Source organism: Carassius gibelio, chromosome A19 (genome assembly GCF_023724105.1).
Source record: "Carassius gibelio isolate Cgi1373 ecotype wild population from Czech Republic chromosome A19, carGib1.2-hapl.c, whole genome shotgun sequence".
Taxonomy (NCBI): domain Eukaryota; kingdom Metazoa; phylum Chordata; class Actinopteri; order Cypriniformes; family Cyprinidae; genus Carassius; species Carassius gibelio.
In genome coordinates, this window is record NC_068389.1 from 24,300,447 (window position 1) to 24,514,029 (window position 213,583).

Here is a 213,583-nt window from a genome sequence, read left to right on the forward strand (position 1 = left end):
CAGCTCAGAAAAACTGCGAAGGAAACATGCAGCCAGTTTGTAATATGCTGTCTCAGTTTGAAATGGAGGCATCCAGCAAACGGTTTCAAATTACAGCCAGTTTTTAGATAACTAGCTATTTGAATAAGAAAACACCTCCAAGGAATATACAGAGTCCAGGGCAGCAATTTACATGTCTTGTCGACACGCCCCACTGTCAAGTTGATGCAGTCTTCACAGGAGATCTGTCTCTTAGTCTCTCATCTAGTTGACATGGTCTCGACTAAATAGGAAAAGGATCTGCTCACTGCAGTTGATTTTTATATTATAAGTAATATAAGTATTTTCAAATAATGTGAGTTTTTAGATCGCAGCGAACGTGAAGAAGTACAATGCTATATGAGCTTGCTCAAGTACTGAGGAGCTAAACCATTTAGTAAATACATTTTAAAGTAAATAATTTTAAAATCTATACAATGTTCAATAGGGAGCCAGAGCAGAGTTGACAAACTCTAGCTGCTGCATTTTGGTCTAGCTGAAGTTTGTTTATTAAGGATGCAGAACAACCACCCAGTAAAGCATTTCAATAATCTAACCTTGAGGTCATGAATGCATAAATTAACATTTCTGTATTTGACATTGGATGTAACTTGAAAAATGCAGTTTTACAAATGCTAGAAACATGTTTTTCAAAGGAAAGATTGCTATCAAATAGCACACTTAGGTTCATAACTTATGATGAAGAATTGATAGAGCAGCCAGTTAGACAGTGCTTTAGGTTACTACAAGTTGAGGTTTTTGGTCCAATAATTATAACCTCATTTTTATTTTATTTTTTCTGAATTAAGCAATAGGAAATTAATAGTCATCCAGCTTTGAGAATGAGCAGAAATGTTCCTTAGGGGATCTATAGTGGACTATCTGATGCAATACTGTACCTAATTGCTGCATGGTCAGAATTTGTTCTAACAGTATCTATCTTGGAAGTAAAGAAGTTTAATTACTGCTGTTTGGAAATGTCTGTAAAGAAAAGTCTTTATTTTTCATAAATTTAGCCACTGTATTGAATAAATGCTTGGGGTTGTGTTTGTTTTCTACGGAGCCCCGCACACGACATGCATGAAAAAATATTAGGCTTAATCGTGTGCATGATTTACTTATTTGCTCCCTCAGTGTACTATAACGTGCACCATTGCGTTCCTTCAATTTACTATTTTGTTAACTCGATTTATAAATTGTGTGACCGATTTATAAATTGTGTGACCAATTTACTAATTTTTTCCCTCAATTTGCTAAATTGTGTGCACGATTTAGCAAATCGAGGGAACACAAAAGTAAATCGAGGGAGCACAATAGTAATCTTGTGCACGTTTTAGTACATTGAGGGAATGCATTAGTAAATTGTGTGCACAATTTATTTTTACTGCATGTCATGTGCGGGGCTCCGTAGTTTTCTTCTAAGACAAACAAAAAAGAAAGCAGATCTAGCAGTTTTTAGATTAGATTGGATTAGATTCTACTTTTATTGTCAATATGCAGAGTAAAAGTACAGAGCTAATGAAATGCAGTTAGGATCTAACCAAAAGTGCACAAAATGTAAATGTATGTTCAGAATATAAATAGCAATGCAATGTAGGATTATATGTACATTGTGAACAGCAGCAACGTAAGAATGGTGGTAATAAATGGAGTATGTTCAGTGTACAGTGGTATTGTTAATATATTCTATGCACAATATCAGTAGTGCAATAATATTTTCATATAAAGCTTACTGTGCTTTAGATGGGGGGGGGGGTGCAAAACTTCTAGTTCGCCTGAAATCCACAATGATCTTCTTTGTCTACTGTTTCAGACCTACCACTGTGGTGTTATCTGCGAATTTGATTATGGCGTTGGAGCCATAAACAGGAACACAGTCATGGTTGAATAAGGAGTACAGAAGAGGGCTCAGTACACAGCCCTGTGGAACAGGGTGATGATGGAGGAGGAGGAGAAGTTATTTAACTTAACAGACTGAGGTCTGTTCGTCAGAAAATCTAGATTTTTTACTGTCCAGGTGGGTGAGGGTAGAGTGAAGTGTCGTAGAGATGGCGTCCTCTGTTGACCTATTGTGGCGATAGGCAAATTGGAATAGGTCTAGTGTAGCAGGGAGACAGGATTTCAAATGGGGTACAACCAGCCTCTGAAAAGCACTTGGCTATGATAGGAGTGAGTGCGACAGGACGAACGTCATTAAGGGCCAAGGTATTGGAGTGCTTTGGTAATGGCACGATGGTGGAGGGTTTGAAATTAGTGGGGACCAGGGACAGATTAAAAATGTCTGTGAAGACCTCAGCCAGCTGCTCCACACAGGCTTTAAGCACACAACCAGGTATTCGGTCAGGGACAGCTGCCTTCCATGCATTCACCTTACACCGAGTGGAGTAAACATCTGAGGTGAGAGGCAGTACATTGGGTGGAAGCTCAGCTTTGAGGGAGACCTTCTTATTATTTTGGTCAAAACGAGCAATAAAGTGATGGAGCTCGTCAATGAGGGAGGCAGAGCTGAGGGGAGACATGGTGCTGGGTGGTTTGTAGTCTGTGATAGTTTGTATGCCTTGCCACATATGCCAGGGATCCTCTGTTTATGTGTGAGTTTGGCCTGGCAGATACCCTTCCTCAGGTTGGCTCTGGATGAGCTGTTAGCCTCCCGGTCTCATACACGATACGCAATACTAGATAATGATATTGGATCATTCTGCATCACTCTGCTGCAGAATTTCAATGCCATTAACATCAATTCCATGTAACCGTATTGTCTGAAGTATGACACTGAGTAAGGTCCTGACACATTTTGTCTGACCCTTAGAGAGTGCAAAATGTATATAACACTAATCCCAATGCCTAATATTCATTAAGTCAAGATTAATCAGATGTTTATCTGAATTATATAAGTTTTTTTATTTGTTAAACAATTCAGTTGTTACCCTTAAATTGTTTTTGATTTTTTTTTTTTTTTGCTAGTTTGGGGAAAACACACAGTCTCTATATTATGATATGTAGGTGAAAGAGTACATGTGCTGAGAAATACCTGACTTCTGTGACTTGAGGCGGATAGCCGACAGTTGGTTTAGCCAGTTTGTCTGCCTCCTGACGTGAGCCCCAATTAGTCAAATACAAACGAGAAGACTATGTGCCATACGTTTTGTAGAAAACAAGTCGTTATTTTTGCTATTGTTATGCTGCTATTAAATTTAACATTTGGGTTGGTGATAAGGTTAAAATTGTTGTTCCAGGACATCAAAAGATGACCAAAAAATTCATCCTCTTGTGGAGATCATATCTTAATTGGGTGGTGGCTTATTATTCATGTATCTCTTCATTTTGCTCTTTTCTTGTCTTTTATAGCACTTACAAAAGAGTAAGGACAAGCATAAAAGCCAACAGACATAAGGTAAGTGAGAATTTAAAATTTTTAGCATGTGCACATGAAGGCCTTGGATTACCAGTGTCATTCATGCAACACATAACTTACATGCAAAATCCTGCCAAATGCCCTTGTTAAAAAAATCCCTAATTAGGACTGTCATCTTGCACAACATACACCTGGAGCTTGTTAAAGATGGGTGTTTTTGGAATCTGTGGGAGTGTTATTGAACTATTTCACACTTTTGCAAAACATTCTTTTAGACAGAACCAATTTTGTGCTTTATGAGAACTGTTGATTTTCAGGGCATTTCACAAGTGCCAGTATCCTATATACTCTACTGTACATGTTTAGAGTTTTTACATTATAAAAAAAAAAGAAAAAAAAACTACTTAAATGCATTTGTAATTATCTATTCATTAAAGAAAAAAACTTTAGTAGTAGTTTTATTACTATGAGCACATTGATTGTAAAGTCAACTTATTTACACATCATAAAAAATAATTGGTTATGGTTGATTCATAGAAACAAATTATCATTCAGTGAAAGAAAAAAAACAACGCTCTGGTCTTTTTAAGAAATGGAGCATACAAATTTACATTGACCTTACAAAAAGGTAAAAGATTTTGCATAATAAAAAAACTTATTGAATTAAAATTTTATGGGTTATGCAAAATGGCAATCTATTTCTGTATATAAATGTACATTCTCCCATACATAAGCAACGTTTAGTGCAAAATCAAAATTCCATTATATAATTTACATTTGCCATTTCCTGCACTAGTTGCAAAATTACAATTCAAACTTTGCCCGAATTCATTTAATATTTTTAACATGTCCAAGTAAAAACTGTTGCACATGTAGTTTAAGTCGATGTGGATTTGAAAATGCATTCCAAGCCGTCAACTTGTCAATCATTATATAAAGACAGGGCTCAACAAAAACATTCAACATTCACCAATCCTGGGTTTTAAGTACCATGAAAGTGGCTTGTGTTTTAGTGGAGTACATTGCCATAGTAAATTACACTGCACAGCAGGTGCTTCAGGGCAGGTTATGATCTTGGGTGGAAGATCTGATCAGGTGTGAGCAAAGTGACACATGTCTGACACACAAAAATGTCACTCCCCCAGTTTCTCTTTACCTAAATTCAAGGTCACGATATAAAAATGAACAAGAAAATTGTTTGGCTTTAATAATAATTACTTATAATGGTTATATATGATATCTATAATTATTTTGATTTATATTAATCCATAACTCACAAGCAATTATAGTTCAGATTCATATGCAAGTACCCCACAAACTCGGGATCAAATCCAGAGTTGACAAAGAAGGCTGATGTTCAGCATCATGGTACAAACAAAGTCGGATTGGAGTGGTTTGGTTTTGTCATCTCAAAACTATTCCTGTAACTCTGAATTTGTTCAACTACCATAATGTTACAGGCTCCAGACCTTTAAACCTGGTAACAAATGTGCTCCAAACAATACAATAACACCCCATGGAGAGCCTATTATAGTGTAACCTCATGATGACCTGATAGGACATCTCCCATGGAAAGCCAATGATACATTGACCTGATGCTGACAAACAGAAAGTGAAAATGTCGCAATCGTGTTGTTTTCTTCATGTTTTATCAGTAAAATGGTTTCTTTTTATTCAGCTCAGCTTATAGCTGGATGATTTTGTCCATATAAGGGATTTCCAGAATATCATAATTATTACTTCTGGTCCATTTTGAGCTTTCTGTGCGAGAGAGAAATAATAATAAACAAAAACGATATGAATAATGCAGTACTGACTGACATATAATTTAGTATAGAAACTATAAAATATATTTCCTGCCTTATTTTGTGATAAAGTTGGGAAAAAGGTGTTCGTAGTAGCCTTTAAAAAACAATCATAAAAAATAATGTTACTTCCACAGGTTACACACAGCAATATAAACAACAGCTGTGCAAGCTCTCTTCACGTTGTTCTAAAATAATACTAATAATAATAACTGTAATTAATAATAATAATAATAATAATAATAATAATAATAATGAATAATATGAGCATGCAAGCACACCACTCCGCTGAGAACTGTACCCGCTGTCGTTATTATCTGGTAGTGCGGTAAATTACTAAAGATGTCTTAAGTAATTTAGGCTAAATTATTATTCATTACGGTTACTAATATTTAGATAGGGTAGGAAGTGTCTTGCTTCAGAAACCTCCTTTAGTCATTGTACATAATGGTGATTATTAATGTGTGTTGTTATCATAGGTGATGATTCTACATCCAGCTTTCATCAAGTATGTCCATGAGACTTGGTTGCTGAAACGTGCCAAATATCCATCCACTGGCTTCCTCGCTATTATATTTGCCCTGCATGTCTGTGATCAGGTAAATCCCGCTCCCCTCCATTCTCGTTTTTATTTCCATATTATTGTATAGAAATGTTTCCTTCTTTTTTTGTCCAGGTTTCCACGTTTGGGTTTGGTGCAGACCAATATGGAAATTGGTACCACTACTTTGAGAAAACCTCACATAAAATTCGTACTGGTGCTCATAGTGGCAGCTTTGAATTCGACACCATGATGCAACTGTACTTGGAAAACAAAATTCAGGTGTACAGAGGGCGATAACTAACGGTATTGATATTAGTCAGGCAAGGCTTTAGTTCATAAAAAATAAAAACAACTTTTAAAGAAATTGTTTACCAAAGCATGAAAATCTTTCATCATTTACTCATCCTCATCTTGTTTCAAACATGTAAGAATTTCTCTTTTCTGTTTAAAAAAAAAAATTGTGTTATATTTAAAATAAAAGATTCTGTGAAAAAACAGTCTCTAAAGTCTGATGTGTAGGTGAAGAAGTCTCTGTGCTGAGAAATACCTGACTTCTGTGACTTGAGGCGGATAGCAGACGGTCGGTTTAGCCAGTTTGTCTGCGTCCTGACGTGGGCCCCAGTTAGTCAAGTACAAACTAGAAGACTATGTGCTGTACGTATTATCAGTGGTGGACAGTAACGGAGTAGCTTTACTTCGTTACTGTACTTAAGTAAATTTTTCAAGTATCTGTACTTTACTGGAGAAGTTTTATTTTGAGTAACTTTTACTTTTACTTCACTACATTCCAAACCATAAGATCGTACTTTTAACTTCACTACATTTCATAAAACATATCGTTACTCCCTATAATATATCACGTGCTCCGACACGCAGAAGCGGTGTCTGATTCATCATGAACGAACTGAGTCTTTTCAAAATAAACTTTAATCGGATCGCGAATCGCACCAAACGATTCGTTTACGAATTAGAATGATCCGATTGCAGCTGTTCTGGAGTCGACCACTCACTGATTCAAATGAACCGTTTAGTGCGAGTCTCCAGAAGTAAGAACCGGCAGATCTTGTGAGCGTGCGTGCGTCTGATGTTGCTAAAATTAAGTTATTAATGTCGAAATTTAGGATTGATTATTGTAACTGAAAATCATATTTAGGTCAAAATTGTCAGTTGTTTGTGAACTAAATCCGCTGTAAAGAGTGATCTGTTTAAGCCCACTGAAATGCTCCAGTGCAAACGATGCAGACACATCAATCAGCGTCTCTGTGTTTTAGGTTAAAAAATAAAATAACCTTAAACTAACAAAGATTAAATAAAATAACTCATGCATGTCCAAATTCCCCGCTACTGTAATATTAACAGTTTTATTAAAATGCTACCATGACGTCTGTTTTTATATTGTGTATCAACAGTAACGTTATACGTATATTGTTTGGATTAACTAGACGAGTAACGTTAGACAGACATGAATGTTTATTCATAACCGTACTGAAAATAAGTAAATATTGTAGCTGATGCTAAATGTCTAGCTAACAAGCTTGCTGGTGCTAACTTGAGGTAATTTTTATGAATAATGTCCAAATATTTTTATTCAACCACCTATATATATGTATATAGATTACATCTAGGGACAAAAGAAAGGATGTGATGTTCAGAACATGGTAACTACGGTAATTATCAAAGAGGGGAAGAGATGCACCCCGTTTGGCCAGGGGTGTTTTTACACCACAGACAAGGTTTGAGAAGGAAAAAATCATGAAAATATAATTATATTTTCCTTAAAATGTTCTTCCTAACTTCAGGCCTTATTATCATGTCATATATAACTGTGATGTTCTGTAAAACCACAAACTTTAAAACACTTTAAAACACAAGTCCATATCAGCAACAAAAATATATCTTATATATATATATATATATATATATATATATATATATAAAAGTGCTAATATAAAATTAAATTAGCCTATATAAAATTGCAAACATCTATCTTTGAGTACTTTTTTACTTAAGCACATAAAAAATTGAGTACTTTTGTTCTTTTACTTGAGTAAAATTGAAAAAGGAGTACTTTTACTGGAGTAATATTTTATTATACGTATCTGTACTTTTACTCAAGTTTATTTATTTAATTTTAACTTTTTATCCTGAATCCTGAAAAAAGTATCACAGATTCCAAAATAATATTTGGTAGCACAACTATTAATAGTTCTAATAATAAATCATCATATTTTCATGATTTCTAAAGATCATGTGACACTGAAGACTGGAGGAATGATGCTGAAAATACAGCAAATAGATTATATTTTAAAGGATATTAAAATAGAAACCATTATTTTATATATTTTATTTTGATAATTTAGAATTATTACTGAAATACAACCTTTTTTTGTTTCAAACAGTTAATTGAACAATAATAAATGAAGTACCTGAAGCTGATAATGAAGTAAATGTATAATAATTAGCAAAGATGATTAATTTAGCGCTGTAAATGCGCGTGTGAGGGGCGAAGACGCGCCGCAGAGCGTCAGACGCGCGTGAGGACCAAACACAGCAGAGAGGTAGGAAACTTCACTCCTCTTAGCGATTTATTTACTTCGGAGCCTGTTCGCGACTCAGTTGATTCAGATCGGCACTTCGGAGCCTGTTCGCGACTTGGTTGATTCAGATCGGCACTTCGGAGCATGTTCGCGACTCATTTGATTCAGATCGGCACTTCGGAGCCTGTTCGCGACTCGGTTGATTCAGATCGGGACTTCGGAGCCTGTTCGGGACTCGGTTGATTCAGATCGCCACTTCGGAGCCTGTTCGCGACTCGGTTGATTCAGATCGGGACTTCGGAGCCTGTTCGCAACTCGGTTGATTCAGATCGGGACTTCGGAGCCTGTTCAGATCGCCACTGCGGAGCATGTTCGCGACTCGGTTGATTCAGATCGGGACTTCGGAGCCTGTTCGCGACTCGGTTGATTCAGATCGGCACTTCGGAGCCTGTTCGCGACTCGGTTGATTCAGATCGGCACTTCGGAGCCTGTTCGCGACTCGGTTGATTCAGATCTGGACTTCGGAGCCTGTTCGCGACTCGGTTGATTCAGATCGGCACCTCGGAGCCTGTTCGCGACTCGGTTGATTCAGATCGGCACTTCGGAGCCTGTTCGCGACTCGGTTGATTCAGATCGGCACTTCGGAGCCTGTTCGCGACTCGGTTGATTCAGATCGGTACTTCGGAGCCTGTTCGCGACTCGGTTGATTCAGATCGGGACTTCGGATCATGTTCGTGACTCGGTTGATTCAGATCGGGACTTCGGAGCCTTTTCGCATCTCGGTTGATTCAGATCGGGACTTCGGAGCCTTTTCGCATCTCGGTTGATTCAGATCAGCACTTCGGAGCCTGTTCAGATCGCCACTTCGGAGCATGTTCGCAACTCGGTTGATTCAGATTGGGACATCGGAGCATGTTTGAGATTTTTTTTTAATTCACATCTGGACATCGAAGCAGGAAGTGTTTGTCAAACAGTTAATTGGTGATAAATGAATATTTGGACTTGAGGCTTTTTTTAACCTGTCGATTCAGCATGTACATGGGCCCACACACAAAGGTGGACACACTCTAGACTTAATCATCAGAAGAGCTCTAAACTTTTCATCCATTTGTTATTAAGGACGTTATTCATAACTGTACTGAAAATAAGCAAATATTGTAGCTGATGCTAAATGTCTACCTCCTATATATCATATATATATATATATAGAGAGAGATAGATAGATAGATAGATTACATCTGAGGAGAAAAGAAAGGATGTGATGTTCAGAACATGGTTACTACAGTAATTATCAAAGAGGGGAAGAGATGCACCCCGTTTGGCCAGGGGTGTTTTTACACCCCAGACAAGGTATAAGAAGGAAAAAATCATTATGAAAATATAATTATATTTTCCTTAAAATCTTCATATATAACTGTGATATTCTGTAAAACAACAAACTTTAAAATACTTTGTTCTTACTGGTGAAAATCAGATGGTCATCATCTCTGTTTTCTCTCAGGTACATCACAGTGTAAGCTTCACAGTGAACATTACTCTCGTCAGTGTAGTCCATATCAACAACAAAAATACATCTTGACTCCATATAGTGGTTATTTTGGGAAAAAATCCCAGGTATTTTGAGCAGTAGGATTATTTAAAAAATAATTTTTACTTAAGTACATAAAAAATTGAGTACTTTTGTACTTTCACTTGAGTAAAATTGAAAAAGGAGTACTTTTACTTTTACTGGAGTTATATTTTATTATACGTATCTGTACTTTTACTCAAGTACTTGATTTGTGTACTTCGTCCACCACTGCATATTATAGAATTCCTTGCCAATTTATGTTTTGAAAACATAGTCATTATTTTTGCTATTGTTATGCTGCTATTGGTGTAGAAATTCTAAATTTAGGGTTTGGGTTGGTGATAAGGTTAACATTATTTGTTTTGATATGTTTTTTTCAGGACAGCAAAAGATGACCAACAAATTCTTCCCTTTGTAGAACCTCAGTGAACAGACACACAAATAAACTACACAATCTGAACACCATTAATGATTAGCTAAAGGGGAACAATGTTCAGATTGTGTGGACCCGATCTTTGCAAGACTGTGAAATGAATGAAAAGATAGTATTTTGAATGGTGTGTGTTGTATGACATGTTATAAGAGTTATTAAACAAAAGCCTCCAAATATATTTCCCCATGTGATAAGTTGGAGCATCATGTTGGAATGCATGCTCCATCTTGCAACAAGACGATTGGAAGATCGTGTCGTGGGATGGACCAAATCCGCTTGGATAAAACCCCAATGCCGGAACTATTAAGTTCATGGCTTGAAATACCTATTTTAAGACGCTGCTAGCGTTCTTGTCATCCAGAACTCAAAACACTCAGAATCTTCAAAGTCTTGCAAACAGCGAAACCAGGCAACCAACCAATAACCAGGAGGGTTTTCTCAAAAGACGTCATCCAAATGGCAGATCTGCAACCAATCCAAGGCACGGGGATTCTCTTAGACGAGGATTTTCAGTAAGTTATTCATTTATTGAGTAGCTCAATAAATTCTTGTTTCATTTATAAAGAAGTATTGTCTTGTGTGGTGGATTAAACTTTGACCTTTTCAGAAAGGTCTGATTTCTCTTAGACGAGGATTTTCAGCGCAAATGCAAGTAAAACAAACAAACTTCATTTCTTGCTAAAATAAGTGCAAATTGATCTTAAGCAGTAAAGATGAGGCATATCTCTGCTTTTGTGATTTTCTTTGTGCGATCAAATGAATAACTTACTCCTGGGACTTCATTCAAATCCATTATCATCCTCTTCAGTAACCCTGTGTGTGTGTGTATGTATGTGTGTGTTCATTAGGTTTTAGATCCATGTAATAGAGTAGCTCAATAAATTCTTGTTTCATTTATAAAGAAGTATTGTCTTGTGTGGTGGATTAAACTTTGCCCAGATCCTGTGCTACCTAGCTTTCACCAGAGTGCACTCCACCCCTGAATCTTGGCACTACACCCACCACTCTTGGCACACTCTTACAGACTACATTTCCCATAATCCTTTGCCGGACTCATAATTACTAATTGCCTTCACCTGTCTCGCCCTCATCCACACACACCACTGGCTATTGTTTGCTTGTAGCATTTTTGAGTTCCTATGTTCTTTTTGTTGTTTTTTCCATGTGGTTCCTTGTCTTGTCTTTTGTGTTTGTTTGTTTTTTTTTTTATCTCTGGACTGTTTACTTGTTTTTCTGATTGTTTGACGCTGCCTTGACCTTTGCCTGTTTATTGGATAAATCTTTTGTCACATTCTGGATTGTACGCCCGCATTTGTATCCAACTCTGTGGTCATGCCTCCCAGCATTCCAAAAGGGATCTAATGTTCACTAAGCCAAGCTTTATCATTATGTTTTTTATTTGTTGAACATCAATTAAATTGTTATCCTTAAATAGTTTAGGACTCAGACACCACTATGTCACGTAACAGCAACAAAGACTGAACGATTGTCTTTTTATTAACTTAAATTACCATTGATTAATAAATGTATTGTTCCATGTTCTTATGTATACTACATACAAGGTTTACACGCATAGTCAAAGTCTTCTCTATTTTAGTGTATCACCGCAGCATGAAGGCAGCCACAATTTGAACACAACTTCAAATGCACCCTCTGTTTTTTCTGCAAATTAAGGATACATCCGATAGATCCCTCGCAGTCTATCCTATGCCAGAATTCATAGCACACCAGTGGTGACGGGACTTTTATTCAAACAAATTAGTGGGTGATGGTTCTGTGGAGGCCAATGGATACACTTAGAAATGTAAGTTCAATTCAATTCAAGTTAATTTGTATAGTGCTTTTTACAATATAAATCGTTACAAAGCAACTTTACAGAAAATTGTTTCTAAAATATTTAATAGTACAGGATTTTTAGAAAAAAATGATATAAGACGTAGTCAGCCAGACGATGAACATTATTAATATTATTAATAATTATTATATGATGCAGTCACACTTGTAGCAATATTTGTTAGTTTTGTTTGTTGATTCAGGGTTCGCATCATCTGGGTTCCTCTGAGGGTCAGCATCATCTCTTCTCAGGTGTTCTGGATCCAGACTGGAGCTTGTGTAAATCCTTGTTACCACGAGATGTAAATCCCGTGGCAAAACATAGAAACAAATAGAGACATCATTAGCATAGCTGCTGATCCAACAAAGTAGAATTAATTAGTTTAACCCAAGGTAAAGAATAAGAGTGTGCATTTGATCAGATGCAACTACACTCACAATTTAAGAGATACATTATTCGATTGTTGGGCGAAAGAGATGCGTTTTTAATCTAGATTTAGACAGAGAGAGTGTGTCTGAACCCCGAACATTATCAGGAAGGCTATTCCAGAGTTTGGGAGCCAAATGTGTAAAGCTCTACTCTAAGTATTGTGTTTTAATTTACTCGTATAGCTAGTGAAACAAATGTTAAGAGTCAGGGATCTTAAAAAATGTGAATAGATTCATTTATTAGCTGGTCGGAGTCAAAAGTTATTGTATTTATTAAATTGAGAGCTGAATTTGATGATTCCTGTTCTTGAGACAAAAACTCAGCAATTGTGCATTGGAGGAAAGGCATTACCTATCTGTAATATTTCCACTAGGACCTCTTGGGTTCACAACAATTAACCCTCACCCATATATAATGCCCACAACAATAAGATGAGTACTGTAGGCTACTTAATAAACAGACTAGTCTTTCAGTCATTTTCATTTTATTTGTAACTTTTATTTTATTATTTATTTATTTTGTAACAAAATATTTCCACAAAGGTCAAATTTGATGATCCAGGAATATGATTTCTGAAGTATTTTGTTTGTAGGTTAAACGGCTGTTATATTTTCTAGCCTTAAGATTGCAGCCCTATTAAGGAAAACTGACCATTAGAGCTCTTTTGCCTCAAGAATGGTGTATGCTAACTCCCGGTGATAGTAGAAAATGCATACTGGCCCAGAGCATCTCTCTGTATAGAGAAAAATGTTGGGCAATGAGAGTTGTCTTCCGAGGCGAAGAGGTCAACCTCTGCCTTCCCAAAGACCGCCCAAATTCGCTGTACCGTCTGAGGATGTAGCTTCCAATTGCCCGGGGCTACTTTGCCTCTGGACAGCATGTCCACTCCCAGGTTCATCTTGCCTTACATATGAACTGCCCTTAGCGAGAGGAGTTCCTTCTGGGTCCGGAGAAGTAGGTGACCAACCAATCTGTATAAGGCTTGAGACCTGAGACCTCCTTGTTGATTGATATAAGACACAACTGTCATGTTGTCCAAATGGACCACGACGTGGTGGCATTTGTTAGCTGGAAGGAAGGAATTCAAGAAGACCACCAACATTTCCAAGGCAATTGATATGTAGGCATCGCTGCTGATCTGTCTAGGAGCTGAATGCCGTATTGCCCTCTAACAGCGTGCCCCACCTGGAGCTGGATGCATCTGTTGTGATCACTTTCCTTCTGGGGGCCACACCCATCCCCACACCTGTCTGAAACAGGTGGATGATCCTCCAGGGGGCCACAGCTTCGATACAGCAGTGATCAACCGCCAAGCATGGGTGGGGACTCTGGCTTTTAGCCAAAATTGGAGGGGTTGCATTTGGAGCAGACCCAGTGTAGTTACAGAGGCGGCCAAGCAGTCTCTAAAAAACCTTCAGGGGGTGTGTCGTCCCCGGTTTGAGGGAAGCCATCAATCACTGTAATGTCAGGGATCAATCCGGTGAGATCTATGCCCATATAAGGTTGGAGTCTAGAACCGTTCCCAGAAAGACAGTTCATCATCTGGGCAACAACTGGCTCTTGCACGGGTTGAGGACCAACCCTAGGCACTCTAAGTGACTGAGCAGCAGCTCTTTGTGAACGTGCAGTTTTCTTCCTGATCTGGCTAGAACAAGCCAATCGTCAAGGTAGTTCAATACACAGATTCCCATCTGCCTGAGAGTGGACACTGAAAATGAAACTCCATATCTCAGAGGTGTTTGAAGAGGTGAGGAATGAAGGCGAGCTGTTTTGGGGGGCATTCCGGCGCTGAGCTGACGTGTCACTGCCCGGGCCCGCTGGAAAAGATCTGCTGCCCAGCTGTTTTTTCCTTTTAGCCTTTTTTTCTCTTGATGAAACAAAGCTACCCTACATCGCCGCCTCAGCTTCATCCTTGGTGGTGAGTAGAGCTAGTTTTGCATCCACTGCTTCTTTTTGCAGAAGAGTCAGCGAAGAGATGATCCTTGTGGCTGAAGGAGAATAATCTGATGAATGGCACTACAAGCCGGTTTATATAGCGGTCGATCACACTGTCAATTCGCAATCGCCTTAGGAGTAGCCGATCCATAAGTGATAGCATTCCAATTCCCTTACACTCCTTGAGTTCTCTCCATTGCTGAAAAGCTGCTCCAGTATTTACACAGTCTTGCCTTATCGTAACCCTTCATTTTAATGTTTTAATGTTTCATTTTAAAAACTTTTCCTCTTTTTATTCTTTTTTTTTTTTATATCTGCCATCCCATCAAAACCATAAAAAATCTATTTGAAATGGTAGACCATCCGGGGACTTCTGGCATACTCTTTTCAACATACTAAGCTTTGAGAAATACTTATTTTAATCTCACATACTATTTAGGATGGATAGTATGAACATTGGGATACAGGGACTGTTTATGTTGTTGTTTTATTATGTTTCATCCGTGAGGGACTGTTGCTTTTACTTTCATTTTCTGTTTATTTGATTATTAGTTTTGTTTAAATGTTCGCCCGTTCCGACCTCCTGAGTTACTGACACCATTTCTGAGTAGCTGTCAAACATTGTTTTTTGAAGCTCTTCATTTAGCTCAATTATGCTTTTGTTTATGAGTTTCACAAGCTTTAAAGTCAGTGGAAAAACTCCCTCGAACATATCATGCATTATGTATGGGGTCAACCCTCAATTGTAATTTGAGGGTTGGGGTGTTTTGTTCTACAGAGTAATTTTATTCTGTATACAGTACATATTTTGTATGTCTTCCCAACCACTAGTCAGGTTGTCCACCCCTCTTTCTGTATTTATTTTGATACCACTTGTGGAAACATATTCTCTGTTTTCAATATATATATTATAACATACCAAAACAGGAAGTTCTAGGGAGTGGGTGCCCTCTTTTTTATTTTTATATTGTAGCTAGAAGGGGTACAGCTACAGGATACCAACAATAAATAATTTTTTCTACATATTAGATTGTGTTTTATTATAGCCTAAACCTACCCCAACCCTAAACGTACACTTACAGTAATGCAGATACATTCAATATTGGTGTTCAGCATGAGAAAAGGGACGCAATATTGATGTGCACATGTGCAGTAAACCCTGGTATGTAGGATAAAATGACAATGTGTCTTGTGCGTTCAGCAACCTTGTTTCACTTCGAGAGATTTTAGCCTCACCCTGTATAAGCTCATTCATTGTCTTATTTTCAATGTCTCCACCTTGACTGCCTCAAAGCCTCTCTCAAACGGCTGGCTATGTTTACAAATCCAACACTTGTCAACAAGAATGATTAATTGTCAGTTTAGAGTTTGTTATCCACATGGTCTAGCATTAAATTCAGGACAAACTGCATTCCATTTAGCTTTAATAAGGAATGCTTCTTTGATGCCTAAAATAAAGGACGATTCCATATTAAAGTGAGTCAAGCCTTTGTACTGTAATGTTTGTAATGACAAACTTAAAAACATAGAAAGTGTTCCATTATTTACATCTGTGGATATCAGATTTCCTGTCTCTAAATGGCAACTAAAACCAAAGATTACTGTGGTTGGTCCTATCAGATGGATTTAATGTCAATAGTAAAATGTGTGTCTTTGTGAGACAAAGGTTAGAGGAATTGAAATAAGAGACACGGAACGTTTAAATGATCATAGATAAATGTTCAGGGTAAATATCAATGTAATTGATCCGTTTGATGGATATTTGCCATGTTTCTGCAGCCAGCTCTCATTAGATGTATTTTATGAATTCAGGATGGATGACCATCACTTCAAAGAACAATCAAAACAATATATAATTCACCTCAGAAGATTCTGACATAATCATGCATATTTGTTCAGGAAAAACTATACAGAACAGTATCCGAAAGCCGAAAGTTATAAACTGATTGATAGATATGATTTTCACCTAGTCTCTGTCAGTGTTTACTGTAGGTCTCATCTAATGTAAGTGCTGAAGTACACACAGTTCTAAAATATAGATGGCAAACTTAGTTCGTCTAGTGTTCCACAAAAGATCTGAGGATTAGATAATAATTATATAGAAATACAATATTCCTGGCCAAGATGAACTTAATCCCTTTCAATTCTAGAATTCAACATATTATTGAAACATATTTTATAAAGAAGCAGAAATGCGCATAATAATAATAAGCATTTTAAAATGAATGTAATTTTTACATTTTTTAATATCTAAGAGAATTTCATGAGTATCTTTTTTTTTTTTTTTTTTTTTAAAGAACACGTTGAAAAATAAATGTTGTTGTGTGCTGCCACCAGGTGTTCAACAATCACAACTTCATAAGAGAGAGAGAGAGAGAGAGAGAGAGAGAGTCATGAAATCATGGAGTTTTTATATATTTCATTACGATATTTGATAAACAAGTTCTCTTAAAGTGGTTTAAAGTTATAAATTAGACTTCTTAATCTAGAGATATTAAAAGGAGTGGCCACTTACAATTTGTAAATTGGGGTAGTTGGGGTACGAGTGGTTATGAAAGAATCAATGAAACGCATTTGTCTGTTTCACTACGTGTCGAATCGCGTTTGCGGAAAGCGCTTGAGAAACTCTCTTCCGCCGCTGGGTATATGCTTTCAATTCGTTTTTTTTTTTTTTTTTTTTTTTTTTATTTCGAGCAAGACTGTAACTACGACATTCACAGTACATGACAGCGCACCGCATTAAAAAATATATATAATTATTTTTTATAAATTCAAAAACGAAAGTAAAATTAAATCTTTGAGATCAAGGGGGCCCCTGGTGTTGCGTATTTTGCTTATAGGCAGGATATCGGCTCTACGGAACAAAATGTGGGATGATTCTGCCGTCTCACGCGTTTAGCTATCCGCAATGTTTGACCAAAGTCAGGTTACTGATGTGCATATAAACGGGGAAAACTGATTATAATAAGCTGATATTTGTGAGTTATTAATAAAATCTTAAAGTCATGGACATTTCTATAGTAAATAATTTTTTTCTAAGCTCAGCTGTAAAATATAAATTTGTGTTGTTCTTTGTAAGAGCAATCTCTATAAAAAAAAGTAATTAACAACAACAACAAAAAACTAGACTGGCTAGCTGGTAAAGTAATCGTAATTATTATTCGTAAATTGTTATTATTGTTATTATTATTATTATCAATTGTAGATATTATTGCGCAGTTAGCTATATTTCTAAACATGATTAGTTGGGATACCGTGTCACCAGTGATTCTGTTTATCATTGCAACAACAAACAATTGACAAAAGAATAGACTTGTCTGCAGAAACTGAATCATGTCAAGTGGATCATGTTTATTTTAGGAAGTATTAGAACACAGTTTCTTTAAACATGAAAATACGGAAAAACAACTGAAGCACTTTTTCATTTTTAAGATTAAGATCTCTAAAGAGTTAGCTATTTATTTCTGCTTAGGGTTCTGCATTCACTTAGCTACGGGGTACAATAAAGCAAGGCTTTATTTATTTTTTTACCTTCAAATATCAGTTTCACAGTGACTTCTAATAAGCTGAATGCTGGTTTCTGTCCCCTTCAAATGACTGTTCTATTGAACAACAGCAAATGCACCTGCAGCCAATTTATGGGGAGGCTTCACTACGCTGAATAAACGGCTTTTGTTGGAAAACAGCTTATTTAATAAATCGACAATAATCTACAACATGTTTGCCATTAAACATTCAGGTTAGATCGATCTATTTTTAGCGTAGCCTATGCACCGAAAATGGCTGAAGATTCACGGGTTGCAACGAGAATATCCAGGGAACTCACGATCTAATGGTAAATTTGGAATTTGTGATCTCCCACTCACAATATCTTTGGTACAGCTAGCCACTGAAATTAGTTCCATTCACTTAACTCCAGAGGTCTCCAAAAACGCACAAAAACAAAACAAGAACGCCGTTCAGCATAAAGAGATGAGTGCTTGCAGTACTTTAGAGGGGGGAAAAATCTCTTTGCAAATTATGCAATGTTGGAGAAGTGTGAAAAAAAACTCACTGGATGCACTCCTTTTTCGTTTTAATGTTTAATCCCATAATTGTCAATAAACAATGTCCCTGTATGTTTCACGTTAGCTACTGAAGAGTAAAAAAAATGCTATTTGAACATTAAAGAGCCAGTTAGATGAAAATTTTAAGCTTCCTATCACTGTTTATAAGTCCTGTACAATAGGTTTAAATCCATCCAAGGTTAAAAAATATTGTCATTTTGTCAAAATATTATTTTAAAATTACCTCAATTCTCAGAGATCCCCAAACGGTTCGTGCGAAGCTGTTCAAAAGATTCAGTTTCCTTAAACCCCACCTTTCGGTAGCATACTGTGTTCTGATTGGTCAACTAACATAGTCAGGTTTGATTGGTTGTTCCGCACACAACTTCTTTTTGGGGTGAATTATGTCTTATTCCTCTCATCGCGAAGCAAACAGTAAAATAAAAAACTTGAACAGTCTTGCTGCTTTTTCTTCTGTGTGGGTGTATTCAAGCCGTGCTTCAGTTTGAATCTGAATAGCGCGGGGGCGTGGTCACATTAGATATAATGAACGGAGACATGAAAAACGGACATTGCGTTGTTTTCATATGGATTACTTTATCACAGAATATATGTTAGCAGCACTTATTTAGTTTTAAAGAAGACATGTCAAGCTTTCTATAGATATCTCTCTCATGTATCTTATACATCATATACCGACATGTGTACCTGTCCTTTCGTTCATCAATGAGAGCTCTAGATCTCGTTCATATGAAACTCGCTCAGTGTGGATGGCAACTCTGGAAAACTCTTCATTAATGAGAGTAAACCGAGAATGATTTGTTCGCCTGAAAGATTCGTAAAAAAAAAAACAAAAAAACGATTCTTTCACGAACGACACATCACTACAACGCACGGTCTTCGCCGCTAGTGGAGGCAGCATCGAACTGCGCCACGGCCGGAAAAGCGAGAGAGGCTTGCTGCGGTGAGACGGGCTGGTTGAATGCCTGCTGCTGGTGCGATCCAGCATTATAAGAGAGCCCGGTCTTGGCGCGACAATCGTGTTGTCTAGTGAGGCGAGCTCGGGGATTTCTTTTGGCAACAATATGTGGCTTGGCAAGAAGAGCAGCTGACGCGATGAAGCTTTTTGGTGTTCAGCGGCCGTGTTTGGCAGGGTAGGAGTGATCATGGGTCCAGCAAAAAAGTGGCAGATCTGAAAAATCCCCGGTTTAGATATCTTAGTCGAAAGGAAAATTGAGCCTGTGATAAGATGACAGACAGAGCGAACAGAATGCTGACAAACCGTCCATGCCGAAAAACTGACCTTGGACCGCAGAAAACACAGTTGACCAACACAAGCAGATGACATGGCACCGCAAACCATCACTGACTGTGGAAACTTTACACTAGACCTCAGGCAACATGGATTGTGTGCCTCTACTTCATAATTTACTTTCATCAGAGAACATAACTTTGGACCACTCAGCAGCAGTCCAGTCCTTTTTGAAGCGAGATGCTTCTGACGCTGTCTTTTGTTCAAGAGTGGCTTGACACAAGGAATGCAACAGCTGAAACCCATGTCTTGCATACATCTGTGCGTAGTGATTCTTAAAGCCCTCCTTGTGCAAGGTGTCAATGGTCGTCTTTTGGACAACTGTCAAGTCAGCATTTTTCCCCATGATTGTGTAGCCTACAGGACTAGAATGAGACAGATTAAAGGCCTTTTGAGTAAATTAGCTGGTTAGAGTGGGGCACCAGGTGTTTTTAATATTGAACCTTTTCACAATATTCTAATTTTCTGAGATACTGAATTTGGGATTTTCCTTAGTTATCAGTTACAATCATCAAAATTAAAAGAAATAAACATTTGAAATAAATCAGTCTGTGTGTAATGAATGAATATAATATACAAGTTTTTGAATGGAATTAGTTAAATAAATGGACTTTTTGATTATATTCAAATTATATGCCCAGCACCTGTAGTTACACAATTTATGTCAAGTGTGTATTTTTGTTATTTTTAACAGACCTTATATGCAGTAAAAACACTGCAAACTCACAAGTAGGTTGTACAGAATTTATTAACTTGCAAAAAAAAAAAAAAAAGTAAACAATCAAATTAACAATGTTTATTGAATGAAAAAATGCCTTGAATTAATGGATAATCAAGTTTTTACTTTGCATTTTTTTTAAAGGTTGCAGGTTTGTGTCTCAATTCCTGCAGGGATTGTCAGTGGGGGGATTGGAAAAACCAATGCCTTCTTCTATGCCCTATGCTCTTTTACGAGCACAAATTATGGAGTATGGGTCATCACACATCACTCCACTTTACTTCTCTGTCAAGTAAATAACTCTATATAAGTATTTCAGTGGATATTCCTTTAAGGGGAACCATAACAAGTAGCAAGCTAATGTTGGTATGACTATCATTTTCACTGCCGAGTAAAATACACTGTGAAGGTCCACAAAAGTATGAAAGAGGTTATCAGAATAGTCCATCATCAGTGGTTCATCCGCAATGTTATGAAGCGACAAGAATACTTTTTGTACATAAAGAAAACATTAATAAAGAATTTATTCAACAATTTATCTCCTCTGTGTCTATCCATATCAGTGTAAATAAATAAATTCACAAGAGCAAGTATATTGTTTGCACATGTTTATTTACATTTAAAGGCAAAATAACAAAAATAATAAGAACACAATTATAGATCTGGAACTTCTTCAAGTGTGTCTACATATCATTTATTAATTGCAATGTCTTCTGGTCCATCCTTTCCTTAGGAAGGTGTGCTAAATACTGATTAATGTAACATAAAAATACTATATTAATATATTTTGCTATTGTATTGTGGAGTGACACTTTCATTAACTTTTCTATACTCCTCAGATTATATAATGGTAAATATTACATCATAGCACAACAACAGTGATCAGCAACTATGTTTAGCCTAATACTTACAATAGAAATAATAAGCACATAGTTCATATCACAGTTTTGGAGGTAATAATTGGATTATCCTTCATCTGAAATGTGTGTCTTTTCAATATGAAATGCGAGGCAAATGTTGGATCGTAGTAATTAGGAACCACAGTTTCCACAAATGCCTTCACTTGATTGGGATGTTCTCTTTTATTCTGGACGGAAAGGGCAGGGAGTGTACATCGAGCGTATTTTGCAGTATTAAACACCTATTTATACCGATTTGTTCAGGGCAGGCTTCGAAAATTCTTCAAAAAGAACACAAAGAATGACCTTCTAACAGGCTGCCATAATTCAATATGGTCTTTAACGCACCATCGTTTCCGTTTAAAACCGTGTTCAGCAGTTATGTGTTGAACGTAACAAATAGCTAATAGAACATTATTTTCTTGTGTGAATGGCCTGTTATTATTGTTCAACTGATGGTCATTCAGACCTGTGTGTGTGAATCTGTCCATCTCTCCACAAAAAAGTTGTGAGTTACTTAAGTTGTGAGATTTTAACCCCTCATTACTGTGTAGTTTATTAATAAAATAAATTATGTACAAAGCAGATATAACAAAATATGAACGCGCAAGTTTGATGTGTTTTCTTTCCTGTAAAAAGAAAAAAAATATATATATACAATATATATATATACAAGATATATATACAAACAAGAGGAAACGTATCTCAAAACCCGTTGCACGCCGTTTTCAGGAAACATTTAGGCTAGTTCAACCGGAAAACTAACAAAACCGTACGCACCGGTTTGAGCTTGAACGGCCCCTGGTTCAAACGAAGCGAATCTCAGTCCAGTTTCCTTTACATTATCTTACATTTCAATGTGTATGTGTTGTATGTATGTGTTGTATATACTTGGCCAAATTATGTTTCGATTAAAAAAAAAAAATTATATATAGGCTATATATATATATATATATATATATATATATATATAATTATTATTAGCTATTATTTTTTTTAATCGAAACATAATTTGGCCAAGTGGCAGAGTTCAAATAAACAGATGATAGATTTGATTTATGAATTTGTTTTATTTATTTTAGAGCCAGTACACCGACACAAATGACTGACTTTGACAATAAACATTATTTATATAAAATGTAATAAAACAAAGATCAGTTGTAGAACCAGATGTGAGACCAGCGGCTGTAATTTTTATGACCACTGTATCGCCGCAGAGTAAACTGTTTTGAGAAGCTTCGGGTAATAAACCTTTTTGCGATGCAATTGTGCTGAAAGGCTCTATTTCGTGTTGAAATAGAAACATGTTTTTTTTTTTTTTTTTAGCTATTTACATTAAAATAAAATACAAATGTTTCTGTGCGACCCGGTGTTCTCAAACCTCTCCGTTAGTACCCCCAGCACTGCACATTTTGTATGTCTCCACCAATGAGCTGGTGAGCTGAATCAGGTGTATTAGATGCGGGAGACATACAAAATGCTCAGGACTGGGGGTACTCCAGGACAGGTTTAAGAACCACTGTGCTAACCTTTCAGATTTTGCTTCCTCCCGTTAAAACAGTAGATAGTAAAATACAAACATTGATGTGTCCATGCGCAGTAAACCCTGGTCGGACAATTACGGGTATAATAAAATGTCAGGACCACCTAATTCAGTTACATAACTGTTGATATAGAAATGCATATTTTAATTAAACCCCATGAAACAGGCAGCAGGTGAATAAACTGACGTTAGAAGGAGGGAGTCACATATAAACTCCTCCTCACTGCTAAACTGCGGATAAATTACAGGCTAAATTACTCCAGATCTAATAAACCAAACTTTCACCTTCAAGGATCCTTCCATAGCAGGTAAGTCAATTTCTAAAGATGCTGAGTTTTTTTTTTTTTTTTTTTTCATAAAAATCTGTATTATTAATCAGTTTTTTTTTTAATGACACATTCATATTATTGTTTATTTATTTATTTACATTTTATTCCGTTTACATGGATGCACTATCCCTTCAAGCAATGAGATGCTCTATTGTGAATATTCACAAAATGTTAATATAGGACCTTTTACCATATCATGTCTCTTCAGCATCTCAACATAAAACCACTCTCTTTCCCTCTATAGGTCTATTATATTGTTGAAGTGAAAAAACCTTAAACTTTATTGATTTAAAGATGGTGGTTTTACTACTGAAACGTCACCGCTACGTGACCACACTCGTGAGCTCCATCATCTTGTTACTTCTGTACTTTCAAAACTCTTTGTTGATTTTATCTGAGAGATCTCCTTGTGCTTGCCACATCTGCGTTTCGGACAGAAAAAAAAGTGACTGGTTTAGAGAGCGATACAACCCCAACGTACCACTTCTGCTTAACAGCACCAACAGTGTATTGCATGCAGACGTCTCCAGGTGGTGGAAGGTAAGAGAGACTGCTGAAAAATAAATATACAGCATTTACTGACTTTACTTGGTTTTGTGGCTTTGAGGTTGGTAAGATTTGTTTTTGAAAAAAAGTCTGTTTTGCTGACCAAGGCTACACTGGTCCAAAATACAGTAAAAATGTTACCATTGTGGAATATCATTACAATGTTTTCTGTTGTAATATATTTTAAAAAATGTATTCCTGTCATGCTAAGCTGAATTTTCAGCATCATTACTCTAGTGTTAAGTGTTAGCCTACATGACAAGATCCTTCAGGAGCGCAACTGCCATAGAAATGAAATTATCCATATAAATGATCTTAATTTTAAAGCAGATGTTTAACACTGCTAGAGAAAACAAGCATGTTTAATTTGACTTTTCACTTAAATCCTCATCGTTTTGGAAATAAAGACCTTGTAATATCTATTCCTGCTCTATAATTCAGTCACAATAAACATTTCACTGTAAACCTCTTGAAATAGTAAACTACCATAACATTTTTTTACACGAGTGGATGCCTATTTTTGATGCTAACTTATTTAATAATATCATACAGGGTCTACAAACCGTACCAAATACCAGCAGTTACACAAAGGTGGTGGATCAGCTGTTTTCCCTCTTCCCCGACAAACATCACTACTCAGACGCCGGTCCAGACCGCTGCAGGACCTGTGCTGTGGTGGGAAACTCAGGGAACCTTCTGGGATCCAATTATGGGCCCCGCATAGATTTCCATGACTTTGTCATAAGGTAAAAAAAATTATAATATTACTGATTTGGCTTTTAAGGTTGTCTTTCATGTTTCAATTTAATGAGAGTTTAGAGATTAATGAAGCATCGGTATCGATGGAATGGCTATGTTGTGCATTTATCGACTGAGGCATTAATAATGCCTTGAGTCATGAGATCACATTAGACCAGGTGATTTCAGATGTGTTGAAATATGATGTACACATAAAAATAAATAAAAAATCATCAGAAAATCGTGCACATCTCAATCACCTTTGTGTATTTCTCCCAGGATAAATAAAGGCCCGACAAAAGGTTATGAGAAGGATGTGGGATTAAAGACGACTCACCGAATTATGTATCCTGAAAGCGCTGTGGACTTGGACAACTCCACCCATCTGGTGCTTTTTCCTTTTAAGATTCTGGACATTGAGTGGCTCATTAGTGCCTTCTCCAGTAAAACCATCATTCAGTAAGAATTAAACAGACATTTTCATCTTGCCTCTGTATAATGCATAGTGAAGTAGTGTTTATAAGCGCAGTGCTGCATTGTTTACAATGGTAACCAAGGAAACGCTATATATTTAATTTGGGATTTGTTTGACAATTTCAATTTAACTTGTGTTGTTTGACATAAGACATTTCAATTTCTGCTCCTCTCAGTTAAAGGGTTAGTTCGCCCAAAAATGAAAATTATGTCATTAATAACTCACTCTTATGCTGTTCCAAACATGTAAGGCCTCCTTTTATCTTCAGAACACAGTTTAAGATATTTTAGATTTAGTCCGAGAGCTCTCAGTCCCTCCATTAACGCTGTGTGTAGGGTATACTGTCCATTCTCCAGAAAGGTAAGAAAAACATCATCAAAGTAGTCCATGTGACATCAGAGGGTCCGTTGGAATTTTTTGAAGCATCGAAAATACATTTTGGTCCAAAAATAGCAAAAACGACGACTTTATTCAGCATTGTCTTCTCTTCCGTGTCTGTGTGAGAGAGAGTTCAAATCAAAGCAGCTGGATTTCCGGTTCATTAAAAAAGTTAACAGCTTAAGTCATTTGTGGATTAATGCGTATTAGAGATGCGAACCGTTTAAAACGATTCAGCTCGATTTGGTGAACTGAATGATTCGTTCGTGAACCGGAAATCCAGACTGCTTTGATTTGAACTCTCTCTCACACAGACACGGAAGAGAAGACAATGCTGAATAAAGTCGTCGTTTTTGCTATTTTTGGACCAAAATGTATTTTCGATGTTTCAAAAAATTCCAACGGACCCTCTGATGTCACATGGACTACTTTGATGATGTTTTTCTTACCTTTCTGGACATGGACAGTAGACCGTACACACAGCTTCAATGGAGGGACTGAGAGCTCTCGGACTAAATCTAAAATATCTTAAATTGTGTTCAGAAGATAAAAGGAGGTCTTACATGTTTTGAACAGCATAAGGGTGAGTTATTAATGACATAATTTTCATTTTTGGGCGAACTAACCCTTTAAATAGAGAGTGCTGCTGTTTAATCAACTCAAGTCACCTTTATTTGTAGAGCGCTTTATAAAATACTGGTTGTGTCAAAGCAGCTTTACAGTGTTAAACAGGAAAATAGATTGTCAATAATGCAAGAAGACAATAACAGTCATTTTTCAGCTCAAGTCAGTTCATTGATGATTCAGTGATGATTAATCATCCAGGTTAAATATGAAAAAATAAAATATGCACCTTTATGCACCACAGTAAAAACCTTTTTGACTTCTGAAATGTTTATGAAACATTCCACGTTTATACAGCTTGACATCTTACATATTCTGTTACAGAACATATTCCAAGGTCCCATCTACAATCAAAGCAAACAAGGACAAGGTGAACAACACAGGCTTTCTCATGAAATCAACCAGTCAACCAAATGACAAATGTTGATTTGTATGGTTTACTGATATGACCTGATTGAAATATTGCTATTGCAGACTCAAAAAATGATATTATATGACATTATAAGTGCATGTTTCATAAATGTCCTGTTTTATTTCTTGTTTTTAGGTGATGGTTCTTCACCCAGCATTCATAAGATATGTCTTTGATAACTGGGCAGAAGGCCATGGCAGATATCCATCCACTGGTTTCTTAACTCTGATATTCGCTCTTCACATCTGTGATGAGGTAAAACTCACATTCTGTGTCTCAAACTGTGTGTGGCATGGCATTGCCATTATTCAGGGAGTGTTAGTTTTTTTTATTTATTTTTTATGCATCACAATAGAGTTTATAATATCATATATAATAACTGTAAATCAAGTACATTTCTTGTGTAAATATTATTTATCTCGATTACTGTCATTTTAGAATTATCTTCAGAATCACTGCACTTTTACAAATCAATCAATCAATCAAGAGATTATTTTAATATCCAGTTCATATTTTTTTGAATGAACTGGAAGTGAGGGGGACAGAAATATCAAATGTTATACCAGTTGTTGTTTTTTTCTGATTTTTGTCTAATTGACCGCTCTTATTATTGTCTTATCTGTTACTTTTAATTAGCTAAGATTAAAATAGTTTAACAGTTAAAACGTTTCTGCTTTTCATTCAGCTTAGCTTCAGTGATAGCTTGATGTCTTTGTCCATGTTAGGGTTTTCCTGGCACAAGTTATTACGTCTATGAGTCTGTTTTGAATTTTCTGTGCTAGAGCGTCCTCCGGCTTTAAGTATTAATGAAACATATACTGCATGAGAGTGATGTCAAATGAAAATGAAGCGTTTTCAGGATAAATATCCAGCAGGCAAATATCGTAGACGATCATGCTTTATACATAGAGAGAAGCAGACATCTTGATCATGATTAAAGTTTGATTTGTTGTTTAGCCCTAGTGATAACAAATAACTGTGGGAATTAAAGTTGTGATATGTAATTAAAGGTATTAAAGGTATAAAATAAAACAAAATTAATTATTCTACTCGGATGTTGAAATGGGCTTGCATATTACTGTTCATTTCAAATACAAAAAATAAATAAACTAAATGTAATATCACTGGTGGGACAAACATTTTCTCAGATTTCTTTTTTCTTTCTTGAACAATATTTTTTGTTGTTGTTTTTACCAAAAAAAAAGTATTAATCCATGTATAACTTTCCCTTCCAGGTGAATGTATTTGGGTTTGGAGCTACCAGTGGTGGAATCTGGCATCATTATTTTGAAAAAACATTGACTTCCTATCAAGGTGTTCACGCTGGAAAATTTGAAAATGAAATAATCAGTCAGCTCCAAAAGATAAACAAGATTCTGGTTCACATGGGTCGGACATGAAGCAGAAACAATAATACTGCACAATATTACACTGAAATTTTGAATACTGCATTTCGCAAATTCCTGCAGCAAAGATTTTCCTTTCAAGAGATCAACTCTTCTATGTTTAATTTGAGCTCCTCTAGTGGCACTAAATGAAACTATGGTATAGGCCTATGGTATAGTATGTTTTTTTGTTAAACCTGTCAGGATGTTCAAAAGTCTGTGTAATGGTTTTAATCAAAATTAAATGTCACATATTTTACAACTTTCTGGAGTTTTATTTTAGGTTTTGATGTACTTAAGAATATATATTTGGAGTATTAGTACCAAAAACCAATCTCAATATATTTTTACAGCTCCTTTCTAAGGCGCTCTGCTGAGAATAGGTAGATTTCGGCTTGTCTAATTAATATTCATGAGTCTCTCTTTTAATTGGCCTGTTGTTTTCTGAGTGACACACGGCCAGGGCAACCACAGGTAACCACATGCGATATGGGCAGATTACCGGTTACAACATATTTGAAAATGTCACGGTTTCAAAGCCATTCATATTTTCCATTATACACCATTCTTTCAGTATGCGCCTGCCCTCTTAATGACGAAAATAATGTAATGCCGACAGTGCGCGGATGGCCAAAAAATACTTTGGCCTTTACACGATCAGCAAGTGGCCGTTTTTTTTTTTTGCCCTATTGCAACTCTCTTTTCTGGACTTGAACAATGTCATTTATGTGATAATATGAAGTCTATCAACACCCGTTAACACAGGCCAGAGATGCTGAAGATGGATGAACAGAGAATAATTCTGTAGCAGGCAGATCACTTACTGTTCATGATGCATAAACTGATTTGGGGGGTTTATATGAATGATTTTCTGAGGGAAGCTGACTGTCTTCTTAAAAGTTTGCGTGGTATAATTTCATGAAGCTTGTCAGAAGCTTGTGTCCAGCAGGATTTGTTTTTTTTTTTCACCTAGTTTTTTTAAAATAACATTTCAGAGCTGTAACTACTATACAGTGAAACAGTGATATTTTTGCTTAAGTTTATCATATCATCAAAATCTCATATGGCCCATGCCTGTTTGTAACTGTACATTGTTATGGTTAATTGTGGCTCAAGAACAATAATGTAGCTGTAAAAATACTTGCCTGCTAAAATTGATATGTATATAGCCTACATTGTCATCATGACTACATAGACACGTAAGTTTGTCTTTACTATGCACGTTAGATGTGATCTACCTCATAGTAACAATCCTGTCAGATCATCCATCCTTTGAGTGAGAGTGTAACTTTGAGGTTGGCCGATCTGGTTTTTTGGTTAAAGTTAACTTTTTCAACATGTTTTCATGCTGTTGTTGCTTAGCAATGTTATGGACCAGATGTTGTCTGGGGTTTGGAAAAAGGAGAATGGGACGGTGGGCGGTGCTCGAGGTGGTCATGACTGAAGGCTGTGACTGTGTAGTTCTGACGTCAACTCTTTATGGAAGTCACAATGGTTCATGAAATATCACAGCTAGCCTACTTCATGCAAGTTGTTTGCATCTTACTGTGGACTGATTGTTTTGAAACTTATATGGTAGTTAAATAGCCCCCAGATCTCAGTTATCGTGAAAAAAGGCAGGAAATTTCAGTTTAGACAATAGGCCTATGGGACCTTTAAGGTGAGACACAGTTCTTTCAAGCACCTGTCAATTTTGAGATTTTGGGCTCTTGGGTTTTTCATAAAGTGCTTTTTCAAACTAGTGGAAGGAAAACATCCAAACATCTTTTATAGCACTTTATCTGTTTGTGTCAATAGATTTAAATTACAATACATATTTTAAAGGCCGTTTTCTCAAAATGAGTTTTTTCTTTAACACAAATCATAAATCTCCACTTCAGTAGCAATTACACACACCAAACTTGACATTTTTATTCCTGTCTATATTCTGAAGGTTTTTACAGAGGGATGTGTTCATATATATTTTCCTTGATTATATACAACATTTTATTCCCCCCAAAATTGTGAAAATATATTGTTTTCTGGCTGTTCAAAGTATTTTCTGAATTATGGAGTGACAAAAAAAGATAACCAGAATTCCCTCTGTAAAAACATTTGACTCTGATATGTCAAAAAAAAATTAACAGAAAATGTGAAACTGACTTCATCTAGTGTTCAGATTTTTGTACTAGACATTTATGCAAATTAGCACATATTTCATTAAATAATGTCTCATTTGCATATTTAAACATAACATTTTTGAAATTTTGTAATACAAAAAATGTTTGCAATAATCAATGTAATCAATCAACTGGGTAAGGTGATAATATTGGTTGTTGTTGTTTTGCCCTACCTGCAGCGTCTCGCCTTAAGCAGATCAAATTGGCTTCAAACTTTCATTTTCCCTTATTAATATTATTATTTTTTTATTATTATTTTGTACTTTTTTAAAATGAGAACAAGCAACAAAAGGTCATCATGGGTATTAAAGTACAAAGTCAAGACAACACAATTTGCATACATTAGTATTACACTTATCCTCAATGGATAAGTGTAATCCACAATCCATTTATCCCAGTACTTAACAACACATTTTTCCGATTCAAGTCTTACAGTAAATGTAAGTCTCTCCATACAGTATATTTTGTTTACAATTCCCTGCCACTGGTCTCTTGTTGGAGGATCTACCTAAAACCATTTACGTGTTATGGCTTTCTGACTGCTTGCTAAAAGTATTTTTATTAATTTTTGTCACTGTCTAGAATTTTTTCCTAGGTACAACATAATGAATCCAATTCCTCCCCTAATAATTTCCCAATTTCAGCTTCCACTTCATGCCAGTAAGGCTGTATTTTTGAACACCCCCAGAAAATCTGAAAATGATTCTCCATTGAGGTTCCACATTGCCTCCAACGACTCTGTTCATCTGTATTGCTGTTAATTTGAGATTTATAAAGAATCGTATTAAACCTTAAAACAAACAAATTATGACTCATTCTGATTTTCCATTTTTTGTGTGTGTGTTTTGCGCTTGTGGTTGCTGCTGATAAACGTGATATAATTTCAGGTCTGTTTCTTTTATATGAATATAAATATGATAAACAAGACTTTCAAAGTGCCTGAAAAGACGATCATGACAGTTGACAGGCCACTGGTGCGTGTCATGAAAGCTTATTATTTTCACGTGTTTTTAAGCCTTGCCACGTGCCAGTATAAACATTTGAAAGAGTTTTAAGCATTCAAAAACAAGACCCGGAAAAGCTGAACTGAAAAACTGGTTACTCGCACGCTGTGTTCGGTGGGCATGCAGCTTCAAGAATTAAGAATTAATACACAGTCAAACCAACAACTATTCAAAGACCGGATATATTTTTTTATATTATTTTTTACTAGTAGGTGCAGTACACTATAATATATTTATTTAAGTGAGTATAGCAAAATAAACGAACGCTGACATATTATACCCCAAAAACTATTCATACAGTGGACTACTACTGCAGTGAGCGCAGAGATGGCGGCTGATATTGTAGCAGAAATGTAGATTTAGCGACATCCCGCCTCTTTTGAGACTTTTTTTTCAAAAATTTAAGGACGAAAATATCCTCTTCTTGGACAAAACTTTTCTAAATTATCATCTTGCCAACTGAATTTGCCATTATGATTTCTTCTATAGTGACATTTAGCTACCAGTTTTAGCTACTTTCAAATGAAAGCAGTTGGCAACAGACGAGATGTTGCTACCCTGTCAAATTTTGATTCCAGCATGATATTAATAAGGTGTGAGGTTTTATTAATATGTACACCTACCCCAACCCAAAACCTAGCCTAACAGTAGGATAAATACAGTGTTGGTAGCAAAATCTGATACAGGTCTGAACATAGGTGTTGTACTGAAATCCGACCCCCGGTGAAAATCTTACCCCCGCATGGATGCACAGATTAATATGCACCGCAGCGACTTTAAATGCATTTCGCCCCGCTTTTTTTCTCTTTTTACTTAATATTTTTTATGTTCCACTTAGCATACACCAATGAGCCTACATGGAAGCAGACTAGTAATAAGCAGACATTTCATTTGTCTATAAACTGTCGATGTAAACCAGACCTGTTGAGATATATGATGTAACGTGTGAAGACATTGCGCAGCTCAAATCCGTGAATGAATGTTCTGAAGTGAACTAAACTTCAACAGATTTCCCCTGCTCAAGGAGTCGGGAACAATGAACACTTTGTAGAGACCATGTCAATGGGAACACAGTTCATGCAGGAGTGCAAAAATTGAAAAATATCCAGGAAATTGTCTTGGAACATTTACATGAATAAAAGAGAAATAAAAACGGCGTTGCACATAGGCCTCTACTGACATGTAACTTGTGTGTAAAAAGACAAATTGCTGTTGGCAAAATGTCTCAGTCTCACCATGTCTCTGTTACCGTCATCAAACAAGATGTTTACTCTAATGCTCGTAAATGTGCTGAAAACATTTGTACATTTCCTTCAAAGTTCACCAAAGCGTAAAGATTCTGTGATTAATCGTCTTCAAGTTTATCACAACACGAGCTGTTTCGACACACTTCGAATCCCAGCATGTGCTCCTTTCCAACGTTTTCTCTCCCACTTCATTTCCTTCTATAAAAATATTCAGTAGAGGCAAAATACGTCAAAAAATAAATATAAAAAGAAGGGGCAGTTTCTAGCCATTCATCAGTACTAAGGCACAAATGTACGCTGACAAATAATAGACACTGCAGGTTGTTTCCTAAAATGGTTTGCACGTAGGCTATATATCTATCATATTATTGCTCTATTTGTCTTCTGTCTTATAAAATAGTCTGTTAATATTTTGGCAAACTATATGAATCAAGAACGTGACTTAATGAGGCAAATGTTAAATGTCAGCAACAGTTCATTTCTAGCCTCCAGCACAGCTATAGGTGTCTATAACATGTTAAATATTTTTTTCTTTAATGCTTTAAACCATTTTACAAAGGATCAGGCCAGACAATATCATGTCTTCACAAAAAAAAAAAAAAAAAATTATGAATGAACATTAATTTATGGAATTTATGTATTTAGTACACGTACATCACATTTATTTGACGTCTTAATTTACATCTGCAAGATGTACTTTTTGAGTTTTTGCTCATCTGCAATATGGCCCCATCAGCTGTCAAATAGACGGTTAGAAAATATCTTTAAGATGTCTTATCAGATGTTTGTAATCTACACAGTAGATGCTTTCAAGATTAAGCGATATTTAACAGAAAACTTGCAAACGTACATGCGCTACCTGGGGTATGTATTTCCTTCTTTTAAAGGCATAGAACTGCTCTTTTTGCCTGCTTGTCTCTTGCAGAATCAGATGTACAGCACATACTGTACATACAGAGAATTGTTAGAGCGTTACTCTCAGACCCAGGGTGCATACAGAAAACACTAACAGTAGAGTATTAAAATACAGATAGATACAGGTTAAATTTAAAATTCAACTAAGGGCATGTAAAATTGCAGGCACCATACCACACAGTGATGCAGCTGATCAGGATCCTCTCGATGGTGCCTCTGTAGAAGGTGCATATGATGGGGGGGGGGGGGGGGGGGTAGGGCTCTGGCTCTCCTCAGTTTGCGGAGGAAGTAGAGACACTTCTGTGATTTCTTGGCCAGTGCTGCAGTGTTGTCAGTCCAGAAGTGGTCCTCTGTGATGTGCACACCCGGGAACTTGGTGCTGCTCACTCTCTCCACAGTCACACTGTTGATGGTCAGAGGAACATGTTGAGTGTGCACTCTCCTGAATTCAAAAACAATCTCTTTTATCTTCTCCACATTCAGAGAGAGATTGTTCTCACTGCTCCACCCGGCCAGGCGGCTCATCTCACTCCTGTAATTTGTCTCATATCTATTGCTGATGAGACCCACTACAGCTGTGTCATCTCCAAACTTAATGAAGAGGTTGGAGTTGTGTGACGGTGTGCAGTTGTGTGACAGCAGACTGAAGAGGAGGGCTCAGGACACATCCTTGGGGGTCTCAGTGTTCAGTGTGATGGTGCTGGATGTTTTACTGTCGACCCGTACTTCCTTAGGTCTTACAGTCAGAAACTTCAAAAGCCAGTTGCACAGTTGAGCCCAAGCGGGACCAGTTTGTGTATGAGCTGTTGAGGGATGATTGTAATCTGGTCTCGTTGAGATATGTAGCTGAGTATCATCAGCATAACAGTGGAAACTAATCCCGTATTTTCTAATAATATTACCAAGGGGCAACATGTTTATTGAAAATATACTCCCCTGATAACTCAAATAAATTAAAGTTTAAATAGATGGAAGTCTCTCCCTCTTAGTACTATTGGAAAGGTGAACAACATTAAAATGAATATACTTATATTTGTTTCTGTCAATCCCCCTAACTCCTCCTCCTTCCCTTTTTTCAAAGATGAAGAAGGTATGCGTACATTTATCTGGAATAGACGGTTTCATCGGGCGCACGTGCCTGGACCTAAGTTAACTTCCGGTCTGTGTTATATCGGTCTGGCTGCAGTGCCTTCTACAAACGCAGTTAAAGCCAAGGTGATGAGTAAACTGAAGTTGGGCTCAGGTGGTTGTGCGGCGGGATGTGTTTCCCATACATTTATTTATTTTTGGAGACTCGCCACAATTTTAAAACTTATCGATTTTCAAAAAGGCTTCTTTAAATGAACACGAGTGACGTAACATTACGTAACGTACTGCACGTTTAATAATAATAATAATTCCTTACATTTATGTTTAAATATCAAAACGAGGCACAGTTGTTTTTATATCGCTGTATTTCTGAAAGAAAGACTTGCATGTTATATGCCTGATAAAGCAGCGTGAGAGCGTACCAGCTCTGCTTCGTTTACAGCTGTTACTGGGGAAACCTCTATTTCTCGCGCTTTATGTCTATGCTTTAAAACATCTCCTGCTGGCAAAGAATGAATTTGCATTTTCATTAAGTCCGCCTGATCCACGCAGCAAACATATTTTGTTTGTTATCAAAAAATATCTACTCTAGAGGGACTTGACTGTTGTTATTGATTCTATTTGGAGTCTACCGGAAGTTAAGTTAGGTCCACAAAAGCGCTCACGCGCATTAACGTTTGTTTATGTTGATGCCGTTGAAACCGTCTATAAGAGACGCTCCAGGCTTCACTTATGTATCTTCTGTATGAATGAGAATCTTTTTTTGGTATTTTAAGGCAGCCCAACTGAGAAGGCCATGTTTCTGGTTTGCTGGCTCATGTTACATTCCATTTGTACAGATTGAAAGGAAAGGTACAGACACATATTTCTAGTCTGAATTTAAAAATTTGATTTAAAAAGTTATACGATCTAAGACCCATTCATATCATTGTCCTAGTCTTAGAAGAAATAGTAAAGATCCCAGTGCTAAATAAAAAATTTCTACTCTGCATAGCTAATTTTTTAATGCTTCCAAAGAACATACAAATCATAAAAGATTGGCTTGGATTGATGATCTTCAGATGGATGTTACAGAAAAAGATTGTGTAGAAAGTTGTGTTCAAGTGCAGCCATTATCGATCAACACCAGTTTTAAGCCAATATAATTGGTTGATGAAAGTTTGTAAAACTGTGTTTAGATGTAAAATGCCTGATTGTCATTCACGGAAAAAGTGGTCATGGTCCATCTCTGTCCCTCTGGATTAAAGAATCATCTTCTTGAATAGCAATGGAAAGACTAACAGATTAACGGGTGTTCTTTGGTTGGAGTTTGGTTACAATTACAATATATATGTAATTCCTTTTCTTAATATTTGGAAACAATAAAAATTATCTAAACAATAATCTAGAGTCGATGTGAATGAACAACAATTTAAGGAGCAAACTTGGCAAAACACTAAATTCATGTCACCACCAAAAACCTTTGGCCATGACTATACACTCTGATCAGATCCAGGTCAAACTACTTCATCGCTTGTGTCACATAAGCTCCCATGATGTTGGGACACTGCTACGGATCAGCAAATCTAGGATTTGGGATTGACTTCCAAATATTTCTTTCAGTTTTTGCAGTTTCATTTATTAACGCTGAAGATCAATTCAAAAAACATTTTATTGTCTCCGAACCTCCACGTCAGCCCTGCTGAAAAGGGACAAACATCTGTCCAAACAATAACAGAAAAGTTCACACATCTCTTAATAATATATAGTTATATATTTATTCATACCGCCATATCCATTTATACTGGTTAACTGTAAAAACAATTAAAAAAAAATAAAACAAGTCTTCAAAGTGAATGTTTCAATCCCCAAGGACCAAAATTCATCAGAGTTCATGTCCACGTCACCCTGATCACGCATTTTACGGTCTCAAACTGTGAACCCAATAATTATGAATGTCTCTGTGTGTCTCAAAATCAGATTCCACAACTTATACACACTCACTGATAACAATCTGCTGAAAGAGAGGGTGCCTTCAAAGTATGTGTTAATGTGTGTATATGTATCAGAAATTACAGAGAGATAGAAAGAGAAGCAGACAGAGCTTATTAGGTATCAGCGAAAGGTAAGTAGCAGCCAAAAAAACAGGAACATTTTTAACATAACATGCGCAAACTGCATTTATGATTACCATTTAGGGTATTGTTGACTATAAAGAAATGACATCAATGTTCCGAAGCCTTTCCAGTAAAGTGAACTAGTTTCTATTAAGTAAATTATAGATCCCTGTGATACTACTATTTAAAAAATGACAATACTTGTATTATGGAGTCAGATACAAGCACATGAGTTAAATGTGTTGTAGTGAACTGTTTGTTTGGGAGTCTTTCTCAATTAAGTGCAATATTACTAAAAGGACAAATGTATGAAAAGGACACTGACACTAAACAAAGACAGAATATTCTCACAGGAGCAACTAAAAACTGGTGTTTCACTAGCATTACAGGGAAATGTTTCAGGGAAAAACATCTTGGCCCCATCATTGACTCAGATCTGATAAGATTATCTTTTGACTATCAAACAGAACTATTACATTAGTTCACAAGCTTCCCTAAGTGGCATTCCACAAAGCAAAACGTGTCAACACTAGTCATGCGTAAATGGCACGCACAAGATGTCACGTAAAAGATATACCAAATAAATAAATGACAGATGGGAGAGAGTCCACCTAAAATGAATTTACTCACCCTCAAGTTGTTCCAACTTTTCTTCTGTTGAACTCAAAAGAAGATACTTTGAACAATATTGGTAACCAAACAGTTGATGTTAGCCACTCCACTGACTTACATCTTTTTTTTTTTCCCTGTTAAGGAAGTCAATGGCTACCAGATACTGTTAGGTTACCGGCATTCGAATTCAGGTTTGAAACAACATGAGGGTAATTAAAAACAATCACTTTGCATATAATGAAACCTTAAAGGAACATGTAAGATATGAGACTTCAAAGTCACATTTTACCCTAAACTGAAAAGGGGGAAAAACATTTTGTATTGCGACATTTTCATAAATATAACTAATTAATAAAAAATTTTGTTTGTGAAGACTGAAGTTGTAAAGACCGTTTCATTTATCAATAACATCCACATATGGTGAGATATATATATATATATATACACACATACACACACACACACACACACACACACAGAGTTTCCTTAATTGTATAGAAAACAATGTCACAATGCAAAAATCTAAGACCGATGGAAAATGAAAAGTTGTGATTTTCTTGGCCGATATGGCTAGGAACTATACTCTCATTCCGGCGTAGTAATAAAGGTACTCTGCAGCCTGAAAATAGTCCCCAGCGACTCTGCAACTACACAAACTAGCTGGGGACTATTTTCAGGTGCTGCATAATATCCCAGTGCCTGATGCACCCATGATAGAGCATCAAAGTTCCTTGATTATTACGCCAGAATGAGAGTATAGTTGCTAGCCATTTTGGCCTAGAAAATCTAAACTTTTTGGTTTCCATCGGTCTTAGTACACAATGTAACTACAGAAGAGTCAAGTTTTAAATAGGAAAAATATAGAAACTCTTTGGTCAATTTTGAGTGAGATGCTAACGGTCTAATCAGATTCAAAGACCTACGCTAAGCTAAGCTAAGCTAAAAGTGCTAACGCCAGACCCAGAGATCAGCTGAACGGATTCGAAATCAGTAAAACTCAACTTTAACTCCAGGGGAGTTGGAAAATGAGCCTATTTTCAAAAAAAGTGGAGTGTTCCTTTAATGCTTTCACCCAGAGTAGCTGAACTTATCCAGGATGACTCAGATGTTGATTAATGCAAATGCTTCCCAACCTGAATGAATGAAAGTTCTAGCGTTCCTGAAGAAAGCATAGGGAATCTGTTCAATAGCAGTATGTAACAGCATTTTCGTAGTTGTGCTGCAGTCAATTAGTATTTGTCTCTATAAAGATTGTTGTTGTATGTGAATCAGATTTCACCTTTGTTTTGCTCTGAGAGTGTACTGATGATCAACGAATGTCTTACAACTGTTGAAAGACGCCTGTAAAAATGTAAATATGCATATAATGTGAAAAATCTCAGGTGCTACAAAATGATTAAAGGGATATTTCACCCAAAAATGAACTCACCCTCAAGTTGTACCAAACCTGTATGAGTTTCTTTCTTCTCTGGAGCACAATTGAAGGTAATGTTGGTAACCAGTTGACGGTAGCCATTGACACTATAGTATGGAAAAATATACTATGGAAGTCAATGGCTAGCATCAACTTAAGGGTGAATAAATGATGACAGAATTTTCATTTTTGGGTGAACTATCTCTTTAAGTGGCAGTGAAGCGCAGAATGGGGTCACAAAACACACAGCTGAAAATGATTGTGTCAAGGTCAAAGAACACTGGACTGGACGAACATATCTCTGATTGCAAACGAGGATGCGTTTTATGTGCTGCAGAAAAAGTGGAAAGCAAAACCGAAGAAATAAACGAAGAAGAAGAAAAGGTGTAGAAAAAACCTGAAAGAACATAACCGAAAAATACAAAGCACCTGGTGTCATCGCAAAGTCTCCTACTATTACAACATACAGAAAACCTATTTCAAAATACAGCTTTTTATTGTATACATGACTCCGATCTGCAGGAATACTTTCCTCTAAAGTGTGCCAGAAAGAAAATGTGTTAAACTACAGCTAGTACGGTCAGCCACATAAAAGTGGCTTAACGGAACTGCAATTTTAAATAAGGATATTATCTAATGCTTTCCAACAGAAATTCACGAAAAGAAAAAAACACTACATGTTCTCAAGTGGCTTCACAGGGACACGGACTCAAAACAGTGACTAAACTGAAAAGACCACAGTCATGATGAAAACAAGTACAAACAAAACATTTGATAAAGAAACGCTTTTGATTGTTTTCATAATCGGAGGACATCTGTGCACAGATCAGTGTGTTTGTGTACTTCACAAGCCAGTGGATGATTCACGAGCGCATCGATTATAAAGTACATGCTTACGGTTGATTTCTTATTTGCTCACTTTGTTTTTATGGATGAAGAACAATCAGTGTAGATGTGAAAAACACATCAGGCCTCATTCATGAAACACAAGAACAGATTCATTTCTGTGTTAAACCTTTCCTTCAAACATTTTAATGGACTTAAAAACTGCTTCTCCAACTATGATGACTTTATACCTCAGTGGGAAGTTTAAAGCTCTCTTTAAAAATTTACTATCCTGCCTTCAACACTTATATTGCTTTTCAAATGTTTATATACATATTGAACCAGACCCAGACTTTTGATCTAAAACTAGAAAAAACCATCATAGAAATAATATTTTTAGTTTTAACTACATTTTTTATTAATTTTAGCAATGTGATATAAACAATTTATTTCATAATAAACAAACTACTTTAATATTTGTCATGCATCGGAGTTGTTCATTGATTGTCCGAGATGACATATGAGATGAGAACAAATAAAAAGGCAGTTGAATATTAATCTAAATGTGACATTTATCATGAGTTTATGTCCAAATTACGTTCATTTAAATTAAAAATGTATATAATTAAAGGTAAAAAATTATTTTATTCTCAGAAAATAGGGGGGGGGGGGGGGGTTAATTCACACTGGTATTGCTAATACTGTCCTTCATTAAGAGTAAAAAGATGCCATTAAACAAATATTTAAAAGTATACAATCTTTAAGTTATATTCATTTGGAGATTCGATGTGAAAATATGCATTACAATATAAAAATCTCAAATGATTATAGTTATTTTATTGAAATGTTCATTTCTAATGTGTGATTAACCACACACACACACTTAATGAAAATGTGAAGAAAGAGTGTTTTAAAGGTGTTTATTTTCTTAAACCACAGGTTAAATGTGCCCATAGGAAACTAATGGATTCAAAAGAGAAATTAAAGCTGCAGTAGGGAACTTTTGACGCTCTAGCGGTTAATAAACAGAACTGCTTGCGTCTCGCGGAAGAACATCGTAGCCGGAACTACTTCTCTCTGTTTATGTCTATGAAGAATCACAAAGGTACTGGGTTACTCCGCCGCGGTAGCCCTCGAAGCAATCTAAAATAGTCCGAATATAAACACTTATTGTAGGTGTACCCTAGTGATTCAGGACAAGCCAAAAACACGGTTTGGAAAATGGATTCATGGTGTACTCGCTTATTATATAAATTTTTCTACATTTTGAACACAAACAAAGTTACGGACCGCAGCTCTGATTGGTTGTTTTTTACCGGGAGCGATGGAGTTTCTGCAAATGGTAACAGGACACTGGGAGGAGCCAGAGGAGCTTGATTTTTTTCACAGATTATCTGTCTCGTATTCTACTGTCAGGACATAATGACAGGTTTAACAAATATGTAAAAAATATATTTTTACAAAAGTTACCTACTGCAGCTTTAATTCTGCTCGTTTCATGAATGAAGCCCACTGCCGTTCTCTCCGTCGTCACGAATGACAGATTTTCTTAAACACACACACACACTTCAAATACTCTGCTTGGTGATGCTGTAATATAATGCATGACGCTCATTCATCAATCAGCTCAATACAATTCCCGTTTTCCCTCTCGCCTTATTTACTTCCAGCCTAAATCATTACCCTCACATCTGCCCCTGCATCTCCACCGCCAGCTGAAGCTCTGACCCCTTCTGAAGAGATTTTCAGGTAAAGACCCAAAAAAAGCAAGACTTGGAAGACAACCATGCTTCGAAAAAACATTCAGTCTCTGCTCTAAGTTAAAAAAAAGCCACCGAGCAGCACAGACAGAGAGAAAGACAGAATGTGTGTGTATCGTGAGAGATGTGTTTGAGTGTGTGTTCCTCAGGGGCTCACAGGTTAAAGACCACCGTTACCGTGTGTTATAGATGAGGCATGAATCCATGAGCTGGTTACCGGATGAACATCTCCTGTTTACCATGATCTCCAATCAAATTGAGGTGGTCCATTTGAGTAGTGGCCTTCTATTTTTCAAAAAGGCCCCATAGTTCTCTTCTCCAAATAGTTTTTGATGAACCAAGTAGCACATTCCCCAAGTCCTCCACTTTAATTACCATAAAAGTCTAGTATAGAGTCATTGAATGGACTGTAGTGTTGATTAAAGCTCATGACTGGGTGTCGGGTTTGTCTCTCCGTCACTCCCATCCGATCTGACCCAGGGACACACCAGCATGTGCTCCAGGTAGATCAGGGGGTGAGAGGTCAAGACGCACAGTCCATTTAACATCATAGAAGGATACAGCAGCGACAGAATCTCTGGCGGCTCCCGCCCACCGATGGAGGCGGAGTCACGGGTGCAAAGTAGGCGTGAACTTTAATGTTGGGCAAGTGAGTCTACAGAGGATGAAGAAAACAGGAAAATGATTAAAAAATTGTGTTCAATTAAAAAAAAGAAAGAAAAAAGAACATGAGACCGGAAGCTCATTAGCATATGATAACCTTTCCACCCTACAAGTAATAAATAATGAATGCTAAATTGTTCAAACTAAATGTTTCCATAAATAAACATGTAAATATAATAGAAAATACAGCAATTCTAAATGGTGGTGAAAACAACTGAAGTCTAAACCGATACATGATAGACAATATTCAGGGCCGCTGCTGGCCAAATGGGTGCTCTAAGCAGGGTTGTATTGTTGTGCCCCCCTTCCTTAAATATGATGACGGAAAAAACACCTACTATAGGAGTGAAAATAGAACTTTAATAAAATAAGAAAGTATATGAATAAATTGTATTATTTACAAATCACAATTGTAGCTCTAGACATTTACCTATGGCTATAACTTTGTTATGACTCTAATTTATTTTATAGTCTCAAACATTTAGAAATCATGCAAAAGGAAATGAAGCAGTTTTACTATGATAAAACCATAGTTTATTTTTGTAAGGGTTGTGATGTGCATGTTTTTTGTTGAAGAAATTATAAAGACCGTGTCATCTATAGCAAAAAGGTGGCCAAAAATGGCATTTGTAATAACATGTACATAAATAGTTTATTTTGTATTTACCTACATTATGTATTTTAACAATGTTATTATTAACCAATCATTATTGCCTCATTGTTTTTTTATATAATGCATTTTAAGTCAATTTAGGCTATTGATGGCCTATGTCGGTTTTTAGCAACAACAACAACAACAAAAAATATTACAGTATATTAATACTTCTTTATAAATTATTATTTGAAGTAACCATGGTTAATTTGCAGTTACCATGGCTACAAGAACGATGATTTGTGGTGTTATTGTTAAAACTATGGGTAATTTTGTAAGGGAACCTTAAAAAATAAATAAAAAAAAAACACTTTCACAGGATTGTGCCTGAAAGTGATAAACGGGCCTCGTTTTTACCTAAATGATTTATACTTTATTTTAATATATATTAAAAATGTATAAGGTGTGCCTTGTAGCTGGCACATAAATAAACACATTACAATTGTTTCAACACTGCAAGTCTTTCTCCTCAAATGCTTTTGAGCTTCAAATTTGCGTTTGAGCCCATGTGAAAAGTAGCATAATGTACATATGATTTACAGATTATTTTAATAAATATCAAACATTCAATTTAATTGTGCATTATAGCTCACACCTACATGAACAATTACAGTTGTTTTTATGACTATAAGTCATTCTCCTCAAATGCTACTGACATTAGAAAAGTGTATACCAATATCGCATGTAACTTTAGAGACGGTCCCTAAGTTTGAGACTCTCCAACGTCAAGCCAATTTAATGCCTGTGTTTTATTATTACCATTATTATTTTACTTTCTTTAGTTTTCTTTTCTCTGCGCCGGATTGCTGATGTCCTTTACCCGAGCATAGATCTCCATCCATCAGTTATGAACATTCATTCATTTATTTTATAAAATGATAAAATGTAAGTGTACAAAATGTATGATCATTTGCTTAGAAAAATATGTGCAATGGTTTAAATAATTCTAAATTTTTTCCTTGTTTAAAAAAAAAAAAAAAAAAAACTCTAGGGTTACTCCGATTTCAATATTTAATGAGTTATTTAAACAAACAAATAGTATTCAGATGCATTTTTAATTTTAATGGTTTCTCCAGTTACATTTATATTTGCACCACTTTTTTATAATAAATTATGAACTGAACCAAAATCACAGTGAATGGATCCAAATTAGTGTGATGCATCATCTAATTTAGTGAAATGTTTATTCTTGTGATATTTTCTTAACTCATTTATACACATTTCTCACTGCAAATCAATCCTAATTCTGTATCCTAAACAGTTTTATTTTTAGTAACATCCACAAGATTAGAAACGATTATACACTGTGGAAACGGGGCTTACCCTCAAGCGTTTGATGCCGGCGCGGGTGATCTGCTGACAGTCGTACAGCTCGATGCGGTCCAGCCTGTGGCAGATCTTCAGATGTTCTAATGACGCGTCTGTGATGAGCGGGCAGTTGTCGAGCTCGATCACCTCCAGACGGTCGTGAGCACAGGGTCCGCTGCCCAGCTGCCTGATGCCATCATCAGTGAGGAGCTCGCAGTGAGACAAACTCTAAACCACGCCAGAGAACAAGTCCATAACACTCAAGAAACGTCACAGAAATTACTGTTGAGTTGACAACTTGAAAATGTTAAAATTAGGCATGCCAATCAGTTACAAATTTAAAATGAGCTCTGTCATATTCCAATGAATCAAATTATTTTGCAACAAAACCTTGCAGACAGAAGAGTGGGCTATATCATATACATCATATACATGTTATCATCTATAACATGCATTTAAAAAATAGAATTTATGTCATGCTGATTTTAAAATTTAGTTGCATCCTTTTGTTTTTTTTTAACCTTACCAGAACCTGGAGTCGAGGGCAGTGTATAGATAGCTGGATGAGCGTCCCATCTGTAATCTATAGAGGAAGATGTAAAATTGTATTAATAGGAGAGAGAAAATAAAGCCATGTAGCAGGGGAGTAGAGTTTGTTTTCAATGTGATAATTACATTGTAGTATATCGATGTCAATTTTCTGTCCAAAATAAATGTCTACAATGAAAACATTTGATCTAGGGGGTCTTCTAGTTATAAAAGCCTCTTCTCGGCTAAGAAATAAAAATGGTAATTGTGACATTTAATCTCACAATTCGGACTTTTTCCTTGCAATACGGAGAAAAAACGTCAGTTATTGTGAGAGGTACACTCAAAATTGCGAAGAGAAAAAAAGAAAAGTCAGAATTTGATCAATTTCATTTTTAGACTTTTTTTCTCAGAATTGGCCAGAGAACTTGCATTTCTTTGTCATGTCTCAATGCTGATCTCCCAGGTTCCCTCAATCTAGCAGTACTAAACACCCAAAAAACACAAACAATAAAAAAAACCTAACATTTGTAAATACAGGATACAATCAGGCTAACAATTTAAAAGCTTTTCTGATTAGGAAAATATTTCTCAAAAGAGAAATAGCTGTTTGTATGACTTCGATTCAGAATGAATAAACAAGTATTTATTATAAAATATCCAATTCCTTCATTTTTTATAAAAAAAATAATCTGTACTTTTCGCATTGCTTCTCTTAAAAGTCCCCATTACAATTTCACCCATATTAAAATTCCAAATTTATCATTATCATCAGGCAGAATCTACTGAACACTTCAATGGACAACAACAACAACAACAACAACAACAAACTCAAAATGTATAACATTTAAATACTGTATGTAACAACATTTTAACTTTTTTTTTTTTTTTTATGCTACACTCTCTGAAGAGCAACCTATTTGCACTCACCTGTACACACTCTTCTAAATCCATCTTTTCTAATTCATGGCAATTCTGGAAAACATGAACGGAAATGATAGGTCTGCTTTGTGTTGTTAAAAGCTCTGGAGGATCAGCACAGAGGAAGGTTTGGGCTGTGCAGTGTGTTTGTGGGGTTGTTTACTCACCCGTGCAAGTGAGGTGAAGCCTACATCTGTAAGCTGAGAGCAGCGAGCCACCTCTAATATTCTACACAGACACGGAGATCAATGATGCATCGTTTAAAAGAGGAGAAAAAAACTGGGTTATGGGGGAATGCATGCAAATTTATCAGCTGATATGTGGGTTACACACCTGAGGCGAGGGCAGTTTTGGCCCAAGGCATTGAGAATCACGTCTGTGATGTTTGCACATCCCGACACGCATAAAGACTGCAGCCGATGGCACCCGCGACAGATGGTTATGAGACCTTCATCTGTGATCTGCTGCTCGATTCACACACAGAGACAGACCTGCATGAGGAACCCATCTTCTGGACATCCCATGTACGAGCGAATTTTGTTAAGTTTCAGTCACAGTTATACATTCTGATCTTTGTATACATGTAGTAAGTTTGCATATATTACACAAAGGAAGTAAGTAGGGCTGTGCAAAAAATCGAATGCGATTTTCATGCACATCTCATCAGTAAAGACGCTCCTGTAATTAGAAGTATATCCCCAGCACGTGCGTTCAGATCAGGGTTGCCAGGTTTACACAACAAATCCTGCCCAGTTGCTTCTTAAAACTGGTCCAAATTAGCCAAATCGTGTTTCCGGGAGGTTCCCCGATAAAAATTGCTTCCCGGGGTTAAAATATACGTTTTTTAGCAGGGTTCCCTTGGTAAAATTCGCATTTTAGGGGCTAAATATCACGTTGTTGGTATTGGGGTTGCTTCAAACCGCGGACACTAAAAACAATCGCAGACTTGGCAACACTGGTTCAGGTGGAGCAGCAGTTACTACATAGAGCCGTAGTCTACCGACAACTAACACAAAATCGTTTTCAAAATCGACAAAGAATCGCCTGCGATTTTAACATCGATTTTGTGTAGATTGTCAGTGAATTACGGCTTGGTGTAGTAAATGCCAACCGGTGTTGCCAAGTCTGTGGTTGTGTTTCATGTCCGCAGGTCAAAGCGACCCCAATACAAATAACGTGATATTTAGCCCCTAAAATGCTAATTTTACCAAGGCTACCATGCTAAAAAAAATAAAAGTATATTTTAACCCCGGGAAGCAATTTTTAAATCGGGGAACCTTCTGGAAGCGCGATTGGGCTAGTTTTTGACTAGTTTTGAGAAGCAACTGGGCAAGAATTGTTGTGAAAACCTGGCAACTCCGATCCGAACGCACGTGCTGGGGATATACTTCTAATTACAGGAGCATCTTTACTGATGAGATGCGCACGAAAATCGCATTTGATTTTTTGCACAGCCCTAGAAGTAAGGATTTTAATGTGAGAGAAATTGCTGTTTCCAGTACCGTTATGTTTTTGTAAATGGCTATGGTTGCAGTCGAATAAAGGAAGTTTTCTATAAAGTTTAAAACAGGTGTGTTTTGATGAATAACATTGGTAACAGAGGATGGCTAGCAATTACAGACTCCCACCAACATTTGACGAGGGAAGCCATACGGAAGTTGGAACAATGAAGTCGGAATTTGGACTAGAGTTACGGAAAGTAAACAAGCGCTCGCTGTTGCTTTAGCACTGTCAGGAAGAGCGAGAGAAACGGCGATGGAAATACCGGCAGACGATTTGAACGCAGACACTGGCATGACAACTTTACTAGCGAAACATGATTTGTTCCTCAAGGAAGAAAAGGACTGTACATATGAAGCTTATATGAGCTTTGATCATATAGTGAGAGACAGTAATGTTTCCATGACAGACTATATAATCCATTTTGAACAAAGCTACTCTCAAAGCTATGCGCAAGTATAAAATGGAAATTCCTGATGCAGTATTAGCTTTTAAAGCTGCTGGACACTGCATGCTGGGATTGACAGTTAGCTTTAACAGCATGTGCAGATCTGACTTTTGCATCAATGAAGTTAGCACTAAAGAGAATTGGACCCTGTGGAGAGACATGGCCGCCAATCAAAATGTGCCGTGTGTAAAAGTACATTCCACTGCCCACACAAAGGTGAGCAAATCAAATTGAATGAAGACAGTAAAGAGACTTAACGTAGAGGAGTGCAACATTACTCTGTTTCCAGAAGAATTACACTCTGAAGCAGAAATCCTTATGACTTAATGTTTTGGATCTGCAATAACAGACACTGCATGCACTCGAACTGTGTGTGGACAAGAGTGGTTTACTCACTACATCACTGAGCCGAGTCAAGAGGAGACAACAGGTTTGAGGAAGACAGAAACACAAAGCCATAGACCATTTAGGTTTGGAGATGGTAAAGTGGTCCATTCCAACAGAAAGTTGAAAAATTCTGCAAAGATTTGACAGATCAAGTGCAAAATTGAGACTGAAGTTGATCCAGATAACATTCCATTACTCTTAAGCAAAGTCTCCTTGAAAAGAGCAGGAACAGTATTAGAAATCAAAAAATGTTTAATCAACCTGTAGAACTTGAGTTTACAAGCTCTGGTCATTACGTTGTAAACATAACGGACAACAAAAGTAGCCCTAAAGACATGCAATGTAGTGAGCATATCTTGGCAACTGCTGAAGAGGAAAGGAATGAGAATGAGAATGAAATCCTAATAATGTCAGATAAAATGAGCACATCCTGATGAAGCTTCAAAAACAATTTGGACATGCTTCTGACGATAAGTTGCAGCAACTTCTACACATCTCCAAAAGTAAAGATAAAGAATGCAGCATCATCTTGTAAAAAATTATGAGTGTAAGGTATGCCAAAAACATAGTTACGCTAAAACAAAGCCTGTTATTGGCATCACAGTACAACGAAACAGTGGCTGTAGATTTGCATGAATTTGAGCCAGGTGTGTGGTATCTCCATATCATTGATCAGTTTACTCGCTTTAGTGCAGACAGCATTCTGGCCACAAAGCGATCTTCTGAAATAGTGAAACATTTCCTCCATGACTGGATAAGCATACATGGGCCACCCAAGAAACTGTTTAGCAACAATGGGCGAGAATTTAATAATGATGAGGTGAAATATATGGCGGAAAACTTCAACATAGAAGTGAAAACAACAGCTGCATATAGTCCGAGGAGCAACTGACTTCTGGATCGACACGATCAAACACTCACTGAAATCATAATGAAAGTGAAAACTAGTAATGGTTGTGATTGGCATACTCCAATGGACTGGGCTCTCATGGCAACATGGCTACAGTCCTCATCAGCTAGTGTTTGGCCAGAATCCCAAATTACCCTCTGTGTTGACTGATAAACCTCCAGCTCTAGAGGGTACCACAAAGAGTCATCAAGAAAGGCTTCTACGGAAGCAGAGCGCTCAGAGAGAATTGGCAGAGCGTTACGGAAGCAACTACGTCACACCGATGAGAAATATGAAATGGGTAATAAAGTGTACTACAAGAGAGTGGAAAGGACCAGGAACGGTCATCGGTCTGAAGGAGTGGATGCCGAGTTGCCATATCCTTCATACTGATATTATATTATATTATTACATGATTTCTTGTTTGACTATTAATCAAGTTATAGCAAGAGTGAAATGTGTAACCTTATGTGTGCTGTATTTCTTTTCCTCAAGATTAATGTCCACATATTATGTGTGTGTATCCAACCGTAATGATAAGACACTTGCCAGTGCTAGAAAGCCTTGAATTTTAGATAAGTTCTGTGTATGTGTGTTAGTATCTGTCTGTACAGGGAGAAGCTCAGACAGTCCCAGGACAAACAATCAACTGCCAGTGTCCAGCGTATCAGATCTACGTCTTTGGAGAGTTTATCTAGGTTTTGGAACCAATCAGAATTTTGTTGACTCATGTATTGACGCAATTAGTATCCTCTGTCAGGGTATAACTGTGCTTGATTTTGTATTGTACTGGGGGCGGCCTGCGAACTCCTTCGAGAGTGTTGAAGCTGACTTCTGCTGATGAAATTGCAAACTATTTTCTTCAAGTAAAATTATTATTATTAATTGAACTCATCTCTGAGTCCTGGTCTTCATTGCGACATATCTGGTCCTTGGGTTTTAACTGTAAATTCCCCTACAGTTAATGGTGGCGGATCGGCGGGCAATAGTTCTTTGGTGACATCCCTGATCAATCATCAAACCAAGGTAGGAAAGATTTTAGATTTAATATTATTGGTTAGGGACTGTCTGTAAGTGGAGGGGGTCGAGAGAAGGAGGAACGATAGACTCACTCAGACGTGAGGGGGTAGACACCAGCTCCAGGGTGGAGTAAGGTAAATTGGTGTCACAATATACCTGTAAATAAGTAACCTTGTGAGTATAAGGGGTACAAGTACACATCGGTAGGTCTTGATATAAGATATTTAGATATGTGTACAGTTACAGAGGGAACAGGTGCACACCTATAGGTCTTAGAGAGAGACGTAAAAATTTTCTAGGTGTGCACAGTCCAGGGGGGGACAAAAACGCATTCTTAACAGGCATGTGAACCCATAAAGGGCAGTGCTGGGTCAAGCACCGAGGGACAAGGGACACATAGAGCCGTAAATAGGCAGTGCTGGGTCAAGCACAGAAAGCCGAAAAGCACGAGAGGCCATAAAGGGCAGTGCATTTACGGCCAGGGAAGCCAAAGTAGGGGTATGGGAAATCCCGAGAAGAATGTAAGACGCTAGACGGGGGTTCTAGTCGTATCTCGCTCTTCCAACTCTCGATCACCCACCATTACAGACGGGGGCGCCCCGAGCTTAGAAATAGGCCAGGTCAGTGGTTAGGGAAAAGAGTATCCAAAATTAGTGTTTAAAAATAAATAGTGATAATTCATATGTGCACCTATAAAAAATATAGGGATATATGCAAAGGGAAAGTATTGATTGATCTGGGATGCCTCAGGAACAACCCCAAAAGAGCTAAAATGTAGTTTTCATGACCCTGATTGGATTGGACCAGTATATGGAAATTCTGGAATATACTTTGCAGTTTCATCACGCAGAAGTCAAGTGCTGTTGGTAAGATCGCCGCCTCAATATGTTTTTGGTTTATGATAGAAATATGACTGACAAATTAGGTAACCTGGTAAGCCCTGATAGAAATAATGAAACAGAAGAGAGCAAATGCTGTAAACAGTTTGGCTCTGAAGCTCTGACTTTAAAAATATTCTCTGAATTCATTGAAAGAATGGTCAGTCTGAGCTTTGATTCTGATTGGAAAGTTAAAACTAAAAAATGTATTGGCTTTAAACAAAGACAGAACCAGAGAAATAAACATTTATAAATGTATGTGCCGATTTGTTAAAAATAATCCCCGAAGTAACTGAGTGCTATATAATTGTTGAAAGTCCTGATAAGGAATACTGAACAGAATTCTGGGTTAGTGAAAAAAAAAAAAACAACTGAAGGCACACAAATTGGCAGTGGCACTTTGGAAAAACTTAGAAGCTTATGTTTTGCTTTAAAAAAGATAAAATTACTTTGACTACAATGAAGCCGTTGTTTTATCTCATGCTGGCCCCCACCATGACTCTGGCTTAAGCTTTAAAAGTACCAGAAACATGTTCTGAGTAAAAAAAAAAAAAATGTAATTCCTATATTTACTAATGTTTGGCCAAAAGAGTAATTTTATTGTTGGATTGCAAAATTGTAGTCACGCAGCATCATAAAAAAATAAAATAAAATGAAGAGAAAAGAAAATTATTGTTTGTTTATGAGATGATAAAGTTGTAAACAAGTAACATAAACGGGGGTTTCAAAGTAACTTTGAAGACAGCATGCTAGCAAGACCCAAAGTAATATACCTGGGTCAGATAACCTCTGACAGATTTAAAACCAATGTTGAAATTCAGAAGCCATGGCCAGAATTAAGTGAATGAATAAATACAAGTTGATGTAAAAGTAATGACAATGACTGCAAAGAACTTTGAGAAACATTTGAGTTGCGAAAATAAAGTTAAAATACAAATATAAAGATGTTTATTTTTAAAATGCATATAATTTCTGACAAGTTTTGTAAAATGATAGTATGATGAAATTAGGTTAAAAATGAATGAAAATGCATTGTTACGAGTCCTGAATCCCTCAGAGTTCTCTCTCTCTCTCATTCAAAGTAAGCTAAAATGCCGTTATCTGAGCTTGTGTTTAAGTGATAAGATATTTATAGTACAGCACAGTGTTTCAGTCAAATCATAGGCACTGAGATGCTAAAGGACATGATAAAAAGAGTTCAGATTTAATGCATTAAGAGGGCAATTGGTAGTTAAATGTTCAACTGCCCAATGCATGTAAGAAATAAGAGATTATAAAAATAATGAATAACAATTTAGGAGCAATTGTTGAAGAGACATGAGGTCTTTAAAATCATAATACAGACCCTGAGCTATAGGTGTAAATAATTTTGAATAGTTAAACAGTTGTATTGCTATTTGTTCTATGACCAGTAACTTATCTGTCTTATTTTTAGTCTCCACCACCATACAGGGCCTGATGGCTGCAGCTACAGAAGCAACAGAAAATTACAATGAATGGACGGGTGTGAAAAATAAATTCACTGAGTAATCTCAGCATGATAGTTTGGAGGTATCCAATTGAGTTTAGCGATTAAATATTAGTTTGATTAACCTTTTTCAATGTTTTAACACTAGTAGGTGCTGTCAATGGCTCTCATGGTTCTTGAGTGCACCTTTCCTAAGCTGCAGGAAATACTGGATTCTGGAAGAAGACTGTCGAGGATGTTGCAACGGGAAAAAGTGGTTACCAGTGTGCATGAGGTGATTTCTCAATGACGGGTAAGATCCTCTTCTGGCCAATAGGGGACAACCTAAGGCAGGGGGTCACCGCCACTGGGCACCTGCCCTGAAGGGAGGTGTTATATGTGAGATGGTAGTGGAGTTGAGCAGATGCTTGATAGGCCTAGAGCATCATTAAGAGGGGAACTGTATGAAGTACAGCAATCTGCCTCAAAATGTGAGCTCCTCCAGACCTGATCACCAGCAACCGCATTCCTTGACTGATTGTTGTGACAAGCGTCCACAACTTGATGCAACTATGCCAGGGGATCACACCCTGAGGAAAAGAGGCTTATTTATAAAGAGTTAATGGCAATGGGCTGTCAAGAACCATCTGAGACCATGTGATGACAGTCATTATTTTGAGACAAAATTTCTTATGAGGCTAAAATTATATTGAACTAATATGTCTATATCATAGTCTTTACTCATGCAGGTCATTAGGCATGGCATAAGATGATTACAAGATATGGTGGTGGCTAAAAATGAAGACTGCTTCTGCTTAATCAAGAGATGGTTTAGATAAAGGTTAAGGGAATTAAGCATGTAAGGTAAAAATAATTTTAAAGAAATTTTCCTAGCATTATGTATTTTAAACAGTTTAAACTGAGATTTGAGATATAGAAACTTTGACATTTTTAACCTATTTGAATGATTTAGGGTTATATGTTGTAATGAATTTGATATTATAGTCTAAGTTAAAGTTTGGCAAAAATTGTCAAAATAAATAAATAATATTTTGTACAGTAAGAGAGAGAGAGAGTGCTTGAGTGGAGGCAGGGATGGTGCTCTTCTTCTTTTATTGGCCTGCTAAGTCAGAGTAACCAAGACAGAGCAATGATTTGAAGACCAAAACAACCAAGCTGATTTTACTCTAAATAAAAATCATTAATGAACAGGCAAACTTTGAGATTAGATAAGAGACTAGGTTCAAACTAGGTAAAATGCACAGACAATGTTTAAGTTTAAATCCTTCTGATTTAATTGCAAAAGCAAACCTTAAATATGAGCTGTTAAAATATTAATGTGTTAAGTATGTGCATGCACAAGGATGGCTACTATAAATTTTTGGGGGACAATTCTGTTCCTGTTTTGTTTCAACTGAGTTACTAACCTCTGGAAAGAGTGTTTTATCATTACAGATGTGTTGAGTGAAATTACTTTACAGAAGTCGATAATTCTGAGTGAAACTAATGAAAAGACAATGCCGAACATGGGACAAGCTTTAAGAGGATTGGTTATCCAGCTCTGTCTGCTACTGGTAATAATGACTTATTTGGTCTTTTATAATACTGATTTAAATCACTCTCTGGATTAATATGTTAAAGAGTGTTTATATGATTGGATTTGTGAAATTTAAGTTTGCCGTCCAAAATGGGTTTAAAATCCATGCCTAAATTTAAATGAGGGTCTAAATTTTAACAAGTTAACACTTTGTTGTTTGAATGGTGAAGGTAAATATTTTAGACTTGACGGCAGAAAAACAGTGACAGATTGGCCAAGTCACTAACCAAATTATCCAGAGAGCACCCTCACATAAAGAAGCCTGGTGGGAAAACAGAGGAGTGAATCCTGCTTGTGTAATATAGTGCAAAAGCTTTATGTAGTGGTTTATGTAGAACAGAGATAAGTTGAACAAAAACGTGTGGATAGCCCCTTAATGGAGCAAATCCATAACAAGAGGTTTGAATTAATTGAAATAGCACAGCAAAAAAAAATTATAATAATAAATTTTGTTTAAACAACACAATTGTAATAGGCTCTATGGAGCTGCTTATGAACACTTGTCAAGTCAAATTAATATTGTGAACACTGACAGGTCTTTTTGATAATGTATACTGTTTCAATACAGATTTACAGAAACTGAGGATGTCTCTTTAATAAATATTTGGCTGTTTAGAACTAAGTAATAGTATTGTTCATTTAGTAATAATATTGGGAAATCTGTCTGCTCTTTTTCAGTTTATAATAATTTTGAGTAAATTAATATCACTGCCAAATGACAAACATGAACGAGGGTTTTTAAGACATTGATCAAGTAGCTGACCTGTAAGCATTTATCACTGACAAAACAGTGAGAACTAAATTGACTTTATACTAAGTATTGAGGATTTGCTTCTGAATGTGTCGCTAATATAGTCTGAGTAATATGGTATGATAATTGACAAGATTTGCATTTAAAAAAAAAGGTAATAATAAGGCAATGAGTATGGTTAACAGTAATGTCATGGTATAAAATAAATACATGCATGACAATAAGTGGATAGGTTAGTTGTATTTTAAAAGTTAGACACTTCGATACTTAAAATGTAATTTTAACCAAATGTGTTAACAATGACAAGGTTAATGGTTCATGTATGTTTAAACAGCATGTGAACTATGATGACTGCAAATGGATTTGTGGTGAAAGTAAAGCTTAATAAAAGGGCTATTAAGTAATAAACTAGGAACTGCTCTAGGTTTTCGAGGAAATAATGATTATGATTATTTTTATTTTTAAAGATGGCTCAATATTGATCTTACTTATTTTTGGTTTGTTTATTTTTGTGTTTTTAACACCAAGTTTGGAATGAAAGGGTAAAATGGATATTCAATCTCTATAATTGTACCATTGATCGGGAAAATGATAGATTTTCATAAAATAAGGGTATCTTTACTGGGATTTAGGTTATAAGCAATGTCTGTATTTGGTATCTGTGAGGTGACTGAGGGTCTGACATATGTCAGGAATGCAATAACAGTGGTTATTCATTTAGCCCGGCTTCCAGAGAATAATATATATACGTTTATTGTAATGAGTTTATTTTACTATATGACCAAATTAACTAAAATTCATCATAGTTGTATAAGACATGTTAAAAGAAAACAAATAAGACAAATATCCTTCTTAAGGGTTACATTTTTTTTTTTTTGAATTGGTTATAGTGTATGCGTTTTTCTTTAATGATTTGTTAAATCTGGTTAATGAATATGCAAATTTAGTCTTAAGGCTGTTGGATAAATGTTTGGTTTTAGAGGGTAAGTGTGAAGTAGCTGTAGTAGGAAGAGAGGTATTTACAAAGATATGTTGATGAAAGTGAGGACACTTTTCCAGGTAGAGGGACACACAGAATGATTCACTGGAAAAGACATTATGTGAAGAAAGACTAGTGCAAGTGCCGATATTGTGGGATTAAGTAAGTAGATTAATGTATATGGGAAATAAGAATGTATATGGGAAGTATTTTGTACAAAATAATGTGTTTATTACTAGAAATGTCAGCCAGTACCAGAGATTTTAAGTATGCACATGTTTAAGTTGACCAACAGTCTGCATTCTTAGCATGCATCACAACGACACCTGACCTCATTTATTAGACCAGATGTGGGGTATTAGACCCCACATTGATCTAAAACGGGGGACTGAAGGAGTGGATGCCGAGTTGCCATATCCTTCATACTGATATTATATTATATTATTACATGATTTCTTGTTTGACTATTAATCAAGTTATAGCAAGAGTGAAATGTGTAACCTTATGTGTGCTGTATTTCTTTTCCTCAAGATTAATGTCCACATATTATGTGTGTGTATCCAACCGTAATGATAAGACACTTGCCAGTGCTAGAAAGCCTTGAATTTTAGATAAGTTCTGTGTATGTGTGTTAGTATCTGTCTGTACAGGGAGAAGCTCAGACAGTCCCAGGACAAACAATCAACTGCCAGTGTCCAGCGTATCAGATCTACGTCTTTGGAGAGTTTATCTAGGTTTTGGAACCAATCAGAATTTTGTTGACTCATGTATTGACGCAATTAGTATCCTCTGTCAGGGTATAACTGTGCTTGATTTTGTATTGTACTGGGGGCGGCCTGCGAACTCCTTCGAGAGTGTTGAAGCTGACTTCTGCTGATGAAATTGCAAACTATTTTCTTCAAGTAAAATTATTATTATTAATTGAACTCATCTCTGAGTCCTGGTCTTCATTGCGACATATCTGGTCCTTGGGTTTTAACTGTAAATTCCCCTACAGGTCAGGATGGAGCTGTGGTATTTGTGAGACATGGAGAGACTTGCATTAGGGTACATCATCTCAGACTGAGTAAAAATGGATTCAGAAAGCGAGGATCAACATGCCACACAGACTGACCTAGAAAATCACACAGACAAATAACAAAAACAGGAGCTTGCTGAAAGTAACAGACAGCTGACAGAAGAAACAGAGACTCAGATGCAACGAGAGGTGGGGCAAATGAAGGACACAATGGGGCAGAATGAAGCAGAACAGCACATAAGTGACAGTGCAGAGACACCTAGTGGTACTAACCTGGAAACTGTTGTCAGCTTACAAAAACGACGAATTGTAAAATACAGAGATAAAGAAAAAACGTGTTTTGTGCACAGCTAAAATCTTAGGGCATGCAGGTAAAGCTACTGGTATAACCGGTTGCTCATTGAGCCCACTAATGTAGCAGGCAGTACAGAGTCTGCTGACATGTTGAATGTTGAGAAAATCTTCTAATTGAATCCACTGCTACTAATACTGACTCCACTGATCTTGTGAGGATGTGTATGTAACAAAAAATTGTAACATATGACTTGGCAAAACAAGAAGAGATAATGAGTTGGAGAGATAACAGTGTCTTTGAAGAAGTGAAGGATGAGGGACAAAAGTGCATTTCAACTAGGTGGGTTTGTACCTACAAAGAGACATTGAAGGGGATTGTACCCAAAGCTCGTCGTGTCGCTAGAGGTGTCAGAACTCAACAAGGACTCACCAAAACATGTGCTTCAGAGTGTCTTTGGCTTCTTGTGGAAGTGATTTGTCAAAGACAGTGGTCACTTAACTCCATGGATATAAAATCTGCATTTCTACAGGGAATGGAGCTGTCTTGTGACCTTTATATCAAACCTCTTCCTGAGGCCAACAATGAAGGAAAACTATAGAAGCTTAAAAAATGTGTGTAGGGTTTGGCCAATGCGACACTCTACTGGTATAACAGAGTGAAGGAGATTGTCATGAGTTCAGGAGAAACTATGTCCCAAGTAAATCCTGCTGTGTATTGGCTAGACACTGGGGTACTCGCTTGCCATGTGGATGACTTTATATGGGGAGGCACACAATGTTTCTCCACAACAGTAATACCTCATCTCAGATCCATGTTTCAAGTTTGATGTGAGGAGTGTAACAGCTTCTGTTACATGGGAATAAACTTTGAGACTGTGGACAATAAAATGCAGGTACATCAGGAAACTACAGGGCGCCCGCGTCTGGGTGCAGGCTAACAGTTAAGCATTGCAGCCCATACATTTGGATCCTTCTCGAACTGTGGAACAAGTCTCTCTGACTAAGATCAACTAAGGTCCAAGGTAGCCCAAATTCTCTGGGCTGCAAGGCCGAGCAGGCCTGATGTAATGTTTGATGCCAGCAGCTTAGCATCAAGCATAAAAAAATGCAACTGTGCAGACTATTCTTGAAGCAAACAGAATAGTGTGTAAACTGAAGTCCAAAAAGGTAGTTCTGTACTTCCAATATCTGAGCAAAGACGATGGTTGTATACAGTGATGCCTCATTTGGGAATCTTTCAGATGGGGGGACTCAAGGTGGGCATCTGATTGTTCTCATGGGAGAAAACGGGACGTTCTCTCCCCTTTCCTGGCAGTCAAAAAGAGTCAAAAGGATTGTGCGAAGCACTCTAGCTGGTGAAACATTGGCAATGTTCTCTGAGCTGACTACGGGTGACACTGAACATGCCATACCAATAATGTGTCACTGACCATCATTCACTTGTTCCACTGAAGTCCACAAAATCAGTTGCTGAGAAAAGACTGCGTCTGGAAATAATCAGCATCAAAGATCGTATTCAAACACAAAGGGCTGAATGAGTGCTGTGGTGTAATACAAAAGAACAACCTGCAGACTGCCTTACAAACAAGGGGGCATCACCACTGCAATTAATTAAGGCACTTTGTGAAGGACAATGGAAGCTCTAAAAAAAATGCTATTTAAAAAAAAAAAGGTTATTTGATGTGAATGTTTTGCTGTTTTATAGGGCTCCTAGGGCATGTGCTGAATATTGAAATATATATATATATTTTTTAAGAAGAGATGGAGTTTGTAAAGTTTCAGTCAAGGTTATACATTCTGATTTTGTATACATGTAACAAGTTTGCATATATTACACTGAGAGGAAGTAAAGACTCTTATGTGAGAGAGTGATCGCTGCTTCTGGTACTGTTATGTTGTTGTGAACAGCTATTGTTGCAGTCGAATAAAGGGAGTTTTCCATTAAGTTTAGTACAGTTGTCTTTTGATGAAAAACAAATATGACTGACTTACTGAACACGTCTGCAAATTGAGTGTGACCAGCTCTGGACAATGTGCTCCAATATGCTGAAGTGCTTCATCCTCCAACTATTAAGAGAGAGACAGATAATGACTGGATTTAAAGTCACCCAAAAATTTACTTATTTACGCAGCCTCGTGTTGTTTAAAGCTCATTTGTTTTTATGTAGAATACAAAATAAGGAGTTTTGCAGAATCAATAAAAACTGTTACCATCAAATTAAACATATTTGATGTCTTCTGAAACTATACAGTCACATTCAGACAATGTTTATGGTGTCTTTTGTCCTTGTCCAGTTGTCATTGTATGCAAAATCCCATGTTAACACGTGAACCACTTTTTAACTGAGGTTATCTGACACATCATTTTTTACACTTTGTAATCGAATGTGGCCAATTCGTTTAATTGTGTAATATTTTAAATTAGTTTTTACTTTTATATTTTCATTTTATTTTAGTTTAAGTTTTAGTTATTTTTTGTAATGTGCTTTTGTCATTCTGTTACTTTTTTACAAATATTTTCTAACTTTCAAATATTTTTCAAATATTTAGAAATATTTCTCTATGTAATAGTTTTAGTAATATGAAATAGCCCATTTAGAATTTTTATTAATGTTTTTAAAGTTTATGTTTTTTCATCATATATTTACTTATTTCTGCTTTATTTTTTGTGTTTCAACCGATGCCATTCTTTTGGGTTGGGACTATATAATTTATTAATATTCCGACCTAGCTTTTAGTAGGTTTTTATAGTTTCAGTTTTATTTCTAGTTTATGTTTTAATAAGTTTATGTGCTTTTGTAATTTTTATTACTTTTTTTTTTATTTCTCCATATGACTTTAATAAATTTTTATTTCAGATTTAACAATTACAAAATTTTGTAACTATTTCTACTTCAGCTAATTTCAGTTAATCAAATTTTTTGTTTCATTTTCTAAAGATTTTAAAAGTTTTTCATTAAAATTATTTCAAATACCAAAACTGATTTTTAATAATTTTTGATATAGTTAAAAATATCATTGAGAAGTAGTGTTAGTAATACATTTTTATAATACTTCAGTTTAATTTAAGTTTTAGTCAATTTTGTAATTCAACTTATTTCAGTTAGTTGCCAAGACAACATTACTCACTTTCGTTTATGTTTTTAAAAGTTTTAATCTAATTTCAGAACATTTTCAGCTCTCTTTCAATTACCCGAAAACAATTTTATTTTAGTTCACAATATCAGCGCTGTGGGGGGCACACGCTGCACATTTAAATATATATTTTAAAAAACACTTAGAACTAGCTATAAGTGGGTCCAAATAAGATTGAGAAGGTGGAAGAACAGTGAAGAAGACTTGAACGTGTTGTGAAAGCAGAGAATGACCTGTGTGCAGCCCTTGAGGAACAGGCCTTTGAGTCCTGGACAACATCTCACGAGCGCTTGTATGCCGTCTTTGGTCACCTGATCACACCACGAGATGTTCAGCTGCTCTAGCAACGGACAGCCCTCGCTAAAATGACAAAGACAGAGTCGTTTAGCCTCAGGGAAGCATTTTGCTCAACCAGCAAGTATGTGTATCTACAACCTCTGACCTCAGAGCTTTGAGGGACAGGTTTGTGATTGAGGTGCAGGAGGCAAGGTCCAAGTGCTTCAGTTTGGGACAAAATTTACTCAAGCTGTTACAGGTACTGCAAAAAGAAAGAAAGAAGTTCAACAGAGATCAAAACACTTACAGACACACACCGTTACATGTTTTACCCACCTGTCAGTGATCTTGGTGCAGCCATTGAGGCTGAGCAGCTCAATATTCCTGCAGTTGTGGGCAAAAGTTCTGCGGAAGACAAAAACATATTTTATATTAAACAAGACTTGAATTTCCCTCCAAGTCACAATAATATATTTAGTCTAAATGTAAAGCCCAGATATAATTACTGAACTCATTTGCAATACTATTATTAAATATATATTAAAGGGATTATTAATCAATAATCATGTCATTCCAAACCGGTAAGAAACATTGATAATAAGAGATATTCTTCTAAGATCAACCACGGCCTCCTAAAACGCCTCATTCTACGGCTCATGTGTGCATCATATTTTATGGAGGACTGTTTTCTAGAAGAATAGCTTACAATATGGAGTCTGTTTCTATAAAGTGGGGCAATTCAAACTTTGCAGGGACAGTCTGGCGCTTCTGAGTCAAAGCCTGTAAGTACGTTTTCATTTTTAATAAATTTGCCACTAATGATTCAAATGCAAGATTTGAGCAGTGTAGTGTAGCGCTTGTTATTTGTCGTTTATCAGATCAAAAATGCAGACATGGTTTTATATTTACGCAGTGCGATATGCAACACCACTCGTAAAAAGACAATATAAGTCATTATGATCAGTAATTTTAGAGGTCGACCAATGTATCGGTTTTACAGATTAATCGGCACCGATAGTTGATTGCTGAAACAATCGGTTATCGGCAAAAATCCATACCCATAGTTTTCCAGGTTGCGTCCATTGCTGGAGCGGCTGAGAAGGGTCTGTTTTCATTGTACAGTGTGACAGCGGCCTCTAGTGGTTGAAATCACTGACAGCATGTGCTATTTGTTTAGACACTGACACAACCTCATATGACCCCTTTAAGTACTGTAACTTCAGCTGACTTTTAATTTGCTAAAACTGAAGTAAAAAATGTTGACAGGCAGCAATTATTTGTATCATCTGTCTTTTCTGCTGTAGAGTTGACAAAAAGATAGGTAGGATTCTCAAAACATCTATTTCAATTATATCTGTCAGGTACTAGGGACATTTCTCAATGTCAGCAAAAACAATGCAAAAATACAAGTTCTAAAATATAACTGATTAAATGAACGCTACCGTTCAAAAGTCTGGCGTCATTGTAAATTCCAGCAGTGTTAATTGCTTTAGTTAAGCCTTTTGCCAAATGCATACATGTAAATGTATATATATATTAAAAAAATTATAATTTTAAAGTCTTGAAGACTTAAGGAACGACATGAGGTTGAGTCTTCATTTTTATCTGCAAATGGGTCTTCAAGAATGAGTAGTTTCATCCTTTTGCCGCTCCCTCTTCCTCACCTGAGAGCGCTGTCTCCAACTCCAAGACATCCTCTAAGACTTAACTTCCTTAGGAAGCCTCCACACCGTTTTGAGATGTTCTCCACCACACGGCCCTGTGAATGAAGAGATTTTTACAAACTTCAGCAACTTTCATGTTAAATAATGTCTGACATTCCTTGTATTTTAGTAGTTCGAACAAAAGGTGAACTGTCTAGTTTAAGAGCAACCACTGTCTACTCACCTCAATGTCTCTCTGGAAGTCAAAGAGGTCAATGCGCTGCCAGTTACTGCCATCCAGCGCTAACACGTTCCAAGACTGACAAAAAAGAGAGAGAAAATGAGAAACTCAATACTCCACTATAGATACATATACACTAAAACTATTATTCTAGAAGAGCTTTTTAATTTCTCTCCATAGACAGCCATTCAAAAGTAGCTGTACATCCTGACAAATTATCATTGCAAGCAACATTTAATCCACTAAATATTTTACGATGTTATAGTAGATGTTTTGACAGTGTGACCATTTTTCCAGGCTCTTAAAACCATGGATTCAGCAAATGTCAAAACAGACACTTATATAATCTATAAAGTGCTGAGAAATCACACTTACTCGTGAGACTTGTGCGCAGCGGCAAAGTGTGACTACATCCAGAAATGAGAAAATTCTGCAGAAAAACATCAGAACTATTTGCAAACATCAACAAAAGGCTGTGATAGGAATGTCATTAAAGTCTTCATTATTTGTTTTTGATCACAGGTCTATGCTATAAAAACAGCACATATAAGGTCAGATGAAGAAGACAGAGATGATTAAGATTTTTGACAAGACAACATTATTAAAATAAGGAAATGAAGCAGGAAGAGAGAGAAGTGCTGAATGGTTTCACACCAACCGTAACAACAGTTCCTTCGGCAGCTTCTTGTTGATAACAGCCTCGTCATTATTGGAGAACATCTGAGGACACAGAAAGACGTGCTTTTATAAAACTGTGTGTCTTACGAGTTCAAAGGTCAACGACAGGTTTTTAGAGTATGCTACAGCAAATTACACTCTTTCAAAGTGACAAAGTGACGTGACATACAGCCAAATATGGTGACCCATACTCAGAATTCCTGCTCTGCATTTAACCCATCCAAAGTGCACACACACACTGTGAACACACACACACAGAGCAGAGGGCAGCCATATATATATATATATATATACACACCGTCTAATTCGTTTTTTTAGTTCATAATCAAATCTTCACCAACTCCACAATGGATCCTCTGCAGACATTGAATGGGTGCTGTCAGAATGAGAGTCCAAACAGGTGATAAAAACATCACAGTAATCCACAAGACTCCAGTGCATCAATTAACATACTGTGAAATGAGAAGCTGTGTTTGTAAGAAACGAATTCACAATGTTTTTATCAGCTGTTTGGACACTCCTTCTGACGGCACCCATTCACTGCAGAGGATCCACTGATAAGCAAGTGATGTACTGCTACATTTTTCCAAATCTGTTCAGATGAAGAAAGAAACTCATTTACATCTATGACATTGAGGGGGTGAGTAAATTTTCAGCTTTTTATTTTATTTAATTTTTTATTTTGGGGTAACTACTTTAAAATGTTTTCAGAAATTTGCCGATTGAATGTATTTTAATAATGATTTTTTTTCTGAAATAAAGAATTTCAATCCCAAGTTCTCTTTTTTTTTTGCAGATGGAATTTTGCCCTACAGGCAAAATTGACATTGTGCCAAATATAGTACATGAAATTAATACCAGATGTCTTGTTCTCATAAAACCACAAAACCTTTTTTCCAAGAGGTAACAAGAGATACAGATTGTCCTGCTGAATAATTCAGAACGGACCGGATGTTCCCTTTTTGAAGAAGTGACTACCTCACATCCAAGAATAGTGGCGCACACATGAATAGTTTCTATTTTTGGTGTGGATGATAATATAGTTATTATTATCTTTATAGTTCATTCTTGGTGTGAATGGGACTTTATTCATATTTTTACAGCTTCACAACTCATGAGCCTTCTCACTTTAATCTCCTCTTGTGTTTTCACAGAAGAAAGAACATCATTACAGGTTTGGAATGACATGAGGGGGGAGTAAATGATGACTAAACTTTCATATTTAGGTGAACAGTCCCTTTAAAGCATCGAAACAAACAATGTGTGAGATAGCTCACAGCTATTCTTTATTATGAACTCTCTCATTTGTGTTGTTCCTCTCTCTTGTCACCTATCCATTCTGTATGGGGCGACTTTCCATCTGTTTGTTTGTTTAAGGATAAGCCATGTGCTGTCTGACTGCAAACTGTTAGAAACCAGGAATGATTGATCACTTGTTTCCAGCTCATCTGAAACACTGCACATCACCAGATGTCTTTTCTCCTCACCAAATCCCTTTTATACCTAAATGGCTCTTGTAATTGTTCTAGCATGTATGAATCTCACAAAGACAAGTGCAGGTCATACTTCATAACCAAAAACAATATTAAAATTAAATTAAATTAAATAAAAGACAAAATATGAAAGTAATGGAGTACTGTCCTGAGAATATAATTATAATTATTTAATAATAATTATATAATTTGTATTTATTCTCTTTTTTTTTCAGTTTATATATATATATATATATATATATATATATATATATATATATATATATATATATATATATATATATATATATATAATTATAATTATACTATATACAATTTTTTTTTTATACGTACATTCCTAGCAGGCAAGAGTTTGAGAAGAACTTTAACCTGTTTGAATGGTTTCTAAATATCCTTGCACTCATTTCCCTTTATAAATAACTGCTACTAACAACAATTTTACCGAATTACATCTCTTGTTATCTCATGTGTAATATTAGCTAACATCTCACGACAAAAGGTCTCTAACTGGTTTAGATATTTTTGTTGGCTATACCTTGTTTACCCATAAACAACCTAATTTCCTCAGTAATATTGTAACAATATTGTGCAGTAACAATCAAGCAACTGAGCATAAGATGAGCTGTCAGTCATTTGTAAATATAACTCTCACACTGCTGTCAGCAAAACAACATCCAGATAATCACTCAGATCCTTAAAAAAGAAACAGTGCTAAGCTGATAACAATGTAGTGCTTCTTAAATACTGATTACATTCATGCCTTTACCATAGAAATACTGCAACTAGGACATACTGCAACATTTTTGTATCTTAACAAAAATGAACCATAGTAATCATAATTTCCACTTAAATGTCAGGGCTATTATTGTAAAGTCATAATTGACTATTATGATTATGGAAGATCATTCAAATGTTAATAATAAGGTTTTAAAATATGCATGTTATTTTTATGCCATATGTGGCTAGTAAATAAGATATCAAGAATGCATTAATTATTATATCACAAATTATCTTTTTTTGTGTGATTATAATTACTTAATGTTTATTTTTTCATTCCCATTCTTCTATACTTTGTGCAATATCTCGTTCACATCAGCTATGCTGAAATTGTTATCATAAAAAATTAGACTGGCATACAAAGAGGACAGAAAATAATGTTATTCAATAATTTGAAAATAATATCAAGTACTGAATGGTTAAAATGGCTAAAAAAAAAAAAAAGTTTATCTATTTTGTATAAGGAGTTAAATGCCTGTGGTAATGTGGTGGAAACTAGATACCATGGTAAATTTGGCTTCGGATAGATTTCATTCAAACATATTACAGGGTAGATCAACACTGGAGCATTATATTACAAATTAAGTTTTAATAACTGGTCAACAATGTATTCACTTTGACACTGCATGTCTGAATCTGAGCAACTATAGACAACACATAGCATTTTAAAGCAAAGCATCAATGCCATGTGCCCCAACATTAAGGCTTTGTTTCAAACCTTGTACGTCGCCTACCTAGTCAGCATCACAGGCGGCCAAAACGGCAGCACGAGTCTTATATACAGTCTAGATAGTCAGCTCACTCAGATTTGAGACACTCCCGATGTAAACACAGTTCTAACTTGTTTAAACACGGCTTATCTAGCATCTTCGATGTAAACAACAAACTAAATGTTTGCTTAAACAGGCCCAACTGTTCTCTGTAGTGATGAGTTGTAATACACTCGTGTTTTTACGCGTAAAGGCCCGTGTATATGTATCCAGCTTTTGTTTTGGCTGGCTGTTTTCTCCTCACTTCAGCCCGTGGGCCTACCACCATTATCCGTCTCCTATAATCTCAGCTAAGTTAACCAGTTTAATTTATAAAAGCACTCGAAGCGTAGAACGCAACCTACTGTTGCTTCACGAAAATAATAAAAAAGTAACATTAAAGCAGCGTTTGTGGCTCGTTAAGCTTGGTAGACTTGTACCAAGTAGACAAGAAGTAGACTTGACAGAAAACAAAATATAGCGACTTTAAAGAGCCATAGCGTTGGATTTGATGTTGCCTTTGGTCAACATACATAACTGAACGTGTTTTACAGACTGACAAGTGATTAGAAGAGCTGAACTCATATAAGTATGATTGCGGAAGCTCGGCCTCGTCTACCGCGACAACACGTAGAATCCTCCATCATTTCAGTCGTTTAGGAATAAAAACGCAAGGTTGTTTACATCGACAATGTAAATCTGCAAATAAACATGGGCTACTCGCCTCAAAGCGACTCCGAGAGACGCCGTTCACCTCCTTACCCATCCCAAACACTACAAAGTCGGTGAACCGGAGAGGAGAAGAGCGTCCGGTTATTAAAAGGTGGCAGCTGTGTCGGTGCCGCTGGCTTCTGGCGAGCTCATGCCGTGTTTAGGCTTGATTTCATCGCGTATGTGTGTATATGGCGAGGATGCAGAAGAGCCCCAGCGGTTGAAGTATGAACGAATCCAGTTTATCTCGTGTTGTGTTGCGGACCACCCCCTCCTGATCTCAGACAGTTTCCCCATCTGTAAACTACACCTTACAGTCAATATTGTTCATAAATATTGCAGCTTTATCTGTCCATTCGCATTTGTCGGACTGAATTCATTTCTAATAGTTTAAAGCCATGCGTGATGTGATTGTAACCGCAGTGAAAGTATAAAATATTTTTAGAAAATGTCTTAAAGGTCGAATAAAGAGTCATTTATAATAAATTATATATATTTTCAGTTGTCATATTACCAAACTGGAATACATACATACATATATATATATATATATATATATATATATATATATATATATATATATATATATATATATATATATATATATATATGAGCTTCATTTCAGATTTCAGTGTACTAGTTATAGTTTTGCACCGAAAGTTTATTTGTTTGACGTGTTGAGGATATTGAAACATTCCTGGGTTCAGTGTGTGCAAAGTACTTGTAAAAGGTGACATATTTTGTCGCAATGTTGTGTGGAAAGTGTAAAGACTGCAAATCGTTTGTTTTCGTGTTTCAGGTTATTGTTATGTTCGTTTCCGGGTTTGGCGAGTCGGCCCCGCCTCCAGCTGTCCTAGCCAATTAAAAACTCAAATATGGTCGTCGTCATATGACGTCATTGTGGTGGTAACACGAGGCAGCGTTTTCCCAAAACAAACGAAACAGAATGCATTTACTACCACGTTTACACAAATCAAATTCATGTCATTTAACATAAACTAAGGTAAGAAAATATTTATTGATATTATATTCAAAATTATAAATTTCCATGGTGAATTGGAATGCTTCAACTAAAATTTATTTTAGACCAATGCCACAGAGAATTACCTCCTGATTGTATGCAACTTCGTGATGCTCATTTAATGTAACCATCCTAAAGGCACCAATATAAAATGCGTCTGTATTTTGTTTAAACCCCAATAATCATAAAATACTGCCAGTAAAGACTTTAAAATGCATCCAGTTTTAGAGAAAAGGGGATATTCAAAAGTGCTTTCATTAATATTATTATTTTTTTGTTTATATCAAAAAAAGAATACCATTATTAATACAGAATTAATAAAATAACACAATAATTACATTTACATTACACTTAGTCATTTAGCAGACGCTTTTATCCAAAGCGACTTACAAATGAGGACAATGGAAGGAATCAAAAACAACAAAAGAGCAATAATATATAAGTTCTATAACAAGTCTTAGTTAGCTTAAACACAGTACACGTAGCAAGGGCTTTTAAATAATATAATAAATAAAAAGAAAAGAAAACTAGAGCAAGCTAATGTTAGAGGTCTTTTTTATATATAATTTTATAATAAATGACAAGAAAATGGATAGAATCCAAAAAGATTAGAAAGGTAGTTAGATTTTTTAAAATAATTGAATTAGAATCGTGAATGCTAAGATTATAGGTTTAATTACAATTAAATGCCAAAAAACTTTTAGCAAGTTTAACAAATCTACATTTAAAATACACAGAATATATTTATATTATTATTATTTATTTATTTTGTGATGAAAATGTACAATGTGTAAAATGTACAATCAGTACTTTTTTACTTAAGTACATAACAAATTGAGTACTTTTGTACTTTCACTTGAGTAAAATTGAAAAAGGAGTACTTTTAATTTTACTGGAGTAATATTTAATTATACGTATCTGTACTTTTACTCAAGTTTATTTATTTAATTGTAACTTTTTATTCATCAAAGAATCCTAAAAAAAGTTTTACAGATTCCAAAATAATATTTGGTAGCACAACTATTAATAGTTCTAATAATAAATCATCATATTTTCATGATTTCTAAAGATCATGTGACACTGAAGACTGGAAGAATGATGCTGAAAATACAGCAAATAGATTATATTTTAAAGGATATTAAAATAGAAACCATTATTTTATATATTTTATTTTGATCATTTAAAATTATTACTGAAATACAACCTTTTTTTGTTTCAAACAGTTCATTGAACAATAATAAATGAAGAACCTGAAGCTGACAATGAAGTAAATGTCTAAACATTAGCAAAGATGATTAATTTAGCGCTGTAAACGCGCGTGTGAGGGGCGGAGACGCGCCGCGGAGCGTCAGATGCGCGTGAGGACCAAACACAGCAGAACGGTAGGAAACTTCACTCCTCTTATTATTTCTTTTACTATAGCGATTTATTTTTAGATACGTGATCTGAGTCTTTCATAGATTTGTAGAGTTATTAGAGTATAGAGTTATTAGAGAAATTGAGTTATTTTTTACATTCTTTGGTCGAAGTTTTCAGATCGGCACTTTGGAGCCTGTTCGCGACTCTGTTGATTCAGATCGGGACTTCGGAGCCTGTTCGCGACTCGGTTGATTCAGATCGGCACTTCGGAGCCTGTTCGCGACTCGGTTGATTCAGATCGGCACTTCGGAGCCTGTTCGCGACTCCGTTGATTCAGATCGGCATTTCGGAGCCTGTTCGCGACTCGGTTGATTCAGATCGGCACTTCGGAGCCTGTTCGCGACTCGGTTGATTCAGATCGGCACTTCGGAGCCTGTTCGCGACTCGGTTGATTCAGATCGGGACTTCGGAGACTGTTCGCGACTCCGTTGATTCAGATCGGGACTTCGGAGCCTGTTCGCGACTCAGTTGATTCAGATCGGCACTTCGGAGCCTATTCGCGACTCGGTTGATTCAGATTGCCACTTCGGAGCCTGTTCGCGACTCGGTTGATTCAGATCGGGACTTCGGAGCCTGTTCGCGACTCGGTTGATTCAGATCGGGACTTCGGAGCCTGTTCGCGACTCGGTTGATTCAGATCGGGACATCGGAGCATGTTTGAGATTTTTTTTAAGTCAGATCTGGACATCGAAGCAGGAAGTGTTTGTCAAACAGTTAATTGGTGATAAATGAATATTTGGAATTTAGGCTTTTTTTTACCTGTCGATTCAGCATGTTCATGGACCAACAGACAAAGGTGGACACACTCTAGACTTAATCATCAGTAGAGCTCTAAACTTTTCATCCATTGTTATTAAGGACTTTATTCATAACGGTACTGAAAATAAGTAAATATTGTTAGCTGATGCTAACTGTCTAGCTAACAAGCTTGCTGGTGCTAACTTGAGGTAATTTTTATAAATAATGTCCAAATATTTTTATTCAATTATTTATATTTGTTCAGAACATGGTTACTACAGTAATTATTAAAGAGGGGAAGAGATGCACCCCGTTTGGCCAGGGGTGTTTTTACACCCCAGACAAGGTTTGAGAAGGAAAAAATCATTATGAAAATATAATTATATTTTCCTTAAAATCTTCAGGCCTTATTATCATGTCATATATAACTGTGATGTTCTGTAAAACAACAAACTTTTAAATACTTTGTTCTTACTGGTGAAAATCAGATGGTCATCATCTCTGTTTTCTCTCAGGTATATCACAGTGTAAGCTTCACAGTGAACATTACTCTCGTCAGCGTAGTCCATATCAACAACAAAAATATATCCATATAGTGGTTATTTTGGAAGAAATCCCAGGTATTTTGAGCAGAAGGATTATAAAAATAAATAAATAAAATGTGCTAATATAAAATTAAATTAGCCTATATAAAATTGCAAACATCTATCTATTAGTACTTTTTTACTTAGCTAAGTACAATTGAGTACTTTTGTATTTCACTTGAGTAAAATTGAAAAAGGAGCACTTTTACTTTTACTGGAGTAATATTTAATTATACGTATCTGTACTTTTACTCAAGTACTTGATTTGTGTACTTCGTCCACCACTGTTATTAAATCTAGTTATTGCACAATGCTAAGTTAACCATAGTTTTTTGCAAAATTTATTTATTAAACAACGGATGATGTAAATAATGTTCAATATTGTTATTTAAAGGACGAATTAAAATGTCTGTATTCATACACGATGAGAGTAAAATTGGCATATAGGTTGATATAACAGGTTTGTTCAGAGATAATGTACTTAATGTTTAACATGCGAAGGAAGAGTCTGTATTTTTTTTTTTTTTTTTAAATTTTTACTGAATACAAAATAATACATACAACCAAGCAACTGCATTCCTTCGGGCAGCATTGTCTTATTCCACGACTAATAGGAAATCTTTGTGAAGTATAAGGAAGAGAAATGGAGCTGTTCATATCTTTATAAATAATTTTTATAATATTGAGAAGGTTCTCACCAAAACCAAAGAGCTCTAAAGCTTTAAATAAAAACCTATGTTCTAACGTGCCGAAGGCTTTCTTGAAGTCTAAGAAAAGAATATATCCATCATCCTTTATCAAATGACTGTATTCAACCATATCCATTAGTCTTACATTAATGTGAATAGATCTACTTTTAAGGAATCCTTTTTGAACCTCATTAATTAACCCATTAAGGCCCTCTTTCAGTCTACGACAAAAACGTGTGTAAAAATGTTATAATCATTGTTAAGGAAGGTGATTGGGCGGAGATTATCTAAATATCTATGATCTTTATCTGGTTTGGGAATTAAAATGATCAAGCCTTGACTCTATGTAGGGCACACAGATCCATCTTCAATAGATTCAGTAGGAGCATTAAATAATACCATTTTCAAATCATTAAAAAAAAAAAGATAAAATTTTTTTTTTTTTTTTTTTTTTTTTTAAGGCATCACATTCTTTTGGAGAAAAATTTGATAAATACAAATCACTGTAGGAATTATGAACTTATATGTATGAAATAATACTGGTTTTAGACTGTCGTCTTTTTTCTAATCTACAAAAATAGGACGTGCTTTTCTCTCCCTCCTCTATCCATTTGGCCTCTGAACGAATGTATGCACCTTTAGCTTTCTTGATGTAGAAGTTATCCAGTTGTGTTTGAAGAGAAATAAAATTACTTTTTTCAGTTCTACTACAGTACTTATTATTAATTTAAAATATAATCTTGTATTCATGTTGTATTCTTACTTTGGCAAGCATTTAACTATATCTTATACAAAATTCAGAAATTTTAAATTTAAGAAACTCCCATTTAGCCTTATGAGACGTGTAAACCAAAATAATTTTGTATGTTTGGCTCAAGTGACGCGCGATTGAAGGCGGGATGCAGTAGCTTGCATCTGATTGGCTGTCGCCTAGTTACCATGGAGATTGACAGCGACCTTGTTCCATAGAAATAACGTAAACAAGAGATTTTTATATCTTTATATGTTTCCATTTTTTGTTTTCATACAAAATATTACAGTATTTATGTGAGAATTCGCTATCAAGGGAGAAAAAGACGAGTTAATTATATTCTAAATGATGTGGGCTGTGGTATTTCCTTTTCCGTGGGACGGGCTAAAACCGCGCATGCGCAGAAGAGGCTGCGCATAATTTTTGGCTGTAATGGTGAAGTGAATTCTCTCTGAATCAAGGGCTGTGGAGGGTTTTATATCCACGAACATCGCCCAGTTTCTAGGTCTGGTTTCTTTCCAGAGCCGCTTAAGTGAACTGGAATCATTTTTTAACACATAAATATGTGATAATTTCCGATGAATATGAAACTACAGAGAGTTTACACTGAACATTAAAGCGAATATGTGAACAAGAAGCAAGCGGGTCAAGTTTTGTTTTCAGTTATGTGGGACAATATCCCTACACAGCGAGCGTTACCGCTTCAAAGCTCAGAAACCGTGTGCAAGGAGAGCTAAACGCCTGTCTAGGCTGTGATATCGAACAAGGATAAACAATCTAAAACAAGGACAGCCTGTATTTTTCTGCTTTCTTTTTGTCGAGGGACGCTAGCTTAGCTAAAGCTAGCCGAGAGGCGCGAGCTCAATGAGCTGCTCGAGGCACCCTGGAAACGATCAGTGATGCTGTCGTGAAGGACAATATCGTTAAATATTTTTTTGTTGTTGTTGGGTTTGTATACTCTTGGATATATTTCGACGCGATTCGGAGAAGCCACGGGACCGGGGATGACTTGTGGATAACCTCTGCGCATTAAATCGAGTGCGCATCTTTGTTTTGCTTCACTCGGACTCTCCCGTCTGGCAAGATTTCACACTTTTACCCAACACTGAGCGGTTTGTGCTGTTCATGTGCTGTCTTGACCACTTAGGTCCGCGTCTCCGGAGGACAGAGGTATGCCTGGATCAGACCGCCTGCATGGGACCAAGAGGAAGGCTGAATCGCTCTACCATCATCAGCTGCAGGCGGCCGGCGGCGGGGAAGGTCAGCCCGTACACGCGGGTTCCGGGAGGCATCCCAGCAAGACGACGAGCTCGGTCGCTTCTTCCAAGCACAAACGAAACAAGTCCAAACACGAGGCCGAAACCGGCTCCGCATGCGCTGCCGCCGCGCCTCCAGCAGCGGGCGCCATCAAGCCTCTGGTGGAGTACGACGACATCAGCTCCGACTCGGACACGTTTCTGGACTCCCCTGCCACCGGGAAACCGGCGGAGGGCAGGGACGCTGAACGCATAGAGCGGTCGGACTACGATGAGGCAGGTGCGAAAGAGAACAGAACTCATAAACACAAGCGCTCCCGGAAGAAGTCCAAAGACCCATATTCGGTCAGGGATTCTGCGGAGGTGGCAGAAAGTAGCGGCGGTAAGAAGAGCAGTAAGGACCGGGACAGAGCGAGTAAAGAGAGCCGGAAGAAGGCTAAGGACAAGACTAGCTCCGCAGCGTGCCTTGCATCCACATCCAGACGTTCAGGTGAGTCAGGAAGCAAAAGGTCCGGCGACTCTCTCTCATCAGGCGTGGTGCAGTCCGCTGTCAGTCTGGGCAGCAGCGCCTCCTCCGCCTCTTCCTCCATCAGTAAGGAAAGTGGCCGCTCGTCAAAATCTCGCAAAGACAAGCGGAGGAGCGAGGAGTATGAGGAGGAGCGGAGCCATCGGAAGGCCGCCAAAAGCCACAAAGGGAAGGATCCGTCCAGGAGACTCGGAGCGGACAGTCCTTCCACTGCGGAACTCGAGAACAGCTATTCCTCCAAGCGCAGTCCGTACAGGGAGCCTCCCAGGCGGAGCAGACAGAGATCCGAGAGCCCCTATCGGAGGAGGAGGTCTTCAAGCCCCGAGAAGGATGGAAGTCCGTATGTGAGCAGAAAACACTCACCTGGCAGTCCTTACGGAAACCGACGCTCATCCAGCACTAGTCCAGTGTCCAGGTGAGCGAGCACACACACACACACACAGATCTGAGTCCATGTGATTCAGTCTCTCCAGAGGCTTTTAGACACGTAGGAATATTATTGAATTGTAAATGTCAAACCCAGTGATGGTTATTTTATAAGATAGGATGACTTTGCATACATGATTTCATTTACCTGTTAAATGTAATAATTAAAAAAAAATACTTTTAGCATCATTAGTTTGCCAAAACTACAAAAGCAATTAAATGAATCCACTTTAAATGGTATTTAAAAGTATATAGTAACATTGTGCACGTGTCATGTGAGTCATAGGCTGACAGGTAAGTTAACACTAACGGTTTGTTTTTGTTTGCATTGTGCTGAATGATTTTCATTTTATAATTCTTTTTTTTGGGGGGGATTTTATTTTTGGATTTTTTATTTTATATTTGAAATTTATTTTAATAACTGGCCAGTGTTTTCAAAGTGTTGTATTTGAGTTGGTTTTAATTTAATGTTTATCAGTGTTAGGTGGATATTATGCTGTCCATCAGTGATTATTATACAAATTATAATTTTAAGCATTACACAAATTTATTGAAATTACTTGTTTTTGTCATAACATAATTAAATATTCATTGTAGAAGATTAATGTATTTTACTTGTGTAAAAAAAAAAAAAAAAAAAAGAACATTTGGAGCTGCTTACCAGCATGCTAATAATTTATAGATAATACCTTAAATTGCAGTATTCGTAAGCTATCAGCACATTTCATTTAGTAATTTTCAGTTTATAGCAGCAGATCATGTTATTACTGTGTTATCTGTTAAAAGTAGAGGTGTTTTATATTTATAGCATGATATTCAGTCCCAATGGATTTTATTTGGACAAAAGCATGTATGAAAGCTCAGTGCATCAGACAGTCAAGTTTATGGAATTTAAAGTTTCATATTTGATTATGGAAAGAAATGCTGTTTTTCATCACTAAAACTAAGATCTTGCACTAACATTTACATGCTGTAGCCTATTCCTGTATTACAGGTCTATATTTAGATATTCTATATTTACTATATTTAGTTGGGTTACCCCTCGAATTAATTTACTGATTACCAGCACATTCCTAATACTGTCAGATCAGATTCAGTGCACTATGGAAAATATGAGATTTGATTTTAATTTTAAGTATTGAAAGAAAAGGTTTTGTGAAGGCATTTGGCTGTTGACATATGAACAACCCCAGCTTGTTTAGATACTCAAATATTTGGTCGGTGCTTATTGTTTTTTCTGTTGAAGAATTACATTGTTCACCGTTCACCTGAAGAAATTAAATTTCCCAGTTTTTATTATAGCATCTCAGCTCAGCTGACAGCTGCACATTCAGCTCAAAAACAGTGAGCACATAATGCATAAACCCAGGGGAAAGCCAGAAGTCACAGCAAATTTTATTATCCGGAAGCTGTTGTGGTTCATATTGTTTCTTTGATTAAAAGGTGTATTTACTGAAGACGTGAAAGATGCATCCGTCTTTACAGCAAGTCAGTTAATATTAAAGTAAAAAAATATATAATCTACGGTAATAGATAAAATATAATAATACGGTGTAATAAAAATATCACAACTGGATCATCTTTCTGTGGACATATGCAGGTCATGTGTCTCCAATCATTAAGATTAATGGAATCTAATTTGTACACGCCTTAAAGGGAAACTCCACCCTCAAATGAAAATTGTCATTAATTACTTTCACTTCATTCCAAACCCGTATAAGCTCTGTTCGTCTTCAGAACACAATTTAAGATATTTTGGATGTAAACCTGGAGGCTTGAGACTTTCCCAAGTAAATAACAGTGTCAAGGTCCAGAAAGGTATGAGAAGTCGTCATCGTCCGAATACTCCATCTGCTATCAGACGTGCAATCTGGGTTATATGAAGCGACGGGAATACTTTTTTTAAGCAAAGGAAACAAAAATAACAACTTTATTCAACAATTCCTTTGTCAACGGTCTCCTCAGTGTTTCTCCATATCACCGTATGCTCTTCTGTCTCCTCCGCGCCACAAGGATGTGTCGTTTTATTTCAAATCAAAGCTAAATTCATGAAGAAACTGCACATCCTTGTGGCGAACAAAAATTCTTCCCATCACTGCAGTCTTAAAATTATGTTCTGACATACTGTAAGTGGTCAAGGTCACACTGTGATATGTCAGTGTTCTATTTATTACACTGCTTCAAATGATACAAATTTGCAGGTTAGAGCTCACCAAACCTGAACTTCGGAACCCAGCGAAATCTGAAATTTCTTCACAAGAGCTTGCATTTCTGCTGTCCTACAATAGAATGAAAAGTGTAGTGAACACCACTTAGATCCCCACTGTTGCAAGGTTACGTTCATCGGTTAAAATTTTTGAGTGCAACACAGCATCTTAAAATCTAAATTCCAACCGATGCATAAAACTGTCCCGCTCTACTTTTTTCTTTTTCTTTTTTGATAATCCTTTACACTCAAATGTACGGTATGTGACAATACAAAAGGAAAAATCTGGCGCTACTTTAGTTTCATTGTAACTTTGAGGAAACCCTGTGTAATTGGATTGAAGCTTTAAATGGGACGTTTACATTTATTTAGTTGTTTTAGCAGGTTGACGTGACTGATTTGAAAACATTTCTTTCTTTTTTTTTCTCCTCAGGCCTTCTGTTCGTTCTCGGAGCCGTTCTCCTCACTACTCCTCCTCTCGCCGCTCCTCGTCACGTTCTCGCACTAAGAAACATTCATTATATTCTGGTGGAGCCAGCAGAGGCTCCTCCCACAGCAGTCGACCAGGCAGCCGCTCCCCTTCATCTTCACGTTTGCCGATCACCTCAAGCCTGGGGGCCGAGCTAACACGAAAAAAGAAGGAACGTCAGGCGGCCGCCGCCAAAAACTCCCCCTCCCTCCGCCCCAACACTTCTAACATCTCAAATGCGCCGGTGAAAAACACTGAGGCACCGCTGCCACTAGAGACGGCACCGCCCCCAGAGCCTCAAAGACCGCCCTCCCCACCTCCAAATACTGTTGCGGTGGAGGAGCCCACTGTGGTTCCTCCGCCACCTCTCCCATTATCCAGTCCACCTCCGCTACCCCTCTCATCTCCTCCACCTCTCCCGGCAAACTCTCCTCCTCCCCTTCCTCTCTCATCCCCTCCACCTCTTCCTCTGAACAGCCCTCCACCTGCTCCTCCACCCTCAGCACCTGCTACACCTGCTGCTTCTCGCACGAAAAGCCCCAAACAGAAACATACGCAAAGTCCCGCACAACTGATAAAGACCTCCACACTTCCACCTCTTCCCCTGCCGCCAGTTCTTCTGGGAGACTGCAGAGACAGGTGAGTCCTGATCAGACACACTTTATAGGGAAACCCTCAAACATTCTTTACACAAGTAAGAGAACACAGACTGTATTGTGTATTGCAAACGCTCTTGCGATTCTCTGGTGGTAACAGACTTCAGTGGTCGAGGGTGAAAGATTTGATCAAGTTGGTCATTTAACTGGATGTGAACTTCTAAAATTGGCATTAAAATGAAGTCACCCTATCTATTTTCTGAATGCATTTTATAGATCCTTTTCTGATTTATTTATCTGTGCATGCGTTTTTCAAAAAAAAAAAAAAAAAAAAAAAAAAAAAAATATATATATATATATATATATATATATATATATATATATATATATATATATATATATATATATATATATATATAATATTAAAAACTAGAACTGGAAAAAAAAGTTGAATAGTAGTATTTAAAAATTAATAAAGATGTTTATAAAAATTAATTAAAAAAATTAATTAAAAAAACTAATATTTAGAATAAAAAATATGAATAAAAGCTCAAATTCAAAATATTACAATTATGGTAGTATATGAAAATACTAAAATAACCGATGTAGAAGTAAAGCATTTCATCACAACTTTAATCAGTTTGCTCATTCTCTAAAAATTTACCTAAAAAAAGTTTATGCTTAAGTCCCTCGTGGAAGTACTGTTTATTCAACCCTACTTGTGTTACACTTTGTTGTCTCATACAGTTTGAAATGCAATAATACAGAAAATCAAGCTAAGCGTAGCATAGCTTGATGCGTTTGTGTTCACATACTTTCATTCAGTAAGTTTTGGTGACCTGAGAGCTTGTTTTAATCTCACATCAGGTGCAATTTTGCCATGCTCTTCAGGTTTAATGTCACACAGAATATTAATAGCCATAATTATTTTACTGTGGTGTAAACTTTTTTTGTGTGTGTTTAAAATTAATGACACTTCCTTGTGATATTTGGTTATTTAATGCAACAACATTCATATATTTTAAACATTGTACAGTGGCCCAAGTATTTGGATACTTAAGCTATCGTAAAATTGTTAATTGGCTCCATTTGTACACGTAGCCTCTTGGTATATATGCTTGACAAATTACATATTTATCCTAGATGAATGTGAGTATGTTTGGACTGTAGGGAGTGTAAGCGGAGAACAGGCAATTATTTCCTCACGGTGTCTGGTTGCACTAAATGCAAACAGCTTTGTTGACAAAAGCTGACATTAACTACACCCAATATTACACAGACTATTCACTGTTAGTGTGCATAGCTTATTTCCTCTGTTTACATTTTGTGAGAATTCAATGTAACCGCATTCAATTGAGTTTTTACTAGAAGCTATTTATTGCAGTTATGCCTGTTAATAGCATTGTATGCACCGTTATTTATACTTACTTTAAATAGCAATTACTTGGTGTTACTTTCTTTTAGTGTAAATATTCACTCTTCTAATTTCCCTGCCAAAACCTTACGTGATGGAATGTTTAACTAAATAGACAGAAAATGTGAGTAGTGCTTTTCTGTGCAGAATTTGCCATCATGAATTTGGCTTTTCCACAATTTTCCATGTTTTTATATATTATATATAAAAATTAAGGGTGCCAGGTTTTCCAAACAAAACCTGCCCAATTGCTTCTCAAAACTAGCCCAATCGTGTTTCGTTCCAGTACTAAGGGTTCCCTTAGTAAAATTAGCATTTTAGTGGCTAAATATCACATTATTGGGACTGGGGTCGCTTTGACCTGTGGACATGAAAAACAACCACAAATATATATATAATTTAACATTTTTTTATCTTGTAGTCCAAAAAAGAGCGGTCCTTTCCAGAAGTCATCACGAAAGGACAGGGAGAAAGAGAAGGAAAAGGAAAAAGAAATCAGGACACGCCTTCTCAGTGAGTTGCCCCTCCCTCCAGTTCTTCCTGGAGGAGACCACTCCCCTCCACAGTCCCCTGCTCGAGAATCCCCACTGCTTCTGCAACCAACCTTCAAGAAGAGACCAAAGTAAGTGCCACTGCGGTCATCCTTCAGGGCATTTCTCAAGATGATTGTGTGACATTAATAGTGTTAATTCTGGTAACAAAAGTGTGACACAATGTTCATTGACAATCTTTGACTATATCACTGACGACTAAAATTGATTGAAAAAATATATGTGTGTGTGTGTGTGTATGTATGTATGTATATCGATCGATCGATAGATATCTATCTATCTATATATATATATATATATATATATATATATATCTATATCAGTCCCTCCAGAAAAATGTGATTATGCGATCGCGTGATTTAATGCATAATCAGCCAAGGGGGTCGCATTTTTTCAAATACGCCGCACTTTCACCGCATAAAATCCCGATTTCAGGAAGCAAAATATGCGGAGGTAGCATGATTTCATAATAATAATAATTTGCGTTGCAAAAAAGTCACATATATCTTAGCAGAAAGATGAAAAATGTTGCGTTTACTTCACACAAGTAAATCGCCATTTTTTCCCGATGGGAACCTTATGATGTGACGTAATTGCGCGACGTGAACATCATCTGTGAAGCCCGCGGTGAAACCAGGGTGAAGGACGCAAATCATTCTCATCTGCCAACAAAAATAAGCGCAAAATACCGCGTGAAGCAGTTACCCGGTGTGTTACATGACAATGGGGGCAAATTATTTTGACAGAGGGATGAGGATGGTGAATGATAGGCCAGTGTTAACGGCTACGCAGTTAGCTTTCTTTTTCACAGTGGATTGTTGTAGTTTCATTCAGAAGTTGATGCACCTCTACAGTTGTAAGACTGTACTTTTTTGTTACAGAATGGTACCAAAACCTTACAGTTGTAAGTATATTAGTATGTAAAATAATTTACGTTGCAAAAAGAGATTGCACGTTGCAATTCCTGTGAAACAGCATTTGTATATTTGTGTATATTTTATTCGTATTAATTTTACAGAAGTAGTTGAATACTCCTTTTGTAAAGCTAGAGAACTTGTTTGACTCAATGTTTTGTAATTTTGAGCCATGTGTTAATTAAGGTCTGAAATAAAACAGAATGAGAACTTAAATATTATGTGATTTAGTATGCTTGCTTATCATAGGAAGTCATAAGAAATGACTCTTTACAGTAAGGTAGTAGCCTTGTGAGAACAGGGTGTTGGGGGGGGGGGGGGGTCACCTTTTTTTCTCTTTTTCTCTTTGTCATCAAACCACAGTTTTTGCAAGTTCCCGCAATTTCATCGCATAAGATTGCAAAAATATCCCGCATATTCCATTGCATTTTTTAAGAAAACCTATATATGTATATACGTGATATATAACATAATTGCAATTTGGAATTATTGGAAATACTGTTAGGAATATTAGTGTTAAAGAATTTTTTTGTTTTTGCCAGTTTTCATAATGTAGACAGAGAAAGTGCATATCTTAGTCTTTGATATTATTTTGTATTAAATGGACTATAATAAATCAGTATGAGGTAAAATAAACCATTCGCCTGTTTTAAAAAGCCTTAATTAGCCCTTACACAGATTTAAAGCAGAATGTCGTAAAGTCACGGCATTAGATGTTTTATGCATTGTTAAAAATTAATATTGTCCTCAGTATTTTTTTTTTAAGTTGTCCAGTTCTGAAATCAAGATGTAGTTACTTAAAATAATAAATAATTATTGTTTTCTGAGAAATGAAACAAAATTAAGGGAGTTTATCCTGAATACCAGAAAAGATCTGGCAGGTTTAGGTTTTTCTGACTCCGTTGCCAGATATTTGTTTTCTTTTTATCCTAAACTCCCTTATTATTTTTTTAGCAGTTTCTTATAAAACAAAATTTATGTCGTTTTGCCTCCAGTAAATTTGACATTTGCACTGGAAAACAAGACGTAAATAAAAGAGCAATATTTTTTTGGCAGTGTGATCCAACGGTAAAGTAAAAGTTATTTCCATATTCTAGTGGTTTTGAGCAGAGCAATTTAAGCCTAAAGGTTTATTTTGTATTTTTTAGATAGTATTTAAAACAGTGATGCTAATAGAACGCATTATGCATTCAGAGAACATACTTTTAATCAAATTAATGTGTCCTTGCTGAATAAAAGTATTAATGTTTTTTTTGAACCAAAACTTTTGAATGGCAATGTATGTTTTTTGTTTATTATTATTGGTAAGGGTTGAGAAAAATCATTATCACAGTTATTACTTTAGTCATGGGATGCTGGAATGCTTCATTAAGTTTTAGAAAATGGTAGATGAGAGAAAGTAACTTAAAAAATTGCTTTTTTTCCTAAAGTGTCTTTCAAATGTGTGCAGGATTTGCTGTCCTAGATATGGAGAGAGAAAGCAGACTCAAATTGACTGGGGCAAGCGCTGTGTGGATAAGTTTGACATCATCGGCATCATTGGAGAGGGAACCTACGGTCAAGTGTACAAGGCAAAGGACAAAGACACAGGTGTGTTGTTTAAAGGGGATTAATACGAGGGAGTGGAAATGTTATAATGCACTCCAAAAAGTTAGTTTGTTCCTTAAAATAGAAATCATTTTGTAACATTGTAAATGTCTTTTACTTTTGGTCAATTAAATGTATCGTTGCTGAATAAGTGTTAATTTATTAAAAAAAAAATTATTCTTACCCCAAACATTTGAATGGTAGTTTGTTTATATTGCTTTAAGTGCAGAATTATGTCCTCTTAATGAGAAAAGCTGTGCTTACCTTTAGAGCTGGGACAACGCGTCGAGGTCATCGATGATGTCGACGCAAAAAATACGTCGACGCAAAATATGCGCATCGATTCGTCGACCTGTTTTTCTTTCTCTAAAAAAACGTTTGCAAAATGTTTACCTCATGTGCGCTGATTATACGCGATGGCCGGATAAACATTCTGTCCAATGTTATATAACCAATCCAGGGGTTTTTCTGCATTGATCTTTTTTTCTGGCGGCTGTCAAAGCCTTATTTGATCGGTGAGTGATGTAGAATGACAGGGCGCGTACGAGAGAGAGCCCCGGCTGCGCGCGTACACTCACAGTCTTCAAACAACACGAGCGCTTCCTGCTCTCTCTCTCCCTTGTGCATATTAATCAAAATCATTAAACACGATAGAAAAAGGGCGAAACACCAAAGTCTTCAAACTACACGAGCGCTGTCTTGCTCTCTCGCTCTCTCTCTCTCTCTCTCTCCCTCGTGCATATTAATCAAAATGATTAAACACGATAGAAAAAGGGTGGAATGCCAAAGTTTCATGTGAAGCATTCTGAGATTTTTTTTTCTTCATGACAGGCTGCTGGCTCCCACTAATATTTTTTTTTTTTTTTTTTTTTTTTCTTTTTTTTTGGAAAAGCACTCTCTGTATTAGCTTAAAGCCCCCAAGTTTACATTGGTTACTGTATTCTTTCAATTGCTCTAAACAAGTATTTTGGGTGACCTTTTTTATTGAATGCTAGACATCAAGTTGTTGTTATTTTCATCTGAAAGAAGAACTTTTTTTCAGTAAGCTAGATCCTATGTGTTCAGTAAGCTAGACCCTATGTGTTCAGTAAGCTTGTTTCAGTAAGCTATGTGTTTTCAAGGCTAATGCTATCTCTATACAAGTGCAAAGTAATGCATTCTTAGTCAGTCTTTTATTTTGTAATTTTAAGAGCAATAAACATATATTGCAATGTTAAGGAATTAATGTTTTTTTCATTCAGATACGTAAATCAACATGTATAAATTGTTAGTAGTCAATTAATGGGGAGATAATCGGAATCAAATCAGTCTGGAAAAATTAATCGTTAGATTAATCGATGCATCGAAAATATAATCGCTAGATTAATCGTTTAAAAAATAATCGTTTATCCCAGCCCTACTTACCTTATTATTCTCAGTAATTTCACCACACCAACTCTGTGGGGCAACTTTTAATGCTTAAATCAACAGGTTTTCAATCGTGTTTTTGAGTGCTTGACAGCATTGTTTTGGTTTCTAAAGGAGAGCTGGTGGCATTGAAGAAGGTGAGATTGGATAACGAAAAGGAGGGTTTCCCCATCACGGCCATCAGAGAGATCAAGATCCTGAGACAACTCAACCATCGCAGCGTCGTCAACATGAAAGAAATTGTCACTGATAAACAAGACGCACTTGACTTCAAAAAGGATAAAGGTTTGTTTAAATGCATTTGCATGTTTATACTTATTTATGTATTTTGCATGTGCAGTTTTTATTTTTATTTTTTATTAGTGAACACATTTTCCTCTTAGAGTTTGTGGCATATTTGTGGCCCTCTCAAATTCCCTGAAACGTTTTCATTTTCTGCCCGCACCCACTCATTTTCTAAGCCTACCTCGATGAATTAACCTGTATTTGTTTTTTGGCATAAGGTGCATTTTACCTGGTTTTTGAGTACATGGACCATGACTTGATGGGGCTGCTGGAATCGGGGCTGGTGTCTTTTTCCCAGGAGCACGTGCAGAGCTTCATGCGTCAGCTGATGGAGGGATTAGATTATTGCCACAAAAAGAACTTTCTACACCGAGACATCAAGTGCTCCAACATCCTGCTAAATAACAGGTACCAGTTTGTGTTTTTAAACAATGCATGACGCGGTCTCTTATTAGTGTCATACAGATTTACATGTTGTCTGTTCAGCTACACTGCCATTCAGTTTCATTTAAGAAATTAATTACTTTATTTCTGCAAGGATGCATTAAATTAATGAAATTTACACTGGCAGAAAAAAATCTGTATTTTTTTGGCCACGTCTGCCACAGGTTGGAATTTGATGCACGTGTGTAAACAGAAAAATCCACACGAGATCCAATTTTTTTGCATCCGATCTGAGCCATTTCCAAATGTGGTTTTAAATCGGATACATATTCGATATCTGGACATCCAACCTACGTCGAAACACATATCCGATTCCCCGTAGAACTCCCAGTGCGAGGGCAACACATTTTAATGTCGATGTGCTTTGTGCTCGCATTTTATTGAGATGGAAACTTTAAAAAATTGCACATTCAGGAGCTGGTTTTCAACCTCTGCCCTGTGAATTTTATAAATACAAGAGCTTCTCTACTAAATGCTACATTATATTTCGTAGCAACGAAGTGATAATTTCACTTGTTTGCAAGAATCACGCTCGCGCGGTCTCTCTCTCCCACTTTCTCTCTTATTATGCCAAATGAAAATTACCGTTATTTTCTGTCATTTATCCATTCAGTGAGATTTTGACCAGCAAAACATCCATGACAGCAATTGTCCATGCTGACAAATAATGGCCAAATGGCCACTCGATGTGAATTATATAAATAATTTTAATAGCATGGCCATTCAAAACCCGAGGATCTACCATGTGTGATCATTCATAATCATTTTGGGTGGGAATTACACCGATATGATACCAGTCATGGGCCAAAAAAATCGGATATGGTCAAAAGATCGGATCTGTGCATGCAGACATGCTGTGTAAATATATATATATATATATATATATATATATATATATATATATATATATATATATATATATATTCTTCTCTTTTTTTTTTTTTTTTTCAAATCATTGATGTTATGTCATTTATGCAATACTTGCAAATGTTTGCACTTTGTGTTACTGATCAAATGTGGCCCTGTTTACAAAATAATGTTAGATAATATATTATGCATGTCTCCAGACTGCGACTGCATAGTCTCATTTTGCAACCTTTTTTCCTGCTAGTGCATTTTTTTTTTTTAGAGATCTGCCTTGTTGCAACTTTTAATATAATTGAATTGAATTTGTAAAATAAGAAATTAAATTTAAAAGCATATTCAGCTGTAAAATAAACAAATATTCTACCAACAATAACATCTTTGAAATGTTAACATTAATGCTATCAATCGATTTAAAAACTAACTATTCATTCACACATTTTTTTATGTAACTAATTGCGATTAATTGCATATTAATATATGTTTTCATAATTTCATATTGAACCCCCAAATTAATGAAGAAATAACATAAATATGATATATTTTAAATAAGTTTTAATGGCATATTTTTGCTAAGTAGCCTACTGTTAATGAAGGCCAGTATCATTGATACTAGAAATGTTACTGATATCTCTAATTAATTTTCCTTCAATTTTAGCCAGTAATTATAGCTTTTCAACATTACCGTATAATCAAAAACCATTATTTTTAACACTTAATTGACTCTGAAAAATGACTTATTTAAATTTAAGTGAACTTAAAACAGTCTACACATAAACTATAAATTGTATATGAATAAATCATCAAATTAATATAAATGAATCTTTATTCACACTACAAAAGTTAATTAGCGACTAGAGTAGTTCAGTGATTCCTTTTTTTGTTTTCGTTCTTTAATTTAGATCAATAACAGACTTCATCAGGTGTCACTTTAAACGCAGCAATATCTCTTTAAAATGTGATACACATGACTTGGATGTGACACACACATTTGCTTTCCCCCCAACAGTTTACGGTCATTTGCGACTCATTTAAGACCATAACCGCATATTTGAACATAATTGTGTGCGTTTTTGTCTGCTGAAGCAGCTCAGCAGCGTATGTAGAACTCCATTTCAACTTTGTCTAGTCTCTGTGCCATATCTCGCTAGACGATATGATCAATAGCACGGTCATTATACTCGTTTAAACTAGCTGCGGATATCCCATAATCCCCTCACATGAACGCTTGTTGGTGAGTGTCTTCCCTTTTCTATTTTGGCTATGAATCAATGGCCTGGGCCAGTGTTGCCACCTTGTGGACAAACTTATTAGAGCAAAACAATTTGATGTGTGTATGCGACTCTTCCCCGGCTGGATGAAGATGATTGGCGGGCCGCCAATTGAATAGCCCTGACTTAGAGATTTTGGAAAATGCATTACATTTGCCTTATTACTTTTTTTTCTTTTTACAGTGGTCAGATCAAACTTGCCGACTTCGGTTTGGCTCGTCTTTATAACTCTGAGGAAAGGTAAGTAAATGTTGGGTTTCTCGATCTTACTGTAGGTTGTGCTAAAAAAAAGAAATTCCTTTGATTGTTTGATTGAACTACGGCTAAAATGGGACACAAATGTACACCCTTCAGCTTTATAAAGTTTTTGTAGATTTCATGTGGTTTCAGAAACAGGAAACATGATTGGTATTGAAAATCTTTGGTGTATAACACTAACTTGATGGTCATCCCCAGTCGGCCGTACACTAATAAGGTGATCACACTGTGGTACCGCCCTCCTGAGCTGCTACTGGGAGAGGAGAGATACTCACCTGCTATTGATGTCTGGAGTTGTGGGTAAGAGGTCCTGTGTTTCCCATCTCCATCCTCTCTTAAACACCAACTGCTGTTCATTTAAAAATATTGTTTGGGTTTCTTTTTGCTGTTGTGTAAAGGTGTATTTTGGGAGAACTCTTCACGAAGAAACCAATTTTCCAGGCCAACCAAGAGCTTCTGCAGCTTGAGCTGATCAGGTATATTGCTCACAGTCTCTGGATATAAATGTAGTTTTGCTCTAATGCTGAAGAAGGGGAAAGGACTTTGTGAAATGCTGTTACACTCTATCTGTTTTGTGTTTTGTTTTGGTCAGTCGTTTGTGTGGTAGTCCGTGTCCTGCTGCTTGGCCAGATGTAATAAAGCTGCCGTACTTTAATACCATGAGACCCAAGAAACAGTACAGACGACGCTTACGGGAGGAATTCGCTTTGTAAGTTCAACCTGATTTTTGAAACGCTTCCGTCGTTTTCTGAAAGATTTTAATCTTTGTTGAAAGAAGTCTCACACTGCATTTATTTGGTCAAATGCAGTAAAAACAGTAATACTGTGTAATATTGTTACAATTTAAAATGGTTTTCGATTTGAATATATTTTAAAATGTAATTAATCCCTGTGATCGAAGCTGAATTTTTCAGCATCATTACTCCAGTCTTCAGTGTCACATGATTCTTCTGAAATTATTCTAATAATCTGATTTGCTGCTCAACCAACATTTCTTATTATTATTCACAATTCCTATTATATAATGACAATGTCTCTCTCTAGTCTGCCCACCTTTGCTCTCGACCTGCTGGACCACATGTTGACGCTGGACCCCTCGAGACGCTGCACGGCCGAACAGGCCCTCGCGAGCCAGTTTCTGTGTGATGTGGAGCCCAACAGGATGTCGCCACCTGAGTCAGTGCAAACGCATCTTGTGTGATTTAAATAGTTTTTTATGATGTCGATGACATTACATTTGTGAAACACTTCAATGACATTAAATTTCTGCGCTCAACGATTCTGTGCGTGATGTACGAGTACTGTCTGTAGCATATGTGTGTGTGTGTTAGATTGCAGCAGTGCATTAGATTAGGACAGCGATTAACTTAACTGTACAATAAGCTGTTTAAAATACGCATTCTCCTGTTCAATTTATAGCGTCCAGTAATATAATTGCAGATATCTTGTGGAGCACTTTCAGAGTTTGTATTTTTGTAATTTTAATTGTTTGGAAATGAAGTGTAAATGTGGAAGTCCTTCAAAGATTTAGTATCCTGTTGCGCCCTCTATAGGACGAGCGACTAGTTGACTTCAAGCTTAAAGTGTCATGGCAGAGCACTGAAGTCGATTAGTCGTGCAACCCCTAATTTGTGATTTGTTTTTGTTGTAATTATGTGACCTTTTTATTAGTTTGCCTCATTGGCAAGACTGTCATGAGCTCTGGAGCAAGAAGCGGCGGCGGCAGAGGCAAAGCGGAGTATCCGAGGATTTCCCTGTTGCCAAAGTTCCCCGAAAGGAACCTGCAGGACCTTCAGGAGGGGAGAACAGCCGCCCACCGCCGAGCCCACCCCCACCACCCTCATCTGCCCATCCTGCACCGGCGAACATCACAGCCACTGAGCTGGAAGGTGGGCCATGACTTGACAGGAAGCTTTGGATTCTGTTCACCTTTTTTCTTTTTTTTTTTACTCGTCATGCAACAAAATTAGGTTCACCTTACGGTCACCTTATCTCTACAAACGTGAGTCTTGCATCAGCCTTTATTTGAATGTGAGGCTGTACTTGTTTCTTTATTTAATTTTACATCATATTTATTTTCATTTTATTACATATTTACTTTTACATAGTCTTCACTTATGTCAATCTGTGTTTTTGAACCAGTATAATCTCAATAGATTTTACTCAATAAATTTCCACATTCACTTTTTTCACCTTTTTTTTTTTCCGATCACCTTTTTGTTACTTTGCTATTAAATTCATGCAGATTACCTTGGTTATGATTGGCTAAATGTGATAATTTTTTTTTTGCATATAATTGCATTTTTACTGTGGCAGTCAATATTGTTGCTGCATCGCCTTTTTTAATAAAAGCCTTCAGTACATGGACCCTTTCCACAAACTGTGATGAAGAGTTATTAGCAATGGTAAAACTAGTAAAGTTTTCATTTTAATAAAAAAAATAATTACATATAATTTCTCTACCTTGGCATTAAATTACAGAAAACTTTTTAATTCTGCTATGTTACTGTTTCTAATACAATGGCTGAGGAAGTGATTTTGACATTTATCTTTTTTAACCGAAGTAATCAGTCTCTCTATTTTTGTGGGAACTCAAATTATATTTGCAGTTTCAGTTTAACACTGTAAGTTTACCCTGCCATGATGACGTCCAGCTTCCTCGTCGTTTTAAAACTGTGCAGCCAACTGCAGTTTGTAAGTGGAAAGGCGAGAAACATCCTGTCTTCCATAAACAGCAATCAAATATAACCACTTCTTCACACAGGTTTGGGAGCTGCAGCAGAGCAGTTGAACCAGACCGAGCTGGCGGTGCTGCTGAACCTGCTGCAGGGTCAAACAGACAATCTAAGCATCCCGCAGATGGCGGAGTATCTCCGCAGCTCATCCTCTGAAGCCTCCACCTCAGTGCTCTCCAGAACACCCGCCGCCCTCTCCACCCCTGAACCGGACGCGGCGCAGCAGCTCGAACTGCTTAGTCATCTCTCCACCTTAATCCAGTCCTCTAGCGTCCCGCAGCCAGCAGAACTCCCGCAGGAAGACCAGGCCGGCCTGCTCACGCTCCTATTGGAGCAGCTGATAAAGGCCCCAGCACCAGGGGCGGAGCAGGCGGATGAAAGCAACGGAGTCCGGCAGGATGATGGTACGACACGAGGCGGCTCCGCTTCTGTCATGAGCGGTGATCGCGAGGGCAAGTGTTAAAGTCTATGGGGGGCGGGGCCTGAGTAGTCGAATGCTGTGATTGGCCTGCAGGCCAGTTATGTGAGACCCACCCACGTCAAAGAAACCCATAAGCATTTGTTATAGAGATTTTTCTCTTTTTTTGTTGTTGTTGTTTTCTTCCTAATGTCTTACAAAGGGGGAAACGTTTAATCAGTTAATAACAAATAGAGAAATAAATTGTCATGTTTATTTGAAAATCCAGATGTTTATTTTCTGCATTTCGTGAACTTCCATTGAGTTTTACATTCTTGCAGTATTCAGTTGTATTTTTAAAGGAACAAAATCCCCAGAGCCCCGTCTGCTCGCTCACTGCTACGGTGCCCAGTGGACATTTGTGTGCAAAAATCTGTTCACAGACAGGACGGGAGAGCTCTTCATCTATTGGCACACACTGCAAGTCCTCCAGACATGATTACAGTGTTTGCGTTAAATTGTCACTCTTTTAAATCCAGATTAAACGGTCCTAATAAAGAGCCATTTGGGACACATCTCTATTTATGTGCCTCTCTTCTAATACATACAGAAAACAACTCTTAACCGGAGTAAGCTAGGTCACATTTCCGACTGCTGACTTGCACGCATCATTTAGCATCTAACTGAACTGGTTTAGCACAGTTGGGTGAATCTTAAAATCCTGTCAATAATATGACCGAATCATATTTCACTCTGACACTGAAGAATTTATATAGAATAATTTTTTTTAGTACTTTAATACATAACATATATTTTATATCTGCATTACAGTATAAGAATATAATATACAGTTACTGTAATGCAAAATATATAATATGCATTGCATTACAGTAAGAATTTAATTTATAGAAAACATTTTTAATTAATACTATTATGTATCATTTTATATAGCACAGTAGCCTACAATTTGTTCATTTAAAAAAAAAAATTAAATACAGAATAATTTATGGAAGTGAAACATATTTTTTGGTAATGAGAGGTGGAAAATGTGCTCATTTAAATTGATATAGTTTTAAATTTGATTTATTTGAATTTATTATGCAGATGTCAAGTACAGTAAATATAAAAATAAAAATTGTCTTCATGCAAAATGAATGCATTTCTATGTTGATTTTCAGGGTGAAATGTGAAGCGAGCATTTTCTTGACATTTAAAAGATGCATCCATTTATTTGTGAATGATACCGGTTCTCATCCAAGAGATGCTCTATAGCTTTAGCTTTGTGTAACTCGGCTTAATGAAGTCTAATTAAGCTCGACTGCCCTTGTCTTGCTGACTCACACCCTCCTGCTCATTTATGTACCAGCTCACACTTTTATTTCCACACTCAGTTCCTCATTGGTCGTTTTCATTTCTCTCTTCCCTCTTTTCACATGGTCTTTGGGGTCTGTGAATACACACTGTAATAAAGCCTTACTGTGAGATGAGTGTCAAATAAATTATAGCTATACTGCAGATTTTGTCCTCACACTTTTGATGCAAAAGGGCTATTGTTTGTTTTTCACATTATATTTGTGTTGCATCTCACCATCAATTTGTTGCATTGATCAAAGTCTCTGTACTCTTGTAGCTATCATCTATGTATGTGAACATGATGTTTACTAGTGCAAAAGGAGCACATCTAGTTTGATAGTTTATTGTATAGTAATAACACTCTGCTTATATTAAGACAAACTACTGCTACAATATAAATGCACAAATAAAAGCTAAAATCAGTTTATATAAAACACATTCCACTAGTTCCTTTAAAAAAAAAAAAAAAAAAAAGTAGCATGAGCTAAATCACTCCCACAAACCCTTTTTTTTTCTCTTTTTTTCACATATGCATCTCTAGTTTTAAACTCTCCCGCTGTGATGATCTAGAATATTTCTCACCTCAACATCTATTTCAGACCACTAGGATTTGGTTAATTCAGTGTCGTTTCGAAGCACAGATCTCCAAAGACTGGAGTAAAACCACTGCATTTTTAGCTTATGAATGAGTTTGCTGAGACTTACTGTACACAGATTGAAAAGTGAACTAGGTTTAAATTATTTTCCCCACCCCATATTTAAAATTGGATGTGCCACTGCCATTGTTCAAAAGCTTAACAAATTGTGTGTGTGTGTGTCTATGTATATATATATTTTTTCTTAAAATCCTAAATATCACAATGACCCATTTTTTTCTCCAAGATTAACGACTTAGAAGTTTAAAAGCTTCAACTCTAGCTATGTGTTATTACTGAAATAATTATAAATAATTAAATAATAATAAAAAAAAAAACGTATGAAAACTGTATGAAAAGTTTGTTAGATCTTATTTAGCATTTTAAATGTATGCAAATCTTATAAGACATTACAACAACGGTTTCATAACCAAAATATTAATGAATTAAAGTCATGAATAATATACATTTAGATATTTCCCATAAACAAATGCAGTTTGTCCATTCAAATTCATGATAAAGTACAGTGCTGCGAATGGTACACCATTCCTGATTGCATCTTTTTTTGTAGATGTATTATTATTAATATAATTATTGCTGCTGCTACTTATATTGCTGTATAGAGGTCTTTAAATATGCAAGTTAAAAATAATATTTGCATATTACTTAGCAAATTTACCAGTTTACTTTACATTTTCTTGAAGAAAAAACAACTGGTAGTTAGTGACTGCAACCAATCACTATAGGTCAGTGTTTTTCTTCTTTTTTATTGTTTTATTTGTGGAGAAGTTTTATCCCACACCTCCTGCAGAACTGCTTAAATGATGAATAATTGGAAGCATGGATTCATTCAGGTTGACTCCTCTATTAGCTTAAGGATGGTCCAACTGTTTTTAAAGCGCTTTAGCCTTGCTGACGTGGGTGCTTGCTGTTGGCTCATTGTGTTTTATTTAAGTTTATCTTAACATCTGAAAAATGACTACTTTTTCTGATCCAGTTCAAAACTTTATTTTACTCATGAAAAAAAAATCATGAAAGTCTTACAATAGACACAAATGACATCAATTTATTATCTTATTTATAAACACATTTGAGATGGACATCACACTCCCTGTAATAATGTATTAGACTCAGCTTTGCAGTAAATAAAGATATGGAAGCATTAGAATTATCATCCGGTGAAGGGTCGCGATATATAAATCTAGCATATAAGTTATAAGTTACATAAATCTAGACTGCTCTTTCTTTTTTCTTTTTTTTTCTGTAGCTGCATTAGCAAAACCCAAACAATTTGAAAGCATAATTTGACCATTATAACACCGCTAAATTATGCTGATTTTATTATTATTATTTAATATTACTCATACTAATTATATACCTTTTTAAAATAATTAAAAACTTCATGAAACGAGTTAAGTTTATACTCATATACTCCATAAGTTAGAGTTTTTAAAGAGATAGTTAAATGTTCATGTTATACATTTAACAGAATTATATAAAATGTACTGAGAGCAAATAAAGCTAATATTTGCTTGTAAGTGAAGAATAATCCCTTAATGTGGATTCATATTTTCATTTGTGCATTAATACGGCTCCATCTTAATTCCATTTAGATGTAATTATTATTTTAAATCTAGTTCGTTACAAAATCATAATTTGTTCATCATTCTAAATTAATGATTACAATATGTAATTTGTAAATTAACAATAAACAGTGTAGTAGTAGTAATAAGCCTTTTTATTGCTTATCAAGTTAATATTCAATAATCAATCCAGAGAAGTGCAATTAAAGGGTTAGTTCATCCAAAAAATGAAAATTAGGCTTTTTTACTCACCCCCAAGGCATCCTAGGTGTATTTGACTTTCTTCTTTCAGACGAATCCAGTCAAAAGATATATATATATATATATATATATATATATATAAAATAGTCTTTGATCTTTCAAGCTGTTTCATGGCACTCAGCGGGTGTTGCATGCATCAGTCCAAAAGAATTTAAATAAAAAGTGCCCATCCATTTAAAACAAAACAACCGTCAATAATTAAAAGTACAAAACAAAGATTTGTAAAGAAGAATGTCAGAGGATTTCGATATAAACCAAGAGGAGACTGGTTTTCCTTTGCTCAAGTAAAGAAAACTTTGCTCAAGTAAACAAACGTTGGTATTCACGAGACTCAGCGGTGCAAGCGCTATACTGACCTCATACAAAAATGCATCGATTCACCACAGGAAGCCTTTGTTCACCCCTCTTTTTTCCTTTTTTTTTTTTTTTTTTGATGATGGCTTTTTATTTAACTTATTTTGGACTGATGCATGCAACACCCATTGAGTGCCATGAAACAGCTTGAAAGATCAAAGACACTTTTTAATATAACTCCGACTACATTCGCCTGAAAGAAGAAAGTCATATACACCTAGGGGGTGAGTAAAACAGCCTAATTTTCATTTTTGGGTGAACTAACTCTCTTTAACATGTTGTAGTATAAAGCCAAAATCTGAAGTTTTACCCACTTATTCTTGGTTTATTAAAATTAAAATAAATTTAAGTTCCCTTGACTTATTAGGGTTTACAGTTTAGTAATGTATTGCTTAAATGTTTTAATATTTATTGCTATAGCTCATGTACGGAATTCATTGATGATAACATTTTGTGTCTCTTTTTTCCTGGCAGATTCTGCATTAGTAGATCCAGAGGCAACAGGCTCAAAGTCTGACATTACATCAGATGTAGCTACAACCCTGCTTCAGCTCATCTCCCAGCAGGCCTCGGAGAGCAGACATCCTGCTACAGACCTGTGCCCTGGAGGTGGACCCTCCTCTCCCCCGAGCGCCACCTCACCTCCGACTTCCTCTTACGCCCCCTCGCCTGCCGCGGACCTGCCAAACGCTGCTCCCGAAACTCAGTTCACCCAGGACCAAGACTTGCGGTACACCCTGGGAGGAGCCGCCGGCCCTTCCTGAACCCTTCCGCTGATCTTTTTGTTCATTGACATTTTTCACTTAATGTGCTTTAGCCGTTAAACTTCTGTTTACCACATATTAATATATTTCTTTCTCCCGTTAAAGGAAAAAGTGAATGTTAAAGGAACTGTTCTTGAATGCGAATGGATGATGTTCATCCCTCCCAGAGATGTGTTTGGAGGCCGTCTTTTCCCGCTTCTCCACGACGGTCAGTGAGTTTTAGCCATGTGCGATTTCTTTGAGGGCTGCGTAAATGTCTTAAAGCAAGCTACTTTCGTTCGTGCTGATATGTGTAAAGCAAGAGACTCGATGCAGCTTGTGTTACTTCATGTTTTCCAATACAAAGGCACGAGGAGAACTTGAAGTCATTTGCAGGACCTAAGTGAGGCCTTTGTTTTCAAAAGATTTGTAATAGCTTGTGCATAAGATGTGTTCTTATTTAGATTTTTTGTTGGGGGGAAATGTATGTCCTCATCCAAATGTTGTTTTCAGGATGTTAATTTAAAGCAAAAGCATCTTCGGGAAGACACTGAACTGACTTGAATTTTAGCGCCAGAATTGCCCGTTTTGATTTGACTACACAAATGTACATGTTGTAAACTGATAATAAATGAAAAATGTGGCTGAGTAATATTTGTCTGGTACATTTCATGTAAGTATATGCATGTCCATTTTTTCATACACATTTATATGCATACTTTGAACATTTTGTAGAACTACATTACAAAGGATTTCTGAAGTGCATGCTTGTGCAAAACATGCTGCCATAATACTAGGGTATAATATATATATTTAGTAAAAACATTCATGCCTTAAAGAATAATACAAGAGAAATTGTTTTAATAAATAAAAAAAAGTTCCTGTTCTTTCAGGCAGTTTCTTGTAGATGCCAATTGGAGATTTGGGACACTGGCATTAAGTGCTGGCTCAGATCGAGGGATTTGGGACGGTCAAGGCGTGCACTTGTCAAATTTCTTCTGTAAGCAAATGCTGCATAAATATGTGAGTGAGAAGATTTGTGTGTTCAACCATCTGCAGAAACAAGCTAGCCAGCCTGAGTGCTCCACAGCTGCTGACAGTCACTAGATATTGCATTTTCTTGGTTTGTTCCCATGCACTGGAATCCAGGGTTTAGGAAAATGGGAGTTAGAAGAGCAAGGACAATTTGTTGCATATTTTGTTTTAATTTTTTTTATGTTGTTTACTTATGTAGTCTGAAACTGGTAAATGTATAGGGGTACAACTGCACTGATGTTCAAACTAGCTGTTATTTAAGAATATTTTTGTTAAAGAAGTCTATCATGCTTGCCAAGGCAGCATTTCATTGACAAAAATTCAATAAAAACTGAAGTAACATTAAAGTTTAAAATAACTTTTCTATTTGTATATAATATAAAATGTAATTTTCATTCCTGGGATGCAAAGCTCAAGGAAATCATTCTAACATGCTGATTTTTCTGCTCGGAAAAACGTTTCTAACTATTGTCAATGTTGAAAACTGCAGGATTATTTGATGAATAAAACATTCAAAAGAACAGCTTTTATTTAGAATAAGAGCCATTTTTAACTATGTCTCAAATGCCAACCAGTTTATTATGAATAAAAGACCAAGTACTACTATAGTATATAGTTTACAGTAAGTATGCTTTTCATTTTAGAAGGAATCTCAAGCCAGACATATTTGGTTTGGTTTGGTTTGGTTTAATTGTTTGTAATGTATAGACACAGTTACTGTGATGAAATCCTGCCTGAAATGTTTCACTCATATCGTTTAGTCTCAAACCAGAGGTATAAGAGGCTGATGACTGTTTGATTAAAGCTGTTTTTCGATTTTTGGTGCTTACACAAACACAAAGCGGAAACTTTGATTTATTGAGATTTATTGTGAGCACGCAATGTTTATTATTTTCTCTCAATATTTAAATATGATTTTTTTTCAGTGCAATTTATCCACTCATCTTCTTTCTACATGTCAGGTAAAAAAAAAAACCTTCCTATAATATTCTTCACTGTATTATCTCCTAAAATGAACCGCGTGCTTTAGATGTTGTACACTAGAGGTCGCCAGTGAGTCTTCTGTGCAGTCATTGTGTTGAGAGGATCTTCTGCTGCAGAGTTTCTATGATTTTTGAACATATGACTTGCAAAGTGTTGTTTTATTGTTATTTTGAAAAGAAAAAATGACTTCAGAGACACCTTAGTCTCACAAGTTTCTTTAAAACCGTTCACAACTGTAAGTCAGTAACATAAAAGTATGGATTTGTCTGAATTGATAGCAGTCTGATTTCTCTGATAGCAGTCTGATTAGCGCTTGCCTAACTGTTAGTTCAAGGCTCAGTCTTTAAATAGTTGGTATATTTACTCAACTGACCCCAGGTGTGTATCTGCGTCACACAATCCTTCTGTTGCTTGATGCTCAGTGTTGTTTTAGTATTTAATTTATATACTATTATAGTGGTTATTAATATTTTTTACCTGGCTTTTAAATGTGTATTTTCTGGTTTCATTTTAATGTAATTTTTAAGTAATTTTATGCACTTTTTACTACTACAACTTTATTTTCGTTAGACGTAAAGGCAACATTTCTAATTAAAAAATTATTATATTATTTTACTTCAGCTTTATTTCAATTAACCAAAAATCCTTAAAAATAAAATTACTAACAGGGTTATCATTTTTGGGTGAACTATCCCTTTAAATCAGTTCCACTGAAGTCACACAAGCATCAGATCAATGTCTATCTTCCTGATGATTTTCAACAAAACTGAAGTATTGAAATTGGTTGCTGACATGAATTATTGCCCTCTCTCTATATTTCTCTCACTGTCTATTAATCTCCTATTCACAAATAGAGGCCAAAAGAGGCTCAGCCAGCTGGATGAGATTATCTCTTTTTTTCTGATTAGAAATCAACGTCAGCAGACCCCGCTAAAAGACTCTAGTGTACCATCCTCTCTCTGAGCTCCGCCCCTCTCCGTCCTCCGGCTGATATAAGGACGCCCACACCGACTCCAAACACTGAGAGAGGGAGAAAACCAGAGGTCACGCTGATAAGAGGAAAAAAAAGGCCACCGGCATATCTGAGAGACTCGACAGAGAGACAAATCAGAGAGAGAGAGAAGAGACAACACCACGAGCACTGAAGAACACTGCCTGGAGGACAGGACGCCACGTGTGTGTGTGTGTGTGTGTGCATATGTGTGTTGAGACAAGCATAGGTAGATTCCAGTGAGAGCTGTGAGACTAACAGAGGACGAAAGCACATCATGGATCCCTCGAGTAACTCCGAGGGCCCCGTGGAACACAAAGAAAGGAGGAAAATCCAGTTCGCCGTCCAGGCAACAGAACCGACTCAGCTGGACCCTCGGCAGGTTGAAATGGTATGACTTTCTCACACACACACACACACACAGATGCTGACTGGTACCAGTGACCCTTATGGGCCCTGAGCTTCTTTATCCTGATGGCGAAACAGTTTAAAGAATGACTCTGAGGTGTTCGTTTGTGTGATGGACTGTTGGAAATGTGCTGAATCTTTTCAGCCTGTTAAAGAACATGTCTGGGTCATATTTCAAGCTGAAATCAAGTTTACTTGAAGCTTACTTTTATTTATTTTGCATTGTGACATTATTTCATTACTCTCCTGAATTCAGTGCGGAAAAAAAATGCATTAATGTGAAACTAATGAGAATAATGGAAATAGCAAAAAAGTACCAAAATACACTTTTATTTATGCCATTTAAAAAAGCAAACATTGTAGTATTTTTTTTTTTTTTTTTACAAATTGATTGCAAATGGATACACTCTATCTTACAGAAAATGTAATCACAATAATGGAAATTACAAAAAAAAAATATAAAACTCTTAATTTATGAAATTTTAATAACAACTAAAAAATTTAGAAATGGAATGAAAAGTAACATTTTAAAATAAAAATAATACTTAAAAAAAATATATATGTCAGAGGAATGAGAATCTAATGATAATTCAGGACATGCTGGGAGAAATGTGCTTATCCTTAAAATAACGTCCAAATGCAAAACAATCTTTTTGGTCTGAAAAATAGGCTTCATATTCTTTGTGTAAAATAATTTTATTTTAATTTTGGGGTCAAATATGACCAGGAGATATGTTTGCCCTACACACTCACTGAGCACGCTCATAAAATGCGAAGTTTTAAGGCTATAAATCTGTCCTGGAAATGGTAAACTGTGTGTGTGACCTGGACTGGGGTGAGTTGATGTTCTGGATACATGGCTCTGCAAGCACTGGGTAAACTACACTGTGTTCATCTGCGTGTTTCTAAGTCCGCTATTGATTTTGGTTGCATTGAGTTGCATTTCACATACTTTTTTGAGATAAAGAGGTGCATCAACGGCTGTGAATTTGTCTTTTTTTCGGGATCTCTGAAAGTGCAGATGCAAGGCTGTGTGTGTGTGTGTGTGTCATCCTGGACCAGTTCCCTGTCCTGTTGGTGTTGTAATTTTAGTCTTAAAGTGGGTCGGGGTGCTGTTCTGTACTGTGCTGCTGCAGTGATTTGCCAGCGTATCATCCTCGCGAGACACAAGTGAAAAGAGGTGAGAGGAAGAGAACTGCTCTATACCAGTTCACGGAAACATTTGTAAAGACATTTATATGGTAAAGGTATTGTTCATACAAAAATGAAGATTCAGTCATTATTTATGCAACCATTTGAATTGGTCTGTTCTGCAACACAAGAAGATGTTTTGAAAAATGTCCTGACCACAGCGATCTCTTCTCCAATCAGTCCAATATATTAGTATTGAGTTTTTTATTATTATCATTGTCTTGAATTAGTTTTTGTTTTTATATTTTGTTTTTAATTTTATTTGTTGTCATTTTTAGTAGTCCAACATCCTGCAGCGCAAGAGACGTGATCAGTAAATTTTATATACATTGTTGTTTATTTCACTCAACATTTCAGGTAAAATTTTAAAATGGTTTTAATTTCAGTTATTTTAGTACATCAACTTAAACTAGCACAAACTTTTTAATATATTATGTTTAATTGATTAAATTTATATTTTTTCTTATGGTTTTAATTTTAGTTTCAGGCTTAATTTTAGTTATCTATAATAACCCTGGCACCACTTCAGACCAAAATGTAAAAAAATCACAATTTCACAAAACATCACAAAAACGAGTAGTAAAAATTATTATTATAGTAAAAATAAAGTATATAAAAAAGTATATATAGTAAAAATAACAATGATTATATTTTTGCTATATTCTACTATTCTTCAGCAAAATAGAAAAAAAAATGTCAAAGTTTTCTTTTCTTTTTTTGAGTCAGATCCACTAATTATCTTAGTTGGTTGATTGGTTGAATGATTTCTTTATAAATTTGGCTGTTCCTGTTCCTATGAGAAGAAAATGAGAACGAGGTAACAGAATTGAAATTTTTGCAAGAACCATTTATTTATGAATTCATTTATTAATCAAATATAATGTGCCTTGTGGCAAATGACCTGATTGTGTCCTTTATGCCTCTTCTTGTGACGGAAGCATGTGTTGTGCTTGTTAGTGCCCAGTTTAATGTTTGTTTGTGACATAAACGAAACCTGCTGATCATCATCTACAGCAGAATTTGAAAATGATCCAAAGTGCATCTTGAGCCTCAAGGAAAGGAAGGGCATCTGATCATTTGGTCTTAAATTGAAATCTAAGGCTGTTTTAACATCATTTGATGATGTGTACATCAGCTTCTCTTTCTTTAATCGTATTTTGAGGCGCATGGAAACAATCCAGCAGCGTCTGAGGAACAGCTTGAGCTGAGTCAGGTTTTTTTATTTTTACTTTTTTCCTGGCTCTCTGGTTCCTAACTGAATCTTCCGGGCATGTTTTAAAATGATGCATGCAGCTAAGTAGTTAATCTGATATATATACAGTACAGACCAAAAGAGGTAGTCACCTGAAATGGTCTTCAACAGTCTTGAAGGAGTTCCCAGAGAGATGCTTAGCACTTGTTGACCCTTTTGTCTTCTGTCTGCGGTCCAGCTCACCCCTAAACCATCTCGATTGGGTTCAGGTCCGGTGACTGTGGAGGCCAGGTCATCTGGCGCAGCACCCCATCACTCTCCTTCTTGCTCAAATAGCCCTCGATGCCTTCAGTGCGACTCTACAATTTTCATAGTCATGAAAATAAAGAAAACTCTTTCAATGAGAAGGTGTGTCCAAACTTTTGGTCTGTACTGTATATATTATCATCATCATCATCATCAAGGGAACATTAAATTCATCAAATAATTATACAAAAATAAAATAACTCAAACATTCTCTGGTAAGTTTTCTTAAAATTAATTTGATCTTGTTATAAAGGTTTTAAAGAAGGGGGAAAAAACATTATTTTCTATTTTGCATTGCAGATGAAACCTGATTGTCGTGCAGGACTTGGACAGGGTTGCGTGCCACTTAACTTCACATATTAACAGAAATCAGGGTTGCTACTCCACCGTCCTAGTTTTTATAATTGCCTTCAAACTTTTAGCTACTTTTGGACCGAAAGAACAGAGATCAGTGAAGACATTAAGATGTGAACTAGCGACCCGCTTCATTTTTATTAAATTTTTTATAAACACCAATAATTACATTGTTATTTAGATGAAAAACGACTGATGCTGATCCAGACTATGGCCTCTATTTATATACAGCAGCACAATGTAACTTCAGACATCCCAAAGAGGATAAAACACCCAGGGGAGCTTCATCAGCCCAGATCTGAGCTTCATAATGAGGCTTTAATGAACCTCCATTACACAGAATTATAAAATAAATAAATCATGGGAAAATTAACACCTAGTTAGAGTAACGTCGATGGAAAAATGGATATTTTGCCCTAGTTCACTTCTAATTCAATGATGCCATGAGGTCCAGTGCTGTTTTTTTGTTTTTACGGGTCACATGAGGAAGTTTTCATTGTGACAACATGCCCCACTACTGGATCACACCTTTTTAATTTACTCAATTTTTTTCTCTCTCTCTCGTCAATAATGGTGGGAAAGTTCAGTAGCTCTGTTGTAGTCAAGACTAGTTAGGATTGGTCTGCTTTAAGTCATTGAAAGTAAAACTAGATCTGCTCTCCCCTGTCAAACAATATGAATTTCATATTAATGACTTAGAGAGTTAACATTCATAAATGAGTTTGTATCTCATGTTATAGTCGTCTGGGCCAAAATACACCAAATACCATTTTAAGTGCATCACACAATGAACAATCGAAAGACAATGTACTTGTAAAACACATGTAAAACAGTGTTATAAACCACAGTACATACTATCATTATGTTTTATAAGAAGCTTCTTATGGGTTCCTTATGTGTTAAGTTTTAAATAACTTTTCTATCTGAATATATTTTAAGAGTGTAAATTATTCCTATAGTGAATAGTCAGCATCATTCTTGTCACATGATCCTTCAGAAATCATTCTCATGCTTCTCTCTCGCTCTCTCTCTCTCTCACGCTCACTCGCTCACTCTCACTCTCTCTCTCTCTCACGCTCTCTCTCGCTCACTCTCTCTCGCTCACTCTTTCTCTCGCTCTCTCTCTTGCTCTCTCTCTCTCGCTCACTCACTCTCTTGCTCTCTCTCGCTCTCTCTCTCTCTCTCACTCTATCGCTCAGTCTCTCACTCTCTCTCTCTCTCTCTCGCTCTCTCTCTCTCTCGCTCACTCTCACTCTATCGCTCAGTCTCTCACTCTCGCTCACTCTCTCTCTCACTCTCTCTCTCACTCTCGCTCACTCACTCTCACGCTCTCTCTCTCTCACTCTCTCTCGCTCACTCACTCTCTTGCTCTCTCTCTCACTCTCTCGCTCAGTCTCTCACTCGCTCTCTCTCTCTCTCTCTCTCTCTCTCTATGATTCTAGAAAAGATTCTAATTTCTCATGTGATTAATCTCTCCAAAGGTAAATGTCACTATATTATTCTGTGATATAGTCGGGCTGCTCTCTAATCCCGTGCTTCAGTATAAAGCGATGTAGTGTACAGTAGACACTTGCATCAAGGAATACGTGATGGATTTAGTGTATGATATATTAGTGCAAGGGTCTCCAAACTCAGTCCTGGAGGGCTGGTGTCCTACAGAGTTTAGCTCCAACCCTGATTAAATGCACCTCAACCAGCTAATGAAGGTCTTGCATATTAGAAACATCTAGGCCTAGAAACTCTGCAGGACACCGTCCCTCCAGGACCCTCCTCTAAAGGGACTATATTGCTATCGGAGACATTCATTTGATAATGAGAGTATTTATAGTGTCCTAATCTAATTATGTAAACTTAAGGGACACTTAGGGGTTTATTGATCACGGTGGTCTCTTTACCTATGACCTGAAAAAGTGCAGAGTCATCACACAAGCCACAAGACTAAACCGCTCCTGAACTCATAGAATTGAAGGATGACTCAGTACAACCGACGCTCTGTTGTCAGAATCTGTGACGTGTTGTTGAGTTCCACTCTTTATTTCATTTTCAGACGGTTGGAAGCACTGATGTGTTTCTTTTATTTGTTGGTTTTGTGTCTCTGTTGCTGAAATGGTGTAGTGTGGAGATTGCAGCACAGGATGGTTTCAGTTTGTTGGTTTGGATTGATGAACTTTCAGCTCTTGACCTCGGGTCACTCGGGGGGGGGTTGTCCCTATGAAAAGTGGAATGCAAGTCGCTTTGGATGAAAACATCTGCAAACTGAGTGAATGTCTCGGAGAAACCAGCTCGGTCCCGCAAAGTAGAATTAGAGATTGTATGGAGATCTAGTACGTAGGATAGAGTCAGGGATAGATTTGTACATTGATATTTTAAACAGACTGGACACAAGTTTTACGTTATAATAAACTGAATATATTGGATTCATATATTTTATTTCAATTTTTATTAGATTGTATAACATTTAATACATTATATTTTAATTAATAGCTGAATTAATGTAGATTTGGCGATGTAGATTTGATTTTTTAATAATAATCCATACTAATTTATAATTGAATATATATAAATGTGTGTGTGTGTGTGTTTTATAATAGACAATGTGTTTTTTTGTAACTCCATAATAGAATGGATATAGATTTTTTTACATTAAAATTAATGTTTGATTTGTTTTATAACAGACTGGATGTAGATTTTTATTTTAAATGAGTTTTATTTATATTTTAAACATGGTTTCTGATCATAAATTATAATTTCACTAGTACAATTTGAGTGAAAAGTTGACAAATACATTGGAATTTTAAAAGTATGATTTTATCTTAGTATTTGAAAAAACTTAATCATCACGTTCTCCAGCATGATTTGAGAATGATTCAAGGAGCATATTAGTGCAGAAATATTTCTTATTCGTTGAGAACTCATTGCTCTCTTCCTTCAGTTACTTTCGGATTTTATATTTTAAATCTCAGATTTCCAATGTGGCTTGAAACTAAAAGCAAAGGGGCACATAATCTGTTACATAAGTAGACATGGTGCCTGCTTGTGTTATAAGGAGGTGATGACAGAGTCAGAGTCTGAGGTTATGTAATTTGAGCGGTGTGAAACTCACACAATGGTCACACTACGCTCCAGAGCCGCTGACTGAAGATCTGCCGGACTCTTCTGGGACAGGAGTGAAAAACACTGCGTAAAAAGTTGCTAGACTCCGGATTTCACAGTTAATCCACTATCTACACACACACAGGCTCATTGACGTCACAAAGTGACCTTTGGTGCGGTGCATGTTTGTGGGTAAACAGAAAAGAACAAGGACTATGGTTTTATACCCAAGTCTATCCACAGGGACCCCATTTAGCAGACCCCTACAAAAACATGGTATTTGCTATATAAACTGTATACTATGGTACTAAGTAATTACTCTATTCATTTACAATAGTAACATGGTACTCCAAGGTAAAGAATACTATTGTACTATCATGGTAAATGGGGTTCAATCCACCATATAATAGCAAGGGTAGATTATGCATTTCTAAAAAAAAAAAAGTATAAATATAAAATATATATAAAAGATAGAGTATGCTTTGTTTATTAAAATTATTTGTATAGTATATTTATATTCAAATAAATGTTGCTCAGTGTACTGTTATTATAATGTACATCTCTGAGCAGCTAGGTTGTTGCTTGCTATCTGTTTCTCAAAATGTCTCCTAAAGCACGAGCGTTTCTAGTCTGCAATGCGAAAAATGCTGTAACTGTTTGTGTAAAACTTAAAACAAATATTTAAAAGAACCTGAGGGAAAGAGGCACTCATAATATCATATTGGCAAATCCATCAGGGACGCAGGACTTTCTGTTTGCATAACAAACGCCGTTAACCTGTCATCATCACAACTCTTCTGTGTTACAGTAACTGTGTCTGTGTTACCAAAAACAGGAAGGATTTAAGTGCTTTTATGTGTACGAAGATGTGGCCGGTATTGTCTTTTCATCAGTAGAAACAGTCGTGTGCATATTATGAGGAATAACTTGAGTCAGAGCATGGGAACTTGATCGTTTTTCAAGATTAAAATGTTTTACCTGTCAGTTAGACTGCATGCTGCAAGACATAACATGCTTGTCTGCATTAACAGAAGATGAGGCTAAAAGTGTGTTGTATAACACCCTCTTTAACCCCCGGATGGCTGTTGGACCCCGGAAAGTAGAACAAACAACACATGCAATATTGCTCACTTTTTAGTTGAACAGTTTTGGAGGAATTTGAATTGTATTTTATATAAAATGGGAAATATTATATGTAAAATTCAAGAAGATATGTATTGTATATGTATTTTAATTCATGGAGATACATTCAAACCAAAAATTATTCAGATATAATTTTTCATATTTATTTTACTAGTGGGTGCAGGACGCTATTGTTCATTTTATTTAAGTGAGGATAGCAAAATAAAGTCAACTGTTGCATATTATACCCCAAAAATCTTCATACAGTGGACTACCAGTACATTTTGGACCAAAAATTGAGACACTTTGACCTGACCATGTTTTGCTTAAGTGTTATCTGACATTATCAAGATGAATTTGTTCCGACACAGTTCTTGTCTTATTTTATTACCACTTTCTAAACCAAAGCGAATTAACTTTGATAATGTGTGAAAGACTGAAGGTCTCTGAATAAATTTCGGTTCGGGTGTAATTCAAGGAAAATGAGACGCCTCATTTGTGCCTCCTGCAGGAAAACAAACACTTTTATAATGAAAAATGACAATTCTTTTAACATGCTCTGGGATTTATATTTAGACATTTTATAAACCCACTCTTTAAAATTCACTTTTTGTCACTGATTTATACTGAAGTTGGATGTTGCAAGTGTTTTCAAAAAGTCATTGGATCTGCATGAATCACACAAATGACCTTTGAACTAAAAACATCTCTTCAGCGTCTCTCAAATGTAAATCAAACACCCATCCACAAACATACTGCAATGTTTTGAGAACTTGAACACTGCTGTCCTCATTTTGATGCATTGGGTTTTTATTTGTATTTATTTTACGTTTGTTTGTTCTGCACCCCAGAAAGTTTCTCTCTAAAAGCTTTATTCTCTACGTCTTGTATTAATTTTTCTGAAAAATCCTGGCATACGTGCACAAATTGACAGTCACCACTTATAAGCTACTACTAAATATTGTAGAAACGTAATTTTCTGTAAAGTTGCTTTGTAATGATTTGTATTGTAAAAAGCGCTATACAAATAAACTTGAATTGAATTGACCTTTATTCTGATAGTAGAAGTATTTTTCTAAAGACGCATTAAACTACAGATCATTATAGAGAACCAAACCATGGATATGTAGTTTACTTGCTTTTCATTTCCTCCAAAGTGCTGGTTTCATCAAGGTCATATTTTATCAAATATGACCTTGTCTCTAGGCAGACTGATACTCTTGGAATTTGTGTGAAGTCAGCCGGCCTGATTAGAGTGTGTAATATGCATCAGATGGTCAGCAAACAGACAGACTGCAGGAATTATTGAGTAGTACAGGAACACATGCATGCCAGTTTTGCTTTGAGAGCCAATAATACTGACACAGCCAATTAGGTCAAATGCTAATGTACATGCAAGAGTGGAAAAGGCCGGAGATGGAAAGAATTGCATAATCCATTTTCCAGTGTGAGGTGGGAGACAATGTTTTATGTCAGTTGGCAATTATGTACACATGTAATTTAGACTGCGTAGAGTTCTGAGGAGAAATTATCTGGATTTCTGTATGATTGGCTCCAAAAATGTGCTCTGAACCCCCATCAAAGATAGTTGTAGCAAACAACGTAAAAGACATTTGACAGTGTTTCTGATTCAATACGGTTCCACACCGATACTGAACAATTGTTAATTTTGTGAACATTGTGGAGGAGGGTTTGCCAAAGAAGACTTTGTGTTCTCCAGAGCACTGTGAACTCTGCTCGAGTGCTGCTGAAGAACATCTGTGTGCCCTTGTGAGACATTTAAAAGGGCGGAAGTTATTTCTTGTCCTTTATTTGGGAGAGCTTGAACACGAAGAAGTTCACTCTTTTTCATTGTGTTGATTCATGAACATGCATAAAGCACAAAATGGCCAGATTCGGTAATCGGTGTTGGTGGTTCCATGAGGAACTTTTAACATCCATGAACATTTCCATTCTACAAAAGGTTCTTCATGGTGTAAAAAGATTCTTTAGATTATTCAAATGTTCTTTACATTAAGAAAAATGATCTGTATATTCTTGATAGAGCATAACATGTTGAAAATAACCAATTCATATATTTTATTATTTAGTTTGAAAGTTTGCACCTATCTCAACGTATTTTTACATGACACCGAAAAAAAAATTCATTTGCGTTTGTGAAAAGTTTGTGTGACTAAAATGCTGTATTATGCATGCCAGGCCTGTAGTTGGCGATGACGCTCTGTAAAGAAACACTTCACACCTGCGCACATGCCAGGCGGTAAGGAAGTCGACCGGAAGTTGAAGTCGGGTGGGGGCTGCCATCTTTTAGCAGAACTTCACTTGCGTTAGCATTCCCATTGACTCCCATTCATTTTGGCGTCACTTTGACAGCGAATAACTTTACATCTGAGGCATTTAAAGACTCCGTTTGTCCATTATTTATTTCTAAAGATACACGGCAATGTATAAAGGGCTCCATTACCTTCTATGTTACATTATGGTCCCGTAGAAACAGTTTTTGTAAAAATAGGCTAACGATTGCGTCATAACCACTCGTCTCTCTGTCGCATTACCATACAGACAGGAGGAGAAGCTCGCAGGCAATTAACTTAATTTGGCGTACTGGCGTTACATTTTAAAATACTATACAAAATAATTAATCAGAATACTTACTCCTGCTCACTCACGACAAAGAACTCCCCGCTCAAGCTCGCCGTCTCTGCAAGATTAACGATGGCAGTTTGCACGCACAGCTACTAGAAGATTTACATCTGTCAGACAGGTTGCTGACGTCGTCAAGCTTCGTTTGAGTCTGCGCGTCAGAAACGGAAGTGCTAAAAAACGCAAAAAATGGGCTTCATTTGTCTCAATTGAGTTCCAATGGGGTCGCTGTGTCCATTTCTTTTACTGTCTATGGCACATGCACACATAGGCCTATAGACTGGACATGTAATATGCATGCACATGACATCACAGTTTTCACATTCACGTTTTTGTAGTTTGCACTGAGATGATAACGATATCTTTTTCAAAAGGAAATTGCACTTTTTCTAATGTTTGCATTTTTAGGCCAAAAAAAATGCATTAAATGTTTTCAGGTTTTAGCTGGAAACTTAAGTCAATGCCCTCTAAGTGTTTAGCTCTAACCTTGGTCAGACATGCACTGTAACTTTCTAGTAAAAGCTTGCTCAGGTGTGATTGATTAGAGTTGGAGCCAAACTCCGCAGGAATATGGAGCAGCTGGGTTAAAGAAAGCCTTGTGTAATCCTTTAAGGCTTTTGGGTTTCTTTTTTGAAGGTTCCTCTGAAATCTAATCAGGTGTTTGTTTGTTTTTTGTGAAAGATTTTCGCTTTCAATCAGTTCACTTTAGGTTTAGTTTGGAATCAAACTTGCTGACTCTTTGACTGTTAAAATGACACAGTTGGTTTTCTTTTCATTTATTTGTAGTTATTAAACATAAAAACCATATCAAAGTTTAACTGAAATTGAAAGACACTTATTGTCCCTGAATGTTATTTTGTCCTGGACCTCATTGTGACGATCACATAAACTATTCTACTGTTCTCTTTTGGTTGTGTACTCCAGAGTCAATTTTACCATTTGTATCCTCGCGCATTTGGTATCTGGCAGATTCGTATGAATGTTCTCTGTTCCAGGACTGTTGGGTAGAAGAAATCAAAAAGGTTTGAGTGGACGGAGGCAGCAGATATAGTTCTCAAATTCACATTTGTTTGGCCAGGATGTCACGCGTGCAATGACATGCGTCATTAAAGTCAACATCTAGAACAATGTTTCCCACATGGGGATATTGCAGGGGTCTGTGATAGACTGTGATCAAAATGAATTCCAAATAAATACAAATGTATAAAATAAACAAATACAGAATGCTTTATTTAAATAAGATACAAATTAAAAGCCTATATCACAAGTTAATGTGTTGTGAAATGAATTATTGTTTTGCAGGAGGACTGACCCTGTAAACTTTTTACTGCTAATCACCAATAAATAAAAGTTTCCTGGCTCCTCACTCATAATCGTGCGAAATGTGATGATTTTCTTTAATTTTCTATTTTCCGGTAACGGTTCTCTATTGCTTGTCTTTTAGATTCGACGACGAAGACCCACACCGGCCACTTTGTTCAGAGTAGCAGACCAAACATCTCCTGAGGATGATATCTCCACCCATCAGGTACCACACTGCCACCTCAGTTCTGGAGGTTAAACGGCAGTCAAAATACATTTGTATGGAAAAGTACATATAACTACATATTAAAAAGCTAATAAAAATTTAAAACAATAAATGATTTTATATATATGGTATTTACATTTAACACATATGCCATCTTCAGTGGGTTGTAGGAGAAAATGGTGTCCTCAAGCCAAAACGAATCAACCCGAATATCTACCAGCCACCCTCATTAAAAGGTAAACGCCTGTGTTTTGTCTGTGATATTTGATCTGTTTCTGTTGTATTGTGTATGAATTGTTTCAGAAGACTTTCCTGCACCGTGCGGGCCCTGGGTTTAAAAACTGTCCCAAGCTGCAAGTCTGTTTTTCCCCATTTTCCCATGTGTGTGTGAGTAAGATTAGAGATGGTGACAGCTGTGATGGGTGTGAGTCTGTGCTGCTCTGGATCATCCTGGATTACAGCTGCAAACACAGAGGTTTTAGAGGACAGACGTCCATCACAAACATTCGCCAAGATTGGGATCCACTGACAACAATCTAGATTCCTAGATTATGTCAACATAATAATGCTGTTATTTTCGTCTTTTGCTTCATTTAGATAGATTTTCATTGACGAAGCAAAATGAAATAACTGGCGGTATTTTGTCTTAATTGTAAGTTACATAATATTAACTTATTGTTTATAGAAAAATTCATTTGAAATGGTTATATTGAGTTTGACAGCACTACTGCTTTTCTGATATTGCTTAATTGATCCATGTATTTCTCTTAGCAAGTTCTATGAGAAACTAAGGGAAGCTTGTTTCTGCCACACTCGTTTTTATCTCATATTAACCTGTGATTCTGAGTGAGCAAAAAATCTGTTGTGAGAAATAAACACGCAATTTTGTGAAGGAAAAAAATTAGTAGTTATATTTTAATGTACAATAAAAAAAAATTATTTTATTTCATGGCAAAAAAAAATAAAATGGAATTGTAATATGTAAAATCAGAATTGTGAGATCTAAACTGGAAATTTAAAGAGAGTCAGAATTGATATTTAGTTTATATCTCGCAATTCTGAATTTTAATATCAGAATTCTGACATTTTCACTCAGAATTGTGAGGAAAAAAGTCTGAATTGTCAAAAAAAAAAAATTGTAACATTGATGGCATGAATCTGTTTTATTAGTAATGTGTGAAAGTAAAAGAAGGGAAAGCAGATGTACGTTACTGTGATATTGTCTGAATGTGTGTTTTGTGAATCATAAAGACGACGTGGTTTATCCCTGTCCATACATGTCCTGTCATTGAATGTCAGCATAAATGAAAAAAACCTTTTCTGGCTGGCACGGTGCAGAAGTCCTGTTAGAAAAGTAAACAGACCCATCCCTCTTTACCTGTGTGTGTTTGAGTACGTTCCTGTGTTTTCTCCTTGTGGTTTGGTGATCCCTGATTTGTGAATCCCCCTGTCTGTGTGTGTCTGTGTGTGTGTGTGTGTGTGTGTGTGTGTGTGTGTGTTTATAGCTGTGCAGCAGATGGCTGAAGCTCAAATGCAGAAATTAGGTGTGTATCCTCATGTAGAGGAGGAAGGGGAGGAGCCTCTTCAGAGAGAGGGGGAGGAGCTTTCCTCATCCTGCATACCTGGTAATCTTAATATCACATCAGAGGAACCCTCTACATATGCATGTCATCATCATCATCAAGAATTCTCAAATCAGTGATTTCACTATTTAATTTATAATATTTCATACTAAGATCTAATTATATATTTTATAATAGTTTATACAATTTTGGTTATTTATTTATTAATGCTGTTAGTAATATATATATATATATATATACATACACATATATATATACATATATATATATATATATATATATATATATATATATATATACATATATATATATATATATATATATATATATATGTATATATATATATATATATATATGTATATATATATATATACATATATATATGTATATATATATATACATATATATACGTATATATATATGTATATATATATATACGTATATATATATGTATGTATATATATATATATATATATATATATGTATATGTATATATATATATATATATACATATACATACGTATATATACTAAGACACTTTCTATTATTTCAGATTGATATATATCTTTTCCACTACTATAAATATTATTTTTTTAAAGGGGTAAATGTAAAGAAAAGTCAAAAGTTACGTTTTTTAATGTTTATTTTAACATTTCATTTGCATTATGCATATGTAATACATTCCTATTGAATTATGCATTAAACCGCAATAAAACTACAGTACCAGATATTGTGAATTCTGTTAATAATATTAATAGTGAGTGATAACAACGCAGACAAGTTTCTGGAGACTGACCCACAGACAAATATATTGTAGGCACACATTTAGACACAGTTTTCATGCAGTTGGAGGTGGACTTGGGGTTATTGGGGTTTTAAGATTTTGTTTTCAGTGGGGAAAAACTGAAGAGTTAATTCTTTTTTAACATTTCACAGAAGTGATCTTGGGTCCAGAATAGAGTCTTTCGTTGTGCATCTCTATTTTTCCCCATTACATTTTAGTGCACATTTACTCTTTTTATAAAAAGTTCTGTCTTGGTCTTGTATTTAAGCACTGATCAAGTTTATTTGGTCTTTAAAACATCATTTTTTCTTATGTTGTGCATCTCTTTTATGACCAGTTTCGAATGGTTCAGGTCAACAAACATTATCATATTTGCATGCAGCATGAAACCACAAAAACATTAGCCAATCAAAGATGAGAGATTATCTGTTGATTCTATTTTATTTATTTAATAAATACTTATTTCAAAGATTCACAGGAGCAAAGGGGCATGGCAGAACACCAGCCTGGCATAAGAAAGACAGGAACCACGACACCGACTGATGAAGAGGAGGAGGAGGAAGAAGTGGACGATATGGCAGAGGATGAGTGCAGAAATATGGACTGAAAGAGCGAAAGTTTGAGAAACTTAAGAGATTTTTTCATAATGCAGATCCTTGTTTGTAAATCAGAATTATTGTTCAATGATTACTGGTCAATAATTCCATCATTTGATAAAAACAGCTGTCTGTTTGTATTCAGAGACTCTAAAAGACTGGCATTTTGAAAGGGATCAAATAACCTCAAACAAATAATTCACCCCGACGTTGCCATGAAATAGAAATATAAGATCAAATCCATCAGCAGTCATATTATACCATCCCTGCGTTTCATACATTCAGACAAACAAGTAGAAATGTTTAGTTCTAAGAGCAGCGCGGTACAAATGTGAAGTGTTGAGAAATGTGTTCATGTCAGGTTTTATGCGTGTGTTTGAGTCTCAGTATGTTTTGTGATCGGTGCATTTCCGTGGGTCTACACTGCCATCTGGAGTACAGAAAAATGTTATAATGAATTCCATGAACTAATTTGCCAAGAACAACAATCCCAGAGCACATGCAAAGTATTTCACAGCATTATTGTGTAGCTTTATTTGTTAAACCACTGCCCACATCCTGGCAGTTGGACCTGCACTTCAAACTATTGTTAATTTGGCAGAAAAAAAAAAAAAAGAATCTAATTATATTTGCATATTTATAAATATACATGTATTTATAAAAATGTAACATTTAATATTTGCATATTTATAAATATAATTATATTTATAAAAACAAAACATTATATATTTGAAAAAAAAAATATATATATATATATATATATTATTTGTTGTAAATTTTTTTTTTACTAATTTCTAAAATTTTTAATTTCTAAATTGACCAGATGTGGCGAAATCCTAATGATGCAATCGGTAATTTTTCTGTTTTGGGAGATTTTCACCTCATGGAACAAACTAATCGTGGCTCACTGTGAATAACTCCTACAATGTTGTCTTTGTGAATCATTTATGATTTGTCAGTGAACTTGTGATCAAAGCTGCTATAAACAACATATTTGCATCCAGAATAGAATTTGCATCTCTCGATATGACTGTATTTGGTTACAAATAACTAAAAACAAATCCAAATCCAGTGCCTCGGGGTGAACGTTCAGTGCTCATGCATATCAGAAACATGGAAATCATTTCAGTCAATTACTGTAGTAAACAACTTGCATTATTATTAGCTGGATAACTTATTACCTACCTTAGTTTTTAAGTTTATTCCTTAGCAAAATCTTTTAAGGGAAAAATGTTTGATAATGAAATGAATTAAAAGCCACATGTTGCTTTTTTTAAGAAACTATTGCTTTATATTGAATAATCATATTTGTATGCATATCCTCTGAAGCTCATGCAGGTACATGTTGATTTTACTTAACGTATTATAGAACATCTGACAAAATGTACCTAGTTAGTAAATATATCCATAGGAACTATGGAAATGTTTTAGATTAAAGTCTCTGTATCAATAAATATATTTGCACTGAAATAAAGTGTTAAAGAATATCTTCTTTTTCATATTTTGAGATCATAGTAATGGGATACCTCTAATTTATCTCATAGTCTTGGACTAAATTGGACATGTTTGACCTTGGTAAGAAGTGCTTTTCCTTTACATTTGAGAGAGAATTCATGACTTTTATACTCTGAACAATAAAAATGTTCATGCATTTTAAAAATGCAAAACTATATTTTAATAACACCGAGACGAGCATGTGTGGGCAGTTTTGGCAAAAACATCCAGTTTCTGTTGTAAACAGATGGCGGCACAGTGGTTCTCTCTCCCTTATCTTGAACGTCTCTGCCTTTGATGCTTTCAAAATCTGGGCTAAAACTGATCTGGCTAGGATTCCCAGAAGAGGTGGTCCATATTTTAGTGAAAAATCTAATTTCTCAGATTCTTCGCTGACAGCTTCTGCTTTGACTTTCACACCATTCAGAGGATCCAGGGTTAGGAAGCTCCCCAGGTCTAACGTTTGCATCAGATCCCTGTGTTTGGCATTGTGACAGACGGGGCGGCACACACCAGACGTGACTCTGTGACCTCCTTCACACAATATAGTGTTTTATGGTGAGTTATGGGAACATGGCTGATGGAGGAAATGAAACCCAGGACCAGACCAATGACATCTTTAAGAAAAACAGGTTTCTGTTTATGGTGCTGTGGTGAGAAACAGGCCATCCGTTAACTAGAAATCATGCATAACTTGAGAGACTAAAATGTCATCTACTTTTCGTACTTGCCCATTTTATTTATACTACTTATTAATAATAGTGTTTATTACATCCTTTACAAACGTCAACCAAAATACCTCTGTTGTTAAACTACAAAATAGACTGGTAATTTGAAAATATCATTCACACTAACCTAATTCATTCAGATTTCTCATTATATATACATACAGCACCAAGTGATGCATTTTGTTTGATTCAGACCTTCATTTTCGATCTGTAGCGCTCGCGGATGAAGAGTGAAAATGAAGGCCTCAATCAAACAAGATGCATCATTTGGCGCGAGATGGGTATGGCTTGGCGGTGTATTTCGATCAGCTGACGGATGTGACGTTCCTCACATCAAGTCGTCATCGCGGAAGTGTAGCTGCTGACTGCTAGTGAGAATTATGCTCTGATTCTGGTGAGTTTCGGCTTTACTTTTGCCTCTCTCTCGACTGATTTTTATTAACAGAGGGTTTGGTGTTTTAAATGAGTTAAAAACAACTTGTCTCAACTGTCAACTAACCGCCGGTTTGGTGTAAGTTGGAGGTCCGTAAATGTTCAAGTTTAGAGCTACAAGCTTGTTTATGCTCCGATTTACGCGATTACTGGGCAAATAAGTGCGAATGTACTCATGAATATTAATTAGGTATGTTCTAAATATCAAGAATGTGTTTATGAAGGGATATTTAGTCGGCCATTTGTATTGTGAAATATATATTTAAAGCTTATTTGACACATGTAGATGAACTGTAAGCATGTCGACAGTGCAGAATTATTATGTGATAATTTTGCTTCCCCAGTGTTTATTATCTGGTCTATTTATTTCACATGATTTTATTAATTTTTGCAATAATTATTTGGACAAATAGGGAAGAGAGTGTTATCAAACCTGAATGCCTTGTGTTAAAAGTTAGAATGGCTTATCACCTGACCTGCTGTCATAATGACAAATTGTTCATAAGAATGACAGGCTAGAATTAATGCTTAAAACTGTTTTTGGAGCTGCCATATCAGTTCACAAACACAAATTATATGGGAATTAATGGCATTTAGTGATCATGTACAATTGTCACACCATTCACAAAAAAAAAAAACACAAAAATTATTCATATTCAAAAATATATGTATTACCCTACACAGAAATGCTAAATATTTAGTGCATATACAATATAATATGCAATCAGATACACTTCCGAGGGCAAGCCTTTTGTTAAGCCATGACTTTAGACCGGTTTTAAAAGTCAAAGGCTTCTTGATTAGATCTTGTCCTCCAGTCTGTTGCTTTGATCACTGTGCTTTCAGTTTGTGTATAATTGCATAAGACTGACTTGTTGTTAGACCGTTTGATCATCTTTTCTTCTTTGGTTCAGGGGATGTGCTCCAGCTGAATGTAGTTATGCCGAGTGGCGTGGACTACAGCGAGTTGGAAGGGAGTCTTCCTGCCATTGCTTCTTTGAATGCCTCGTATTCCCAGGCGTCTCTCTCCCTTCCCTCCCCTAAATACCCCCTGCTGCCCCCCGGAGAGAGGAAAGCCTTCTCAGACGTACGCAGAACATTCTGCCTCTTCGTCACGTTTGACCTCCTCTTCATCGCTCTGCTCTGGATCATTGAATTAAATGTAAGTTTTTGTTTTTGTTTACAAACTGTCTTATTGCCCAATGCTAAAAGCTTTTATTTGTCATTCAGTTTGTACTTCCTTTTTTAACTTCGCCCGTAGTCGTGTGGCACGCATGTTACAGTTAATTGTACGTGCCTGTTTCACTTCCTCTGATTAAAAATAGAGCTATGCAATATTTGCATATTAAATGTATAATTGTATCTCTTTTAATAATAAAAATAATAATCAATTAGAAACAACATGTGAATATTTAGATAAAAAGTTAACAGATATTTTCATATGTTATGTATTTACTATACTAAATATATATGGTTAAAGTATATTTTATATGCAAAGTATTTAATCATATAAATGTATAAGAAAGAGCTTTATTGCCAAGTATGTTTGCACATAAAATAAATTTGTTCTGGTGGCAGAAGCTTCCAGTACACAAGACAACAACAACAACAACACACAGATAAGAAATAAAGATATGTGAATAAAATACATTTATGTAAATAAACATAAATAGACAAAATTTGTATGTATAACAGAGATACAGTAGAGATATATAGATGCAATAGAATATAATTTACAAGGAATGGAATAAGATGTAGTGTACTATTAAATAAAAGTGGTATTGCACATCTATTTATTGAACAGTAGGGGAGAACATTTAACAGTTCATGAGGTAGATTGCCTTTACTTGTGCCTGAGTGTCCTGGTGTTCAGTGCTCTGAGGCGCTGGCCAGACGTTAAAAGTTTTTGGATTTGAGGGGTCCAGAGTGGTTTTCGGAGGCCTTTTCGGCATCATGATTCCCCCGCAACCTGCCTAATTAATCACACTGCATCGCCTAGAGCAATGCATGCTTTATAATGAAGTTGTTTCTTATGACAATACAAATTACATTTAAAAGAGTTCAATGAGCAATTTAAACAGTTGAGATTTTATTGTGCATAAAACGGCAAACAAATTATAGGCTAGATTTACACGAGCTAAATGAAGCAATACAATAACAGCAACAGATTTCTAAATAATTTGAATAATAAATATATTGCAATAACATTAAAATAGCTTTATATTAAATCAGTTTACATTTTTAATCTTATGATGTCCACATCGCTCCTTTGGCATTACGCAATCCAGATATATTATATATTTTGATATAGTAATTTAATATGTATCTTTAGCATGTGACATATAAAACAGTACATTTATGTGCATTTAAAGGTTGTCAATGTTAATATTGTAAGGACGCATGCTTGATTTGCCTTTCTCTGTCTCTCTCAGATCAGTAAGAATATATGGACCAGTCTTAAGAATGAGGTTGTTGAATACAACTTTAAGTCATCTTTCTTTGATATCTTTGTAAGTATCTTAAAGCAAATGTCTTGTTACTTATTGAGCCATAATAAAATATGGTATATTTTTGTAACTGAGTTCTCTCTGCTGTTGGTTTGAAATGATCTCTCCGAGTCTTTCATGCTTTTTAGTCCAGTCTAAAACAAACACACAAACTACTCACACTTAAATCAACTGTAGAACATGCTGATCATTAAACTGTTCCAGTTTTGGGGTTTTATTTTTTGTTTGGTAAAGCATTCGTCTGTTTATTAAAATATTATAGAGCATGATGTGAGTGAAACAGTGATTCACACAGTTGCAGTCTCACTACTTTCACACTTTTTAGCATGTGACATCAATAGATGTACTTGGACAGTGCTCGTCCCCTACAGCATTTCTTGTACAAGCGAGTTTTGGGTGAAACTGGGGTATAAAAAGGCTTCATTATGTATTGAAGCTGCCATCATACCTGCAAAACAGTGAATTCATTCTAGAAACATGTTGAAACACTCTTATACTCACTCACAGTCATTGCTAAATCCTAAAGTTATTACTTCATAAACAATAAGCTCTCTCTCTTTCTCATTTGCTTGTTGCTCTCAGCTTTTGGCTGTGTTTAGGTTTCTGTGTTTGCAGCTTGGTTATGCTGCATTTCGATTGAGACACTGGTGGGTTATCGCGGTAAGAAAGACCTCAGCCTATATAAATCTCAATATTTACATTTTTTTTTTTTTTAAACAGTTTATATTTTTAGGTACTTCCATGTATTTTTTTTATACTTTTGAGTTTTTAGATTTTAAAGGTCACTCGTCATGATCAATCTCTTTTTTTTTTTATTTATTTTTTTTATTATTATTATCTCAGATCACTACTCTGGTGACCAGTGCCTTCCTCATTGCCAAAGTTATCTGGTCAGATGTAAGATATTTATCTTTTGTCTTTCTAACCAATCTATTTTAATGCCTAAATTGAATTGAAATGAAGTTACATAGTGTTGGTTCCTCAGATAGACTAACACTAGCAGCTCTGAATTCCTCATATGTTTTACTATATGTGATGATAGAAATAGGTGTGGGACATGATAGTTCACCTTTTGTTTTTGCAGTTGTTCAGTCAGAATGCTTTTGGCTACGTTCTTCCCATCACCTCTTTTGTGGTGGCATGGTTGGAAACCTGGTTCCTGGATTTCAAAGTTCTCACACAGGAAGCGGAGGATGAAAGAGGTAAGTGTTTTTTTGTTTTTGTTTTTTTTTTTTTAAATTCAGGGCTATATTGAACTGACACAAATCAGTAGTTTAAAGTTTTTTTTACATTTGTGCCTTCGAGAAATGTGACTTGAGAAATTATGATTGGCTGACCTTTTTTTTTTTATTTGAGATGTGTAATAATACTGAACTTTATCGTTGTATACAAATGTGGCTGATCATATGTTAATAAAGTTTATGGTTGTGACATCATAGGTGTCATCATTTCTGAGCGAGTCAGTTTGGCTTTTTAGTATTTAAATAAATGTTCTGGGTAGACTTGGAAAATTTGCGTTGTGAACATGTGAGAATATCTGCATAGTACAAACCCTTTCAAAGAGGAAGAAAAATCCCTTTTGTCATTTTAATTGTTGTGGTCATGTAAAGTCACATCACTCAAAGCTTTGGGAAGGGAAACATGCTTCTGCTTTGCTCTGGAGATGCACACTGACTGTCACTGATGTTTGGGGGAAGTCCTCACACATCACTGGTGATTTTCTCATCTCCTGCAGTGTATCTGGCAGCAGTTAATGCCGCATGTGAGCCGGCTCCTCTGATCTACCCTAGACCAATGTCTGACGGACAGTTTTACTCTCCGCCAGAGTCCCTGGCAGGTAACGCCATTCACTTTTTACTAATGCAACTCATTGTCTGTTTTTGCTTTGCTTCCTGCCTAATGTTTGTGTTTGTCCTGTAGGTTCAGATGAGGAGTTTGATGAAGGTCTCAGCAGGAAAGAACTAACAGAACAAGTAATCAAATGCTTGTTTTCTTTTTTTTGATTAGGTTTGGAAAAAATAAATGTTTGAAAATGGCAAAATTTCTGTCCGTCGAAAAGTAATAAGAACGTTTATTCCATAAAAAGCACTGCAGATCACTGTGTCTAATCACTTGTTTTTAAGGACAAGCAGTTTATACGACAGGGACGTGAGGCCATGGCAGTGGTGGAACAAATACTGACACAAGAGGAAAACTGGAAGTTTGAGAAGGCTAATGTATGTACATGTACGTGCTTGCAGTCTTGATTTGTTTCTGGTTTTGTTATTGGTCTAATACGATGTTTTCATTCTTAGGAGATGGGTGATGCAGTATATACACTTGAAATCCCATTCCACGGGAAAACGTTTATTTTAAAGGTATTTTCCATCTGTATTATGAGCCTTTTTGTGTCTTACTTCATGTTCGTTCAATATATAGAGAATCAGTCACTTACCTGTGTTTTGGCTGTTTTAGTCACTCTTGCAGTGTAAAGCAGAGGTGGTGAATAAGGAGGTCATTTTACAGCCGGAGAAGATGGTGCAGTGGAACAGAACGGTGTCTGTTTGTCAGGTACACATACACGCACAGATGCCTCCATTAACGTCAGCTGAAACACATGTTGGTGTGAGGAATGTATTAACAGTGAAGACACATCTACACTTTAAAATGTACCAAAATGTAATAATTCTGTAACTAGGATACATTGCATACATTCCAGGATTCTTTGATGAAAGCTCCAAAGAACAGCATTTATTTGAAATACAAAATAAAAATGGAAATCTTTTGTGATATTATAAATGTCTTCACTGTCACTTTCGATCAGTCTAATGCGTCCTCGCTGAATGAAAACTAAATGGATGTGTAAAATAGGTCTTGCTTCCACAGGGGGGTATTTATGCTGATGACCCACATATACATCAATCCCTATTGTTTTCTGTTTTCTCGCTGACTTTCCATGCTAGTCATAGAAACAAAAAGGCCATAAATAAAACTCTTAAGAAGCTATAAAAATTTCATATTTTTTTGTGGGATGGTTTTGAGTTTTTAAACAGCCTTGAAGTAAGAAGCTGTTTGTAAGTGTCCTGCATACAATTAATGTTCTCTGTGTGTTCTTTTCTGATCGGTGTACAGATTTTACAGAGAGTGGATGAAAACACAATGGTGTCTTATGATGTTTCTGCAGGAGCCGCAGGAGGTGTCGTGTCTCCCAGGTGAGTCTGTTTAAAATGTGAAAACAGTGCATATTTCATATTCATTATGATTTGTAGCTGTTTTGATTGGCTCTTCAAATTCTTGGGAAGCCAAAGTGTTCAAACTGTCTTTTCTCGTTCTTCATCTTCAGGGACTTTGTGAACGTTCGTCGGGTGGAGTGCAGGCGAGACTGTTACATCTCTGCAGGAATGGCCACCAGTCACAGCAGCAAACCCCCTCACAGTCGCTACGTCAGGTCTGCTTCGGCTTCACCAGCAAATAAAAAAGAGGAGAACTTAAAACTGTACACTAAACTCTCTCTCTCCTTCTCTCTTTCAGAGGGGAAAATGGTCCTGGTGGATTTGTGGTGTTGAAATCTAGCAGTAACCCTTCAGTTTGCACCTTCATCTGGGTCCTCAATACAGACCTTAAGGTAAGAGCTTCAGTCACTGGCAGTTTGCACATGTAAGCCATTGAACAAAGTCAAATTATGTTTTTAATCAGTTGTTTTAAAAGGCAAGCATCAATACTATTAGCTTTGCAAATGCATAGAATTAGAGATTTGAACAATCCCATAACATAAATTTTGTCATTAATCTCTTACCCCCATGTTGTTCCAAACCCCGTAAAAGCTTCATTCATCTTCGGAAACACGATTTAAGATATTTCGGATGAAAACTGAGAGGCTTGTGACTGTCCCATTGACTGCCAAGTAACTCACTCTGTCAAGGTCCAGAAAAGTATGAAAGAAATCATCAGAATACTCCTGATTCAGTGGTTCAATCGTAACTTTATGAAGCGACGCCAAATGGTTTTTCTACACAAAGAAGACAAAAATAACGACTTTATTCAACAATCCGTCTCCTTTGTGTCTCTCCATATCACCATTTTGAAGAAAATGAGCTGAACGCAAACTGCGTACGCTATTCTGTGTCAGTAAAAATAAATGTATTATTAATTATTTTCTTACAACAGGGTCACCTGCCACGTTACCTCATCCACCAGTCACTGGCCGCCACCATGTTCGAGTTCATGTCTCACCTCAGGCAGCATATAAATGAAGTCCACGTCCCACGTCGGTGATCTCTGGCTTCGACTCTTTATCCAGGCACAGCTTACATTGTGATAACTTTATATCTGACTGTGCCATATTCATACTACAGCTGTCAAGAGGAGACACAGCATTGAGTTTGACTGGCGGGAGGTTGTCACTAGGAAAGTTTGGCTGCACTTTACACTGAAGTATAATTTTATATAAATGTACTACTTCGGCACATGGACATGAGGTCATAACTCATACTGTCAAACCCAACAAGAGCTGGAAACATGCACAGGAAGTTATCAGAGAGCAGCTTGTGCTGTATAAGAGGTCAGGGGAAAATCGATTGTGCCTAAAACCACTGTTGTCCCCTTGTGAACACAACTGAAGTCTAGGACCATTTCTGTGCCAAATATGCTGTGGTTTCTCATTCTGCTTTTACTTATGCCTTTATCAAACATGCACACACATTCCTACTAATTGTAATTATTGTTTTAGATCTTATTATGGTTTGCAATTGGCTCTTGTGGCCAAACATTGCTGTATAAGATTATTAAAAGTAAATGCATTCATCTGTAGCATAGATCAGCATCCTGCCATGTATATGATAATTTGTCTAATAATGTAAATGATTAAGAGTTTGATTATACAGTTACGTCTTAAATCAACATATCCGGGCAACTACGACCAGAGTATTTGTATAAAATATGCTGCAGCACAACTTTTGTGCTTGATTTTATTCTATAAAAACTGGCTCAGAGCAGCTCAAAATCCATATGAATATAATGGGCCTTTTTTTTTATGCATGCTTTTATTTCTCTCCTTTCTTTATTGCATGTCAGTTTGCTTTTCTCACAGAGCATTACTGTCCAAAGTTTGTTTGATTATACACTCATGTTTACCACATTCATACAGGGCATAGCAATTTATAAGGCATGGTCACTAGTTGTTTTGATAAGTTTTGTCTAATAGAAATGTGAATCTGTCCTACATTAATAGTTGGCTTGAAAAAGCAAGCTTAATGGTTTTAACAGAGAGGAGAAAAAAAACACTTTTACAGGGTATTGTGCTTCCTTTTAAGGGACGGCACACGTCGTAGTTGGTTTATCAATGCTATCGCTAATAATGTTTTTATAATCTTTTTCAAATCCTGTTCTGTACTTTGTTTCGCAGCCTTTCTTGGCTTGTACTTGTGTGCCTTTGTTACAGTTTCCCCTCAGTGAAATTACAAGTTGCTTTCGTTATTTAGATTTATTTTGTATCTGAAATTTCTTTTTTGGGGGACCTTTATGGACTGTATCCACATTTGTTTGTGCAAAATATATTTTGCAGTTCACTTGAATTCACTTATGATTCAGGTTCTGTGTGAATGATATTTTTATACTAATTTTAAGTAATATGAAGCTATACAGAATTCTGTCATGTAACCTCAAAAATCATGATTTTTTTTTTATAATCAACATTTAATAAATATGAACAAACAGTTTATACAGAATGTCTGTTACCTGTTTCAGATGTATAGTTAATTAAACAGTAACCCTAAAACCCTATATACTCCTATAATGTCAACTTTTTAAAATTGTAATTATTATTTGGATTATGCTTTTTAAGTTAAAAGCCTCTGGCAGAATAAGTTGTACCCAGCCTACCTTGTGATAAGACACAGACTATGAGCCTCTCACATGAGTATCACACATCAAACACTTCTCTATTTCTGTCTTTATTGCATATCATTTTGTTGGTTCATGTATTAATTTTAAAGTGATCTTTGAACACATTTGCAGGTTTGTCTCACTTTTAGACAAACTTTCAGCCACAGAACCGAAATGATGCAATAGTGTCTGTTTCTCCTTAAGGACTGTAAAATTGAATTGTATATGCAAAGCAAAATTCACAAGTATCTGTTTAGTTCTGGGTTTTTTGTGGCCACAAACTTTAGACAGTAATTCCTACCCAATTTATGATGGATGACAGCTGGCAAAAATTATAATAATAATAATCTGCATTTTGTATTAGACATCCTACTGACAACATGAGTTTTACACTTATCTCTGAATTTCACCTGCTGGAAATATTTGTAAAAAAGTCAAACATAAATATTAGATGGAAAAACAAATAAGTTTAAGCACTGAAATTATTACATAAAGATAATTTAGTTTACTATAATACAAATTGCATAAAATTACTAAATGAAATTGACTGAAAATGTAAACAATAAAAGCAAAATCAAAAACTATAAAAGTTTATAATTAATACTAAAACAACACTGACCTGCTGTTTCATGCTTCTCAAATCTGGTATTTAGGTTTGATTATTTTGCCAGTGAAATGTGAGCAAGAGGTTTAGGATTATTTGTTTTCATAATAATATGAAGCAACTGTGTTATGTAATCACTCTTTTGTTTTGTTTTTTACTTCAAACCTGCTTCGTTTTCTCTATGACTGTTTAAAATTTTATGAAGTTCTGGATATGCAAAGCAAAACCTAACGTTGTCGGAGGTAAAAGCTTGTGTGTGTTTTGGTGGCTGTAGGACGAGTGGCTTTATTTAGAGGTCTGTGATGGCCTCGGGTTACACAGCTCAGACTCATGACTAAACTGTGATGTTATTCATTCTAGAGAGACACTGAGATGTTTTAGTCGCTCGCTCTCTGGACCCCAAAAGATGCTTCACTTCTGAATAAGAGAAAACTGTGTTTAGATCTGAATTGATGGATCCAGCGTTTTGCCAGGAGTTTCTGGGGTAAGTTATAATTTAAAGCAATACATCCCACTGTTATTTTCAAATCTGAAAATACTTAACGAATGCTGAGGCTCACCCTGAAGAACCGTATATGACTCTGACAGCTTGAAGAAAGGCAAGAAGAATCTCTCCTGAAGTAGAAACAGATGTGGTGTTTAAAACTCACCTCTCGAACTTGGACTTTTTCCTTGCCATCTTCTAGTTTTGTGTTTTGAGGATGGGAGCCGCCTTCAAGAAGTTCTGTATACGATTCTGCTGTTGCTGCTGCTGTGAGGATGATGAGGACGAGGAAGAAAAGAGACCTTTACTTAGGTATTATACTTGAATTATGTTTTGAATTTATGATTTTGCTCAAGAAAAATATACTATTTCTCCTTCTTACTTTTTTATTTTAAGTTTCTTTAGTTCAAAACTGAGTAAACTTACTACAAGTTTTAACAGCCACTAACTATTCAACTCTACAACATGTGTAAATAGTATTTTTAATAAATACATTTAATTCATAACTCACTTCACAACGTGCTTCTGCTTTTCCTTTGGCCTGACAGGAAATACAAATTTGAATTAAAAAGGAAACGGGTTAACTGCTAATTACAAAGTGATATCAAACACACATGATACGGATATTCGCACAGTTTTCGTCCTCGTATGTATGGTGACGTTTTGTTTGTGTGTTTGTGTCAGTCACGACACGTTAGAATATTTCGACCGCGAGGCGAAAAAAAGGCGGGACCAAGAGACCAATCTGTGGAACGAGCCCGGAGACCCCTCCCACTCCGAGAGAGACGACGACCGCACGCTCTACAACCTGCTGCAGACCCGAGCCCAAACCCAGCGGGGCACTCACGTACGACAAGCACAACACATCTGCAAAAAAAATTAAAATAATAATTATTATATATATATATTTAATATGCCATGCCATAAAGGATTATTAGGAACATCTGTTCAATTTCTCAGTAATGCACTTATCTAATCAACCAATCACATATTGCTTCAATGCATTTAGGGGTGTGGTCCTGGTCAAGACAATCTCCTGAACTCCAAACTGAATGTCAGAATGGGAAAGAAAGGTGATTTAAGCAATTTTGAGCGTGGCATGGTTGTTGGTGCCAGACGGGCCGGTCTGAGTATTTCACAATCTGCTCAGTTACTGGGATTTGTAGCGCACAACCATTTCTAGGGTTTACAAAGAATGGTGTGAAAAGGGAAAAACATCCAGTAAGCGGCAGTCCTGTGGGCGAAAATGCCGTTGATGCTAGAGGTCAGAGGAAAATGGGTCGACTGATTCAAGCTGATAGAAGAGCAACTTTGACTGAAATAACCACTCGTTACAACCGAGGTAAGCAGCAAAGCATTTGTGAAGCCACAACACGCACAACCTTGAGGCGGATGGGCTACAACAGCAGAAGACCCCACTGGGTACCACTCATCTCCACTACAAATAGGAAAAAGAGGCTACAATTTGCACGAGCTCACCAAAATTGGACAGCTGAGGACTGGAAAAATGTTGCCTGGTCTGATGAGTCTCGATTTCTGTTGAGAAATTCAGATGGTAGAGTCAGAATTTGGCGTAAACCGAATGAGAACATGGATCCATCATGCCTAGATCCATCATCTTGGCACACTTTAGGTCCCTTAGTGCCAATTGGGCATCGTTTAATTGCCATGGCCTACCTGAGCATTGTTTCTGACCATGTCCATCCCTTTATGACCACCATGTACCCATCCTCTGATGGCTACTTCCAGCAGGATAATGCACCATGTCATAAAGCTCGAATCATTTCAAATTTGTTTCTTGAACATGACGATGTCTAAATTGTACTAAAATGCCCCCAAAGTCACCAGATCTCAACCCAATAGAGCATTTTTGGGATGTGGTAGAACGGGAGCTTCGTGCCCTGTGCATCCCACAAATCTCCATCAACTGCAAGATGCTGTCCTATCAATATGGACCAACGTTTCTAAAGAATGCTTTCAGCACCTTGTTGAATCAATGCCACGTAGAATTAAGGCAGTTATGAAGGCTAAAGGGGTTCAAACACAGTATTAGTATGGTGTTCCCAATAATCCTTTAGGTGAGTGTGTATAGATGTGACCTCTAGAGGTCAAGCGTGACGCATCATGTCTTCTGTCCTGCAGGGCTACCGGCGTCTGAGCGTCGACATCGAGGCCATGAGAGACATGAGAAGAGAGGTGCGAGATAAGTGGAAGATGATCTTAGAGAATCTGGGTAAGAGATGATGTGTGAGAGATGATGCTCCAGTGATTCGGAGACCGTCTGTCACTGAGATGCTCGGGTTCTTCTCTCAGGGTTCATGGCTGAAGCCGAGTCTCTGCTGACTGTGTCCACCAGCGCGTCATATGACCGCATGAGAAACGCAGCGGTCGCCCGCAGCCTGCTGCAGACCCTCCACACCGAGACATCCATATTCAACCGCAAAGAGGCTCCACCCGAGAGATACCTCTTCATCCTGGTGAGCTTCTCACTCAAACTACAACTCTGAGCAATCACAAACTATCAGAAAGAGTTCATATAAATCATGTAAATACTGATGCTGCATTTAAATGTGTACTTCTATTTTAAGTGAGGTGCTATAAATGAAGATTAATATAATTTATATATTCAAAAATATTGAAATAATCTAATATAAAAATAAATATTACTATTTTTAAATGCATTTTATATCAAATATAATACAAATATCAATATTTAGAATAAATGTAATTATTTACATTATTAATACATTTAATATAAACAAAAACCACAACTTCCAGAAAACAAAACAAAAAATTAATGAACTAATAATGTTTATTTTACTTTTCCCAAGTAATTAAGCATAGATTAGCATATTTCAGTGGCAACGGGTGGTTAAAATTGTCTGAAGGTATTTTGATAAATTATTCATTTGAAGCATTTTTAAAAAAGGGACTTGAGCCATACTACTTAACATGCACAAAATAAATGTATTGTATATTAAATAAAAGCAAGTTAGAAATTAGTTAAAAGTAAAAAAAAAAAAAAAATAGAAAAAAAAATATTATTAATATATATTCAAAATATTAAAATGAAATATTCGATATAAAATAAAAAGTGTGTGTGTATATATATATATATATATATATATATATATATATATATATATGTCCTATATGTGTGTATGAACGTCTCAAATGAACCTGCTTTAGTTGAGATAGACAGACTTCCCCTTGTTCACTTTGACCTCTGTAATATTTGCACTGCGCTCAGGACCGGCTGATTTATCTGGATGCTGCTGAAGATTTTGTGGCCAAGGCTCGACGCTTCTACCCTCCTAAAGATGATGATGATGATGAAGAGGACACCACCGGTCGAATAAATCTCCCTCTGCTGCTGTCCCGCATGAATCAGAACATCTCTGGAGGAGAGGACGAGGATGAAGAGGGCGAGACCACCGGTCCAGAGGACTGACAATGAGATTAGATTGTGTTGAGGGTTTTGGAGGTAAAAGTATTTTGACTGATGTGGGTTCGGGTTTTAGGGTGGATGATGGGGATGCTTAAGATTAAATGGTGCAGGTTTAAACCATTTATTAGACAAATGATTTTATGAGAAATAGGAGACTTTTTAGAAACATAGAAATAGCTGCAGGTCTCACATTTTATGTAACTATGAATTATAAAATCATTAGAAGATTCAGGATTACGGAGGCATGTTGATATTGTAAGGCTTAGATTGTGAAGTGAATTTAAATGAGTAGAAATGAAATGCATCTCTTGAAATTTGTGTCTGTGTTCTTTACATTGGACGCTTGTGAAAATGTTGAAACTAGTCGGTTATTAAAAACTTCAACTCTCATATGCCATTTGTTTTTTTTTTTGTCATCACATCACTTGCTCACCAACGCTACATTTCTACAAATCTGTTGAGATGAAGAAACAAACTCCTCTACAGTTATAATGCACAATAACTACCACATGAATAAAAGGAACGTCCTTTTTATTGAACATTTTTATTGAGGTCCCAAAAACCATCATCAACGATATTATGTAAACAATATTAATTAGGAAAATAATAAAAAAACAACAACAGCTCAAATATCCACAGCCCCCAGGGTTGAGCGGACAGTACAAGGGTGTGGATTCAAGCTAAGATGAGATTTCATGTGCAATCAGGAATGTAGACATGGTGTGCGGCGCTCGGAGGACTGGCGTCTGCTGCAGACTACTGCTGGACCTGGCAACGTGAACACACAGTTAACAGCAGATCAAAGAGATACGACACAAATGAAAGGAAAAACTCCAGCATGATGCATACTTCAAAATTCAGGCTTTTGATGACTTAAAATGGCCTAAAACATTTATAACGTGAAGGTAATTTTGACTGTTTTATTTCTGTATTTGTTGCTGTCTATAATTTATGCATGGTAGATGTGGCATTGAGTTAAATTGACACATTGCAAAGCCTTTCAAAAGTTTAACAACAACAACAAAAATAGACCATCCTGTGTTTTTTCTCTGAATAAAATGCATGGCCTCATGTTTTACTTTGGAAAAAAAATAATTTTTACTTGACACGTTTTGAATAAGGCTGTGTTTTCACAATCAATTTAGAAAGTGAATGATTTCTTGGAAAATAAAGTCTGTAGTAGTAACCAGTAATGTGTTATAGAGAATAGCTAACTTGTAGGGGAGTAAATCGGATGGATCGGCACTATACAATATGATATAGATTCTCAATACCAGCGATATGATATTTGCCAATACCTCAAAAAGTTATACGATTCAATTCGATACAGGAGTATATCGATCGATATATCTATATTTTTATATTATAAATCTATTTTAAACCACCATCTACATTTTTATTAACTCGCAAATGCAAGCAAAATATATAACAAACATTTAAATTTTCACATTGTGTAAATAAACAATTGGAAAATATATGCTAATATGGGCTCAGTGCTAAAAATAGTTTTTTTTTTTTTTTTATACAGATAACCAAATTACAAGTAATAGGAGAAAATAAATACAAAGATACAAGTTGAATAAACAGTGCTTTTCAGCTCAGTCTAAAATACATTTTAAGGTATGCTACAGAAATGTAATACATCTAGAATAACTGCAGTCTTCACTGTATAAATTAAATATGGATTCATACTTTTTTGATGTTACAAAGGTTATTTAGTCAGGAGCAGTGATCACTTGTATTTTTCTTTGACAGTATTAGATTTATTATTAGTTTGCTTTCACTTAGAGAACAAAAGCACGGATTTAATATACTGATACACATGCCTTTTCTTTCTGAACTGTTTACATTAAGACATGCCTAACCGACTGTGTTTACTAGGATCGATTTAGTATTCGCGTGGTGCGGCTGTGTGTGCGTGCGCGCTCAACCGTTCTGCAAACAATCCCGAGCATCTTTTATTCTCACCTTGTGCCTTCAGGCAGTCCTTATACCGAGTCCTGATACATGAGTTTGAGCGAGAATGCACGTGTTGGCGGTAATGCATAGACGGATTTTATGTGAAAATGTGGACAGTGTCAAATAAGGTGACTATTTATACTAGTATCGATATTTTAAGTGTGACATCGATGCATCGTATCGATGTTATCGATCCATACTGATGAATCGTTACACCCCTACTAACTCAGGGGACACCAAACTACTGCAGACTATAAAAACCTATCAGATATAGTCCAAGCATAAAAAATACAAGCACAGGCGGGTGATTGTGTACCTGCTGAGACTGTGTGTCTGGTCCTCTGCTGGCCAAACGGCTGAGGATGTTCCTTTCAGACATCTGCAGCCTCACGGCGACCGGCGGTATCCTGGCGATGGTCGCCGGAAGACGTGTGACATCTGCTTTCATGTCACTGAGCAACTCTTCTAGCTGTTTCAATACTATTTGAAGCACATACAAAAAATAGTGGGTGTCAACTTCTATGATGAGTCAAATTCAGGAGTTGAATTTTTGAATGTCAGATGATGCACCTTTGTGTAGGACGGCGTTGGCAGGTTTGTTTCCGGATATGGATTCCTTGCTCAAGTGCTGGTGGGACTCGGCCAGACACTCCACTTCACTGAAGCGTGTGTTGAGAGCCATGGAGGGGTGAGAGGGGTCTTCAGTCATGTTCAGATACGCAGCCCTGCGCAGCTGTTCTTCAATCACCAGAGCCTGCTCAAGCAGCTGCAGGAGACACACATAAAGTGTGTTACTAACTCCAATGACATGACACGAACACAAGAAAAATGTCATTCTTTTCAGAATACCTTGAATCTCCTGGCCAGAAACTTGTTCTTGATCTCCAGGAAGTTTCCTCTGTTGATCTCTCCCTTGAAGGGTTCGTTGAGAATGGCGAACCGGACGTCGTTCTGAATATCTTGCCAACGAGCGTAACCGTGTCTGAGACGGTGAGTTAAGGTGCATTTCATGCTTTGCTCGTCTTTGAACACATCTGAAAGACACTCACATGTGTACATGCATGCAAAAGGCTGCTTTTATTTCTTTCTTTTTTTTTTTAAGGATACTGTATGATGCCAGCGAGTAGCCAGTAGTCGTGGCGGCGATGCCAGATCTCATTGGTCTTCTTGGTAACTGTGGCGGCTCGCTCCTCATTCTGCCACAGGGAGTGTAATTCTGCAAAGAAAAATAATAATAATAATAATAATAGTAATACTTTTATATATATATATATATATATATATATGTTTTTTTTTTAATGCTTAAACATAGCATTTTGGCAAATAATTGTTATAATTATGCCTTTTTAACACTTATTTACTACTAATAAAATCATTCCTCAAGAGGCAAAACAACCCAAAACCACAAAATGTATAAGAGAAAATTCTAATGAGTATTTTTTTTTTTTTTTTGTAGATACTGAAATTCATGTAAAACAATATTATTTATAGTTTTGTCATAAAAAAGCTGGACATTTAAATAATATACTGCATGTGTGTGTATTAATATTTCTAAAGATATATAAATATTAATAGTGAATCATAAGTGAATAGATAAAATAAATAGTTAAAATAATACATTTAATATAGTTACAATAAATCAAATACAATTAATAGTTAATAATAGCTAATAGATTAATGTCTAATATAACATTAATAGTTAATATAGTAAATAGTTAAAATAGTCAAAAATAAATATATTAAATAGTTCAAATACATTTTTAAAAAATGCAGCTCAAGTGCTGCTCACATTAGAGAAACCTCTAAAAAAAAAAAGATATTTATATTAAAAACAAAAATAAGGAAAGGAGTTGGGTGGATGGTGTGGGATTTGAAAACAATGGCTTGATATATATTAACCAAAAGCTAAATTAAGAAAGTGTATTTTCAAAAACGTAGAAGCTTGTCAAGGTTTCATATTTCTGGCTAAAACTTCTATACCGAATCACTTATTCTTCAAAGCTAGTACAAAACCTGAGAAGAGTTTCTAAAATAGACAGAGATCTTACCGGTAAATCCTCCATCTGCGATGTTGAACATGAACCGTGTTTTGGCTTTCTTCCTCTCTTCAGCTGCTGCCGCTGCTGCTGTACTGTCTTTGGCACTCTCTCCATTCTGCAGTTTTCCTGCTTCCTCCGTCTTACCAGGATCCTTCTCGTCCTTCTGACCTGGAGCAAAATGAACGACAAGTTAATGAAGTGTGAAGGTGAGAAACTACGTAATCATGTCAAAGCCAGTCAGGTAGTACAGACCTTTCTTCTCCTCTGTAACAGGGGTAGTGTCCATCTTCTCAGGTTCATCGTCCTTCTTTTCTACTGAAAATAAAACACATGATCAAATTAGCCACCACTTGTTTAGACAAAGTATATTTTTGATCCCATTCAACCCTGAAAACCCATATTATCAGAGTCAAATGGGTTGCAAATTACATTTTTGTTCACCTTTGGTGTCTGTTTCCTTCTCAGCCTCAGATTCTTTGGGCTTGCTGTCACTGGTCTTTTCATCAGCGTCTTCAGACTTCGCTTTCTCTTCCTCTTTCTCATCTTGCTTTCCATCAGCCTTGTCTCCGTCTGAAGAGGTTTCAGGCATTTTGTCTTTCTCTTCTTTGTCTTTGCCTTTGTCTTCAGAAATAGAAGACGCTTCGTCATCTTCATCAGGGATGGCAATGACCTATTGATTAGAAGAAATAGAAATAGCTTATGAACAACCAAAATCATCTAACCTTACATGGTCGAAACACTGAAAATTAAGTCACTAATATACATCAAATAAAACGAAAGAATGAATTTGGTGGTTGGGGATGGGTGGTGGCGGTGGAGATGGGGTAAACAGTTGACTTTTTTACTGTTTACGATAACTGCTTAGTTAATTTTTGCTATTTAGCTTTTAAATGCTATAAAACAAAATGTTTTTTTAAAAGAAAAAAAAAAAAATCCAGTACATTCAGGGCTCCAGACTGCGACCAAATGGTCGCATTTTGCGACCAAATTTTGAGAGTGTGCGACTGAATTTTACATCCAGTCGCACATGTGCGACCAGTAGATTTGCACACACACACACTTGCACACACTCGCGTCTCATTGGGTGATGCCTGTCTGTGAGGCTGCAAATGCGTGTGAGAAGAATAGTGAATGGCCACTGTAAGTGGCTAAAATGTGTGGAGGGGGAGGGGCCTAGAGATAATTGAGCGGGGGTAAACATCTGTGGGAAGGAAACCGAGACAAATATCATCACAACCTGATATGTGCGTGCGTCTGAGCTATGAGCAAGCGAACTATTGATTCGTTCTTCCGACCTGCGGCTAGTGTACCAGTGCCAGAGTCTACAGTGTCACCGTCAGATGATGATTCAGAGTCAGAGGTTGGTGTGGCTAAAAAAGTCCGCACCAGGGCCGGCCCGTGGTATAGGCAAATGCTAAGGGCGCCACTCATCCATAGGGGCGCCAGAATGAGTGAACGAGTGATTTGTTATTTTTTTTTATTTTTTTTTTTTTACATATTTTTTTTTTATAATAGGCTACTATTTAAAAACCATTAATTCAAAACACTTCCAAATAAAGCAAAAAAAAAAAAAAAAAAATCCGGCTCTTCAATCTTCCCCCGCCCATCGAGTGCTTGAAGTGTGTCAGAAACAGAGTGCGCGCACGATCAGTTGTTGGTAATTTGTTGTGTAGCGTGCCCGACGCCGCATCCAATGTATACAGCACTGCTTTTGTTAACACACAGCTCGTAGAAACGGGCCTGGCAGCTCGCGCCAGTTCTAGACACGGTGAAAGTTTCCTGATTGTGACGGAAGGCCGAATTTACATGACACATTATAAATGAGCATAGTCTGCGATAGATACAGTGCCAAAAAGAAGAGAAGAGGATAAAGACAGAGGTAAAGAGATGTAGTGAAATAGCAATTTATTGCATAGGAGTAAGAAGATACTATAATTTCATGGCAGTTATTTTTACCTTAAACTTAATGTTAGCAGTTGTTCTGAGATCTGAGTCCCCAGACTGTGATTTTGTACAATCAGTTTTAAGACGCATTTTTTATTATCACTTTTTGTTTTGTTTTTTTTTGTTTTTTTTTACTCTACAGTTGTGCAGTTTTGGGGGGATACAGTACAGGCCAAAAGTTTGGAAACATTACTATTTTTAATGTTTTTGAAAGAAGTTTCTTCTGCTCATCAAGCCTGCATTTATTTGATCAAAAATACAGAAAAAATGTAATATTGTGTTATATTATTACAACTTAAAATAATTTGTTTTCAATTTATTATACTTTAAATTATCATTTATTTCTGTGATGCAAAGCTGAATTTTCAGCATCATTACTCCATTCTTCAGTGTCACATGTGACATCCAGTCTATCACATGATCCTTTAGAAATCATTCTAATATGATGATTTATTATGAGTGTTGGAAACAGTTCTGCTGTAATGTGTGTGTGTGTGTATATATATATATATATATATATATATATATATATATGCATGAGGCGCCAGGTAAAATCTTGCAAATTGGTCAGGGCCGGCCCTGGTCCACACTCACCATTTTCGAGAAGACTGGCTGTAAGAATTCAGATGGCTGAGGTACTATAATTATTAGAACTACTTTTCACCAAATACAAAAGCCAGCTCGACCTTCAAAGGAAGAATGGCTTAAAACTTAACGAAACATACAACAACGATAAAGCATGCACACAAACTTTTTTACTATGCACATTTTTTATTCTGAGTGTATGGAATTTTGTTTACTATTTGTACTGTCATGACAGCGATGGTGCTGTCAGTTTACCTTGTTGCATCTTCAAAAGTGCAGAATAAAATGTGACACTGAATTTGAAACGGCACATTGTAATTTCTGCATCTATTATTAAAGTATTTATTAGTAATACAGTGGAAATTAGTAGATTTGGTTAGCATGTTGATTTACGGTGTGCGCCCCTAAATTTTCTGGTTGTGCCCCTAAAATTTTCAGTTGGGGGCCACTGTGCTCCTAGTGTAAAAAGTTAGTCTGGAGCCCTGACATTTCTGTATAAGGCTGGGCGATATAAGCAAAAATTCATATTTCTGTATTTTTTGGCTGATTTGTGGTATACAGTTGTATATATCACAGTATTTTGTATTTTGATTAAACTAAGCGAGCTGCTTTCAACTGAAACTATAAAATAAAGGATGCTAAGAGAGAAATAAAATGCAGAAATTATTTAACTAAAAAAACAAAAAAACAACTCTGATTGGTTGACCTCTTCCTCGTTTTCTGTTGCTTGTTTTAAACACTGCGCGTGGACAAATGCATCGCTAGATTTTTTTGCGTAGTTTAGAGTGACAACTCGTACCAGCGTACTCTGAAGTCAAAATGCGTAGTTGCTACACAAAATGCATACAAGTTAGCAGGTCTGCAATAAGTATATGGGGCTTTAAAAAAAAAAAAGAGATCAATATATTTTGTCGTTTAAACCGATACTCACTTCATTGTCTTTATTCTCAGTTGTGTCCTTCTCACCGTCTCCATTTTTAGCTTTTTCTTTATCGACATCTTTTCCACCTTCTTCTGTTTTGGAAACAACATCTGTACAACAAAAAGGCAAGGTTTAATAGTTTGTCTTATTTGAACAGTAATCAGCTTTACAATAAGAGAGGTTGTGTTTAATGTGGCACCTGGAGCAGGTGTGTTGGGCTGAGTGTCTGCTGGAGTGCCAGTAGAGGGCGTTTTGCTGGGTGAGTCGGGCTGACTGCCGGCAGTGGATGCAGTTTTATTCTCGGTCAGCTCCATCATCCAGGGCATTGACCACTGACCGTTCACATGCTCGAACTCTTGTACCTGAAACAGGAGGTTATCCAAACACCAACAGTTAGACATCTGTGCAAAATGGATTTTGCTATTCGTGCATCTCACAAATTTCACAGAATCGGTTTGTAAACTTCACGGCTTTCGTACTGCATGTTATATACAATAATAATGCTTCACTCTTTTACCTTCTTTCTGATCAATGACATCACACCGATCCGAGTAAGGACGTGCTGCCGTGACAGTCCCTCCCGGGGAACGCCATCAGCAAAGCTTTCAGCTCCATCTGCGCCAGGCTCACACAAGTGCCGCATAAAGAGTGAGACGTAAGCCCTGAGAGAAAGAAGACACGGACAACAGCATTAAAACCAGGTCATAGATCCAAGACACACAAGGTATGAATAATTATTTAAGATTTTATGTATTTATTTTTCTAGGAGCCTTATGCTTACAGATAAATGTCTTATCTGTTATCTCTAATGCCTACCAATTTTGCATTTATAATGTTCAAAAATACAGTAAAAAAAGAAATATTGTAAAAATATTACTACAGTTTAAAGTAACAACTTCTATTTGAAAATATTTTAAAATGTGATGCAAAGCTGAATTTTTATCAGCCATTACTCCAGAATTCAGTTTGATCAATTTAATGCATCTTTTCTAAAAGAAAACAAAAGAAAGCAGAAAAACCAACAAATATTCCAACTTTTTCAACAATTTCTTCACTTCTGCGTCAGACTTCAATGCACGTTAGCGAGTACCATGATGCACGATTGTGAATTCCTCTGCTTATAAACAAGGCTCAGTGCATGCCAGAATTCTGGCACCTGCATCACACACGCGTGACTGACCAGAAGAGAAGAAATTGTTGAATAAAGTCATAATTGTTGTTTTCTTTGCACACAAAATGTACTCTTGTAGCTTTATAAAATTAAGGCTGAACTGAACCACTGATGTCACATGGACTATTTTTTAACAGTGTCCTTTCTGGTCCTCGAAAAAGTTCCGTTGTTATCTCTGCAGGGTTAGAAGATATCTTGAATTTCATCAAAAATATCTTAATTTGTGTTCTGAAGATAAGAGGAGAGTAATAAATGACAACTTTCATTTTTGGGTGAACTATCGCTTTAAATATTTGTAATCTGGTCACAACCTTAAAGGTGCTGTATGTGGGATTGACACCGAGTGGTTGAACCAGGTATTGCAGTCCAAATTCAAAATATTGTTGAGGTTTTTGTTTTTTCACCCGACCCCTCCTTCTCAGATTGATGACACAAACATGAACGAGCACACTTGATGAAGAATGAAATTAAATGTGTTTTCCGCCGACTGGCAACCCGGAGTGGCGAAATACAATTGGGTAAACTGGTTACACAAATTAAAACAATGACAGATATTCCGGGCCAGAACACTCATTTTCAAAGGCGATTAACTGACTGTAGCATCTTTTTTTTTTTTTTCTTCAGATAAACAAGTGTTAACTAAGCATGTTTCTTAAATATCTGCAAACATATGGTATTTTTTGGTCTATATAATATCATTATGGTAGTTAACTTAGATTAAACTCACTTGAACTCCCTCTCTGATTTGCCACGCAAGTCTCTGACCAGCCACTGGGTTGTGAAGGCGTCCTGAGGCGGCATCCCATAACGCATCACTGCGTTCAGGAAGGCCTTCCGCTGACGAGCATTGAAACCCAACACCTGCCAAATCCAAACAAAGTTTTAGTAAGTTAAACTAAAAACACGCGAGTTTAAGAAAACCAAAATCCCAGGTATCCTTCACTCACCTCAATGTTGCCGCTCACTCTGGCCAGCAGGGGGGGCAGGGGTTTGTCTCTGTCATTTCGAAGGCCTTTCCTGTTGGGTCGTCGTGAATTGGCTGCAAGACGATAGTGAAAAATTGCACTCAGTTTTATTTTTTGGACTTTTTAAAATCCTGTGTTCAATCATTGTCATGCCAGTTTCACCTTCTGTTCGTTCGTCAAAGTCCTCGTCTCCTTCCTCTGAAGCAACAGAATAATCTGATTGGCCATCAGATTGATCATCCTGCCAGTCTGTAACGAAACAAAAAAGATTAACAAACTTGGAAGCACTTCTTAATGGTTAAGTAGAAATGTAGCAAAGCACCCCGAGCCGGCTGAAAATTGATAAATATATGTGGCGATTCAAGTTGGTATAGAGACTAGTTCAGACTACATGACTTTAAATGTTGGCAGATTGCTGTGTTTTTCAGATTACAAGATTTACGGTCTGTCTTGAAAACATTGTGGTGTTCATTATCATGAATTTGCACTCTCATTCAGCCAATCTGCTGGTTTTGTTTCATTCACATGTTTTATGCTGCACAATTTCATTTTGTTTTTGCTTCAAATATTGAAATTATACTATAGACTGCTCATTGTGCATGTATGCAGCATATTTGTTAATATTTTATATTTGTTTGGCAAAACAAATTTGTTTAAAATGAAGAGATTTATTTTATTTGCATTTATTTATTATATTTTTGGGTTTGCTTTACAATTTCTAGATAGTTTTGTTATTTGACATTTTTCAGTTTCACAAAGAAATGTGTAGTTTTTTGTGTGAGAGATAATAAAAGAAATCTCATCATGCAAAAAAAGAAAATGTGAGGAAATCATATTGTGAAATCAGTATTGCGAATCGTTTAGCATCTTGAGTTGGGTTAATTGTTACATCCCTACGGTTTATATTAACCTGGACAAAACACTTCAAAAGTGGTTCATAGTTTAATAGTGTTAGCACATCTCTCACCTCTGTCCTCCTGAGAGCCGTCGTTGTAGTTGACCTGTTTGCGGATTCGCTTGCCCTTGCCCAGATTACGAGCCAAATCCTCCTGCTGCTGCTCATAATGGTGTCTGAGCAGTTTCTCCCAGTAATCTGGATCCACACTTTCCTCCTGCTTGATGATCTCCCTCTGAACTTCCTCTTCCTGAAGGAGAAGACAGGAAACAGTGAAAAACAGCAAGAGATGGTAAAGAAATTACATCTATAACTGTATTATTGAAGACCAATTATGAGACCGGACTAAACCGCAGCTTCATGTGACAACTAAAGGCATATTTTCTGATAAGTTTTTTTTTACTGCTCTATGTTTGATGTGCTTGTTTGTAAAGCTTCACAATTCAGCCATGAACTGTGATTATATGTCAATATAACTACAATCACTAAACAGTGAACTATTATAACACTACAATATAAACAGTATTAAAATAAATTTAAATAAGCTATTAATATTGTTATATTTCACCATAAAATTACAAAGTATTTAAAATTGTTATATAACTGTAAAATTACAATACAAATGTATGGCCATCTTATTTGTAGTTTCATTTTCAAAGATTAATAAAATTGTATTACTATTGCAATATTTCACTGTAAAAAATAATTCAAGTATTTAAGAAAATTACAATAAAGGTGATGCATTTTTTTCATTTTCTAAATGTTTACACATTAGAAACATTAAATCCCAATTTATATTTCTATTGTAACATTTCACAGTAAAACAAAATATATTAAAAATTAAAATTAAAACCATCAAGCTTTAGTTTCAGTGGAAACCAGCAGCTGATTTTAAAGTTTCTCTCGTTTACAAGCACAGGTTTATAAACGTTTCTCTTTTTGAAGATGGTTGGAACATGTTGCATTCCCAAAAGCACATTATAAGCGACACAAAGCCGCACCACGTTTTTCTTATATTTTGATTAATCGCACAATCCTACAGCCTGCTGTTATCCCACAGGTCCAGCAGCCAACAGTGCTCTTCACTGGCACTCACCGCTTCCTCCTCATCCTTGACCACATACTGAGCCACTTTGAAGGAGCTGAGATATTCGTTCATGCTCTGGAGCTCGGTGTCATCTGTGGCATCCTGGTTACGATCCAGCAGCCGGTCGATGGCTTTGTCATCGTAGTGAATCACGCTGCTGTCCTCTTCTTTATTCTCTCCTTAACAGACAAACACAACCATTTCCGATTTCAGTTCCTTGGATGAGAAACCGTATTAGAATAAATTAAAGAGTCTTGTAACCCAAGGCACACCTTCTCCCTCATCTTTGAAGAGCTCCTCTGTACCAAACTTGAGAATGTCATCCAGCTCCTGTTTGGACATCGAACCGGTCTTTGAGCCCAATCCAGGACGCACAACCAAGTGAGTCAACATCATCTTCTTCTTGGCCACCTGGAGATAATAAAATAAAGCCATTCAGTTTAGACAGTGTTGGCAAAAACATTGTGTTTCACAAAAGAACTGTAGTGTACCTGAGTAATTCTCTCTTCAACAGAGGCTTTGGTCACGAAGCGGTAGATCATCACCTTTTTGTTTTGACCAATCCTGTGAGCTCTGCTAAAGGCCTACAAAGAGAAAACAGAACAAAAATCAAAATGAAACACACTTTTAGAAAAAAGTAATCTTGTCAAGTCAGATCTTACTGATTTCTAGCAGGTTATCCACATGTTAAACATCAGCTGATGCCTGATCTCACCTGAATGTCATTGTGAGGGTTCCAGTCTGAGTCGTAGATGACAACCGTGTCTGCAGTCGCCAGGTTGATACCCAATCCACCGGCTCTGGTCGACAGCAGGAAAACAAACTGGGGAGCACCAGGAGCTAGAGTGAAAAACAAAATTCATTATGTAATTTATATAGAGCATGAGCAAACAAATGAACAAACCACATCATTACATAGCAAACATCTGAACTCACCATTGAAACGGTCGATGGCTTCCTGTCTCATGCCTCCTGTGATGCTTCCATCAATACGCTCATATTTGTAGCCCTCATTCTCCAGGAAGTCTTCCAGCAGGTCCAACATTTTGGTCATCTAGGGAAGAGAGACAAAACATCTCAAACACCTGCTGTGCATTATAGGTGCTTTTGTAATTAAAAACAAAAAATACAGTCATTTTGTGAAATATTATTAAAATTTAAAATAACAGTTTCATATTTGAATATATTTAAAAATATTATTTATTCCTAAAACAAAAAAACACAGTAATTTTGTGAAATATCACAATTAAAAATAACTTGAATATATTTTAAAATATTATTTATTCCAATTATGGAAAGCTGAATTTTTTTTGAGCCATTGCTCCAGTCTTCAGTGTCACATGATACTTTAGGAATCAATCTAATATGCTGATTTGCTACTCAATAAATATTTATGATCAAAAAAATAATTTCTAACTTGTTTTTTTGGGGGGAACAAAAAGTTTTGCCTTCGAGATAAAAGTAGACATGCAACAATCGATCGGCCAGGGACCGAAATCAGTCTCACGTCCGTAAATGTCATTGGCATGGAAGCTCTTCACTGTGAGTGAAGAAGACACAAAGTTTGCAATTTGTAATACGTGAATGGCCAAAGTAAACCATGGGGGAAAAACAGGTCTCGATTAATGCTCGTCTGGGACAAGGAGTATTTTTTTTAAAGGGCCAACGAAGAGAGAATTTTACTTGATTAAAACATCAATAACCATAAATTGGGAAGCACTGAACTTGGCCACCACAAATTTTCACACGATAATTATTTTGATTTAATAGCATTCAGTGTAAGCGGCGACTGATTATATATTAAGTGAGTGAGAGAGAGTGACTCACGCAGAAATCAAAACAAATAAGCGCAACAGTACACACAAAGAAACTCACAGTAAGTTATAGATTACATTAATATAATTACATTTATAATAGATAAGCAAAATTAAAATGTTGATGTATACATTATTACACAGCCAAGATGTTTTCCTGAATATCAATGATTGCAATGTAACATTGATTTAGTAGTTCAATAAACAAAATATTACACTTAAGTGATTTGTAATTTACAGACGATATTGACAGTTTTAGTTCAATTTTGCAAACAAAAATAGTTCCAATGAAAGTCACAGCAGAACGGTTGATGTTCGTTACTGAATGAATCCACGGATTTGAAATCAATGATTCAGTGACCTATTCATAAAAGACAGTCACTTGCCTCGTTTCTAAATGAATCAGGCATTTGAACAAATCGGTTGAATGAATGACTAAATCATTCACTCCTTTAACCAGTCATTTGCAGCCACCTACTGCTGGTTTAGTTTCATAATATTTCATGTATCATTGCATTTCCCCCAACATTTCTTATTTGTATGTTGAAAAGAATTATTTAACACAATCTTTTCCCTCATCACATTATTTATGTATACATATGCAATTTTTTGTGGTGTAAATGCATTTATGGCACCTCATCTTCGTCAATACATCTAATGCAACTTCAGATGCAGTTTCTGTTTCCTCTGCAGTGGAAAGATGCTGTTTGTTGACACAGATTTCATTTGAATGGTAACAAATCTACAATTTCTTTAAATTCTAACTGAATTAATTGACAATGTAAGAATTTGATGTGGAAGATATATTTAATAGGTTTAGGGAAAAAAGGCCAGTTATAATCAGTAGGAAATGACATCCGTTTCCTTATATACAGCAACTCATTTCAACCTCTTTCCAGTCACAGAGCACTTTATTTTGAGAGCTGTTTATAGTTCTTAGAAAGAAAATCGTAATCGGCAGGTCACACTTACAAAAATAATAATAATAATAATAATAGTAAAAATTTGAATCAGCCAAGAAAGCTGCAACCGGTGGATCTCTACATAAAAGGTAAATGAATCCCAAGTAACTGAATAAATAAATCTTGTTTACCTGAGAGAAAATGAGCACTCTGTGTCCGCCCTCCTTGAGTTTACGCAGCATCTTCTGCAGTAGCATCAGTTTGCCAGAGGCTTTAGTCAGGGTGCTGCCCTCATACATCCCATTGGGTATCTTGGCAGCTTCCTGTTTCACACAGCAAATCGAGTAACCAATTTACTCACACATCACATAATATGACATATGTTATTGGTCTATTATTAAAGGTACAGAAAGAGATAAAAGTGGACTGTACCATAGCAGCAACGGGGAAAAGATAGGGATGATTACAGCACTTCTTGAGATCCATGACGACGTTCAGTAGAGAAACCTGGTTTCCTCCGCTACGAGTATTCAGAGCCTCGAAATTGCGGGTCAGGATGAACTTGTAATATTTCCTGGATTCACAGATAAATGATTTAGAAACTCTGTCCTGTAACCTACTTCTCAGTCCACTCCTCATCACATACTCACTTCTGCATGGGGCTGAGCTCCACTCGGAGGATGAGCTCTGTTTTGGAAGGCATGTGCTTGAACACGTCGGCTTTGAGTCTCCTGAGCATGTGTGGTCCCAGCATGTCGTGAAGCTTTTTGATTTGGTCCTCCTTAGCAATGTCGGCAAATTCCTCCAAGAAACCCTCAAGATTACTGCAGAATGAGAGATCGTGTTATTTATGTCTGCAGATGCCCAGGGGGCAACCAGAGGCTGCTAAAGGGTTTCATTTAAAATGTATTTATATATTAAAAAAAAAAAAATTGTTGAACATGTCGAAAAAAAATACCACCACATATTTTTGGTCATTTTTCTTTCTCAGCCAAAAAAGAAGACAATTTTATGTATATATATCTATTATTATCTAATATCATGACTATACAGGTATATACACACAGTATTTCAAGACTGAAAAAACTATCTTTTTAAAGTTTCTCACAAGTTCCTGCATGATTGTTGGATTTGAAATGAATCAGAAACGCACCTGAATCTCTCTGGTGTGAGGAAGTTGAGCAGATGGAAAAGCTCTTCTAAGTTGTTCTGTAGAGGAGTTCCAGTCAACAACAACTTGTGCTGCAGCGGGTAGTTGTTGAGCACCCTGAAAAACTACATAAAAATTGTGCAAATGTTTATTACATAGTGGTTTGAGGTTTTAATGTTTTGCTGTGGTATTTTAAATACATTGTCAGTCTACATCATACTTGAATTATTACACAATCTATGTTGGTCTCACCTTTGACTGATTATTCTTCAGTCTGTGGGCCTCATCAACGACCAAACAAGCCCAGTCGATGGAGCCCAGAACAGCCGTGTCAATAGTGATCAGCTCATAGGAGGTCAAGAGAACATGGAACTTCACCGAGGCTTCTTTCTGCGTGATCAAGAGGAAACAATCACTCATAAATGGATTCAAGTGTCTTGAGACTCTTCAATGGAAAGAATCAGAGTTCTCACTTACCTTCATCCTAGAGGGTTTCTTGCCACCGCGGATGGCATTGTTCTCAAAGGAGAACTCGTTTTCTCTGATGACAGCCCTGCTGTCCTTATCACCGACGTATGTGACGACATACATACCCGGAGCCCACATTTCAAACTCTCGCTCCCAGTTAATGATGGTGGACAGGGGGGCACTCACCAGGAATGGACCCTTCGAGTGACCCTGGGGAACGAAGACACCAGCACTTTAAAACTGAAGAGAGGATATGCTGTGCGAAGGTAGTATTGAATTTTTACATAACTTACAAAATATAAAATATATTATTTCGCACTAGCATTGTATGAAAATATACACTATTAAAAAAAATAGCATTATATAAAATATATACCATTTAAATATTTGGGATCATTAAGATTTTTTTTTTTTTAATCTTAATGCTTGATTATTCCCTTGAAATTTGAACTGCGATTATTAATTACGATTACATTGAATGATGTTTATACCATTGTGTGATGCAACGGCATGCCGTATTTTTATCTGAAAACAAACAAGCCGAAAACACACTGAAAAAGTGCTTTTCTATAGTATTAAGCCCTCAAATGTCAAATATACATCGGATTGGTTTCTTCTTTAAATTATATAAAAAAATCTGAATGGTATGCTATACTAAAACAATTGAAAAACACTTAAGATAACATGTAGAGAGAAATAAAACATAGCTAAGCGTGCAGAATAACATTAGTGGACTTTAAACAATTAATTGCAACTTTGAACGATTATGTAATTGTGGCATCCATAAAAAAAAAAATTGTGATTAATTGTGCTGCCCTATCCAGAAGTGTTAGGGAAAGTCATTTGTAATGTTACAAAAAAATGTTTTTTTAATAAATGCTGTTCTTTTGAACTTTCTATTCATCATAGAATCCTGAAAATAAAATGATCACAGTTTTTCACAAAAATATTAAACTGTTTTCAACTTTGATCATAGTAAGAAATCTTTCTTGTGCACCAAATATTAGAAAGACTTCTGAAGAAACAAATGACACCGAAGTTCACCATCAAAGTAATACATTATAAAATATATTCATATATATATATACACATATATATTCAAATATATATACATACTTTTTAAATTCTCAAACTGTCACAATATTACTATTTTTACTGTATTTTTTAGCAAATAAATAAGACTTTCTTCAAAGATATAATTAATTGTTTTTTTCTTCTTGTTTTTTAACAGTAGTGTGGTTATTCTTTGATAATGAAGATTAATGAAGCTCATCGTATTTTAATTATTTGGTCAGTTCCATAAAAAACATTAAAACTGCACACCTCTTTATACAGTGAATAGAGGAAAACAGCAGTCTGAACGGTTTTTCCCAGACCCATCTCGTCTGCCAGGATGGTGTCGGTTCCCTGAGCCCAGGAGAAGCGGAGCCAGTTGAGCCCCTCCATCTGGTACGGATGCAAGGTCCCGCCTGTGGCGTCCAGGTAATCTGGCTGCCGCTCAAACTTAATAGTGGGCTACAGGAGAAGAAGAAATGGATTTCAGCCATTGTTGAGCAAGTGAATGGTGCAGCTGGGTCTAATAGGTGCTGTGTTTTATGTAGGATGAAAACCATGCAGCTGACTTACATCCACGACAGGGTTCTCTGGAGGTCGGTCCAGTTTTCGCACCTTTCCTTTGACTTTAATTTTCTTTCCTGGTTTACCTTCATCACCCATCATCAACTCCCTTCAAGAAAACAAAAACAGATGAACCTGATGAGCATCTATGTACCTAAAGATTACACATTTCTCTCTTAATTCATTAAAGAAATTTTCTAAATCTTTTTTGTATAGCTTTTACTACCTTTAAAAGGCCTTTTAGCATACTAATGTAATCAAGGATGTTTTAGCAGAAATTAGGGTTATTGGTAACTAAAACACATTTGTTATTTAAAACTTTGTGAAAATCTAGAACTAAATGGCAAGTAACTGAAATAAGTTTAAGTTGAAGCACTAAAATTACTACTAATGATATAATATTATATCTACTAATAATATTAGTAATATAAAAAAATGACAAAAGCACAAAAAAATTAAAAACTGAAAATATAAAAAAGCCTATTTAAAATAATATAAACTATAATCATTTAAAAAAAAATGCATTTTATCTAAACAGTAATATAAAAAATGAAAAATGACTAAAGACAAACAAAAACAAAAAAAAAAATCACTGAAACTAAAATTTAAATTAAATCTTAAAAACAAAAAAAATCACTGAAACTAAAATTTAAATTAAATCTTAAAAACATAAAAAAAATCACTGAAACTAAAATTTAAATTAAATCTTAAAAACATTTTTAAAAAAATCACTGAAACTAAAATGTAAATTAAATCTTAAAAACATAAAAAAAATCACTGAAACTAAAATTTAAATTAAATCTTAAAAACATAAAAATAAAATCTTATTTTAAAGTGTAATAGAAACTATAATGGTACACAAACAATACTAAAATCACACTGTCAGGAATTGCAAAAATTATTATTTAAATGAGAACACACATAAAACAGCATTATGCTACTTCACATTATTTTGAAGTTAAATGCTTTCTGAATGCGGTTTTGTGTGTTCTTTAACAGTAGCGTCCATGCACATGTATACCTGTGGTTCCAGTACTGCAGTTTGTAGGTGTCATACTCGGGTAGATCCATATCATCTGCCTCCCAGGTGGCCTGATCATAAGTTAAATCCCTCCACTTGATGAGGTAGTGACAGTTATTCTTCTTATCCACACTGAGAAGAATAAAACACAAAGGATACGACCTGAGCAAACCAGGAAACTGATCCAAATCATTTCAAATCTAAAGTTCTTGAAGCTCATCTCACCTATGGTTCAGGATACGGTGAATCATCATCCACTCCATCTTGATGCCGAAGCGGTAGTACTTCTCCTCCATCCGAGCATAGGTGGGGTCTTTTTTCTTCCTCTTGTCGCTCTTTTCCTCGTCTCCCTCAACACCAAAGTCTACGGGTTGGGGGTCGTCCATGTCATTCTTACGCTGGTAGTTTCTGAACATTACCTGACAGTGCATCTCCAGCTAGAGAGAGCAAGAGAAGGTGTGGACCAAAATTAAGAGTTAACCGAGTTAACTAACTGAGTGTAAATTCAGCCAGGAGCTGGATTCAAAATTGCATTTTAAGGCGGCAGTAAGAAGCAGTGCTGGTACCTGCAGCTCAGAAACCCAGGAGCAGTGCCAGTAGGACATATTATGCCATTTAACGAAGAACTCCCTCTCAGGGCGACCAGCTAATGGCATGGGGTTAGGAGCATCAGCAGGGAGGTCACTGGGCCGAGGCACAGGGGTCGGAGGAGGAGGTTCACTCCAGCGCCAGGTCAGAATCTTCTGCACCTTACCTTTCATAGTAGGGCACTGGAGGGAAAACAATATCGGTATAAATTATTTCACAATGTGGAAAGAGTAAAATCTATAACTCTTATATACATTATTATCAATAATAGAAATCAATGGTTAACTAATTAAGTCTAAATATATTGGACTCAAAAGGATAATACCCATACATTATTATTATTACCAACAGTCTTACATTTCTTACGCACTTTTAAATTATCAATCAAAGCTAGGTTATTTGTACATATATGAATCCCAATTATTTATATACAACATTTATGTTAATTATAAATTCAGTTATATCTAAATATTTAAAGTCGTTTTTGTAAATTAGTAATCCTATGTAAATAATTAATAATTATATTTATTATGCACGTATATTATATAAAAAATGCATATGTATAAATTAAGGCATTTTCGGTTTTTGGCCAAAAGAGAAAAATGGTCGAAAATGAGAGCCGAAAAAGCCACTCCACTCTTGCACCACTCATGCTCCCTGGAAAAGTCCACTCAAAAAAAAAAAAAAAAAACTATATACACTTCATAGTTTAAATTACACATAGACTCTTATTAAAGCAACTGTATTAAAGTTCTTCAGTCAAGACCTGCAAGTGATTTTTCTCTTTTTGTTTTGTTGTTTTACCCAAAAACGAAAAGTTCTGTCATCATTTGTTCTCCAGTTGTTTTAAGCCTAAATGAGTTTATTTCTTCTGTTAAACAAAGGTTACTTTGAAGTATGCAGGTAACCAAACCGTTGCTGGACCCCACTGACTTCCATAGTGTGCACGCATGTCAGAACAGCACACAAATGAAATGTTAAACCGGCAAGGGTTTAAAGCACATGCAAATAATGTACTTTTGTGACTGCAAATAAGTGCAGTGTCCCGTGAGTGTATCTCTACCGCTGAGTTAATATTTGATGTGAATGTATGTTGCGTTGTACCATATACTGAGACTAGGGGTGAACTATTAAATCAAACATGATTAATGTACAAGTTATTAAGTACATTAATGGTATAACCCTTACATTATTATTCAAAAATAGATTTTTATGTCAAGTCTCCGACATCAATTTTGCTGCAGTAACATTAATGATAAGTCATTTAACTGATCAGTCAAATATGACATTTCTTGAAAACTGACAGTAACACACGTCACCTCAGACCTTTAAGCCTGTTTACAAGTTGTAACGCAGTTGACTCACGGTGCAGCGAGGGCAGATCCATTCTCCGTTGGGAATCTCGGGCAGGGGTGGGTTCAGGCAGTGGATGTGGTATGACGAAGGGCAGGAGTCACAGCACAGCAGCTCTCCACCGTCCTTACACACCCTGCAGAACTCCATGTGATGGTCGTCTTCTTCTGCCTCACCAACCACCTCGTTCTCCTCCTCACCGTCTGATGCATCCTCACGAGCCTCCCACTGGATGCCCATCTTCTCCTAAAAGAGGGAGAGGTGATGCTGAGTACAGTGGCACATCAGGGCTTGATATTCAGCTCTTTGGACAAAACCAAACATTTTACAGGAGGCAAGTGCTGCAGTTTTATATTGAACAGATGTGGAGATTCAGAGTTGGTTCACTCACACAGTGTGGGCAGCTCCAGGTGCCCTCTGGTGCCTTCTCCATATCAGGGTCCAAGCAGACCATGTGATAAGCTCGTGGACAGGTGTCACAGAGAATGATCTCTCCTCCCTGCTGACAGACCTCACAGTAATCCTGATGATCCGTCTCGTATCCATCACCATCATCATCACCTAGCAGAGCAGGAGAAAGGACAGTTCAACGACTGATAGAAGGACCCTATGATTTCCGTGATGTGAAAAACAAGGACAGAATAGTGGAATCCAGTGGAATTAACATATTGCAAAATGTCACTTCACTTTAAAGAATTACATTATCACTGTATACTACTGTATAGTAGAATGTACTTCTCGAAATATGTTAAATTAAAATGTCAACTTATATGGAATAAAAAAAATTTCTTTATTTTTTTTTTCATTTGATTATGTTTTTTATTATAAGAATTATTCAATTGGTAATGTTATGTCTTCATTTGATTCCCACTATTTTTGATTATAATTATTTATTAAATCATAAAGACAGAATTAGAACATAAGAAAAAAATCTTGGCATTAAACTTTTTTTTTTTACTTAAATTGTTAAACCATACAAGTTTCATGATTTAAATTAGATATTATTTTAATTTAACCATTAAAGCAATCTTAAAGCAATCAAACAATCCAGAAAAACTGTGATGCAAAAGAAATCCAGAAAAAATGTAATTGGAAAAACGATTTAAAAAATTCAGGGAGAGCATGCAACAAACTTAGCAGAGGTGAAAGTAGCGTCTTTAGGCAAGTTATCTGTGCTGATTTCTTAATAATAAAGGCTTTTCATTTACAAGATTGCCATGATCTTTCTGTAGTTTTCCTTTGATGGACGGTGATAAACCCTGGACCAGAGAGCATCTTGACCCAGAGAAGCACCCTCTACTATTGGACTTAGTTTGAAAAAATGTAACTTGACAACTTTTTTTAACTGATTTCATAAGGCTCTATGATAGTAATGTGCCTCAAATGCACTTGTATTTTTAGGGGAGGATATCTAATTTCAAGAACATTTGGAACGCTCTAGGCATTCCAAATATTCCTCAGGCTTTCAGTATGTACCAGATACAATATTTTACTTACTAAATAGTCTTTGGTCCCTTAAGTTGTTCGCTGAAGGGGTTATGACAGATATAAGGTCTAACCTTGGCCTGTTTAAGCCTAATAATATTTCACAAGCACTAATAGGCAGAGAACACAAGATCCTCACCTTTTTTCGTCTTCTTTTTGGGCTTCTTTTTAGTGCTGCTGCGACTACTGCGGCTATTTGATCCATTGGAAACAGACACACTGTTCATACTGCCATCATCGAAGTCACTGTCCACGTCAACATCATCCTCTTCACTCTAAAACAGAGAATTTGAAATAAAAAGAAGAGAGAAATACAGTCTGATAAATGACCAGAAAATGACTTGGATGTCTTTAGTGAGATACTAGGTCTAAAATTAGAAAAGATAAGAAAATACTATTTCACGGAAAAAGGTTAAAGGATGAGTGCAAAGACAAGCTGGAGAAAAGGAAGGGGGGGGAAGCAGAACTGAAGTCCTTACAGATGAGCGTTTTCTTTTGCTGCTGAAGCCTCCTAGTTTGATCTTCAGAGGAGCAACCTTTTTGGTCTTCACCTTCTTCTCTTGAGGTTTGGGTGCAGGTTTGGACTTCTTGCGTGCATTGGGCCCTGAAATGCACACGATGAAGCAAGAAAAAAATGAGTGGCTATTCCTACATCAAAGATAAACACTGTTAGCTTGTTAAATCATATAAAGTATCTTGTTTCATTGGATTTGTGAAGAATCATGTGACACTGAAGACTGGAGTAATGCTGCTGAAAATTAAACTTTGAGTCACAGGAATAAATTACATTTGAAAAGTTATTAAACAGAAAACCGCCATTTAAATTGTAATAACATTTCACACAAACGTCACTGCTGGGGAAAACAGCTGCTTCGCAGGCAGTTACTCACGTGGTGAAAAACCAAATCATAAAAAGACAAATTAAAAGAAGTGAAACAACTTGGCCCTCACCCTTGCCCTCTTTTGTCTTGGCCTTGCGTATGGGAGCTGCTGGTGTGGGCTCGGCACTGATTTGGGCTGTGGGCGCTGTGACTGGACTTTCTTCTGCAGCTTCAACTGATACAGAGGCACTAGCGGCCGCCAGGGCTGTGGTGGCAGCAGCCGAACCCCGAAGAGGGTTGTTCGTGCTGAACTCCCTCCACTTCGCTCCCAGAACCATCATCATTTTGGAAACGGCAATTTTGGGGTTCTTGGCGGCGATCAGAGGCCTGTGAGATTGTAGGGGGATGATGTAAGCTTCTTAAAATATGTGACAAAGCAGCTCTAAAAAAGACAGTGTCTTTATTCAGCTCAAGTCAGTATAATGTTGAGTTGACTTAGTTCAGTTCAATAACTGTGTGAAGTTCATAAACTATGAAACATTCAGCTTAAAAAGCTTAAGACAATGGTGTCATTTTTCAGCTCTAGCTCAAGTTTTGTTCTCATCCGATAGTGTCACTTAGAGTCAAATCAGTAATATAGTTCACCCAAATGGTAGCCATTGAATTGCATAGTATTTTCCCCCATATTATAAGTCAATGGCTACCGTCGACAGTATGGTTACCAACATTCTTCAAGATATCTTTAGTGTACAACAGAAAAAATAAACTCATAAAGGTTTGGAACAACTTTAGGGTGAGTAAATGACAATGAAACCTTTTTTGGTGAACTATCCCTTTAAGTGTTTTTTTAAACTCCAACTACGCAAGCCAATGGTGACAGTAGAAAGCAAAAAACAACAGCAACCGTTAGATGCAGAGACCACACTGCGGGTGCTTTACTCGCATTTGCAGCTAAAAATAGATGTGTGTGTGAAATATAAAATATATTTAGGAGCACGTGTGCGAATAATGCGAAAACCCTCCATGTGATTTTTTTTGTCACAACTTCAATAAATTAAAATGGTATAAATGGTTAAATCTTAATGATAATTTTAAGATGTCATATCTTGGCGATGGAAAGACATAAATCCCCATACAGCCTATTTATTATTAAACTTCAAAAGTATATGAGTTAATTTTTAAAAAGTGCACTGCATGTTGAAGTGTCTCTAGGCGGCGCTGTTGTGTGTTTATTAGTAATTAATGTTGTTTAATTCATAGTAAACTATTGTAGTTTCTGGCTGGGATGCTTTCCCACAGGAAGAAAAGTCCAAGAACATTAATTGACAAATATAATTTTTACTAGTAGCAGTAAAAATCTGTGTCCCATTCGATAAGAAAGACACTATATGAGAAAGCAAGGAGAACTCTACCATTTAAATGCTGAAATTTTGGATAATTTACGCTGCATATTAATGCATTACATGAGTATTTCATTAAATGTAATAGTAGCCTATGTTATTATAATTAATTTCAACAAATAAAGATATTGTTAAAACTAGCAGTGTCAAAATTAGCGCATTAACGCAGGTGATTAATTGTTTCAGTTTAACGTGTTAAAAATATTTAATGTAATTAACACGGGCGGGTTTAGGGTTGGCCACCCGACTCACAACGGCTGATTCTGTCACTTTTTCTTTTAACAGGAAGTGCATTTTTTCTGTTGCAGAACAGGAGATGTTTCAGACACGTGCTCCACTTTAATTCAGCGCCAGGCGCGAAATAATATGCAAGTATATGCAATGTCATGGTCAGTTCAGTCATGAAGTTACCAAAAAGGCTATTAAAGCTGCCTTAAAACTGTGCATGCATGCAATATATATAACCCTTTACTGTTCATTTGTTTTTCTCCTTGTTTCTTTGGAAAGAAAATCCATGTCCACTTATTTACACGTCTCTGTATACGTGGAATAAACAAATCCGTTACAGTTGACATTTTATACTGAGGTAATAATATATACCGTCATACCGTCCAGTCCTAACCGCAAGTATATTTCAAACCTGTGGGAAGCACTGGGTTCAATGGATCACTGTTGCTGTGATCGAATGCAAAAGGCAGATTATCATCCCACCGACACACACATCATCAGAGATGTCTGGTTTGTTTGAAAAGTTGTGAGGGGACATGGATGATGTTGTGCACAGCTAAATCACTTATAATAAACACTGCAATATTATTGCGTGTTTTGATAGTGAATCTACAATAAAAACATTCAATGACTTGTAATGTGGGTAATGCACTCATACCTGACGAACTGGCTGAAGGCTTTGTAGTTGGTCAGAGTCCTATAGTCTTCCTCAGTGAAGACATGATCGATGTCCTCCATACCCCAGGTATCCAAAAGCTGAGAGGAACTTTTTGGCTCCTTTAAATCAATTCAGAAAAGCACTTCTTATAGAACTGAGTGATTCAATTTGTATTTATTTTAACATGTAGTTCATTTAGCTGCCAAATCCCATATGAACTCACAGCATCGTCATCATCCTCGTCTTCCTCTTCCTCAGGTTCCCTCCGTTTGGAAGCTGCTGAGATTCTGTCGGCACCAGAGCTGCTTCTTTTCTTGTCCTTTGTGGTGCTGGCTCTTTTCTTCTTTTTCCTGCCAGGTGTGTAGTCGCTACCCTCGCTATCTGAATGGTCTTCTTCACCATCGTCCAAATCAGGGCCTTCCACTGGCTCCGGAGAACTGATGGCGATATCCTGGAGGACACATTGGACATTCATTTGATCAGATTTGGATGCTGGTAAAATCACTAGCCCATTCTCCAAAACAAGATTTTAGGTTAAGATTTATATTAATGTATAATACTATTCAAAAGGTTTGAATTTAGCAAGATTTGTCAAGCATTTAATAAAATTTAATTAAATGAAAGACCTTTATAATGTTACATGGATTTTTATTTGACATAAATGCTATTCTTTTGAAATTTATATTCAAAGATTCCTGAAAAAGATGCCTGTTTTTTTTTTTTTTTACTCTTTAGTTTATTTAAAACATGTTCTTCAATTGGATGCACAAATGCAGTGGCAAGTGGTGTATAAATTCATATTAAAGGGCAAATGAAACATGAGTATGCAATGTAGTAGTTATGTCATCAATTAAGTCATGGAGTTAGCAAAGAGGCACTTAAAGCTGCCTTAAAACTGTTCATGTATGTAAGAATTTGTTATACATGACCCTGTACCACAAAACTAGTCATAAGGGTCAATTTTGCAAAATTGAGATTCATACAGCATATGAAAGCTGAATAAATAAGCTTTCTTTTGTTGTAAGGTTTGTTAGAATCAGACAATATTTGGCCGAGATGCAACTATTTGAAAATTTGGAAAAAATATCTAAATATGAAGAAAATCACCTTTAAAGTTGTCCAAATAAAGTTCAAAAATTAAGTTTTTATATTTAAGGTAGGAAAATTACAAAATATCTTCATGGAACATGATCTTTACTTAATATCGTAATGATTTTTGGTATTAAAGGTACAGGTTGTAGGACCTGCCACTAGAGGGCGCACTATCAAAACAATAACAATTGCGTGGTTTGATGACACTAGGAAGGAGCGTGGAATGATGGGATTTGTTGTCTTCTACCCAACCGCTGACGGCCATCAATCAGACGCAAAGATAAATCATGGATTGAACGCAAGTTTAACGATTTGCACGAGTAGATTACAAACAAAATCAATGCAAAGACGCGATCAAACTACGTCCTCACGTGGGTCTAGAGACGCCATGCCCCTCGTTTTGCCGTGTATGCCCCATAATATTAATCTTGTTGATCGTTATAATAACATATTTATGTAAAGATACGAATCAAAACAACTCAAACGAGATCGGCATCTCTATCTAGTTGAAGTTTGTCACAAAGCAACTTCCCCATTTGTCCACGACACTGTTGACATGTGGTTTCTACGTCAGTAAAGGTGGTAACAAAGGATAACTAAAGTCATTGATAGGCGACTGCACTGCCCCGTGTTACGGTTTAGAATGGGAATTTTCTCATGATTTACAAGTAGTTGAAAACATTAGAGATATTGTTAGTAATCAGCTGGACAAAATATATAACACTAGCCTAGTGGTTTTTGGATATTTTACTGCAAATATCTTGCAAATTGTACCTTTAAAGAAAAATCTATAATTTTGATCCATACAATGTTTTTTTTGGCTATTGCCAAATATATACCTCAGCGACTAAAGACTGGTTTTGTGCTACAGGTTTCCATATTTGAGTCAGATTTAAGAACACGTCTGTGAAATGTAGTGGTTTTCAAAACTGTCCTGGAGGACCAGCACTGTCTCACTCATCTAACACACCCAATTCAACTCGTCAGCTCATTAGTAGAGACTTTAAGAGCTGAAGTGGATCAGAAAATATAAAGAACTGTGAGAAAATGTGATGCATGTCTTGTCTTCAGTCATAAAAACATATGCCACTAATAGGTATGTAATGATTCACTTAACTCATGACTCAATTTGATTCACGATTTTGATTTTACAATTCGATTCACAAATTATTTTATTTTTTTACAAAATGAGATTTAAGACAAATTATAAATTAAATGTGTCCTTTTATTATTGCTTTGACGAAATGCTGCACGTTACTTTGTGAAATTGAAGCATAACACTGTAATAATATATTTATATAGAACTTGCATATTATTGCTCTTTTGCTGGCTTTGATTGCTTCTGTTGTCCTTATTTGTAAGTCGCTTTTTTATAAAATCGTCTAAATATTTTTTTTATATATATAAATGTGAATAAAACTATATTGAAAGCCCCAAATCAAATAATTAACACAAATAAAAGAAATATCTTTATATAAACAAAATAAGCTTTGTCTGTGCTCTTTCCATTTAAAATTAGAGGCAACCACTGCAATTTAATCATGATCCAAACAAAGCTGCTGCATACATGCAACATGAGCAGGTTTTAATCGAAATTAGATTGTATAACTGCAAAAATTTTAAGCACAAACAGAAAGGTTTGACTTCAGTTTTGTGAAGCATGAAAAAGAAACGGCAAACCAGCTGAACAAGATGCAGATTCACTCTCTTCCAGCAGGTGGCGCTTAAAGAGTGTCCTTAGTTTCCACTGTAAACAAAGCAGCGCTGCACTTATGAACTTTAATATGCATTATACAGAAGTAAGATGAAAAGGAAAAAAAAAACCAAGTTCCTATCAGACATACATTCATATAAACTACTACACCCAACTGAATAGCGATTTGTTTAGCAACTCAACTGATTTGAATCGTCACATATTTGAATCGATTTTCTACTGGCTTGCGGTTTATTGTTAAATCCCTAGCCACTCAACAAATATTAAAAAACTATCTATGTTGTTTCTACATTAATCTGAAGATTAAACGTGAATATATTGCAATATATATTTAAAAACTTTAATGTTAGGTGGGATAAATCACAATAAACACGAAGAATCAGACAATGCTGTAAAAATCAGAGGTAAAATACAATATAAATACTGTTCAGTTTCTTGCACAGAGAGATCATTTTGTGTCTTTACACAGCAATGTATCGTCACGAGCTGCAGTGTTTAATTTGGTTTTGTCTGTGTATGTTTTTATGACTCTCCAAACCGCGATTCCTATCCAATTATAATAGACAATAGAACCTAGTGATGTTGTCTTCACAGGATGGTTTGCGGTAAAAGTGGCTGTCTGATTGACTTTGCCATATCAGTGCGGCTCCCATGAAAAAAAAAAAAAAAAAATAGTGAAGACCTCTGACAGTCTTACAAACTAGTATCCAGTATGATAAGAATATTATGTAACATTTTCACTGTTTACAATGGCAGGGCCTGCCATCTTGTCTTTTTGGCTTGTTGTTTCTGATTGCACTTTAAAACCCTTTCGAGTCGATTAACGCATATACACGTTTTGAGTCATTTTCTCCTGATAACCCCCGAAAAGAACTTAAATTACAGTCTCAGTTTTAATTGATTGAATTATGAGAGGCTCATTATGCAGCTGTGTAAATCACAATGATATTCATGATAGTTGACGCCTACTCACATAGGACTTTTACCAACAAAAAGTGTCTTAGAAAATGTAAATCAATATATTGTTTTCTGTGAATGAGTAAACACGATGATTTTCACATAATTTACAAAGAAAAATTCTAGGCTACAAGCTCCAGTTCTCAACAGTCCCGGGAACCAATGTTATGTATGTGTTTTATGGCCTTATTCAAGTGATTTAACATTTTTAGTTTTTCACTAACCATGCATAAATTTTTTTTTCTCAAAAATACAATCATGTACATGCATGCAATTTCACATATTATTATAGCCCAGTTTGTGCTGATTACAGTGATATTAGACTTTACCCATTAAGATTAGGACCTGGGACTCGGTTAAAAAAATTAATCTAATTAATTAGAAGCTTTGTAATTAATTAATCGAAATTAATCACATTTTAATCGCATATAAATATTTGACCTGAGAACAGTGAGAAGTAATTTTTTTTTTCACAGGGATTTATAGTATACCATTGAATAATGACTGAATACATAAGCTTAAGTAACAAAATATTGTTTATTTTTGTTCAACGAAGTCTAGCAGACCAGTGCAATTTTTGCCATGAATTGTAGCAATAGCATATTTAGAAACAATTTACCTTCTGTACCTTCTGTAAAGTGTTTTTTAAGTAATACACAATACTGTCAATTACATTCAGAACATTGGAAACACTGACTATTAGAAAACATCTCTCTGTTGCTTCAGAGGCCATAACATACTCAGGTCCAACTCTCAATAACCTTGGCCAAAACAATAAAGAGTTCAACATAAACTGCAAGTTGCACCAACAAAATAATACATAGTTCAACATAAAGTGTAAAGTCCACGCTAGCTGCTATATGTTTTGCGTTGAGGTGATACTTGAGGCTCGATGTGCTGCAGTGATATGCGAACGCTAGTTGGTGCTTCAGTATAATCGGTCCCGCCGAAACTCAACCAGTGAGAAACGTTCCGCGGTGCAAAAATAAGTTATTAAAAATGCGGGAAAATTGTTTCTGCAATTAATTAATCTTAATTAACGCGTTATTTTTTGTGTAATTAATTAATCTCAATTAACGCGTTAAAGCCCCGTCCCTAATTTAGATATTTATAAGAAACTGAAAAAAGCACAAATATCAGGCCATGACAAAACTTCTCCAGGCCCCAAAAATACCCTTAGACTCCAGAGGGTTAACCCCAAGGGGGAAATCCAGATCAAATCCCAGAAGGTAAAATCAAGTTAAAACTTGTTTTGAGCAATTTCTCTGTCATCAGAATACTGAATAATATTGTAAATGTGATTTTTTTGTGTGAAAAAAAAATCAAGGATTTTTTTTTTTTTAGCCTATATCGCCCAGCCCTAGTGTAAATAACTCAGAATACATGAAATAGCATTAGAACCCCTCTTTAATGAAGCAGCTAAAAAAATGGAATAATGTACCTTTGATATTAATAGTCATTAGGACATGCTATCCCATTTGAGACAGTTGCTAAATTGTTCTGTTTCTCATTAAGACACCGTGGGGGAGGTTTCTAATAAATAACACAAGAACAGTGAATACTGCAAACAATATCCACACACATGCTCACAGAAAAGGCACTTACCTCTCTCCGTGAGCGGTTTCTCTTGCTGCCTTTGCTCTCGCGGCTTTTTTTGGCTTTCTTCTTCTTTTTCACCTTTGGGGCATCATTTTCTGACAACTCCTCGTCCAGGTCATCATCGTCTGCAGAAAACAAAAACAATTTTATTAAATAATCTAATTTATTTAACAAATTATTTAGATTTTAATAAATGTTATATTCTTTTTTATTTATATTAATAGTTTTTTTTATCATTTAATAAATACATTTCATAATTATCTGAATGGTGTTTTTGAATTATTAATAATATTTTTCCTTTAATAAATTACATTTTTCCCAGTCATTCAGATAAGTTTCATTGGCTTCATATTAATAAAAAAATATGCTTGCCCACATTGCACTGAGAGAGAAATACCTACTTGATTTAATATTTTAAACAAAAAAAAAATTAGTTGAAGATTTTGTCTATATATTCAATATATTCATTATGAACTTTCTACTGATTTGCATCATTTTCAGGCCTGGTAAAAGGTGTAAAAGTAAAATAAATAAATAAAAAATAAAATAAAACTCATGAACCCTGTAATTAGGAAAAGAGCAGCTCAGATTGATCTTATCAAACATTAATGCCATTCGTTGACATTTACATTTAATCTAATAATAGGAGAGCAAAGGATTAGTCATCTTCAATTCTACTTTAGTCATCTGATCTGAGTTGGTTGAAAATCATCTGGGGCATTTTATGTTAAGAAATGATGTCAATTAGGCTACCATCTCACAGATATACAGGAAGTATTAAAATTACAGCAAAATCACACATGTAAGTGGCCTGAGCATTATAATCAGATACAATATTAGTTATTTTTGGTAGCAGGATTGCAAATACTGAATCTAAGGACAAAGTTGCATGATAGCACTGATTTTACAATATCTGTTTAGAAAAGTCACACGGCACTGTTGTTGTTATTATGATTATTCTGTCAGTCAAAATTTTCCTATGGACGACATTAATCTGATAAGATCTTAATGGACTTGCCTCAAACTGTTTATGAAAACAATATACTGGCTTTTCTCCAGGTACCACAGTATATTATCTCACTGAGTTGAATAACCACCAAATATACTACATTACTGGCACAAAACACATTTGAAATCATAATTCCCCTTTTCAAAATAATCTTACATTATGTATTACATAATCAGTCAGACAAAAATACAAAAACACAATGAGTATTTTGCTCCATTCGACACACCGAATGACGGGCAAAACCCCCCTTTAACCATTTCCCTGAAAAAACTGGCGTCACATCCGATTCCTGCACATGCTGGAGTGCAAAATCAAAATATTACAAATAAAATCGACGGTTACGGTTATTTCACAGACTAAATATAACAAATATTGCGCTTGAACAACACAGGCCGACAAGCGCGCGAGCAGCCAGAGCGCGAGGGACACGAAAAATCCTCGCGCGTCAAACTCTCACGCGATTGTTACCGGTAGGCCGCTAAGCACCGAAGCCGGTACAACAACAACATAACACATCTAATGTTACTATAAAATCATTACTACTGCTTAATAAGCTCTCCGTTTTGCTTAAATTTACGTTTTGTGGCATGTCTGCCAAATATGAAGGCGTATTATTTGAGTGCGACGGTAGAAATGGTATGAAAGTTACGTTAACGACGGTTAGCCGCGTAAAAAACGGCAACACAAAGCGCTGCCGGAAAAACAACAACAATGTCTATTTGGATGATAAAAAGGTAAAGTATTCAAACGTATAAGGTGGATTTCTCATTTAAATTACTATTCTAGTTCACTGGGTAAAGAAATATCTAGAATCAATCCAGCTTGTGGTTTCGTTAGTCGTTACTAGCAACTGCTTCGTCGAATAAATGAAGTTTCACACCAATAAACTCCAACGAATAACATTGAATACGTGACAGATAATCCGTTTAAACATTAAACGTGTCTACATTTAATCTATATATACGATAAACAACACCAACACCGACCAATCGAGTGGAGTTGACCCGCGTCAGCAAACGTAACGTTAGATATTTTACCTTGCATCATAGACCGATGTTCAAAATCGTCCTCGCTGCCGGACATATTGTTGATTACAGCAGCTAGAGAGGATTGTGGACACTCGTGTGCCGATTTTCGCCTCCTCTGGTGCCTTCTTGAAGCCGGGGGAGGCAGAAAATAAATGAACAAAACAAACGGAAGTTAATAGTCACGGTAGCATGCTGATCATAGTGGTTACTCCATGCCAAGGGAGAAAAACCCCGAAATGCGTGAAAATATATCTAACAATAGGGGACAAATAGCATTTGGTTTAATGCAACTGAAAAAAGCATGCTTAAACTTTAAAATACAAGTTAATTTTACATTTAATGGACAAATGTGACATAATGTGAGTGAGGCATTAGCTAAGCAGGCTAGTAATGCTAACCTGGCAAAGTCTCCATAACTTTTAAGATTCCTTTAATTTTACATGCATTAAACGATGTCATAAATAGTATGATTTAATGAAAACATAAGTAGATTTAATGTAATACAATGTCAGAAATCGTACTCACACAACTTGACCTGTTCCCTTTTTCAAACAAACACTGAGCTAATTCAATCTAAGATGTCCCCACGTTGTATTGGCTCCTTTTCATCAGCACTTAAAACAGTTTGTAATATCCCTGTTTCTAATAAGTAGTAAAAGTGTATCCGGATTATTTTATTGATTTATTTTTCTCCTTAGCTGTAGGATGCACACAACGTCGCAGTTTCTCCTTCTGCCACTTACACCCTTTGCATAGACACAAAGAGATCAGGGGCCAGACATCCCATAATAATCTCCCTCCCCATATTCACACATACACATACATACAGACATCCACCCCTCCCCCCACGCGCATAGTTACCTTGCAACATACAGACCATAATAACCACCCCCCCAACAACCAAAGACAGACCCTCTCTTCCCCATTCCACCATGCCCTTAGCAACAGTTGCCATGGGAACAGCCTACCCCTCCCACCTCAGTTAACATCCCATAATAATAAACATAGTCACTGACATCCCACAATAATCATAACTCCGAAAATAGAATGAACGGGAACTGAGCCGGAAGTGAGAGAGGGTAAAAAAAAATAAAAAAAGTAGATTAGCAGCTCCTCGCCAAACTGCTTCCTTATTATAGTTCTGTATTTACAGTAGACATATGTGAGCGTATAAAACGGCATAAACAATTCAAACTTAATGGCATTTTAGCACTCTACTATTTAATAGCACATGCAACCAACTTTGGTTAGTGGTCCAAGAATGAGTTTAAAAAGCAGATAATACACTCTTAAAACTAAAGGCTATTTATTGGCATTGATGGCTCCATGAAAACTTTTTCATTCCACAGAAGGTTTTTATAGTGGAAAATGGTTCTTTAGATTCTAAAAATGTTCTTCCTACTAAGAAATAAATGCCTATTTTAAGAACTCTTCAACTGAACCATTCTTTAGGGAACCAAAACTTGTTCTTCTGTGGCATCACTGCAAAAACCCCATTTTGGAACCTTCATTGTTAAAAGTGTAGATCTGGTTTGGATTTGAAGCTTCAAGGTCTCATTTAAAGATGAGTTCAAATCTCACATTGATAATGCTGCTGTATAATGGCTTAAAATGGAATTGCCACCATTTGTTCAAGGCCTTCAGAAGTTATAGTGTCTTGATGGGACGTTGAGACATTTTTATAGTTTGTCTTCCTTATATCAACAACATAGCCTATACCTTCTGCCATCTTCACCTCGTTATCACCCACCTGGATAAAGAGATGTAAAATGAGAAACACTGATGGCTCTTGACGCACATATCAAATCCATCAAAATGCAGCACACATGTACATACATGGAAACAAATGTAGTTTCTTGGGGGGGGTGGGGAGTGGTAGGCACCATATAGCATAATTACATATCAAAGAAATATAAAGATGGTTGTCATGACAACTCACTCAGGCGCACCCCTCCTCCATACTCCAAAGCACCAAATATCCAGTAATAATGTCTCATCCAAAAGAAAACACAGACCATAATATTCTTCCTTTGCTGGCAGTTGTCATGGCAATATGCAAGAAAGAGGTGTTTCTGTGTGTGTGTGTGTGTGTGTTTTGGGGTGGTGGGGGTGTAAGGGAGGGGTTTCAGATTACCATGCATGTTAAAATGAATACCATAATACTCCTTTTATGCTCTCCCTGCTAGTTCCCTCCTCCCCCAACCCACACCGAACCGAATGTGACTCCATAACTAGGTGAAAGAGCCACATATGGACACCATCAGAGATGGCTACCGATAAACTCTTAAGGGACACTGGATTTTTACCAAAAAATGAAAGCAAACGGGCATTAATTTCAGTGACCGTGCTTGATCATTTCTCAACTTTGCTTGTGCAACTATTGTAGGCTTTGGCTATATGTAGAATTAGTACATTAAGTACTTTGCAAATAGTAATATTTATATTCGTGCTGCATAAGCATATGTTTTAAAGTTCCTTTATGATCTATTATAAAGAAAAATTTGCAATCTTCCTGCTTCATGAGGTAGAAATGTAAATATCATTATATCACAGGTGAATCTTCTACCACAAAACCAGAAAAAGCATCTAAACATAAAGAGACAAAAAAAAGAACAAACAGTCCCAAATGTGATATTCACTCCCTTCAAACCCAGCGCCGCCCCTCCCCCTCACAATTGGCCCAGACATCCCATAATATGGCAGACGACTAGACCCCCCCCCCCCACCGCCTTAATCTCAGTCTGAACCCAATACTAAATCATGCAAAATTGCATGAACTGATTTTTGCCCCCTTGTATTAGCTACTGCAGGTTTGCCGGTTCATATGTGCAGCTCTGACTTGCTATCCGTCAGTCGGCTGGTTAATTGTAAATTGACAGTTATGCACAATGTTCATTGTAAACATGAGGAAAAGGAAAGCAATTGGTCAAAGCTCCCAGAATGAGCATTATGAGTATGACACATTCAATATACATTACAATATAATTCCATTACCATTTCCATATCTTCATATTCCCCACCCCCATTATATTCCAAAGCATTACAATTAATTAATTTGATCGCATGGACCTATTGTTCTGTTAGTAAACAAAGGATGTTCATTATAGTGCATTAGCTTTAGAGCCCCCACAGCTTCACACTATGAAATACAACACACATTACTGTATGTAATTTAGGTGTGTAAATAAAGAAAAAAATAATAATCGTGATTTAAAAATAAATAAATGATGCATTTCCCCAACCTAAAATGGTTACCAATGGAAACATTTAAAATTAGGTCAAATGCACGCTCTTTATTAATTCATAATGCTTTTAGGCATACTGGGTTTGTCTTATTTATTTGTAGATCACATTGGAATACATATATTTTACAATATAAAGATATATATATATTCTCATAAGGAATTCATTCAGATTATAAACCTTAAAAGTTAAATAGAAGATTTTTCCCAAGTCTGTATAATATTAGTCAGCAGCTAAACTCAAGTTTTTAAGTTGAGGTGGAATTTTTTAGACCTTCTGTTCTCATAGCTTTCAGAGTAGTAATGTTCAACAGTCTATGAAAACATAAGATCAGTTCAGTAACTGACTGAAAATAAAATCTTAGGAGGAGACTGGGAAACACTAATGTAAAACATTTAAACAATTAGTAAAGAGACTGTCTGCAAAATTAAGAGTGCGTTTACTATTTGAGTGGTTTAACCAGAGTAATGGTGACAGAAAATCAGAAATGTGTTGATGGTGTCCTCTAGTGGTGAGTGTGGAAATCTGGAATAGAGGAACTTGCTCCAAATACTTGATTGTTTGTATTTTTGTATTTTAATTTTTAATTTTGTATTTAATAATATTAAATGTATCATATTAAGCAGCACAAATGTTTATAGAGAACTGAATCAGCATATTATAATGATTTCGGTAGAATTCAGTTGTATTAAAAATAATAACGTTCATTAGAAATACATAGGCTATTTATCATGTAACTATACTGATTGCAGTAACTGTATTATTGATTTAAATGTGATGTAACATATCCACAGGATGTTATATTGACAGAATCTAGCAGTTATTAGATTAGATTCAACTTTATTGTCAATATGCAGAGTACAAGTACAGAGCTAATGAAATGCAGTAAGCATCTAACCAGAAGTGCAAGAATATAATGTTTTATTTACATAAAAGAGCAGAATAAGTGAAGCTATGATATACAGAATGTACAGTGGAGTTGCTATATACAGTATTGAGCAGAGTATATTGATAATCAGCAACAGTTTCTTTCAAAACAATGTTATATCGTAATGTTATATATTGTGTGTGTGTGTGTGTGTGTGTAAATTTCTGTCGCCCTCACTTGTGAAAAGATGGAGCGTGAATCATTTGAACCAGTTTGGGAGTTTGGAGCGGGTTCGCGAATCATTTGAGTCAGTGCGGGAGTTCAGAGCGGGTTCGCGAATCATTTGAGTCAGTTTGAGAGTTCGGAGCGGGATCGCGAATCATTTGAGTCAGTTTGGGGATCGCGAATCATTTGAGTAATTTTGGGAGTTCGAAACGGGATCGCGAATCATTTGAGTCAGTTCGTGAGTTCAAAGCGGGTTCGCGAATCATTTGAATCAGTTCGGGAGTTCGAAGCGGGTTCGCGAATCATTTGAGTCAGTTCAGGAGTTCAGAGCGAATTCGCGAATCATTTGAGTCAGTTCGGGAGTTCAGAGCGGGATCACGAATCATTTGAGTCAGTTTGGGGATCGCGAATCATTTGAGTCAGTTTGGGAGTTCGGAGCGGGATCGCGAATCATTTGAGTTCAGAGCGGGTTCGGGAGTTCAGAGCGGGTTCGCGAATCATTTGAGTCAGTTCGTGAGTTCAAAGCGGGTTCGCGAATCAGTTCGAGAGTTCGGAGCGGGTTCGCGAATCATTTGAGTCAGTTTGGGAGTTCAGAGCGTGAATCATTTTAGTCAAATATAGCTCTTGATCGTACTTCCACCTCTCCGTGCGCCCAGAACGTGCTTTTAGCGTACCGGTTATAGAGGTTTTAATCCTTTGCCTGCGCTGCCACTTTTCAGAGCGTGTTGCAATTCCGCTGTCAGTGTCAACAACTCACCATGGCCGGAGAGGGTGTGTGAAACGCATACACTTGGCTCAGTAAAAATACAGTGAACAACACTTAATATGCTCTCCTGGCTTCAGACTCTGAGTAACTACTAAAAGAACACAGTCAGAATCAGCTGACTCGCTAGCTGACACCCCACCAAGCCGGAATGATATCACTGGAGGTCAGATGCAAGCTAATCAAGTAATGCAGTAGCTCTTTCAAAGGGTATTTTTTTTCAATCCTTTTGCACATTTTATTTATGTTCAGTAGCCCTTTCTAGGGTCAGTTTTTAAAAATCATTTTGCACATATTATTTATGTTCAGTAGTTCTTTCTAGCTCAAGCAAATCCACAAACTAATGAAAGGATTTATTATTAAGGTCACCTGTTGACTGCTGTTTATGAAAAACCCCTTCAATATAGTTGTTGTTACCTCAGGGGATGAGGGGAGTCATCCAAAAAAATAAAATAATAATAATTCGCTATAATAGAGTACCAGCACCTCTTTAGGGCCACTTAAAGCACTGATGAGAGCGTAGGCTCCTGTAACACCTGCCAGATGGAAGGAGGGTGAATAGTAATATGCAGACTAATGTTGAAACGTCAACAGTGATGATGAATTTCTTATTCTGAGATGCTGCTGTATATATATATATATATATAGAGAGAGAGAGAGAGAGAGAGAGAGAGATTTTTTCTGAAGTACAAACAGAAAACTGAAAGAAATACAAAATATTTGACAGTCGTGCTGTGAATCTCCAGAACAGTGACCTGCTAAAGTGAATTTAGCACATGCTGGAAAGCCATGATGACTCAACAAAATATGTACAGATTTGTTTATTCAGCCAGGCTCTGATGTCAACACGATGAAAATAACTTTCTTTTAAGAGTGCTTTTTTTTTTTTTTTTTTAAAGAGACGCTGCTGGTCTTATTTATCCTTGAATCCTGTTTGCAGGTTATCTCCAGTGATCCAACATGCTATGAAATTTCAGGTCAGGGATTTCTTATTTATTGACCAATGTAGGCAGGTAGGAGGAATAATTAACCCAAAAATGAAAATGTACTCACCCTCAGGCCATCCAATATGTAGATGAATTTGTTTGTTTAATCCAAACAGATTTAGAGAAATGTAACGTTACGCACTTGTTCACTAATGGATCCTCTGCAGTGAATGGGTGCCATCAGAATGAGAGTCCAAGCAGCTGATATAAACATCACAATAATCCACAAGCAATCCACACCACTCCAGTCCATCTTTTAATGTCTTATGAAGTGAAAACTTAACTTTTAACTTTTAACTGTTGCAATTTATAATGTATTTAAATCCTAAAATGAATTTTACTGATAGATCTAAACCACTTAATTGCAATTATGTAGAGATTAAATAAACAATAATTATTTAACTTTATGTAAACCTATACTATTTCTGTGTCCGTAATTCTTTAATGCAAATGTTAATGTCCTGAAGGTGTTTCCACTTTTCACTTGTGAAATTAGCAACTAACAAGTCATGTTAGGACAAATAAACAGTTTTGTCCAAATCACAAAGATACAGTACTAGCCCAAACAAACAAATTCACACAGACAAGTTTCATTTAAAAGACTTGACAATGTGACTTTTAGCTTCGGCTTTATCTCTTAGCCATTTATCTTGGCTACGTTCTTTGTCTACCGAGAATGAAACATTACTGCTACTCTCTAATCATGTTAAATATATTGTAAAAACATGAAAAACATTCATAACACTGAAGCATCAAAAATGTAACTGTGACTGGCCAAGTATGTAGTGTCAAGATCTGGATCAGTGTGACCCAATTCCCTGAAAAATAATCTTATTAAAATAAACAGTGTAATCACAGATTATCTTTCACTCTTCTTTGTGTTAGTCTCATAAACAGTCTAACATTTCACACTCACATATATACAAAAACAATATATATTAATATTCTGTTTTCTGTAATAATATCTGTTTTTCAGCACACACTTGACTGTTCTCACAATGAGAGATTCTGTTCAATATAGAAAGCAACTATAACTATATTTGTTAAATTAAAAAAAAATGTAGTCAACAACAGCTGCAATGCATTTGACTTTTAATGAAACCTATTTCTAAATTCAATGAGGGAAAAAATGTAGGACAAAAAATGTAGAAATTTACTGGATTGTAAAAAAAAAGATAAAATTGTTTAAAATGTATTCTAGGTTTTTTAAATTTATTTTTTTGGCTTTTGGGTAACACATATGCAACATCCAGAGAAGAGGGTTTAGAGGCAGTGATACATTTAATTTCAATAAAGAATAAAAAATAAAAAAAAAACTTTTATTAAAGGGGTGGTTGACTGGTCAGTTTCTATGCTTGATTGTGTTTATGGGGTGCAGTCTAACATGTGTTCATGCTTCGTTTTTTTTTAAAAACTCATAATTATTCTACACTATTCTGTCCCTTCTTTGTCAAATGCCTTGATTATTTCCTGTTATTATGAAGCCTCTCCCTCAGAAATACACGATGGGCTGAGATTGGTCAGATGGTTCAGTGCCTTGTGATTGGCTAAACCGCCTCTAGAGCACGTCTGAACATCCCGCCCCTCTCAAGCTCAGAATGTGCTCCGGTTATATTGTAAACAATGACATTCTCATTGCTTATCAATTTGAGCCCGATTGAGACACAAAGAATATTAATGAAGATGATCACACAGAAACCCTGTGAACTCAAGGCTCTTAATGGCATGTTTGTTTGTTGTGGCCTTATACTTTTAGATACGTTGTTGTTTGTAAATGCTACGGCTTCTGATAGCTTTTTATATACAGTTTCATTCTGATTTAAAGGGTTACTCCACCCCAAAATGAACATTTTGTCATTTATCCCCAACCCCCATGTTGTTCCAAACCCGTAAAAGCTCCGTTTGTCTTCGAAAAACAATTTAAGATATTTTGGATGAAAACCTGGAGGCTTGAGACTGTCCCATAAACTACCAAGTAAATAACAGTGTCAGGGTCCATAAAAGATCTGAAACGATATATGCTTTTCTGTGTCCTCCACTCCACAAGGAGGCCCTGTTTCTACGTGTAATTAGCTTTGTACAGTGCATCCTTGTGGCATCCTTGTACCTTTTCTGGACCTTGACACTGTTATTTACCTCTTCTCTAAAGCAGCACAACATGGCCTCGCCCTCTTTTTTTGCGTGTTCCCGGGGTGGGGATTTATTTGGGTTTTTGACGTCGGACACGGGAAGAAGCTCATTGTAGTCCTTTACCAGCCGTTTTTGTATGCATTTAACTGCCAGAATTTTAAAAGATAATATCTCCGTTTGCGTTGGGCTTTCAGCGCTGCAACTTTGCAGATACTATTTATGCTCGAACAGCATCATTACAAACCAGTTAACGGTAAAAAAGTGAAATCGCAATCAACCACCCCTTTAAGAAAATCGTGCACTCATAAAAGCATACAATAAAATAAGGAACATATATTAAGAAAATTTATATAAAAATATATTTTATTATTAAGACCATCTGTGTAACTTAAAGTTGTTGTATTACTTGAGCATTATTTTAATATTCATCATAAGCTTTGCATTCCCTACCAACACTGGAGGATTTTAGCCATGCTTCTGTACACCCAGTTCCTCCATCTATTTTTACCAGCAGTCAGAGGAACATTGCAGCACCCTGTGTTTGTCGTCTCCCCACCTCTTCTCGCTTTTCTGTCGCCTTGACCTACTCATCCTCCTCTTTCTCTCCTCCTCTCCTCTCTAATTCTCAGCATCTTCCTCTGACTCATCTTTTCATCCCCTCCCCCTTCTGTTTCTCCTCTCATCTTGCTCTCATTCTGCTCTCCACCCACCCTCTCTCTGTTTTGCCTCTCTCTTCCGCAGCTCGACACCTCCAGACTCGCCTAACGCAAGGCTACGCGCACTGACAGCAGGTAATCATCGCACCAAAGCCTTTATTCTTTCTCTTGCACCTTTGCATCATTAATGCATCTGTTGCGCGGTCATGACGATGGTTTGTCTTAAAGGTTAACATGTTATTCTCTTTGTGTGCTTGATATTGCGAATGTTGCATTGCTTTAGAAGCAATTATTAATTATGATATCAAGACATCTGCTTGTAGAGCACGCCTTTGCGGACTCACTCCTTATGTTTGGGGTGCAAGAAATGCGAATTTGGGTGGCGGTCATTTCTGGTGCCCCGCTGGCAAAGGGTCGGCCAGATGGATCCCGCACTATGTGTGCGTTACTGTTTCAACTGTATATAACGTTACGCGTGTTATCTCTATGTGTCCAATCTGTTCTCGTTGGAATATCAGTATTTTTATTTATTTTATCATCATATTTATTAGCCACTTTGTTAATTTTAGCGGAGTTTACTTAAAATGTTATTTTCACGCATTTTTAATTATTAAATAGTCATTAATGCTGTAAATGATGAAGAAACAAACGATTAGTTCACCTTGCGAGTTCCGAGTCGTACTTGTCACTTGACGCGCGCAAAAAGAACGGATCGCTCGTGAACGAGCCATCGCCAGTCCTCATTGCCGTCCGCGCCAATAACATTACTCGCTTCGATGCTCCAGAAAGCTCTTCTTTTCGCCAAGGGGATGTTAAATTATTTATCTTGTTCTTGCCCCATCACGCCACTTTCTGCGCTATCCACCCCACCCTCCGCAGATCGCCCCCTCCCCTCTGTATATCTGCTGACAGCGCGGTTGCTGCAGTATGTTACCTCACTGGCACGCGCAAATTAGCAGCGGCCGGATTAAGATGCACGATCGTGTGATGCTCGGACCCGTGGCACCTGTGGGCATACATGCCAGTGTTGACACTACAAATAAAGTCCCTCTTTCTCCTCCTCCTCCTCCAGTTTAAATGCTGGGGGTCGGTGCAGTCCATTAGCAAGGTGACACGTGCGCCCGTGTCTTGTGGCATACTTTAAATGCAATCTGCATGTTCTGGGTTTTCATTGGCTGCCAGCGTGGCATCTCACTTTCGTTGCTCGAGCTGTATCATTGGAACTGAATGTTCCAGAAAAACTGTTCCATTTTCAAAGCCATCCGATTGATTGGCATTCCTGATGTGTTTTCGACATTGAGGGTTAAGTCAAAATGGATGCTATTGAGGCTACTTAATGCAAGTTCCTGGCCTTGTTCTGAATGATTCATCAGAGCACATTATTCCAAATGTTAATCTTTAATCAAACTTGAGTAAGAGCTCAATAAATGATCCTCCTTTTACCCTATAACTGATAACCGAATTGCTATTTCGGTATTGATTTAGCTCACATTCTTGTACAGGACATGTCATGATCCAATCCCGCCCTAATTTTGTTTTCCCTTTGTATTATTTCAAAACTGAACACATTATAGAAGTAAAATAAGTTGCAAATGGCTGTGTGATGTCGAGTGTTTGATAAAGCATTGGATTGGTAAACAAAACCTGCATTCCTTCAGAAAAACATCAAGATTGGAGGTCCGACACACCTTTTTATCAACTCTATGCGGCGCCAAGTGTAAACCTGATTAACTATGTGAACTAAGTGAAACGAAACAGCATTTCATGTTACACTAATGCATTTTGTACATAGAAAGCCAAACATAGCTGCATTGTGATAGCAGCAATACTCAGCTCTTTATGCACCAAACTCGAAACTGATTTTTTACTCAAAAAAAAAAAAAAAGAGAGGTAGAACAAAACAGTGTTCGTACTGACATGCTGGAGGACTCACTCACTTTTAGCTGTTTATCTCACTCATGCAAGGTTAACCAAAGGATGTTATGGACACATCGTTTCTAAACATCATGTTCAATTAGAGTCAGCAGTGGTTTAGCTCATTCCCTGTCTCTTGTTTTCTCTCTGTGTTTAAGGATGTCCATTGTGAGCATCGTCGCCAGGGAAATCCTGGACTCTCGGGGAAACCCTACAGTGGAAGTGGACCTGAGGACTGATAAAGGTGAATCAATAGTCTCTCTACAACAAGGGCTGAGCAGAATGCCATCCTGGATTTTAAAAGCAGAGGGATATCTTTTGTGTACAATGTAAATGAAAAAAAAAAGGCATATTTCTTTAAAACGTATTTATTGAAAGCATGTGTAAAAGTGCAAAATACAATCAATAATGAAATAAATAAGTTTGTTATACCAACAAATGCAAGCCACTTTAAGAGACAAATATATGAAATGTATGAAAATGAAATTCTCAACTCAGATCTATCAGTATGATATGGATGCAATTATGTAAATGCGTGACAGATTTGAAGTGTCGGTGTGTTTTTAAGGTCTGTTCAGGGCTGCGGTGCCCAGCGGAGCGTCGACAGGCATCTATGAGGCTCTGGAACTCCGAGATGGAGACAAGAGCCGTTACAAGGGCAAAGGTTAGGGATCACAGATGGTCCATTGCAATACTGGCACTATTAACCATCATTATATAAAACATTAGATCAATTAAAATGAAATAGATCATCCTTTTGAATCCTTCTGTGATAGTTTTGTTTATTTTATCTTCACTTTGACCTTTATTGTCTGCTTTTCTTGTGCTTTAAGGTGTACTGAAGGCTGTTGGTCACATTAATGACACTCTCGGTCCAGCCCTCATCGCATCTGTAAGTGAAAGAGAAAGGTTTTGTTTTATGAGCATCCTTTTTATAAATAATAACCAAACAATCAGTATTCAACAAGCATATTTTCTAGAACAAAATCTGAATTCAGTGGAGATATAAGCCATGAATGCAGTACATGAGATTAAAAGAAAAAAAAAATTTAAATCATCAAATATTTTGCAGCTTATATGTGGTTTCAGTAGGGGCACAGCTGACTACAACAAAGTTTGTGATTTAATGCATTTTTACTATGATTTACATTATTTTACAGCCTCATATGTTTTTTTTTTCTTTATTCCATGCAGTTAGTTTCTTCAGGAGTTTTTTTTACCACTTTTAATTTTTTTACAGTTCACTTCTAAGCAGTTGTTCATTTAATTATTTGTTATTTGTTTGTTTGTTTTACAGATCAGATTCCGATCAGATGGGATCAGAATCAGATCCCACCCCCCAACACTTTCTTAATCATTTTTTCTTTTCATTTTTTTTAATAATCGTATACTAATAACAGGAGATTTTAAAACAGGTCCCACTGCTACCAATCTACCAAAGGCAGAGACACAAAATCTCCTATTATCCAGGTCTTGATTTTCATTCTGATCTGCACATTCCATTCTTTCGTTTTTTTATGTCTCTTTTAAGTTACAAATGATCCCATGTCTGCAGTGCAAAAGCTAAAACCAAAAATATTGCCAGTTTTATTAGTTATTTGATGATGATTTGACATGAACAAGGTTAACAGCAGCAGGGCTAATGATAGACAACAGCATCAGTCTTGCACTGTATTTTATTAACCTGGAGAGTTTTATCTTCATGATGTGAACTTTAGGAGATCAGTGTGGTGGAACAGGAGAAACTGGACAACATGATGATTGAAATGGACGGCACAGAGAACAAATGTGAGTTATATACTTACATGAGAAAATCATCATATTTTTAAAGCATAGTTAAACCAAGCCAGGATTTCTGTGATCGTGTACTCACCCTCACGTTGTTCCAAACCTGCATGATGTTCTTTATTATGTGGAACACAAAAGGAGATGTTAAGCAGCATGTTCAGCTCTGCTCTTTTCTGAATGATAAACGTAAATAATGACCTAGATGGACACAAAAACAGCCTAAAAGATGAAGTTGTCTCATTTGCTATATTCAAATTATAACGTATTTATTGAAAAAAATTGTGCTAGATTTGATGTCAGCGATGCCATTGCTTGTTAGCAATTGCAACGTGCCAAATTTAAATGATTAAAGAATGTTGTGTTTTGGGAAGACTTAATAATATTATACATTATCCATTAGTCCACATAAAAGTCCACATATGATTCAGGATGCTAAAAGATTTGTAAGGGACTTTTCTGTTGTTTTTGTATTAAAATATTTTATAAAATGTAATTTATGCCTGTGATGCAGAGCTGTATTTTCAGCATCATTACTCCAGTCTTCAGTGTCACATGATCCTTCACAAATCATTCTAATAAACTGATGTTTAATATTTTTGTGTTAACTGTGATACATTTTTTCAGGATTTATTTGATGATTTTTTATTGTCACTTTTTATTCATTTAATGCATCCTTTAAAAAAAAAAGTATTTTGAATGGTAGTGTAGTTTAAAATAAAAATGTTATTCATCTCTTGTTCCAATACTGTTTCAATGTTTACTTACTGTATATGAGTTAGTTTCTCTTATGCATTTAAACTAGCATATAATTGACACTGACAAAAAAACAATAATTGCTGTGTATGTGTTGATCATGTCTACAGCTCAGTTTGGTGCTAATGCCATCCTGGGAGTGTCTCTGGCCATCTGCAAGGCCGGTGCGGCAGAAAAAGGCGTCCCTCTGTATCGTCATATTGCTGATCTGGCAGGAAACACAGAACTAGTGCTGCCAGTTCCTGTACGAAACTTCATTACTCAATTGCACGACTTCATAATTCACATCTGTAGGTATTTTCTCTTAGACTGGCTAAGCACTTCTTCTCTATCCATCCGTCAGGCCTTTAATGTCATCAATGGAGGCTCCCATGCTGGAAACAAGCTTGCCATGCAGGAGTTCATGGTGCTTCCTGTGGGGGCGGAGTCATTCCGTGACGCCCTGCGTGTCGGAGCCGAACTCTACCAGACTCTAAAGGGTGTCATCAAGGAGAAGTACGGCCAAGATGCCACCAACGTGGGTGACGAGGGAGGATTCGCTCCAAACATCCTGGAGAACAGTGAAGGTGTGTTGCTTAAGCTTTATCGCCTTATTGTCTGAGTGTGTGATCCAATTTCATCATAATGAATTTATCCATTACTATGCTCTGTTGGCCTCTCCATCATGCCTCCACAGCACTTGAGTTGATAAAGACGGCTATAGACAAGGCGGGGTTCACAGATAAAGTGGTGATCGGCATGGATGTAGCCGCCTCTGAGTTCTACCGTGACGGGAAGTACGACCTTGACTTCAAGTCCCCTCCAAACCCAGACAGACACATCACCAGCGATGAGCTCGTAGAGATCTACCAGACGTTTGTCAACGATTATCCAGGTAAACTGGCAATAAAACAAGATAGAAAGGAAATGTCAAAGTTTAAATGTGACCCTGGAGCACAAAACCAGTCTTTAGTCGCAGGGGTCAATTTGTAGCAATAGCCAAAAAAACATTGTTTGGGTCAAAATGATCAATTTTTCTTTTATGCCGAAAATCATTAGGATATTTAGTAAAGATCATGTTCCATGAAGATATTTTGTACATTTCCTACCGTAAATATATCAAAACTTTTTTGATTAGTAATATGCATTGCTAAGAATTCATTAGCACAACTTCAAAGGCGATTTTCTCAGTATTTTGATTCATTTTTTCAAATAGTTGTAACTCGGCCAGATATTGTCAGATCCTAATAAACCATCCATCAATAGAAAAGCTTATTTATTCAGCTTTCAGATGAGGTATAAATATCAATTTTGAACAATTTTGTGGTCCAGGTTCAAAAAATGTTAATAAAGTCACTTTTAAGTTTATTTAAAGGAAAGTATCTTGGAAACTCTTCTCAAATTCAGTTGAAAAAAAGTCTCTCATGTTCCCCAAAACTGATCGAAAATACAGTAAAAAAAAGTAATATTGTGAAATTTTATATTTAAAATAACTGCTTTCTTTTTGAATATGCACTTTTGATCAGTTGAATGCATCCTTGCTATATAAAAGTAATGAATACTCTATATTGTTCCCATCTTAATTGCCAGTGGTGTCCATTGAGGACCCATTTGATCAGGACGACTGGGCCGCTTGGACTAACATGACAGGAGTCATGGGGATCCAGATTGTGGGCGACGACCTGACTGTGACAAACCCAAAGAGGATAGAGAAAGCTGCGGAAGACCGCGCATGCAACTGTCTGCTCCTGAAGGTCAACCAGATCGGCACCGTCACAGAGGCCATCCAGGCGTGAGTAACCGTAAACCGTCCATCTGTAAATCATGTTCAGTACCAGTGTTTGGCAGCTTCTAATCTTCTCCTTTTGAACTGTGTGTCCCTCAGATGTAAGCTCGCTCAAGCCAACGGATGGGGTGTGATGGTCAGCCATCGCTCAGGAGAGACAGAGGACACTTTCATTGCTGATCTAGTGGTGGGACTCTGCACTGGACAGGTACCAACTATTATATATATATATATATATATATATATATATATATATATATATATATATATATATCTGTAAATGTGGTACGTTTGATTAAATGAACAAACTTTATTTATTTCTCTCACTTATTTTTCAGATAAAGACAGGAGCTCCGTGCAGATCTGAGCGTCTCGCAAAATACAACCAACTTATGAGGTAATAGAGGACTTGATCTTACTATTTTTGAGCAATTTTTATTCAATTCGCTGTTAATAATATTTTAAGTGTTAGGTTTTGCTTGCAACTCAGATTTGTAAAGCCCAGTGTAAAATTTTCAATTTTCATTTGTTTTTTAGTTTTAGTAATTTTGTTGTATGTTTTGTCCTCTTTTTTTTTAGGTTTTTATGTTTTATTATTATTTTTATTTCAGTTTTTGTTTTTTTATTTACTACTTTTACTATTCCACTTTATTTCATTTAACAATAAGTATATAAAATATATTTATTTTTTGCAATAGATTTAATTTTAGTTTAGTTTTAAGTCAATACAGTAACAATGCTAAAGCCACAATTGTCTTAATTGATTAATTAATTTATAATTGTTCATACTTAAGTATCTAACAGTGTTGAGCATCTTGCACAACTTGTTTGCTTTTTCATTCTCTAAAAAATTGGATGATAAAAAATAAAAACGTTGAAGTAAATCCCATAGACTTCCATTGAATGAAGGACATTTTCTTTAGTAAAATGTAAGAATGTTTGTCTCAGTCTTAAAAATAGCGTTGGCCACACAAGAAACCAATAATTACTCTGATTAACATTGTTGATTACAGTCTTCTAGCTGTTTCTCTGTCACCTCCTGTTCCTGTATAATTAATCCATGTCCATCTCTGCCAATCTGTCTCTTTTTTTCTGCCTCACAGGATTGAAGAAGAGTTGGGCGATCAGGCTCGATTCGCTGGGCACAATTTCAGAAACCCTAGCGCTCTGTGATAATGACAGCACCACACTGAAATCACTCAAAAAACAACTGACATGTACTGCACTGAACCGACTGACTGCCCCTAAAATCATTCAAAATGCATAAAAACAGCACTATTTGCACTGATATACAAAAGATGACTTACTCAGACACTCCAAATATATATTCAAACTGAATACGGACAGGCTTTGATAGACCAAAACTTATGCACAGCAGATCCTGGAGCGATTAACATTATGCACGAGTGATACTGAATTACTTGACGGGCAAAACATGTGCACAGGTTGGACATGCATGCGTATGATACAGGAAACGGACCTTGGATTTAACAAGGCAAAGACTGGAATAAAAGTAGAGATTTATTTTAATCAAAATTACAATTAAGCTTCAGTTTAGATGTGAAATGTATGTGAAATATAAAACACCGTGTAGGTTGACTTGCCACGCTAAAGAAATCAAATGTCATAAAAAGTCATGTTTATGGTTCATTGCATGAGAAGTAGGCAAAAATAGATAGTTTCCTGAATATTTATGCAGCAGTGAGATTTTCAATGGGAAAGTCACGCTAATATGAGCGACAGTGACAGTGAAAAATTCAGGGTCCAGTATTTTACTCTAAAAGACAGTTTATGAAAGTTGATTGCCTAGGGCATTAGATGCTTTTTATCAAACAATACTCTCTTTCTCGGATGCTGTTTTTTTGTGTCTGTCTCTGACCCAAAAGCATGCTGAAGAAAAAAAGAGCCTTTTGAAAAAAAACTGTTATTAAATCAAATCAAATATGAAAATAGGGTGCTCTAACCTCTGATTCAAAAAGAAAAAGAAACGAGTTTTACTCATTTTAGTCAATTAAACATTCAAAATAATGTGTGGAGAGTATATTTATTTCCATAAAGATGCTTCGTTGTTTAAAACAACACCAGATTTAGCCATAAGTTAACATATATCTTTGTAAATTATTTGGAAGGTCTAAAAATATGTCCTCGTGTGATTATGTCATGATATTGTTGTCTGATGGTTCCCAACATATATCAACACGGCAAAAAAATATAATACATAAAAATAAAGAGAATGAAATCTAAAGGATCGAACGAAAAGTTCACATATCACTTCTGTTAATAAGAGTAATTACATTAAAGAGCCGCCAAATCTTAAAACATCTGACTGATTTCCTCATGCATTGACTTTTAATTAAAATCTCCGTCCTGAAGAGGAAGTGGAAGTTTTTTTAAGGGATAGTTCACCCAAAAATGAAAATAAGACTTTGTTTTACTCACCCCCGAGGCATCCTAGGTGTTTATGACTTTCTTCTCCCAGACAAATCCAGGTGGAGTTATTTTTAAAAGTTGTCTTTGATCTTTGATCTTTAGACGTGAAATAAAAAGCGCCCTTCCATGAAAAAAAGTGTCTCACATGGCTCCAGGTGTTGAACAGAGGTCTCCTGTAGCGACTTGATGCATTTTTGTACCAAAAATATCCATATTCAAAACTTAATAAAAACTTTATTCTAGCTTGCGCTCACTGTTGTAAACAGAAGCAGATCAGGGAGCATCAGATCTCTACATGGAGCATAGAGTCACTACAGGAGACCTCTGTTCACCCCCTGGATGGATGGGCGCTTTTTATTTCACATCTTTTGGACTGAAGCAATGCAACACCCGCTGGCAGCAATGAAACAGCTTGAAAGATCAAAGACAATTTTAATATAAATCTGACTGGATTCGTCTGATAGAAAAAGTCAAATACACATAGGATGCCTCATGGGTGAGTAAAACACAGCCTAATTTTAATTTTTAAGTGAACTAACCCTTTAATCCGTAAGTGAGCCATGTGTAGGTAGAATATGTTGATCTTGGCACGTTTCTGGCTAAACTAATGGCGTGTGTTTGGGGCGGGGCTACCTTTGTCCAAATATATAAGAGATGGCAGTAGGAATGACACTCTTCACTTCTCCTTTAAGACCGATGACATAAATCCAGTAGTGAAAGAGAGACATAACAATTATAATGACAGATCTATTTCAAGAACTCGACCGACAGACATGCTTACATGAACAGAGACAAACACTCACTCACTCACAGTTGTGTAGCAAAGTCTCACCCTCAACGCACACGACTCCTTATTCTCTGCCTCCATGGACTTGTAGTCTGTTTCTACCTTTCTTCTCATTTCATCCGTCTCCTCTCTCCCTTTCCCTTCTTGTGGTTATGACTTGGCTTGTTCCCTAGTCCCTGAAATCTTTTTCCTCCCTGATGACTTATCTTTTCATCATTTTGTGAAATTATTGTGGTGCAAGAAGGAAATGAAAGCAAGATGGAGAGAAAATAAAGAAATCACTGACAAGCCTGTTAAAGACTTGTGTAATAGAATATTAAAGCTGTCATTACTTTCGTCAACCTTGAGTCTCTAAGAGTGTTTTCTTTTCATCGTTAAAAGCAGGGGAGGACATTTAAATGGCTTTTTACCATTTAGGCACTCAATTATAAAACATTATAACACAGGATAAGTGTTTTAATGGGTTTTTAAAATGGAAAAACTCCAGTCACTGAAGTCCGCTCAATTAAAAAAAAAAAAAGAAAAGAAAAAAGTACTACTTTTATTCATTGAGGACGCCATAAAGCTGCAGTAGGTAACTTTTGTAAAAATATATTTTTAAAAATCAAGCTCCTCTGTTCCTCCCAGTGGTCCTATTGCCATTTGCAGAAACTTTCACTCAATATCCTGTTAATCTTGAGTACCTATAGAGTAGTACTGCATCCTTCATAACTCCAAAAAGTCTTTAGTTTTATTATATTCATAAGAGAAAGATAGTCTTTACCGATTTTTCCCGGAAAAACACGACCGGTTGGAGGCGTGACATGTGGGCGGAGCTAAAGAATCACGAGCGCCAGTAGGCTTTTGCGTTGAGAGCATGTGGAAGCTGTGACATTACCCTGAGGGAAAAACCATCATCCAAAACAAACCATGGCTTACAGTCAGATTCAGCTGTTCATTTATGATCCAGAATCAGATCCCGAGAATGAAACTGAACGAGGAGCAGCAGCAACGACTCGCTCCGAGCGGGGCTTGAACCCCGGTCTCCGGCATGGGAGGGGACGCACTAACAAGGAGGCAGAGATATTTGAAGCAGTTTTACTCACCGCCTGCGGTTCCAACACACGATCGTGACCCTTTTTCGTTGGGATTGCATCATCCTTAAGAAATAAACGATACGCAAATCCGTCGTCAAACTGGGCTTTTTTTGTAAAACAAGCATTTTAGAAATGCAGGGAACAAACAAAAACACTTGCACAACTCCGTTGATGCTCTGTAAAAATAAACTCCATCCACTGGTCCCTTAATGCTGCTGTTTTCTTTTTGGTAATCTGTGCAGGGTTGTCTTGCCCTGGCAACCAAAAACACACTTCTTTTGTGACATTTCACGACGCTCTCGCTCTGATCAGTGACATGTGTGTGCTCAGCCTCGCTGTATGGGAGCGTGCGCTCTTCCGGCAGAAGTGCCCTTACCCATATAAGGAAATTCCGCTCCATCTAACGTCACACAGAGCCATACTCAAGGGTCAAGGAACTCGACCGGAAATTGAAGTCGGGTGGGGGCTGCCATCTTTTAGCAGAACTTCACTTGCGTTAGCATTCCCATTGACTCCCATTCATTTTGGCGTCACTTTGACAGCGAATAACTTTACATCTGAGGCGTTTAAAGACTCAGTTTGTCCATTATTTATTTCTTAAGATACACGACAATGTATAAAGGACTCCATTACCTTCTATGTTACATTATGGCCCTGTAGAAACAGTTTTTGTAAAAAATAGGCTAACGATTGCGTCATAACCACTCTTCTCTCTGTCGCATTACCGTACAGACAGGAGGAGAAGCTCGCAGGCAATTAACTTAATATGGCGTACTGGCGTTACATTTTAAAATACTATACAAAATAATTAATCAGAATACTTACTCCTGCTCACTCACGACAAAGAACTCCCCGCTCAAGCTCGCCGTCTCTGCAAGATTAACGATGGCAGTTTGCACGCACAGCTACTAGAAGATTTACATCTGTCAGACAGGTTGCTGACGTCGTCAAGCTTCGTTTGAGTCTGCGCGTCAGAAAAACTTTCCAAAACTTGTGACAAACCGGAAGGAGTATTTTGGGAACAAAAATACTCATTCAAACGTACAAATTAATTTTTGAAACTTTGTCCATGTTTAGCATGGGAATCCAACTCTTTAACAGTGTAAAAAACTCAGTTTGCATGAAATAACATTTCACCCCCCCTTTAACCTCTAGAGCGTCAAAAGTTACCTACCGCAGCTTTAAATGGATCAAGTGTCAGTTAAGACATGCATTTATTTCGAATAATCTCTGTTCTTTTGGTAGAGAATCCTGAATAAATGTATCAGTTTCCTCAAAAATATTAAGCATCAAAATGGTTTTCATTGATAATAATGTAAATGTCCAAGAAACGTTTCTTGAGCAACAAATCAGTATATCAGAATGATTTCTGAAGGATCATGTGACGCTGAAGACTGGAGTAATGATGCTAAAAATACACATTTCTGTCACAGGAATAAATTACACTAATATATTCAAATATATTCAAATAGGTATTTTAAATTGTAATAATATTTCACAATATTACCGTTTTTACTGCATTTTTTTTCAAATAAATGCAACCTTGATTAATCTTAATGATATACAAAATGTTAATTAATTGTACAAATGTGAAAATCATGCAAAAAAGATGAAAACCATGTAGTCATCTAGTCCTTAGTTTCAGTATGCACAGCATTTACTTCAGTGATTAAAAATTAGACCAAGAGATAACACTGAGAAAGACAGGACAAACATCTTTTTAATTTTCTACAGAGGTAGTCATTTCTACAGAGGATAAAGTGCTCATTAAGTCACTACAAACTCAGTTAAGCATTCAATGCTGGTCTTTTCAGTTAATCAATGTGGAGAATACAGTATGTTAGATTTCAAGTAGTGTGCTCTGGAAGTGCATAGATAACACAGCAGTTTATTTGAGTGCAGCAGCAAATAACAAACTAACATGCCCAAGCTCTCTTCTATTACTTTAAGTAGAAAGCGAGTTGATATTAATATTCCAGTCCTATAACCCATCACGAACATTTAACATGCAGGTGAGCAAAAGCACTTTCAGACCTGCTGGAATGAAAACAAGAAGCAGGTATACACTGATTGAACACCGCAGTGGTTTTGGACCATCAAAATGGCTGAGCATCTCTATGCGCGGGCATTTATGATGTCAACAAACTCAGGCTTAAGGGAAGCACCTCCAACCAGGAAGCCATCAATGTCAGGCTGGGCCGCAAGCTCTTTGCAGTTTCCCCCAGAAACAGAGCCTGTGACATGAGGAGAGAAGAACATAATTGTTGAGAGAAAACCAACAAAGCATAATTTTTTTGCTGTTAAGTAAAAAGGATCAGCATTTAGTCAATAAAGATAAGTTTAATTAAATTGCATGTTATAAAGCGATATTAACTTGTATTTTAACCAGACACTTGACGGATTTGTTTATTACAAATACACGCTTTTTTTGCTTGACAAGACATTAATTGATGGACTGGAGTGGTGTGGATAACACAATTATTGTGATGTTTTTATCAGCTGTTTGGACACTCATTCTGACGGCACCCATTCACTGCAGAGGATTCATTGGTGAGCAAGTGATGTAATGCTGCACTTCTCCAAGAAATGAACTGAGAGCAAATACTAATTTTTGAGAAGACTTTTAAGTAAAATTTTGTAAAATAAGAGTTTAAACAACAATTCCAGTCGCATAAAAAGTAGAGCATGGCGCTAGCAACGAGAAGGTCATGGGTTTGATTCAAAGGGAATGCATGCAATTAAAAGAAAAAAAGTATCCTTCAAATGCAGTCTAAGTTGCTTTTGGAGAAAAGCATCTGCCAGATGCATAACATTAAATATGAAGGCAGTTTAGTGCATTATTATTTGCTCTCATTAAATTGCATGAAACGTTGACAGCACAGTCATTCTGCTCAACATCTTTTGTGTTCCACAGATAGAAGAAGGTTTCAGGGAGGTGCAATGACATGAGCTGAATAGATGACAGAACATTCCCTACGCTACATCTTTAAGGTCACTCAGAATTGAAGACAGGATGTTCTGAACACTGCAGACTCACCTCCATAGATGATGCGCACAGAGTCGGCTACTGCATCCGACACATTCGCTCTCAGCCATCCTCTCAGCTTCTCATGCACCTCCTGAGCCTGCAGCACACAAATGACAGACTCTGAACACTTATACAAAGATATGTTTATATAAAGAATGGAATGGAAAGCTTCCATTGAAATATATATATATATCTATCTTCATGGAACGGTTGTTGATGCAAATAAAGAACCTTTGTTTTTTAAGAGTGCAGCAGTTGCAACACCAAATTAAGTACATGATCATAAACAGAATCACTTTAAACTACAGTACAATGTAAATTATTATCCATGCTTTAGTGCACATATGCAATGCAAGCAATCAAACATGACAACCATATGATTGATGGATAGTATGAACACAGATTAACCTGATCAGGAGTGGCGGTTTTGCCAGTGCCAATGGCCCACACTGGTTCATATGCTATAACCACACAAGTCCAATCCTTAACATTGTCTATAAAATATAGAAATTCATCATGCCATTTTCCTATGCATGAAAAGGGTCCTAAAATCATGCAATGTTAAAGTCACTTCAGATTTGTGTTTTGACCTGCAATGACATTAGTCTGTTCAAACACCACGTCCTCAGTGGTTCCAGCTTCTCTCTCCTCTAGTTTCTCCCCAATGCAGGCGATCACACCCAAATCGTTCTCTAGGCAATGGGCCACTTTCTGGCCAATCAGCTGCAAAGCACATTACAGCCAATCAGAGTGAAACAGAGCTGAATAGCACAAGATATGCATCAACACGAGGCCTGGATTTCATCACACAGAAAAGCAAAGACGTAAAAGGGCTTGTACTCCAATTAAAACACCTCATCGCTCTCGCCAAACACGTGACGCCTCTCAGAATGGCCCAGAATGACCCACTCGACACAGCAGTCTTTAATCATCGCTGGGCTAAAGCAGAGAACAGAAATAAGGTTTTAGAGTTTTGATGGTGATAAATGGTTGCTCATAAAAACTATAAGAGATACCAATGAGCACATATACCTGATCTCCCCGGTGAAGGCTCCTTTGGGTACCTTATAGCAGTTCTGGGCGGCCACACCGATCCTCTGGTCCAGCTCAGACCTGACATAATCAAGATAAATGGATGGCGCTCCACACACCACCTCTAAACAATGAAGACAAAACCACTGCTGTCATGATATATGATTATGAAAGCCAGACTGAGCACTTTTAAATTAATAGTTCACCCCAAAACGAAACACCTGTCATCATTTACTCACCCTCCTTTCACAGTTTTTGTGAGAAATATTTATTACTGTTGTTTACTACCTCTGAATTCTTTTGTTAGATGTTTTTCTCCAGGTAGAATGGGAACAAATTATGGAAGCAATTCTCTGAATTCCAAGTTAACAACTGACAATTCAGTTTATATCTTGCAATTCTTTTTATTTTATTTTATCTCGTGATTGAAATGGGCTTCTATAGAAAATTATTTGGTGAACAATTTTCTTATGCATTTTCTATGCGTATAGGACAAATAGTTTGTAGGACCAAAAAAATGGAAATTAATAAAGAAGCTGCAGTAGGTCTTTGAAAAAGGTGTTGCTTATTAATCTTTTTAATTATTTATTATTATTCAATAACTCTGAATCTATTAGATATTTTCCCCAGGTAGAATGGGAACAAACCATTTTTTGCAAATAGGCCTAATATAAAGTTTGTAGGATTAAAAATTCTAAATTAATAATTAAGCTTCCTAATAATGAAGCTTTCTCCAGGCCTAAGAAAAAAAAAATGCGTTTCTTATGAAAAATTAAATTTTACAGTGATGACATGGAATGATATAATAAAATCAACTGTATTTTATATTTAATGTAAAAGCAGTTCGAACACGAGCCTCCAGTCATTGAAACTGTCACGTGACGTCATGCAGCAAAGCTCTCTGACGCATGTAAACAACTCTAGCGATTATAGTCAAAATACAGCAGGACTGATAGGTTCATTCGACAAACTAAAATACTTTCAGCTTAATGTCATTTCGACTAAACAACATAACTTCAAATGAACGCCATGGACCTGTTTCATCGTTGAGACTGGCTGTATTCAAGGTAATTATGAGCTCGCCCAAACTCTCCTTATCGCCGTTCATTTTCCAGTTTCCCCCGACGAAGAATTTTCTTGAAGACATTATTGCAAAACAAACCGATCGGACCAAACACGCCAACTGCAGAATAATCGCTCCCGTTAGATAATTTACTATGGAGAAGGTCAGCTTATAAATATTCAATGAGGAATCGCTTTGGCATTGGAAGATGTCAAGAAACGTCACGACGACGTAATTAATATTCATGAGATAATTCAAGTCATGAGAGCAACGTCACGTCGGCGCGATGCAAGTACTCAGCTTTCGCTAGGAAATCAGCTGCATGGAGCGTAAGCTTATTAAATATAATAATAATAATTATTATTATTATTAATCTTTGTGAGCTAAACGCTACGAATACCGAGCAGTCAGATCTCTTATAATCTGTTTAAATTGTATAGAATGACTCAGTGGATTTTTAAAGAATTTGATGAGACCACTAAGGAAATTGCTTCTATTTTGAATTTACAAAGCAAATTACATTATTTAATATCCAGCATGATTTTCAGATGAACAAGTAATCTTTAATATAAAGGAGATCACATGGTGAGTGAGTGGCATTTGAAGAATTTAAAAAAAAAGGTCACTTATTAGCACATAGCTTTCCCTAGAAAATAAGTCAGTTCCATATAAATCTCTTTAATATTAATTAATTATTGAATTATTAACACTTTGTTTTAATGCCCTTTTGAATGCTTTTGTACTCAGTGTGCCTATATTATGTAGCTTATACTATATTACTCAGTGCAATGCATATTGTTCTGAAACAGCTTTATTTGTCATATATATTATGTCTTCATCATTTCACAGCCAAAGTAGAGTCACAGACTTCACTGAGAATAGGAACATTCCAATTACTTGTCTGACGTTTCTCTGTGAATAGCTCTATTGAAAGTGGATTAGAGTAAGTCTCAGGTCCTCCTTCTTAAGTGAATGAAAAAACACCTGTCTGATCTACTTTCTCAAGGTGACTTGGATTGCAGTAGGTGATAATATACTTAAAGGTATTAGGTTTACAATGTGACTTCACAATAGAACTAAAAGACTTGAAACTTTGGTTGGTAAATTGCCATATTAATATTAATTCTCATCTGGATGACTAAACATTTGTAGACACTTTGCATGGGCTGAAGTTGCATAGCAAACTTTTTTCTTCCTATAAATTTATACTGCAGTTAAACTTTCCACAAACATAGTTTTGTGGGCTAATTTACATTTCATTTCTTTCCAATAATATTTTCTTCTGTCATAGATTCTTTAGTGCAAAAGTGCCCAATGCAAATTGTCTGTCCTAAGACATTTGCACAACAATTTGTTCTTTTAAAAAAGAAACATTGCTAAGATCAGCATTGTTTTCAATTATGTTATTAATTATTTAAATTAGCCTAAAATCATAAAACAAGCAGATACACACAGCACACACTAAAATATTGTTTAATGCAGAACACTATGTTTATTAGAAAGGTATTCAAGTAACCACTGCATTTTGTATGTGAAAGTCCTACAAAAAGATGAAAGAAGTAAATATAGACATTTAATCTTTTAACATATTTTGGGGGCTTTGGGAATCAAAATCCAACTGTGTGCCAGGTCAAAGTTGTCACTATCATCAAAGAGCCGTAATATCAGATCTCAGACAGTGTGTGGTTGTTGGGACATTTTCTTCTACATTCTGTAGTCATTTGTAATTTATAAAAACCTTTATCTAATGAGAAGTATTTTTATCTGACAAAAAGAAGTGTAATATATTTCAAATTCTTAAAAGATTATCCATTTTCTTCAGTTTTTAAGCTGTCAAAAACACGAATTTCAAATCAAAGTATCGTTGTCGTGAGATTGCCATGTGATGATAACATTAATGCAGTCCTGTGTCAGCCCTGTGTAACTTAGATTTTACAATTAAATATTGCATTGATACTAATGAAATGCAGTCTTCCAGAAATCCCACACATACAGGTGGACCATTGCATGTTTTGTGTGTGAGATTCTTTGTTGCTTGGAAATGGATAATTTCTCATCCTCTCTCTCAACATTTACTCATCCTTTCTTTCTCATTCTCATTCTCATATTCATTCTCATCTCATCTTGTCTCAGGGTCCAACTCAGTTCCAGATCTTCAAGAAGCTGTCCCATGAGCCCGTGCAAACACACATGCCATCTTCTGGTACTCCAGTGCAGCTCACCCTGTTGTCATGGCCAGACAACACACCTACAAAAGAGAAAGGAAGGAAGTAAGTGAGAGGATTCATTTGACAGGACTTTGTTCTTTATGCACATTAATTTGCAGTGAAATGGAAATAGCAACTGATCTTTTCTACTGTGTTTTCTATGCATAGGTTGTTGAATAGATGTTAAGATGTTGCATTCAAAAGTGGGGGCAAATAAACACAAACTTGCAACGACAAGGTTTAAATGAATTAAATGATAGGAGAAGAAAGCAGAAAGAAGTCTGACACTTCCATTGGAGGATCAAGTTATGGCATTTTTCATTAAATATTGGTGCAAAGGTAAAAGCTCACCTCTCAACCATCTCTCAAATGCATACTAAAATATATTCCGCAGTTTGAGATTACATATGGTACAAACTGATATGTATTTTTATTTGTAATTTAATGCACAAATAAATGTATGCACAGTGCACTTGTACTAGAAATTGTCTATTTTAAGTGCACTGTGCTCGCATTTATTTGTGCATTAAATAAAACGTTAATGCATAAAATAACTAATTTTATAATCTGGAATTAAGTCTACTGTTGACTTCCAGACTTTTTCACATTTTTATCTCCATCTATCTTCATGTCTCATTTATGAGCATGTAATATTAGACAGCAAGAATTTGGGAGATTTTAGAAGTTGAATGAGCAATAAAGCTATAGTGAGCCCCCTATGAAAACATCCTGAGTACATTTTGAGCAGATTTTCATTTTTTAAATGCTAGAAGAATGTTTTAAAATTTAGAAATAGGCTACATACATAAATAGCTGCTCAGTGGAGTTGCCAAGATGGCCGTCGAGTGATTTGACTTGCTTAAAATGGACTTTGTTCCTTATTAATCAGTATTCACTCCATCTGTGACGACTTCTTTAACTCACCCACTTTCTCGCCCTTTAGTGAGTCCCAAATATTGCAGTTGAAGTCGTCGTAGCCAGCAAAGATGAGGCGGCCAGACGTAGATAGAGCCAGTGATGTCACACCACTGTTCAGTGCAGCATCCTGGTAACAGATCACTTCTTGATCGGCACGAATATCATACATTTTGCATGTGCAGTCATCCGAGCCAGTGATAATTGCATTTCCACTAGGGATGAACTGAAGAAAGAGGAAGTTTGGTAAATCCATTTCCATTTATGTGCTTTGCTCTTAAATTAAATGGGATAGACTTGAATCTTTGAAACTGTTAGAAGGTTAGCATCATCAGTGAAGAAGCCAAAAAACAACTGTGAGTTTCCCATGTTTAACTCACTGAAATGGCATTGATGTCACTCGTGTGACCCTGGAAGGTTTGCTTGCACTGGCCATCCCTGACATCCCACAGCTTGGCCAGAGAGTCGCAAGCACCAGAAACAAAGCTGTTCATGTCCGGAGACAGTGACAGACACATGCAATCGCCAACATGGTTCAGAAAAACAGTCTTCTGCTTTCCAGTCTCCAAATCCCACAATGCACTGGTAGAAAAATGGGAGGGAAACAAGCAAAAATGTAACAAAAGTCAAAGATTGGTGCTTTCTGGTTCGTCACGACAGGCAGTTGCTGGTCTCTAGATGTTTATGGGATATATCCTTTACTAGACTGCAAGTAACTTAACATAAAGTAAAGCACAACTCTCTGCATCGAGCTGCATATTGTGAAAAAGCTCCAACATTACCTAATAATAATGGCGATGCTTGTTGGACTTCTAGTCTAGCTAGACTTTGTGAGAATGACAGTGGTGCCTTTTAACTTACACTTTTAGTTGAAGGTATTTTTTAAGGATATGTTAATCAATCTAAAAGAAAGTTGCTGCGCATTATTCCCTGATAAAGCATTTCAATATAAGTATTCTATGATGTTCAATTTGCAGTGTAGTGAGGATTATCCAATCATTTTTGTATTTTAATACAATATTTTTTATTTGGTGGGTTGATCAAATAACGAGTCCAGAAAGTGAAGCGCATTGCATTGTGGGACATTCTCAGTGGTGGACAGTAACGAGGTGTTTCTCAATGTCAAGGAAGGATCCTCGGAAGCCAGTATTTCGAGGATGCTACGTCATCGACATCCGTCGAAGGACTGTTCCAATGTCGAGGATCCTCTGAATTTCAACCAAGGACTGAGTCCTTCGTTCAAAGAATATCCCATACATAGGAAAGGATGCATATGTGTATCCTTCACGCTCTTCGCGCTCTCAAATCACCCACAATCCTATGCGCGCAGCTTTGCTATCTAACGTTAGTTCAAAAATTAAAAAATGTCGAACATTAACGTAGTCGGAGCATTAACGGTTTTTATTTACGTTACCAAACATTTGTTATAACTGTAGGAAATATAAGTAAAGTTTGATGTTTAAATGCCAGTACAAATTACTACTGATATTGTAAATTATACAAATACAAATAGTTAACTGAACCAGACCTGTCATTTAACAATTGGTTGTGTCAACGGCATTTCTTTTATAAATAACTAGTTAAGTTGTCCAAGTATTTTAATGATACCATTCACAGCGTTATTCAAACGGACCTTTTCACTGACGTAATGACGCAATTACGCGCACTTGCTAGCCTGTTCCATTTACGTGTTCTCCGTATGCTAAAGAGGAGTCTCACCTAGATTCTGAAGGAAGTGACTTGGAAGGATCAGTCCTACTAAGGAAGTATCCTTGACATTGAGAAACGCCTACGGAGTAGCTTTACTTCGCTACTGTACTTAAGTACATTTTTCAAGTATCTGTACTTTACTGGAGTAGTTTGATTTTGAGTAACTTTTACTTTTACTTCACTACATTCCAAAGCATAAGATCATACTTTTAACTTCACTACATTTCATAAAACATATCGTTAATCCCTATAATATATCACGTGCTCCGACACACAGAAGCGGTGTCTGATTCATCATGAACGAACTGAGTCTTTTCAAAATAAACTTTAATCGGATCGCGAATCGCACCAAACGATTCGTTTATGAATTAGAATGATCCGATTGCAGCTGTTCTGGAGTCGACCACTCACTGATTCAAATGAACCGTTTAGTGCGAGTCTACAGAAGTAAGAACCGGCAGATCGTGTGAGCGTGCGTGCGTCTGATGTTGCTAAAATTAAGTTATTAATGTCGAAATTTAGGATTAATTATTGTAACTGAAAATCATATTTAGGTCAAAATTGTCAGTTGTTTGGGAACTAAATCCGCTGTAAAGAGTGATCTGTTTAAGCCCACTGAAATGCTCCAGTGCAAACGATGCAGACACATCAATCAGCGTCTCTGTGTTTTAGGTTAAAAAATAAAATAAAATAACCTTAAACTAACACAGATTAAATAAAATAACTCATGTATGTCCAAATGCTACCGTAATATTAACAGTTTTATTAAAATGCTACCATGACGTCTGTTTTTATATTGTGTATCAACAGTAACGTTATACATATGTATATTTTTGGGTTAACTAGACAAGTAACGTTAGACAGACATGAATGTTTATTCATAACCGTACTGAAAATAAGTAAATATTGTAGTTGATGCTAAATGTCTAGCTAACAAGCTTGCTGGTGCTAACTTGAGGTAATTTTTATAAATAATGTTTAACCACCTATATATATAGGCTATGTATATAGATTACATCTAGGGACAAAAGAAAGGATGTGATGTTCAGAACATGGTAACTACAGTAATTATCAAAGAGGGGAAGAGATGCACCCCGTTTGGCCAGGGGTGTTTTTACACCACAGACAAGGTTTGAGAAGGAAAAAATCATTATGAAAATATAATTATATTTTCCTTAAAATGTTCGTGTCATATATAACTGTGATGTTCTGTAAAACCACAAACTTTAAAACACTTTAAAACACAAGTCCATATCAGCAACAAAAATATATCTTGACTCCATATAGTGGATATTTTGGAAAAAATCCCAGGTATTTTGAGCAGTAGGATTATAAAAAAAAAAGTGCTAATCTAAAATTAAATTAGCCTATATAAAAATGCAAACATCTATCTTTGAGTACTTTTTTACTTAAGCACATAAAAAAATTTAGTACTTTTGTACTTTCGCTTGAGTAAAATTGAAAAAGAAGTACTTTTACTTTTACTGGAGTAATATTTTATTATACGTATCTTTACTTTTACTCAAGTTTATTTATTTAATTGTAACTTTTAATTCATCAAAGAATCCTGAAAAAAGTATCACAGATTCCAAAATAATATTTGGTAGCACAACTATTAATAGTTCTAATAATAAATCATCATATTTTCATGATTTCTAAAGATCATGTGACACTGAAGACTGGAGGAATTATGCTGAAAATACAGCAAATAGATTATATTTTATAGGATATTAAAATAGAAACCATTATTTTATATATTTTATTTTGATAATTTAGAATTATTACTGAAATACAAACTTTTTTGTTTCAAACAGTTCATTGAACAATAATAAATGAAGGACCTGAAGCTGACAATGAAGTAAATGTATAATAATTAGCAAAGATGATTAATTTAGCGCTGTAAACGCGCGTGTGAGGGGCGGAGACGCGCCGCGGAGCGTCAGAAGCGCGTGAGGACCAAACACAGCAGAACGGTAGGAAACTTCACTCCTCTTATTATTTCTCTTTTACTATAGCGATTTATTTTTAGATACGTGATCTGAGTCTTTCATAGATTTGTAGAGTAATTATAGAGTATAGAGTTATTAGAGAAATGGAGTTATTTTTTACATTCTTTGGTCGAAGTTTTCAGATCGGCACTTCGGAGCCTGTTCGCGACTCGGTTGATTCAGATCGGCACTTCGGAGTCTGTTCGCGACTCGGTTGATTCAGATCGGGACTTCGGAGCATGTTCGCGACTCGGTTGATTCAGATCGGGACTTCGGAGCCTGTTCGCGACTCGGTTGATTCAGATCGGCACTTCGGAGCCTGTTCGCGACTCGGTTGATTCAGATCGGGACTTCGGAGCATGTTCGTTACTCGGTTGATTCAGATCGGGACTTCGGAGCATGTTCGTTACTCGGTTGATTCAGATCGGGACTTCGGAGCCTATTCGCGACTCGGTTGATTCAGATCGCCACTTCGGAGCATGTTCGCTACTCGGTTGATTCAGATCGGCACTTCGGATTATGTTCGCGACTCGGTTGATTCAGATCGGCACTTCGGAGCCTGTTCGCTACTCGGTTGATTCAGATTGGGACTTCGGAGCCTGTTCGCGACTCGGTTGATTCAGATCGCCACTTCGGAGCATGTTTGCGACTCGGTTCAGATCGGGACATCGGAGCATGTTTGAGATTTTTTTGAATTCAGATCTGGACATCGAAGCAGGAAGTGTTTGTCAAACAGTTAATTGGTGATAAATGAATATTTGGACTTGAGGCTTTTTTTTTACCTGTCGATTCAGCATGTACATGGACCCACACACGAAGGTGGACACACTCTAGACTTAATCATCAGTAGAGCTCGAAACTTTTCATCCATTGTTATTAAGGACGTTATTCATAACCGTACTGAAAATTAGTAAATATTGTTAGCTGATGCAAGGGTGTTTTTACACCCCAGACAAGGTTTGAGAAGGAAAAAATCATTATGAAAATATAATTATATTTTCCTTAAAATCTTCAGGCCTTATTATCATGTCATATATAACTGTGATGTTCTGAACAACAAACTTTAAAATACTTTGTTCTTACTGGTGAAAATCAGATGGTCATCTCTGTTTTCTCTCGGGTACATCACAGTGTAAGCTTCACAGTGAACATTACTCTCGTCAACGTAGTCCATATCAACAACAAAAATATATCTTGACTCCATATAGTGGTTATTTTGGAAAAAATCCCAGGTATTTTGAGCAGTAGGATTATAAAAAAAAAAGTGCTAATATAAAATTAAATTAGCCTATATAAAATTGCAAACATCTATCTTTCAGTACTTTTTTTACTTAAGTACATAAAAAATTGAGTACTTTTGTACTTTCACTTGAGTAAAATTGAAAAAGGAGTACTTTTACTTTTATTGGAGTAATATTTTATTATACGTATCTGTACTTTTATTCAAGTACTTGATTTGTGTACTTCGTCCAACACTGGACATTCTTTCACATGATGTGTACATTTATTTTTTATTTATATTGCACTTTTTAGCAAATATAGCATGCAAACTATATACTAGATGTATTTTAAGAATAGTATAGTATATTGCAAACAGCCTTGTTGTAACTATTTTACAACTATTTCTTATGAACTGAAACAAACTGAATTAAACATAACTATTTGTGTCATGAACTTTTATGAATGTGCCTAGAAGTGCTGAGATTTCACATTAAGCTCGTACGGATGACTTTTACGGTTTGGTGCTTTTTTGTTGCCATTCTCATTCCGTTTAATCTTATTTAAAGTAGTGGCCAAGAAAAAAAAAAGGAATACTCATAAAAGTTTGTAAAAAAATTAATTTTGATATTTGGATGAACTAATATAAAAATAAACAAACCATGTGGTATCACCAGAGGAGGTTAGAATCTCTGTGTCACTGAGGAAGCGTGCACAGGACAAGTAACCTATGAAAAATAAATAACATTTCATTTTCATTGACTCATAGCACAAATAAACACAACAGGAGTTTGACAACTGTGCTTTACAGTGTAAAAGACTATGATACATGATTCAAATGAGAAAGAAAACAATAACACATAATGAGATGTATCAAATAAATAATAATGATTTCTGTACTTCTGTACCTGTATGAGCATCCAACTCCTTCACGGTCTTGATTACAGGTGTCTTTAAGTTGTAAACTGTACACATGTTGTCGAGACCACCGCTGGCCACAAGGTTTCCAGAAGGAGCATATGCACAGGTCATCACCCATGAGGACTTGAGGGGTACAGCATTGACCTACAGAAAGAGGAACATTTTATATAATATTATAACATTTCCCCAAAGGAATTCTGATTTAAAGTTAAAGGAGAAGTATGCCATTTCCACACAATCAAATGTGAATGCATAATAATCACTCTTTTCGAAGATGTTTACCAGGTTTTGTTGCTTAAAAAGATGAACAGCATCAAAACCTGACAGCATCACATTGACCCAGTGGGTATGAGTTTGTGTGTGAAATGTCATGATTCATCAATAACTTTAGAATTAAAATTTGTTCTAGATGTACACTGTAAACACATGCATGCAAAAATCACATACTCTGGGTGGAATCATAAACCTGTTCGGATCATATTTTATAGATATTTATTATATAGCCCAAAATATTTATAGATAATTCGATCCCCATCTTCTCTTAAAAGTGTATCACCTTATTTCCAGAGTGAGAATCCCAGATGAGAAGTTTGCCATCCTGTGATGCACTGACCATTAGCCTAAAGACACCAATGAAAGGCTGGTAAGACAACGGGATGTATTATTTCATATATAATCTACCCCTCGTCGTATTTAATGTACACAGAACTTTACAGACAATTGCTGTGAGTGCATGAAGATTTATTTTCCATATTTTATTATGTTTGGCTTGCAAAGGTTGTGTTAGTAGCCTTGACAACATGTGTAAGCTAGTTCAATTTATTCAGATTTTTTAGAATTCTAACAACTGTAACAATAAATAATGCAGTTCAATTCGAATGTATTCCAAAATAGTATGTGTATGTATTTATATTAGGGTCTTCAAACGATTAATCACGATTAATCGCATTCAAAATAAAGGTTTTTGTTCACATAATATATTTGTATCTGCTGTGTATATTTATTATGTATATATTCTTAGGGCTGTGCAAAAAATCCAATACGATTTTCATGCACATCTCACCACGTGGGTTCGGATCAGGGTTGCCAGGTTATTAGAACAAATCCTGCCCAGTTGCTTTTCAAAACTAGTCCAAAACTAGCCCAATCGCGCTTTAAGGTGGTTCCCCAATAAAAATTGCTTCCCGGGGTTAAAATGTACATTTTTTGCAGGGCTGCCTGGGTAAAAATTTGCATTATTTGCTAAATATCACGTTATTTGTATTGGGGTCGCTTCGACCTGCGGACATGAAAAACAACCTCAGACTTGGCAACCCTGGTTGGCATTTACTACACCGAGCCGTAATTCACTGAGAATCTACACAAAATCGATGTTAAATTCTTTGTCGATTTTGAAAATGATTTTGTGTTAGTTGTCGATAGACTACGGCTCTGTTTAGTATCTGCCACTCCACCTGAACCAGTGTTGCCAAGTCTGCAATTGTTTTTCATATCTGCAGTTTGAAGCAACCCCTTACCAATAACTTGATATTTAGCCCCTAAAATGTGAATTTTACCAAGGCAACCCTTCCAAAAAAATTATATTTTAACCCCAGGAAGCAACTTTTATCGGGGAACCTCCTGGAAACGCGATTGGGCTAGTTTTGGACTAGTTTTGAGAAGCAACTGGGAAGGATTTGTTGTGAAAACCTGGCAACCCTGATCTGAACGCACGTGCTTGAGTCTTTACTGATGAGATGCACATGAAAATCGCATTTAAATTTTTTGCACAGCTCTAATCTTAATACAAACACATGCATGTATATATTAAGGGAAAATATGTACGATTTTTATTTTAATAATATTTATATAGAATATTAATTATATGAACACACACACACACACACACACACACACACACACACATATATATATATATATATATATATATATATATATATATATATATATGTAGGTATATATCTATGTATGTAGGTATATATCTATGTATATATGCTTTTTGGTGCTATTTGATTTTGCTGTCAAAGCGGTTTCTTAAATACAGTGAGGCTAAAGTTTTTTTCAGGCCACTGACCCTGATAATTGATTGAACTAAGAATGAGCTAATTCACGGTGCCCACAAGGTACAGTTGACTTCTGTGTGAGAGCTATTAACCTGCTTGAGCTATACATTTGACCTTAAAGGTCAACAGGTAAACCAATGTAATTCTCTTTATGTTAATTATTTTTCCCCCTTGAAATTACTTTTGAAGGCCAAACAGATAATTGATAAATATTACCTAATATTTATATAGTGCAGTGTAACTCTGCACACCTTATGATTTGACTTGACCCGTACTGATGTTCTCACCTGTTGTCTGTACTCCAGTGCATGGCATAGATTTTGGCCAGATGGCCTTTGAGGGTCTTCCTGGTCTTGAGTTGGACCTGAGGGGCCGGAGCCACCCCGGCAGCGGCAGAGGCCATGTCTGTGTCGTGTACTGCTTTACGAGCTGCCTAGTAGGGGAACAAATATTTATATGAACATTTTGTTATTAATTTATTTTTCGGACTATAAGTCGCACCTGAGTATAAGTCGCATCAGTCCAAAAATACGTCATGATGAGGAAAAAACCATATATAAGTCGCACTGGACTATAAGTCGCATTTATTTAGAACCAAGAACCAATAGAAAACATTACCGTCTCCAGCCGTGAGAGGGCGCTCTGTGTCTTTAGTGTAGACTACAGGAGCACGCCCTCTCGCGGCTGTAGACGTTAATGTTTTCTATTGGTTCATTTCTCTCTGTTCATGTCAAATTAATTTTGAAAAATAAGTCGCACCTGACTATAAGTCGCAGGACCAGCCAAACTATGAAAAAAAGTGCGACTTATAGTCCGGAAAATACGGTATATATATATATATATATATATATATATATATATATATATATATATATATATATATATATATATATATATATATAAATAGACACTGAACAGCTAAAGATGAATATAGATTTTAGTGTATCAAAGACCATATAACTATGTTCTTTAACTGTTTCATTGTGAAAGTACATCCAATATTTAAGAACTTTACGGCAGTCTCACCTCAATCTGTGTCTTCAGGGCTTCGGCCTCCTTTTTCATCTGCTCCATTTCACCCATGGCTGCTGTTGATTGGGGTTGGTACTAACACAAGCTGAAAGCAATCAGGAAATAAAAATAAAATAATTAAACATAAAAAAAAAAATGACTGATTGAACTATATAAGCCTTGTGTGTGATTATTACAGCCAGTGTTGCCAAGTCAAAATAGGGATAATTTTACACTGTTGTTGCGTTTTCTTTTGTTTTCTTTTTTTTTTCTTTTTTTTTTTGATGTCTGTGATCTCCCAGAAATGTCAACGGAGGGTAAAACTTTGAAAACCTACAACAACAACAACAACAAAAACATAATTGGGCCAGTTTTGGACTATATTTTGGGGAGCAACTGAGGTGGGGGGAGTACTGGCAACCCTGATTACAGCATCAGACATGTGGAAAAGATTTAATAATATTGATGACTTATAATTCGACCTTATATGGACAAATATTTAAACCTGACTTTGATTTGATGCAGAACCTCTTATCCAGTCATAAAACATCTCAGTGGACAACAATTAGTCTTAAACTTTGCATGTAATATCTCAGAAAGCAGGTTCTTCATACCTGTAGGTAGACACTAACACTGAATATAGTGTGGCATTATGAGAGACTGTGTCATAGATGGAAGGTATGTGCCATCTAGGTGGCTGCAGTATGGGGACTACAAACCAAGATGGCCACCTGCTCCCAAACTACAGTTACCAAGTTCCTCAGTGGGGGAGACACAGCTGTTGGGAGTGAACAGGCGGCAAGGAAGTCGACCGGAAGTTGAAGTCGGTCGGGTGCCGCCATCTTGTAGCAGAACTTAACTTGCGTTAGCATTCCCATTGACTCCCATTCATTTTGGCGTCACTTTGACAGCGAATAACTTTACATCTGAGGCGTTTAAAGACTCCGTTTGTCCATTATTTATTTCTAAAGATACACGACAATGTATAAAGGGCTCCATTACCTTCTATGTTACATTATGGCCCCGTAGAAACAGTTTTTTTTTAAATAGGCTAACGATTGCGTCATAACCACGCGACTCTCTGTCGCATTACCGTACAGGAGGAGAAGCTCGCAGGCAATTAACTTAATATGGCGTACTGGCGTTACATTTTAAAATACTATACAAAATAATTAATCAGAATACTTACTCCTGCTCACTCACGCCAAAGAACTCCCCGCTCAAGCTCGCCGTCTCTGCAAGATTAACAATGGCAGTTTGCACGCACAGCCACTTAGAAGATTTACATCTGGCAGACAGGTTGCTGACGTCGTCAAGCTTCGTTTGAGTCTGCGCGTCAGAAACGGAAGTGCTAAAAAACGCTAAAACTGGGCTTCTTTTGTCTCAATTGAGTTCCAATGGGGTCGCTGTGTCCATTTATTTTACTGTCTATGGGAGTGAAGGGGAAAAAGCTGATGATGAGCTAGGAACAAAGGGACTTTCCCTGCATTCCATTTGGAAGGGCACATCCCTATGCCCTAATCCCTTCAAAGGGTTTACCCTCCGAAGTGAGAGATTCGAAGGGTTGAAGGGTGTAGGGGAACAAATAACTGTTTCTTGAAGTGCACTACTGCGTCATAATCACATGCCCATGTGGAGGCGCCGTCATCAGTTGTACCCTTCGAAATCCTTCATTCCGAAGGGTCCTTTGAAGTGGCCAGTTTTGAGCACTTCATTTTGGAACAACCCTTTAATATGGCGGCCATGATTGTTTTCACTCCGAAGTTCCCTTCGGAGGGCGATATATCTCGTTTTGAACACACCGTTTGACTCTTCTTGTGTGTGTGTGTGTGTAGAGAGAAGCTGGATAAATTTTGGCTTTTGAAGCTGATGATTAAAAAATTAAAAAAGAAACATGTAGCTTGACCTCAGCCTGGACTCAATTTGTGAAGCAACCTCTCACAATGTCACAATAGATTTGCAGCCAAGAAAATCAATGGTCAGCAACAACATTGTCTGCCATTTATGAGTTCAGCTTGAGTTCAGTAACGCTAGCAAATGCTAATGGTACTGCGAATTTGTTATTTAAAATTCAAATGCGACATGTCAAATTCTGTTATTGGTGTAAAAAAAAAGTCCACTAAGTCCACGAGACTGTAGAGTGTCCCATTTGTCATTTTAAATTAAATTTATGGATTTAGCAGACGCTTTTATCCAAAATGACTTACAGTGCATTCAGGCTATCAATTTGTACCTATCATGTGTTCCCGGCGAATCGAACCCCCAACCTTGCGCTTAATAGCGCAATGCTCTACCAATTGAGCTACAGGAACACTTTACATGTTACCGTTCACTCAGAGGAAGACCGCAAGGGTTTAGGTTGCCATTTGGGACAGGGCCACAGTCCTATTCAAGCCTTATTATAAAGTAAAATATATGTGCAATTTATGAAACAAGGCAAATAAAAAAGTGCAAAACTATACTATAAGATGAACCAAAACTAATCTAACCTTAGGCATAAACATGGTAAACATAGACTTGGTAATCGGTAATTGAATGTCTAATCAAACGTCTGAGATCTGTAATCTGCTTAAAATTTGAAAAAGATTTCAAATGTTTTATTCAGATGTATATCTTCTAAGTAGCAACTTACTATAAAAAGGTCTGTTGCTTGTCTACCATGGTATTAGTTTACCTCTCTGTGGGAGGCTAGAGGAGATGACAAGGAATTATCAGACTTGTCATGCTACAGAGATCCTAATGAACTTAATTGAATTGGTTAAGTAGAGCATAGCGCTAGAAACCATGATCCGCAAAAGTGAGTCTTACATTGTGCTGTTGATGATCAAATTATATGTTATAATAGTTAGAAGATTACTCTGTGATCTTGTGATTAGAACTGTTGTTTTATTGATGTCAAGGAGGGCTAGAAGAAACGTCTAAACCCCTGCTGGAACTGTCGAGGGGTGGCTAATCAAATCTCCTGTCATCCGATTATGTGAATGTGACTGCTCTTTACAATGGGATCAGGAGGGACCTGGGGTGAGGAGATCAAACACAAAACAAAGAGCAAGAAAGGACGTGTGTTGTATGTTGTGATATATCTCGTATGTTGTGATCTTCCATACATATGTGATGGATTGTACATGGAAGTTCATCAAGATGAAATGAGACCTGATAAATCTTAAGATTCTTTTTGATGACGTGTTCAAGAGAAGCTAGCATTAGGTTAATCCTACAAAGAGCCAAATGTGCAAACTTTGCATGTTGACATTGATATGTTTAGAAACGAAAAAAAAAAAAAACACTTCAAAAAAAGTTGTAATATTATTGGAGTACAAGAAAATACTGTTTTTTTTCTACCAGTGTTATTTAGTGTCAAATCAGATACTTTTTTTGTATTAGAATATTTTGAATTAGATTTTATTGTATTTTTTGGTTTCATTTTGATTTTTAAAGTTGTAGTCATTTTGTTGTGTTTTCAGAAACTAAATGAAAATGAGAAATGTTATATTGTTATTTTATATTTTGTTATATTTTATTTAAAGTAACAGTTTTTTTAGATGGTTTACGTTTTGGTTAATTATAGTAAACCTGCTTTCTACTTCAGAATTTCACGTTGAATTCAGTGGATTATTTGCGGTTTCTGTGTAATTTATTAGTGACATTTTCTAGCAATTTCTGAGTACAGATTGTTTCTACAACTTTTTTTTCATTGTAGAGGAATGCATCAATATTTTGATGGTCAAAATACCACTATTAAGAACCCAGTGTCATTTTAAGCATTATTAAAGTTGCAGATTAACCTTTTGTGATAACGTGATTCAGGAACTACATCTGGCTATCAATAGACAAAAAAAAGTGCCTAAAAAAACATTTATCTGTGCATTTCTGTGCATGCATACTAAATAAAAAAATGCATTTTAAGGATATTAATTCAGATTTATTGTAACGCACAAGGTTTGCATTTTTTCACTATTTGCAGTGCATTGCATCGCTGCATGATTTTTCTTATGCAAACTAATCAATGACCAAACTAACAACAAACTCACCTTTCTACCGTTCTCTCTCTTTCTGTACCAGTCTCTATTTTGCTTAGTCCACAAGATATTCTCAATAAGTCCTCAATTCTCTCTCTCTCTCTGCGCCTCCCACAGGTTCCCCCAATAGACTGGATGCAACTTACCTGTGCAAAAACTCTCTTTCTCTTGCCTGTCTGCAAGAGAAGAACAGATGAGGATAGGAGGGGATGAAGGAGATCAGGGATGCAAGAATAAGCCCAAAGAATGGCACAGAGAGGGTAAGGGAGAGACAAAGATAGAGGGAAAGGGGAGGGCGAGGAACAGGTAAACCGATTGGAATGGAAAATCAGGTTGTGGAGTCGAAAGACAAGGCAAAAGTGAGCGCAGAGGACAGAGGAGGTGATGGATACGTTGTGGCATGAACAAAAACATGGTTGATTCCAGAAGAACATTTGTCATCTTATTCTCAGCATTGGTTCTAACAGCAATTTTGGATTAGTATGAGCATTTAAAGCAATTATCACATTTCACCAATGTAAACACTAGACATATTGTTTCTAAAAAGGTCATTGGTGTGGTTTGGTGTATGCTTGATAGGACGGGGCCTGTTCTTTTGCTTTGGGGTTGAGGGGTTTGAGTTGGTTTGTCAGAGCTAATGAGTTGAGCTCGTCTAATCAGGTTCTAAGTGGATGTCCGGGGAATCGGCAATCCTGTTAAGGAATTACAGACGTCACGGTGACACAGAGAGCAATGGAGCAAGGAAAGTGAGGAAACTCTTGAAAGTTATGATTACAAGACAATTATTTTTGGGTTTATATGTGATCTTGTATGATAACTTATATTTCCCAACTTTGTAGGAAGTAAGAGCAGTAAAGAGTAATTCGTTTTGTTTTATTGTTAGCATTTAGAAGCACCAATTAACCTATATCCTAAACCTAGAAAATGCTTTTCGATATGGTAACTGTACCAAATGAACCTGGAAGTATAGCACTGTGTGTTTTAAACCTATATACTGAATTAAAATTTACAACAACAGATATTGACAATAAAACCCTATCCTTGTAAATTCTCTAAAGAGCTAATGGATCTAATTTACAAGGTAAACATGCCAAGAAGAGTTTATCTTCTCAAGCCATGTTGTAGGTAACTGCCTGTCTATGGCACTGGAGCCCTTTTCCCTTAAACCCCAGCTGCTCCCGACGAGCTGGATGGTGCCTTGAATGGCTGTCACTGCAGTCGGTGTGTGAATGAGTGTGTGAATGGGTGAATGTGAGGCAACTTGTAAAGCGCTTTGGATGGCCATGTGGTCTGTTGAAAGCGCTATATAAATGCAGTCCATTTGCCATTTACCATAGCTTTGAGAGTCATAAAACATACACAAACAAAACCAAATTAAATCCTATGCCTCATGATGATACATTGATGTGTAAAGACACAAAACGATCGGTCTGTGCAAGAAAATAAACAGTATTTATGTAGTTTTTTAACTCTTATTTTCACTGCAATGTCTGAACCGTCCTGAGCGCGTTCGCGTCTTCTTCTTCAGCTTGCGAGTGGCACCTTTAACAGTCCTAATTGAGATTGTAGATCAGGGTTCCTCAAATCTTGTCCTGGAGGGCCGATGCGCTGCAGAGTTTAACTCCAACCCTGATCAAACTCACCTGCCTGTGTTTTTCTTATGATCCTGAAGACATTGATTAGCATGCTAAGGTGTGTTTGATTAGGGTTAGAGCTAAACTCTGCAGGAAAGTGGATCTTGTGGGCCAGATTTGAGGATCCCTGTTGGAGATAGAGTGTCTATGGTCCGTTTGAGAGACAGGTGGTGGTAATGCACTTATAAGTCTGCGATCCACCATAAAGCAAGAAGAAGAAGATGCCTCACCCACAGGCTGAAGTAGACGCAAATGCGCTCAGGACAGTTCAGAAATTGCGGTGAAAATAAGAGATAAAAAACAACATAAATACTGTTTATTTTCTTGCACAGACCGATCATTTTGTGTCTTTACATATCAATGTATTGTCACGAGGCGCAGGATTCAATATGGTTTTGTTTGTGTATGTTTTATGATTCTCAAAGCCGTGATTCCTATTTACTTACATTACATGACTGACAGACTACAACAGTTTGAGTTAAAGGTTACATTAAAACTCTCCCGGAAACTTTTACCTTTCTTTTTCATTATTATTTATTTATTTTCAAAACAAATTAATGTATGTTTTGTTGTTTAGCCTTGTCCCAAATTTGTACTCTTTAAAATTATTCAAAAAGTGTAAGTATAAATATTTTTTTTGCATAGTTTTATGGTCATGATTATGAGTAAAAAATTTCAAAATTGTATATTTTTATTCTATGTATTTAACGTGCATAGAATGATAGCTAAAATTAGCTTCAGTATTATGCTATTTTACTCCAAAAATATTTAAAATGTCATTTTCACCACAGGATTTTATCAACTGCAATATAAATGGAAATTATATTCATTCATAAATAAATAAATAATAAACAGTGATGGTGTGAAATTAATTTTCAACAGGAACATAGTTAAAGAAACACCCATAGATAACATGATGTAAAGTAAATGGCCTCAAAACTGTAACTGCAGCCTGATTGAGGCCACTTGAGAAAGGTTTACCAGCTTTAATTAGTGACCTTCCTGTGCTAATTTACCGACAGGTATGACCTCATGACGCTCCTGGAAACTGTGTCAGGGATTGGTGATGAATAACACAAATGCTCCTCAGGGAGCTGCTTCATCTGTGAATAGCGCTGGTTAGCAATGCAGTACACTTGCTTGAAGTGATTTACAGTACATTTATTACAGCTCATGTAGAGGAACCTGACATGATAATGAACCATTTTCATGAAACACCCCCTCTGGGATTTAAGCTGCCAACCTTTAAATTACAGGATCTCTAACCGCTAGGTCACACCACCCACAAAAGTTATCCTGTGACTGTTCTATTGTAGGCTGCAACAATAAGAAAGATAAGTCAGAAAACAGAAAGTAGGTAGAGAACATAGTGAACAATCCTCAGCTTAATAACACTGCAGTACTTATTTTGCTTTAAATGTATCATATCTGCTTAATTTATATGAATAATTACCATCACTCTGGGAAATTTATGGTACAGCAACTTGAACAGACAAAAAAATAAATAACTTTATATTATTATACCTACACAATCGCGTTACATACCATTTACCAGAAGGTAATAGCGTATGTGATGACTAAATAATACAGTATATATTTTCAACTCCCTGCTCAAGGGACTGGTGTTCACAAGCTGATAGTAATGGGCAGAGGGACCTCTGCTGGAGAACTGAGGATCTTTCAGGCATTGATGTTTCAACATTTGTTTTCATTCTGTCAGTTTTGTCCACTTTGGCATTAATTTGCATTTTATTTTCCTGAATTCTATACAGTGGACTGAGTGGTTCTAGTGGCTGTGGAGGAATCTTTGTGACAAGAAAGTGTTTTTTGAAAAAATTTAAACTCTCATGGTCGACCTCATGACGATCAGGCTATACATGCCCTTGCGATGTTTTATATAAACATATAAATTATAACTTGTAATGCATTCTGTTTGATTTTAATCATAATAATTACAATTATGGTGAAACAATGATGATATTGCATATGTTAGAGCAACTGTATGTCATTTTTACTTTGGAATATCAGTTTTACATTATAGCCTACACTGACTTCTAATAATGCGAAAGCCAAAAAAAGTATGAAAAGCGAAGCCAAAGTACGGCTGCTGTAATCTTGCACCAGTGATGTAATTTTGAGCCGAGACTGAGGTCTCTGCATAGCAAAAGTGGGCTTTTTTGACTTTGTGGGTGTTTCTAAATGATGCAATGAAAATAATCCCCCTCACTTAACACCACCCCTAAACCTACCTGTCACTATGACGTCAGCCAATCAGGTAACATGGTTGAAAACGTCCCTCTGTTTTGGCCTCTCCCACCGATCTGGTAACTCCCATTACTCTCCTGCAGAGACCTTGTTTAAGCCTGAATTTGCACAGTAGTGATTCATTTAAGTGGAGCCCTGGTATCAAGGTCCTGCCCAAACTTCCGCTGACCCAATCATAAGCTCACAATCATGACGCCATACCCTGTTTTTAGCATCAAATAACTAACTAATAGCAAATTTATTAGAAAAATGAACACTTATTTGGGAATCAAATATTTGAAGTGTAATTCTATTTTTTTTGGTTGTTTGACTCAAGTCCCATTGGTTTACATGGAGAGGGTCAGTGGTGGACAGTAACGGAGTAGCTTTACTTCGTTACTGTACTTAAGTACATTTTTGAAGTATCTGTACTTTACTGGAGTAGTTTTATTTTGAGTAACTTTTACTTTTACTTCACTACATTCCAAAGCATAAGATCGTACTTTTAACTTCACTAAATTTCATAAAACATATCGTTACTCCCTATAATATATCACGTGCTCCGACACGCAGAAGCGGTGTCTGATTCATCATGAACGAACTGAGTCTTTTCAAAATATAAGTTGCGTTCCGTTCGACCGTAAGTGTACTGCGAAGTGGACTTCACAGGGTATTCTGCCATCTTAAGTGAGATTCCAATCCGAAGGGAGCGAACATGTTCAGTTCGAAGGGCACTGCGCACGGCACAGAGAATAAGCATAGACAGTAAAAGAAATGGACACAGCGACCCCATTGGAACTCAATTGAGACAAGTGAAGCCCATTTTTAGCGTTTTTTAGCACTTCCGTTTCTGACGCGCAGACTCAAACGAAGCTTGACGACGTTAGCAACCTGTCTGACAGATGTAAATCTTCTAAGTGGCTGTGCGTGCAAACTGCCATCGTTAATCTTGCAGAGACGGCGAGCTTGAGCGGGGAGTTCTTTGGCGTGAGTGAGCAGGAGTAAGTATTCTGATTAATTATTTTGTATAGTATTTTAAAATGTAACGCCAGTACGCCATATTAAGTTAATTGCCTGCAAGCTTCTCCTCCTGTCTGTACGGTAATGCGACAGAGAGACGAGTGGTTATGACGCAATCGTTAGCCTATTTTTTACAAAAACTGTTTATACGGGGCCATAATGTAACATAGAAGGTAATGGAGCCCTTTATACATTGTCGTGTATCTTTAGAAATAAATAATGGACAAACGGAGTCTTTAAACGCCTCAGATGTAAAGTTATTCGCTGTCAAAGTGACGTCAAAATGAATGGGAGTCAATGGGAATGCTAACGCAAGTGAAGTTCTGCTACAAGATGGCAGCCCCCACCCGACTTCAACTTCGGGTCGAGTTCCTTGCCCCCTGGGAATAAGGGAAAATCGATACATCACTTCACAGGAAGTGGAGAGAGATTATCCCCCAACATTGCGCGCAGCACGTCATCACCAGTCAGGACAGCCGTCTTCGCTGTCTTCATTCATATTCATTACGGATTGTAAAAAGGTATGATAATGTAAAAGTGACTAGAAGCAGACGAAGCTCTGCCATTTTTCTTTATTTTACTTTATTTACTTCAGTGTTTACTATACGGCTGTGCGCGGGAAGAAGGCGCACGAGACCGCTATGCAATTATATGGCCATTTATTAAAAACACATATAGGCTATACAGTTAACCAAATAAAAGTTTAATTTCATATCTGCATGACAGCAGGGCTTCAATTCTGTTAATAGTGAAGTAATAGCAGCAATTGTCAATTAAAGTGTATAATAAACATACGGTTTTCATTATGTAGTACTCAATGATTTTTTATTGTATAGTGTACATATTTTAAATGTGATTTTAAATAAAAATTAAAATATGAATGTAGTCTTATATATTTATATCATAATCTGCGCGACGCGCGACCCCATCGGTGACTTTCTTTGATGACGTTTGCAGGGCGTTCCAAATGAGCGGTTATTGTCAGTGTAGTCCACTTCAACTGATATACCGTGCTCAGGGAGTAGGGAGCAGTGAACACTGCGTAGGGACCCTGTCGAATGGAACTTACCTATACTTTAATCGGATCGCGAATCGCACAAACGATTCGTTTACGAATTAGAATGATCCGATTGCAGCTGTTCTGGAGTCGACCACTCACTGATTCAAATGAACCGTTTAGTGCGAGTCTCCAGAAGTAAGGACCGGCAGATCTTGTGAGCGTGCATGCGTCTGATGTTGCTAAAAGTAAGCTATTAATGTCGAAATTTAGGATTAATTATTGTAACTGAAAAACAAATTTAGGTCAAAATTGTCAGTTGTTTGGGAACTAAATCCGCTGTAAAGAGTGATCTGTTTAAGCCCACTGAAATGTTCCAGTGCAAACGATGCAGATCAATCATCGTCTCTTGTGTTTTAGGTTAAAAAATAAAATAAAATAACCTTAAACTAACACAGATTAAATAAAATAACTCCTGCATGTCCAAATTCCCCGCTACCGTAATATTAACAGTTTTATTAAAATGCTACCATGACGTCTGTTTTTATATTGTGTATCAACAGTAACGTTATACATATGTATATTGTTTGGATTAACTAGACGAGTAAGGTTAGACAGACATGAATGTTTATTCATAACCGTAGGCTACTGAAAATAAGTAAATATTGTAGCTGATGCTAAATGTCTAGCTAACAAGCTTGCTGGTGCTAACTTGAGGTAATTTTTATAAATAATGTCCAAATATTTTTATTGAACCACCTATATATATATATATATAGATTACATCTAGGGACAAAAGAAAGGATGTGATGTTCAGAACATGGTAACTACAGTAATTATCAAAGAGGGAAAGGGATGCACCCCGTTTGGCCAGTGGTGTTTTTACACCACAGACAAGGTTTGAGAAGGAAAAAATTAGAGTTGGGTCCGAGTCCACCTTTGTCGAGTACGAGTCAAGACCAAGTCCACAAACATCGAGTCCAAGTCCGAGTCCGAGTCCAAAAGGGGCCGAGTTGGACTCAAGTCCGAGTTCTTAAAGGCCGAGTCCGAGTCGAGTCCGCCCGAGTCCAGAAAGTAATTAAATTAAAAAAGATTATAAATTGGTATTGTACATTTTACATTCTATTAATATTTTAACCTTTCAACCCATTAAACCAATGGCAATATAAAAATGTAATAAAAAATACCACTGTTACATCTAGTCATTGCCATTGAACATTTTTATTTTATGTCAACAGAACTAGTTTCCTATCAAAAAAGGTTTCAAAGGTTTTATTGTATTACAAGTGCATGAAAATACAAATGAACCTTTGTTCAATAACTGACATTTCAGTTATTTAATGCCTCTCCCCCACATTTGACAGAGGTAAAGTGCAGCCAATGAGGAGATCCTTAATGATGACATTATGAATTTCTGGTTGTCTTGGAGAACTTGCATCATAAAGTTGCATTGCTTGTTTGGTCAGTTCTGGTCTTGCAAACCATGCAATGCTGAGCTGTGCAGCATCTGTTGGTTGCTGCTGCTGTCTCTGGTAGTCGGTTGCATTGGTTTTCGGATCACCAGTACACTGAACCGAAAACCGTTTCTTTCGGAGGCGTCCGATTTGAGAACAGATGAACTGATGATATTGCGCATGCATGTAATTTTTCAAGTATTTTGTTAAACATCGGAAAGTGTGATAAAACTATAAAAAAATATGTATATATAGGGTTTTTTTTTTAAGATAGGGGCTACATGTTTCTAATCTGTATATTGTAGATTATGTATGGGCCAAAGGGGTTTTCAGAGAAGTTGGACAATAATTAAGACTCTAAAGACTGCATGTTTAATATGAATAAGGGATGATTTATGAAATATCTGTACTGTATTTATAGTTAATGATGACAGATTCACAAACTGAGTTTGTAGCAAACAGAACATGAACACGAGTAGAGCAGCTGATGATACTGAACTGCAGCATGTGCCGGTGTCCTGACATTTTATCCTACCCTGTCAGATTTTCCTACCCGGGTTTTGAGCGATTCTCGTTCTCGAGTCAAGAACCGGTTGTATCAGTTTTCAGATCATCAGTAAACTGAACCGAAAACCGTTTCTTTCGGACGCGTCCGATTCGAGAACCGAGGAGCTGATGATACTGCGCATTCGTGATTCAGCATAAAGCCGAATGACTCACAGCGCGTCTGAACCGAACTGATTCTTTTGGTGATTGATTCTGAACTGATTTTGTGCTAATGTAATGAGTGCGGGTAAACCGAGGGTTTGAATGAAGGGCAATCTGACGAAACGTAAATTCATTTAATAACAAATACATCTCAATGGATTATGTATCCGGTGAACTGTTTTTTTTTCTTTCAACCGGTTTATTGAATCAAACCGTCCGAAAGAACCGGTTCGCGGAAAAGAATCGAACTTCCCATCACTAATCCACATTGATATCCAGTGAGTGGTGCGTGTGTTTCGTCTGCAAGCATGAGACTTCTGCCTGCCGGTGTGGTGCAGTAAAATGACAGAAGGGGAGACATTCATTAATTTATCATTTCAATTTTATGCTGGTTTTATTGTTACACATGACGTGGACTCGACTGTACTCGGAATATTTTCCGAGTCCAAAATGTTCAAGTCCGTGTCAAGTCCGAGTACAAATTCACCCGAGTGCGTGACAAGTCCAAGTTCATTCAAAATTGGACTCGAGTCCGGACTCGAGTCCGAGTCCAAGTTCGAGTACCCCAACTCTAGAAAAAATCATTATGAAAATATAATTATATTTTCCTTAAAATGTTCTTCCTAACTTCAGGCCTTATTATCATGTCATATATAACTGTGATGTTCTGTAAAACCACAAACTTTAAAACACTTTAAAACACAAGTCCATATCAGCAACAAAAATATATCTTGTCTCCATATAGTGGATATTTTGGAAAAAATCCCAGGTATTTTGAGCAGTAGGATTATATATAAAAAAAAGTGCTAATATAAAATTAAATTAGCCTATATAAAATTGCAGACATCTATCATTCAGTACTTTTTTACTTAAGTACATAACAAATTGAGTACTTTTGTACTTTCACTTGAATAAAATTGAAAAAGGAGTACTTTTACTTTTACTGGAGTAATATTTTATTATACGTATCTGAAATTTTACTCAAGTTTATTTATTTAATTTAAACTTTTTATTTATCAAAGAATCCTGAAAAAAGTTATTTTTTTGGTATTACCAAAATAATATTTGGTAGCACAACTATTAATAGTTCTAATAATAAATCATCATATTTTCATGATTTCTAAAGATCATGTGACACTGAAGACTGGAGGAATGATGCTGAAAATACAGCAAATAGATTATATTTTAAAGGATGAAACGATTATTTTATATATTTTATTTTGATAATTTAGAATTATTACTGAAATACAACCTTTTTTTGTTTCAAACAGTTCATTGAACAATAATAAATGAAGTACCTGAAGCTGACAATGAAGTAAATGTATAATAATTAGCAAAGATGATTAATTTAGCGCTGTAAACGCGCGTGTGAGGGGCGGAGACGCGCCGCGGAGCGTCAGACGCGCGTGAGGACAAAACACAGCAGAAAGCTAGGAAACTTCACTCCTCTTATTATTTCTCTTTTACTATAGCGATTTATTTTTAGATACGTGATCTGAGTCTTTCATAGATCTGTAGAGTTATTAGAGTATAGAGTTATTAGAGAAATTGAGTTATTTTTTACATTCTTTGGTCAAAGTTTTCAGATCGGGACTTTGAGCCTGTTCGTGACTCTGTTGATTCAGATCGGCACTTCGGAGCCTGTTCGCGACTCGGTTGATTCAGATCGGCACTTCGGAGCCTGTTCGCGACTCGGTTGATTCAGATCGGCACTTCGGAGCCTGTTCGCGACTGGGTTGATTCAGACCGGGACTTCGGAGCCTGTTCGCGACTCGGTTGATTCAGATCGGGACTTCGGAGCCTGTTCGCGACTCGGTTGTTTCAGATCGGCACTTCGGAGCCTGTTCGCGACTCGGTTGATTCAGATCGGGACTTCGGAGCCTGTTCGCGACTCTGTTGATTCAGATCGGCACTTCGGAGCCTGTTCGCGACTCGGTTGATTCAGATCGGCACTTCGGAGCCTCTTCGCGACTCGGTTGATTCAGATCGGCACTTCGGAGCCTGTTCGCGACTCGGCTGATTCAGATCGGGACTTCGGAGCCTGTTCGCGACTCGGTTGATTCAGATCGTTACTTCGGAGCCTGTTCGCGACTCGGTTGATTCAGATCGCCACTTTGGAGCATGTTTCGCGACTCGGTTGATTCAGATCGGGACATCGGAGCATGTTTGAGATTTTTTTAAATTCAGATCTGGACATCGAAGCAGTAAGTGTTTGTCAAACAGTTAATTGGTGATAAATGAATATTTGGACTTTTTTTTTTACCTGTCGATTCAGCATGTACATGGACCCAAACTTTTCATCCATTGTTATTAAGGACGTTTTCATAACCGTACTGAAAATAAGTAAATATTGTTAGCTGATGCTAACTGTCTAGCTAACAAGCTTGCTGGTGCTAACTTGATGTAATTTTTATAAATAATGTCCAAATATTTTTATTCAACCACCTATATATATATATATATATATATATATATATATATATATATATATATATATATATATATATATATATATATATATGTTACATCTGGGGAGAAAAGAAAGGATGTGATGTTCAAAACATGGTAACTACAGTAATTATCAAAGAGGGGAAGAGATGCACCCCGTTTGGCCAGGGGTGTTTTTACAGTTTGAGAAGGAAAAAATCATTATGAAAATATAATTATATTTTCCTTAAAATCTTCAGGCCTTATTATCATGTCATATATAACTGTGATGTTCTGTAAAACAACAAACTTTAAAATACTTTGTTCTTGCTGGTGAAAATCAGATGGTCATCTCTGTTTTCTCTCAGGTACATCACAGTGTAAGCTTCACAGTGAACATTACTCTCGTCAGCGTAGTCCATATCAACAACAAAAATATATCTTGACTCCATATAGTGGTTATTTTGGAAAAAAAATCCCAGGTATTTTGAGCAGTAGGATTATAAAAAAAAAAGTGCTAATATAATATTAAAAAACCTATATAAAATTGCAAACATCTATCATTCAGTACTTTTTTTACTTAAGTACATAAAAAATTGAGTACTTTTGTACTTTCACTTGAGTAAAATTGAAAAAGGAGTACTTTTACTGGAGTAATATTTTATTATACGTATCTGTACTTTTACTCAAGTACTTGATTTGTGTACTTCGTCCACCACTGAGTACAGCTATCAATTTTTATTACAACAGTGATATATTTTAGAAAGTGAATTCCACTCACTTAAAGGCCCGTTGACACCAAGAACGATAACTATAAAGATAACGATATTAGCGTCCACAACAGCGAACGATATTGTCTGTGTATTCTAAGCGGATGCGTGTCTGCTGCTTTAAATTCATGAGCTCATTACAGCAGGATTGATTCTGATTGGTTGGCAATGTTTTTATCGTTCATCAGAAAAAAAAAATCCTTCTGAAAGTGATTCCAACTATATAGTTTCTCTGTGCCTTTATCGTTATAGTTGTGGTGTGGACTCCGCTATTCTTTAATATTGAGAACGATTTTTAGAACTATATCTTTATCATTAACTTTATAGTTATCGTGCTTGGTGTGAACGGGCCTTAACTGTAGGGGGCAAAAGAACACAAAACTTAATACAGCGCATGCAGAAGATATTTTATATAATGCTTGTAACCAAACAGTTGGTGGTAGCCATTGACTTCCATATCAACCGTTTGGTTACCAACATTCTTCAAAATATCTTCTTTTGTGCCCGGCAGAATACTGAAACTCATACAGGTTTGGAAGAACATGTGGGTAGGTAAATTATGACATAATTTTCATTTTGGGGTGAAGTATCCCTTTGTGTCACTTTTCAAACCCTTTTCACTGCAATGGCAGTAACAACATAAAATTTGTTTATACAGAAATATGTTCTTGAAAATATTAAATTATTATATGTTGGACTTATGAAACAAATTTATATAATTGTAGGTATAAGGTACAAAATAAATATTACTGACAATGCAGACATTTTAGCGTTACCTTCAGAGATTCCAAATGAATAATGGAAAGCTAAAAAGTGCTTCAACTAGTAAAGATATTACGCACAACATGGACCAGTCATTATTAAACAAGTAGCAACAAGTAAAGGCACTATCCTTTGGAGAAAAAGATAGCAGAGTGCAGCTGATCATACATTATACTGATAAAAATCACAAAACAATTTGTGTATTGTGAATAATAGTGCAGAATCCCTCTTATCGGCATGTCTTGCAACAACACTTAACCATTTGAGTGTGGACTGAATTTCAACGGCAGCCATAAATAAAACTACCATCTCTGGTCCCTGTTCAACACAGGCAAAACCAGACTAATAGACAACCATTTTTATTAATTCACTTTTACTGAAAACCTCTGAGACATGTCAGAACTTCTAGCACCTCATGTAGCGTTCCGGTCATTTTGACCCAGAGAGGATTTTCTTTTTCCCGAATATTATAGTTACAGTTATCACGTTGGACTAAAATGTACTGACTTAGCTCACATATGCTAATGATGTCTGTATTTTGTTTGTTTCGATTTACATCCCGTGGTAACTAGGATTTACACAAGCTCCAGTCTGGATCCAGAACACCTGAGAAGAGATGATGCTGACCCTCAGAGGACCTCAGATAATGCTAACCCTGAATCAACAAACAGAACTAACAATTATTGCTAAATGTGTGACTGAATCATATAATAACTTAATTAATAATATTGATAGTTCATCGTCTAGCTGACTACGTCTTGTATTATTATTATTATTTTAAATTTTTCTAAAATCCTGTCAAATGTGCACAAACTACTAGCTACTACTAAATATTGTAGAAACATAATTTTCTGTAAAGTTGCTTTGTAACGATTTGTTTTGTAAAAAGCGCTATACAAATAAACTTGAATTGAAAACACAGGGTATAACCACTTCCCCAAAATTTTGTAAAATACTTTTTGTACTTTTCTGTATTTTCCCCCCCAATAGGTTTGTGGTGTTCATGGTTCTTGTATTGCCTACAAAATGCTTGTATATTTCTTGTTTTGCTGGATTATTACCAAAATCATGGAATCAGTCTTTTTTAGAAAATGGTTTTCTTTCAATTAGCACAGGTTTTGTATTCCTTTTGGAAGTTATTGATCATAGTCATCATTTATCTGAATTTATGTACCTCAGCTTTTTAAGTGAACATTGCCAGCATTATTCACAAATAACACTTTTTTCACTCAAACACTAATGTGTATAAACTCAGATCAGTGAGGCCTATAATCACTCAAATCCAAAAAGAAATACAAAACCTGTGCTAACTGAAAGATAATCAGTTTACAAAAAGACAGAATTCAAGATTTGGTGATAGTATATTATTTTGGGAAATTTACAAATAGCTTTTAAAAGGTCAGACACAATACAAGGGCTAGATGTAAATGGCTGTTCTATCACTGCTTATTGTTTTAACTGA

At 36.4% G+C, this 213,583-nt stretch overlaps 11 protein-coding genes and 1 long non-coding RNA gene across 21 annotated transcripts in view; 8 read left to right on the forward strand and 4 right to left on the reverse strand.

The window, feature by feature from the left end:
- The window catches only part of LOC127935480 (CMP-N-acetylneuraminate-beta-galactosamide-alpha-2,3-sialyltransferase 1), a 10,037-nt gene extending 3,820 nt beyond the window's left edge, over positions 1 to 6,217 (forward strand). For all 3 annotated transcript variants that reach the window (XM_052533387.1, XM_052533389.1, XM_052533388.1), the window contains 3 exons: positions 3,367 to 3,412; positions 5,658 to 5,777; positions 5,855 to 6,217. In XM_052533387.1, the coding sequence (XP_052389347.1) occupies positions 3,367 to 3,412; positions 5,658 to 5,777; positions 5,855 to 6,019 (331 nt within the window). In that variant the 3' untranslated portion in view covers positions 6,020 to 6,217. The remainder of the gene's footprint in view (positions 1 to 3,366; positions 3,413 to 5,657; positions 5,778 to 5,854) is intronic.
- Positions 6,218 to 9,006: 2,789 nt separating this feature from the next.
- LOC127934848 (uncharacterized) lies at positions 9,007 to 13,064 on the forward strand. Its single transcript, XR_008147915.1, has 3 exons — positions 9,007 to 10,774; positions 11,937 to 12,066; positions 12,299 to 13,064. It is a non-coding gene; the product is annotated as an uncharacterized LOC127934848 (long non-coding RNA).
- A 10,289-nt stretch (positions 13,065 to 23,353) lies between these two features.
- Positions 23,354 to 28,127, forward strand: LOC127935481 (CMP-N-acetylneuraminate-beta-galactosamide-alpha-2,3-sialyltransferase 1-like). The gene is made up of 6 exons (XM_052533391.1): positions 23,354 to 23,847; positions 24,406 to 24,599; positions 24,871 to 25,050; positions 26,393 to 26,438; positions 26,616 to 26,735; positions 27,716 to 28,127. Exons 1-6 carry the CDS (start codon positions 23,602 to 23,604, stop codon positions 27,878 to 27,880), a joined length of 951 nt encoding a protein of 316 aa, XP_052389351.1. The 5' UTR covers positions 23,354 to 23,601; the 3' UTR covers positions 27,881 to 28,127.
- A 7,785-nt stretch (positions 28,128 to 35,912) lies between these two features.
- Positions 35,913 to 66,248, reverse strand: LOC127935469 (F-box/LRR-repeat protein 20). Its single transcript, XM_052533367.1, has 15 exons — positions 65,983 to 66,248; positions 62,220 to 62,281; positions 61,937 to 61,991; positions 61,565 to 61,639; positions 61,342 to 61,436; positions 60,014 to 60,082; positions 59,844 to 59,939; positions 59,635 to 59,761; positions 58,259 to 58,333; positions 45,392 to 45,522; positions 45,226 to 45,286; positions 45,068 to 45,112; positions 44,136 to 44,192; positions 43,625 to 43,837; positions 35,913 to 41,641 (listed from the first exon to the last, which is right to left on the reverse strand). The coding sequence occupies exons 1-15, from the start codon at positions 66,022 to 66,024 to the stop codon at positions 41,534 to 41,536; spliced, it is 1,311 nt and encodes a 436-aa protein (XP_052389327.1). The 5' UTR covers positions 66,025 to 66,248; the 3' UTR covers positions 35,913 to 41,533.
- Positions 66,249 to 71,562: 5,314 nt separating this feature from the next.
- LOC127935452 (cyclin-dependent kinase 12) lies at positions 71,563 to 94,358 on the forward strand. 2 transcript variants are annotated; one of them, XM_052533329.1, is made up of 15 exons: positions 71,563 to 73,368; positions 76,019 to 76,693; positions 78,486 to 78,686; positions 80,980 to 81,119; positions 82,638 to 82,808; positions 83,027 to 83,216; positions 85,571 to 85,627; positions 85,844 to 85,945; positions 86,044 to 86,121; positions 86,238 to 86,354; positions 86,690 to 86,821; positions 87,317 to 87,534; positions 88,410 to 88,784; positions 93,438 to 93,693; positions 93,833 to 94,358. In XM_052533329.1, exons 1-15 carry the CDS (start codon positions 72,344 to 72,346, stop codon positions 93,840 to 93,842), a joined length of 3,747 nt encoding a protein of 1,248 aa, XP_052389289.1. In that variant the 5' UTR covers positions 71,563 to 72,343; the 3' UTR covers positions 93,843 to 94,358. The 2 variants fall into 2 exon arrangements, with proteins under 2 accessions (XP_052389289.1, XP_052389288.1); XM_052533328.1 differs by having other exon boundaries at positions 71,570 to 73,368; positions 93,438 to 94,358.
- Positions 94,359 to 94,650: 292 nt separating this feature from the next.
- On the forward strand, positions 94,651 to 112,990 carry LOC127935490 (protein phosphatase 1 regulatory subunit 1B). Its single transcript, XM_052533405.1, has 7 exons — positions 94,651 to 94,729; positions 95,668 to 95,703; positions 96,634 to 97,107; positions 108,470 to 108,553; positions 108,714 to 108,789; positions 110,059 to 110,178; positions 111,391 to 112,990. Exons 3-7 carry the CDS (start codon positions 96,994 to 96,996, stop codon positions 111,525 to 111,527), a joined length of 531 nt encoding a protein of 176 aa, XP_052389365.1. The 5' UTR covers positions 94,651 to 94,729; positions 95,668 to 95,703; positions 96,634 to 96,993; the 3' UTR covers positions 111,528 to 112,990.
- A 992-nt stretch (positions 112,991 to 113,982) lies between these two features.
- On the forward strand, positions 113,983 to 122,375 carry LOC127935468 (stAR-related lipid transfer protein 3). Of its 2 annotated transcripts, XM_052533365.1 has the most exons (15): positions 113,983 to 114,132; positions 115,085 to 115,332; positions 116,603 to 116,680; positions 117,260 to 117,337; positions 117,521 to 117,574; positions 117,762 to 117,879; positions 118,413 to 118,514; positions 118,598 to 118,650; positions 118,801 to 118,893; positions 118,972 to 119,034; positions 119,132 to 119,227; positions 119,789 to 119,868; positions 120,000 to 120,104; positions 120,188 to 120,281; positions 120,824 to 122,375. In XM_052533365.1, exons 2-15 carry the CDS (start codon positions 115,111 to 115,113, stop codon positions 120,929 to 120,931), a joined length of 1,344 nt encoding a protein of 447 aa, XP_052389325.1. In that variant the 5' UTR covers positions 113,983 to 114,132; positions 115,085 to 115,110; the 3' UTR covers positions 120,932 to 122,375. The 2 variants fall into 2 exon arrangements, with proteins under 2 accessions (XP_052389325.1, XP_052389326.1); XM_052533366.1 differs by lacking the exon at positions 117,521 to 117,574.
- A 140-nt stretch (positions 122,376 to 122,515) lies between these two features.
- LOC127935486 (melanoregulin-like) lies at positions 122,516 to 127,465 on the forward strand. Of its 2 annotated transcripts, none has more exons than XM_052533399.1 (6): positions 122,516 to 123,627; positions 123,830 to 123,939; positions 124,312 to 124,474; positions 125,770 to 125,860; positions 125,941 to 126,104; positions 126,878 to 127,465. In XM_052533399.1, the coding sequence occupies exons 2-6, from the start codon at positions 123,845 to 123,847 to the stop codon at positions 127,076 to 127,078; spliced, it is 714 nt and encodes a 237-aa protein (XP_052389359.1). In that variant the 5' UTR covers positions 122,516 to 123,627; positions 123,830 to 123,844; the 3' UTR covers positions 127,079 to 127,465. The 2 variants fall into 2 exon arrangements, with proteins under 2 accessions (XP_052389359.1, XP_052389357.1); XM_052533397.1 differs by having other exon boundaries at positions 122,516 to 123,385; positions 123,504 to 123,939.
- A 124-nt stretch (positions 127,466 to 127,589) lies between these two features.
- LOC127935449 (chromodomain-helicase-DNA-binding protein 4) lies at positions 127,590 to 160,337 on the reverse strand. Of its 3 annotated transcripts, none has more exons than XM_052533318.1 (41): positions 160,072 to 160,337; positions 159,556 to 159,671; positions 157,516 to 157,634; positions 152,371 to 152,598; positions 152,148 to 152,266; positions 149,992 to 150,248; positions 149,520 to 149,644; positions 149,180 to 149,315; positions 147,947 to 148,116; positions 147,568 to 147,801; positions 146,181 to 146,384; positions 145,840 to 146,051; positions 145,615 to 145,746; positions 144,603 to 144,702; positions 144,300 to 144,491; positions 142,986 to 143,186; positions 142,761 to 142,898; positions 142,512 to 142,633; positions 142,009 to 142,182; positions 141,791 to 141,932; positions 141,550 to 141,681; positions 139,579 to 139,696; positions 139,358 to 139,482; positions 139,134 to 139,226; positions 138,915 to 139,053; positions 138,652 to 138,821; positions 137,628 to 137,805; positions 136,823 to 136,909; positions 136,643 to 136,734; positions 136,423 to 136,556; positions 135,042 to 135,186; positions 134,724 to 134,886; positions 134,534 to 134,634; positions 131,515 to 131,743; positions 131,326 to 131,388; positions 131,083 to 131,241; positions 130,142 to 130,250; positions 129,884 to 130,016; positions 129,605 to 129,800; positions 129,351 to 129,514; positions 127,590 to 127,843 (listed from the first exon to the last, which is right to left on the reverse strand). In XM_052533318.1, the coding sequence occupies exons 2-41, from the start codon at positions 159,599 to 159,601 to the stop codon at positions 127,832 to 127,834; spliced, it is 5,793 nt and encodes a 1,930-aa protein (XP_052389278.1). In that variant the 5' UTR covers positions 159,602 to 159,671; positions 160,072 to 160,337; the 3' UTR covers positions 127,590 to 127,831. The 3 variants fall into 3 exon arrangements, with proteins under 3 accessions (XP_052389278.1, XP_052389279.1, XP_052389280.1); XM_052533319.1 differs by having other exon boundaries at positions 159,556 to 159,668; positions 160,072 to 160,319; XM_052533320.1 differs by having other exon boundaries at positions 131,326 to 131,385; positions 160,072 to 160,319.
- An 8,061-nt stretch (positions 160,338 to 168,398) lies between these two features.
- Positions 168,399 to 178,195, forward strand: LOC127935471 (gamma-enolase-like). Its single transcript, XM_052533371.1, has 12 exons — positions 168,399 to 168,552; positions 170,490 to 170,575; positions 170,900 to 170,995; positions 171,165 to 171,223; positions 172,050 to 172,119; positions 172,983 to 173,116; positions 173,216 to 173,438; positions 173,549 to 173,746; positions 174,442 to 174,643; positions 174,737 to 174,845; positions 174,976 to 175,034; positions 175,741 to 178,195. Exons 2-12 carry the CDS (start codon positions 170,491 to 170,493, stop codon positions 175,808 to 175,810), a joined length of 1,305 nt encoding a protein of 434 aa, XP_052389331.1. The 5' UTR covers positions 168,399 to 168,552; position 170,490; the 3' UTR covers positions 175,811 to 178,195.
- Positions 178,196 to 180,632: 2,437 nt separating this feature from the next.
- LOC127935482 (triosephosphate isomerase A) lies at positions 180,633 to 184,239 on the reverse strand. Its single transcript, XM_052533392.1, has 7 exons — positions 184,026 to 184,239; positions 182,991 to 183,114; positions 182,813 to 182,897; positions 182,549 to 182,681; positions 182,367 to 182,452; positions 181,968 to 182,055; positions 180,633 to 181,164 (listed from the first exon to the last, which is right to left on the reverse strand). Exons 1-7 carry the CDS (start codon positions 184,135 to 184,137, stop codon positions 181,046 to 181,048), a joined length of 747 nt encoding a protein of 248 aa, XP_052389352.1. The 5' UTR covers positions 184,138 to 184,239; the 3' UTR covers positions 180,633 to 181,045.
- A 1,281-nt stretch (positions 184,240 to 185,520) lies between these two features.
- LOC127935477 (guanine nucleotide-binding protein G(I)/G(S)/G(T) subunit beta-3-like) lies at positions 185,521 to 200,401 on the reverse strand. Of its 3 annotated transcripts, none has more exons than XM_052533379.1 (9): positions 200,252 to 200,401; positions 196,102 to 196,192; positions 195,363 to 195,508; positions 193,569 to 193,632; positions 193,000 to 193,156; positions 192,753 to 192,819; positions 187,556 to 187,757; positions 187,185 to 187,401; positions 185,521 to 186,301 (listed from the first exon to the last, which is right to left on the reverse strand). In XM_052533379.1, the coding sequence occupies exons 2-9, from the start codon at positions 196,156 to 196,158 to the stop codon at positions 186,195 to 186,197; spliced, it is 1,017 nt and encodes a 338-aa protein (XP_052389339.1). In that variant the 5' UTR covers positions 196,159 to 196,192; positions 200,252 to 200,401; the 3' UTR covers positions 185,521 to 186,194. The 3 variants fall into 3 exon arrangements, with proteins under 3 accessions (XP_052389339.1, XP_052389338.1, XP_052389340.1); XM_052533378.1 differs by having other exon boundaries at positions 200,118 to 200,267; XM_052533380.1 differs by lacking the exon at positions 200,252 to 200,401 and adding an exon at positions 197,276 to 197,300.
- Between the last annotated feature and the right edge of the window lie 13,182 nt (positions 200,402 to 213,583).

Coding starts and splice junctions, on each gene's coding strand:
- LOC127935481 (XM_052533391.1), top strand. CDS start 23,602: ATGGTGGTTTTACTACTGAAACGTCACCGCTACGTGACCACACTCGTG. Junction 24,600..24,870: donor TTCCATGACTTTGTCATAAG/GTAAAAAAAATT, acceptor TATTTCTCCCAG/GATAAATAAAGGCCCGACAA. Junction 26,736..27,715: donor CTCTTCACATCTGTGATGAG/GTAAAACTCACA, acceptor TTTCCCTTCCAG/GTGAATGTATTTGGGTTTGG.
- LOC127935469 (XM_052533367.1), bottom strand. CDS start 66,024: ATGGGTAAGGAGGTGAACGGCGTCTCTCGGAGTCGCTTTGAG. Junction 45,523..58,258: donor TCAATTTGCAGACGTGTTCA/GTAAGTCAGTCA, acceptor TGAATCGAGCAG/CAGATCACAGATGAAGGTCT. Junction 41,642..43,624: donor CCGGCATCAAACGCTTGAGG/GTAAGCCCCGTT, acceptor CATCCTCTGTAG/ACTCACTTGCCCAACATTAA.
- LOC127935452 (XM_052533328.1), top strand. CDS start 72,344: ATGCCTGGATCAGACCGCCTGCATGGGACCAAGAGGAAGGCTGAATCG. Junction 81,120..82,637: donor GGCAAAGGACAAAGACACAG/GTGTGTTGTTTA, acceptor TGGTTTCTAAAG/GAGAGCTGGTGGCATTGAAG. Junction 83,217..85,570: donor AACATCCTGCTAAATAACAG/GTACCAGTTTGT, acceptor TTCTTTTTACAG/TGGTCAGATCAAACTTGCCG.
- LOC127935490 (XM_052533405.1), top strand. CDS start 96,994: ATGGATCCCTCGAGTAACTCCGAGGGCCCCGTGGAACACAAAGAAAGG. Junction 108,790..110,058: donor CCAGCCACCCTCATTAAAAG/GTAAACGCCTGT, acceptor GTGTGTTTATAG/CTGTGCAGCAGATGGCTGAA. Junction 110,179..111,390: donor TTCCTCATCCTGCATACCTG/GTAATCTTAATA, acceptor CTTATTTCAAAG/ATTCACAGGAGCAAAGGGGC.
- LOC127935468 (XM_052533365.1), top strand. CDS start 115,111: ATGCCGAGTGGCGTGGACTACAGCGAGTTGGAAGGGAGTCTTCCTGCC. Junction 115,333..116,602: donor TCTGGATCATTGAATTAAAT/GTAAGTTTTTGT, acceptor TGTCTCTCTCAG/ATCAGTAAGAATATATGGAC. Junction 117,338..117,520: donor GACACTGGTGGGTTATCGCG/GTAAGAAAGACC, acceptor TTATTATCTCAG/ATCACTACTCTGGTGACCAG.
- LOC127935486 (XM_052533399.1), top strand. CDS start 123,845: ATGGGAGCCGCCTTCAAGAAGTTCTGTATACGATTCTGCTGTTGCTGC. Junction 123,940..124,311: donor GAAAAGAGACCTTTACTTAG/GTATTATACTTG, acceptor TGTTTGTGTCAG/TCACGACACGTTAGAATATT. Junction 126,105..126,877: donor AGAGATACCTCTTCATCCTG/GTGAGCTTCTCA, acceptor CACTGCGCTCAG/GACCGGCTGATTTATCTGGA.
- LOC127935449 (XM_052533318.1), bottom strand. CDS start 159,601: ATGTCCGGCAGCGAGGACGATTTTGAACATCGGTCTATGATGCAAG. Junction 139,697..141,549: donor GAGTGCTCATTTTCTCTCAG/GTAAACAAGATT, acceptor TCTCTTCCCTAG/ATGACCAAAATGTTGGACCT. Junction 134,635..134,723: donor GCCCAACACACCTGCTCCAG/GTGCCACATTAA, acceptor TTTGTTGTACAG/ATGTTGTTTCCAAAACAGAA.
- LOC127935471 (XM_052533371.1), top strand. CDS start 170,491: ATGTCCATTGTGAGCATCGTCGCCAGGGAAATCCTGGACTCTCGGGGA. Junction 170,576..170,899: donor GGACCTGAGGACTGATAAAG/GTGAATCAATAG, acceptor TGTGTTTTTAAG/GTCTGTTCAGGGCTGCGGTG. Junction 170,996..171,164: donor GAGCCGTTACAAGGGCAAAG/GTTAGGGATCAC, acceptor TTGTGCTTTAAG/GTGTACTGAAGGCTGTTGGT.
- LOC127935482 (XM_052533392.1), bottom strand. CDS start 184,137: ATGTCTTCAAGAAAATTCTTCGTCGGGGGAAACTGGAAAATGAACGGC. Junction 182,898..182,990: donor GCCTTCACCGGGGAGATCAG/GTATATGTGCTC, acceptor TCTCTGCTTTAG/CCCAGCGATGATTAAAGACT. Junction 182,682..182,812: donor TGTTTGGCGAGAGCGATGAG/GTGTTTTAATTG, acceptor TGTGCTTTGCAG/CTGATTGGCCAGAAAGTGGC.
- LOC127935477 (XM_052533379.1), bottom strand. CDS start 196,158: ATGGGTGAAATGGAGCAGATGAAAAAGGAGGCCGAAGCCCTGAAGACA. Junction 187,758..192,752: donor TCCTCTGGTGATACCACATG/GTTTGTTTATTT, acceptor TTTTTCTACCAG/TGCATTGTGGGATTTGGAGA. Junction 186,302..187,184: donor ACTAAAGGGCGAGAAAGTGG/GTGAGTTAAAGA, acceptor TCTCTTTTGTAG/GTGTGTTGTCTGGCCATGAC.